Here is a 288,358-nt window from a genome sequence, read left to right on the forward strand (position 1 = left end):
TTCCCATATTCTGAAACTCTACACATGATCCTTCCTTCTGTACGCACCTCACCTGCCCCCAGCCCCTCGAAACCACTTTTCTACTTTCTGTCTCTGTGAATTTGTCTATTCTAGGAGTCTTATATAAATGGAATCGCATGGTATTTTTTCTTTTGTATTTGGCTTATTTCACTTAGCGTATCTTTAAAGTGCATCCATATATCAGAATTGCATTTCTTTTAAAGGCTGAATAATATTCCATTGTGTGTATATATACATTTTGTGTATCCATTCATCCATCAATGGGCTTAGTTTTTTTCCACCTCTTGGCTACTGTGAATAATGTTGCTATGAATTTCAGTGTTTGTACAGATAGATGTTTTAAGTCCCTAATCTCAATTCCTTTGTTGACTAAGTTCATTTTCAGAAAGAAAAAAATAAGCTAGTTGGGATCCCACCCAACTAGCAAAATATGCAAAAGATGCTACAGCAGTATTTTCATATCTTTTCCATCCCATCCATTTAGAATCCATCTCTTATGAGGCCAGCAGTCCCTGGTCCCCTGTTGTCCTCCATCTTCCAGGTTCCAGCCCTTTGCCCTTACTGCTCACTACCCCAAGGATGGTGGAGAACTTTAAGGTTGATTGTTCTTTCATAGTTTTATAGGTGAGCATCACTGAAGTAAAACTTCCTATGTTTAATATCAATTGTGTCTTTTAGCATCATTTCACGGAGAAGGCAATGGCACCCCACTCCAGTACTCTTGCCTGGAAAATCCCATGGACAGAGGAGCCTGGTAGGCTGCAGTCCATGGGGTCGCTAAGAGTCAGACATGACTGACCAGCTTCACTTTCACTTTTCACTTTCATACATTGGAGAAGGAAATGGCAACCCACTCCAGTGTTCTTGCCTGGAGAATCCCAGGGACGGGGAAGCGTGGTGGACTGCTGTTTGTGGGGTCACACAGAGTCGGACACGACTGAAGTGCTGCAGCAGCAGCAGCAGCATCATTTCAATGTGTTTTTGTACTAAAGGACCCATTTCCCACCAGGAGCAGGATAGGCATACCACTGGAAATTTTTTTGGTTGGGAATGGGCACATGGCCTCAGTTGGCTCACTTGGCTGAAGAGAAGGAATTTTATTTCACGGCTGGGCAAAATGTTCTTTTTTTCTTGTTTTTTGTTTTTTTCTGAGAGTGGTTATTGAAAGGAAGCTGGATGTGGATAAAGCTGACACCTAGGGAGAAGGCAGAGCTAAGAGACTAGCAGAATATGTTACTAGAGTTTTGATCATGCAATGCCTGAAGCTTACTCTACTCCAGCTACCCGTTAGGAAACTAATAAATTACCTTGTATTTCAAGCTTATTTTGATAGGGTTTTCTGACCCTCAGGACCAAAAACATCCTGTTTCTTTACCTCAAGGACAATGGAAAGTCATTACAAGGTATAAGCAGGGAGAGTCCAGCGAAAGGGTGACAAGGCCATGTCTGTATCACATGATCACCTTGAACTCTGGCTGCAGGGTGGAAATGGGTTTGTGGGGAGCTGGGGGTGGTTACAGTTATACAGGTGCTCCTGGACTAGTTCTGGTGAGAGGTTATTGAGGAGACAGGGGAACAGATTTGGGAGATATTAAAGAAGTTAGGTAAGTTTGGAGGAAGTAAGTTTTCTATATGAAATCACATTGACTGCCTCCCACCTCCATACACACACACAGACACCAAACACATCACACACACACAGACACATGGATTCCAATGCCATTGACTATCCAAACCCCTGCTCCATTTCTACTGATTTAGGGAAGCAAGGAAGGGGTTTTCATTTCTCATGAACATTTCTGCCTCATGGGCTTCCACTTCTAGGAGCAGTGTTGCTGTTTTGTAAAGTCATGGCTGGTGTGAACCTCAGTCCTTCGCTGGTTTCTACAGCCCTCATGGAGATGGTCCTGGTGAAGTGGGCTCACACTCCTGTCTTCTGTCACTTTGTCTCATTGCTTTCCTTTTCCTCCTCCCAAATCTACTTGATCCCCTCCCTCATGGGTTCCTTGGGGAGCTCCAATTTCTCTTCCTTTATGGTGGAAAAAATTGAGGTTTCCTGTCTCCTTCCTCAAACTCGAACATCTGGCTTCGGAATTCAGAGGAACAAAGGGCCCCCATCATGCACAGTCGTCTGCTCACCTTACAAGGCAGGTGGGTTCTAAATAGCCAGCTTTCCTCTGTTGTCATCCTCAAGGTATGGCTGCTTGTCTCCCACGACTGGATTATGAATTCCTTGTAGGCAGACCGTGTTGACCTAGCTTCTGTGATGTCCGCTGCACCTAGCATTGCAGGCACGTGTGAAACTGGTCAAACCCTTCTTGTTCCAAAGCAGCCTAGCCACAGGCCATCACCAGATCAACCTAGGATCCTCAGGAGGACAAGATGTTTAACGAGACACTGGTTGATTGAGAGCTCCCATGCTCAGGAAAACCCTGAAATGATTCCATGGAGCAAATAATTGTTGGGCATTTCCTCCATGCAGCATGTGGTGTAACGTGGGGCCAGGCATACAAAGATGAAATCATCTCCCTGCCCTCAAGGGACCCACTGTGGAGGGGAAGATATTGCTGACTGTCCTTTAGGAAGCCAAAGCCAGAGTTACTGGATATGGACCATAGCAGTGATCCCCAAGTTTTTTAGCACCAGGGACCGGTTTCATGGAAGAACATTTTTCCATGGCCCGGAGGTGGAAGTGGGGAATGGTTTCAGGATGATTCAAGTGCTGTATGCAGGTCAGGAAGCAATAGTTAGAACTGGACATGGAACAACAGACTGGTTCCAAATCAGGAAAGGAGTACATTAAAGCTGTGTATTGTCACCCTGCTTATTTAACTTATATGCAGAGTACATCATGAGAAATGCTGGGCTGGATGATGCACAAGCTGGAATCAAGATTGCTGGGAGAAATATCAGTAGCCTCAGATATGCAGATGACACCCCCCTTATGGCAGAAAGCGAAGAACTAAAGAGCCTCTTGATGAAAGTGAAAGAGGAGAGTGAAAAAGTTGGCTTAAAACTCAACATTCAGAAAACTAAGATCATGGCATCTGGTCCCATCACTTCATGGCAAATAGATGGGAAAACAATGGAAACAGTGACAGACTTTATTTTTGGGGGCTCCAAAATCACTGCAGATGGTGACTGCAGCCATGAAATTAAAAGATGCTTGCTCCTTGAAAGAAAAACTATGACCAACCTAGACAGCATATTAAAAAGCAGAGATACTACTTTGCCAACAAGGTTCCGTCTAGTCAAAGCTATGGTTTTTCCAGTACTCGTGTGTGGATGTGAGAGTTGGCCATCTCTGACATCAGCTGAGCACCAAAGAATTGATGCTTCTGAACTGTGTTGTTGGAGAAGACTCTTGAGCATCCCTTGGACTGCAAGGAGATCCAACCAGTCTATCCTAAAGGAAATCAGTCCTGAATATTCATTGGAAGGACTGATGCCGAAGCTGAAACTCCAATACTTTGGCTACCTGATAGGAAGAATTGACTCGTTGAAAAAGACCCTGATGCTGGGAAAGATTGAGGGCAGGAGGAGAAGGGGATGACAAAGGATGAAATGGTTGGATGGCATCACCAACTCAATAAACATGAGTTTGAGTAAGCTCTTCCAGGAGTTGGTGATGGACAGGGAAGCCTGGTGTGCTGCATGCAGTCCATGGGGTTGCAAAGTGTCAGACACAACTGAGCGACTGAACTGAACTGTAGTACGTTACATTTATTGTGAGCTTTATTTCTGTTATTGGTACCTCATGTCCACCTCAGACTATCAGGCATTAGATGCTGGAGGTTGGGGCCCCTGGACTCTAGGATCTGGAAGGAATGGATTCTGTCTGGGGTGGGAAGGCAGGCTGAGTGATTACGGTGGGAAGGTGAGGATCTGACATAGTGATGGGCATCTGAAGCATAATGTAGAGGTGAGGAAGTGGGGCGTGTCGGCACAGGAAGTGCGCCTGGGGCTGGGCCGCAGGAGAGGGCCCAGGCCGGGCATGCCTCGTTCCCTCTCGCCGCGGGAGCTGTGCTGCCCTCCCAGAGGTGATGGTTGGCACCCAGCAAGTGTTTTAGTTTAATCCCTGTGTCCATTCCTCCCTCCCTCTGTGCCAGGGTAGAGCGGGGGACGGAATGGGTGAAAATCTTTAAGATGTTGGCTTCACCTAATAAGTCCCTAGGCCACTGACATGCTGGCTTCTGAGTCTAAGAGGGAAGAAAAGAGTGGATTGAAAAGTTGAGAAAATACTCTGGGTGAAGGAGTAAAGAGCAGCTGCAAGCACAACACTCCTTTGGAGATGGAATGAATAAATGAGATAAAATCCTAAATAAATATCTTGCATGGTACTAATTGCGTTTTAAAAGCTGCCACTGGAGAACAGATAAAACGATGCTGTATTTCATTAGTGGCTCCCTTAATTCCATGGTATTTGCCAGCAAGCCCTATTAAAACACTCTGTAATTAAAGACCAGTTCTGGGTCCTGTAATTTAGAGCATTATCAAAATACGGCAAGTGACTGGAGGTAAGAAAATGGAAACAAACACCACTTGCATAAGGTCCTGGGAGATCACACAGAGTGTGAATTTTAAAAGCTCAGCCTTCGTACCGCCCCTGCCAGAGGGGTCTTGTCCGCATTAGTGTTTTCCATTTGATGGGCAACCAGTTACATTTTTACTATCTCACAGAAGTGTAGGTGGAGAAGTAAATCAGTTCTTTTATTAAAATGATTTTTATTGTGATATAATTCTCATAACATAAAATTACTTTACAGTGTACAATCGAGTGGCTTTTAGTATATTCAGAATGTTGTACAGGGTTTCCCAAGTGGCATTAGTAGTAAAGAAACCACCTGCCAGTGCAGGAGACATAAGAGTTATGGGTTCAATCCCTGGGAGAGGGCATGGCAACCCACACCAGTATTCTTGCCTGGAGAATCCCCATGGACAGAGGAGCCTGGTCCTCTGTCACAAAGAGTCAGACATGACAGAAGCAACTTAGCATGCATGCACGTGGTAAATCTGTGTTTAACCTTTTGCAGAGCTGCCAGGATATCTTCTACAGCAGTGGCAGCCATTTTATAGCCCTAAAAGCAATGTATGAGGTCTCTAATTTTTCCGTATCCTCACCAATACTTTTTACTATCCCTTAGGTTTTTTTTTTTTTAATTTATTTTTTACTATGTTGCTGCACACAGGCTTCCTCTAGTTGCAGCGAGTGAGGGCTACTTTCTAGCTGCAGTGTGTGGGCTTCTCACTGCAACGGCTTCTCCTGTTGTGGAGCGTAGGCTCTAGAGTTTGGGCTCAGTAGCTGTGGCCCAGAGGTTTAGTTGCTCTGAGGCATGTGGGGTCCTCATGGACCAGCAATCGAACCTGTGTCTCCTGCATTGACCACTGCATTCTTAACCACTGAACCATCAAGGAACTCCCGATCAGCTTTTTTTTTTTTTTTTTTCCCACTGATCTCCTTAAGGTGAGAAGAGGTATTTTGTTGTGGTTCATCTATCTTTAACCATGAAGATAGCCATTCTGTGCCTTTGCTCTTTGAGGTGAACCACATAGGTTCTCCCTGCGTTAGGCTGACAGGAGATGGTCTGTGGTCCTGTTTTTCTGTTCCCTCCATCCAGAACTGGCCTGGAGACACTCACAACCCAGGACACGGTGGTGGTGAGTAGGAGCCAGCTGGATGGAGTTCCAGTCCCGGTTCTGCCATGTCTTACCTCGAGTGACTGTGGGCTAGGTACTAAACTTTCCTGCACCTTACCTCTAAGGTGGGAATCATTTAAGTGGAGCTGGTCCTTTTTGAGGACTCCAAGAAACACGTCTTTGATATCTTAACATCTCTGAAATCAGGACATGTCTTAACCTGTGTATCAGGCAGGCTGCAGCCAGGACATAGCTGTCACTGCCTGGACATCAAAACTTGCTGACCGGGGGACATTTCTGGTAGTCCAGTGGCTAAGACTCCACGGTCCCAATGCAGCGGACCCAGGTTCAACCCCTGGTCTGGGAACTAGATCCCACATGCTGCAATTAAGACACGGTGCAGCCAAATAAATAAATAAATATTAAAAACAAAATCTTGCTGACCAGATATCAGCTGCCAGGGAGAAAACCCCAGAGACAGTAGTGGAGCCTCGTTTTAGTGATGCTACATCCCCAAGCTCTTGGTGCCCAGGAAAACAGTGTTGGGGGGCTGCCATGATTCTGAGTCAAAGGATGAGAAGAGTGGACCCCAAATGTGAGGAAGTTTGAGCATACCATAACCAATTTATTTCACTTGTATTTTGCTTTTTATCTGTGCACTGGAATGATGTAGGGCAAACATCTTTAAGTAAACCTGAAAGAGCTCTTTCAGCAAGTCCAAAATGAAAATCGTAAGTGGACTGTAAGGAAGGCTGAGGGCCAAAGAATTGATGCTTTTGAACTGTAGTGTTGGAAAAGACTCTTGAGAGTCCCTTGAACTGTAAGGAGATCCTAAAGGAAATCAGTCCTGAATATTCATTGGAAGGGCTGATGCTGAAGCTGAAACTCCAATTCTTTGGTTACCTGACTCATTTGAAAAGACTCTGATGCAGGAAAAGATTGAAGGCAGGAGGAGAAGGGGACGACAGAGGATAAGACGGTTGGATGGCATCACCGACTCAATGGACATGAGTTTGAGTAAACTCTGGAGTTGGTGATGGACAGGGAAGCCTGGCGTGCTGCAGTCCATGGGGTTGCAAAGAGTCAGACATGACTGAGTGGCTGAACTGAACTGAAGAAACCTTTGTGTCAACTAATTGGTGCTTTTTTTTTTCTGTTTTAGGCAAGCATAAAATTATGACACAGGTTACAATTGCTGATGAAATACAGATACCTACTTCCCATGGTAAGACGCTGTTGAGAAAACCTGATGGTACACCGTGAGTGCAACATTTACCACAAAGCTTGGCAGTGAGCAGTCCTGTGATCAATATTGATGGTTAAGAGTGTTCTTAATAACAATGTACCTATTTAACTTGTGTTAAAACACATGTAATGTTTGCCTGGCATTCAACGACTGACCCATCTTCTGATCCTTCACTGAATGACTAATCCTGGAGGAGGGAAAAAACATAATTAATGCTAATTTCTTTTATAGATCTCAGGAAAAAAATCAATAACATTAGCTGGCCCAATGAATACAACATTTAAAAACTGTTCGTCGAAGACTCTTGAGGAAGTCTTGCTGTGTGCTGTTTGCCACGTGGAAGTGATGCAGAGCTGTTGGCTTCCTCCTAGGGGACACTCACTGGGCACCTTACAGGTCATTTCTGCCCTGATTTCTGGGCCCCAGGGGTGCACTTGGTTCAGCCACTCCTCTGTGAAGCCCACTAACCTTGCCCACTCTGTTGTGTGGATCTCTTCCCAATGCTGGGTTCTGTAATTTCACATTGGCAGCTTGAAATTGGCTGACGTACGTTGGCTCAGATGGTAAATAGTCTGCCTGCAATGCAGGAGACCCGAGTTCGATCCTGGGTCCAGAAGATGCCCTGGAGAAGGGAATAGAAATCCACTCCAATATTCTTTCCTGGAGAATTCCGTGGACAGAGGAGCCTGGCAGGCTATAGTCCATGGGGTCGCCAAGAGCTGGACATGACTGAGCAAATAATACTTTCACGCTTTGGGTGTTTACACAGTGGGAATTGGCAAACACCATAAATCAGGACTTTTTTAAAGAGTTAACTTACTATAGCTTATCACTGCATCAAAGATTCTGAGTTCCTGAGGTAGAGGTGGTGCCTGTAAACTCAGCCCCAGGACACAAGCCAAGGGCCATTCCCTGGAAGGTTTGGGAACTGTGTTGTTTGCCCTACTTCCCTGGATACATACTCTTGCAGCATTGTTCATTTCCATATGTCTGTCCTTGAGTTGCGGATGACCTACTAGAAGGTTCTTCTCGCTCCTATTTCTGAAATAAAAGTCAACATGGAGTCAGCATTGCCAAGAGTGTCTTTTAAAATGGAGCTGGGAGGCAGTGGAGGAAGTGTGACCTACACACGCCTTGGCCTGGAGGAAATCTGGACTCTGACCTCTTATCGTCTTAGCTCAGGCATCCAGAATATCTGTTCCAGAAACTCAAGATACTTATCCGACCCTTAGCCTAAAATAACCCATGACAGCTGATCCCTTAAGGACAAATATTTCCTTTCTTGTCTCACGGTCAATCCTGGTTCTTGACACATAACTTAACAACCTTGTGGCTTTTACCTTTATAAGCCCCTGACTCTTTCTCTTCCCTGGAACACTCTTGGTTTTCCTGAACCAGTGTCTCCTTAGTTCCAATTCCTAAGATCCCCAAGAAACCCTCTTCTAATTTGCAGCCTTCTGCATTTCTTGGTCAACATGTTTCAGCTGCAAGACATCTTCCAGACGCTAGACAACCCTCTCCCATGGTCTCTCTGTGGTTTCTACGTGGCTGGAGTTACCCTAAGAGTTCACTCTTCTGAGGACTGAGTCAGGATGAGAGTGAAACAGAAACAGCAGCACAAAAATCAGAAAACAGTGCCTATTTGACTACTGGAAAGAGGATGAGACAGGCATTGTCTTAATTCCTTTAGTAGAAGGGGACCCAACTGAGATGATTAGCATGGTTGGATGCACTGACTTCCTGCCCTTCCAACTCCCCAGTGAGAGTTCAATAAATGTTAGCTCAGTTTCTCTACTCCTTCCCTCAGCTCTCCTTAGGAGGCTTAGAAGATATAGTAATAAAGACCAAAGACAAGTGAATGGGAAGAGGAGAATAGAAAGCCATCCTGCCTGGGAGGAGAAGGCAGTGTGAAGAGGGAGGCGCTGGGGCAGCTGTGGGGGAGGAGAGACACAGATGGGGTGGGGAGGCAGAAAGGGAAGTGAAAGGGGCTCAGTCGTGTCCTACTATGTGACCCCATGGACGATACAGTCCGTGGAATTCTCCAGGCCAGAATACTGGAGTGGGTAGCCTTTCTCCTCTCCAGGGGATCTTCCCAACCCGGGGATCGAGCCCAAGTCTTCTGCACTGCAGGCGGATCCTTCACCAGCTGAGCCACAAGAGAAGCCCAAGAATACTGGAGTGGGTTCAGTTCAGTTCAGTTCAGTCGCTCAGTCGTGTCCGACTCTTTGCGACCCCATGAATCGCAGCACACCAGGCCTCCCTGTCCGTCACCAACTCCCAGAGTTCACTCAGACTCACGTCCATCGAGTCAGTGATGCCATCCAGCCATCTCATTCTCTGTCGTCCTCTTCTCTTCCTGCCCCCAATCCCTCCCAGCATCAGAGTCTTTTCCAATGAGTCAACTCTTCACATGAGGTGGCCAAAGTACTGGAGTTTCAGCTTTAGCATCATTCCTTCCAAAGAACACCCAGGACTGATCTCCTTCAGAATGGATTGGTTGGATCTCCTTGCAGTCCAAGTGGGTAGCCTATCCCGTTTCCAGAGGATATTCCTGACCCAGGAATCAAACCAGGGTCTCCTACATTGCAGGTGGATGCCTTACCAACTGTGCTATCAGGGAAGCCCAGAAAAGCAGGGGTCTCATGACTATTTGATTATGTAACTAGGTAATAGATGCACAGCCAGCCAGTGATGCTCAGTCATGTCCCACTCTGTTCGACCCCATGGACTGTAGCCCCTGCCAGGTTCCTCTGTCCATGGGATTTTCCAGGCAAAAATACTGGAGTGGATTGCCATTTCCTATTCCAGGGGATCTACCTGGCTCAGGGATCACACCCTCATCTCTTGCATCTCCTGCAATGGCAGGCAGATTCTTTACCAACTGCACCACCCGGGAACCCCACAGAAGCATAAGGGACACAATTAAAAATCTCCCTCATCCCCTACCTTTGGTCTCTAGCACCTCATTGTTTTTCTTAGGACATAACCCCTCTTATTAGTTCTTGGCATATCCTTCCAGAAATTTTCCATGGCAAAAGTTCTCAGATTTCCCTGTGGAGGAGAATCACCTGGAAAGTGTTAAAACAAAGAATGCTAACTGACCCGAGTTTCTTTTCTGACTCACGTGCTCTCAGGAGGGTCTGAGATTTGGCATTTCTAACAAATTCTCTCGGAGAAGGCAATGGCACCCCACTCCAGTACTCTTGCCTGGAAAATCCCATGGACGGAGGAGCCTGGTAGGCTGCAGTCCATGGGGTCGCTAGGAGTCGGACACGACTGAGCAACTTCACTTTCACTTTTCACTTTCATGCATTGGAGAAGGAAATGGCAACCCACTCCAGTGTTCTTGCCTGGAGAATCCCAGGGATGGCGGAGCCTGGTGGGCTGCCATCGATGGGGTTGCACAGAGCCGGACACGACTGAAGTGACTTAGCAACTAGCAACAAATTCTCTGGGGACACTGGTGCTACTGGTCCCAGGGCCACACTCCGAGAACTGCTGTTCTGAAGGTGTTTATAGGAGCGTTTGACACTTAACCCATTTTTATCTAGTAATTTGAGGATCTGTTCCTGGCAATGGAAATGTCCCTTAGGACACTATTGATCCGGCACAGTTCCTGCCTGTGGGCCTTCTCTATGCCAGTTTCTTCACCTGGACTGCTCTCCCCTCCAACCTCCACTCTTCCTAGGCCCAGTTCAACATCTGCTTCCTCCCGGCAGTCTTTCTTGATTCTTTCCCTATATGGAAGGAATCTTCTACTTCTTTAAGCTCTCATAGGAGTGTTCATCTGTAGCCTTCTAAGGGCATCTGTTATTTATTAGAACTGTATGTTAAATGGGACTTTTTCCTGTTTTGGTTTTAAAATTTTGTTAAAGAGATATCAGATCCTAAAGTGAGTTTGAGAGATCTTTAAATGCAGAATTTAGGTTTCAAGACCTTTGAGCTTTCCCTACTTACCTTGGGGCTATAAAATGGTTGATAGTGAAACCATGTAACTAATATTGAGACCTGAACCCATGTGCTGGGACTTGAATCCAGCCAAAACCCCGATAGGGACTGAACCCACGGTCTTTTAACTGAGATCACACAGCTGGTCTCAGGACTTAATGAAGCTCAGGTTCTTGATGTCTCATCACAGAAAGAATTCAGAGAGAGACAAAGTGATGGATAAGAAGTGGATTTGTTTAGATAGAAACACACCCTACTAGACAGAGTGTGGACCATCTCAGAAGATGAGAGGGGCACCAGGGTAGGGGGTTGCCAGTTTTATGCTGCTGTGCTGTTCTCAGTTGCTCAGTTGTGTCTGACTCTTTGTGACCCTATAGACTGTAGCCCGCCAGGCTCTTCTATCCACAGGATTTTTCAGGCAAGAAAACTGGAACAGGTTGCCATTACCTCCTCCAGGGGATCTTTCTGACCCAGGGATCGAACCTGTGTCTCCTGCATTGGCAGGCTGAGTCTTTACCACTGAGCCACCTGGGAAGCCCCCGGAGTATGGGGTTGTCAGTTTTTATAGGGGTCGGTGATTTCACAGGCTAATGAGTGAAAGAAGTATGACAGTTATTTTGGGGAAGGGGTGGGGATTTCCAGAAATTGGGCCACCGCCCACTTTTTGACCTTAATGGTCGGCCTTGGACCTGGCATCGCGCCTGTGGGTGTGTCATTTAGCTGCTGATGTGTTGCGATGAGTGTACACTGAGCCTCATGGTCTAGTGGGAGTCGCCTCGCCGACCGTCTTTGGCCCATTTGGTTCTAGTCAGTATGTCATGTCCTTGGCTAGCTCATTGTTTTGGATGCCCTTCTTCCTTCCCTCTTGTTTCAGTAGGATTTTTTGAGAATTTCTTAGGAGAGGGCTTTGCTATAAGCATGGAGAGGGAAAAGTGAGATCAAATGGGAGTGTTATTTCTTTCCTTTTACATCCAGAGAGATTAAACTTGGATGGCTGCTTGAGAGCCAGATGTGAGGTCTCTGCAGTTGGGTTCTTTGTGGTCCAGGGCCAGATTCATGTCTGCCTGAGAGAACTGAAGCAGCCTGGGGCCAGGCAGAGGTGGAGGGAACTGCCCTTCTCCCAGGGCACAGCAAGGGGAGTGTAGCTTTCCTTACGGACCAAGGAAAGTCTCCAAGGAAGCCGTTGTGGGAACATCTTAAATCCCATCCAATATGGTTAGGATGGTATAGGATAGCCAGAAGAAAGTGGAAACCTCCAGAGTCCATGTTCTGCAGTGACAGAGTTCTGGAAACTCCAGGGAAGCCCCTGGTTTGGGGGCTCTTGAGGAATTCCCAGAGTACACATGAGCTCAACAGTTACCCTGCCTCACCTGCCATTCAGAGGACCCTGGTGTCTGGAGCCAAGGGCACCATCTTGGATTCTGCCCTTTCTCCCAGTGGGCAGGGACCCTGTCGGCCTGCTGGTAGGAAAGGAGATGGGGGAAGGAGAAAAGCTATCCCACTTCCCTTCTCAGGTCATCAGGGAGATGGAAGGAAATGTAAGGCCAAATCAAGTTCAGAGTATGATTGCATAGGATGAACATTCTACCCACGGGTGACTATGGTTGTGCCTTAAAGGGGCTGAGGCTGTAACACCACTAGAGCCTTGCTGAAGTTTTCATCGGGGCTGGCAAAGTTGTTCTTTTGATTGTTTATGCGCTGTGTTTGTTTAAAATATTGGACACACACACATCCTACACAATCCTTTTATTGCTTTATGCTATAAACTCCTTTATGGTTTATAATACCTTTGCGGCCCTTTGGTACCTAGCCCCATAACTGGCACACTCCAGGCACACAAGGAATACCTGCCCATTTACTCCTTTATTTTTTTATTCAACATTTATTGGGAACCCATACTTGGCACTGGGGCTCCCCAGGTGGCACAGTGGTAAAGACCCTGCCTGCCAATGCAGGAGACACAAGAGATGCAGGTTTGATCCCTGGGTGAGGAAGATCCCCTGGAGTAGGAAATGGCAACCCACTCCAGTATTCTTGCCTTAAAAATTCCATGGACAGAGGAGCCCAGTGGGCTACAGTCCATGGGGTTGCAAAGAATCAGACACGACTGAGCGACTGAGCACATACACGCTCAGTGCTATCGATGGAGCAGAAAGTGAGATGCACATGCCTCTTGTCTTCCAGGCTTAAGAGAAGCTTGTGTACACCTGATACCACTCGAGGGAGAGCAAATGCAAATCACCATGGCAGCCAGGCAGGTCCGTGTACCTGGGCAAGGATAAAACCATAGGGGTGTCGGCAGCTTTGGCAGAACGGGACACCCACTGCACCCCCCAGAAGGATAGCGGCCGTTTATTGCCTTCTGAGAATTCAAGCCCACTTGATCAAAAGGAGTAGGAAATCTGAATTTTCGTGTGAAATGAAAGTGAAAATCACTCAGTCGTGTCTATTTGTGACCCCATGGACTGTAGTCCATGGAGTTCTCCAGGCCAGAATACTGGAGTGGGTAGCCTTTCCCTTCTGCAGGGGATCTTCCCAACCCAGGGATCGAACCCAGGTCTCCTGCATCGCAGGCAGATTCTTTACCACCTGAGCTATCACTATATGTCCTTAACAAAACCCATCTGTGGACCAGTTCAGGGCAAGGGTCACCATTTGGGGCCCTGTGCTGTTGTTGGCACTCTCCCTGGTATTCTCCTGTAGAAAGAGGGGCTGTCAGTAATCAGGGGCCACAAGCTGCTTTTTAGGAATTCATGAGTCAGGGCTTGGAGAAGCTTTATGCGAAGAACTTAACTTTATTAAAATGCTCCTTTGGCTCAAGGAATAAATATTTTAAAAAATCCCAACCCTAAGTGCTTAATTTGCCTAAAACGTACAACAAATAAAATGAACACTCTAAAAGGAACTTGCTTCCTGTTTCAGAAGAGGCCCCATGGCTCTACAATCTGATTACAGAGAAATGGCCTTTCCTGCCAGGGTTATAAGAAGCCACAAACGGACTGAGCCATAGAGTATTAGAGGAACTAGCCAGCAAGTTGCATTAACTGCAATTTCATTACCCTGAGAAGGATTCCATCAGTTGGAGACTTAGTGTCAGCTTCTGGGGCTATCCTCTGCTCCCTGCCCAGTCACTGCTGGGATCAGAAGGTCCAGGAACAGGCTTCCCTGGTGGTCCAGTGGCTAAGACTCCTTATGCCCTATGCAGGGAGCCCAGGTTCGATCCCCGGTGGGGGAACTAGATCTCACATGCTGCACCTAGAAGATCTCACTTGCTGTAACTGAGACCCAGCGAAGCCAAAATAGATAAATAAAAATAAATAATAATAAAAGGAAGGTCCAGGAGACAGGCTGTAATTGGAGCTGGAGAAGTTCCGGGAGACAGCACACAGCAAGGCAGGCAGCCCAGGAGAGAAGCCAGCTGAAACCCTTCTCTCCAAGTTCTGTGTCCTGTTGTGGGGACGACTCAAGGTGACATTCTACACAAGGATGATTCATGTCTCTTTGGGGGTACATATACAGTCACATTTCTTATTTTTACTGTTAATAACTCCCATCTACCTTTATTAGCAGAAAAATCTAATCATCCTTCCATTGAACCATCCCTTTAAACTTTCCAAGAATCCTATCATTTTAGTACAAAGAGGTCAGTTGTTGTTTTTGTTCAGTCACCCCGTCGTGTCTGACTCTTTGTGACCCCACGGACTGCAGCATGCCAGGCCTACCTGTCCCTCATCATCTCCCAGAGTTTGCCCAAGTTCATGTTCATCGGTGATGCTGTCCAGCCATCTCATCCTCTGACACCCTCTTCTCCTTCTGCCCTCAATCTTTCCCAGCATCAGGGACTTTTCCAGCGAGCTTTCTGTTCGCATCATATGACCAAAATACTGGAACTTCAGCTTCAGCATCAGTCCTTCCAATGAATAGTCAGGGTTGATCTCCCTCGAAGTGAAGTGAAGCCGCTCAGTCATGTCCGACTCTTTGTGACCCCATGGACTGTAGCCTACAAGGCTCCTCTGTCCATGGAATTTTCCAGGCAAGAGTTCTGGAGTGGGTTGCCATTTTGATCTCCCTTATGATTGCCTAATTTGATGTCCTTGCTCTCCAAGGAACTCTCAGGAGTCTTCTCCAGCACCGCAGTTCAAAGGCATCAGTTCTTTGGTGTTCTGCCTTCTTTACAGTCTACCCTTCACAACCATACGTGACCACTGGGAAGACCATAGGCCGACGGACCTTTGTCGGAAGAGTGATGTATCTGCTTTTCAACACACTGTCTAGGTCTGTCATCTCCAACCAGTTCACCTGCACTGTTGTTCCAGTCACCGCCACATGGTGTCGCTGTTGAAGACTGATTTTATGCAGGCCGGTAAGCAGTACTCACAGGCTCCTCACTTAGGCGATACCCTTGCCAGCACAGATCCGTGCCAGCCCAAGGTAGTGCCACTTGATACACATGGTGGTTTAGTCGCTAGTCGCTAAGTTGTGTCCAACTCTTGCGACCCCATGGACTGTAGCCTGCCAGGCTCCTCTATCCATGGGATTCTCCAGGCAAGAATACCGGAGTGGGTTGCCATTTCCTTCTCCAGAGGATCTTCCTGACCCAGGAATTGAACTCAGGTCTCCTGCATTGCAGGCAGATTCTTTACCAACTGAGCTACAAGTCTGCTCTCATTAATACATATCAGATCAGATCAGATCAGTCACTCCGTCGTGTCCGACTCTTTGCGACCCCATGAATCGCAGCACGCCAGGCGTCCCTGTCCATGCGTATATGTATTCCCAAAGCCTGACACTGCACCAGGACAGCTGCCCTGGGTCACCTCCACGTACTTGTTTGGAGGTCACCACCCCAGAATCCCATGTATGTGCTGGGTGTGCTTCAGTCATGTCTGACTCTTTGCGACTCCCTGAACTGCAACCAACCAGACTCCTCTGTCCATGGGATTCTCCAGTCAAGCATAGCAGAGTGGTTTGCCATTTTCTTCTTCAGGGGATCTTCCCAACCCAGGCATTGAACCTGTGTCTTCCGTATTGCAGGCAGATTCTTTACCACTGAGCCACCGGGCAACCCAAAAGAATTCGCATAACCTCCAGTAGACATCCCCTTTGTGGCCCTGGGTGTCCTTTTCTGCGGTTAGATTTTAGTTAATGATGTCCCAGTGGGCTTTTGTAAGTGTAAATTTCACAGCGCTTGGGTTAAAGGTCTCTTAGTTCCTTTCCTCCCTTAAGACTTTGAGATGATTCTGCAAATGTGTCCCACCCTTTTCAGAACTCTGCCTAACAAGGGGTCTTAGTGAAGGGCTGCCTTGCTAAATCAAGCAAAAAGTCCTGTTGTTCCTTATTTATTTAGTTTTGGTTGCGCTAAGTCTTTGGTGCTGAGCGCTGGTTTTCGCTAGTTGCAGCAAGCAGCATCTCCTCCTTGTGGTTCAAGGGCTTCTTGCTGCGGTGGATTCTCCTGCTGCACGCAGGCTCAGTAGTTGTGGCACACAGGCTTAGTTTGTCCCAGGCATGTGCGATCTTCCTGGACCAGGGATCAAACCTGTGTCCCCTGCATTGGCAAGCAGATTCCTATCCACTGCACCAGCAGGGAAATCCATGTTCCTCCTTTTAAAAAAATCTTATACCCAGGGCTGCTGCTGCTAAGTCACTTCAGTCGTGTCTGACTCTGTGCGACCCCATAGATGGCAGCCCACCAGGCTCCCCTGTCCCTGGGATCCTCCAGGCAAGAACACTGGAGTGGGTTGCCATTTCCTTCTCCAATGCATGAAAGTGAAAAGTGAAAGTGAAGCTGCTCAGTCGTGTCTGACTCTTAGCGACCCCATGGACTGCAGCCTACCAGGCTCCTCCATCCATGGGATTTTCCAGGCAAGAGTACTGGAGTGGGTTGCCATTGCCTTCTCTGTATACCCAGGGCAGTATGGCATTATTTACAAAAAATAATAATAATGATTTTTTTTTAACTAAAAGGTGCAAATAGGAGCTCCTTTCACAACAAAAAGGCTTGATCCAACATGATTCTCTCCTTCTAACTATACAGAGAAGGAATCAGTAACTTCTTAAAAATTAAATCAAACCTCCCCTCACTATGCTCCCTATTCCAGGTCGCTGAAATTAAAAAGAGACTATTGAGACTCACAGAAAACTGAAAAAAGAAAAAAAAAACTGCCCAAGATCACACAGAGGGTGGGAGAAGAGCCACGAGACTCTAAAGTCTGGGCATTTCCTACTGCTCTGCTTCCTTCCCCAGTAGGTTCTGTAGAAGGAGAAAGGAAGGTCACCAGAAGTCAGGGTGGTCAGGAAAGAAACAGGGACAGAAATAGGGACTGGGATTCTCCCAGGGAACTAGAGTGGGCAGTCCTTGCATGACTCCTATTTAGGAGACAGGAGCAAACCGGCCAGCGGAAGAGGGTTCCCAAGGAAGCGCCGTGTGATGGGGCAGCTCTGGAAGCGCAGGAGGTTGTTGCCGCCAATCCCTATATTCGTCCTACCCAGTTCCTTCGTTAAAGGCTTCCCAGAATAACACTTACTTGTCCCAGTCTCCCTTTCAGCTATGTGCTTTCATGTAGCCAATGAAATATAAGCAGAAACGTTTTGCATAAACTTCTGGGCAAAACCTCTTAAAATAGAAAAAGTTCCCTTTTAATTCTTCTTCCTCCCTTCCTCCATCTTAATGTCTGAAAGATGTATGTGACGGCTGATCCATCATCTGAGACCATGACTGCAAGAGCCACACATGAGAAATGATGTAGTGATGAACCTGTGGCCCTGTAACTGGGGAACTGCCACGCCCTCCCCGGACCGCCAGTCTGTGGACGTTCACTTCCCTACTAGGGAGAAACTTCTGTCTTGTTTACATCATGGTTATTTGGGGTTTCCTATCACACATAGCTGAATTTGTTCCTAACTGCAGGAGCCTGCCTAGGTTATTGGAGAAGGCAGGGGATAACTGAGTGCCAGGCCAAGGAGTCTGGACTTTATCCTGCGGGTCAATGGGGAGCCAGAGAGTGGCATGACAGAAGATGTGACTTGTTAATGTTCATCTGGTCACCAGGTATGACATCTAGCATAAAGAAAGTGCAGAGGGTACTTCCCTGGTGACCCAGTGGTTAAGATTCCACTTTGCAATGCAAGGGATGTGGGTTTGCTCCCCAGTTGGGGAACTAAGATCCCACATGCCATGGAGCAACTTAGCCCGTGAGCCGTAACGATGAGCCTAGGCCCTACAACTAGAGTCTGTGGGCCACAACGAAAAGATCCCGTATAATGCCACGAAGACCGAGCATGCTTCAACTGAGACCCAGTGCAACCAAATAAATAGATAAATATTAAAAAATAAGAAAAGAAAGGGCAGGGCTACAGACCATCTAGATGGCCTTTGCTGCAGCACGACTGGGGCTGGGGAGGGAGGGGAGGGTGTGTCTAACCTGATTTTTCAACTGGCCACTCTGACCAGGCTGACCTCAAGGAGTTCTGTTTCCATAACTTTCTAGAAGGACAGCAAAACCCAGGGACTGACAGGTCATGGCACACTCCTCCTGGGCCAAGAGAAGGCAGTGGGCAGTGGTTAAGAGCAGAGTTTTGGAGTCAGCTCTCCCTTGGTTCAAATTCTGGCCTCCTCTTTTGGTAGCTATGTGATTTAGGGCAGTTATTTAATCATTCCTGGCTTCAGTTTTCTCATCTATAAAACGAGGACAAAAATACTTATTTCGCAGGATTGAGAGCTAAGCCATGTGAGAAGCTTAGCGTGGTGTCTGGCCATGTCTGACTCACAGCTGAAGTGGCCACACTTATATGTTTTATTTGGGTCTCAGCTATCCTGATATTTTTATCAGAAGGATCTATTTTTGTTTGATGACTGCAGATAATGAATACATTTTGGCTTGAAACTTTTGGATAAATTGGATCCTTTGGATAGGCTGCCAACCTGTTCTATAGTCTTATTTTTAATGCTCGAACCATAGAAAAAACATTTTATTCTCTAGTCCTATTCAGGGATGGCCTTGAACGGTACTTGATAGTGAGTTAAATTGTCATTTCTGGGTTTTAGTTCTTATGTTTTTAGACAATACAACACGACCCACTCTCCCACCCTGAACACTTATATAATCTGTCCTGGTTTGATTTTCTTACTTCTCTCTCCACAGAGGACCTCCCCTCATGCTTCCCTGAGAAAACAGAAGCCCTTAGGAAGGGACTGCCTCAACTTCCTGCTTCCAGATCTCCAGTCTCCTGTGCCCAGATCTCCCATCGGCCATTCCCCTTGTCTGAGTGGAGTGGTGTCCCTCCCACCGTCAGGGCCAGCCCCTCCAGCCGGGCCCTGCGCCCTCTTCACACCTGCCTTCTCGGGACCCTTGCACTTAACCGTCATCCTGGATCACTCTTTGCTTTCAATCTCTCCTTCTCCTGGTTTCTTCCGATTGACCTTGGAACATGTTCAAAATTCTTTAAACGCAAAAAAGTGAAGACCCCTCTTCCCCCTTTATTAATTAGAAAATAGGCTTGACTGCTATGAAGTTACCAAATTATGGAAGCTTATAAGATGAGCATTTACTCAACTGTCCTGTTCAGGCCTTAGCAGCCCAGGGCTGGCGGGGCAACCTCACCCAGAGAGGTGTCAGGACCTCAGCCTCTCCAGTCTCCTTGCTCCCCTGTCCCCAGGGTATGGTCCTTGTCAGCAAAGTCCTGCTGGCAAAGTGGGGAAAGAGGGTCAGAGAACACAGAAAGCTTTTCCTTATAAAAGTATAAACCTCTACTCACATCCCGATGGCCCAGAGCTAGCAACATGGCAACACTTAGCTGCAAGGAAGGCTGGGAAGTGGAGCCATTATTCTGGTACCCAGTTCAACACAGAGTCTCTATGACTATAGAAAAGGAGGTTCAGTTCAGTTCAGTCTTTTAGTCGTGTCCGACTCTTTGTGACCCCATGAACCGCAGCACGCCAGGCCTCCCTGTCCATCACCAACTCCCAGAGTCCACCCAAACCCATGTCCATCGAGTCGGTGATGCCATCCAACCATCTCATCCTCTGTTGTCCCCTTCTCCTCCTGCCCTGAATCTTTCCCAGCATCAGGGTCTTTTCACATGAGTCAGCTCTTTGCATCAGGTGGCCAAAGTATTGGAGTTTCAGCTTCAACATCAGTCCTACCAATGTTACTGAGTTGGTATAAAGGTGACTGCTTTAATATTATATATTAAAACATTTTGTCCAACTTGAAAACTCACTGTTTTCCTCCTAATTTAAAAAAGAAATGAAATTTCTCCTCTGGTTCAAGTTGCTTCAGGAATCTTGGACTTCTGGTGCAGACACGGCTGAGGCCAGGACCCACATCATGTACCAACCAGATGGCACAGATGGCATCAGGTAACCCTGGTCACAAAGATGTGAATCTCTTAAAGGGGTGGACACAATTTCCTGAGAAACACAGGCTTTGCTAAGAAGCACAACGAGAAAGCTCAGAAGAAGATGTAGGTCAACAACACCAAGGCCCTGGGTGTGGTGCCCAGGTTGTCAGTTCAGTTCAGTTCAGTTGCTCAGTCGTGTCCGACTCTTTGCGACCCCATGAATCGCAGCATACCAGGTCTCCCCGTCCATCACCCACTCCTGGAGTTCACTCAGACTCACGTCCATCGAGTCAGTGATGCCATCCAGCCATCTCATCCTCTGTCGTCCCCTTCTCCTCCTGCCCCCAATCCCTCCCAGCATCAGAGACTTTTTCAATGAGTCAACTCTTCGCATGAGGTGGCCAAAGTACTGGAGTTTCAGCTTCAGCATCATTCCCTCCAGAGAAATCCCAGGGCTGATCTCCTTCAGAATGGACTGGTTGGATCTCCTTGCAGTCCAAGGGACTCTCAAGAGTCTTCTCCAACACCACAGTTCAAAAGCATCAATTCTTCAGCATTCAGCTTTCTTCACAGTCCAACCCTCACATACATACATGACCACAGGAAAAACCATAGCCTTGACTAGACGGACCTTTGTTGGCAAAGTACTGTCTCTGCTTTTGAATATGCTATCTAGGTTGGTCATAACTTTCCTTCCAAGGAGTAAGCGTCTTTTAATTTCATGGCTGCAGTCACCATCTGCAGTGATTTTGGAGCCCCCCAAAAGGCCCTTATAAAGCCCGAAGGGGGAATGGGAAAACAGAATTCTACCAGGGCCACACATTTCACAGGCAACAAGGAGGCCTAGCAGAGTTGTCCTCAGAATAATTAGCTGGACTCACCCAAGGGTGGAAAAGAGAGTATTCTGTACAATGTCCCTGTCACTGAGCGAGCAGTGGGTGAGAACCCTGAAATGGACTAGCTTGTCTGCATCGTCGCCCCTCCTGTTTTAATATAAGCCTCTGTAACCTTGAGTAGGTTCATCCTTTAAAAAAAATTAACCAGTTAGTGTATGCTGTGGTAACAAACAACGTCCAGATCTCAGTGCTCAGAACATCAAAGATTTGCGGGTTTTCACTTCTATTTTGTTTTTTTAGTTGGAGGATAACTGCTTTACAGGGTGGTCTCTGCCATACATCAACATGAATCAGTCATATATATATATATATATATATGTATATGTATATGTATATATATATGTATATGTATATGTATATGTATATGTATATTCTCTCTCGAGCCGCTCCCTGCCCCCACCATTCCACCCCTCCAGGTGGTCACAGGGCGCCAGCCCCGCTCCCTGTGTTACACAGCAGCTTCCCGCCAGTTAATCTGTTTTACACACGAAGAGTGTATATATATGTGTGTCAACGCCACTTTCTCAATTTCTCCTAGCCTCTCCTTCCCCCACTGTGTCCGCAAGTCCATCCTGTTTGTCTGTATCTCCATTTCTTCTCTGTGAATAGGTTCATCAGTGCTATTTTCCTAGATTCCATATATGTGCTTTAATATACAATATTCGTTTTTCTCTTTCTGACTTACTTCACCCTGTATAACAGCCTCTAGGTTCATCCACCTCACTACAACGGACAAAGATTTTCTTTTTTTTTAATTCATTCCAGTCGCCCATCTTGGGGTGGCTGCGGGCCTCCTCCGTGGGCCTTATGCAGGGACCGGAACTGATGGACTAGCCACCGTGTGGAGCGGTGACAGCAGTGGTAGCAATAAGAAGGAAAATGTGATAAGTTATGGATTGGCTCATAGGGTCTGCCACCTGATAGTGACCCACGTCACTTTCATCCACTTTCTTTGGACTCCCGAATCTCATTGAGAGACCTCACTGAGAGGGCGGGGAAGTGCAGTTCCGCCACGTTTCCAGCAGGGGGAGAATGAGAACGTGGGTATCAGCCTTTTTTTTTTTTTTCATTAAATTCACATAAAACCTGTAATGGTAACTAATTGTCCATTTCAGGGTTGAGGAAACAGCCTGGGTCGCTGCCATCCCTGAGGACAGGAAATGCATCCACTTGCCAAGCTGCTGGTGACATCTTGTGGTAGCCAAGAAGCAGCTACCTCCTCCCGGGGGAGGAAGAGGTGTCCCTGCCTCCAGGTGAGTCACCGGAACTGGTCCCGCCTGATGGGTGAGAGGCACAGCGTTGAGGGGTTGAAGTTATAATAGATTAAAATAGGGCCAAGGGCTCCCGGGGAGAGGAGAGGGCTTCCCTTGATAGATTCCCTGGGGCAAGGGGTCTTAAGACGAGTGAAAGGAACGTGGCCTTGAGCCTTGTAGGTGAAGCAGAACACGCAGAGATGTGTGGCCCTCTCCACAGGAACTTTGTGGACGTTTTGGGAGTGTCAATGATGTTATTGAATCATGTTTATAATATAAGCCAAGTGAAAAGCAGGATACAGAGGTATGACTAGTCTACTCTTAAAAATTTTGCTTATTAAATTTTTATTTGGCAGCACTGGGTCTCAGATGCGGCACAAGGGATCCTAAATCTTTGTTGTGGCATGCAGGATCTTTACTTGCAGCATGTGGGATCTAGTCCCCCCGACCAGGGATCAAAGCCAGCCACCCTGTGAGGGGAGCTCCAAGTTTTAGCCACTGGACCACCAGGGAAGTCTCCTAGACCACAGTTTGAAAAGTGTGCGTAGCAGGTGTGAATCCCAGCCTGCAAGCTATATGAACAAGAAATATTTAAGTCCTTTTTTTTTTTTAAACTCAACTTGATTCTACCTCCAAACCCACGCTCCTCTTGGTGGGAATTTACCCTCAGTGATTCTCAGGTCTCCCCTTCACCACAGTTGTGCTGGGGTCCCCTGGGCCATAGCAGCAAAATGTCAGCATGCTCCTGTGATCTGGGGCCACATGGGGCATCCCAGGTGGCGCAGTGGTAAAGAACTTGCCTGCCACTGCAGGAGATGCAAGAGATGTGGGTTCGATTCCTAGGCTGGGAAGACTGCCTGGAGGAGAAGATGACAACCCACTCCAGTATTCTTGCCTGGAAAATCCCATGGACAGAGGAGCCTTGTTGGCTACAGACTGGGGTCACAAAGAGTCGGACAGGACTGAGCACATATTCACTTCCCCTCATAAGCCCACTTAGCAGTGCAGCCTTCCTCTCCCCTGTGTGCTCAGTCCCTGTGGGCTTTATTTTTTTTAAGTGTTTTAAAAATATTTATTTATTTGGCTGCTTCGGGCCTTTGTTGTGGCACGCAGGATCGTTCACTGGGACACGAGGACGCCTTAGTTCTGGTGCACCAGCTTAGCTGCCCCTCGGCACCTGGGATCTTCAAGGACCAGGGATCTAGCCCACATCCCCTGCATTGGCAGGTGGATTCATAACACTGGACCACCAGGGAAGTCTCCCTGTGAGCCTTAGTGCCCAGCCTGGATGCAAGAATCTTGGACAGCCTGGAGACTCGCTTCCTCACACCCACCCTCTGAAGCATCACTGCTGAGATCTTGCCACTTCTTTCCTCACATCCCTCCCTTTCCTTTCTCCCTTCATCTCTAACTCCTTGCCACCTCAAGACCTCTCTCCCATCTTCCTTTTTCAGGACACATAACCTCATCAGTGGGTTTAAGTTTTTCAAAAGGAAGAAGTATATTAGCTCTGCTACAAAACTTGAATATAGGGATTACCAGCAACATGGGAATTACATGATTTGAAAATCCTCTTACTACAAACTCCTAGAAATGCTGAGCTTTCAAGAACAAAAAAAAAAAAAAAAAGAAAGAAACCTTTAGGTACCAAGTCTAGAGCCAAGATTTTGTCTTGCTCCGGGATACAAGAAGCATCCATGAGTAAAGAAACAGGTAAACCTGGGGATAAATCTAAAAATAATACTTTATAAAGCTAACTTAGGATATGCAAAAGTGAGATAGGACTAAAACACTAGGAAACCCACTCCAGTACTTTTGCCTGGAAAATCCCATGGATGGAGGCGCCTGGTAACCTGTAGTCCATGGGGTCGCTAATAGTCGGACACGACTGAGCAACTTCACTTTCACTTTTCACTTGCATGCATTGGAGGAGGAAATGGCAACCCACTCCAGTGTTCTTGCCTGGAGAATCCCAGGGACGGGGGAGCCTGGTGGGCTGCCGTCTATGGGGTCGCACAGACTTGGACACGACTGAAGCGACTCAGCAGCAGCAGCAGCAAAACACTAGAAAATAGTCAGATATAAAATGGAAGTGTAATGATCTGGTTTAATGTTTCAATGTCATTGAATTGTTTAGGAGGAGAATAAAGAAATTGATTCACTTTATATTTTGTGGCATCAAAGAAGCATGTTCAAAATTTAGGGTATTCAGTAAAATGATAAAAATTGAGTGTATATCTTCCATGCAGGAAGAAGGTTAAACAAAGCCTGGATTTCCAGCTGAAAGGAAGCTGGAGGGAAAATACAAAAACTAATATATATGTTAAGAGTCAGAAAAAAAAGTCTGCCATTTATATATACACAGGAATTACCTCCCGGTGCAACAGTGACCGTTTATGGAGAGTGAGGGTTCAGGTGAATTTTATCTTCTTTTTTCCTGTTTGGATGGGCAGTCTCCAAGATGACCCCCAGTGGCCTTCACCTGGTACTCACACCTGGGCAGTTCTTCTCACGATGCAACAGGGTTACTCTGTGTGACCAAAAGACTGCAGCAGAATGGATGGTCCAGCGCATGCGCTGAGGTTACAGAAGTTTGCAGTTTCCAGCTCAGGCTCTCTCTTTTTTGTTCTCTCATCATTTGCTTTTGGGGGCAGCCTTGTCATGAGCAGCGCTATGGAGAGGCCCACCGTGGCCTCTTGCCAACAGTCATGTGTATGACTTTGGAAGCAAATCCTCCAGCCTCAGTCAAGCCCTCAGCCACCTCCCTAGAGTCCCTGAGTCAGGACCACCCAGCTAGGCCGCTTCTGGGAGCTGTGAGATGACAAGAGCTTGTTGGTTTAAGCTGCTTAGGTTTTGGAAATAATTAGATATATTTATATAGATAGATAACTTATCTGTATGCAGCAATAGGTAAGTTGTACAATACTTTTGGTGCAAGTTTTAAACTGTACACAATGGACATATATTCCTTTTCAATCAGAAAAGATTTTTTGAATGAACAATCAGTTAAATCATTCATTTTGGTGTGATAAAAGACAACCTATTTAGGCATCTTGTCACCCAGTTGGTGCCTGGCACACCTGTACCAGCCGAAACAGCCACATCACCTGTGCAAAGACACCGGCTCTGCCAGGGCACCTGAACAGGGGCTGTCCTTAATTTTGACTTGGCCAAGGACCCTGGCCTTGCAAAGTATCCCATAAAAGGGGATGATTCTTTTTGTGTGATCCAGGTCTTACAAATAGAACCAAAAATCAGTTAATTTACTTCCCAAGTTGGATAACTTTTAAACTTGGTTAACTGATTCATAGTGAAGTGAAGTTGTTCAGTCGTGTCCGACTCTTTGCGACCACACGGACTGTGGCCTACTAGGCTCCTCTCTCCATGGGATTTTCCAGGCAAGAATACTGGAGTGGGTTGCCATTTCCTTCCCCAGGAGATCTTTGTGACCCAGGGATTGAACCCGAGTCTCCCGCATTGTAGACAGATGCTTTACCGTCTGAACCACCAGGGAAGATGTTGTATAAAATAATAAATAACATTTGATTTCAGTATATTATTTATGTTGCTGTACCCACAGAGAAGTGTCTCAAGTTGGGCCTATAGCGGTAGAAAGAATGCGGGACCAGCTCTGTGACTCTGGGACAAGTCACCGAGTCTCTGGGCCTCCACTTCCTCACGTGCAAGATGGTATTGTCGGAGTATGTATATATAAACATATATATTTTTTCCCTCTTTTTTTTTAAGAAGTATAGCTGGCTTACAATGTTTAGTTTAAGGTATACAACAAAGTGGTTCAGTTATACATACATATGTCTATCTTTGTCAGAATCCTTTCCCTTTTAGATTATTATAAGATATTGAGCATAGTTTGCTGTGTTATATGTAGTGGGTCTTTGTTGGCTGTCTATTTTATATATAGTAGTGGTATACTTTAATCCAAAAATCCTAACTGATTCCTGTCCCCCTTTCCCCTTTGGTAGCCTTAAGTTGTTTTTTTTTCTTTCCTGTGAATCTATTTCTGTTTTGTTCATAAGTTCGTTTGTATCACTTTTTAAGTTCCACGTATAAGCGATCGTGTGTGACATTTGTCTTCACCTGGCCTACTTCACTTAGTAGGATAACCTCTAAATCCATCCATGTTGCTGCAAATGACATTTCAATTTTTTTTGATCTCGTAATATTGTATGTATGTGTATATATATATATATCTCACATCTTCAAGGATTGGAGTATGTTAATCTCCCCCACTTCCCTGTGGCTCAGTGGTAAAGAGATGTGGGGTCAATCCCTGGGTCGGGAATATCCCTTCGAGTAGGAAATGGCAACCCACTCCAGTATTCTCGTCTGGGAAATCCCATGGACAGGGGAGCCTGGCTGGCTACCATCCATGGGGTCACAAAAGAGCCGTACATGACTTAGTGACTAAACAACGACAAATATTAATCTCCCATGGCTCTAAACGTCTGCTAATCAATAGTACCAGCTTAACTGTGGAATTTTGGCTCTTCCATTACAAGCTATTTGAAGCCCCCTTCGTGAGGGACCCTGCTCTGGCCAGTATGGAAGATGCTAGCCACGGAGGGACTATTTGAATTAGTTGAAATTAATGAAAACTTTAGTTTCTCACTTGCGGTGGCCGTATTTCAAGTGCTTGGTGATCACAGGTGGCTAGCGGCCAGTGTGTTGGACAGTACAGAGTTAGACCTTTCTGTGTTCTACCGGATCTTGCTCTGGGTCTTGCCTTTTAGTGTGGTCCATGGCCCAGCATCAGCATTATCTGAGAGCCCTTAGAAATGTAGGATCTTGGGTACCTACCCAGATCTGCTGAATCAGGGTGTGCACTGTAACAGGATCCCCAGGTGCTGCCTGCACAGGAGGTTGAGGAGCCAGACTATAAAGAGCATTCCTCACTAGAATCTGAAAGAGCCTGAAAGGACAGAGTGGTACTTAGCTGCGTGGCCTCCTATAGACTCTGGGGACTCATCGCCAGACTCTCTTTTAGCAGCTGTGTGACCTTGTCTACCGAGTAGGTAAATCTGAAGCTATAGCAAGATAAAACAGTGACCACCATGCTCAGTTCAGTTCAGTTCAGTCGATCAGTCGTGTCTGACTCTTTGCAACCCCATGAATTGCAGCATGCAACTGTCCATCACCAACTCCTGGAGTTCAATCAGACTCACGTCCATCGAGTCAGTGATGCCATCCAGCCATCTCATCCTCTGTCATCCCCTTCTCCTCCTGCCCCCAATCCCTCCCAGCATCAGAGACTTTTCCAATGAGTCAACTCTTCGCATGAGGTAGCCAAAGTACTGGAGTTTCAGCTTCAGCATCATTCCTTCCAAAGAAATCCCAGGGCTGATCTCCTTCAGAATGGACTGGCTGGGTCTTCTTGCAGTCCAAGGGACTCTCAAGAGTCTTTTTCAACACCACAGTTCAAAAGCATCAATTCTTGGGCACTCAGTCTTCTTCACAGTCCAACTCTCACATCCATACATGACCACTGGAAAAACCATAGCCTTGACTAGATGGACCTTTCTTGGCAAAGTAATGTCTCTGTTTTCAATATGCTATTTAGGTTGATCCTAACTTACCTTCCAAAAAGTAAGCATCTTTTAATTTCATGGCTGCAATCACCATCTGCAGTGATTTTGGAGCCCCCAAAAATAAAGTCTGACACTGTTTCTACTGTTTCCCCATCTGTTTCCCATGAAGTGATGGGATGGGATGCCATGATCTTTGTTTTCTGAATGTTGAGCTTTTAGCCAACTTTTTCACTCTCCACTTTCACTTTCATCAAGAGGCTTTTGAGTTCCTCTTCACTTTCTGCCATAAGGGTGGTATCATCTGCATATCTGAGGTTATTGATATTTCTCCCAGCAATCTTGATTCCAGCTTGTGCTTCTTCCAGCCAAGCGTTTCTCATGATGTACTCTGCATATAAGTTAAATAAGCAGGGTGACAATATACAGCCTTGACGAACTCCTTTTCCTATTTGGAACCAGTCTGTTGTTCCATGTCCAGTTCTAACTGTTGCTTCCTGACCTGCATATAGGTTTCTCAAGAGGCAGGTCAGATGCTCTGGTATTCCCATCTTTTTCAGAATTTTCCACAATTTATTGTGATCCACACAGTCAAAGGCTTTGGCGTAGTCAATAAAGCAGAAATAGATGATTTTCTGGAACTCTCTTGCTTTTTCGATGATCCAGCAGATGTTGGCAATTTGATCTCTGGTTCCTCTGCCTTTTCTAAAACCAGCTTGAACATCTGGAAGTTCATGGTTCACATATTGCTAAAGCCTGGCTTGGAGAATTTTGAGCATTACTTTACTAGCTTGTGAGATGAGTGCAATTGTGCGGTAGTTTGAGCATTCTTTGGCATTGCCTTTCTTTGGGATTGGAATGAAAACTGACCTTTTCCAGTCCTGTGGCCACTGCTGAGTTTCCCAAATTTGCTGGCATATTGAGTGCAGCACTTTCACAGCATCATCTTTCAGGATTTGAAATTGCTTCACTGGAATTCCATCACCTTCACTAGCTTTGTTCGTAGTGATGCTTTCTAAGGCCCACTTGACTTCACATTCCAGGATGTCTGGCTCTAGGTGAGTGATCATACCATCGTGATTATCTGGGTCATGAAGGTCTTTTTCGTACAGTTCTTCTGTGTATTTTTGCCACCTCTTCTTAATATCTTCTGCTTCTGTTAGGTCCATACCATTTCTGTCCTTTATTGTACCATCTTTGCATGAAATGTTCCCTTGGTATCTCTAATTTTCTTGAAGAGATCTCTAGTCTTACCCATTCTGTTGTTTTCCTCTATTTCTTTGCATTGATCGCTGAGGAAGGCTTTCTTATCTCTTCTTGCTATTCTTTGGAACTCTGCATTCAGATGCTTATACGTTTCCTTTTCTCCTTTGCTTTTCGCTTCTCTTCTTTTCACAGCTATTTGTAAGGCCTCCCCAGACGGCCATTTTGCTTTTTTGCATTTCTTTTCCATGGGGATGGTCTTGATCCTTGTCTCCTGTACAAAATCATGAACCTCTGTCCATAGTTCATCAGGCACTCTATCTATCAGATCTAATCCCTTAAATCTATTTCTCACTTCCACTGTATAATCATAAGGGATTTGATTTAGGTCATACCTGAATGGTCTGGTTTTAGAAAAGGCAGAGGAACCAGAGATCAAATTGCCAACATCCGCTGGATCATCAAAAAAGCAAGAGAGTTCCAGAAAATCATCTATTTCTGCTTTATTGACTATGCCAAAGCCTTTGACTGTGTGGATCACAATAAATTGTGGAAAATTCTGAAAGAGATGGGAATACCAGAGCATCTGATCTGCCTCTTGAGAAACCTATATGCAGGTCAGGAAGCAACAGTTAGAACTGGACATGGAACAACAGACTGGTTCCAAATAGGAAAAGGAGTTCGTCAAGGCTGTATATTGTCACCCTGCTTATTTAACTTATATGCAGAGTACATCATGAGAAACGCTGGACTGGAAGAAATACAAACTAGAACCAAGATTGCCAGGAGAAATATCAATAACCTCAGATATGAAGATGATACCACCCTTATGGCAGAAAGTGAAGAGGAACTAAAAAGCCTCTTGATGAAAGTGAAAGTGGAGAGTGAAAAAGTTGGCTAAAAGCTCAACATTCAGAAAACGAAGATCATGGCATCTGGTCCCATCACTGCTTGGGAAATAGATGGGGAAACAGTGGAAACAGTGTCAGACTTTGTTTTTCTGGGCCCCAAAATCACTGCAGATGGTGATTGCAGCCATGAAATTAAAAGATGCTTACTCCTTGGAAGGAAAGTTATGACCAACCTAGATAGCATATTGAAAAGCAGAGACATTACTTTGCCAACAAAGGTCCATCTAGTCAAGGCTATGGTTTCTCCTGTGGTCATGTATGGATGTGAGAGTTGGACTGTGAAGAAGGCTGAGTGCCGAAGAATTGATGCTTTTGAACTGTGGTGTTGGAGAAGACTCTTGAGAGTCCCTTGGACTGCAAGGAGATCCAACCAGTCCATTCTGAAGGAGATCAGCCCTGGGATTTCTTTGGAAGGAATGATGCTGAAGCCAAAACTCCAGTTCTTTGGCCACCTCATGCGAAGAGTTGACTCATTGGAAAAGACTCTGATGCTGGGAGGGATTGGGGGCAGGAGGAGAAGGGGACGACAGAGGATGAGATGGCTGGATGGCATCACTGACTCGATGGACATGAGTCTGAGTGAACTCCGGGAGTTGGTGATGGACAGCGAGGCCTGGCGTGCTGCGATTCATGGGGTCGCAAAGAGTTAGACACAACTGAGCGACTGATCTGATCTGATCTGATCTGAATGGTCTAGTGGTTTTCCCTACTTTCTTTGATTTAAGTCTGAATTTGGCAATAAGAAGTTCATGATCTGAGCCACAGTCAGCTCCTGGTCTTGTTTTTGTTGACTGTATAGAGCTTCTCCATCTTTGGCTGCAAAGAATATAATCAATCTGATTTCGGTGTTGACCATCTGGTGATGTCCATGTGTAGAGTCTTCTCTTGTGTTGTTGGAAGAGGGTGTTTGCCAACACCCAGTAAATGCTCTTTAAATGGGCATTTCGTTGTGTTTGTGCTTGATAAAGTTTAAGGTCCCTGCCAACCCCAAGCTCAACGCACAGACCGCGGGGCCGAGCGGTTATTTCACTTGCCGCCACAGGGTGGCGCTGTGCCACCAACGTCCTTTCGTCTCCAACAGGCTTCCTGCCGGCGCCGCTGCAAGAAGCCGAACAGGGCCCTGAGACATCCAGGTCTCTGTTTCGGATTACCAGGCACGCTCGGGCCGCCGGACACCGATCCAAGCATTCATCTGAAAGATAATGGGAAAACAGGCCTCAGCTTTGTGCAAAGTTGGAATGCAAAAGCAAGGTCGGCATAAAGAGTTGAATAAGGACTGTGTGAAAGCCGTGGCGGAAGCAAGGGGGCTCCTGTTGGAAGTCTAGGGGGAGGGACGGCTTCTGATTGTGCAAGTCAGCTTCCGACTGACCCGGCTCCTCGGTCCACAGATGAACGCTCTGGCTCTTTGCCAGTCGAGTGTGTGTGTGTATGAGAGAGAGAGAGAGAGAGAGAGCGAGAGAGGGAGGGATGAGGTGATCAGGAGTGGGCTGGTGGGCGATTTTTTTAAGGAGTCGTTATCTAAACTTTCTCAAACTTTAGCCTACATCACCATCACCCAGAAGGCTGTTTAAAACGCAGATGCTGGCCTCCACCTCAGAGGTCTGGGGTGGCCTGACAGCTTGCATTTCGAACAAGTTTCCAGGTGGCTGGGAGACTGCTGACCCAGAGACTGCCCTTCGAGAACCAGTCAGCCCTCAATCCCTGGGTCAGAAAGATCCCCTGGAGAAGGAAATGGCAACCCACTCCTGTATTCTTGCCTGAAGAATCCCATGGACAGAGGAGCCTGGGGGCTACAGTCCATAGGGTCACAAAGAATCTGACCCAACTGAAGCGACTTAGCACTCACTCATGGACCCTAAAATCCTGAAAAGCTCACGTGCAACAAAGTATCTGAGCCCAGTTCTAGAGAAGGACTGTGACTTCAAAGGATATTAGTCCAAATCCCCACTGCCCTCTCCCCACTGCCTCCTTCATGGCCCCCCGCCACATCCCATGATGAGGCCTCAGCTGTCGCAGTAACTTTTCAAAGTACCCTCAGGCTGTGGCAGGTACTGTCTAGTCAGAACCTGGTGTGGTCTGGAAGGCGGGCTGGGACCTGGGAGCCAGAATTCTTCACAGGTGATCACCCCTCCTCCCTCTTCTGCTACAGGCTCATAACTCAATCCATGCTCTGTCCCAGGAAGGGTGATTCAGACTCTCAAAGCAAGCTTAGACCCACTTCAAGCACAAAACCTATGGAGACCACACTCCTTGCATGGTGCCATCAAGGCAGGGTCACTTCCCCCTAGAAATAGGTGGAACTGTCAGGGGTCTAGATTTTGATGGAGGTGTTGGATATCTCAGAGGAAGTGCAGAGAAATCCTTTGGGCCCCTCCAGTGGTTGATGTAGGCTGACTGCAATTCTTGTCACTAGAGGAAGAGTCATAGGAAAAAAGCCTGGGTCCCTCCTCTGAGTTCCTCCAGCACCCGGGCCTCTGCAGAGGTTCATTCTCTTCCAGGAAGCCAGCCACTCTGAGTTCATTCTCTTTCTTCTTTTTTTTTTTCCCATTCTCTTTCAAGAGCTGGGCCGGCCTTTCGCTGGAAGTCCAGTGGTTAAGAATCCTCCTGCCAGTTCAGGGAACATGGGTTTGATCCCTGATCCAAGAGGATTCCACATGCTGTGGGGCAACTGGGCCTGTACAACCCCAAGTACTGAAGCCCGTGTGCCCTAGAGCCTGCACTCCACAAGAGAAGCCAATGCAGTGAGAAGCCCGCACACCACAGCTTGAGAGTGGGCCTTGCTCGGTACAACTAGAGGGCCTGAATGCAGCAGCAAAGACTCGGTGCTGCCCAAAATGTAGCCTTTCCCTTCTCCAGGTGATCTTCCCAACCTAGGGATCAAACCCAGGTCTCCCGCTTTGCAGGCTGAGCCACAAGAGAAGCCCAAGAATACTGGACTGGGTAGCCTATCCCTTCTCTAGAGGATCTTCCCAACCCAGGATCAAACTGGGGTCTCCTGCATCGCAGATGGATTCTTTACCAACTAAGCCATCAGGGAAGCCCCAATTAAATACTTTTTTAAAAAGACCTAGGCCAATCTGTTTGGGGGCTTCCATCTGGGAGAGGAAGTGGAATCAGAAACCTCTTCTGATTTTCTGTCTGTGCAACCATACCTTATTTGTTGTTTGTGTTTTTCTATGTATCATTTTGGGATGAACCACTCTGTCTCTTGTGGGATGGGAAAATTCTACTTGCTTCATCTGGATTCACTTCCCTTTCAGGCTTTGCTTGTTGCAAACCACTCTGGGTCCTTTCTCTTTCAAGAGCCAGACCACTTTGGAAGCCTGTTTGTCCGTAATAACTAAGTAAGAGTGACCAGAGCAAAACGGTAAGATTGCTATGTCCATGTAGATACATGAGCATGTGTGCATGCTTAGTTGCTTGTCGTGTCTGACTCTTTGGAACTCTGTGGACTCTAGCCCGCCAGGCTCCTCTTCCATGAGATTCTCCAGGCAAGAATACTAGAGTGAGTTGCCACAGCCTCCTCCAGGGGATCTTCCTGACCCAGGAACTGAACCTGCGTCTCCTGTATCTCCTGCATTGCAGGTATATTCTTTACCACTGTAGCCCCAAAGATGTATGTATGTACCTTATAAATATGAGATGTCTCTGCCTTCTAATGGCATTGTCAAAACTGGTTTGTGGATGAGCTCTGTTTAATTGGCTTAAGAGAAATTAAGTGCTTATATGAATTCTCAGGAATATAAAAGATACTGATCAGAATGAATTTCAGGTTCAAGTGATCTGGTAAATATTCAGTACTGAGTCGATATCTGGTACTGAAGCTAGCTGAAGCTTGTTGGTTTGACTAATACTGACATGTCTTTAGCATCATCAGTGTTAAGTAGTACTTCTGTTGCACCTAGGTTTGCTGAAGATCAAATAAGACCTTATTATATTTGTTGAAACTGTCAGTGAGGAAAATAACTTGATAACTGGAAACTAAATTTTTATTATCTGAGATCAGACGAGATCGGGCGCCTTCAGGCTGATATGGCCGGAGGCAGTAACTGATTTTAATTTTTTTAAAAAGGAATGACCTGTTGATGCATACATGGATGGATGGCAGAGCAATTATGCTAAGTAAAATAAGCCAGATTTTAAAAGTACCTACTGTATGATTCCATTTATATAAAATTCTGTAAAATGCAAACTAACTCATAGTGAGCAGATTACTGGTTGCCTGGGGAGTGGGTGTTGGCAGGAAGAGGAATGGAAAAAGGATTATTAAGTGGTGTGAGGAAACTTTTGGGGGCAATGGATATGTCCATTACCTTAATTGTGGCAATGGTTTCAGGGGTGTAAGCTTATGCCAAATTTATCAAGCTATCCATTTTAAACATGCACAATATAATGTATGTCAGTTAGGATCAATAAACCTCTTAAAAATAGTAATGCAACTCAACTATAACAAAACAAACAATACAAAAAAAAATGTGCAAAAGATTGTATAGACACTTTACCAAGAAAAAGAGCAAAAACATTAAGTACATGAAATAATCCTTAATACCATTACTCAGTAGGGAAATGTAAATCAAAACCACAATGAGGTTTCACCATACACCTACTGGAATGGTTACTATCAACAACACTTACCATATCAAGTTCAAGTTCTGGAGAGGATGCAGAGCTGCTGGAACTCTCGTACATTTCTTTATCTCATCATGCAAGATGGTCAGTCAGTTCAGTTCAGCTGCTCAATTGTGTTTTGACTCTTGGCGACCCCATGGACTGCAGCATGCCAGGCTTCCCTGTCCATCACCAACTCCTGGAGCTTGCTCAAACTCCTGTCCATTGAGTTGGTGACGCCATCCAACCATCTCATCCTCTGTTGTCCCCTTGTCCTCTTGCTTAAAATCTTTCCCAGCATCAGGTTCTTTTCCAATGAGTCACTTCTTTGCATCAGGTGGCCAAAATATTGGACCTTCACCTTCAGCATCAGTCCTTCCAATGAATATTCAGGACTGATTTCCTTTAGGATTGACTGGTTTGATCTCCTTGCAGTCCAAAGGACTCTGAAGAGTCTTTTCAAACACCACAGTTCAAAAGCATCAATTCTTCAGCATTTAGCTTTCTTTATGGTCCAACTCTCATATCCATACATAACTGTGGAAAAACCATAGCTTTGACTCAGTTCAGTTCAGTTCAGTCGCTCAGTTGTGTCCAACTCTTTGCGACCCCATGAATCGCAGCACACCAGGCCTCCCTGTCCATCACCAACTCCTGGAGTCCACCCAAACCCATGTCCATTGAGTCATTGATGCCATCTAACTATCTCATCCTCTGTTGTCCCCTTCTCCTCCTGCCCTCAATCTTTCCCAACATCAGGGTCTTTTCAAATGAATCAACTCTTCGCATCAGGTGGCCAAAGTATTGGAGTTTCAGCTTCAACATCAGTCCTTCCAATGAACACCCAGGACTGATCTCCTTTAGGATGGACTGGTTGGATCTCCTTGCAGTCCCAGGGACTTTCAAGAGTCTTCTCCAACACCACAGTTCAAAAGCATCAATTCTTCGGTGCTCAGATTTCTTTATAGTCCAACTCTCACATCCATACATGACCACTGGAAAAACCATAGCCTTGACTAGATGGACCTTTGTTGGCAAAGTAATAGCTCTGACTAGATGGACCTTTGTTGGCAAAGTAGTGTCTGTTTTTTAATATGCTGTCTAGGTTTGTCATAGGTTTTCTTCCCAGGAGCAAGCATCTTTTAATTTCATGGCTGCAGTCACCATCTGCGGTGATTTTAGAGCCCCCCAAAATAAAGTCTGTCACTGTTTCCATTGTTTCTCCATCTGTTTGCCATGAAGTGATGGGACCAGATGCCATGATCTTATTTTTTTGAATGTTGAGTTTTAAGACAGCTTTTTCACTCTCCTCTTTCACTTTCATCAAGAGGCTCTTTAGTTCCTCTACACTTTCTGCCATAAGGGTGGTGTCATCTGCATATCTGAGGTTATTGATATTTCTCCCAGCAATCTTGATTCCAGCTTGTGCTTCATCTAAACCCGGCCTTTTGCATGATGTACTCTGCATATAAGTTAAATAAGCAGGGTGACAATATACAGCCTTGACATACTCCTTTCCCAGTTTGGAACCAGTCCATTATTCCATGTCCAGTTCTAACTGTTGCTTCTTGATCTGCATACAGATTTCTGAGGAGGCAGGTCAAATGGTCTGGTATTGCCATCTCTTTAAGAATTTTCCACAGTTTGTTGTGATCTACACAGTCAAAGGCTTTGGCATAGTCAATAAAGCAGAAGTTGATATTTTTCTGGAACTCTCTTGCTTTTTTGATGATCCAACAGATGTTGGCAATTTGATCTCTGGTTCCTCTGCCTTTTCTAAATCCAGCTTGAACATTTGGAAGTTCTCGGTTCACATACTGTTGAAGCCTCACCTGGAGAATTTTGAGCTTTAGTTGGCTAACGTGAGATGAGGGCAATTGTGCAGGACTTCTCTGGTGGCTCAGACGGTAAAGCATCTGTCTACAATGTGGGAGACCTGGGTTTGATCCCTGGGTCAGGAAGTTCCCTGGAGCAAAAAATGGCAACCCACTCCAGTACTCTTGCCTAGAAAATCCCATGGACGGAGAAGCCTGGTGTCCAGGGGGTCACAAAGAGTCGGACACGACTGAGCGACTTCACTTTCTCTTGAACATTCTTTGGCATTACCTTTCTTTGGGATTGGAATGAAAACTGACCTTTTTCAGTCCTGTGGCCACTGCTGGGTTTTCCAAATTTGCTAGGATAATGAGTACAATGCTTTCACAGCATCATCTTTTAGGATTTGAAATAGCTCAACTGAAATTCCATCACCTCCACTAGCTTTGTTCATAGTGATGCTAAGGCCCACTTGACTCTGGATTGCAGAATGTCTGATCTTAGGTGAGTGATCACACCATCGTAGTTATATGGGTCATGAAGATCTTTTTTTGTACAGTTCTTCTGTGTATTCTAGGCATCTTTTCTTAATATCTTCTGCTTCTGTTAGGTCCATACCATTTCTGTCCTTTATTGTGCCCATCTTTGCATGAAATGTTCCCTTGGTATCTCTAATTTTCTTGAAGGGATCTCTAGTCTTACCCATTCTTTTGTTTTCCTCTGTTTCTTTGTATTGATCACTCAGGAAGGCTTTCTATTTCTCCTTGCTATTCTCTGGAACTCCTCATTCAGATGGGTATTCTGATGGGAACCTGTACCGTACAAGATGGTATAGCCATTTAATATCTCATCAGAGTAAACATACACTTAATATATGATCCAGCAGTCCTGCTCCTAGGTATTTGCCCAAAATAAACACATGTGTGTGTACACACACATATATCCCACCTCTTCTTTATCCATTCATACTTAGGTTTCTTCTGTATCTTGGGTGCTGTAAATAATGCTGCAATGAACACAGGGATGTATATAACTGTTTGAATTAGTGTTTTTGTTTTCTTAAGGCAAATACCCAGAAGTGAAAATGCTGGATCATATGGCAGGGATGGAACTATGTTCTAATTGGTGGTGGTGATTACACTAATCTATACATTTGTTAAAACTCATAGAACTGTACACCTAAAAGAGTGAATTTTACTGTATATACATTTTAAAATAATTTATATTGTTATAAAAATATGGAACAATATAGAAGTATGAGAAGGAAGAAGTGTAAGGGCCTTCACACACACACAGCACAGCCATGAACCTGCTCCCTGAAGCTAACCATGGTTGCAGTCTACTAAGCATCCTCTCAGACAGTTTTCTATGAAAGTGCATGAAATTATATAGAGATTTTTAAAAATAGAAACAGTATTGTCCCATACATTGGTTCAACAACTGCTTTCTTTGTGCAATGTTGTGAGAGTCTTAAAGAAATAGAGCATAACTCCAAAGCACAACTGGATGTAACTTAGAATTGTTGCATCATTTTCAAGGTTACACAAACAATTATGCTATACCAGTGGTACCGGTTTTGGAAGAAGTTAGTCTAAGTCAAATCAGGAAACACTTAGGAAAATGTAGAATTAACAACCCGGCCCCCTACTTTGTTAGAAATTTCCATGGTTGATCTTCCACTTGGAGGGAAGCATAACCTCCCCCCAGAATTGGGGGCGCGAGACTATTCTTTGGGGGAATCTGATGAGCCATGGCAGGGGCTGACTCTGTCAGGGTGGATAGAACCAATGCCAGTCTTCCAAGTTGAGGAAGAGAATTGTCATGAACACAGCAGAATGTTTGAAATCTGTTCTTATGCGTTTATCTTTTAAAGCTCTCTTTGTCTGATAACAGAGTCTAAATATGTTCTCATCATTGGACATTGGCATTGTGGGAAGAACCAAGCTCTGTAGTGGGGCAGGTGGGCTGGAAGCACAGCTACCAACTTGACCATCTGGTTGAACCCGGGCAAGCCACAACCTTCCCCTATTGGATTCACAGGCTTGTTGTGGGGATTAATACTATAGAAGCCAATGCCTGATAATCCGTAGCCACTCAGTACCATCAGTAATTTTACTATTTAAATCCTGTCCCTTACTTACTGTAGAGGCCATTGACCTCAGACCTAAGGAAAATTAAATCCTTCTCTTAGGGGGCTTCCCTGAATGGTTAGTAAATGTGTTCTGTCAACAACCTGCCCCCACCTGACCCTGCCCAAGGCAGCTGGGCCCCTCTCAACTCTTTCCAGTTCAGCACCAATAAACAGCTGAACCTTGCTGGGAAATCTTGGCTAACAAGGCCCGTTTTTTATTTTGTTCTCCAAGCCTTTCAAGTGGTGGAAGCCTCTGTGACTTCTTTGTAATGCCCAGTTACAAAACGTGGCAGCTTTCCTGAACCGCTGCCAGAGACTCATGACCTTCTGGAAAGAAACCCAGACCCCTGGGCCTGCAGTCTCAGCCTTGCCTTTGTCTCAGAGCCCCCAGGTCTCAGGCTTAGCCCTGTCACTGGGTTATTTATTTAACAGCTGTAGAGATAATGGCGAAGGGACATGGCCAAGACACCTGTGACTTATCTTAAACTTCCTTCAATCAGCTAACAAATACTGATGATCCCTGCTCTGGGCAAGGGGGGAGCAGAACCCTAGCCGGTGTTCTCAGGACTTTCACAGCCCAGCACCGTTCATTTGCTAGGTCAGCGGTTAACAAAGAGAAGACAACCTTAGCTGAGCCCCCGCCACCCTTCCTGCCAATATTTAAACCAGGTCAATTCTTCCAGCCTAGCGCACAATTTAACTCTTGCTGTAGCTAAATCATTTGATAGTTCTGGTAGCTCAGCTCTCTAGTAGGGCCGAGAGAGCAGGAGGTTCTGAAAAGAAACCCAGATCCCTGGGCCTCTGGGATCAGTCTTGTGTTTATCTCCAAACTCCAGTTCTGAGAACTAAATATACTGAAGCAAGGCAGGATAATAGTATAATATAATAATTTCAAATTATTTTGAAATGTGACCTTAGCAGTTTAATAAAAGGAGTCAGCAACCTAAAAGGGCTAACTACTTTTTCTCAGTTTTTAACCCAGAATTTTACGAATGCTCATTTACATAAAAGGGCCCCCCAAGGCTCTAAACAGACACCTGCAGCCCTCATACCCACTTCCAGAAATCATGTTGAGATTCACACAGGAGGGAAGTCTTGTGTATGTGCGTGTGTGTGTAGTTACTTCAATTGTGTCTGCCTCTTTGGGACCCTGTGGACTGTAGCCTGCCAGGCTCCTCTGTCTGTGGGATTCTCCAGGAAAGAATACTGGAGTGGGTTGCCATTTCCTCCTCCAGGGAATCTTCTCAACCCAGGGACCAAACCACAGGTCTCCCACACTGCTGGTGGATTATTTACCACTGAACCACCAGGAAAGCTCTGGGAAGTCTTGTACTTATAAGTAAACAAACTTTTATTTGACATTTTAAAGACAGGTTTCAATAGATATTTTGAAATTAGGTGGAGTAATTCTAAATGAAACTAGGAGAATCTCAGTAAACAAGGTAAAGTGAAAGTGTTTAGTTGCTCAGTTGTGTCCAACTCTTTGTGACCCCATGGGTTGTAGCCCTGCAAGCTCCTCTGTCCATGGAATTCTCCAGACAAGAATACTGGTGTGAGTAGCCATTCCCTTCTCCAGGGGATCTTCCTAACCCAGGGATCAAACCTGGGTCTCCCACATTGCAGACAGATTCTTTACCACCTGAGCCACCAGGGAAACCCCAAAGAAGGTAAAGCAAACATCTAAAGAGTTAAGAGACACAGGTTTAAATTTAACTTAAAAAAAAAAAAATGTGGCCATACCCCACAGCATGTGGAATCTTAGTTCCCCTGCCAGGGATCAAACTCATGCCCCCTGCATTGGAAGGTGAAATCTTAACCCCTGGACTGCTGGGGAAGTCCCTATAAATTTAATTTTTAGAAGGGGTCATAATCAATTAAATAAGCAAATTAAGCCAAGATACTACTACACATCTCTTAGAGTCCAAAGCATTGACAACACCAAATGTTGGTGGGGATGTAGAGCAACAAGAGCTCTCATTCATGCTGATGGGAATGCAAAGCAGTACAGCCGCTTTGAAAGACAGCTCGGAGGTTTCTTGCAAAACTAAACATACTCTTACCACATGATCCAGCAATTCTGTTCCTTGGTATTTACCCAAATCAGCTCATAATAAGATTTACACAAAAAGTGCACACAGATATTCATAGCACCTTTATTCATAATTGACCAGTTGGAAGCAACCACGGTGTCCTTCAGTAGGTGAAAGGTTAAAAAAAAATTGTGGTACATCCAGTCAGTGGAATATTATTCAGCTCTAAAAAGAATTGTGCTAGCAAGCCATGAGAAGACATGAAGGAACCTTGAATGCATATTATTAAGTAAAAGAAGCCAATTGGAAAGTGCTACATAGTGTAAGATTACAACTATACGACATTCTTAAAAAAGTAAGAGTGGTTGCGAGGCGTCAGGGGGACGTGAGGGTGAATATGAGGAGCAGAGAGGATTTTTAGGGCAGCAAAACTACTCTGCTGTGTGTGATCCTATAATGGTGGACGCATGTTATCACACATTTGTCAAAAGCCTTTGGATGCACAGCACCAAGACTGAACTGTAATGTCAGCTATGGACTTGGGTGACAGTGATGTCAGTGTGTGACAAATGCATCGCTCTGCTGGGGAATGTTGATAGTGAAGGAGGCTATGCGTGAGTGGGGCAGGGAGTATATGGGAACTCTGTGGTTTCTGCTCAATTTTGCTATAAACCTAAAACTGCTCTAAAATAAGGTCTGTTTAAAAAAAGGAGATATTCATTCAAAGTTTTTAACTTTTCTAACATCTGACATAAAGTTCTTTTCATTATGGCGGGGAGGCTTATTTTCATCATCACCATGTCTTGAAATACTCTTTTAAAATACTCTTTCAGTGCCTGCATAAAATGCTATAAATGTTCTATAATTTATTTGTTTTCCTAACATGGGATATTTAATTTACTGCCTTTATATGTATATGTTGTTATCATAGATAACACTGCCTGCCTGCCTGCTAAGTCAGTCGGACTCTTTGTGATCCTGTGGACTGTAACCCACCAGGCTCCTCTATCCATGGGATTCTCCAGACAAGAATCCCAGCGTGGGTTGCATAACACTGCATTTATAGCAATACACAGCACTCATTACGTGCCAGGCACTGTTGTAAGTGCTCTGCAAGTATTAACAAATATTTAATGTAGATAACAGCCCTGAAACATCTTACAATCCCTGTGTAAACAGCTGGAGAAATTGAGACCCAGAGACGTCAAACAGCAGAGCCAGAATTTGAACCAGGTAGTCTGGTTCTGGGGCTTCCCCAGTGGCTCATCGGTAAAGAATCTGCCTGCAATGCAGGAGATGCAACAGACGTGGGTTCAATCCCTGGTTAGGGAAGATTCCCCTGGAGGAGGGTGTGGGAACCCACTCCAGTATTTTTGCCTGGAGAATCTCGTGGACAGAGAAGCCTGGCGGACCATAGTCTATAGGGTCGTAAAGAGTCAGACACAACTGAAGGGACTGAGCCCACCCACACACAGTCTGGTTCTAGCTTCTGTGCTCCAATCAAGTGCGCAAGTTTAAATGCATTGTTAGTTATTCCTTCTTTTCTAAGAGAGGAATTTCCTGGATCCACAGGTCCTCAAAACCACACTAAACTAACCCGCATGCCTCCTTCAGAAGTTTCCATGGCAGCCTATAGGCTGGAGGCTCCCTTACAAGCCATGTTTGTAAGCTGGGAGCTGCTGATGCTCCAGAAGCGATTTAATAGGGACTGTTAAAACAAAAGGCATTCTCATCCTCCAAGGACCTGGACAGGCTTGAGCCTCAACCACCATTCTCACTGTGAGAGAAGCTGGAGGAGGCCATGACCTCAGTGGTGGTCTTTGCATTCCTCCCAGTGGTCTTTGCCTCCGCCTCATGTTGGATGGGATTTCCCAAACCCAAGAAGGTAGTTCAGAGGCTGGGCGGCCAGAAATTCAACAAATGTCTCTTAGATCGGAAAGCCTGCCAATCAGTCTCTGGGGCTGTGCTCACTGAATGGAGGTGGAAGGTGTTCATGGGGCAACTGCTGCTGCCGCCAAGTCGCTTCAGTCGTGTCTGACTCTGTGCGACCCCATGGACTGCAGCCTACCAAGCTTCTCCATCCATGGGATTCTCCAGGCAAGACCACTGGAGTGGGTTGCCATTTCCTTCTCCTCATGGGGCAACAGGGGGCTGCAACCGAGAGTCACAACAGGGGGCTCCAGGAGGAGGTCAGGGGAGCTTTACCCTGCGATTCTTAATTGGAGACAATTCAGGCAATGTCTGAAGGTTGTCACAATCTGGGGGAGGGGAGCATCTAATGGGTAGAGGCCAGGGATGCTACTAAACACCCTGCAATGCTAACCACTCCGCCCCCCGCTCCGAAAAACACAAAGAATTATCTGAACTCAAATATTAACAGTGCTGAGATTGAGAAACCTGCTTTATCCAGAGGTCCTCAAACTTCCCATCAGTTCGCCAGGCACGTCTGCTCACAGAGGACAACAGCCTGGGCACTGGGTCAGACTTACTCCACCCTGGTGGCTAGGACAGAGAAATGAACAGCGTCTGGAAATCAAAGCGTTGCAAAGCGCCCATCCTAAGAGCCTGGAGCTCCCGGATGATTTATGATGACTGAGACTCAGGAATGAAACTGGGTAGGAATTTGCTTGCTAACTTAAAATACAGGATGCTGGTATATATAGACAGATGCTAGAGATGGGATGGCTCAGTAGGTTAAGCATCCACCTGCAATGCAGGAGACCCGTGTTCAGTCCCTGGGTTGGGAAGATCCCCTGGAGAAGGAAATGGCAACCAATCCTGTATTCTTGCCTGGAAAATCCCATGGACAGAGGAGCCAGGCAGGTTATAGTCCATGGGGTCACAAGAGTCAGATATGACTGAGAGATGGGGCAGGATGGCCTAAGGGCTGCAATTGGCTGGGACCAGAGGTGGGGGCTGACATGTAAGCTCTGGGGAGGAAATGAGGCAAGGGGTAAGCACTCAAGTGGGACTGCCAGTTTCCAGACAAACCTTAACACCAACCACAATTCAGTCCTTGAGTCCAGGCTCAGTTAGATTAGAATCTACTCAAACACATCAGAAGGCTAGGGCCAGGGAAATGGATTGAGATCTCCAGAGGGGCAGGAGTATGTATGACTGGTGAAACAAGACAAATATCTGTTTCTTTACATAAAGCTACAGGCAGAAAATGAAGGCTCAGCCTTCTTGGTTGGTAGGATATTGTTTAAAAAGTATGGAGAAGCTTGATATCAACTTAATTTCTCCAAGTTCCCGCTGGTTTCTGATAGGTATGCAAATGGTGCTAATTTGTAACATGTTTTTAAAAAAACACTTTCAAGGACTTCTCTGGTGGCCCAGTGGCTAGGACTCTGCACTCCTAATACAGGGGGCCCAGGTTCAATGCCTGTTCAGGGACCTAGATTCCACACACTGCAGCTAAGAGTTCACATGCCACAGCTAAAGATCTCACATGCTACAACAAGACCCTGTGCAGCCAGACACATACACATTTCTTAAAAACCACTTTCAGAGTTCTCGGCAATTTTGAGCATCTCGTCAACCCTGTGAGGTAGGTGACAGCATCCCCATTTGATGGGCAAGGAAACCAAGGCCGGGAAGGGCTGTGCAGCTCACCCACACCACAGGGCTGGCCGGTGACTGTGCTCTCGGCCCCTCACTGTCCTTCTATGGGAAACGTTTGTATCAGTTCCCAGGGGCTTCTGAGGACATTCAGGCCTGGGCACGTTTCCCTTATGGTTGTCTTGCTCTGTGGTGATCACTCGCTCCTCTCCTGACCGCCCTTTCCTAACCAGATTTGGCACACTTTCCACGTTGGGGAAAAACAACCTCTTAGCAGCCATCTACTTACAATTTGTCTCACGAGGCCAAGAGCTCCTTAGCAGCTGCTGCTTTTTGTGAAAGGCTGAATTAAATCAGAGGAGTTTGCCCTAGAGGCAAAGATTCAAGTGCGGGAAGAAACCACAGAAAAACGGCTTCCATTCAAGGAGTCACAGACTATCCTTATCTTCATTTTACTTAACTGATGCTCATTGCTATTGTGAACGTTTGTTTCATTTTTTTTTCTTTCTGAGATATATTTCTCCTAAAGTGAAGTGAAAGTGTTAGTTTCTCAGTCACGTCCAACTCTTTGAGACCCCAGGGACTGTAGCCCACCAGGCTCCCCTGTCCATGGAATTCTCCAGGCAAGAACATTGGAGTAGGTTGCCATTCCCTTCTCCAGGGGATCTTTCCAAACCAGGGATTGAACCTCAAGTCTCCTGCATTGCAGACTGATTCTTTACTGTCTGAGCCACCAGGGAATTTTATATTTCTCTTAATCTCAGGTTTATTGTCAAACTGCGGCTTCCCAGGTGGCTCAGTGGTAAAGAATCTGCCTGCCAATGCAGGAGATACAAGAGATGCGGGTTTGATCTCTGGGTCAGGAAGATCCCCTGGAGGAGGAAATGGCAATCCAGTATCCTTGCCTGGAAAATTCCATGGACAGAGGAACCTGGCAGGCTACAGTCCACGGGATCACAAAGAGTCGGACACAACTGAGCACGCACTCACATTGTTAAACTAATGTATAATTATCGTTTAGAAAAATAATCCATTCAAGCCTGTTCAAAGGGCAAATATTTTAGCATTGCAAAATATGTATCTTAGGGGTTTATTCTGGATGCAGTCATAAGATCAGAACTATAAGAAATATTTTCCACTCGCGGCGGCCACAGCGCAGATTCGACTTCACTCGCTCGCAGTTCGCTCCGCGCCCTCTGCAACCATGTCTGACAAACCCGATATGGCTGAGATTGAGAAGTTCGATAAGTCGAAATTGAAGAAAACGGAAACGCAAGATAAAAATCCACTGCCTTCGAAAGAAACGATTGAACAGGAGAAGCAAGCAGGCGAGTCGTAATGAAGCGTGCGCCGCCAGTATGCACTGTACATTCCACAAGCATTGCCTTCTTATTTTACTTCTTTTAGCTGTTTAACTTTGTAAGATGCAAAGAGGTTGGATCGAGTTTAAATGACTGTGCTACCCCTTTTCACATCAAAGAATGGAGAACTACTGACAACGTAGGCCGCGCCTGCCTCTCCCATCTGCCTGTGTGGCTGGCAGGGAAGGAAAAGAACTTGCATGTTGGTGAAGGAGGAAGCTGGGTGGGACGACAGTGAAATCTAGAGTAAAAAGCTGGTCCAAGGTGTTCTGCGGGCTGTAAAATGCAGTTTAATCAGAGTGCCATTTTTTGTTGTTGTTCAAATGATTTTAATTATTGGAATGCACAATTTTTTTATTATGCAAATAAAAAGTTTTAAAACCTGAAAAAAAAAAATTTTCCAAACAGTAATTCTACATTCTTGTTGATTTTTGTCCGATCTCTTTATTTCCCTTGTTTGGGGTGTTTAAGCAACAAGGTGGCACTCATTTTACATCCAAGGCAGCCAGCTTCCCTTGTGCAACTGGTATTCCTAAAAGCTGAGACGCTTAATCGGCAAAAGTGAGTTTTTAATAGCTTTGTTAAGGTATAATTCTCACACAAAGAACATATCTTTAAAGTGTGCAATTTGGCAAGTTTTGACAGATATATAGATGCATGAAACCACCACCACAATTAGGATAATGCATTCATCACCCTCAAAAGTTTTCTCAAGTCCATTTGTAATTACTTACTCCTGTCCCTCTTCACCTCTCTCCTTACTTACCAACAATCATTGACTTGTTTTCTATCATTATAGGTTAGTTTGCATTTTCTATAATGTTGTGCAAATGGAATTGTGCAGTATGTACTCTTCTAGCTTCTTTCACTCAGCATAATAATTTTGTGAATTATCCATATTGTTGTATCAGTAGTCTATTCTTTTTTATCGCTGAAGATTAGATTCGTAGCATGGATATACTCAAGTTGTTTGTGCATCCATGTCCCTTTTGAGGATCATTTGGGTTGTTTTCAGCTTTGAGTTATTACAGTTAAAGCTGCTCTAGTCATCTGTGTACACATCTTTGGATGGGCACATGCTTCCTTTTCTCGTGTCTAAATACCTAGGAGGGAGTGGCTAGGTCTTAGGGTAGATGTATGTTTAACATTTTAAGAAATTGCCAGAAAATGAAAATAGAAACTGTTTTTCTAAACATTTTACATTCCCACCAGCAGTGTATAAGAGATCTAATTCCTCCACATTCTTGCCCATCCTGGTAAGATTGGTTTTTAAACTTTTAGACATTCTAATATGTGTGTAGTGGAGACAATTGCAGTTTTAATTTGCATTTCCCTAATGACTAGTGATGTTGAGCAGCCTCTCACGAGCTTATTTGTACCTTACTTGACAAAAGGTCTGTTTAAGTCTTTGCAAAAGTAAATTTTGCACAGTGATTTCGTGTCCTGTGACTGATGTGTTGAACACCAGAGTGCTGTGACCTAGACTACTTGAGACAATGAATCAGTCCTCCTAAGAGTGAAGTCAAACTCCTTGTGTGAGTAAAAGCTAACACTCCTGGGGGTACCTACCACATGCCAAGCACTGTGCTAAGCATTTCTGCATGTTAATACAGAATCCTCACAACTGGCCCGGCGTCATGCAGCTATATCCGTGGTAGGGCAGCACTTGAAGAGTCATGTGGGGAAGTGGGAGAGAGGAACAGAAAGACTCACTGATGGATGGCGTTGAGCATTCATCCAAGGTCTATCTACAGCCTTTATGTAGAAGGGGCGTAGATGCTGGAACTGATCCAGAGTCCAAAGTTTTGCCAAGGGCAGAGAACCAGAAGTATGACATGGACTAAGTTGGTTGGAGTGGTCGCTAGATAAAGAAGGAGGTGAAGACAGAAGGGAGAAAGAGGAACGATGAAGATATTGGAGCACTCTGAAAGAGCAAGAGAGTGCTGAAGATATGAATGGTTTTGATTAAAGTAGGATGTGGAAATTTGGGAATTCATCACCTGGTGATGAAGGATTCCAGGGCACAGGGAAGCTGGATAGTAGGAGTCAAGAAGTCTCATTTAATTTTTTTTCCACAGAGAAACATTGAAAATTTGATGTATCTAGACTATTTCCTATCTTTTAGGTCATATGTTATTTTTACTCAGTGAAATCTATCAGTCTTTTCCTTTACAGTTTCAGGTGATCAACCATCCCAATTTCCCTGACTGTCCCATTGTTAGCACTGAAAGTCCAACATCCGGGGAAATCCCTTGGTTCTGGGCAAATCAGGACTGTGGGCACCCTAGAAGCCATGGACTGTCTTCCTTAGACGATTACAAATAGCCTCCCTAACAGTTCTCTTATTTCATTCTCATCTCTCTCCTTCACTGAATTAATTCTGAAACCCAACTTTGATTTTTCTACTCCTTGTTAACTACACACAGAAGAGCAAACTTCACAGACTGGTGGGAGACTGCATCTTCAATCTAATTCCCATTACTCCCTCAGGTACCCACTGTTCCAGCCTATTTCCCTGAACACTCCTACCACAGGCTTGCCTGTCTCGGGCATCTGTTCAAGGTCTTTTTCTTGCCTGAATTGTCTCTCCCTTCCCACCATGTCTACAACCCATCTTCCTTTCAGATCTTTCTCTGATGTAACCTGGTCCAGGAAGGCTTTTATGATCTGAAATTTTCCTGCCTGGACCTTCATAGCACTTTGAGCCCCTCTGTTAATTACAATAAGACAGCAAGTGACAGAAGGGCTGCCCTGGTAAAAAAATCTGCCTGCCAATGCAGGAGACGCCCGTTTGATCCCTGGGTCAGGAAGATCCCCTGGAGAAGGTAATGGCTACCCACTCCAGTATTCTTGCCTGGGAAATCTCACGGACAGAGGAACCTGGGGGCTATTGTCCATGGGGTCGTAAAGAGTCAGACATGACTTAGTGACTAAACAGCAGCAGCAGAAGCAGCAAGTAACAGAACGACTAACACTTACTGGCTCAAACAATTGAGCAGAAAGCAGTCTATGGGTGTAGATCTATGTTCAGGTAGGGCTACGTTATGGGGCCGGAACAAAGCCACCTATCTTCTGTATCTCTTCTTCCACCTCTGGCCTGCAGATGACCTCTCTGCTCAGGCAGACTCTCCTTCGGTGGCTATACCACAGCTTCTTGGGCTTCATTATTCCAGGGAGTGGGGAAAATGTGGGAGTCAATATGCCAGCGTCCCCAGAAGTGCTGAGATACCCTCTGAATGGACCACCTCACTCCATCACTGTGCCCAGGAGGACGTGAGGGCCGTGTGGCTGCATTGGTGATGGCTGTGCACTGCACAACTCTAGGAGGTGCTGTTCACACAGGCTGTACTGCTAGCTCTGGGACCTTCACCTCTCTGGGTCTCAGTGTCTTCATGAGCCAGGTGAGAGTGACATTCTCTGTGGTCCCTTCCATTCCTGCCAATCTACCGTTCCAGTGTTCAGAGACTCGGTGGAAATAGTGTTTCATGGGCTTGGCTCTGTTTCCGAGAAGAACTCATGTGAAACCTCTTAATCTCTTTTTTGGTCTATGGTCATCCTCTTCTAGAAAAACAAGTGGGTGTGAGGTCCTTTTTAAAAGAGGAAGCGGAGAAACCCAAAGAAATTAAGATGTGAAACTAATACACTGTGAAAATTCTCGGTTCCACGGGGTCACTGGTTGTATTCTATGTTGGGCATAGGTTTTGATGTGGCTTCCACTGCCTGCGTACTCCTTATGTGCCCGCTGCCCGTGTTCCGTGTGCATTACCTGATCTGGCTTTCCCTGGCGACACCTGTGGAATAGGTAGTACTGTACTTGATGTTCCTACTTTAGAAATGAAGAAAAAAAAAAATCTGAGGCCACACACTTATTGAACGGCAGCACCTGGATACAAACTTAATGTTTGTTGGGCTCCAACGTTTCTCTCTGAATCAATATGCCAAATCACCTATTTGTCAGAGTCTATGCTGGAGTGCCCAGATTCTCAGGGTGTCTGTCCTTAGCGGGGAATACTTCTAATGCATGCGAAAACATGGGCATTTTTTAAAGGAATATTCAAGTTTACAGCATAATTTTTTAATCTTTTATTTTTTTTTTGCTGTGCTGGGCCTTCACTGCTTTGCGAGGGCTTTCTCTTGGTGTAGTGAGCAGGGGTTACTGTTTAGTGGCAGTGCGCAGCCTTTTCACTGAGGTGGCTTATCTTGTGGAGCACAGGCTCGAGGCATAAATGCTTCAGTAGCTGCAGTGCATGGGCTCATTTACCCCATGGCACGTGGGATCTTCCTGGACCAGGGATCAAACCTGTGTCCCCTGCATTGGCAGGCAGATTGTTAACCATTGCACTACCAGGGGAGCACATAATATGATTTTATATTTGGAAAATTTATCTTCAAAAGAATAGAAAATGAAATTCAATAAAATATTCTTGCAAAGTGGAAACACAGATAACAGATTCTCCTCAATGTATCAGAATCTTAGGTGGGGAGTGGCCTTGAGGTTTTTATGTTAATCTAAAGAAGGCAATGGCACCCCACTCCAGCACTCTTGCCTGGAAAATCCCATGGACCGAGGAGCCTGGTAGGCTGCAGTCCATGGGGTCGCTGAGAGTCAGACAAGACTCAACGACTTCACTTTCACTTTTCACTTTCATGCATTGGAGAAGGAAATGGCAACCCACTCCAGTGTTCTTGCCTGGAGAATCCCAGGGACGGGGGAGCCTTGTGGGCTGCCGTCTATGGGGTCGCACAGAGTCGGACACGACTGAAGCGCCTTAGCAGCAAAGAAGACATAGTTTTTTAAAATGTAGGCAACACAGATCTATACAATTATTGCCAAGTTTTATTTCTTTCACTGTATGTATTTCTCTTTAGTTTCCAAATGCTGCCCAGGGCTGTGTGTGCTCTATTAACCTTTCACAGAGAAGCCTGGTCAAGCAGGAGAGCCAGCTGGAGACGACAAGGGAGCCCAGCCTCCAGAGGGGGCCGTACGTGGGCTGTGACACAGACAGCCTCTTCTCCCAGCCTGGCTTTCTGGGTATTTATTCAACCCTGATGTGATAGGAAGCACATAAGACAAAAGTAATCAAAGAGACCTGCCCCTGATCGCTGCAGGAAACAGGAGCTTTTTCACCTGAAAGTAACACGTTAACGAAGGAACATTTCCACTTAAAGGATGACCGTTTCCGTGGCAAAGAGGAAGCAAGTGAGTCCACGTCCCCCGAGTGGGATACCATCAATTGGTGGTGATAAAATCATGAATAGGGTTCTTGTATTCCAACTCAAGTGGCTGCTTCACAGACTTATTGATTTGTGGGCTGAGATTTTTCTGTGTAAAAATGGAGACTTTAATCTGGCCTTTGTTTCAGACCTGCTGCTGCTGCTGCTGCTGCTAAATCACTTCAGTCGTGTCCGACTCTGTGCGACCCCAGAGATGGCAGCCCACCAGGCTCCGTCGTCCCTGGGATTCTCCAGGCAAGAGTACTGGAGTGGGTTGCCATTGCTTTCTCCGCTCCTATATTGCTAAATGAATATAAAATTGTGCCGTAATTTTGGCAAACAGTTGGGCAGTTTCTCAATAAGTTAAATATAGGGTTACCATGAGATTCAGCAATTCTACTCATAGGTATGTGCATAGCAGAATTAGTCATAATAGCCAAGAAGCAGAAGCAACTGAAATATCCATCACCTGATGAATGGATAAATTAAATGTCATATATATCCATACAATGGGTCATTATTTGGCCGTAAAATGTTCCAATACATGCTACAACATGGATAAACTTTGGAACATTATGCTAAATGAAAGAAGCCAGGCACAAAAGACTACATATTATATGATTTCATTGAAAAGAGATGTCCAGAACAGGCAGGTCCGTGGAGACAGAAAGTCAATTGCCAGAGGCTGGGGGATAAATGGGATTTCTTTATGGGGTGATGAAAATGTTCTGTGAATTAGTGGTGATGGTTACAGAACTCTATAAATATATTAAAAGCCACTAGACAGTATACTTTAAAAGGGTGAGCTATGATATATGAATTTTATCTCAATTAAAAAAATCCTCATTCTCAAAAGCACAGATGGGCATGTCTGTGTGGGAGGCTTTTCTAGCTGCAGGACCTTTAGGTATTCATGTGTCATGTATCACTAGAAACTGACAATGAGAGGAAGCAATGAATTCTGCAGACATGAGTGATAGGGAACATAGCCCTTCTCCAGAAGAACTGCCCCCTCACCCATCCCCCCAACTCCCACCCCTCCACCCCACCCCCATTCAAAGGGCCCCTTGGAGCCTTTGGGAAGGTCTGCAGGGAGCAGCCCAGTCCGGGCCTCTCCAGGCACCCGGGAGCTGGATTCAGAGGCTTTTCACCTGAAAGTCTTTGCAAACACACTCAGGCTTGACCAGGAGGCTCTGAAGGCATTTTCTTGTGTGGGTTGAAGAGGAAGGCAGCGGGGCTGCTAGAAACGGGAGGGTGGCAGTAAGCTCAAAGCCACACCAGCTGACAAGCTAGCTACAGTGGGTTGTCCGGGAAAATAAATCAATGGCTTTACCACTCTGAGGCTAAGCCAGTCAGTGTTCTGTGTGAACTCAGCCCGCTCTGTGGATTTCACAGTGCTATGCCCCGAGGTGCCAGAAGCTCTCAAAGGATGTTCCCTGGTCACCAGCATCAACTGGGGAGCTGGTGGGGGAGGAGGGGAAGGACAAAAGTCTGGATTTTAACAAGCCTTCCAGGTGACCCTGAGACACACTCAAGTTTGAAAATCACCAGCTCATACACCATCTGGTCTGATCTTCCTCTTGACAGAATCCTGGTTTTGTCTGGAGTGACAGGTGCATGGACTCCCTTGCACCTGGGGTGACCACATGACATAGTTCTGTCTAGTGAGATGCAAACTCAAGTCACTGAGTGGGGTTTCTGGGAAACCTCTGCTGGCCTTGTGGCTTTGATCCATTACCCTTCTCCCCCTTCTTCCCTGGACCATGGACAAATGCTGGAGGGCATGCAGCCATCTTGGGAGACAGGGCCACACACTCAGAGCAGGAGAACAGAAAGACGAAGGAGCCAGGGTCACTGAGAACATAAGGGTTGCAGCGCCTGCCCTGACCTGCATAACTCTCTCTAGCCTAGACTTGTGATAGTTGGAAACTTTAACCTTTAATTTGTGTAAGTCACTTTTGTCCATGTTAGCAACCGAATCCAAGCTCTAACTGGTGTACCTAGGGATTATGGTTTGTCCTGGCTGAAGGAATGTTTCTTTTACTTAAACCAAGCATAAGGGTCATCATAGAGGTTAGGTGCCAAGGTGAAGAGCTACATTTTCAGTTTCAGTTTCTCTGTGGGGGCTGGGGCTGGCTGGCCACACCAGGTCGTGGTGAAGTGGGCAAGCTTTGCCCTGGCGCTCGGCGCCCTGTCCCTTCTGCCTCTGACTTGGCTACTTTCTCCTGCATCCTGGCAGTTGGCAACTCTCTTGTGTGATGAGAAGTATGGGCATGGGTGGCTTCAGGATCAGTGCAGTGGCGCAATAATAACCACCAAGGACCTCAGCTTTTTCTTTTAATTCATTCAATAAAGATTGAACAACTACCAGGAGTCAGGCACTGTTCTAGGTTCTGGGGAATTGAACAGGGGCCTGGTCTCAGAAAGCTCACATTCGCGTGTGTGCGTGAGTGAATAAAATCGAACAAACAAGTCCATAAAGTGTGGGGTGCCAACATGTGCTCCAAAGAACAATAAGCAGGAAAAGAGAATGGAGTGATGAAGGTGGGTACATTTAGAAACAGGGTGGCCAGAGACTATCTCTTTGATGAGGAAACATCTAAAGAGAGCTAAAGGAAGTGAAGGAACAAGCCAGGCATCTGACCTAAGAGCTTCCCAGGAAAAGCAGATCAGCCAGGGCAAAGGCTCAGACTGGAATGTGCTGGAAAGATTAAAACTCAGCACGGATGCCAAAGGATGGCATGGAGGGAGGGAGGGAGCTAGTGGAAGAATGAAGTCAGAGAAGCAGCAGGAAGCTGGATCATGTGGGGCTTTATGGACTAAGGTAAAACCTTGGAACTTTTCTTGGAGAAGCAGAAAATCATTAAAGGACTTTAAGTAGAGGGGCAATGAGATCTGACTTATGAACAGAATCATCCCAATTACTGTGTGCCAGATACACTGGAAGATACAGTCAACCTCTGCTCTCCAGTCCTCAGTGTGTGGACTCAGCTCTTAAATTTGTGTTCTCCTGCTCACAGTCTGGCTGCCACAGATGCAGGTGTTACACTCAAGCACCACTCATGTCCAGGGTGCTGAGATGTGCAGATAAAACTAGATAACACTGTAGATTAACGTCGCTATGAATTCACTGACCCCAACCTCACCTGGTCCCTCAAGATTGCCTGGAAAACCCCCCCTTTTTCCCTAGAAAGATTTTCCCCCTTTCTCCATAGTAGCTCTTTTCAATCATCTTTATTCTCTTTAAACCTTACAATTTCTCCTCTGCCTCTCAGTAGGTGGCCAACATCTGACCTCACAGAGAAGATAGAAACCATTAGATGGGAATCCCCTTCACAGCCACCAAACCTACAATTATGATCGTGTGCGCATCTTTCCCACACCCTTCCCCTTCCCTCCGTGAGAGAGTTGTCCCCCAACCAGTGTAGAAGGCAGTTCGCCCTGGGCTCCTCGCATCCCACCCCTCCAGCACCTTCTCAGGGTCACTTTCTCTTGGTGGTGTCCTCTTTCTCTCCTGTATTATCAACATCTCTGATCTTAGCTGGCCCCTTTGCATCATCTCCTCAGTCTTAAAAAGAAACAAACAGATATTAAGCAAAAGAAACCAAACACAAAAGGTCGCGTAAAGTATGATTCCTTATATATGAAATATTCAAGATAGGTGAATCCACAGAAACAGAAAGTTGGTTAATGGATGCCAGGACCTGACGGGAGGGGGGAATAGGAAGTGACTACTTCTGTGGGTGATGAAAATGTTTGGAACTAGGTAGTGGTGATGGTTGCACAACATTGGCTTTTTTATGTTATCTTTTTAAATTGAAGTATAGTTAATTTACAATGTCATGTTAGTTTCTGGAGTACAGCAGTGATTCAGTTTTACATATGTATATGTGTGTGTGTGTTTATATTCTTTTCCATTATTTGTTATTGGAAGATATTGAATATAGTTCCTGTGCTATAGAGTATGTTCTTATTGTTTATTTTATATGTAATAGTGTATATCTGTGGAGAAGTCAATGAATGGCACCCCACTCCAGTACTCCGTCCAAGGAAAATCCATGGATGGAGGAGCCTGGTGGGCTGCCGTCTATGGAGTCGCACAGAGTCGGACACGACTGAAGCGACTTAGCAGCAGCAGCAGCAGCAGTGTATATCTGTTAATTTCAAGCTCCTAATTTATCCCTCCTTTCCCCTTTGGTAACCGTAAGCTCATTTTCTATATCTGTGAGTCTGTTTCTGTTGTGCAAATAAGTCCCTTTGTGTTATATTTTAGATTCCACATAAAAGTGGTATTGTATAGCATTTGTCTTTGTCTGACTTCACTTAGTATGATAATCTCTAGGTCCATCTGTGTTGCTACAAATGGCATTGTTTCATTTTTATGGCTGAGTAATATTCCATTGTATATTGATACTGTATCTTCTTTATCCATTCATCTATTGATGAATACTTACATTGCTTTCATGCCATGGTTATTGTGAGTAGTGCTGCTACAAACATTGGGGTACATGTATCTCTTCAAATTAGAATTTTCTCCAGATATATGCCCAGGAATGGGATTGCTAGATCATGTGGTAACTCTATTTTTAGTTTTTTTAAGGACCTTCCATACTCTTTTCCACAGTGGCTGTTTCGATTTACATTCCCATCAGGAGTGGAGAAGCGTTCACTTTTCTCTGCACCCTCTCCAGCATTTATGGTTTGTGGACTTTTTAATGATGGCTACTCTGACTGGAGTGAGGTGATAACCCTATTGTCATTTTGATTTGCATTTAATTTGCATTAATGATATTGAGCATCTTTTCATGTGCTTTTTTGGCCATCTGTATGTCTTCTTTGGAGAAATATCTATTTAGATCTTCTGCCCATTTTTTGATTGAGTTTTTTGGTTGTTATTGGGTTGTATGAGTTGCTTATGCATTTTGGAAATTAAGTCCTTGTCAGTCACATCATTGTTGGAGCAACATTGTGAATGTAGTCAATGTCACTGACTTATACACTTTAAAAGGGTTAATTTTATGATATGTGAGTTGTTTTTTTAACCCCAATTTTAAAAAAAAAAGAAACAAAAAAGATTCTCAATCTCAATTTACCTTCAGACATTTCAAAAGCAACACGTTTAAAAATCATCACATCCGCTGGCCTCTCTGTCTCCTATTTCAGTCAACGGTGTCCAGATGACTGTGTGTGGCTGTGCAGGTTTTGCTGAGCCCCCAGCCAGGAGGGAGATGGACCCAGGTGTTCCATTCACAGGCCTTCAACTTGACAATGACTGCATCTGCCCAGAGGACTCTTTTTTCAGTTCTCAAAGATACTTGTTTTAGTCAGTGTCTCCAGAGAAGCAGAACCAATAGGATGTATATGTATACATAGAAAGAAATTTGTCATAAAGAATTGGTTCACACAGTCGTGGAGGGTGGGAAATCTCAAGAGGTGCAGTTAACAAGCTGGAGACCCAGTAGAGCTGATGGTGTAAGTTCTAGTCTCAAAGTCAGCAGCCTGAAGACCGAAGAAGAGCTGATGTTTCAGCTGGAGTCCAAAGGCAGGAGAAGATCCATGTCCCAGCTCAATCAGCCAGGTGGGAGGAGTTCCCTCTTACTCAGGGGCAGGTCAGGCTTTTTGTTTACTCAGGTCTTCAGCTGATTGGGTGAGGCCCACTCATATTAGGTAGGGCAGTCTGCCCTACTCAGTCAACTGGTTCAAATGTCAGTCTCAGCCAAAAACACCCTCATAAACACACCCAGAATAATGTCTGATCAAACATCTGGGCACACCATAGCCCATCTGAGCGCAGTCAAGTTGACACATGAAATTAATCATCACAATAAGTTATGGGTTGGAAGAGAACTGGAAGAGGAACTCAATGGCCCCACCATTCTCCCACCCATCAAAAACCTGGGCCGCACCCTTGACCTCTCTGTGAAGACCCAGAATCAGCACACAGACACACCACCCCCAGAGTCCACCCAGCTGCTAAGTCCTGACCCTTCTCTCTGTTCTCCTGTCTCCAACTCCAACACCACTACCCTGGCCCAGGCCGCTACTTGTGACCATGGGGAAAACTGATTTCCCACCCTCATGCTTCTAAGACTAAAATCCATGGTCCTACCCCCACCCGTGGGTGCCAGATATCTGTTTCTCCATTGGGTGAGGCTACACAGTGAAAAGACCACAGTAAGTGCTGGGAGTTCAGCTTCTTCTTTCCCTCCACACCATGGACCACAGTGAGGCAGTAGAGGAAACCCAAACGGATGCCTGAGTGGGCTGTCTTAAGGCTGACTCTGGAGGACAACTGGGCAGCAAGTGCTAGGAAAACTGACCCGTATCACCAAGGTACATTCACTAATAGCTTCACCAGGAATCAAGGTGTGGTCTGACCTCTGCTAGTCGGCCTCCAGCGTCTGTTTCTCAAAGTACTTCAGAACAAGGATGGAGGGGGGAAAGTCACTATGCTTTGATCCCCTAAAGCCCAACAGCTTGGACTACTGCTCTAGACAAGTAACAGGTTGTAGTTTCCATCTTCTTCTCTGTGACCGAGGTGATCCTTCTGACATGCAAATCTAGTCATTCCATACTCCCTGCCTGTGAAAACCCATACTATGTCATCCTGCTGCCCTCAGGATGAAGCCCAACCTTCTGAGAGATTCTGGAGGACCCTTTAGGATCTGGGCCCTGCTTGATTCTCTAGCCTCACCTCTCCCCACCTCCTCCCCTGCCCTCTCTGCTTGTCGGGCAGTCATGTAATTGTGCCACAGAGATCTGCTGTGGCTGTGTGCAGTGTGTGCGTGCTCAGTCACGTCTGATTCTCTGCAACCCCAGGGACTGTAGCCCGCCAGGTTCCTCTGTCCATGGGCTTTTCCAGGCAAGAATACTGGAGTGAGTTACCGTTTCCTTCTCCATGGGACCTTCCTGACCCAGGGATTGGACCCATGTCTCCTGAATCTACTGCATTGGTGAGCGGGTTCTTGACCACTGAGCCACCAGCTACAAATTTACTCAACTGAACTGCAGTCTGAGACTCTCCCCTCCAACCCTCCTTCTTTTCCCAGATCCTTTTACAGGTGTGGGCCTGCATCGTGGTTTGAAAACTCACCCTGTCTCCTCCTGTTCCTTCCCCTTTATTTTTCACAGGAATTTTCTCCCAGTAAACCTCTTGCATGCCTAATCTTGTCTTGGCCTCTGCTTCTCAGAGGACCTGAAGTAATAGACCTGCCATTTTGAATTACTTGCCACAATGCCCTGCTCTCCTCCCCAGCCTTTGCACGTGCTGTTCCCTCCATCTGAAAGATCTTCTCTTTCCTCCTTGACCCTTTCTTGGCCAACTCCTATTCATCCTTCAGGATCAAACTTAGAGATCCCCTCATTCATCAGAGACATTTATGAATGGTTCACTGTGGCCCAGGCATGGTTCCACACACTGGGGATACAGTTGGGAAGGAGAGGGCAGGCCAAGTCTCTGCTCTCATCAAGCTCACTTTATAATAAGTAAATGGTTAATAAACACATTTTTTGAAACAGATCCAGGGTATAGCGGTGGAGAGTGTATTATAAAGAAAGCAGGATAAGGGTATAGGATAATGAAGGTGCACTGGTTTATTTTAGACAGAAAGATCAGGGAAGGCTCCTTGGGCGGGGGGAGGTGACATTTGAGCAGAGTAATGACTAGCGGGGGCTTCCTAGGTGGCACTAGTAGTAAAGAACCCACCTGCCAACACAGGCAGATGTAAGAGTCATGGGTTCAATCCCTGGTGGGAAGATCCCCTGGAGGAGGGCATGTCAACCCACTCCAGTATTCTTGCCTAGAGAATCCCATGGACAGAGGAGACTGGTGGGCTGTAGTCATAGGGTTGCAGAGACAGACACAACTGAAGTGACTTGGCATGCATGCACTAACTAGCGGAGAGAGTGAGCCATGTGACATGGAGGGAGGGTGTGGACTTTTCAGCCAGGAGAGAGCATTCCAGACAGCAGGAGGGAGGCTGCTGGGGACTGGGAATCCAAACTCATATGAGCTCCTGAAGCACTCCCCTGCATTCCTAGCAGAGTGCACCCTGATAGTTAAAGCTTGCGGGTTAACCTGTCTGCCTCCCCTCCAGACAGCAACTCTGAGGATGGGGCCCAGCTTGCCAGGCTTTGTTAGTGCTATGTCCCCTGGCAGTCCATGGGGTTGCAAAGACTCGGACATGACTGAGCAACTAAACTGAAATGAACTGATGTCCCCTGGGGCTTCCCTGGTGGCTCAGTTGATAAAGAATCTGTCTGCAGTGCGGGAGACCCGGGTTCGATCCAGGGGTCAGGAAGATCCCCTGGAGAAGGGAATGGCAACCCACTCCAGTATTCTTGCTTGGAGAATCCCCATGGACAGAGGAGCCTGGTGGACTACAGTCCATGGGTTGCAAAGAGTTGGAAACTACTGAGCGACTAACACTTTCACTTTTTTCATGTCCCCCAAGCCTGGTATGGTGTTGAGTGCTCAGTAGGTACTGACAGTCAAAGCATACTTGTGGTCATAGCTATTAGTAACTGCAAACTGAAGCGTGCCTGGCTCTGTGTTAAAGGTTCACTAATATTAATATTACTAAGAGCAAAGTAGGTAGCATTATCATCCCCAGTGGAGAAGACTACTGTGGACCCCATCAGGTTTTCTCTGCAGGCACAAGGAAACTGAGGCACAGCAAGTTTAAGGCACTTCCCACGGCCACACAGCTGGAAATAGGTAAAATGTGTATTGCCAGGCAGAGTGTTTATCCATCAGCCCAAACAGCCTCTCCCATTTCTGACATGAGGTAGCACCTGGAAAAGCACAAGACTCTCAGCTCAGAGAATGGGAGCGCCCTGCTCCCCATCCCCATCCTCAGCTCAGAGTGATTTCCAAGTCAGGTCCTAAGCAGAGGCTCCTAGAACTGCAGGGTCAAGAGGGACTTTGAGAAGATCCACTCCACCCTTGACTCACGCCAAGAGACTGTGCCAGAGGGCTGGGAAGATTTTAAGGCCACCTTGCTGCGTGCTCTTTCCTGCTCCCTAGACCAGACTCAGACAGTCAGTAATTGCCAAAGCCATTCAATCAGACGCCTGGCACCACCCGACTGAGAAAACAAGTTGTTGTGAAGGCAGTTATGTAAAGAGAGGATGCGGTTCAAGGCCCAGCCCTGCCCATGCCTGGCTGGAGCCCTACCGTGATGACTTCGGTGTCCTGGTCACATGGTCCAGCCTGGCAGTGCTTGCTCACCCTTTGCCTCAGCATTGCCATTCTGCTTGCCAGGATGCCAACTGGCTCCTGGGAACCCTCCACTCCCTGCTGCCTTGGCAGTTTCTCTGGCTCTCCTGTTGGTGCCAGGCACTAGGACCCAGAAGCATTGCAGTGGGAGAGGCTGCCTCTCCCCATCATTTTACAGAAGTGGAAACTGAATCCCCAAAGGGTGCTATGACTTGTGCAAAGTCCTTTTACAGAAGTGGAAACTGAGTCCCAAAGGGATGCTGTGACTTGTGCAAAGTCCTAAGGCTAGTTGGTGGCTGATTGAAGCAAGAGCCCCTGTCTGTGATTTCCTCCTCCTTGTCTGACTGCTGCCTCCTACCAGCTCCTCTCTCCTGCAATCCTCCGTGCTGCCCAGACCTGGAGCCATCCCCCTTTGCCAAGGTCTCCACACTAGTCATCTCCACCTTTGCTCATACCCAGTCAAAGCAGTGACCTCACAGTTGCCTTTTAGACTCCACTCCTGCCCTTTCAATTCATCCTCTACCCTGAAGCCACAGGACTTTTCCTAAAACCAAGTCAGGTTTGGCCACTGTCCTATTGAAAGCCCTGGATAGCTCCCGCTCACCTGGAGGATGGATCCTTAGCAAGATGTCTGGTCCTCCCTGGCCCAGTCCCTACCTCTCTCAGCGGGGTCATTCCCAATGGGTCGCTTGTGCACACCTGACCTGCCAGCCACAGAGCTTACCTAACTCAGAGCTGCTGTGAAGAGTAAACATCAGCTGATGTGTATGACACCTGGAATGTAGGAAATGCTCAGCAAACTTTGACTGTCCTGGTGGGCTGGGCACTTACTCTCCAGGAAGACTGCTAGAGGCTGGTGGTGCTCTGGTCTCTGACCCAAGGGACATGCTCTTAACTGTGACCCCAGTCAGGCCCTCAACTCCCTAGATCCAGGTTATACCATCTAAGAAAAGGGCAAAATGAAAAACACCTGCCCTACTATTTCTCAGAGACTATTTTTTTGGGGGGATGGGGTGGGGAGGGATAAAAACCAATGTAGTACATTTGAATGGCCACACAGATCATTTTTATTTCCTATCTCTGAGAGCAGGGGAGCCACCATCTCCTTGGGTCCCTACAGTGACAGCTGCAGGTCCTTATTCAGGACAGGGGAAAGACACGAGGAATGTTCACCTCCTGTCACCCCTGCAACCCTGGCACAAGGGGGAAAATCAGTAGCAAGAGCTCTTTGTCTTCTAACTACTTATTACACATGTAGATTCTTGTGGCCTGACAGGCAAAAGCATAAGGGTACCAATTTCATGAATGCATTGTATTAGAGCCAGAGGTGAGCAGTGAGCAGTTCCACAGCCTCGGGGGACTGCCTCTGCAAGCCTTCATGAGGAAGACAGATTCCAACTTGCACAGAGAACCTGGCAGCTGTTGCTTTATTAGTTGTCCATCTGTCCATCCATCCATTTAGCCAGAGGACATTAAATTTGCCTTTCTCCTCCTTTGCTGCCAAATAAGGCCCAGTAAAAGAACAGTATGGACTGAATATTTGTGTCCCCAAAGTCATATGTTGAAGCCCCAATCCTCAGTGTGATGGTATCAGAGGTGGGCCTTAAGGGAAGTAATTAGGTTTAGATGGGATCATGAGGGTGGAGCCCCTATGATGGGATTAGTGCCCTTATAAGAAAGAGCTTACAGTAAGTTGGTGGCCATCTGCAAACCAGGAGAAGGACCCTTACCAGACACAGATTCTTCTTGGACTTCCCAGAACTGTGAGAAAAAAATATTTGTTGTTTATGCCCCACCCAACCCCTCCCAGTCTATAGTACTTCATTACAGCAGCTTGAACTAAGACAAAGGATAAGGAAAATCAGAAAAGCAATCTAGCTCTCCCAGACTCATGATCCTTCCTTCCTCCTTCTTTTGGCTCTTTTCATATCTGGAGAATGCATAGCAAGTTGCTAAGATGATAAGTTATAAAGACAGTAAAAATAAATTTTAACCTTTATTGTGGTTAAAATTTTAGCTCATGAAGTATTTCAAACAGATGGAAAATTATGAAGAATACTATAATAGTTTCCCAAGTACCCATTCCCTACCCCAGTGAACATTAACCTTCTGCTATATTCCCTTTGAGGGCTTCCCTGGTGGTTCAGAGGTAAAGAATCTGCCTGCCAATGCAGGAGACAGATTCAGTCCCTGGGTTGGGAAGATCCCCTGGAGAAGGGAATGACAGCCCATGCCAGGATTCCATGGAGAGAAAAGCCTGACAGGCTACAGCCCATGGGTTGCAAAGAGTCAGATAAGACTGAGAGACTCAACTACAACAAATATTTGCTTTGAGATCTTTTTCATTTTTTTTAAGGAAACAAGCTGTCACAGATCCAGCCGAACTGTTTGGGCAGGTTTGGGGCTTTTACTACCAAGGTATAACTCCATAAGCAATGCATAGTTTTCATTGGGATTTTCCATAGATGATATCATATGACATGCAGCCTTTTGCAACTTGCTTTTTAATTTTATTGGATTTTTAAAAAAATTATATGTTTAATAGATGCTGGTTGTAACAAGTTGAGCCACACGGGCATGGATAAAGGAAAAGTTTAATCATGTCCACCTGCCCCCTTCAATTGCACTGCCCAAGAGGACCTCTGTTGACAGGTGATAACCATCTTTCTGCATCTTTGCTTCTGCTCACAACACACACAACGGCTCCGATGCTGAGGGAAGAGCCAGGGGGAGTCTGGGATAGGCTGGAGCAGTCAGGGGTGCCACACGAACAGATCCTGGTGCTGTTGAGCAAGGGGGATGCAGTCAGAGGGTGTGGAGGGAGATGTGCAACTTCCCTGACCGTTAGCCCACAGGCTGCTGGTTTCACCACCCACTCCCTCTCCTGGCAGGCCCTGTGGTCTGCAGGGCATGCAGGGTCAGTTAACAGCAGTGTCTTGAGCTGCAACATGGCGAGGGTCTCCCCTTATCAGACTCGGCGACTATGGTGAGCCATGTGATGAAGGGACCATAAGACCTCTGCATCCCTTTCTGATTGATGATTGTCACTCAGGTTGTTCTAGCGAAGAGCTGACATGCTGTGAGTCCCAGATGTTAGAGAAACCTTTGGGAGGCCAAGCTGGCTTTAGCTGTGACCCAGAAGGCATTCACATATATGTGTTTTTGGTTCCTGTGACCTCTCCATGAACCTGGGGTGAAGACATAGAATGCCAAGAAAATTTCCAATTTTTTTTTCTTTAACTTAAGAGTGAATAGGATCAGACATGTCATGCTTAGTGCTGGACTGGAATTTTTTTTTCCCTTGCCAAAAAGAAAGCTAATAATTAGAGCTTAAGTTATTTTGTTTTGTTTTTCAAAGTGAATTTCATGTTACAGCAAAGCAGACAGAGAACCTGAATGTGAGACTTAATCGTTCTCATCGTGAAGGCCTGCTCAACTTTTCCACCCTTGAGATTGCAATAGTCTGAAAAGAAGCATAAACCTCACTGGGGCTTGTAAACCAAGATTTGAGATTGACCTAAGAGATTCCTCCAGCTGTTAAACTCTAGAGTTTCGTGCTTTCCACTTTTTCCCATTTATTTATTCAACACAATTTTTTGAGTTCCTGCTGCGTTCAGCATTATTCTAAGAGTTGGGTCATTATAGAGTCATAGACTAGACAAACCTCTGCCCTCCTGAGGAGCTAAGAACTCAAAGGGTCTCAAAATGCAAAGACTCCCATTCTGTATCAATATTCAAATCATTCATTTATTCTTCAGAGTGAATCGATTCCCACAACATCCTCCTGCCAGTTGGTAGGACAGGTCTTTCTAGTCTCATTTTCCAATTGGGCAGACCCAACAATAATAAATAGAATTCAGGAACATCAGCATGAATACTGTGGCCTTTAAGGAAACACAGAGGTGGAAATGCCTGCATCTTACTTCCCAGAATCTCTATCTAGCTCCTCTCACAGGCTGGGAAATCTTGAACATGCACATCTTCTGAATTAATACCAAGAAGAAACCCCAGTTTCCAGACATGATGCAAGAAGCAGGTGATGAATTCTGGAAAATGATACTTGGGTAAGAGGGGCGAGAATTCCTGAAACTCCTTGAGCAAATAAATGCTCCCTACCCTGCTCCATTCTCCAACATGTTTGAATCCCCATTTGGCATCCTACAAGCTAAAAATGACAATCCCTCTCTTTATCTTTTTTTTCTCTCCTTTTCCCTGGTCTGGTGTTGACCCTGATGACATCAACTTGCATCCAGGCTGGGACCTGATGCCTCCTCAGGCCCCAAGGTTGCTTCTGATAGCCAAGCCAGGGACTCTCTCAACTGCCCAGTGGGGCCTTTATAAGGTACTTAGTAACTTATGGCTCTAGTTCCCCCAGCTCCAGGCTCCTGGCCAACTTCTTCAAATTGTTTTCATTAGCAATGAAAGGCCTTCTCAGCCTTGCAGCAGAATGCAGGGCTTTTTTCTCTTTTCCTTGCAGGGCTGTGAAGTCCCTTTCAGGCTGTTCTCTCCCAGCAAGGATCACTCAGAAGAAGGTGTTCAGCCCCAAATGTGGGCCTGCTGGGTGAGAAGGTGGCTCCCAACAAATTCCCCTAGAAGCTGCAAGTTGGCAGCACAGGTGTGATGGATGACCTGAACGTATTCTGCCCCTAAAAGTACCCTGGAGATTTAAAGGTAGCAAGTGTCTATATTTTGTGACTCAGTTAAATCCTTAATCAGATTCTTTTCTATAATGGGATGATTTTTGACTCATACAGTGAATTTTGAGTAAAAATGTTGCTAAATCTTTACAGCAAACACTCGGAGGGTGAGAGTTCATTTACTCTGGCTGGAGAGAAATGACGGGTCTCCCTCTTTGAGGAAACCATCTCCGTTGGCTGGATGGATATTGGCCTCAGTTCTGGACCTGCCTGTGTCCAGTGGGCGCATTTCAGGAGCTAACTCCATACTCCCTGAAGGATTACAGACACTCCCCGCCCATCTGTTCATGGAATCCCCTGGCAGTTGTTTCCCCCACCCTCAACTCAGACACAGACATCACAAGTCCTTCCTTCCCACAGGTCCACAGGGAAATGGTGGGGAAGGTTTTCATTCTTTTATCTCCCCTTGGGCACTTAGATGAAAGGAGTCAACTCACTGAGTCATTATGGAGTCCTGTGGTGTCTGAGCATGGGAGGACAGAAGCGATTAAGACTGGAGTCAGTGACTTTTGTGGGCTTACCGTTTAGAGGAGCTGGAATAGAAAATTTGAAAACTCAAGTCTTTGATCTTCTGAGGAAGGCTGTATGCATCATGTAATGCCTCTTATTTATTGTGAGTTAGAGCAAATGCTTTGATTTAATACTTAATCATCATAGATAATCATTATAAAGAAAGCATTGCATTTTTAGGACACTTATACTTTGTCAAAAAAACCCTCTGTGCTCACCACTTCTGGTAGGAAGCGGCATGGTTCAGGCGTTCCTCACCCTGACAGTGGTGCTGTCAGGCGACTGCTGCAAGTGAGGTACCCTTTGGGGACCTCCCCATTCCCTTCTGTGTTTTGTGATCTGGGTGGACACTCTCCTCTCCTTTCTAAGGTAGGGAAACTGTGAGGGGCTGTGCAAATGAGTGGGCATATTTCTCTGCAGCTTCTCTTGATGAAGAAATCAACAGTGTCCAGTTTCCAAGACTCATAAAAGAATAAATGGTACCCACCTTTCTGCTTGTCCAAAATAAATGGTACCCACATTTCTGCCTGTTCATCTGCCACCCCATGCCTATATCCTGGAAGCAGAAGCTTTTCTTGTCTTTCTAAAGCTCAGGTTCAGGTCATAGGGGTGTGAGGTGAGGCCATAAAGCTTAAAGGGTGGATTTGACCTTAACAGAGGAGAGATGTGTGCTCTGGAGTTGGAGGACCCAGGAGATGGAGGGACACCACAGTCTTACCCCCTACAAAGCCCTGGGAGCCTTGAGACCTGCGGGAGTCCTTGTGACCCCACAAGTCAGGAAGGATTCCTCTGAACCCACTCAGGGCAGCAGGGTTGGGACCCGCTCAGCACTGCCTCCTGCAGCAAAGTGGGTAACTACACCGCCAACCACTCCCCTGGACCAAGGATCAGGATCCTCAGAGCTTCCAGGCATCACATAACCTCCAGGATACCAGCTGGTCCCATGGAGATGCAGGCCAGCTCCAGTAATAGCCACATCAGACTTCTCATCAGCTGGCAGGTAGGTCTCACAGCTGGATTAATTAGTTGAATTTTTTTAAAAAGAAGAAATACAATGTTTTTATACCTGAGTGTTGTTAAGAAAATTTATACCTATGAGAATTTATACCTATAAGAAAATTTATACCTATGAGAATTAACTATGGACAAAAGTGACCCTGTAACTTCCTGGCAACTCAGAGGCATTGCAGGAAAGGGACCCAAAGAGGCTCAAAGAACAAAGCCCTTTGAAGAGGTGAAGAAAAATAGGAAATAGGCAAAATGGAAAGGATGCCCTTTACCAGAAGAAAGTCTGCTAGTACTGTGTGGGGTCTGTGAGTTCAGAGAAAGCAGGGCAACTGGTCAGGACTGTGGACTCACGACTTAGCATGTGAGGGTCGAACCTGGAGCATCTACTGTGCTCCCTCAGGGCTGGAGCATGACAGCTGGAAACAAAACACTCCCCCCCACCCCCACCCCCCACCTCTCCAAAAAAAAACCCACTCATGGCTTCAAGGCTCTCCCAAGATGAAGAATTTGGCTCCAGAGGAGGAGGAAGTGACCCTGACTCATCTACTAACCACATAATTCATACCACTGTATATTCTTCCATTTTAACTAAACTGAATGCAACTGTGCCGAGAACTGGAGGGAAGAACGTTACTTGGGTTAGTGGGGGTGGATATTTCCAAATATTAAGACACTATTTGAGATATGTGCTCAGTCATGGGTCTCTCAGAATTGGCCATGTTTATACTACCAGGGCTGACTGGACCAGGGAAGGTCACCTGACCCAGGATGTGCCAATCAGCTTCACTTTCATGTTAAAAATGTTAGTTGCTCAGTTATGTCCAACTCTTTGCAACCCAATGGACTGGGGCTCACCAGACTGTTCTGTCCGTGGGATTCTCCAGGCAAAAATACTGGAGTGGATTGCCATTTCCTTCTCCAGGATATCTTCCTGACCCAGGGTTCGAACCTGGGTCTCCTGCATTGCAGGAGACTCTTTACCATCTGAGCCACCAGGGAAGTTTCCCATTTATGGGTATGTGGAATTAGGAGTGAGAGACGGCCAGTTATTCTCAACACAAGAATACAACAGGCCAAGTAAAGTTGGAAGTCATGAAGAGAGGAAGGCAGTGAGTACATTCCACCCTGTGAGCCAGAGAGACCGAGAAATCAGGTAGTTGAGAGAATGAGGATGTAGAAGAATCACAGAGAAAAGCAGAGACAAGGAAGAGTCGCAGTGGCCTTCCAGTTCCTGACTCTAGCCCTCCGAGATCTCTTAGTATTCCTGCCCTGGATTTCTGAGATATGCCGTTGCATCCTTGCAATTCCCCTTTTTTGGCCCAAGCTAGCTACTATTGGTTCTATAGCAACCAAAGTGACTTAACTAACCATCAGGAATAATACACACCAAGCCAAGAAAGTCAGTAACTCACCATGTTCTTTTTTTATTGTGGTCGAACATCCATAACATAAAATTTATCACTTCGGCCATTTTAAGTATACAATTCTATGACATTAAGTGATCCCCAATGTTCTATGGTCATAACCACCATCCATCTCTAGAACTTCTTGCCATTTTCTTAATTGGCGTCCTCATGATATAAGTTTAGATCATCAATAGGATGTAAGTATAGTTGATGATCATGGGCTGAAGTGGTGACCTATGCCAGTACTATGAGTTGGTTTTGGGGTTCATTCATTTTAGTTATATTCTTAATTGGGTTTTCTGTCAGATGACTTGCTTTTCCCCCATAATTTTAGAGTTAAGAAAATCATGTTTACTTGAAGGTTCCAGCTAACCCAGTGTTCATTATAAAAACTTTGTTGTTTGATAAAATTAATTGACAATCACTTTGTTTGCTGTGAGTTAAACAAGTCCATAGTTTTCTCAGATGTGACATGATGATCATAAAGGTGTCTATCATTCAGAATTCTGGGAAAATTAAGTCATATAAAGCTTGGTTCTTTGTACAATGTAAGGACCTGGTGAAAACTAGTTATCATTATTCATATGTGATAACATATGAATATTCATTATTGACAAATATTCATTATTGATATGTGGGCCATATTGAAAAAATGGTTAAGGGTTCAAGGATTTGCTATTTTAGGCAACACCATGTCAATATGAAATAATGAAGGTGGTAAGAAAAATAGGTTAAGATGGACCTTTAATAAAATCTTAAATTATGATGGATAATAACTGGATAATAGTTGAAAAATATTTAAGAAATTGTTCAGTAGAGGTTCCTCAGGGACCAACAACCAAAATATCAAAAGTGGAAGGAAATACAAGTAAAGGCCTGGTCAACATAACACTCCACTTGGAATCTCATCCCCTCATCAGAGAGTCTGACATGGTAACGCTTTATTTGAAACAAAACAGGAAGGTTTCTCTCCATTCCTGAACAAAGCCGCCGTCACTGGGCAGGCTTCATTTGCCTGAACCAGGAAGCCACACAAGCATCTAGAAGGCTCACAAAGTACAGAGCACTGGGGCTGAAGTAAAAACTTGATAAGCCTTGAACCCCAAACGAGACTGAACTCACTGTTGTGCTGAGCCAACCCTCCTGCCACCATTCCTAATTTGCCTCTCATTTGGGGAGGGGATATGATGTGAGATGTAATTTGGGTGATCAAGTTTACTCCCTGCAAAGCCCTAAAGCTTGAAAAGAAAATATAATCATTTTGGATGAATTTTCCCCCTCGACTCTCTTGCCTATTTCCTTGCCATCTTAAACACACCACGAAAACCTCATGCAGTTTCTCACTGATGCGCATGCGACATTACCTTGAATGCCCATGCCATCAATACCAGAAGTGAGATTATTCAACTATTTCCCATGCATGAAATGGCCCCATTTCATGGTTCTGACATCCTTTTCCTTTGCTTCTGCTTCTTGCCATTTTACTGTGTCCTCCTTTGTTGCCACCCACCAGTTATTATTTTCTAATTTAACCAATACCCTGGCTTTCACTCCATCTTATTCTCATATTGCAATAAAATGGCAATGTCTTGTTTTATTCTTCTTCACTGAAGATGCATTGTTGGGATCAAAAATAGGCTCCTGGACCCTGGTGTAGAAGTGAGATTTGATTTTGAATGCCATCTCATGATAACAACTCTGTGACATGTGTTAGCTGTTTAGGGTTTCCCTTGTCTAGTGTTTGCCTTTTTGTTTGTCAAGGTTTGACTCGAAAGAGTATCTGAGGCTCCCAAATGTCCTTTTTTGCCTGAGTTGAAATGACATTCTTTCCCTGTATGTTTCCTGTTGCTGATGTCACAAATTACCAGAAAGTTAGTGACTTGAAAAACACAAATATGTTATTTAACAGTTTCGGAGGTCAGAAATCTGAAATGAATCTCTATGGACTAAAATCAAGGTTTCGGCAGGGCCATTATCCTTTCTGGAAGATTGAGGGGAGAATCCGTTTGTTTGTCTTTTGCAGCTTCTAAGAGGCACCTGCATTTCTTGCCTTATGACCCCTGTCCACAGCCAGCAATGACCAGTCAAGTCCTCACAGGATGTCACTCTGACACTGTCTTCTGCCTCCCTCTTCCCCACGGAAGGATGTTGTGATTACACTGGGCACACCTGGATAAGGGCTTCTCTGGTGACTCAGACAGTAAAGAATCTGCCTGCCACTCGAGAAACCTGGGTTCAATCCCTGGGTTGGGAAGATCCCCTGGATGAGGGAATGGGCTACCCACGCCTGTATTCTTGCCTGGAGAATCCCATGGAAAGAGGAGCCTGGTGGACAACAGTCCGTGAGATTGCAGAGTCGGACATGACTGAGCAACCAACACTTTCACCTGGATAATCCAGGCTAATCTCTCTATTTTAAGGTGATCTGATTAGCAGCCTCGTTCCATCTGCTACAATTCCCCTTTGTCTTGTAATGTAACATATTCACAGGTTCTGAGGAGTTGGATTCAGACATATTTGGGGGCCATTATTCAGCCTACTATAGTCTCTATATTTTATGGTAAACATTCTAAGGTGAATCTCTTATTTTTTTAAAAAATGAGAAAATATAGTGATGGCCAAGTGGAGGGAAACAGTGATACAGCCCACATCACACTCCAGAAGCCCTCATTCTTTGTGGCATCTGTGAAATAGATTTGATTTCCATGAGGCCCATTTGCCCACCATCTTTCAGAAGGAACTTGAAAACAATAATATGCCTGTAAGTGCTGGCATAATTTCTAATTTTATATTTTTATACAATTTTGTGCAGTTTTGGAAACCAGATAATTTATTTTGGAATTGTATCAAAAATGGAATAACAAATATTTATACAATGCTCACTAAGTGCCAGGAGTTATTCTAAGTGCTTTTAGGCATCATTTCCAGTCCTTCCAATACCTTTAGAGGATAGGTTTGTTTGGCCCATTTCACAGACAAAGGAACCAAGGCTTTGAGCCATGCATCTTGATTGAAAGGCTTGAATAATACCTTGAATTTTTTCAACAAAATAGAGTTGTTTAGCAAAGAAGAGTGAATGTGGTGTAAACAGTCAACAGTATCTTCTATCTGTGTATTTTTACATATTAAAAATTAACATGCATTCAAAAACTCTGCAAGAATATAAATAATGTTAACAACTATCTATGAGAGGGAACTTTGTGCCAGCTAAGACATACATATTTGTGACTTTTTTTGCAATGAGCTTGTATTATTTAAAAATAGTAACAGGCATTATTTTTTACATTTAAAAATGAAGTCATGCCATTGTAAATCAACTATACTTCAATCAAGAAAAGAAGGGTTTTAAATGAAGTCATTCAGAATTGAGTGCAGGAAAGAAGGATTCATTTCACTCAGGAAGTGAGCCAGTGTCAGTAAAAAGAGCAAAAGAAGACTTTGTAACAGTGGCAGGGGGTAGGGACCAAATCAGTGAAGCAGGTACTAAACAGGTTCAGATTAACAAGTGAGCATTATTGTTTCTGGAAGTGTTAACCAGGAAGTGTACAGTGTGTTCCTATTTATCCATTTGGAATTTGGAAATGAAAATTTGTAGACCTAGGTAGTATACGATGTTTTATGCTGAAATACATACATCAATTTTTAAATCTTAATTACATTAAGAATTTTTTTTTAACTAAGAGAAGATATGATTTAAAGGAATCTTAAAGTTTGGGGTTTTCTTAATGTAAAATGTATCTGTCATTTGGAATGGGTTATTTCTGTGACTTAGGCCAGAAATTCCTAAACTGTGCTCTGAAGAAATAGAATATGTGTTCCATGAAAATAAGTGATGCTGATGTTATTTTTTTCTACAAAAATTTCTTCTAGAAAAACATGTGTGGGGACTTCCCTGGTGGTCCAGTGGCTAAGACTCCAATCTCCCAATGCAGGGGGCCCGGGTTCAATCCTGAATTAGATCCCACTAAGGGAAAGTAAGAGTTTGCATGCTGCAATGACGATCAAAGATCCCGTGTGCTGCAACTAAGACCCATCGCAGCCAAATAAATAAATAAAAATAAATATTTTTTAAAGAAAGAAAAGTATGAAAGTATATATGTAAAAAATCAACTAAATAAATATTATTTTAATCCTCTAGTAAGCTGTCTTTAGCAGAAACAGCTGGAGTAGTCCCTGGAGGACATTTGCTCTGTGCTTTGATGTATGGGTAGCAGTTACCATCAACTGACTTTCAAGCTCCCGGTGGCCAGCCCCGAAACTGCCTACACAATATCCACTCTTCTCGCCTTCCTTATCTGTAGAAACCTGATTTTGTTCAGAGTGCCCAAGGCCAGGTACAGACTTGATTTTTCTCAGCTTCTTCACAGCTAGTAGTGACCATGAGATGTAAGGGGATGTCTGCTAAATTGACTTCCAGAAAGATGTTTTCCTGGTGAAAGGGAAAGACTCAGCTGCCTTGTACCTTTTGCTGTTTGTCTTTGTCCTCCTTTCTCCTGCATGAGATACAGATTTGACATCTGGAGCTGCAGCAGCCAACTTGTGACCCAGAGGACAAAAGTCACAAGCTAAAGGTAGTGACCCAAGGAGCTAGTCAAACTTGGGGTCCTTGATGACATCACAGAGTTAATGTACCAGTTTAGAGGTGTATTGCTCACCTCTAAATTCCCTGATATAAAGGGGGAAAAGCTATTTAGTTAAGCCATTGTTGTCAGATTCCTACTGCTGCTGCTGCTAAGTCGCTTCAGTAGTGTTCGACTCTGTGTGACCCCATAGACAGTAGCCAACTAGGCTCCCCCGTCCCTGGGATTCTCCAGGCAAGAACACTGGAGTGGGTTGCCATTGCCTTCTCCAATGCATGAAAGTGAAAAGTCAAAGTGAAGTCCCTCAGTCGTGTTCAACTCTTCACGACTCCATGGACTGCAGCCTACCAGGCTCCTCCATCCATGGGATTTTCCAGGCAAGAGTACTGGAGTGGGGTGCCATCGCCTTCTCCAAGATTCCTACTACACATAGCCAAATATAATTCCTATTACATGCAGCCAAATGCACCTGGGTTTGTACACCCATGTACATCATCTTTTGATTGATTGCCATAATGTCCCAAACCTAGTCACATAATTTCAGCAGATGTCCATGATGTTAAGCAATATTTGGTGAAACAGGAGAGTGAAAAACTGGCTTAAAACTCAACATTCAAAAAAAAACTAAGATCATGGCATTCAGTCCCATCACTTCATGACAAATACATGGGGGAAAAATGGAAATAGTGACAGACTTTATTTTCTTGGGCTCCAAAATCACTGCAGACTGTGACTGCAGCCATGAAATTAAAAGACGCTTGTTCTTTGGAATGGCACCCCACTCCGGTACTCTTACCTGGAAAATCCCATGGACAGAGGAGCCTGGTAGGCTGCAGTCATGGGATGGCTAAGAGTCGGACACGACTGAATGACTTCACTTTGACTTTTCACTTTCATGCATTGGAGAAGGAAATGGCAACCCACTCCAGTGTTCTTGCCTGGAGAATCCCTGGGACGGGGGCCTGGTGGGCTGCCGTCTATGGGGTAGCACAGAGTTGGACACGACTGAAGTGACTTAGCAGCAGCAGCAGCAGCAGCAGTTCTTTGGAAGAAAAGCTATGACAAACCTAGACAGCATATTAAAAAGCAGAGACACCACTTTGCTGACAAAAGTCTGGATTGTCAAAGCTATGGTTTTTCCAGTAGTCATGTATGGATGTGAGAGTTCAACCAGAAAGGAAGCTGAGCACCGAAGAATTGATGCTTTTGAACTGTGGTGCTGGAGAAGACTCTTGAGAATCCCTTGGACTGCAAGGAGATCAAACCACTCAATCCAAAAGGAAAACAACCCTGAATATTTCTTGGAAGGACTGATGCTAAAGCTGAAGCTCCAATACTTCGGCCACCTGATGTGAAGAGCTGACTCATTAGAAAAGACCCTGATGCTAGGAAAGATTGAGGGGAAGAAAAGAAGGGGCAACAGAGGATGAGAGGGTTGGATCATCAACTCAGTGGACACGAATTTGAGCAAACTCCAGGAGACTGTGAAGGACAGGGAAGCCTGGCATGCTGCAGACCATGTGGCCACAAAGAGTTGGCATGATTGAGTGACTGAACCACAACAACAATCAATATTAAATAATTATCCAATACTAACGTGTTCTCTCCAGATCTATGGCTAAAGTAATAAGGATTTAAATGATAAGAAGTTCTTGGGGGTTCTGAATGATATCTGAACCAACACAAATTTAGAATACTTTAAAGTGAAGATGAGTAATCTGAGCTTTAACTTTCAAAAAGAAAAAAAGAAAAAAATCTAGGGGACTTTCCCAGCAATCCAGTGTTTAAAACTCCATGCTTCCACTGCGGGGATCATGAATTTGGTTCCTGGTGGGGAACTAAGATCCTGCATGCTTCCTCATGGCATGGCCAAAAACCCAAAAACCCTAGATATGTGCTGCCCAAGAAGGACCACTCTATGGAGTAGCCTAAACTAAGAGGACACAAGTATGACACAGCATATAACTCACATCGTTTGCCTCTTTGCTCCAGTGTATATAGAATGTGGACTTTTCACTACACACAGCACTGAATGAAAATGTAGTGCTGCATCTGATGTATCATGCTAATAATACCTCTCAGCCACAAGACTGTTTCCAGTAGACAGACAGGGAATTTTAAAAAGACAAAAATATTCAAAACACAAATATCTGAAAGACCAAAAACACACAAACATTTAAAAATGCAGATATACAAGAGACATGGAATATGTACAAATGACTTTAAAAGTTTTATAAGAACATGTAAAACAAAAAGATGTTTTGCTTTCACATTTTTCCTTAAGGAAATACATCTGTGAGACCCTTTACCTTTGCCTTCTTTCAAACCAGTTTTCATTGTAGTGAATACACGTCTGCTGGTGTTCTGTCAGTGCACTATCATTTTTAATGTATACTTTGGTCAAGGTAAGTAAGTTTGGGAAACATCATGCTAAACTGATCGATTTCTAATCTCACCAAAAAAAAACTTTAAAAATCATAGTCCAAGAATAGGAGTTGGCGTGGCCTAGGAAATCCAGGTTAACATTCTTAAGGAGAGTCTACTAATTATTACTTTTATTCAGCGTCCTGTTGTATTGTTTTAATTCATAAGAAATCAGATTCTGAAAGTATGTCACATCCATCGAGAGAAATTCCAACAGAGGGACATGCACAAAGTCCCTCCCTGCTGGACTGCAGACTTTGGAAGATGAGCCATGCCTGTTTCACTGACCTCTGTCTCTCCAATCCCTTGCACACAGCAGGGCTAACCTTGCACACAGCAGGGCTTCAACATCCCTTTCTATGGTTAACAGGCTAAGGTGTTGCTCTGTAGACCTCTCCTACACAAAGTTTTAAAAATCAATTTTCATTTTAAAATAGTCTCAGATTTACAGAAAAATCATGAAGATAATACAGAGTGTTTCTATATACACATACCCACTTTCCCCTGTTTTTAACAACTTACTATAGAATGGTACATTTGTCACAATGAATGAAAAATACTGACACTTTATTCAGATTTCCTTAGTTATTACCTAACGTCCTTTTCTGGTCAGGATCCCATCCAGGATCCACAACAGTTTGCCATCGTGTTTCTCTAAGTCCCTCTCAGCTGTGATGATTTCTCAGACCCTCCTTGTTTTTTGATGACTTTAGCAGTTTTCCGGAATACAGATCCAGAATTTTGTAGAATACCCCTCTATTGGAATTTGTCTGGCATTCTTTTCACGACTAGAGAGGGTAGTGAGTTTTTGAATGGAAAACCATAGAAGTAAAATGCCACCCCTCTTTACATCATGTTAAGGGTGAAAAAAGAGTGGAAGTGTTAGTCACTCAGTTGTGTCTGACTCTGTGACCCCATAGACTGTAGCCTGCCAGGTTCCTCTGTCCATGGAATTCTCCAGGCAAGAATACTGGAGTGGGTAGCTGTTCTGTTCTCCAGTAGAACTTCTGGACTCAGGGATGAAACCCAAGAATCCTGCATCTCCTGCATTGGCACGTGGATTCTTTACCGTTGAAGCCACCAGGGATGAATTATCAGTATGACTTATCACTGTTGATATTAACCTTGGCTCCTAGTTGGACTTAACCATCCCTCACATACTGCTAAATGGAATCACGCTGCCTTTCATGTCCAGACGGGGATCTGATTCCAATTCATAACAGTCAGTATCCCCAGTTAGCTTGGACTTGGGCAGCCTAAACACTGAAATGATTCACAAGACAAATGTGTGACCTTCACACTGGCCCTGAGCATGGGAGGCAGGTGGAGAAGAGTCAGGTTGACCTGCCCACTTTGACAACATGCCAAACCCACCTAGGCTTGCTAAGGGCCAAGGTCAGCAGCCAAGTAGGGCCAAGTGCCCAGTCTTCTTCCTATCCATGGGTGCTGACCTTTCATGGTACAGCTTGGAATTTTCAACTTAGTCTCTTTGTAAATGCCTTCTGTGGGTGGTGACTCATTCCCCAGTACTCTTGGAGGCAGCAAGAGTCCAGAAAAGCTGGGCAAGAATACTAAGGGAAGAGAAAAGAACAGAACAAAATAGATCTGACAAGCTCACCAGTCTGACCTGCCCCTCTGTTACACTGTGAGGTTTTTGCTGGACTCTTCCTTACTTCATTCAAACATATCATGAACAAGAATGCAGATTCTTTTATAGTCACTTTATAAATTCTTTTAAATTTTTTTAATGGAAGTATAGTTGATTTACAATGTGTCAATTTCTGCTGCACAGCAAAGTGACTTAGTCATACATATATTCTTTGGGGCGGTGGTGGGGGGGAGCTTCCCAGGTGGCACAGCGGTAAAGAATCCACCTGCCAATGTAGGAAGTACAAGAGTTGTGGTTGTGGGTTCAGTCCCTGGGTCAGAAAGATCCCCTGGAGTAGGAAATGGCAACCCCCTCCAGTATTCTTGCCTGGAAAACTCCATGGACAGAGAAGCCTGGTGGGCTACAGTCTGTGGGGTTGCAAAGAGTCAGACACGACTGAGCACATATACACACACGCACATTCTTTTTCATATTATTTCCCATTATGGCTTATCACAGAATATTGCATATAGTTCCCTGTGTTACACAGTAGGATCTTCTTGTTTATCTATTCTTTATATAATAGTGTGCATCTGCTAATCCCAGACTCTCAATTCTTCCCTAGCTCTCCACCCTGGCAAACACAAGTCTGTCCTCTATGTCCATGAAACAGTTTCTACTTCACAGATACATTCATTTGTATTGTATTTTAGATGCCACATTTAAGTGGTATTGTATGATATTTGTCTTCCTCTTTCTTACTTGCTTTGCTTAGTATGAGAATGTCTAGATCCATCCGTGTGGCTGCAAATGGTGTTCTTTCATTATTTTTTATGGCTGAGTAATATTCCACTGTATATAGATACCATATCTTCTTCATCCACACATCTGTCAATGCACATTTAGGCTGTCTCCATGTCTTGGCTATTGTGAATAATACTGCTATGAACATTGCATGAACATAGGGGTGTATGTATTTTTTCAAATAATAATTTTGTTTGGATATATGTCTAGGAGTGGGATTGCTGGATCACATGACAACTCTTAAAATTTTTAGTTGTTTTGAGGAAATTCCATATTGTTTTCCATAGAGGCTGTATCAAATCACATTCCCATCAACAAAGTAAGATGATTCCCTTTTCTCCACACCCTCTCCAGTATTTGTTATTTGTATATTTTTTAATGACAGCTATTCTGACCAGTGTGAGGTGGTACTTCATTGCAGGTTGGATTTGAATTTCTCTGATAATTAGCAATGTTGAGCATCTTTTCAGTTGCCTGTTGGCCATTCGTATGTCTTGTCTGGAGAAATGTCTGTTTAGGTCTTCTGCCCATTTTTCGATTGGGTTGTTTGTTTTTTGTTATTGAGTTGTATGATCTGTATATTTTGGAAATTAATCCCTTGTCATTCAGATCCTTTGCAAATACTTTCTTTCAGCCCATAGGCTGTGTTTTTGTTTATGGTTTCCTTTGCTGTGCAAAAGCTTGTAAGTCCAATTGGGTCCCATTTGTTTATCTTTGCTTTTATTTCTACAATGTTGGCTTAGGAGACTGACCTAAGAAAACATTGGTATGATTTATATCAGAGAATTATTTGCCTGCATTCTCTTCTAGGAGTTTTACCGTGTCATGTCTTATATTTAAGTCCTTAAGCCATTTTGAGTTTATTTTTGTGTTTGGGGAGAGGGTGTGTTCTAACTTCATTGATTTACATGCGGCTGTCTAACTTTTCCAACACTACTTGCTGAAGAGACTGTTTTTCCTCCATTGTATATTCTTGCCTCTTTTGTTGAAGACTAACTGACCATAAGAATATGGGTTTACTTTTGGGCTCTCTGTTCTGTTCCATTGATTCATATGTCTGTTTTTGTGCCAGTACTATGCTACTTTGGTTACTGTAGCTTGGTGGTATTGTCTGAAGTCTGGGACGGTTATACCTCCTGCCTTGTTCTTTTTCCTCAGGATTGCTTTGGTGATTCTAGGTCTTTAATGGTTCCATATCAATTTTAGGATTATTTGTTTCAGTTCTGTGAAAAATGTCGTGGGTAATTTCATAAGAATCACATTAAACGTAGAGTGCTTTGAGTAGCATGGCCATTTTAACTATATTAATTCTTCAAGAGCATGGGATATCTTTCCACTTCTTTGAATCATCTACGATTTCCTTTGCTAATGTTCTGTGAAAAGTGAAAGTGTAGTCCCTCATTTACGTCTGACTCTTTGTGACCCCCTGCCAGACTCCTCTGCCCATGGAATTCTCCAGGGCAAGAATCCTGGGCTGGGTAGTCATTACCTTTTCCAGGGGATCTTCCGTGCCCAGAGATTGAACCTGTGTCTCCTGCACTGCAGGCAGATTCTTTACCATCTGAGCCACCAGGGAAGCCCTAATGTCTCGTAGTTCTCAGCATATAATTATTTCACCTCCTTGGTGACGTTTATTCCTAAGTACTTTTTTATGTGATTTTAAAAGGAATGCTTTGCTTCCATTCCCTTTCTGATGTTTCATTATTAGTGTAAAGAAATGCAGCCAATTGCTATATGTTAATCTTGTTTACTGCTACCTTGCTGAATTCCTTCCTCAGTTCTAGTAGTTCTTGTGTGGAGTCTCCAGTGTTTTCTGTATATAATATCATCAAATTTTTTTCATTGGGTACAATTAGGGTTTGGAACATTGTTTTTCTTCCCTCTCTTTATTCTGACACACCGACTAGTTCAAATAACTGAATTAGATCACATAAAATAATAATAAAAGTGTGTTATATAACATTATTTCAGTTAACATTTATTCACATTGTACCATGCATCTGGAATTGTGCTAATTATTTTATGTACATACCTCATTTAATTCTCAACAACTTGATGAGTTTGTTAGCTCCATATTCTAGAGGATAAAGTGAGCCATAGAAAAGTTAAGTAACTTGCCCAAGATCACATAGCTAGTAACTGGCCAAGAAGGCTGTAAACACAGTCTGACTTCTCAGTCCATGCTGCTACACAGTTGATCAGATCACTACACATTTCTATGCTATTCAAAAAGAACTTCACCACTCCTCCAGTGTTCAGCTAACCACCCACCATACTGCTACCCCATTCGGCAAGCCCATATGGCATACAATAGTGTCTTCAATGCTCCCAGCAACTTGCAAGGTGCCAAGAGTAGAAAGGTGAATAAAACGGAGTCCTGGCCAAAAGGATCTCACTGTTGGTTAACTTATCCCCAGAAGTGCTGGGGATTCCCTAGAAATTCCCACATGTCCATGTCCAGATTCAGTGGTACTGAGAGAGCTGGCTATCTAGAAGAGATCTCGATTCAGGATATAGAATTTCAGCATGTGATGACTTTGACACCAAAAAAAAAAAAAAAAAAAAAGGCATGGAACATGATCATAATCTCAAATGACTAACAATGTTCAAAATGTTAAAAATTAGTTCAGTTCCAGCCCATCATAAAAGACATCCATCTATCATGATGGAGGACAGGCCAGTCAGAACAGTGTCAGTTGTGGAGGAGCTGGGATGGGCTGGACATTATTAGCCTTGAAAAATCCGCAGAGATGGAGCCACAGGGGTCCTTCACAGAAGACATCCACTTTTGTTGAGTTGACCCAGGGAGATTTTGTAGTTTTTGTTACCACAGCCTAGCTTTGCCCATTCTAATATTTATCAGCCCACATCTTTCTCCTGAACACCAGATGCAGATTCCAGATACTGACTCAATGGCATTGGGATGTCAAGACAGAGATTTCAAACCCAAGAGGCCCACAGCTGAATTTCTTAACTCCCCCCTAAAAACTGTGTCCATTAGCCTTCCCCACCTCAGTGGGATGTCAATTCTATCCTAATTACTTAGGCCGGAAATCTCAGAGCCATCATGTCTCTTCTCTTTCTCTCACATCCTATGAGCAATCCATGAGAAAATACCTTTGCCCTACTTTCAAAGTATATTCAGAATTGAACCATTTCTCACCATGTCCTGTGCCACCCCATTGGCCTAAGTCACCATCATGTCTCACTGGGATAAATACAACAGCCTCCCAACAGGTCTCACGTCTTTCATTCAAGAACTTCCTTAGAGTCTTATTCTTAATGCAGCAGATCATATTAAACCATTCAAATTCCATCCCAAATCCTGCAGCAGCCCCCCATTTTACTCCTGACAAAAGCCGAAGTCTTTTTATTTTTTTAACTTTTATTTACTTATTTGGCTACATCCGGTCTTAGTTGCAGCATGTGGGATCTTTCTAGCTGTGGCATGCAAACTCTTGGTTGTGGCATATGGGATCTAGGTCCCTGACCAGGGGTTGAATCTGGGCCCCTGTATTGGGAGCATGGAGTCTTAGCCACTGAACCATTAAGGAAGTCTCTTCTTATTCCTTTTCAGTTCAGTTCAGTTCAGTCGCTCAGTCGTGTCACAGAATATTTTTTCCTTTTCAGTGCTCAGGTTCTCACAATCTGGCCAGTGCGAGTCCCAGAGATCCTTGCAAGCGTTTTTGCTTTTTCAAATCAGTAAGATTTTCTAACATTTCTGCTTTCTCTGCTCTGAACATAGAATAATAGTCACTCTCCATGGAGCCCTGGTTCCTTTTAGTAGAAAGTTAGAGGCCAAAACCTGGCTGCTTTAGGGATGGATACCAGATTGTTCCCTAGGAACACAGATGGAGATAGCATCACTACTAGACACTACTGACAGGTAGATGTGTGTCTTTAAAAGATTTCATTAGTCAAGATCCAGGCAAGAAAACAGAAATCACACCAGCATTAGGAATTTCCAATAAGAAAGATATAAAATAGACAATTAATAACAAAAGTGTTAGTTGGGGGAAAAGCAAACAAGGAATGCTGAGGTAAACCAGAGATTAATAGCTGAGGACACAGCTGCCACTGGTCTGAGGAGCAGAAGGGAAGAGGAGGTATTACTAGAAACCAGAATCCCAGAGGAGGCAGCACAGGCCTGACACCCAGACCTGTCCTCACCCATGTGCGCTGAGTCCTGGATGAAAGCTCAGGAGGGTGGGACTCTGGATAATGAGGAAGTCTGTGGCTCCACTGATGGGGCACATCCAAGGGGCTGCTGGAGGCTAGCACTGGGGCTGCAGAAAGAAGTTAGAAGCTGAGCTAGAACTGTGCAGGGCTCCCGACAGGAGAGAGGAACAAGAAAACAGCCTTCTCTTTCCTACTTCCACCCTCCCAGTTCCCACCAGTGCCTCCAGACCCATAGGAAGCCAGCTGGCAAGGAAAAGTAGGAAGTATGGCTCAGCCCCAAGATCACAGAAAGAGGGGCCTGGAGGGGGTGATAATAGAGGATAACCAGCACAGAGTTCATGAGGTCACCCAGACCTTCCAGTGAAACTCCGACTTCTTTTTCTTAATTGAATTATAGTTGATCTACAATGTTGTGTTAGTTTCTGGCATATAGCAAAGCAACTCAGATATATTCTTCTTCGTGTTCTTTTCCATTATGTCTTATCAAAGATACTGAATATAGTTCCCTGGGCTACACAGTAGGAACTTATTATTTATTGACTTTATAAGTGGCAGTCTGTATCTGTTAATTTCAAGCTCCTAATTTATCTGTCCCCTTCACTCCTTTCCCCTTTGGTAACCATAAGTTTGTTTTCTGTGTCTGTATAAACTCCAACTTATTTAAGTCCTCTTTAAAAAAAAAAAAACCTTGTTTTGGTATAAACAAATTACCAAGTTACTAGTTTCTCCAAATGTCATATCATTTCTTATCAATTTTATATATTAAATAAGTATGTACCCACATTCATACAAACCTATGTACTTAAATATCAATATAACATTAATGGACACTATTACTTACTAGTATCCATATATATTTTACTCAGAGTCTGACCTAGGCTGGAATTACATTCCCTCTACTCTCTCTCTCTTTTATTGTGGTAAAATATACATAATATAACATTTACCATCGTAACCATTTTTAAGTGTACCCTTCAACAGTGTTAGGTATATTCATTCACATTGTTGTACAACCAACCTCCAGAAATCTTTTCATCTTGCGAAACCGAAACTCTATACTCACCAAACAATAATTCACAATCCTCCCCTGGCCCCAGCCCCTGGCAGCCACCCTCCTACTTTCTGTCTCTCCAAATTTGCCTACTCTAGCTACTTCATGTAAGTGGTAGCATACAATATTTGTCCTTTCGTGACTGGCTTATTTCACTTAGCATAATGTCTACAGTGTTCATCCATGTTGTAGCACAGATCAGAATGTCCTTCCTTTCTAAGGCTTTTAAATATTCTGTTACATATATATGTATACATACACACACACCACATTTTGTTTATCCATTCCTTTGTCAGTGGACATGGGTCACTTCCTCTTTGGCTATTGTGTGCAATCCTGCTGAGAACACAGTTGTATGTTTCCCTTCTCTCTCATAATCCTTCTGTACCCTTTCATTCTATAAGAGTGATTCTTAACCATGTCTGACCTAGCACTTTCTCTCATTCTAAAATGAAGTCCATAAGCAATTTAGCTTGTCTACTGTACAGTTTCAGGAAAATCAGTACAATAAAATATTCCATTGAGCAAATACCTGAGAACAATCATACAGGGCACATAACAAAATCATCAAATGTTTTTGCATGTTGCTCACGGTGACCACAGACACAAATGTACAATGTGTCAGGAGCGTTGTATTGGTGATTTGAATAGCACAAATAGTGTTGCTTGGTGGCATGACTTCCTCATGTGAGTAACCAACACAGTAAAGTTTGAAGCAAAGCAGTCAGTTTTCAACATCATGGCAATTGTAACCTTGGAAATACAGTGCATATTTATTTATGCTTGGCAAAATATACTTAAAAAAAATTTTTTTTTATTTGGCTGCTCTTGGTCTTAGTTGTGGGATCTTCCATCTTTGCTGCAGCATGCAGCATCTTTAGCTGTGGCATATGAATTCTTGGTTGCAGCATGTGGGATCTAGTTCCCTGACCAGGGATTGAATCCGTGCCCCCTGCATCAGGAGTGTGGAGTCTTAGCCACCGAACCAATACTTGATGTTTTGGGAAGTATTGGGAAGTCCCCCTATACTTGATGTTTCTGTGTAAAACAGAATTAGATTCTTGGCTCAGATCATTTTAAACAGATTATTTCCCCATAGGTCATTGAAAATTAGTGAACACGTGGAATGCTTTGTCATGCAGGATGGTCCAGGGGTTTGCAAGACATCTAGCTTCTTTGGCCCATGCCCACTAAATGCCAGTAGTACCTCCTCAGTCATGACACCAGTCAAGCAATGCCCCTTGGACATTTCCAAAATGCCCTCTAGGTTGCAGTACCTCCCACATTAAGAACTGCTATTCTGTAAGTCAGTAGTCTCCCTGCCTCTGTCGCTTAAGTCCTAACCAATAAAGCTGTGTAACCATGGCAAGCATGAGGAAAAAAACCCTGCAGACTTATTAATCTATTTGGCTAACTAGTGTGCTCTGAAACCCACTGCCAAGTGTATGCCAAGGCCATGCATCCCACAGGTGCTCCAGCCAATGGCTGAGTACAGTGGGATACGAAGGCCAACTTGTTCCTAGAAGGCTTGAGATGCCTCTGACTGCTGACTTCGCCTTGAGGTTCCCCAGTAGCTTTGCTGACTTTTCTTGGCTGTACGACAGGCTAGGATGTTTGCATCCAACCTGCTCCCCTCTTTCCTTCACTTGGGGTCAGACTTTCATCACCCTCTGACAGCTCTGCTAATTCTGCTCCTTCTCTATTTTCTCTCCTAAATGTCTCCCTAGTAAAATCTTTGTACATTTTGTCCTATCTTGGCATGTGCTTCTTAGAGGACTTGGAGTCACACAGTAACAGAAAACCACAAGCCTCCATGACACACAACACTAGGTGTTTATGGCTCCTGTTTCTGGGGGCTGCTGACTAGAAAGCTCACTGACCTTGGCTGGGTTTGTTCCTGTATCGGGGTTGACTGGCCAGTGATCCTAGTAATCTAGGATCACTTTCTCTATGATGACTGGGGACTCAGCTAGACTCCACATATCTCTCATCCTCCAGTAGGCTAGGCCCAGTGTGTTCTGATGGCAATGGCACAAGCATAAGGGAAAAGCCAAACGTATAAACCTATTTCGAATTTGTGCTTACCTAGGATCAGCGGGAGAAGGTAATGGCACCCCACTCCAGTACTCTTGCCTGGAAAATCCCATGGACAGAGGAGCCTGGTGGGCTGCAGACCATGGGGTCGCGAAGAGTTGGAAACGACTGAAGTGACTTAGCAGCAGCAGGATCAGCTATGGGCTTCCCAGGTGTCTCAGTGGTAAAGAATCCATTGCCAAATGCAGGAGACTTGGGTTTGACCCCTGGGTCAGGAAGAGCCCCTGAAGCAGGAAATAGCAACCCATTCCAGTATTCTTGCCCGGAAAATCCCATGGACAGAGGAACCTGGTGGCCTACAGTCCATAGGGTCACAAAGAGTTGGACATGACTTAGCAACTTAACAAAAAACAAAAGCATGGATTAAAGATCTCAATGTAAGACCAGAAACTATAAAACTCCTAGAGGAGAACATAGGCAAAACACTCTCTGACATACATCACAGCAGGATCCTCTATGACCCACCTCCCAGAATATTGGAAATAAAAGCAAAAATAAACAAATGGGACCTAATTAAACTTAAAAGCTTCTGCACAACAAAGGAAACTATTAGCAAGGTGAAAAGGCAGCCTTCAGAATGGGAGAAAATAATAGCAAATGAAGCAACTGACAAACAACTAATCTCAAAAATATACAAGCAACTCCTGCAGCTCAACTCCAGAAAAATAAATGACCCAATCAAAAAATGGGCCAAAGAACTAAATAGACATTTCTCCAAAGAAGACATACAGATGGCTAACAAACACATGAAAAGATGCTCAACATCACTCATTATCAGAGAAATGCAAATCAAAACCAGTATGAGGTACCATTTCACGCCAGTCAGAATGGCTGCAATCCATAAGTCTACAAGCAATAAATGCTGGAGAGGGTGTGGAGAGAAGGGAACTCTCTTGCACTGTTGGTGGGAATGCAAACTAGTACAGCCACTATGGAGAACAGTGTGGAGATTCCTTAAAAAACTGGAAATAGAACTGCCTTATGATCCAGCAATCCCACTGCTGGGCATACACGCTGAGGAAACCAGAAGGGAAAGAGACACGTGTACCCCAATGTTCATCGCAGCACTGTTTATAATAGCCAGGACATGGAAGCAACCTAGATGCCCATCAGCAGATGAATGGATAAGAAAGCTGTGGGACATATACACAATGGAGTATTATTCAGCCATTAAAAAGAATACATTTGAATCAGTTCTAATGAGATGGATGAAACTGGAACCTATTATACAGAGTGAAGTAAGCCAGAAAGAAAAACACCAATACAGTATACTAACACATATATATGGAATTTATAAAGATGGAAACAATAACCCTGTGTATGAGACAGCAAGAGAGACACCGATGTATAGATCAGTCTTATGGACTCTGTGGGAGAGGGACAGGTTGGGGAGATTTGGGAAAATAGCATTGAAACATGTATAATATCATGTATGAAACGAGTCGCCAGTCCAGGTTCGATGCACGGTACTGGATGCTTGGGGCTGGTGCACTGGGACGACCCAGAGGGAGGGGAGGGGAGGGAGGAGGGTGGAGGGTTCAGGATGGGGAACGCGGGTATACCTGTGGCAGATTCATTTCGATATTCGGCAAAACTAATACAATATTGTAAAGTTTAAAAATAAAATAAAATTAAAAAAAAAAAAAAAGCAAAGGATAAGCTAAGGAAAATCATATAGTTGACCCCAGATGGAATCAGAGGACCCTGAAAAGCAACATGACAAAGGGTCGGGAGTCAAGGAGAGGCAAAGAATGGGACTATTTTTAATAATCTACCACAATGTCCATGCATTTTCGTTATTAGTGAACTACCACTTAAGTTTTTAAAAAATTATAACCGCATCATTGTAGAACCACTTATTGATAGAGAGGAAGTCTGAGTATTTACCAAAAGACTCTGATTATCCACACAAGGTTATTTAAACTAGAAAATATTTCCTGTACATTCATGGTCAAGTTGAAATCATTTTCTCCTCCCTGCAATGACCCAGGGCTGTGACTGCCCGTGACAAAGATTAGATCAGATATAGATAGCAAATAACTGACATTTTTTTGTAATTCAGAGTGATTTATTAAATTTTCAAACCTCTTCCACACAAAAGTAGAGATGTTTAGACAGTATTATTTTAAAAATAAATTTGAATAATTCAAAATTATATCTATGGTAATATCACTTACTTGCATTTTTTCTTAAGTAGGAAAACCTGTTGTGTTACAGGTCAGTAGCCAGGAATTACCTCTAAGCCTAGGTGCACCTGTGGCTGTGGGCATTGTGTATAAGCATCATCTTTCATGTGTGTTGTAGGAGAGAAAGAGTGGAGAACCAGAGTGACTTCTTTGCTCTGAGCTCCTGTAACCCATACCTTCCTACTAAGGTTCTCAATCTGTGTACAAGAAAATCAAGAATGGAGCCTTCCCTTTCCATTGTTTATTCTCTCTTATAAAAAAAACAAATTAATGTTTTGTAATTTTGAAAAAATTACCTCCTATACTACAGTGCTCTCTTTATATTTACACGTTTCCCCTTTACCGAGCCATTCAAACGTGGTGTGCAGGCACCATGACACTTCACCCCTAAATAATTCTCCATCTTTTCCCAAGAATGAGGTCCTTGTCCTGTTACTGAGGACGCCGTTGTCGCACCTGGGAAACTCAACATTAAGTCCAACATTCCATTCACATGAATTTTGCCTAATTGTATCAAAATTATGCTTTAGTTTTCTTTTAATCCAGATCCCACTGCATTTAGTTGTTTTTATTTATTTATTTATTTTTTGCATTTAGTTGTTATATCTCATTAATCTGTTAACAGGAAGAATAATAAATAGATGTCTGGGTCATACCCTAAGGCTACAGACACTAAATTTCCAGGGTTAGATCCCAGGAATCTTTTAGAAAAAACTCTTTCTGAAGAAAAAAAAAAGAAAATTCTTTCTGGATGACTCTGATGGAAGTCAAGCTTGGGAATCACTGAGTTCTATTTGGAAGGTTAATTATCTTTTCAGCTGTCCGTGGCTGTTTTCCCAAACAGACTTCAGTGAAATCTTGTTCCAGGAGTAATAAACTGTTGGGAGAACTATACCTCATTATTATTGATATCCATCTCTTCTCTTTCCTAACCATTGCCCCTCTCCTCAAATCCCACCTGTTTCTCACCTCTTAACATTATACTCACAACTTGAGTGGCAGGTTTGAAAGCCTAGCCCTAGACTTTACCTTAGACTTCTCTTTAATTCCAAATTCTGTTAATTCATTGCCCTTATAAGTACTTTTTAATCAAATAATCTAGCATGGGAACAGAGGGGTGTGGAAGGGGAGGATTGGCTTGTTGCAAGGCAGATTCCTAGGTCTTCCCCTGGACACAGGAGTATGCATTTTAATCAGCTCCCTAGATAGTCCATACTCTCTTTTTTGCGCTGCACTGTATGGGCTGTTTAGAGTGATTTACTCTTGGTAAGCAACTTTGTAAACCTCTGCTTGTGTCGCTGAATTAAACCTCCATTCTCAGAACTCTTGTCCACAAAACACAGACACCAAATGAATTTACCTTCCCATCTTTTAACTCATCTCTTTCAATGCTCCTATTTCACCAGTTCTCTCAGAAGAAAATGTCCATTCACAGAGTCTTAGCTTTTCTCTAAAACCATAGAAACAGGCATCTTATTTCTGCTCTCCCTGCTTTTTACTCCCACTCTGACCAAATTCCCTTTTAGTGTTGACTCAAATTGTTTATCTGCGTCTGTGCCTGACCTTTTGGTTCTAGGGACATATTTATGGCCCCCTTCCCCTCACCCCCCTTTTTTTTCCTTTTTGGTGAGTAGAGATGATGTAGAAGGGAGCCCAGAGGAATGATTACAGGTTGAGAAGTGACCCACACTTTGATTCCAGTATGCCACTTTGAACTAAGTTGTTCATCACGGGAGAAAAAGAACTTATTTATTATTTTGTTTTTTCAACTTGCTTGCTCTGTTTGCAAGGTAATCTGATCTATTCGAAAAGCAAATATTCTATTTTTGAAAATCACATTAGATTTTCCGCAAAGCTGTATTTTGCTACCATAGAAAGAACTGCACAGAAATTTAACCTTTTCAATATGGTTGTTAAAATACCTGGTGTCCCTTAGTAAATGAAAAGGAGCCCTCTAGAACCCAAAGTTGCCTGTGATGAAGGATACAACTTTCCTTTATCATTCCATTCAGTAGAAAATAATTCCTGCCAGATGATGTGATTCTAGTGATGCCACTAGCAATTTTAGTGAAACAATGTGGAAAATACGATGCTGTTATCAGATACAACATTAATATTTCTATTTATCAATTTCTATCAATTTATAATAAGTGTTAATTTATTTTAAAAAATATTTATTATTAGTTATTCTTATTTGGCTGTGTCAGGTCTTAGCTGACCAATCTTTATCGTGCAATATGGGGTCTTTAGTTTGCGGCATGTGAACTCTTAGTTGCAGCATATGGAATCTAGTTCCCTGACCAGGGATTGAACCCAGGCCCCCTGCATTGGGAGTGTGGAGTCTTAGTCACTGGACCACCAGGGAAATCCCTCTATTGATTTATTGATACTAAATCCCTACAAGGAGGAGGAATGAAAAATTATGAAGAGGGACTTCCCCGTTGGTCCAGTGGCTAAGACTTCACACTCCCAATGCAGGGAAACCAAGTTCGAGCCCTGGTTGGGGAACTAGATCCCATATGCCATAACTAAGGATTCAGCATGCTACAACTAAGACCCAGCACAGCCAAATGAATAAATAAAGTAAAATTTAAAATAAAATTTAAAAAATTATGAAGAGACAAAATAAATGTAATAGGTGAACAAATGGAGGGGATTTTAAAAAGAAGTAAGGAGAGAAAAAGAAGGCAGGAAGTGAAACCCTTTATCAGCTGTTGGGGGACATGAGTGGACACCTGTTCCTCGGTTTACTTCATTTGTAGGCAGTACTACTGCTAGGCAACCAGTCTTTGTAGGAAGTCCCAACAGACCAGTTCCTCTTTAAAGGGAGCTTTTGCTCGTTAAATGACAGATGCATGTGGCACAGCATAAGGCACCCACAAACACTGCTCTCTCACTCAGCACCACAGTTATACTCAAAGAAAGTGCTAACAGTGCAGGGAGCTACCCGTTCGCACTGGAGGGTTAACTATTAACACAGCTGTGAAGTGCATGGGGATAGCCCCCAAAGCTATGGGCAGCAGGCAGACTTAGAGCACCAGGCATTAGGAAAGGCTTTGGGAGAGAAGTGGTATCTGAACTGGGACTGGGTACAGAAGCCAGAAAATGTGGAAGCATCACAGTTTGATTTTGTTGCATGTACAGAGAGCACAGCAGTAAAGAATCTGCTTGCCAATGTAGGAGATGTGGGTTCACTCCCTGGGTTGGGAATATCCACTGGAGAAGGAAATGGCTAACCATTCCAGTGTTCTTGCCTGGGAAATTGTATGCACAGAAGAACCTGGCAGGCTACAGTTCATGGGGTTGCAAAGAGTCGGACATGACTGAGCAACTGAGCACCTGTAGAGGGCACAAGGCTGGAGAGTGAGCTGAGGCCTGATCATGGTAAGTTTTGAATGCAGGGTGGAAAGCATCTTCTTATTTCAGTGGGAGCTCTGAGAGCTTTTGAACAAGAAGTGATCTGAAGGAGTTGCCCTCCCAAATCATTCTTGCCTACTTCTTTGGTAACAGAAACCCCAGTTTGTAACTGGATTTATGCCTGTGCAAATTACGATTGCTTTCCTAACTTCTCTTGAAACTGGGTGTGGTCATGTAACTAGATTCTGGTGAATTAAATAGAAATGAAATAGTGTGTACAACTTTCAGGAAGTATTCTCAGAGGGAGAAGGCTTTGTTCCTTCTTATTTTTTCCTTCTGGATGGAAGCCCAGCCAGATCCTAATACGCATATTATTTATTAGGAAGATTGGCCTGGGGCAAGACAAAACACCTGATGGCTGGAACAGAGTAGCACTGGAGGTGGGAAGACAATTAGGAGAACACCTCAATGGTGAAGATAATAAGTGTGGAAATAAGAACTGAGCCAGAATGGCAGCTTTGGGAACAGATGGGAAGGGTGGATGGGCTAAATATTGCGAAAGGAGAGTCTGTGGGACTTGGCAATAGGTCAGGTGAGAGGAGACACCAGGAAGAATCAAAGGTCATTCTGAGGTTTCAAGCAGAGGTGACTGGGAAGTCAAAGATATTGGTAACAGAAATAGGGGGATCAGCAGGATAAGGTGGAGAAGGCGATGGCACCCCACACCAGTACTCTTGCCTGGAAAATCCCATGGACGGAGGAGCCTGCTAGGCTACAGTCCATGGGGCCGCTAAGAGTCGGACACGACTGAGCAACTTCACTTTCACTTTTCACTTTGATGCATTGGAGAAGGAAATGGCAACCCACTCCAGTGTTCTTGCCTGGAGAATCCCAGGGACGGGGGAACCTGGTGGGCTTCCGTCTATGGGGTCGCACAGAGTCGGACACGACTGACTCGACTTAGCAGCGGCAGCAGCAGCAGCAGCAGCAGCAGCAGCAGCAGCAGCAGGATAAGGAGGCATCCTTGAGGAAGGCAACTAGGAATTCAGTCCTGAGCATATTGAGCTGAGATGCCTGCAAGATATCCAGGGGGAGATGTAAAGCAGGCCATTGGAAATTCATTTCTGCAGCTTGATTTGAGAGCCCTTTGCATAAAAGTGGTAGTCAAAATGAAGGGAGGGGCTGGTTGGCAAAATAGAGAGTGTGTCTATAGCGATTCCTTTCTTCAGTGCACACAGAAATAAACTTTGCTCTGCAAAACCAGATAAAAATATGTAAGCTCTTCACTTGATTTATACCCCCTCCCTCAAAAGACCCTACAAGCTGGCTGGCTTCAGGCAATGAAATCCTCGCTGTCTCAAAATGTGGACAGCTCCTTAAAGTTCTTTACTAAGGCATTATGATTTGCACAGATAGTGATGCTCATATGTTCAAAGATGACTCCTTTTCACCAAGAGATCTATAGTAAATGGTCTTCCTCCTTAATTCAGGTTAGCCACACATAAGGCTTCCCTTCCACAGATGTCTTAAAAGAACAATTCCTTTCAAAAGCAGAATGAGAGAATATGAAAATCTAATTAATATATGTGACAGTAAGACGCCTCTGCATAGACTTCTCTTATATCTGCCACGACTAGAGCAGTTGTTAAATAAAACTTGAAATAAAAAGGAAATGAATCTAATGTGAACCTTAGGGAAACATCTCAGCAAGCTGGCTGAATCTTTGCACTACTTTCATGGGATGGCTGGGGACCAGGGGATGGAAAAGGTTAAAAGCCAGTGGGTTGTTTCAGCTGAAGGTACACGGTAGAAACAAACGCAACTGGAAGTGGTGGTGAGAGCTCTGTTTCTTCTCCAAGTTTCGGTCCTCAGCTCACACAACGGAAGACAGCTGCCGGGCGACCCAGGGCCTATGCCGGTGGCCTCAGGCCAAGCGCCTAGGAGCACGCGAGGGAGCGAAGTGGTGGGGTGTAGGGGCTAAATTAAGGACCCCGTTTCACTTAAGAGTAAAGCTTTGTCAGACCTCTTATTGGGAGGGTGATAAGGCTTTTGCATTTGCCTATCCACCCATCCATCCTTTGTCTCAACGTCAAGGCCTGTGCCGGGTCAAGGCTTTATCGCACGCAACCACACAGGACTAGAGGGGGGACTTGACGCAGGAGTAAGATGTGGAGGGAGGACCTCCGGATCCCCACCACCGCGCGAGGCCCCTTCGCAGGAGGGGCGGGCGGCACTGGAGCGACAGTACCACGGTGCCGGCAGCCCCTCCCCCAATCCCCAGGACAAGGAACGCGTCGGCGTTCCACGTTCTCCCCGACCCTCTGGCCGCGAGGGCCCAGACCCCGGACGGCCCGAGAGGCCCCGGCAGGTGCCAACGAGCCCGGGCCGTCTCTCAGGCCGCGGCCCGCTCCGCGGTCGCCGGGAGCCCGCCTCGGTTAGCCGGGCCTCGGAGGCTGTGGGCGCCGGGACTCGCCGGCTCACTCCGTGCCCCAGCCGCTTCAGGCGGCGGCCCCGGAGCGGCCGCCCCTCCCCCCGCACCGGTGGCCTGGAGCCCGGCGCGAGGCGCGCGGCGGCCCTTCTCGGATGCTGATTGGCCGGAGCTGCAGGGGGCGGGGCGGTGGGTGTGAAGGGGGCGGGCCTAAGCCGCTCGGCACTCGGGTTTTTCTCCGCTTCTGCGAGCTCCCTCATTGCATCATCTTCAGCCAGTGGCCGCAGTGAGAGGCTGGGCTCGGGGCGATCCACTCGGGCTGGGGCTCTAGTTCGGTCTCCCGCGTCTGTCCTGGTCCTTCCCGCACCTGCTCCAGCGCCAAGGCTGGGGACCCCAGCAGGCCGACTCCGAGAACCCGCTAGGCACAGCTAGCGGACCTCGCCTGCTCCACGGGATCCATTCATTGAGAGCCGAGTCTTTTCCCGGAGCCCGAGTCCCCCGCCTCCTCCAGCTCGAAGCCACGGACAAAGCGCCATGGAGAAAAGCAGCGAGACCAACGGCTACCTAGACAGCGCCCAGGAGGGGCCTGCAGCGGGGCCTGGCGAGCCCGGAACCACTGCTAGACGCGCGGGGCGCTGCGCCGGCTTCCTGCGGCGCCACGGGCTTGTGCTGCTCACGGTGTCCGGGGTGGTGGCGGGTGCCGGCCTGGGCGCGGCGTTGCGTGGACTCCAGCTGAATCGCACACAGGTCACTTACCTGGCCTTTCCGGGCGAGATGCTGCTCCGTATGCTGCGTATGATCATCCTGCCGCTGGTGGTCTGCAGCCTGGTGTCGGGCGCCGCCTCCCTCGACGCCAGCTCTCTCGGGCGCTTGGGCGGCATCGCCATCGCCTACTTCGGCCTCACCACGCTAGGAGCCTCAGCTCTCGCGGTTGCTTTGGCTTTCATCATCAAACCTGGATCTGGCTCGCAGACCCTTCAGTCCAGCGACCTGGGTCTGGAGGATTCGGGGCCCCCACCGGTCCCCAAAGAGACAGTGGACTCCTTCCTTGACCTGACCAGGTAATGTCCCCGCGACCTCCACCCCACCTTCCTGAGCCTCAGTGGGAGACGCCGGCTCATTAATGCACTCTAGTTCATATGCCCCCGTATTCATTCTTAATTGGCTGCTGGTGGCCTTTAACAGTTTTAAATGTCAAAATAACGTCTACAGACTTTGAGTGTTGACCACACCTGTGCAAATGTCAGCCGGGTCGCACCGGACATTTTCAAGGACCAGGGCTCCATCTTTCAGCAAGACCAGTCCTACCGTTAGGTGGGAGTGTGCTAGAGAGAGGCAGAGGTCTCACTTGTACTTCGCTCATACTCTTTGGCTGCCCTCTCTAGGGAAAAACATTCCAACCACGCCCCTATGTTCTCACCTAATTTTCTCCCCAGGTAGTGCAAAGAAGCTTCCGAGAGCACTGGTTAAATTTTGCCTGTTGGGCCATTCTCCCCTGTAATCTATGGCATCTGTTTCAGCCCTTTGGCTGGGAAGAAGCTGGCAGTTTTTTGAAGGGTTGTCAGTGGACCCAAGAATAACAAGGCTGGAGTGAGTTGTTCAGGGCTCATTGCCCAGAAACATGTCTCTCCGGGGGAGCTTGGGATAGGTTGCTCGCCACCTGCATAGTCAGGACCACTGTAGAGTATTGTGAGTTTCAAGGGGCTTTATTTGTGGGAAGATGTGAATTCTAGAGAGGGAGGAGGAAGAAGCATCTTCAGTTAACTTTGCTGCTTCGGGGGACTCTAAAGTTGCATTTCATCCTTAGAAATGTAGTTTTTGTGGATTCGCCAAAGCCTCAGCTTCTTTTGGTTTCTCCATTAGCCCAGAGTTCACAGATGGGAAAACTTCAACCTAGAGGCATTTACTGATGTGGCCAGGTTCAGTTGAGTGGGGAGAGCTTGGCTGGCTCCCTCTCTGGGTTTTCAATAATTCTGGAATCAGAGTCTTGGACATATGTTTTGTCTTGAGTCACTGAAGCAAAGCTCCTCATTGCTGAGGCTGTGAAAAAGAGCAAACACTGGGCAAAGTGACTTGACTTCCTGCTGTTTCCATTTCTCCTTCTGGAAAATGTGATGACTGCCACTTAAGAGAGAGGAGGGAGGAGGGTTCAGGATGGGGAACACATGTATACCTGTGGCAGATTCATTTTGATATATGGCAAAACCAATAAAATATTGTAAAGTTAAAAAATAAAATAAAATATAAAAAAAGTTATAACAACAAAAAAAGTCAAAGGCATTTACTTTAGAAAAACAAAACAAAACAAAACCCATAACCTCTCTGATAAGGGGGACCAAAAAGTTCTTACCAAAAAGATAGGTGGAGGTGGCCTATTACAACTTTGATGAGTTATAGCCTTTGTCTAGTGTCTGGTAGCTTATTATGTGGAGTCTTTAGAGATTGTTACGGTTTGAGGACTAACTTTTAGGTGGATACTGAAAAAGTCTACTGAGGTTGAGAGTAGTGGTCGCTTACACTGACCGCCAAGCATCATGGCTTAGCGGTCAGTGTAAGTGCAGACTCTCAGTGGCTCAGGCTGAAAACACAGAAGGACCAGCTGAGCCTTCATCATGGCTTGTTGGAAGTAGGTAGTGTTTCATGTGCCTTTGACTTATTACCTTCAATGTATCAGTGAGGGAGCATGATTGTGGGCTTAAAGGAGTCTTTTTTGCAGGGATCAGTGGCTCAAGGAGTGTAGATGTTCTGGTGTGTTGGTGGTACCCCATAGGGAGACTGGTAGCACTCCTTTGTCTCCAAGAGAGAGGCAATGGCTAAGAAACAGGGTGTAGGGGGAGAAGTGAGGGGTTACCATATTACCACGAGCCCAAGAAGGGACTTATTTCCTGATTGTGGTTTTCTAGTTTTAGATCCGAGTCTCTTCAACTCCTGCTTCTGAAGTGAATGACCCGGCATCATGACTTAGTGGCCAGTATAAGTGTAGACTCTCAGTGACTTGGGCTGAAAACACAGCGAAGGACCAAGACAACCTTTGTCATGGCTTGTTGGAAGTAGGTAGTGTTTCATGATGCTTCTAGAGGCTGACCTTATTTAATCCAGGAGCTCACAGATAAAGGTAGGGTAAGTGGTAGACCCTATTTTACCACTCAGAAAACTGAGGCAGATTAAGTGATTTGCTCAAGGCCACAGAGTGGTTTATCAAAAGAGGGAGAGAAGAGCTATGGGTCTGGTTCCCCTCTGGTTCAGGGCTCTATTTCTCCCACTCTTTCCTTCCCCAAATCAGCACACCATAGTAATGAGGCTATGCTGCTGGTCTAGTCCCATCTCAGAACTGTTTGCCCTGATGCAGATGCTGACCAGAAACCAGGTAGGGTATGACACTAACTTCTTGTAAGCAGAGGAGTCGAGCCCCTTCAGTGAAGGAAAGCGAGTATGTGGGTTGAATCTGACGTTCTCTTTGAGCCCATGTGAGAAGAAACAGAATCCTGAGTCACGTGGAAGTGCTTCCTGAGTCTGGGGACCCTCTGGGTAAATGCTTTAAAATTGCTTCCCTTGGGATTTCCCTGGTCCCTGGTGGTCCATTGGTTAAGACTCCACCTTCCAAAGGGGGTGTGAGTTTGATCCCTGGTCGGGGAACTAAGATCCCATATGCTGCATTGTGTGGCCAAAAAGTAAAATATATATAAATAAATAAAATTACTTCCCTCAAAGAGACCTCACGGATGCTGATTTCATGTGACTCCAGGCATGTTCCCTGGCAAAGGCAGGGTGCAGTCCTTTCTGCCTTGTGGGCGAGTGGCGAAATGAGACTTCAGGCAAACACCTCAATGATCCTGCAGGCCCGCCCCCTGGTAACTGCCTAGAACTTCCACACCTGGAAGGAGTGGAAAAAGCCTCAGGTGATTTAGTGCAGCTGTGTCCAAGGCTTTGCTCAAGTCCATGATCTTTCTGGATGGTGGAGGTGCCCCAAACTCCCACTGGATCTCTCTGCCATGATTTCTAATTTATTTTTTCAAGATGGAACTTCAAGTCAGAAAGAAATGAAGTTAACAGATACTGATTGAGCCTTTTGGAAAATTCAGAATGCCATTGCCAAGTGTTGTGATTTCCCAACACAAGGATTAGAAATAGCACAGCAGACTGGGGCGTGGGGCTGAGGCTAGAGCAGGCCCTTAGAGAGCTGAGAAGTGACAGTAGCTGGCAGGTGGGAAAGTTATGGTTTCCTTCTGAGCGCCATGCTTAGGAACCTGGGAGAATGTCAGAACTCATTACTGGATGTGACCCAGAGTGACTTTTAAGCAGGTCTTCAGGGACCCAATCATTGTGGAGTTCTTGGTCTCTAACTGCTTACTGATTGTGGGTCCTAGGACATGTCCATAAATGTGCCTTGGCTTCCTCGTCTTTATAATGGCAATCATGAGAACACCTGCCTCTTGAGATTGTGATGAGGGTTGAATGAGTTATGTTTGTAAAGCTCTAAGAATAGGACTGACCCAGTAATGTTTGCTCTTGTTATAAATGGAGCAAGATTATGAGTGATGATGTTTTTCCGGTTCACATGAGTTAATGGGGATGATTCTCTTTTTATGTGTGTGCTAAGTGGCTCAGTCATGTCTGACTCTGTGCAATCCCATGGACTGTAGCTCTCTAAGCTCCTCTGTCCATGAGATTTTCCAGGCAAAGATACTGAAGTAGGTTGCCATTTCCTCCTCCAGGGGATCTTCCCGACCCTGGGATCAAACCTGTGTTTCTTATGTCTCCTGCATTGGCAGGCACTTTCTTTACCACTAGCACCACCTGTGAATCCCGGCTCTCTTTTCATACTCTGAAATCAAGAGTGGGTGGGAAGAAAAGGATGTGTGGAGAGCTCAGGATGACTTGAAGTTAATAGAGCTTTTTGGGTCTATTGGGAACCACATGGAGCCTGGAGAAAAATCCTGGTGAACAGTGGCTATGTTTTGGACTAACAGAATCAACAATGTGGAACATTTGGGAAATGGAGAAAATCAAAACTAAACACAGAAGAGCCTTCCATTCTGAAATGGGGCAGAAATCCTCACATATCATCCCCAACATCTGTTTTCTTTTTCCCCTGCATGACATATGTCTGGTCTCCAAAGTTGACCTCAGGTTTCTTCACCTGTCAGTGGAAGGGATTGAGGTAACCTTCCTCTGAGTGCTAATATTTGTGGTTTTGAAATGGAAAACCAGACACTGATGTGCCAAGGAGGCAGGGGTCTAAGGCACCATCTGCACTGGCAGCCTGGAGAATGGCCCTGGGCCATTGTCTTGCAGAAGTGTACCCATGGCTGCTGTGTGCCTGGTAAAGACAACTGAGATTTTGCCTGTTGCCCAGTTTTCTAGGCTCTATTGCTTTTCTTGCGCTCATTTTCTCAACAGAGGACGGTGCTAGGAGCCTTTCCCCTGCAGGCTTCCTCCCCTGGAAGGAGGCTCTAGGTCCTAGTTTTTTTCCCAAGAACTGGGTGACTATGAGGCCTCTCAGCCTGCAAAGAACGCATTTCTTCAGTAGATGTGAAGAAAACTGTCAGCGACTGAGATCTGAGTCCCTAGATCACAGTCAAGGGAGTGAATAATGAATCTTTTATTTAAATGTTGACCATAGCAGGTTATCTGACCTATGTCTCTCCCTTCTGTAGGCTAGATGAAGACTCCTAGCAAATCAAACATGGATCCAAATTAATGGAGTTTTCTCAGCCTACCTAGTCACTGAAACTGGTAGCTTATAATTTAAAACTAATTTCTTTAGCTTGACACCAGACCTAAAGAACATAAATCCAGGGAGACAGTGTGGATAGTGATGAAGTAGACACTGAGGTCAGCTACCCAAGTTTGAATACAGCTTTACCACCACAGGCTTTCCTAGTGGCTCAGATGGTAAAGAATCGCCTGCAATGTGGGAGACCCGAGTTCGATCCCTGGGTTGGGAAGATCCCCTGGAGAAGGGCATGGCAACCCACTCCAGTGTTCTTGCTGGAGAATCCCATGGACAGAGGAGCGGGCTACAGTCAGAGGGTCTCAAAGAGTCAGACATGACTGAGCAACTGATACTTTCACTACCACTTACTAGCTGTATGGACAGTCATTTAGCCTGTTTGTACCTCAGTTTCCTTATCTGTAAAATGGGGTTAATAATAGTGTAGCTACTACCCAGATTTGTTACAGGGATCGAAAGAGTTAGTATATGAGTGTCTCTCTAATATCCTAGCATGTCCCAACCTCTTGGGGACAGCTGCAGGCTACTTGATAGAGAATGAGTGGTCCTCTTAGCCTTGTTTCCTCCAACACCCCCCACCCTAGGGGCCCGGCATTAGCCTTTCCAGCAGGAATCTAAAACTGAATGTGGGCCTCAAAAAGAGGACAGGTTACTCCCTGACCCCCTACTGTCTCCATAGTGTGGGCCCATCACCCCCAGCTCTCCCTCTGCTCCTGACCTTGTAGGGGGTACCAAGATCTGAAGGTGCACACCCCTGATAGCTAACTCTGTAACAATGAACACTACAGATGATAAATATTTATCAGGTGTACATACAGTGTCATATCCTGTTCTGAAGAGTCTTTGAAATGTGCATAAGTTGGCTAAGGACTGTTTGAAGTTAAATGAAAGGAAATGCTGTTGGAACAAAAAAAAATATACCTAGACAAAAGTAAATTGCTTTACATTCTTCTCATATGGAACAGGGAAATACATACCATCCTTGACAATAGGCTCAGAAGAACAAACAGGACCAGATGTATAAAGGAGGAACATTTGTAAGTTTTCATGGTGTGAGCTGCTCGAGTGTCTTCAGTACCATTCACAGTAGTTCTGCTTTCGCAAGTTTGGCCATGGCTTATACCAGTTTTTCTGTTTGCTTTAAACTATGTGTCCAAATGTTCCTAAAGCACTGGCAAGACTCGTCCATTCATTCTCTCCCAGTTTGATCTGACTTGGGTCTCTGGATGTAGTAATACAGTCTTGGCACTTTTGCAGATGTTTTTGACTTAGACGCACTATGAGAAATACACTTTAGATGATAGCATGCACATATAGACACCCCCACCTCCACATAGACAACCTGAAACACAGGTTCACAAAACCACATTGTAAGTACTGATGCACGCTGTTCTTCTATATTCTGTCTAATGTATTACATCCTTTATAGAGTGCTCCTTAGAGCTGGGAAATACAGCTGGTATTTTATAATTCCAGAACATTTCTCAGAATCAAATAACAGAAAAAAGGACATATTTGAGGATTTGAATAAAATGAAGAGCTCAGTGTTTAGAAGCATACTAGTACCCAGTGAAATTGAGTGTTCTGCAGAGGTGAGCCTGAGGAGCATTTGATCCTTCTGGTTTCCAGACAGTGGATCTTACAACACAAATCTGTACTGGAGTTGTGAGGTCCACAACTCACCAGCCACAAGTAACTATTTAAAGCTAACTAATTTAAATGTAAATAAAATAAATTCAGACTCTAAGTAGCACTCACCATTGTTCAAGTGCTCAGTAGCCACACAACTAGCATATTGGACAGCATAAATGTAGAAAGTCCTGTTGGATGGTGCTGGTCAGTATGGAATGTGAATGGGAGATATAGCGAATTCCTATCTCTGGACACTAAATGAAGGGTTAATTGATCACTCTAAGATCCTGTTCCTCATTTTGAAAGCACCCAAGATTACTCTGTCAATGTGAGGAGCTGGGAAAAGTGCCTGGAGACAGAGCTCTGGGGGAAAAAAACTGCTTGTGTGACGGAGCAGATGATCCATCAATACAGGAGAGCTCAGCAGTAAGAAAAAGCCTGAGTTCACTGCAGCATCTGTGTCTAAAAGCCAAGGAAAGAGGGGAAAGAAGAGTGCAGAGAGAACAAAATCAAAGAACCGACACACCTGATTGTAAGACTTACTACAAAGAAAGCTACAGTGATCAAGACAGTGTGGTGTTGGCAAAAGAACAGACAAATACATCAGTGAAACAGGGTAGAGAGCCCAGAAATCAACCCACCTAAATATGATCAACTGGTTTTTGACAAAAGAGTAAAGGCAGTAGAATGGCACATCTTTTCAGCAAATGGTGTTGGAACACCTGGACATCCACATGCAAAAAAAGTGAATCTAAACACAGCCCTTGTGCCATTCACAAAAATCAGCTCAGAATGGACCACATGTCTAAATGTAAAATGCATAACTATAAAACTCCTGGAAGATAACATAAGATGACCTCTGATATGGCAATGACTTTTTAGATACAACACCAAAGGCAGGATCTATGAAGAGTAGAGAAAAATGTTTTGTCTTACTGCTGCGGCAAGCACAGCAAGTAGGGATTGAAAGTGGTCGACGCACAGTTTGGAAAAAAGAAACTAGGGACAGAATTAAAGTGTTAAAGATGGGACCGGGGGACTCAAGACCTCTTGGGTCAAGAGCCCTGTTCCTTGGAGCCACATCACTTTTATTTAGTGTCTTGGCAAGCAGAGAGTATCTGTTGTGTTACGATGAAGTCAGCCTCCTATGTCCCCAGTCACATCTCCGATTGTATTGATTACTTTAAACTATATTTGTTATTTTCTTGTACAAGGGCTATCACCTAGCTGAAGGTCATAGACCCGCATATGCCTTGGGAAAACATCTTAGTGTGTGCATAAGCAGTGTTCTGAACTTGCACTGACTCAGCATTCCAAAGTTCACACTATGTTTTTCCTTAGCTTAGCAGGGCATGACAATCCCAACTGATCAACCCAATATACTTTTATTTGGGTTATGCTGTATTGCTGTATTTTGCTTTTATTCTTTTCCCATGGTGGTTATCTCATTTAGCCAGAGCAACAGGCGGCTGACTATTAACCCCTGCATCTTAATCCTTCAGCCTCACACCCTTGCCCCTTGGAGGGCAGGTGGGGCAGGGGGCGCTCTTGCTCCTGGCCTGTGGCAACGAGGGGAACTAAAAGAGAATGATTCAGTGGGTTCAACTCATTGCCCCCAGGCATTTCCTCCCAAGAGGTTAATATTTGAGAGCTGAGTTGTGTAATCTAAAAAGTTCAGTCATCCCGTTGAATGTGTGTATGTTTTTTGGTTGTCAGATCTCCTTTGCAGTTAGCACTGTATCTTTTGTCCTAACTTTTTAAGGAATTTTGAGATATGATTTACATACAAAAGATGCACCCACTTCAGGGGTGCAGTTCAATGAGTTTTGACAGATAGATAAACCACTTAATCACTACCATAATCCAAACAGTGAACATTTTTGTCTCCCATGATCCTTCTCAGCAGTTCCCACACTTCATCCCTGGCCCCGGGCAGCTTTGGATAGAAAGTTTTGCTTTCTATCACTATTGATTAGTTTTGCTTTTTCTAGAGTTTCATGGCAATGGAATCACTCAGTATGTACTTTTCTTTGTCTGGCTTCTTTTGCTCAGCACAGTGTTGTTGAGATTCTCCGTGTTGTGTATATTAGTGATTGATTCCTTTTTATTTTCAAGTAGAATTCTTTTGTATGGATTTATCATAATGCTGTTTGTCCATTCATCAGTTAATGGACATTTCCATTTTGAGCAATTATGAATAATACTGTTATTCATATAGCTTATATCTAGGAGTAGAAACGCTGGGTCATATGGTAAGTGTATGTTTAACTTTACAAGAAACTGCCAGAACACATCATGTTCTTCTTAGGAATTTGATTCTTTTGGCTGGAGTTGCCGTTTTGACTCTAGTATTGAATGTACCCCTCTATTCCCATTGGATTTTGTAGACTGTCTGAAAACAGATTGGTCTAGAAGTTGTGAGTTAAGATCCATTCTAGGTGAGGCAGTATTAGGTTATTGCTTTCTAAAGACACCAGGCTGGCCAGATAGTAGGGTTTGAACAAGTGGTCTGTGACCCTTGGAAGAGAGTGTGTTTGAAGGCTATGGGAGAGGCTGTGCTTGCACCGAGTGAGGAAACAGCTCATTTCTGAAGGATGTGAAGTATTTGTGGGAGAAATCATCCCCCATGGAGAAGATAGAGGGCTTCTATCCCAGCTCTCTCCTTAACTTCTCAGTCCTTTTAGGGAGAGAAGCAGGTGGCCAGCTCAGTCTGAGAACTACTGTGGTGGATATAGAATGGACGAAACCTTGGCTCAGGGCCTGTTTTTGCTTCTAACTAGTATAGCAAATGGCAATGAGATACCAAACAAGACTGTTAAAGGTGCTTTGTAATGGAAATCATAGGCAAAAGTAAGTTGCTATTCATCTATACATTAACAAATAACCAATACCAATGCCTAGCCTGTTTCTACTTTCCTTTTAAAATAAGTAATGCTTGTAATAGGAATCAAACTTCAGATCACCATTTTGCAATGGTTAATTCACAGATCACATCTTGTCTGTTTAAATACAGCCATGTACTTTCGGGTATTCTTTAAGTATGTTGAAAGCAATTCAGGTTTCATAGACAAGCAAGTGAGGAAATGCTGAATTGCCGTCTCTAGCTGTTGGCTGTCTTTTGGAAGCCTGAGTGTTCTAACAAAGTCATTTTTGTGTCTTGTTAACCCTGTTGGTGGGTGTATTATCTCTTGTATAATAAGTTACCACCATTTAACAGCTTAAAGTCACACATCTATTATCCCACAGAATCTGTAGTGTCAGGAATCCTAGCATGGCTTAGCTGGGTTTTCTGCTTTAGAGTCTCTTACAAGGCTGCAATCAAAGTGTCAGCCACAGCTGGGGTTTCATCTGAAGGCTAAACTGAGGAAGGATTCCCCTCTGAGGACACACGGTTGTTGGCAGAATTCAGTTCCTTGAGGTTCACACTGGGAGCCTCTGTTCCTAGCTGGCTATTGGCCAGAGACCGTCCTCCGTGTCTTGTCATATGGGTCTTTCTAACATGGTGGCTTGTTTCATCAATATGCAAGCCCAGAAAGCAATAAAGAGTGTCTTCTAGCAAGATAGAACCCACACGTTTATGTAATCATATCACAAGAGTGATAGCCCATTACCCTTACTGGATTTTGTTTGTGCTCATATTCATGCTAAGTCACTTCATTTGTGTCCGACTCTTTGCAACCCATGGACTGTAGCCCACCAGATTCCTCTGTCCTTGGGATTCTCCAGGCAAGAATACTGGAGAGGGTTGCCATGCCTTCCTCCAGGGGATCTTCCCAACGCAGGGACTGAACCCACAACTTGCGTTTCCTACATTTACAGGCGGGTTCTTTACTACTAGTGCCATTCTGTTGACTAGAAGCAAGTCATAGCCCCCACCCCCACACTCCACCATGACACACACACTCAAGGGGAGGATATTACACAAAGTGACTACCAGGATGCCTCTTAGACTCTGCTTGCCAAGCTGGGCTGCAGTCAGATCTGCTGAGCTCTGAAACTGAATACCTGCAAATAGTTGCCTAGAGATTCTAACACTGTGAATAACTCATCCACAGAAGTAAGAATTAATGGATGTTTGGCACAGATTGTAAAGGATGAGCTTTTACTCTCCAGACTTACTGTAGGAGGTCAGTAGAAAAATGGATTGTCAGTGGGATTTTCATATATCACAACTCAGTTCTCAGTTCAGTTGCTCAGTCGTGTCCAGCTCTTTGCAACCCCATGAGCCGCAGCACACCAGGCCTCCCTGTCCATCACCAACTCCCGGAGTCCACCCAAACCCGTGTCCATTGAGTCGGTGATGCCATCCAACCATCTCGTCCTCTGTCATCCCCTTCTCCTCCTGTCCTCAATCTTTCCCAGCATCAGGGTCTTTTCCAATGAGTCAGCTCTTCGCATCAGGTTGCCAAAGTATTGAAGTTTCAGCTTCAACATCAGTCTAGCATCTGTACAAAATCTGACCCAAAGGAGGCTCAATAAAAACTATTTGCCTGCCAAGGTTTTGGTTTCAAAATCTAGTGTAACTGGATCAGTTCTATTGCTCTCTTTTTATAACAAAATTCTATAATTTATTTCATCCTGAAATGAAATCCATAAATAGACTTTACCCCACACATAATCTCAAACATCAATATGACTTAACTGTAATATAAAAAACATACCAGATTGGTGGTTGCCAGAGATGATGGTGGAGGGTGGGATAAATAGGTAGAAGAGATTATTACATATTTAAAAAAATAGAAATAAAAAAGTATACTGTAAAGTTTTTAAAAGTTCAGTACTGAAGGAGAGTAATTCATAGTAAAAATAATGTATTTCAAGATGTGAATGCTCTAAAACAAAATGATTAAGTGCTTGCTTCTGAGTTTAGAGTCACCATTAATGAGAGAGCTTTAAATTCAGACTGATACTCAGTTACTAGCATGTGTGATTAAGGGCCCAGATCCTACAATTTTTCATTAGTGATGTGATTTCCCAGAAAGTGAATGATACTTGAAAATATTCTGAACAAAGCAAAACAAATCATCCCACATTTTACACAGGAGTTTCAGTCCTAGAAAATTCAGTGTATATTCAAACTGCACAAAAATACCTTGCTTTAAAGTTAGTCTCTAAGCTCAAATAAGTTATGAATAAGATTTTCCTGTACAGTTTTGTGTCATACAGGACATTGGGAAGTATGAGGGCCTTGAAACTATTTATTACACAGGACTTTGCCACTCTTAGCAGAACAAATAGCTGGGATCTGGCACTTCTGCCCAAACATACTCCCCCAGTTCCAGGAATGCCCCCCAGTTATTGTAACAACACAGCATTCCCTTGGATTTCACAAGTTGGCAGCGCCAGTTCCCACTGAAAACCACTGCCCTAGGGCCTAGCCACCAGGGGAAAGGAAAGTGATGCAGTTATTCTGGTTCGCTGGGACACAGCTAAATATCAAGGGTACCACGAGGGAGATGAGGATAGAGATCAGTGCTTCAGAGTCTCTGTTGTGACCCTTCAGCCAAGGCACAGTTGAGTACTTGGATCAAGGAGAAGATGGCAATAACTGCAGGATGTGGGGAGAGAGGGAACCCTGTGTGGTAGGCTGTCAGGTGTGGGCGTCTTAAAGTGAACATGTTGAATGACAAATTTTAAGGATACTGACAAAGTGCTTTCTTTTCCAACAGAAACCTGTTTCCTTCAAATCTTGTGGTTGCAGCTTTCCGGACGGTAAGCTTGATGCTTTGCTAAAAATAGGAAACTTTGGGTGTTATATGTTTATAGCATATAAATTACTGCTATAGAGTTAGGTAAGGTGGAACAAGGAGGGTTGTGTGCACTTAGTATCATTGGCCTAAATTTTTATAGATGGGCCCCTGGAGTGAAAACAAAAAAAACAACAAGAAACAAAAAAATTGTCCAAAATATCCCACTAGTTCCAGCATCTTTTCGCATCACCTAGTACCCTCAAATCATGTTTTATGGAGCTATTAAATATTTTAGAATTTTAATTTTTTTAAATCTTGTTAAGTTTTTTGGCCTCATTGCACAGCCTGTGGGATCTTAGTTCCCAGACCAGGGATTGAACCTGGGCCATGGCAGTGGAAGTGCTAAATCCTGACCACTAGACTGCCAGGGGAATTCCCTAGAATTTTTTTTTTAATGCATTTTTATTTTTTTTTCTGATTATAAATATATGCTCCTTGCAAAAAAAATTAAAGTACAAAAGAATAGAAGGAAATAAAAATCACCATAATCACTACCTAGAGCTACCCATTAACATTGGTTATCATCTTTCTGGTATGTTTTTTCTATACATGTGGGTATGCATCTGCACACAGACACACACGCACACAAGATTTTAAAATAATTATACTACATACATTGTTATTATGTATACACTTATTTTTCAGTAACCAGCTCTTATTGTGAACATTTTCTCATGTTGGTAAATATCCTTCTGCATAAGTTATTGGCTGTAGTATGAACATGTCATAATTTTACTCAATCAGTCCCATGTGGGTGGCTGTTTCTAGTTTTCCCCTTACTTTAGCAATCCTGAATGTAATGTTCCTACAGCCAAGCTTTACACAGAGAAGGAATATAAAGGTCTAGATTAGATGGACTAAACTGATTGCCTATTTCACGCACTGTCTTTTCAGTTTCCACTAAGTCTTGCTCTTTAAAAAAAACAAACAAAAAAGCCCTGGGTATAAATACAACTGTGGCTTTTATGTATAATGTGAGATAGAAGACAAGAGAAAAATGAAAAGTGTCGTGGCTTTCAGTGCCTGCCACGGAAGGTGTGGGGTGGCTTTTGTACCCCCTGCCACCCTTAATCACAGGACAGCTGACCATCTCTGCCTGTCTGAAAGCTTGATAAGTCAAAGCTGAGAGAGACCAGAACTCTTTAAAGGCAGGTTCAAAGCAGAGGCCTCTGGGCCTAATGGGCCCCTTTTTAACAGTTCAAAAGCCTTGTGTCCTTAGAAGGGTGAGGAAGGGTGTCATATAACAGAGTCCACTAAACGTTAGTGCACACAGCTGCAGGGAGACACCTGTGTGTGTCAGGCAGAAGTGTGTGAAGTCAACCACAGAACCAGAGTTGGAAAGATAGTTCCCCTCTGATGAGTGGGTGTCCCAGAAGACTCAGCCAAAAAACACCATCTTGCCCCCATCCTTTGTTTTGAGGAGTGGAGGGCTGAAGGCATATTAGATGCTGAAAAGCAGTCAAGCTCAAGTAAGTTTTGGAACAGAGTGGAGCATAAATAAATTAATGAAAATAAAAGGGCACATCAAAAAAATGAACTTTAGTATTATGGAATGAATACCAAGTTTCTCCAAATAATATGAATTCTCAGCTGTTTACGATATCAGCTTGAAATTGTACAGACCTTCTCCAAGCCAGGGTCTGGGGACCGAGGAAATTCTCTCCATTCCCTTGGGTTCCTAAATAATCAGCGGTCTCCTAGAGTGCATGTTGCCCTGATCTTAAGTGACTTTGGTACAGTCCTCAGAGGCCCTTGTCCGGCCAAGCAAGTGAGGAATGCCAGCAGACCTGGAGAGAAGAGCAACGAAGTAGCAAGAGGCCCAGCAGTCCTCTGGATTCCTCTTGGGAAAGGTCTTCAGCTGTGAACTGACGGGGTTTTCTTTCTCTCACTCACAGTATGCAACTGACTACAGAGAAGTGACCTACAACACGAGCGCTGGAAAGGTGACCATTGAAAAAGTAAGGATTTTTGTGAGATCACTTACGACAAATCCTATAACACAAATAATGCTTCTGAACTCAAGGAGCATGCATGATGCTTATTTTTTTCTCAGCAGGACTGAAGACTGGGGTTTGAATCACACAGTTTAGGTTTGTTCTTTGGGCCGTTTACCATCTTTAGGATGTTCATTTCATTGAATTGAAACTAATGTCCCCTTTCTTAAAAAAAATTGTGTAACATCCCTTCTGTTTTTCTGAAATATAAATAATAGGTGATTTAACCTACCCTTGCACATAGAATTTGTCTTAGGGGTTTAACTCACTATAACCATCTTTCATTCACAAGTATGTTTTGAGTACCTGTTGTTTCTTTTGTTGTTGTCTGTGTGTTGGTTTTGTTTTGTTTTGTTTTGTTTTTGGACACACCACAAGGCATGTATGTGGGAATCTTAGTTCCCTGACCAGGGATTGAACTTGAGTCCCTTGTAGCTGAAGCACAGAGTAACCACTAGACCACCAGGGAAGTCCCTTGAGTACCTGTTGTTTACTAGACACTGAGCTAAGTCCTAGCCTTCATGCTGGAGCTGAAAGGGACAAGGGACCTCAGGGATTATTTAGTCCAGCTATGAAGCTGCCATGGGAAGAAGGAGGAACTTTGCCCTTCCCCCATCCCCCATACACCTCCCCAGGGCTAAGTGGCTCTGAGTTCTACCAGCCTGTTTTTGATTGAAGGAAAAGTTCTACTTTTTTTTTAAAAAAGTTGAAAGCTAATAATTTAGTCCCTTTCACTTCATCTTGCAGATGAAGCATCTGAAGCTCAGAGAAGTTATTTTAATATCGCCGGGACTAGAGCTCAGACTAGAATGATGGTAAAAATGCTCTTTCAGTTTTTACCACACTGACATGTTTCCTATTCAGAATTTCATAATGTGTTGTGATGGAATAAAATGTTTGTCTAACATATATGCTTACAGTAATGAGATTCAGTACTGCTGGGAAAAAATAAAGAACACATTATATTTATACATTTTAAGTTGGTGATTTAGGAAAGAATATCCTGAAAATATCCATATTGATTCTGAACATCATTTTTGAAATTTGTCAGTGAGGAGACTATGGTAAGAACCTAGCAACAAAGAATTAGTAGCCAAAGATAGAATCACTGACTTTTTTTTTTTTTTTTTTTTGCCACGCCCTTGAGGCTTATGGGATCTTAGTTCCCTGACCAGGGATTGAACCGGGGCCTACAGCAGTGAAAGCACTGAATCCTAATCAGTAGACCATCAGGGAATTCCTTACAATCATTGACTCTTGATCTGAAGGACCTTTTCACCAATCAGCTTGTCTTTTAAAGTGAAGTGAAGTGAAAGTCGCTCAGTCGTGTCTGATTCTTTGCAACCCCATGGACTATACATGGGATTCTCTAGGCCAGAATACTGGAGCGTGTAGCCTTTCCCTTCTCCGGGGGTCTTCCCAACCCAGGGATCGAACCCAGGTCTCCCGCATTGCAGGCAGATTCTTTACCAACTAAGCCACAAGGGAAACCCTGTCTTTTAAAAGCAACCCTTTGAAATGATTGTCCAACCTCTACCTGAGCACATCCAGTGAGGAGAGGCTCAGTACTTTCTGCTTCAACCTATGCCCATTCCCAAAGCTTTCACAGTTAACAAGTAGGTGAAAATCCTGTTTGTTGACTTTCCAAATCCTGAGACTCCATCTCCCCTTGAGTTTCCGGCCCCTTGATCTGTGAAATCACTTAGTGTTAGAGGAAATATGAGCCTTTCCTCTTTCTGAGCACACTGTTTCAGTCTGACAGAGACCTGAGCAAATGCATTCTTTAGTCCTCACTCATCTGTTGTAAACTTAGACCCTGTGTCCCCTCTGATCCTACAGATCCCCATTGGCACCGAAATTGAAGGGATGAACATTTTAGGATTGGTCCTTTTTGCCCTGGTATTAGGAGTGGCCCTGAAGAAACTCGGCTCTGAAGGAGAAGAGCTCATTCGTTTTTTCAATGCCTTCAATGAGGCGACCATGGTGCTGGTGTCATGGATTATGTGGTGAGTGTCACCCTACCACCCACTCTCTCACTCATTTCTCCTGCCATCCAGAAAAGAACCCCACTTAGCTGTTCTAGGTCACCCCGTGGGGCCACCCGGCCCAGTGCTGTCTGTGGATGGTGTACCACTACCAGTCTTGGTATAAGGGTTGAAGGATCTCAGAGAAATAAGCATGTACCATGGTTACTGGTCACTTGCTTGTCACCCATAGTGACCCCTGGGGTTCTGTCATTGATGATTTATCGATGAGTCTCACCATTATTCTTGCCACATCTTGTGGGGCAATGAATTCCATATAAAATAAGGCTTATTTCTCTTTGCCGCTGCTGCTGCTAAGTCGCTTCAGTCATGTCCGACTCTGTGTGACCCCATAGATGGCAGCCCACCAGGCTCCCCCGTCCCTGGGATTCTCCAGGCAAGAACACTGGAGTGGGTTGCCATTTCCTTCTCCAATGCATGAAAGTGAAAAGTGAAAGTGAAGTCGCTCAGTCATGTCCGACTCTTTGTGATCCTATGGACTCCAGCCTACCAGGCTCCTCCGTCCATGGGATTTTCCAGGCAAGAGTACTGGAATAGGGTGCCATGAAGGGCCCCTTACTATAGTATTACAACATGGAGAACAAATCCATCTTTACCCCATACGTACAGGTAAACATGGAATGCTCTTTACATGAATGTCTCTTTATATAATAGCAATGAAAGGGTACTTGTTTAATAAAAACCACCAGATTGACTTCTGGCTAACAAGGAAAAATTTGACAAGATCTCTCAAAGTAACTTCTCAGAAATCATACCAATGCCAATGCTTCAGTAAGCGTTATCCTGCTGTTTTACTGAAGCCAGACTTTGTGGGCTTTAGTTTCTACCCACTCATTGTTGAGACACTAGTTTATCTTTTCATACACAAAACTTGTTCCTTATTGTCAACCCTTAAATATCCTAGGATGTCTCTCAGATGATACTGGGATGGCAGCTGGACTGATTTTAAGAGAGAAGCCTGGAATTTAGTAGGAAAGCTTGAGATTGGTTGGGAAACCAAGTTCAGAGCCTCCACTAGTACTGCTTATCCTGCTTGACCGAGTTTTCTTGCTCAGTCCCAAACTCCAGAGTCTGAGTCTGCATCAGAAACATGACACTTCATATGACTCCTGTTGTTCTGGCAGAAAAATATTCCCAGAAAGGAAAAAGTGTTTTCATCCTGTCAGGTTCTTTCCCTGGCTTATTTTTTTCAGTCTGAAATCCTCCCAAAGGTCGGATTAAAGGAAACTGTGCAGGAAAGTGATGTTCCTATGTGAAAGCATTTGTTTTCAATCTGAAACCAATTTACAGTCATTCCTTCAACATGACGTGTTAGTTACAGAAACAGACATTTGGAAAGGCAGACCCGGCTGAGTGTCTTCACTGCAGTAGGATATCTGTTGCCCAGAAAGTGCATCCCACACAGAACTGGGGTTTAGGATGCCTTAACTGATTAAAGGGCTTCCCTGGTGGTTCAGTGGTAAAGAATCTGCAAAGCAGGAGACACAGGTTCGATCCCTGGGTAGGGAAGATATCCTGGAGGAGGCCATGGCAACCCACTTCAGTATTCTTGCCTGGAAAATTCCATGGACAGAGGAGCTTGGCAGGCTACAGTCCATGGAATCCCTAAAGAGTCTGACATGACTTATTAACTAGAACGTATACAAGTACACACACATAACTGGTTAAAGGATCTCCCCCAGGTGTGGGAGGGTCTTCAGTAGCAGCTCTTTCTTTCCTTCACTAATTACCTACTATAATATCAGGCACCTGCCTAGTCTGTACTGTTCATAGAAATAATTTCTCAGTAGATGGTCAGCAAACCTTGCAGGCATGTGGTCTCTGTCATAGCTGCCAGTGGTGCCATCCCAGGACAAAAACAGTCATAGGCAATTTATAAATCAATGAACTCGGCTGTATTCCAGTAAAACTCATGGTGCCAACCCATGCATTAAACTGTCCAGGGAGGAAGGAGGAAAGGGAGTCCTCTGAAAGTATTAGAAAAAAATACAGGGGTAGAGAAAGTCCTCCTACACAAAATACAGAAAGGAAAAGCCATAAAAAGATGCTAAATTTGATTTCACCAGAATATAAAAATGTTTGCATGCAAAGGAAACCTTGGATGAGGTTATAAGACAAGACACTTATTGAAAAAAAGTGATACATATTTACATATAGTCTCTATACACACACACACACACACACACACACAAACACACTCACACTCAAAGCATTGGGATTGAAAAGACTGGTACAAGTTCACAAAACGTTCATCTTTTTGTAGTGAAATTAACAGAGAACTTGAGAATAAGTGTTAAAAATCTTTTATAGCAGTTTCATATTCTTCAGCATCCAAGCCATGATCATTGTTCTATTTTTGTGTGTGTGCATGTGTCTTTTCTAAGAATGCTGGCCCATGACCAACTAGGTAGAAATGAACCAGTCTTTCACCAAAGATAGTTTGAGAAGAACTAATATAAAGAGCCTTGACTACTGAAAAAGAAAAAGACTGAATAAACTCTTAGAAAATGAACAAAGGAAATGAGCAGGGAATGCATGGAAGAGGAAACCTGAATGACCAATAAACGTTTTAAGGGATGGCCAATTTATTAGAAATCAGGGAAGTGAAAGCTTGGTTCTATCAGGCACCGACAAGGGTGAAGTTACAGCAGCGCTATTTTTTTTTTCCTTTGGAATTTGAGGAATTTTTATTTTCATTTATCTGTATTTCCCACTTTCAACACTAAAAACCTGTTTCTTTTTTATTGAGATTGATTTAGTTGATTTAGGGCTTCCCTGGTGGCTCAGCTGGTAAAGAATCCGCCTGCAATGCAAGAGACCTGGGTTTGATCCCTAGGTTGGGAAGATCCCCTGGAGAAGGGAACAGCTACCTACTCCAGTATTCTGGTCTGAAGAATAGTCCATGGGGTTGCAAAGAGTTGGGCACGACTGAGTGACTTTCACTTAATCACTAATAGTTGATTTATGATGTTATATTAGTTTCAGGTATATAGCATGGTGGTTCAAAGTCTTTATAGATTATATTCCATATATGGTTACTATAAAATACTGGCTATCTTCCCAGTATTTTGGCTATTGTGCTGTACAATGTACCCTTTATTAGCAGCACTATTGATGTTCTTTGTTGTGGGGAGCTGTCTTGTGTGCCATAGTTATTTAGGCATATCCTTGGCCTGTAGCCCCTAGATGCCAATAGCACCCCCTACCAAAGCTGTGAGAACCAAAACTGTCTCCAGATATTACTTAATGTCCCCTGGGGACAAAATCATCATTGGATTAGAAGCAGTGGTGCAGGGGGAGAAGGTAACGGCACCCCACTCCAGTACTCTTGCCTGGAAAACCCCATGGATGGAGGAGCCTGGTAGGCTGCAGTCCATGGGGTCGCTAAGAGTTGGACACGACTGAGCGACTTCACTTTCACTTTTCACTTTCATGCATTGGAGAAGGAAATGGCAACCCACTCCAGTGTTCTTGTCTGGAGAATCCCAGGGACGGGGGATCCTGGTGGGCTGCCGTCTGTGGAGTTGCAGAGTCAGACACGACTGAAGCGACTTAGCAGCAGCAGTGGTGCAGGAAAAGGATTATTCTCCTAGAAGCCACTGGGAACATGAATTAGAACAGCCACATTGGAGAACAATTTGTCAGGATCTACTAAACTTTAAAACACACCCCATGACTCAGTAGCCCCACTTCATGGTGTCTCTACCTGGAGAACATAGGCATGTGGGCACAAAGAGGCCTGTTTGCAGTGTTCTGTGTGGTGATGAAAACCTGGGAATAATTTAAATGCTCATCAGTAGGGCAATGCAAATAATCTATAGTGTAGTTCTGAGGATGCTATTTTAAAAGAATGAGATAAAGGTGGAATCAACCCAAATGTCCATTGACAAATTGAATGGATAAGGAAAATGTGGGATATGCATACAATGGAATATTATTCAGCCTTAAGAAGGAGTGAAATTCTGAAAAGTGCTATAATATAGAGGAACCTTAAAGACATGAATGGGTTGACATGCTCTCCTTCAGGGGATCTTTCCAACCCAGGGATCAAACCTGGGTCTCCTGCATTGCAGGCTGATTCTTTACTGTCTGAGCCACCAGGGAAGCCGCAAGTGAAATAAGCCAGACACAAGGGGGCTAAAATTGTATTATTCCATTTATAAGGGCACCTTGAATAGTCAAATTCATAGAGACTGAAAGTAGAACAGTGGTCTCTGAAAGCAGCAGTGAGGGGGAACATGGGATTATTATTTATTGAATACAGAGTTTCTGTTTGCGATGATGAGAAAGTTCTGGAGGTGGATAGCAGTGAAAGTTGCACAAGACTTTGAATATACTGATGTCACCAAACTGTACACTTAAAATGGTTAATATGGTCAGTTTTATGTTATGCATACTTTACCATGATTAAAGAAAAAGACCAGAATGAGGTAGATGTCTATGTATTGATATGAAAAGGTCTCAAAGACATAATAGGGAGTTTAAAAAACACATGCATATTTAAACACATGTATCTAAAAGAATAGGAAGTGGGACTGGTTACCAGAGGAGAGGGCTGGCTTGAGGATAGGGCCTAAAGATTTTGGTCTTAGCAATCATGTTTTAATTTTTTGAAAGGAGAATATATTTTTGTATTACTATAGGATTTAAAAATAATAATACTTCTTAGAACACCTCTGGGAAGAAGTCTTAAGAAACCAGTGACACTGGCTATCTCTCCTTGGAAGGAAACCTGGTAGTTGGGAGGACAGAGGTGGCAGGTAGACTGCATCCTTTTGTATCCTTTGAAATTTGAACCGTGTGACATTATTGTCTATATAATTAAAATTTATAAATAAAGTCAATAGTTATAAAATTCATCTTCAGCTCAGTCCAGTCGCTCAGTCATGTCCAACTCTGTGACCCCATGGACTGTGGCATGCCATGATTCCCTGTCCATCACCAACTCCCAGAGCTTACTCAAACTCATGTCCAATGAGTCAGTGATGCCATCCAACTATCTCATCCTCTGTCGTCCCCTTCTCCTCCTGCCTTCTGTCTTTCCCAGCATCAGGGAGTCAGTTCAATGAGCCAGTTCAAACCAGTCAGTCCAATGAGTCAGTTCTTCACATCAGGTGGCCAAAGTATTGAAGCTTCAGCATCAGTCCCTCCAATGAGTGTTCAGGACTGATTTCCTTCAGGATTGACTGGTTTGATCTCCTTGGAGTCCAAGGAGCTCTCAAGAGTCTTCTCCAACACCACAGTTCAAAAGCATCAATTTTTCGGCGATCAGACTCTTTATGGTCCAGCTCTCACATCCATACATGACCACTGGAAAAACCGTAGCTTTGACTAGACGGACCTTTGTCAGCAATGTTTCTGCTTTTTAATATTTTTAAAATTCATCCTCAGTTAAGCTCAAAACAGCAGACTTTTGTCCTTTGTAGCTCCCATAGTTCATTTCCTCCCTTTCTTCCTCCCACCCGGCCATTAAAAAAATCTTCACACTCCAAGAGTGTTCTCAGAAGGTCATTGTTAGTGACTTTCTCCCATGGAATCATGTTTTCCAATCCACAAAGAATTTGAAACTTCACAAAAGTCCCAGCTTTGGCTCAATTCTGTATCACAGCAATTCTGCAAAATGTAATAGGTGTTAGTCTTTTGTGTTTCTGAGTTCTCAGAGCAAGCCTGAGCAAAGCTGAAAGTCAGGCCCACAGTCGCAGAGGCTTATAATCTCAAAGAGTTCCTTCCACTTGGGAGCCCACGTGGTTGGTAGCATCCAGTTGTTAAGAACATACAATATCCAAGGGGAAAGAAGTCTGGGTCTCGTCCTGACTCCACACCCACGATGAGTGATCCTGTTAATTTTACTCAGTTTCATGGCCTGTAAAATAGGCACGGCATACCCCCATCCTTTTCTGTTTCTCAGGGTCATCCCAGGGAGAGATGAAAACCACCTAGCTGAGAGTCCGCAAATCCCATGTCAGGAAGGGCCTGCATCTCTCAGCCCCAGCATCCTCACCCTTGCTTACCTGTGCCCTGTGCTCATATCCTAGGTACGTACCTGTGGGCATCATGTTCCTGGTTGGAAGCAAGATTGTAGAAATGAAGGACATCATCATGCTGGTGACCAGCCTGGGGAAATACATCTTCACGTCTATATTGGGCCATTTTATTCACGGAGGAATTGTTCTGCCACTTATTTATTTTGTCTTCACAAGAAAAAACCCATTCAGGTTCCTCCTGGGCCTCCTCACACCGTTTGCAACAGCATTTGCCACCTGCTCCAGGTGAGTGGCTTTCAGGTGCCCTTGGCTGCCCTTGAGCTTGGAACCAGATGAGCCCGTGGTGGATGCACAGCTAGCATCTTGACAAATTTTAGTTTCTTGAAAACTCTAAATTGGTTTCATCTGATTTTTTTGCATCGCCAGCCCCATAGCTCTTAGGGAAGTAGATTTTTAGGATTGCCAGAATGAGAGATTGCCTCATTCCCTTCTCCTTCTTGCTTCTTAGAGGTCAGTTAGATCATAATTTTACCCAGCTATGGGTCCTCACCCTAACAAGACCTCAGCCTGAGTAAAAGAAGACAACCACTTGACTCAAAACGCATTGCAGGAAAGTTTCTAGAATGATACCTGCTCAGTTCTCCCTTTGGATGGGTGAATTAGGAAATAAGACCAAGACATAAGGCATCCTGGTGAGGGGTGTGTGCTCAGCTCTCTAGGAGTACACAATATTGTGGGATTATCTAATTTACCACAAAAGATGGACCTTGTCATGGCTGATATTCTTCCAGAAAAACACTGGGCTTTCCAAATACAAAGAAAACTTTGAAAGGATGGCAGCACATTGTTTGATTCACACATTTAGTTTCTGCCTCTCTGCTGCCTGTTTCCCACCATCCTGCCCTGCAGTGTCTATGACCGGGTTGTGGTGTGGAAGGAATGAAGGAGGTAAGTTTCTCCAGCTTTGGCAGAAACCAGCCTACTTCAGCTATGCCAGCCACAGGCTGCAGAGTCTGCAGAACCCACTGTGGGGAGCGGGTCTTATCCTTCGTTATCTTGGGATGCAGTTCCTCTTTCCAAACTCTCAGAGCCATTTCGTCTTCTCTTTTTTTGGCCACACTCCCACAGCACGCGGAACTTCCCTGAACAGGGATTGAACTCATGTCCCCTGCAGTGGGAGCACAGGGCCCTAACCCCAGACCACCAGGGAAGTCCTGTCAGAGCCATTTCTGCTTCTTGGCGTAGAAGAAAAAACATAGTTTGCCTTTTACTTTTTGGAGGGGAACATGTTCAAGAGAGGAGATGCATGTGTAGAGTAAATAGTTCTTTGTTTTCTTGAGAATACTTTGCATTGTGAGACAATGTGAGGTTCTTGGGAAGTCTGGAACGGGTATATCCAGGTGAAGAATAACTAAGTCTAGAAAGCCCAGTTTTGAACACTTTGGGAAAGCAATTGACATAACCCCATGTGTGACAGAAACTCTGCAACAATTCTGATTTTTCTTTTCTTTCAAGGGGAGAGTGCCATAACCTAGGATGGTGCTAATTGCTCTATTCCTGGGTCTGAGCTGAGTAATAGGTTAGCCTGGTCACGAAGAACTATTCTCTTATTTGGTTGTTTGCATTTCCCAGCTCAGCAACCCTTCCCTCTATGATGAAGTGCATTGAAGAAAACAATGGTGTAGACAAGAGGATCAGCCGGTTCATTCTCCCCATCGGGGCCACTGTGAACATGGATGGCGCAGCCATCTTCCAGTGCGTGGCCGCAGTGTTCATTGCCCAGCTCAACAACGTGGAGCTGAGAGCTGGACAGATTTTCACCATTCTGTAAGTTCCGTATTCTTTCCTTCACCTTTAGGCCTGGTTTAAACTTTGAGATTTTTTTATTGTGATTTCCTTTGAAAAACTTCATGAATACAATCTTACCCTGACTCGGGCATCTCACTTGTAAATGAGGACAGCATGAATTCATTACTTGAAGAAAGTGGATCCTCTCTCAAGGGTGTAGTCGACAGACTAGGGTTGTGTGGTTTTCAGTTCCAAGCCATGGCTGCCATGTTCTGCATGTCTCTGCGTCCCCTTGGTGCTCTGGGCTCATGGGTGATCCTGCTGTCCCATCCCCTAGAGTGACGGCCACAGCGTCCAGTGTTGGAGCAGCAGGCGTGCCCGCTGGAGGGGTCCTCACCATCGCCATTATCCTGGAGGCCATCGGGCTGCCCACTCATGACCTCTCTCTGATCCTGGCTGTGGACTGGATTGTGTAAGTAGCAAGTCTTAAGGGCACTGAATAAAAGAAAGTCTGTATTGAGCTCCGTAGGAGCTTGGCACTGGCCCGGGGCATGCAGAGAAACTTAAAACATGCCATTACTGAGAACTTGCTTAGAACATTCAGAAAAGTCAGAGGCCCAAGCATCTGTGGAGATTGTTGGCTGCATAGGGGTCATAACCATTGGAGCAGTGAATCTTCGGGAATGATTGTTCTTGGCTTGGAATGTCCAAGGAGTGATTTCTGTAAGGGGAGAAAAGATGAGCACTGCTAATGCACGGGCCTGGGCTTGGGCTCAGGGGCAGAGTTAGAAAGGAGCTGTGATCTCGGTAACCATCACCAGGGCTCCTGTAAAGACGCAGAAGTTTCTAATTGTTGCTGCCTTGAGTCCCATGACACTTTTCTCAGATACAAACAATACCTGTATCACAGGGAAGGTCAGTGAGGGACTGATGTTGGACAGTAGGTAGAGCACGTGAATAAGAAATGAGCCCTGAAAAAAAAAAAAGAATCGAGCCCTGGAGCCTGGGTTCACATCATTTACTAGTGTGATATGAACTGTCTGTGATTTAGTCTGCCAGTCTGTGAAAAGGGGATAAGAACAGAGCCCTACAGCAGAGTTGTAGTGGAGACTAAGCGAGTTAGCACATGCGCAGCACATGGAAGAGCGTTCAGTCAGCACTGGGGAAGACAATCCTGGCCAGGCTGGTCAGAGCTGGGTGTGGATATCCTGACCATGAGAGCCTGGCCCTGGGCTGGTGGATCTGCCCACGGTGGTTAGGAGTGCTGGGTTCCAACCTTATTTTTAAGCCCTGGAAACTTGAAGGGACTTCTCAGAATTCCTTGAGCTCCTTGGCGGTGAAAAGTGCTTTGGAGATGCTGAACAGTGCTGTGCAGTGTTCAGACAGCACATCGGAGGGACTCAGTCCCTGTGGTGGTGAGTAAGAGGGACCAGGGCAGAGTGTCAGAGGCCCCACCTCCTTCCTCACCAGCTCCCCTCCATGGGGAAGGCAGGCGTTTAAGGGGTGCTTGGTCGGGACGAGGGAGGTCTGGCACAAAGCAAGCTGCCCAAGTGAGACCCCCACCACCCACAACCTCTGATTCCACAACTCTCAGCTTCTCCAGCACCTCAGGCAAGTTCCTATTTTCCCTCCTTCTTCAGAATGAGCATGATACTTCCTCTGAGCCCCAGGGAGGGGTGCTGGTTGTTGGGATCTGGGAAGACAAAGCTTCTGGAAAGGGCAGTGCCGTTCTCTGTGAGATGGTATTTGCCAACAGCCATGGGAAGCACATGAAGGTTACAGTTCAGTAGAGATGCAGTGTGGACGTGAGACCAAGAGGGAGGTTCCCACAGGGTAACGGTGAGTGGCAGGGAAGCTGGACCCAGGACCGAATATGCACCATCACCCCAATTGTGTGTGGGTACTTAGTCGCTCAGTCATGTCTGACTCTTTGCGACCCCGTGGGCTGTAGCTTGCCAGGCTCCTCTGTCCATGGGGATTCTCCAGGCAAGAACACTGGAGTGGATTGTCAGTCCCTTCTCCAGGGGATCTTCCCAACCCAGGGATCAAATCCAGGTCTTCTGCACTGCAGGGAGATTCTTTACCATCTGAGCCACCAGGGAAGCACTCGTCATCCCAGTTACTTATAACTTTTACACAACGATGTCTCACACATGAAGTGCACACATAGGGAGATTTCTGGAAGGAAACAGATCCAGATGTCACTACTGGTTCACTCAGGGGTGCAGAGGATGGTGGGGAGTGACTTTTGATTTTTCCTTTATACTTCTCTTCTCCCCAAGTTTTCTACAATGAGTGGGTCTGGTAGTTTCATAAGAATGAAAAATATTTGGAGAAAATCAGTTTAGCATCAAGCAGCACCCCATATCCTTAGCTTGCCCTCCCTCAGGGTCACAGCCTCCTGGTACCTCGGCCTGCAGTGACATCTGCCTCCTGGTGGCTCCAGGCGGCATCGACTGTAACGCCTGCCTGTTCTCTCCCTGCAGGGACCGCACCACCACCGTGGTGAACGTGGAGGGCGATGCCCTGGGTGCGGGCATCCTCCACCACCTGAATCAGAAGGCGATGAAGAGAGGGGAGCAGGAGCTGAGCGAGGTCAAAGTGGAGGCCATCCCTAACTCCAAGTCGGAGGAGGAGACATCACCCCTGGTGACACACCCAAACCCCACCGGCCCAGCAGCCAGCACCCCAGAGTCCAAGGAGTCGGTTCTGTGATGAGGCTGGGCTTCCAGCTCACGCACCGGGGGTGCCCACCCCATCAGTCTGGCCACCTGGCCCTGGCACCGCCCTCACCGACTTTTCGCCTCCCGAGCAATGCACTGGCCCAGCCACCAGTGTGAGGGTTACTTCTCAGCACAGGCATTGGGTTTCCCAGTGGGAACTGACTCCTGAGGACCAAGACACTCTGACATTTGACACTCGACCATGTCCAGGTCAACTGTGCACACCCTGGCTCTGTCTGGAAGCACACCCTCGAGCTGCCAGCGTGGGGAGTAACAGGCTCACAGAGACCTGGCAGTTAAAGCTTGGAAGATGCACATGTTATTTCATTGCACCCAGGAAAGTTCAGCATTTGGATACTTCCTGGACAGACCTGGGCGGGTGGCAGTCATCTGTCACCTTGTGAACCAGAATAATTGGAAAAATTCCCGAATTCGTGTCCTTGGCTGGAATTCTCTGAGCTGGGACTCAGGTGTTAAGAGTCTCCAACTAGGCATGGCTGGCTTCTGGTTCACTGGGCTGGAGGCGCTGCATGCCCATCAAGTTAGAAATACTCCATGGTGTTAGCACTGCTGGTGTCTCTGGTTAGCGGCATTAGGTAAACAATTACATTCTGAGGTCAAAGAAAGGAGGGGGAGTGTAGCCTGCAGGGGAAAGGGAAGCAGCCTGACGGGTAAGGACACACACTCACATATATTAATGTCCCCAGTCTGGCCCCAGCCCCAGAAAGTTTTCTGCTTTCATGATCTGGATTTCTGCCAACACTGTAGCTTTATCCACCTCCACTCTGATTTGGGAAACAGGCCACAGAGGGGCCTCTGCCTCTGGGGAGGTGTGATATGGTCATTACATTCAGGACCCTGACTGGTCTAGCAATAGATTTCAATCCAACTAGACCCTTCCTTAAAGCAAAACAAATTAAAAAAAAAAAAACACAAACCCACTCTTCACTGGGGTGAAGCCAGATGTCCTGGCTTTGGCTGATTTTGATAGGCGTGGTTTCCCTTTCCTCCAGCACATCAGAGTTTAAAATTATCAGCCAAATGGTCTACCTGATTCCTACTGACTCAGGTTGAACGTTGGAGAGGGGGCTTTATAGAGAGAACCAGTGTTGCCAGGGGCAGGGAAGGAAGACCTAAAAGGCACAAGACTGCTGTTTCTCTGTAGTTGTTGGTGTGTATGTGTGGGGTGACCTACAGCAAGTCCTGGGGCCTCACTCTCCCCCATCAGTAAAATGGGGCTGATGTCACCTGCCTTTTACCTACCTCAGAGGAGTCTGGTGAGGCAAATTGAGTGAATCTGTGGAAAATGATCATTTCGCATCTTGGCTATTAAGTGCTAACACTTAACCCCGTACCTTCCTCACTGTTACCTAAGTGATACCTACGTTCTCCGGGAGGTCCCTTCTCCCGGGGAGGACAGCTTTTATGAGCAGGGCTTTGTTTTGTGTGCAGGAGCAACTGTTATCACGTCACTCGTGCTTTTGGCAGTTTCTTGTGAGCATCAAATGCAGCCTCTTCCTATTGTCCTTCATCTTTTTGTGAATTAACCTCCCAGCCCACTTTTGGGTGCCTGGCCTCCCAGGGACTCCCAGACCCAGGCACGTTTCTGCCGCCACACGCTGGCCATTATTCAAGCTCCCAAACTTGCAGCCTTGCTCATTCCCCTGTTTTCTCTGTTGCTATCACCCAAGCCCTGCAGAAGGGGAGCACACCGTTATGGTGTATGTCCCATCACAGCTAGAATAGGGGGAGGGACAGAGACAGTGAAGCTCCCCTGTTTTAAAATTATGGGGCATGGGCCTGAGCAGAAGTGGTGGGGAAGAGCCAAGGGGCACAGGGAAGACCCAGCCGGTGGCAGGCCGTGCTCCCTCTTAGCCCTCTTTAAAACAAGCTAAGCCACCCCTGTGAAGCAGGAGTGACCAGGAGCTGGGCTCAGCAGTACATGGAAGCCTTTACCCTCTGGCTTGTTGTTGATGCCTTCTATTTTTAAAGGAGAAATAATCACATGGCTGGATTCCAAACTGCAAGTGAACATTCATTATTTTTCAGCCTTTGCTAGATCTTATCTTTCCCTCTTGCACATCTATGTAACTATGTGTGTACACACATATGTGTAGCATGTGGGGGGCATACATGTGTTTAGCATCTATATCTACATGTGTGTTTGTGTATTTTAGCTCCAGTCCAAACAAGTTTGAATTTTGGGGCAGAGGTGAATTAACTGCAAGTTGTGTGGCTTTGGCATCCTGATTTTCCTGTTTCTAAAGGTGAATTTCACAAAACATGGACAGTCTGACCCAGGGGCTGCACACAGTCTCTCCAGGACCTGGGAGTGCAGTGTGGGGAGCACGTGGCCTAGGGAAGGGTGCTTCCATGTAAAACCCCTGTGATGATCGCTCCCCTTTCCCTGGTTTCTCCCTGTTTTTCTGTCCGAAAGAGGAATCAAACTGGGAGTGAGCCAGCTGGGGAAAAATGCCACCCTCTCATTGTCTGATGATGTGTCCCCTGCTCTAACTTGTCATAATGCTGTTCATCTCTTTTCAATATGTGACACTTGCCTTAAAACATAGCAGTCTTCAAAATGAATACAGGATTTCTACTAGAATCCAATGTTCCTTTATTTTTTTCTTGTGTTTTGAAGTTGCATTGACTGGTGGAGTTCTTCTGGGGGATGGCCTGTGGGTGACAAATTGAGGGGTTATTTTTCTAGCTGCATTTAGCCAGCATGACCCCTGTAGCAGGGGAGCCCACTCAGGTGGCAGAGCTGCTGCAGAACCATCACTGATGTGGCTTGCGGTGGTGAGCTCCAGGCTCCTGGGCTCCTCCCACTCAAGCCGAGCCAGACCCTTGAAACAGTGAGTGGTTTGGCCATATACCTCCATTAAGCCAAGCCTTGTTAGAACAAGGTCAACAAGTATTAATTGACCATCTAGTGAAAGCCCAGAGCCAAGCTGGAAGAATGCCCCTGTCTGTAGAATCACTGAGAAAGTCCCTGCATAAAACAGTTGCCCGTGCCTACCATCCTCATTAACATACCCAGAACCTTCTTTCATATCATCTCATGTTCAGTGGGGGTTTTCCAGGTGATGCTAGGGGTAAAGCACCCAGCTGCCAACACAGGAAACGTAAAAGACTCGGGTTCAATCCCTGGGTCAGGAAGATCCCCTGGAGGACGGCATGGCTACCCATTCCAGTGTTCTTGCCTGAAGAATCCCATAGACAGAGGAGACTGGCGGTCTACAGTCCATGGGGTTGCAAAGAGTCGGACATGACTGAAATGACTGAGCACACATGTTCAGTGACGTTGCATCCCAGCACTATTAGGAAATTTAGAAGCTTCTTACAATAGGATTATCCCACCAGCTCCCAATGACAGCCTTAGTTTCCAGACCCTGGGCCCTCAGAAGGAAGAGAACCCTGCTCTCACCTGGAGATATCCAGCCCTCCACAGAATATGGAAGCCAGTTTTACTTTCTGGGCAAGGCCCAAAGGGATGAGGAGAGCCTGCACAGGTCAAGTGCCCGATGGGGCTTGTTACTAATGACATTTAGATTCCCACCTTGGAGTGTGGCTCCCTTGATTCTCTGGGTGGAGTATTTGGAGACTGGGGTGAGTACTCAGTGATTAAGCTTTTCATGTCATATCAAGAATGGCAGTTCCATAAGCCACCTCTCCCCAGGGGAGAATAGAGGGTGCTGATCTTTTGGGTCACCGAAGCCTGCACAGAGGAACATCTGGTGACACCATGAATGCATGAATGATGCAGCAAGGAGGAATACGCACTGTGTCCAGTCCCAGCTCTGCCACTTCTTACTGTATGACCCTGAGCATGATAATGGCTCTGTGCCTCAGTCTATTCGTCTTTAAAATGGGGATAATAATCCTGCCAGTGGAGAGGCTTGTGAAGAGTAGAGGAGTTGATACCTGTAAGAGGCTCAAAAGAGTGCCTGGCCCAGGAAAGTTCCTCTGTCATGCTGGCTCTCAGATGAGACACATCGGCAAGAAAGCTTCCCACCCAGCCTGTGGCCCTTTCATCAGGCCCAATGAGTGGCATTTCCTTGTTTGGCTTGGAAAGACAGAAAGGAAGATCTAATTCAACTCGGGGGCTTTTCTGCAGATCTATGCCTGTGTGGTATGAGAGTATGCCCATTTTGAACACTTGTGCTAAAAATACTTCGATAACTACCTAAAAGAAACAAGGCTTTATAAATGATTGTCAGAATGCATGCAAATGTCCCTTATTCATAACAGAAGGCCACGTCTAGAAAACTCAGGCTTTCCGTCCTTCAACTATTATCCTCCCAAGTTGCAACTCTGAATGCAGACAGCTGCTTCCAGCAGGGTCCTGCCTTCTACACAGGAAGTTGCTCTCCTGGCCTAAGCTCAACCCTTTTTCCTCATGTTCAGGGGACACAAAGGCAGGCTTCTGGTCTACCTCCCAATTGTAGGGCCATGGGCCCTGGGCCCCCTTCTTGAGGCTCTCAGTGAATGAGAATTGAGGGAGCATATAACAAGAGGGAAATCTTGAGTCATTTGGAAGAAAACTTTCCCATCTCAAGGGAAGAAAGAACACTGTGATCCCCACTGTTTTCCATCTTTTCAAAGAGTTGGAACTGAGTATCCTAAATTTTCTCTTATCAGAGTCTCAAACCTACATTATTTTCTACAAACAATATACAGAAGAGTGTTGAGCTAGATTTTTAGCAGATTTAGGATTATTTGGAGTGACACACAAGACTGAGATGATAGTTTTGGGATTCTTAGTGTGGTCTTCATGGCTGTCCCCTAGCTCTGCCTTTAGGGGAAAAAGAAAATCATGCATTAAGCTCAGACATGGTCCTTCTTTGTGGAGGAAAAAAAAATAGTTTCAGCAAATGTCCTGAGGTCAATGAAGACTCAGTGTCTGTTCATGTTTTGAAAAAAAATAATAGAATTAAAAAAAATTTTTTAATAATCCACACACCATAAAATTCACTTCTTTAAAGATTTAGTAGTTTTCAATACATTCAGAGAGTTGTGCATCCATCACCACAATCTGATTCCAGAAGATTTTCATCAGCTCAAAAAGAAACCCAGAATCTCTGACAACCACTAATTTATTTTCTATCTCTATGGATTTGCCTATTCTGGATATTTTGTATTTGTAGATATAGATATTGTCTTTTACAGATACATCCCAGATAAAAAGAACTGATGTTTTAAATCACTGGGACTTCCCTGGTGGTCCAGTGATTAAGTCTCCACACTTCCGATGCAGGGGGTGTGGGTTCGATCCCTAGCCCATAAACCAAGATCTCACATGCCAATGGGCATGGCAAAAAAAAAAAAAATTACCTTTGGAAAAAAAGTGTAATCATTGCCCACCTTTCCACACACACCCACAGGAGAGCATGTAAGATATTTTCTCTCTCTCTCTTTTTTTTTTTTAAACATTTATTTGCTTATCTGGCTGCTTTGTTGGTCTTAGTTGTGGCAAGCAGGCTCAGTTACTCTGCAGCATGTGGGATCTTGGCTCCCCAATCAGGGATTGAACCCACATACCCTGCATTGCAAGTCAGATTCTTAACCACTGGACTACCAGGGACATTCCATGTAAGATCTTCTTTATCATCAGATACAGATTCAGTCATTTTAGCCTATTGGCGGTGGTGGTGGGGGGATGGAGGGGATTGAATTTCTAGGTTAATAGTGGATAACCAGAACACTTAACTAATTTGAAGAACTTTTCCCCACACAGGTGTAGCTGATGAAGGTTTAGTTATCTAGACCACGTGCTAAGTTATAGTGTGGCCTGGATCCAGGCAACTGAGTCTGCTAACATTCTGGTCTCTGCACTGTGCGGATCCGTGCCTGATATGGTGCACATCGTGTTCTGTGTACTCGATGCTCCCTGGAGTTGTGTATTGTGCAGCCCTGACCTCAGAAGTTGGAAGAATTGATGCTTTTGAACTGTGGTGCTGGTGAAGACTGTCCCTTGGACAGCAAAGAGATCCAACCTGTCAATTCTAAAGGAGATCAATGCTGAATATTCATTGGAAGGACTGATGGTGAAGCTGAAGATCCAATACTTTGGCTACCTGATGCAAAGAGCTGACTCATTGGAAAAGACCCTGATGTTGGGGAAGATTGAAGGCAGGAGGAGAAGGGGATGACAGAGGGTGAAATGGTTGGATGGCATCACCGACTCAATGGGCATGAGTTTGAGCAAACTCCAGGAGATAGTGAAGGACAAGAAAGCCTGGCATGCTGCAGTCCATGGGGTGGCAAAGAGTTGGACACAACTGAGCAACTGAACAATAACAAATAAAAAGCATGTTGAAAATGTCTGCCCTGTAAAAAAAAATTTTTTTTCTTTTTAATAAGTGGTGGCTAATGAGTCCCAGAGGCAATGAGGTTGAGGTTAAGAGGAACCTCCTTAATTAACTTTCCTGGTCAGGTCAGTTTTCCTGTTGGTGTGTCTTTCACCGGGTCTGTTGCCAGGCACTTTGTGGCATCAATGTACCCTTTATCTCTCTAGGCCACAGAGCACCCTGGGCTGCCTTTTTGGGTTGCTCCCAGACCTCCCTCACCTCCAGCTGTGTCCATGTAAGAGAAGCAATCTTACAACAAACGGATCTTGTGAGTGGTGATCCGCTCCATTCAGTCCTTCCAGAAACAAGAGCACCAATGGCCAGAACTGAAAGCATCCAGACACTAAAGAGTACAATGCTCTGTGTGGCACTATTCCATTTATATCAACAAAAGTGACCAGGGTTACAAGTCAGTTGAGTAGCCATGATCAGGTGGAGAGAGGGGCGATGATTGGAAGGGAACTAGAGGGGCCTCCAGAAATGCTCACTATGTTCTGCTTCTTGATCTGAATGGGTGTTTACTTTATGATAATGCACTAAGTTGACCGAATATGTTTTATACATTTTCCATTAGTCAGGAATACTTCATTAAGAAAAATAATAGGGTTGGTGGCATGACATGGCAGGAGATCCAGCTCTCTGTACTGGTTCCCAGTCTCTCTGGGTGACCATGTCTTTTCTTAGGTGTCCTGTGGCCCATGGGAAATGCTCTCAGCTAATTGTATCCTGACCATCTAGAGTAGCGGGTCAGCCAACCGTGGCCCCCAGGTCAAAGCCAGCCTGCTTCTTGCTTTTGAATGGCCTTGGGCACTGCTCCAACAGACAAAGAGCAGTCAAGGAGACTAAGCATCGGTAGCCCCATCCACCCAGGTCAGGGCCAGCTCACTCATTAGTCTCAGAACACACAGGGCCTTGGGTCCACAGTACATTTAGGAGCCCACGAAAATAATTTATTTTGAAAACAGAAGGAAAGCATATAGTTCAGCCTGAATTCCATGTGTTTTTATAAGACCATATCTTTAATATGTGTATCTGATACAGGGGCCCGTGTGGTGGAAAGTCATACATGGCCCAGACCACAGTCACAAACTGTAATCTTTAATATGTGTATCTGATACAGGGGCCCTGGTGGAAAGTCATACATGGCCCTGTCCCCGTTCCCCACTCCACTGCCAACACCAGCTTCTCTGGCTGGAGGCTACATCTTATCCCTGCCCAGGGCCTACGCTGTCACCACCTACATGTTGGGGACTTTGCTGTTGGCACATGCTGGGGAACAGGGAGTAGAAGCCCAGTCCACGTGTTGACAACTTGGCAAATGCGGCCAGCGGCCCAAGTTGAGATGACTGGACTTATGCTCCAGGCTCTAGGTGACACTGGCAGCCAACCCTTCACCTACGGTCTATCAAGCCCCTCCCCACACAGGCCAGTGGCTGTCTGTCCTGAAAATATCTCCAAGCTGATGGCACCTGGGCATCAAGATGCCCACTCCTGGGAATGGTCCACCCCAGGCAAAGTGGGGGTAGGATGGGGCAGGAATTTTCTCTTCTGTTACATTAATAGAAGAACCTACATGATATCCTCAATTTGGCCTTGTCCCAGAAAATCTAGATGGCCCAACTTACCAGCTGGGCCTTTATGGAAAAAGGTTGCCAACCCCTGCTGTAAAGAAAATATGTCTCATCTCTCCTGATCCATTTGCCACTGGTGTGGTTTGCTGGAAACTGGAAAGCCAAGTAAATTAGGCTGTGGTGTTCAGCCCATGAAAGATAGCGCAGCCATCCCAACCCTAGGACAATGGCCTGAAGTTTGTGGGTTGACTGGCTGGCAGTTTATCAGTGGAAAGGGAAACTAAGGCACATACCTCAGGGAGACTCTGAGGTGGCCCCCAGAGATCCTGGCCTGTGAGTGGAGATGGGAGCTATAACACAAGTAGACCTCATCTGTGTAAGTCTTTGAACTGGAAGCTGGCCTCCAGCCACAGATACTACTTACTAGAAAAACCTATGCTGTTATTTCATCTTAAATCCTCAGAGACCCCACAGAGAGAGGTAAAGCCACATTCATGAAAATAAATGAAGCAAAGTAGAAAGTCCTACCCAGTGGTTCTCATTAGAATCACCTGAGCATAAAAATGCTTAAGCCCCACCCTAGAGAGCCTGATTCAATGGGTCTAGGTTTGGACCTGGATAACTTATATTTTTTAAGTTCCAGCTGAGCCAAGGATGTGAGCCAAGGATGAGAACTGCTGCGCTAGTGATTTGTCGTTGTTCAGTTGCTAAGTCGTGGCCAACTCTTTTGCAACACCGTGGACTGTAGTTGGCCAGGCTCCTCTGTCTATGGGATTTCCCAGGCAAGAATTCTGGAGTGGGTTGCCATTTTCTTCTTCAGGGGATCTTCCCACAAACCCATGTCTCCTGCATTGGCAGGGGGATTCTTTACCGCGGAGCCACCAGGGAAGCACAGTGAATTGTAAGAAATATATATCTGGTCATTCAGGTGGCCAAAATACACTTCTCATACACAGTTGGTCTTCATCCACAGTTCCTAGCCCACAGCTCCCCATGTGCTTGGAATTCCCTGAGTGCTAGAATAGCAGCAGCATCTTTGATTATAATATTGGGTCTCTTGTGGTCAGTTCCTGAAATTGCTTCGGAGCCATGAAGGTGAAGTGAGTGTCCTATTGTTCCTAAGCAGTCCCTTTCCACTGCAACTTGGTTTATGTTAATGAGGTGGTTTTTGAAAGCACATAAGGATGGGAGCCGGTGTCCAGTGGAACCGACCACGTGATTAGCAGTTGCCACTTTCAGTCCTACCCCCTGACTTGGGGTACGGAGAGGAGCTGGAGGTTGAACGGATCACCAGTGGCCAATGATTTAAACAACCATATGCTCAGGGCTGGTGCACTGGATGACCCAGAGGGATGGTATGGAGAGGGAGGTGGGAGGGGGGTTCAGGATGGGGAACACATGTACACTGGTGGCGGATTCATGTTGATGTATGCCAAAACCAGTACAATATTGTAAAGTAATTAGCCTCCAATTAAAATACATAAATTTATACTTAAAAAAAAGAAAAAAAAACATATCTATGTAATTAAGCCTCTTTAAATACCCAAAGGACAGGGTTCAGAGAGCTTTTGGATTGGGAAGCTCATGGAGGTCTCAGGGGAGAAGGGCACACTCCAAGCACAAAGCTCCTCACCCCTTCCTATAGTATCTTGCTCTATGCATCTCTTCTATCTGGATGTTCTTGAATTATATCCTGTTATAATAAACCTGTAATCTAGTAAATATTTTCTGTGAGCCTTATAAAATTCATCAAAACCAAGGAGGGGAAAATGGGAGCCCCTGATTTATCACCCATCAGTCAGAAGCACACATGATAACCTGGACTTGTGACTGGCATCTGAAGTGGGGGCAGTCTTGTGGGACCGAGGTGTTAACCTGCAGAATGTGATGTTCCCTCTTGGGGGACAGTGTCCAAATTGAGCTGAATTTTAGGACACCCAGAGGGTGTTGAAGAACTGATCAGTGGTGCGAGAAAACCAACTCTGTCCCACCCACACGTTGGGATCTGGTGTTAGTCGGAGCCAGCCACTTTTCTTTCTTAGCACAGGTGCCTTCTCTCAGTGTCTAGTCAGTGCTATTGACATGAAACATCTCTAGGCAGCTTTCAGTCTCTATATTCAATTTTCCTGCTGTGTGTTTTTATGTACAATAAAAGTATACCACGTTAAGCATTGTTCTATGCAAAGATGATTAATGCCATTCATATGAGGAGTTACACTATTATAGAATAGGGTTAGATAGATATTTCCTAACAATACCCATTAGCAAGTAGATGGAGTATTAACACCCTCAGCTGAGAGCTCTGGTGGCATCTGTAAGCCCTGGCCAATGAGCACTTGGGCTTTGTTTTCTCATTCTGAGTCACGAAAGTCAATGCATCCACTTCTCCATGGTGTTTATGTTCTCATGGTAAAAGCTGTCAAAAAAACATCCAGGTGACAGCACTGGAGGTGCCACAAAAGTGCCGAGGAAGAGTATCAGCTGGCTTTCAAAATGAACTCCTTCAAGAATCTGGATGAAGAAATAGGGCAGAACAGGCAGTCTGATAGGGAGAGCTAGAACCCCCGCTGACTGATAAGCATCAGAGCTGTGGGAGGAAGAGATCAAAACTGGGAACAGTAACTAGAAGAAAAGGTAGCAGCAGATTCATCATAATTTCAGGGGGGTTAGAGAATGCTGTCACAACACACCACCTTGAGCCCAGTCTTAATATTAGCTTTGATTAGAGTAACCTAACTCTAACTTGGTAAGAGTTCCAAGTTACACACAACAGAATCCATTCTAGATAGGTAAAGCATTGATTACAGGGTATTAGTAAAAGTAGAACTTCTGCAAACGATAGGGGAAACATTGCTAAAACCCAGTGGGGAGGAGCAATGCGGCTGAGTTCCTAGTTCTAGAAGAACTGTTCTAACAGAAATGCTATTGCTGGCACTGCCCACCGCTCCACACGTGGGACACAAGGAACCAGGCAGCGGAGTCCTGTCCCCAGCTACTGCATCTGACTTCCCAATACAGCTCTACGCTGTATTCCTCACTTGCACCGTCCCAGGCACACCTGATAAGTTTCACACAAGTGCCTCTGCTTGGCAGAGCTTGGAAGAAGTCTGGAAAAGGGGTTTCTGTTTTTTCAGGCTTTACACCTGACAGAGTTAGAATGAGCTTCGAGGGGCCAATGGGCAGGCTCCGCTACAGCTCCCACTTACAGGACACATCCCCCTACTCCAGACAAGGCCTGGATTCCCCTAAATGCCTGCATTAGGATACATGCAGATTTTCACAAATGAACAAATACTTCAAACAGCCTTGCAGTTCTGTTCCCTACTGGCCTGTGGGACTGTTACTGTGGTGTCACTATCTCTGTTTAGCAAAACGTGTTTTACGTCTACTTCCCCTTGCTCTTTTTTTCTCTCAAAGGAGTACAAAATAGAGGCACGAGACTTATTTGTGATAAGAGACATCAGATCAGATCAGTCGCTCAGTCGTGTCCGACTTTGTGACCCCATGAATCGCAGCACGCCAGGCCTCCCTGTCTATCACCAACTCCCGGAGTTCACCCAGACTCATGTCCATCGAGTCAGTGATGCCATCCAGCCATCTCATCCTCTGTCGTCCCCTTCACCTCCTGCCCCCAATCGCTCCCAGCATCAGAGTCTTTTCCAATGAGGCAACTCTTCGCATGAGGTGGCCAAAGTACTGGAGTTTCAGCTTTAGCATCATTGCTTCCAAAGAAATCCCAGGGCTGATCTCCTTTAGAATGGACTGGTTGGATCTCCTTGCAGTCCAAGGGACTCTCAAGAGTCTTCTCCAACACCACACTTCAAAAGCATCAATTCTTTGGCACTCAGCCTTCTTCACAGTCCAACTCTCACATCCATACATGACCACAGGAAAAACCATAGCCTTGACTAGACGAATCTTTGTTGGCAAAGTAATGTCTCTGCTTTTCAATATGCTATCTAGGTTGGTCATAACTTTTCTTCCAAGGAGCAAGCGTCTTTTAATTTCATGGCTGCAGTCACCATCTGCAGTGATTTTGGAGCCCAGAAAAACAAAGTCTGACACTGTTTCCACTGTTTCCCCATCTATTTGCCATGAAGTGATGGAACCAGATGCCATGATCTTCGTTTTCTGAATGTTGAGCTTTAAGCCAACTTTTTCACTCTCCACTTTCACCTTCATCAAGAGGCTTTTGAGTTCCTCTTCACTTTCTGCCATAAGGGTGGTGTCATCTGCATATCAGAGGTTATTGATATTTCTCCCGGCAATCTTGATTCCAGCTTGTGTTTCTTCCAGCCCAGCATTTCTCATGATGTACTCTGTATATAAGTTAAATAAGCAGGGTGACAATATACAGCCTTGACGTACTCCTTTTCCTCTTTGGAGCCAGTCTGTTGTTCCATGTCCAGTTCTAACTGTTGCTTCCTGACCAGCATACAAATTTCTTAAGAGGCATAGTTCTCATAAATTTAATAAAAATGAAAACAAAGGCTAAAAACTACTAGCAGTCCCCAAAGAAGTCAACCTATAGCCTCACTGAGACCCTTACTGGGACAAAAGATCAACTGGCGTGCTCGCTTCGGCAGCACATATACTAAAAAAAAAAAAAAAAGATCAACTGGCTAATCGCACATAAAGAACTCATTTAAATCGCTGAAACTATATCACTGACGACTGAGTCTGATGAACAAAGAGCCCTTGGCAATTTTACCGCCTTGTTTACCTTTCTGGGAATGAAAACCATCTTGTCATGCGGAAGGCTGTTTTTAACTTTTGCACATTATCACTTGGCTGCATTTTCCAGACCCCATGAGTATATGAAATGTATGTATATCTCAGTCTGCAGAGAGAAAGAAGCAAGAGAACGTGTGTGCAGGGGAGAAGAGGGAGAGGCCGCCCGCGGAGCCTGCGCTCGCGGCCCCGCCCAGCACGTTCCACACTTTGGCCCATCCTCTGCCAGCCCAGCCCCTGCGGAGGTATTCACGCCTCACCCGGAAAGACGAAGAGCTCCGGTTCTCAATCCTCAGTACTTTTTTCTCTGACTCTTGCTAGTCCTGGGCCCTTGGCTGGCCTGGAGTGAGGTGAGGACGCCATGGAAGATCAGGCAGCCGCTGAAGGCAAGGCCCCTCCGCAGCACAGTGAGGATGGATGGGGTTGGGGAGTGATGGGGGCGTGTGAGAGGCATGAGAGGCTGGTCAGCCTGTGTGGCGTCTGCTGTGTCCAGGGCGCCGTGGGCTGCGCAGAGCTCGACGTCTGTGCTCTGTGTGCTCCCTTCCTTGTTGGCTACAACGAAATGGCCTTTCCTTTTCTGATAGCGAGTCTTCTCACACGTGCTCACCTACTTCCCAGGATCATTTCCGTGTGAAGGACAGTAGTGATTTCTAACAGCATAGACTCTCGCATTGTTAAGGAAACCGCCAGCGTGTCCCATGAAACAGCCTTTTGTGAACGGCAAGCTACTCGTCCTATTGCTGAATTCACTTTTTAAAAAAGGAAATAGTTGGGAACTTCTCCAAAAAAACAAAAGCTATTTTAAATGGGGGCCAGTGGAATCATGACTGGAACTAGGGGGCCACCGTGTGGTTAAGTGTCAAAAAGTGAGATCCAGAGTTTTTTTTTTCCCCTCACATGTTTCTGCAATTAATCTTTTCATACAAAAAACAGAACCACCAGACAGGACACCAGAACAAAATTTGCCAAAATTCTGTTCAGAATATTCAGTTGGCCTTCCACGCTGGAATATTTAAGCCAAAGTATATGCCTGAACCACTATCATCAGCATCACCTGAGGATGTATTAAAAATGTAGGTTTTTAGACCCACCCTAGATCTACTGATTCTGGAACTCTAAGGGTCACATCAGATCAGATCAGTCACTCAGTCGTGTCCGACTCTTTGCAACCCCATGAATCGCAGCACACCAGGCCTCCCTGTCCATCACCAACTCCCGGAGTTCACCCAGACTCATGTCCATCGAGTCAGTGATGCCATCCAGCCATCTCATCCTCTGTCGTCCCCTTCTCCTCTTGCCCCCAATCCCTCCCAGCATCAGAGTCTTTTCCAATGAGGCAACTCTTCGCATGAGGTGGCCAAAGTACTGGAGTTTCAGCTTCAGCATCATTCCTTCCAAAGAAATCCCAGGGCTGATATCCTTTAGAATGGACTGGTTGGATCTCCTTGTAGTCCAAGGGACTCTCAAGAGTCTTCTCCAACACCACACTTCAAAAGCATCAATTCTTCGGCGCTCAGCCTTCTTCACAGTCCAACTCTCACATCCATACATGACCACAGGAAAAACCATAGCCTTGACTAGATGAATCTTTGTTGGCAAAGTAATGTCTCTGCTTTTGAATATGCTATCTAGGTTGGTCATAACTTTCCTTCCAAGGAGTAAGCGTCTTTTAATTTCATGGCTGCAGTCATCATCTGCAGTGATTTTGGAGCCCAGAAAAATAAAGTCTGACACTGTTTCCACTGTTTGCCCATCTATTTGCCATGAAGTGATGGGACCGGATGCCATGATCTTCATTTTCTGAATGTTGAGCTTTAAGCCAACTTTTTCACTCTCCACTTTCACCTTCATCAAGAGGCTTTTGAGTTCCTCTTCACTTTCTGCCATAAGGGTGGTGTCATCTGCATATCTGAGGTTCTCCTGGCAATCTTGATTCCAGCTTGTGTTTCTTCCAGTCCAGCATTTCTCATGATGTACTCTGCATATAAGTTAAATAAGCAGGGTGACAATATACAGCCTTGGCGTACTCCTTTTCCTATTTGGAACCAGTCTGTTGTTCCATGTCCGGTTCTAACTGTTGCTTCCTGACCTGCATACAGATTTCTCAAGAGGCAGATCAGGTGGTCTGGTATCCCATCTCTTTCAGAATTTTCCACAGTTTATTGTGATCCACACGGTCAAAGGCTTTGGCATAGTCAATAAAGCAGAAATAGATGTTTTTCTGGAACTCTCTTGCTTTTTCCATGATCCAGCAGATGTTGGCAATTTGATACTCTAAGGGTAGGGACAACCATATGAGTTTTAACAAGCTCCCCAGGTGATTCTGTTACCAGTAATGTCTGAGATCCACCAGTTTAGACCAGGTAGGTAGAAGAACATATCCTTGGGCTGTGCTAGCGGTCACAGCTAATTGTTTTATTGATTGAAATTATTGTAGAATTCACTAATTCAATCATTCAACAACTGTTGTATTTCATTCATTTAACACAGATTTATTGCATACTTAAAGAGCAGCAAGAAAGTTCATGTGATTGAAGCAGAGCAACCAAGGGGAGGAATGAAAGGAATGAGCTCAGAGAGGCAGACAGAGGCTGGCCGTGTGAACAGAAGACCATAAGGAGATTCAGTGTGTCATAGGAGCCACTGGAGAGTACAGAGCTGGGAGGAGATATGATAAGATTGTCTTCTTATCAACAGTAACTCCAGCTACAGATAAAGAACTGACAGTGGTGGAAGGAGGGGACAGATAAGGAGCTCAAGGGAGAGTGGTGAGTTGGACTGGGGTGTGGTGGTGGAGATGTTGGCTCTGGATGGATTTTAAAGATAGTGTCAACAGGATTTACAGATGAATTGGATATGAGATGAGACCAAGGAACATCTAAGATTACCCCAAGGTTTAGTGCCTGAACAAAACTATATTTATTGAGAAATAATTAAGTGCCTACTAAAGATATACTTTGTCTTACAGTTAAAAAAATCGAATGTTTTAGTAGAAAAGACCAATTAAATGAAGATTATGGGTTGTTTCTCCTTCCACACAATTTACCTAATTCTTTGTTGGAGTCAAAATATTTCATCATCTTTTATAAAAATGTGTTTTAATTTCAGCAAATAGCCTGGAATTTCAGATAATACTTCTGTACATTGGTGTTTACAATGAAAGTAGGGATCCTACTTGGGTAATCAAGGGCTATTCTTCATACTAGAAGTAGAAGTAGAACTCCTTTATCAATTTGCTACTTTTGTTCTTCCTGCAGTACAAATCAGCAACAATTATGTGTGCCTGCAAACATACATTTTGATATATAATCGAGTCTTCAGTTCAGTCCCTCAGTCGTGTCTGATTCTTTGCGACCCCATGAATCACAGCATGCCAGGCCTCCCTGTCCATCACCAACTCCCGGAGTCCACCCAAACCCATGTCCACTGAGTCGATGATGCCATCCAGCCATCTCATCCTCTGTCATCCCCTTCTCCTCCTGCCCTCAATCATTCCCAGCATCAGGGTCTTTTCAAATGAGTCAGCTCTTCACATCAGGTGGCCAAAGTATTGGAGTTTCAGCTTCAAAACATCAGTCCTTCCAATGAACACCCAGGACTGATATCCTTTAGAATGAACTGGCTGGATCTCCTTGCAGTCCAAGGGACTCTCAAGAGTCTTCTCCAACACTACAGTTGAAAAGCATCAATTCTTCGGCGCTCAGCGGCACTCAGCTTTCTCTATAGTCCACCTCTCACATCCATATATGACCATTGGGAAAACCATAGCCTTGACTAGACTTGGACCTTTGTTGGCAAAGTAATGTCTCTGCTTTTCCATATGCTATCTAGGTTGGTCTTAACTTTCCTTCCAAGGAGTAAGCATCTTTTAATTTCATGGCTGCAATCACCATCTGCAGTGATTTTGGAGCCCCAAAAAATAAAGTCAGCCACTGTTTCCACTGTTTCCCCATCTATTTGACATGAAGTGGTGGGACGGGATGCCATGATCTTAGTTATCTGAATGCTGAGCTTTAAGCAAACTTTTTCACTCTTCTCTTTCACTTTCATCAAGAGGCTCTTTAGTTCTTCTTCTCTTTCTGCCATAAGGGTGGTGTCATATGCGTATCTGAGGTTATTGATATTTCTCCTGGCAATCTTGATTCCAGCTTGTGTTTCCTCCAGTCCAGCATTTCTCATGATGTACTCTGCATATAAGTGAAATAAGCAGGGTGACAATATACAGCCTTGACATACTCCTTTTCCTATTTGGAACCAGTCTGTTTTTCCATGTCCAGTTCTAACTGTTGCTTCCTGACCTGCATACAGATTTCTCAGGAGGCAGGTCAGGTGGTCTGGTATCACCATCTCTTTAAGAATTTTCCACAGTTTGTGGTGATCCACACAGTCAAAGGCTTTGGCATAGTCAATAAAGCAGAAATAGATGTTTTTCTGGAACTCTCTTGCCTTTTTGATGATCCAATAGATGTTGGCAATTTGATCTCTGGTTCCTCTGCCTTTTCTAAATCTAGCTTGAACATGTGGAAGTTTACAGTTCACAGCCTGTTGAAGCCTGGCTTGGAGAATTTTGAGCATTACTTTGCAAGCCCGTGAGATGAGTTCAATTGTGTAGTAGTTTGAGCATTCTTTGGCATTGCTTTCTTTGGAATTGGAATGAAAACTGACCTTTTCCAGTCCTGTGGCCACTGCTGAGTTTTCCAAATTTGCTGGCATATTGAGTGCAGCACTTTCACAGCATCATCTTTCAGGATTTGAAATAGCTCAACTGGAATTCCATCACCTCTACTAGCTTTGTTCGTAGTGGTGCTTCCTAAGGCCCACTTGACTTCACATTCCAGGATGTCTGGCTCTAGGTCAGTGATCACACCATCATGATTATCTGGGTCCTGAAGATCTTTTTTGTACAGTTCTTCTGTGTATTCTTGCCACCTCTTAACATCTTCTGCTTCTGTTAGGTCCATATCATTTTCTGTCCTTTATCATGTCCATCTTTACATGAAATGTTCCCTTGGTATCTCTAATTTTTTTGAAGCTATCTCTAGTCTTTCCCCTATAATGAAAAGGACATCTTTTTTGTGTGTTAGTTCTAAAAGGTCTTGTAGGTCTTCATAGAACCGTTCAACTTCAGCTTCTTCAGTGTTACTGGTTGGGGCATAGACTTGGATTACTGTGATATTGAATGGTTTGCCTTGGAAACGAACAGAGATCAGAAAGCATCACTACGAACAAAGCTAGTGGAGGTGACAGAATTCCAGTTGAGCTATTTCAAATCCTGAAAGATGATGCTGTGGAAGTGCTGCACTCAATATGCCAGCAAATTTGGAAAACTCAGCAGTGGCCACGGGACTGGAAAAGGTCAGTTTTCATTCCAATCCCAAAGAAAGGCAATGCCAAAGAATGCTCAAACTACGGCACAATTGCACTCATCTCACACACTAGTAAAGTAATGCTCAAAATTCTCCAAGCCAGGCTTCAGCAATATATGAACCGTGAACTTCCTGATGTTCAAGCTGGTTTTAGAAAAGGCAGAGGAACCAGAGATCAAATTGCCAACATCTGCTGGATCATGGAAAAAGCAAGAGAGTTCCAGAAAAACATCTATTTCTGCTTTATTGACTATGCCAAAGCCTTTGACTGTGTGGATCACAATAAACTGTGGAAAATTCTGAAAGAGATGGGATACCAGACCACCTGATCTGCCTCTTGAGAAATTTGTATGCAGGTCAGGAAGCAATAGTTAGAACTCGACATGGAACAACAGACTGGTTCCAAATAGGAATAGGAGTATGTCAAGGCTGTATATTGTCACCCTGCTTATTTCACTTATATGCAGAGTACATCATGAGAAACACTGAACTGGAAGAAACACAAGCAGGAATCAAGATTGCCGGGAGAAATATCAATAACCTCAGATATGCAGATGACACCACCCTTATGGCAGAAAGTAAAGAAGAACTAAAAAGCCTCTTGATGAAGGTGAAAGTGGAGAGTGAAAAAGTTGGCTTAAAACTCAACATTCAGAAAACGAAGATCATGGCATCTGGTCCCATCACTTCGTGGGAAATAGATGGGGAAACAGTGGAAACAGTGTCAGACTTTATTTTTCTGGGCTCCAAAATCACTGCAGATGATGACTGCAGCCATGAAATTAAAAGATGCTTACTCCTTGGAAGGAAAGTTATGACCAACCTAGATAGCATATTCAAAAGCAGAGACATTACTTTGCCAACAAAGGTCCGTCTAGTCAAGGCTATGGTTTTTCCTGTGGTCATGTATGGATGTGAGAGTTGGACTGTGAAGAAGGCTGAGCGCCGAAGAATTGATGCTTTTGAACTGTGGTGTTGGAGAAGACTCTTGAGAGTCCCTTGGACTGCAAGGAGATCCAACCAGTCCATTCTAAAGGAGATCAGCCCTGGGATTTCTTTGGAAGGAATGATGCTAAAGCTGAAACTCCAGTACTTTGGCCACCTCATGCGAAGAGTTGCCTCATTGGAAAAGATTCTGATGCTGGGAGGGATTGGGGGCAGGAGGAGAAGGGGACGACAGAGGATGAGATGGCTGGATGGCATCACTGACTCGATGGACATGAGTCTGGGTGAACTCCGGGAGTTGGTGATGGACAGGGAGGCCTGGCGTGCTGCGATTCATAGGGTCGCAAAGAGTCGGACACGACTGAGCGACTAAACTGAACTGAACTAGTCTTTCCCATTCTATTGTTTTCCTTTATTTCTTTGCATTGACCGCTAAGGAAGGCTTTCTTATCTCTCCTTGCTATTCTTTGGATCTTTGCATTCAAATGGGTATATCTTCCCTTTTCTCCTTTGCCTTTCACTTCTCTTCTTTTCACAGCTATTTGTAAAGCCTCCTCAGACAGCCATTTGGGGATGATCTTGAGCACTGCCTCCTATACAACGTAACGAACCTCTGTCCATAGTTCTTCAGGCATTCTGTGTATCAGATCTAATTCCTTGAATCTATTTGTCACTTCCACTGTATAATGTAAGGGGTTTGATTTAGGTCATACCCGAATGGTCTTGTGGTTTTCCCTACTTTCTTCAATTTAAGTCTGAATTTGACAATAAGGAGTTCCTGATCTGAGCCACAGTCAGCTCCCAGTCTTGTTTTTGCTGACTGTATAGAGCTTCTCCATCTTTAGCTGCAAAGAATATAATCAATCTGATTTCTGTATTGACCATCTGGTGATATCCATGTGTAGAGTCTTCTCTTGTGTTGTTGGAAGAGGGTGTTTGCTATGACCAGTGCGTTCTCTTGGCAAAACTCTATTAGCCTTTGCCCTGCTTCATTCTGTACTCCAAGGCCAAATTTGCCTGTTATTCTCTGTATTTCTTGACTCCCTAGTTTTGCATTCCAGTCCCCTATAATGAAAAGAACATCTTTTTGGGGTGTTAGTTCTAGAAGGTCTTGTAGGTCTTCATAGAACCGTTCAACTTCAGCTTCTTCAGCATTACTGGTTAGACTTGGATTACCGTGATGTGGAATGGTTTGCCTTGGAAACGAACGGAGATCATTCTGTCGTTTTTGAGACTGCATCCAAGTACTGTATTTCGGGCTCTTTTGTTGACTATGATGGCTACTTCATTTCTTCTAAGGGATTCTTGCCCACAGTAGTAGATATAATGGTCATCTGAGTTAAATTCACCCATTCCAGCCCATTTTAGTTCACTGATTCCTAAAATGTCAATGTTCAGTCTTGCCATCTCCTGTTTGACTATTTCCAGTTTGCCTTGATTCATGGACCTGACATTCCAGGTTCCTATGCAATATTGCTCTTTACAGCATCAGACTTTACTTCCATCACCAGTCACATCCACAACTGGGTATTGTTTTTGCTTTGGCTCTGTCTCTTCAGTCTTTCTGGAGTTATTTCTCCACTGATCTCCAGTAGTACATTGGGCACCTATCAACCTGAGGAGTTCATCTTTCAGTGTCCTATCTTTTTGCCTTTTCATTTTATTCATGGGATTCTCAAGGCAAGAATACTGAAGTGGTTTGCCATTCCCTTCTCCAGTGGACTGCGTTTTGTCAGAACTCTCCACCATGACCCGTCCATCTTGGGTGGCCCTACATGGCATGGCTTATAGTTTCACTCAGTTAGACAGGCTGTGGTCCATGTGATCAGATGGGTTAGTTTTCTGTGATTGTGGCTTTCAGTCTGTCTGCCCTCTGGTGGAGAAGAATAAGAGGCTTATGGAAACTTCCTGATGGGATAGACTGACTGAGGGGGATACTGAGTCTTGTTCTGATGGGCCAGGCTGTGCTCAGTAAATCTTTAATCCAATTTTCTGTTGATGGGCGGGGCTGTGTTCCCTCCCTGTTGTTTGACCTGAGACCAAACTATGATGGAGGTAATGAAGATAATGGCAACCTCCTTCAAAAGGTTCCATGCAGGCACTGCTGCATTCAGTGCCCTCAGCCCTGCATCAGGCCATCACCAACCCATGCCTCCACCAGAGACTCCTGGACACTCCTGGGCAAGTCTGGGTCAGTCTCTTGTGGGGTCACTGCCCCTTTCTCCTGGGTCCTGGTGCACATGAGGTTTTATTTGTGCCCTCCAAGAGTTGATTTCCCCAGTCCTGTGTAAGTTCTCGTGGCTCTATGGTGGGGTTAATGGCCACCTTCTCCAGGAGGGCTTATGCCGTACCCAGGTCTACTGCACCCAGAGCCTCTGCCCCTGCAGCAGTCCACTGCTGACCTGCACCTCCACAGGAGACACTCACACACAGTTCTGTCCCAGAGCCAAGGTTTGAGAGCAAGTAATACCTTCCCCCTTTCCTTTCTTCACCAGCTCCAGAAACCAAAACTCTTCCCCAGGTAGTGGCCTGGGGGTTCCTGCAGACCCGTTTCCCGGTTACTTCCCAGTGAAGACAAAGGCTGAACTGAAGACTAGGAGCTCTGGAAGCAGACAGACCAGCCAAAGCCCAGCTTTACCTCACTGCTGTGTGACTCTGAGCAGGATTATCATCTTACCCAGGAGAGCAGCATTTCCAAATGGCAGGCTGCCAGCAGGTCCAGAGCCTCACCCCACAGTGTTCATCCTCGGACAGACACATTCCCTGCCATAAATGTTTCAGTATCTATTTCTAACAGGTAAGGACACTTTAAAAAAATCCCCCCATTTCCATTATTATATCTTAAAAAAAATAGTTTTAAAATATTTCTCTTGACTTCTAATCAGAGTTTAAATTTCCAGTCACTTCATAAAATTATAACTTTTATTTATTCATTTATTTGCTTGGCCACTTGGCATGCAAGATCTTTGTTCCCCATCAAGGCATGAAGCCTGTGCCCCCTACAGTGGAAGCACAGAGTGAATCGTAACAACTGAGCCACCAGGGAATTCCCAAATTACAACATTTAAAAGGTTCATTTGATTTAGGATCTATCTCAGGTCCACACGGATACTGATTGATCTGTCCATAAGTGCCCCGTCCCCCTCACCTCTGCCCCGTATAATACTTGTTCACCGAAATAAATTTGTTGAACACAACAGTGGTTTTGGCTGGGAGAGTTTCCCACAGTCTGGATTTTGCCAATTACAGCTCTATGGTGGCATCATATATCATATTTCTCTTGCCTCACCTTTGAATTTCTTATAAATTGTGTGTTGGAACTATAGGTGTATTCAGATTCAGGTTCAATGTTTTTGCAAGATAACTTCCTAAGTACTATAGTAGCAGGAGGCTCTTCATGTCTGGCAGGGTCTTTTGGTTATGACAAGGGATGTTGACACTCAATGCCTAGATCCTTTAATGTATAAGGGCTTATCAAATGGTGATAGTCTAATTCCCCTGTTATACACTGAAACACCTTTCATTTACTATCTGGCTACCCAGCGGTACAGTTCAGAAAAATGGGATAAATACTTGATTCCTTCTATGTACTGGTTTTCAAAGCACAAAACTGACTTCCGAGCATTCTCTAATCAGGAACAATAAACTTCTTTTTAGTAACATTGTTAACGTGTCACTAAATATATTTTAATCCATTGCAGTTTTTATCTTTATTGATGCTGAAATCATCCCATCTTTTGCCAGAGGGAGGCTTCTCAAGTTGGCCCTTAGGTCCTTTGGGGATGACCCAAGTCATCTTTGAAAAACCTCCTTACTCCCTGGAGAACTCCATGGACAGAGGAGCCTGGTGGGCTACAGTCCCTGGGGTCGCAAAGAGTCGGACATGACTAAGCAACTAACACTTTCACTTTACTCCCTGGTATGATAAGACCTTCCAGGCCCATCTTATATTTCCCAGAGCTAACAATTTCTCCCAGGACTACTGGTTCCTTTTAGTAGGAAATGGTATTTTAAGATGTATTGATCATGCTTGAATTTTATGATATTTTGACATCTTGGGGAGCCTTGGTGACTGGGAGAAGACTGCCTCTCCCAGGGCTAGCTAGTTCCAAAAATAACAGACAACTCCCCTGCAAGTGTACCTCTCACATGCAAACCAAGCAACCCTAAGTCCAAAGCCCCAGCCACCGCCTTTATCTGTCACACACCAGGCCAGTATTTCCCCTGCCCAAAGTCAACCCAGGGCCAGAACCAGACAACTAGAGACCATCTTAGAACCCAGAGACCACCAACATTGTTCAGACTATTTAGTCCTAAACTGTTTATCCTTCTCTGCCTTGCCTTTCCCACAGAAAACACAACAAAGGCTCTGAACCACGCTCTCTCCTCACTCCTTATGCCTTCTGATGAAACCTGGTGTTTCCCCACGTGGCCCAGCATGGTGTGGCATGCCCTGCTCTTGGAAAATGTGAGTAATAAATTCTTTTAATGGCATTACCTCTCTGTGTCATCACTCAGTCACCTCCATGAATTAATATCCTATGGGTATGTTTTAATACGAGGCCACAATCTGGAGGCTAGGCATGCTCATTACTGGTACAGGGTTGGTCCTTATTTCTAGGTCTTTTCCATGGACAGAGCTAAGAAACACATTCTGAATTCATCCCAATAGTTCCTGTTCAAAATCAGGACCTTAGGGATTTTACTTGACCCCTTCTGTCTTATACCCATATCCTCTTTCTCCCACACTGCGAAATTTGTCTCCCATTTATACTGGGAGTGACATAATTCCAATTTCACATATTGTATTATTATACTACAACAAATGTACAGCAATCTCAGAATAACACTTCTGCTAGCAAAAATCTGATCGTACAGCTTAATATTTATTTATTTTTGGCTACACCAGGTCTTTGTTGTTGCACGCAGGTTTCCTCTAGTTGTGGCAGGTGGGGGCTGCTGTCCAGTTGCGGGGCATGGGCTTCTCATTGCAGTGACTTGTTGCATAGCATGGGCTTAGTAATTGTGGTGCACGGGTTCAGTTGCTCCATGGCATGTGGAATCTTCCCAGACCAGGGATCAAATCCATTCCCCCTGCATTGGCAGGTGAATTCTCAACCACTGGATTACCAGGAAAGTCCACACAGCTTAATAATTTTATTTTGGCCATTCTTTTTTGTCCTGAGAGTATATCCAATCAGGAATGTACCCTTAAATTACTGTTTTTCAGTCATTTAGAAGAGTTCCTCCTCTGGGGAGTTATCCCCAAAACTGATCTGTTTTACTGCATTTTTTATTTTATGGTTGACTTTAAAATTTTGGATTCTTTGGGATTGCAAAGAATCGGACACAACTGAGCAACTAAAACACACACACACACTTCATAATTACGCGTATTATTCACATGGCTCCAAAGTCAAATCTAGATATGAAGTTATGTTCATAGAAGTCCGACTTCGCTCTCTGTCTTCCTCCTCCCAGAGGACCCTGTTCCCTCTGTCCCATAGGTGTGTGCATGCTCAGTCACTCAGTCATGTCTGACTCTTTGAGACCTCATGGAGCCCACCAGGCTCCTTTGTCCATGGGATTTTCCAGGCAAAAATACTGGACTGGGTTACATGCCCTCCTCCATGGGATCTTCCCGACCCAGGGATCGAACCTGTACCTCCTGCATCAGCAGACAGATTCTTTACTGTAAGCCACTGGGAAGCCCCATCCCCATGGGTAACCATTTTTAAATTTTATTGGTTATTTTTCCATCACTTGGCTTTTAAATATAAGTGTGTGTGTGTGTGTATATATGTAATCTATACATTTATGTATTTAATATTTTATACATTTTTTTATGGTTGTACACCTTTCTCTACCTTGCTTTTTTCTCACTTTACCATACATGCTGGAGACCACACCATGGTAGCATTTAGACATATTCTTTATTTCTTTCAGGTGGATAGCTGCCAAGTGTAATTGAGTATTTGGTTTACCATGTGCCAGGCACTGTGCTGAGTGGCTTACACAGATTATCCCATTTAATCCTCAGAACAACCCAGTGAGGCTGGCACTACTACAATTGCCATTTTACAAATGAGAAATTAAAAGTTAAGAGATTGGTCACCCAGCCGAAAAGCAGTGAATACTTTTTTAGGATAGAAACCAGAAGTGGGTAAACTTTAGGCCAACATTATCCATGTATTTCTTTCTCTCTTGTGCTTAGTCGCTCAGTCACGTTTGACTCTTTGCAACCCCATGGACTGTAGCCCACCAGGCCCCCCTGTCCATGGGGATTCTCCAGGCAAGAATACTGGGGTGGATGGCCATACTCTCCTCCAGGGCATCTTTCCAATCCAGGGATTGAACCCAGGTCTCCTGCATTGCGGGCAGATTCTTTACTGTCTAAGCCACCAGAGAAGCCCATCTTTCTCTCTAGTTAGACATAAAGATAGAGAAGTTAGACATAAAGATAGAGAGACCATTTATACAGCGAATTTGTAGACATCAGTGCCCCAAAATACTTAGAGGTCCTGAATGACTTGTAAACAAGAATTCATGGAGAAGTTTCCGTGGATTCAGGGGGCCTCTCAGGCAGGCACAAAATTTAGATAGACATAGATCCATAAAGTAACTTGAAAACCATTTAAAATCTTTTCTGGCATGTGAAAAAAAGTGACCAATCTATTATAGATTAATTATATATATAAATGAGGTAACTTGGAATCAATGAGAAATCAAAGTAGATGAAAGTCATTGTGGAATTGTCAGATCTTCAGACACAAAATGAGAGGTATGTCTACGGACACGCTCCACCTTGTTCTCAACTGTGCTGTTGTTCTTTGTTTTCTCATAGGAGAGTGTCTTTCTGCCATCAGCTGTAGCTAGCCCCCACCCCGGGGCAGGTGGGCCAACTGCAGAGAAAGGCTGCAGCGGATGGCTGGTGGGACTAAGAAGATACCACCAAATGGTATGTGTCCCAGGCCTTGGAATGCTTTGTCTCCTAGTTATTTGTATGATTCAGTTCAGTTCAGTTCAGTTCAGTCACTCAGTCGCGTCTGACTCTTTGCAACCCCATGAATCGCAGCACGCCAGGCCTCCCTGTCCATCACCAACTCCCAGAATTCACTCAAACTCATGTCCATCGAGTCAGTGATGCCATCCAACCATCTCATCCTCTGCCGTCCCCTTCTCCTCCTGCCCCCAATCCCTCCCAGCATCAGAGTCTTTTCCAATGAGTCAACTCTTCGCATGAGGTGGCCAAAGTATTGGAGTTTCAGCTTTAGCATCAGTCCTTCCAGTGAACACCCTGGACTGATCTCCTTTAGGATGGACTGGTTGGATCTCCTTGCAGTCCAAGGGACTCTCAAGAGTCTTCTCCAACACCACAGTTCAAAAGCATCAATTCTTCGGCGCTCAGCTTTCTTCACAGTCCAACTCTCACATGCATACATGACCACTGGAAAAACCATAGCCTTGACTAGACTTGGACCTTTGTTGGCAAAGTAATGTCTCTGCTTTTTAATATGCTATCTAGGTTGGTCATATCTTTCCTTCCAAGGAGTAAGTGTCTTTTAATTTCATGGCTGCAGTCACCATCTGCAGTGATTTTGGAGCCCAAAAAAATAAAGTCTGACACTGTTCCCACTGTTTCCCCATCTATTTTCTATGAAGTGATGGGACCAGATGCCATGATCTTCGTTTTCTGAATGTTGAGCTTTAAGCCAACTTTTCACTCTCCTCTTTCACTTTCATCAAGAGTATTTAGTTCCTCTTCACTTTTATTCCCACCTTAAGAGATTGTTGGGAAATTTAGGCAGGCCCTCATACACTTGCTTCTGTATACCTTCCCCTATCTCTGTGTAGCTAGTGGATCAGGGCGGGCACTTGACCCAAAGGAAGCCAATTACTCTTGTTGCAATTTGCAGTTAGGACCTGAGATGTGTTGAGGCCTCTGCTGGATACTCCAGATTCCCACCTCCATCAGCACAGCTCTGTTCAGGCCAGCTGCTGAGGACTTCCTCTGCTTTCTTCTTTCACCTCCTACCACCCATTAATAAGTCACTCCTGCTGATTTTACCTCTAAACTAGATCTCACATTCACTTGGTTCTTCCACCGCACTGTTGGCACCTATCTCTCTGCCGTCTCTCACCTGGACAGTTGCAGCAGGTTCCAGATTCATGTCCCCTTTTTCTTGCGTGATCTTCAGATGTGAGTTGGAGTAAGGCTCACTTCTGCTTAAAGTCCTTCAGTGGCTCCTCTCTGCACCCAGAACAGAATCCACACCCTTATCCAGGAACCCTTGCCACCTCTCCTGCCTCATCCCTGCAGCTGTGCCCCTTGCCCACCTCATTCCATCCACGGGCCTCATATAGGTTCCCCATGCACCTGGTACTTACCCACTGACAAGCCTGTGCCCATCTGGATGCCTGGAGCTCATGATCTCCCTGTCCTTGTTGGTTCCTCATCTCTCTGCTGCCGCTGCTAAGTCACTTCAGTCGTGTCCAACTCTGTGACCTCATAGACAGCAGTCCACCAGGCTCCCCAGTCCCTGGGATTCTCCAGGCAAGAACACTGGGGTGGGTTGCCATTTCCTTCTCCAATGCATGAAAGTGAAAAGTGAAAGGGAAGCCGCTCAGTCGTGTCCGACTCTTCGCGACCCCATGGACGGCAGCCTACCAGGCTCCTCCGTCTATGGATTCTCCAGGCAAGAGTACTGGAGTGAGGTGCCTTTCTCACCTAATGTCACCTCCTCCGAGGAGCTTTCCCTGACCACACAATCTGAAGTAGGCCATCAGCATTTTTCTTCTCTCAACACCTCATTTGTCTCTTTTCTGGCACTTAGCATAATGTTTAATTATTTTTTATTTGTGTATTTAATTGTCTCCCTGGCTCAGTGGTAAAGAATCTGCCTCCTGATGCAGGAGACTTGGGTTTGATCCCTGGGTCAGGAAGATCCCCTGGAAAAGAAAGTGTTAACCCACTCCACTGTTCTTGCCTGGGAAATCCCATGGACCAGGGATCCAGGCGGGCTCCAGTCCACAGGGTCTCAAAAAGTCAGACACGACTTAACAACAACCACTTTTGAAAGGGATAATGGGATTTAAAACTAAAGTTGCTGTTTGGATTATAACTCATAAATCCATCTTTTTTAAACTTACAGTGAGATTAATAATGCTGATAACAGTTTACTTCCTATTAATAAGGCGTTTTCTTTTCTCCAGATAATAGAGGTTTACTGTCCATCAACACTTTACAGGGAAGATCTGTGCCTTCAGTCAGATTTGCCCTTTTCAAATGGGTCAGTGTTCTCATTTTTTGGTTTTGTTTTTGTTTATTTGTTCTAAAGAAATGAAGGGTAGGGAAGAGCTTTGGTAGAAAGTTCCAGGAAATCGCTTGAATTCTGTTAAATGTTCTCTGTTTTCTAAGTGCATTTTCAGAAACAAAAAGTACTTCAAGCCTTTAGGGAACTGAGTTTTGCAGCTGACTGCACCTGGTCAGATATATAAGTCAGCATCCTGGAAGGAAAACTTCCCTTGATTAGGTCAAAGCCTAAACCCCTACAGTGGTACCCCTATATCCTCCCACCAAGCTGAGTCCCCCACTATACAAGTCAGAATGCTTCTAAAAGGCAGAGTCCAGTACAGGGAAGATGCTCCATAGATGTTTGGTAGATCAATACTGTACTCCCACCCCATTAGTATGGGCTCCCCTGGTGGCTCAGTGGTAAAGAATCCATCTTTAATGTAGGAGATGTGAGTTTGAGCCCTGGGTTGGGGATATCCCCTGGAGAAGGAAATGGCAACCCACTCCAGTATTCTTGCCTGGAAAATCCCATGGACAGAGGAGCCTGGCAGGCTACCGTCCATGGGGTCGCAAAAGAGTCCCACACTACTGAGAGACTTCACTCACTCGGGAAGCTTTTTGCACTGAACAGACTCCACCTTATGGCCATCTTTGAGAACTGCACCACTGCCCAAGGGCAGCAGAATCATCACCCCTTCTTTTGTAGTTCTTATACCTCTTGATGCCGTTTAGTCGCTGAGACCTGTCTGACTCTTTTGTGACCCCATGGACTGCAACCGTGAAGCTCCTCTGTCCATGGGATTTCCCAGGCAAGAAAACTGGAGTGGGTTGCCATTTCCTTGTCTAGAGTATCTTTCCGACTCAGGGATTGAACCCACTTCTCCTGCATTGCTGGCAGATTCTTTACTGATGAGCCATCAGGGAAGCCCTCACATATTTCTAGGTCTCTTTAAAAATCCCATGGGCGGAGGAGCCTGGTAGGCTACAGTCCATGGGGTCACAGAGTCGGACACGACTGAGCGACTTCACTTTCACTTCACTTTAAAAAGTACACCATGATAGGGACTTCTCTGGCAGTCCAGTGGTTAAGACTCTGTGTGTGCTTCCACTGCAGGGGACTCGGGCTCCATCTCTGGTCAGGGAACTAAGATCCTATATTCTGCACAGCTCCTCCCCCCCCCACCCCCAAAAGTACACCCAGTCTATTGCATGGAATCTCATGCAGACATCTTAAAAACAATTTCTCTCAAACCACATATATTCTTTATTCTCCAAGTCTCCACATCTTCTTCTATCTATATAATTGGTTTTCTTTAATTTCTTCAAAGCCACAATAGGACAGTGCTTTAAAAACACTTTCACATTTAATCCTTTCAGTAGTCCAGGAGACTGATGTATATTACTATGACCATTTCACAAGTGAGGAAATCTAGGAATGTGGGCTCAAGAGTTTCAGTAACTTGCCCAAGGCCACACAGCTAATTAGGGATGTGGTGGGGGGGGGTGGAATTTGAACTAGGTCAATTAAATACATAACCCAGACTTTCCAGCAAACCTCACTGCCCCCTGATTAATAGGATTTTCATCTACCCACATTTTGAAATTGGAAAATAGTAAGATGCTCTTGGTTACTCTATCTCTCCTTCATAGATAGGCAGAGAAGTTTTACTGATATCACCTCCTAAATGATGTTAGAATTTGTCCCTTCCTTTTTCCCCACTGCTATAATCTTCGGCCCTTTCTCATATCTCATGTAAAATACTGCAATAGCCTTCTAACAAGTTTCCATTCCCCGCCCCTCCATCCCCACCCAACTGGGGAAAGGTCCTAGTGGGTTTTTTTTTTTTTGGCTGCCCTGCATCTTAGTTATGGCATGTGAACTCTTAGTTGCAACATTGGGATCTAGTTTCCTGACCAGGAATTGAACCCGTGCCGCTATGGCTCAGATGATAAAGAATCTGCCTGCAATGCAGGAGACCCAGGTTCAGGAAGATCCCCTGGAGAAGGGAATGGCTACCCACGCCAGTATTCTTGGCTGGAGAATTCCATGGACAGAGGAGCCTGGCAGGCTATAGTCCGTGGGGTTGTAAAAGAGTCGGACTTGACTGAGCAACTAACACTAACTAACCCCTGCACTGGGAACGTGCAGTTTTAGCCACCAGACTGCCAGGGAAGTCCCGGTCCTAGTTTTAAATTCTAAATCTGAAAAGTCACAGACCATCCAGAGGACATTTAAGCCATATATACCAAGAGCCTTAAAAATGACTGTACCCTTTCAATCAGTAATTCTTCTACTTCTGTGAATCTACCTTTCACAAAGAATCTGGTGGGTGGAGAAAGCTTAAGTGCACAAAGATGATCAGGGCAGTATTACTGACGTAGTACATTCATCCCCTCCAAGTTTTTAAAAACTCCATTATGGAATAAAGTGTCAAGTTATATATCAAGTTATATCAAGTTACTTTCAACTCCCAACAATAAGAAAATCTGTCTCATGCCATCTTTGGGAGGTCCTTGGAAGACTGTGGTTATGAGTCCTCCCTGGTCACTGCCAAGGCCCCCAGTCTCCATGTACCTGGTTCTCTCAGGTCTGTTGTTGTTAAGTCTCTCATTGTGTCCAGCTCTTTGTGACTCCATAGACTACAGCCTGCTAGGCTTCCCTGTCCTCCACCATCTCCCAGGGTTTGCTCAAACTCATGTCCATTGAGTCAATGATGCCATCCAACCACCTCAACCTCTGTCATCCCCTTCTCCTCCTGCTCTCAATCTTTCCCAGCATCAGGATCTTTTCCAATGAGTTGGCTCTTCTCATTAGGTGGCCAAAGTACTGGAGCTTCAGCATCAGTCCTTCCAAGGAATATTCAGTGTTGATTTCCTTTAGGATTGACTGGTTTTATCTCCTTCCAGTCCAAGGGACTCTCAAGAGTCTCCTCCAGCACCACAGTTCAAAAGCATCAATTCTTCAGCGCTGTGTTCTTTATGGTGTAACTATCACATCTGCACATGACTACTGGAAAAACCATAGCTTTGACACTCTGGACCTTTGTCAGCAAAGTGATGTCTCTGTTTTTTAATATGTCTAGGTTTGTCATAGCTTTTCTTTCAAGGAGCAAGCGTCTTTTAAACTTCACAGTCAACTGTCCTCAGTGACTTTCGAGCCAAGAAAATAAAGTCTGTCACTGTCTCCACTTTTTCCCCATCTATTAGCCATGAAGTGATGGGACTGGATGCCGTGATCTTAGGGTTTTGAATGTTGAGTTTTAAGCCCGCTTTTTCACTCTCCTCTTTCACCCTCATCAAGAGGCTCTTTAGTTCTTCAGGTCTAACAGCCACTAGCTTCCATGTCACCCTCAGGGCATGTGGAAGTTTGGTGAGTTGGAGACACCTCACTGTTCCCTCTGAGGTCTGGCCAGCCCCTGGGAGGAGGGGTTAAGGAGTTGTCAGGGAGGAGAGCGTAGGTCCTGGCTGTCACAGTAGCCTGGACCCTTCCCCTGGCCAGAGGACATCTTTTATTTTGGAGAAAATCCACAAGTGCCTCAGCTCAGGTTTCCCTCAGAGCCATTTCCTGTCTCTTCTCCCCACTGTACACTCAGTCACCTCAGTGGGGTAGACTTTGAAAACAAAGCCAGGAAGGGAATGTTTTTCAGCTGCTTCTTTCATGTCACCACAAACCTCCCCTGAGGAAAGTAAACACAGGGCCTGCTACCTGCTTGAGGAAGGGGGAGAGGGCAAAATGGTTGAAAAATAGATATATTACAGCAATAACCCTCTGCTTTTCCAGTCTCTTCCATGCCTGTGGAAATCTCTTTCCTGTCTGTAGCTTTTGTTATTTCACGTTTGTGGATCTAAAACAAATAGACTGGGATTCCTTGGCACTCCAGTCTAGTGCTTAGGACTTTGCCTTCCAATGCAGGGGGTATGTGTTCAATCCCTGGTGGGGGAGCTAAGATCCCACCTGCCTCCTGGCCCTAAAACCAAAACATAAAAGAGAAACAATATTGTAACAAATTAAATAAAGATTTTTCAAAACAGGCCACATTTTTCAAACTCTTAAAAAATAGACTGCCAGATATTTCTCCAGTAAAGATGGGTTTATTTGGGATCAACTGAAATTTGAAAGGCAGGGGTCTTCAATTCTGTCATGCAAGTTCCCCGCCTTAAGGGAAGGAGATTGTTTTTCAGAGGGGCAAAGGCACGGAGAGTGCTGTAGGAAACAGAGTCCTTGACTTTTCCTTGCCAGGAAAGAAAAGGTGTCTTTTCTTCTTTCTGTTGGGCTCTGCTATGGTTGCAGGGCATGAGTCAGCCCCCATTCTGGCCTCTAAACTCTATTTACTTGAGGTTTCTGCTTAATAATCTTAACATATCTCTATGTCATTTTCACCTCCAGCTCTGACTTCTGAACTTCCTCTATACGTCTCCAACTAACCACAAATCAGCACCACTAGACCCCTCACCTTCACTTTATGTCCAAAGTTAACCATTACGCCCAAGTCAGCTTTCTCTGTGCATGTCTTCTTTCTGTCAGCGAGATGGAGTACACAGGCCAAGTGAAGTTCCTTCCCTGACACTACGCCCCCCTAGAAGCCCCAAGACGCCTGCTGGCACCCCCGGTTTAGCAGCTCTTGTGTAGTTGTTCCATCTGGTACCACTTCAGAGGCGAATGAATGGACTGTTCCTGCCAAATAAAAATTGTCAGTCGCCCTCTGGTTCTACAAGAATGAAGTCATTGGCCACTGCAGTCTCTGACTTTCAGCACATCCTTCAAGTTCAGGGTGGACATTAGGAATGAGGCACTCTGTGCTCTGGGAAAAATTGGCAGGACAGGCCTTCAGTTAGATATTTTCAGGAGGAGTTTTCATGAGCCCAATTTCTGACATCTCATACCTAGAAAAGCACTAAAATCGTTACCAGAGACATCCGTCCCTCCTGACTGAAGCAACCTTCTGCCAAAATGTGTGCTTAAGTACAAGTGACCCCTTCACTAAGCTCACATATGTCCTGACTTCCTTCCCCACCTCTTCAGAGCAGTGCCTCAGAGCTCTCTGAGAGGCTGTTTCCCAGGCTAGCGTCCTCATTTTTTCCTAAATAAAACTGGACTTAAAATTCTCACATTGTGCAGGTTTCCCCAGTGGCTCAGTGGCAAAGAATCTGCCTGAAATGTAGGAGATATGGGTTCCATTCCTGGGTCAGGAAGATCCCCTGGAAAGGGAATGGCAACCCACTCCAGTAAGCTTGCCTGGGAAATCCTATGGACAGAGGAGCCTAGCAGGCTGTAGTCCGTGGGGTTCAAAGAGTCGGACACAACTGAGCATGCACACAAGCAAGCATATACCAGTTTTAAAAATGGGGAGTACAGACTCTATTTGTATCTCCCTTCTTGCTGTATTTACAAATGTAAAGTTTTCAGTGATTTTTAAGAGATTTTCATCCTCTTTCTCTTCATTATTGCATTTAAAATATATCAGTGATAGTTAACTCCAAAATTTAGTCTACGTATTACATTGAGATAGGATACTGATGAAGATTTAGAAGATGAATGTGTTGCCAACCTGGACTCTAATCAATAGACCCTGATAAGAGGACAAAGGAGGAATTCAGGCAAGGCTTTATGGGGACCAGTGCTGTAGCATGAGGGAGTAAAGACAAGTAAAAAGTTCCCTTGCTCACTCCCCGAAGGGGGCGAGCTGGTTCCTTAAGTGGGGTGAGGGGAGGGGTGGATCTGGGGGGGCCAGAAGGGGTTTGAGTGGTCTGCCCACCCCCTTTGTGGTGCTCTGTGCAGGCATCATGCATGGCACCCTGCTTTTGTTCCCGGAACCTCAGAAGTGGCAGTTGGGTTTTGGCCTTTTTGTATCTTTTTGTTCATAGTTTGAGCCACCTGCTCACACATGCAGTTATTTTTAGTCTCTTATAGTTTCTTTGTATTTTGTTGCTTGAGGAGATGTCCAGGTGCAAGCACTGCAGGAAAGGGTCCCAGGTCCCAGCCTGTCTCAAATGGACATCACCTGCATACTTGGCCCTGGGACCAGATACAATGACTGCTGAGCCTTCGAACTGTTCTCCTGGGGGCAGGCATGAGGACATTTTTGTTGCTGTAGGAGACATGGTTGCATTGTGCAGCCTCAGAGATGGACTATAGTGGAGGTCCTTTTGGCCACCAGGACCTGAATATGCTTCTGATTTGGAGTGATCCCCCCTCCTCTGAGTCTTAGATTGAGGTTGGGCCCCTCTCCCACACTAGAAGCCAAATGATCCAGCACAAACCATGACAGAAACCAGAACTCTGCTTGCCTAATGGTAGTTAGAACACAGGAATATGACCTACAGTTAGACAAGTCAATAGTCCTGCCCAAAACTTGAATCTTGAATGAATACCTAACATCACAGAAGAGTTGGAAAATAATTCATGGTGGCACTGAAAGTGCAGACATACATCCTAACCAGAGCGGCTGGAGCAGTGTGGCTTGGGCTGAGTATCTTGCTCCCCAGTCTTACTGGATTTTTACCATTTCCAGACCTGGTCTCTCAGCTTTTCTGATATAAGCAATATAACCATATACATTTCTAGATTTATTTTGCTTAAGCTTAGAGGCACCATAGGTAAGAAACTCTCTCTCAGCCTCATTCTTTAAAATCCCAGTGATTCAGGCCATCTCAGGTTGGGTCACACCTTTGTGAAGAGGAAGGAGATTATAGTTGGTCTGCCCTGGGCTCCATGCCTTCTTGTTCTCTATCCTTCCTGCCTTGGGAGGTGAGAAATGTGATGCCCCTAAAGATTCATCTGATCCAAGGAATTTCAGACAACTCCTCAAAGGAAAGATTACTTCTCAGGCAAAAGCAAAAGATGCTCACAACACATAATTACAGGAAATCATAGCTAAAAGGTGGCACAGTGGTAAAGAATCCACCTGCCAGTGCAGGAGATACAGGAGACACGGGTTTGATCCCTGGATGGGGAAGATCCTCTGGAGAAGGAAGTGGCAACCCACTCCCGGATGCTTGCCTGGAAAATCCGAGGACCCTGGCAGGCTACAGTCCATGGGGTTGCAAAGAGTCGGACACAACTGAGTGACTGACCATGGATGTGAACATTGCTAAAAGGAACCTCAGGAGTCATCCATCCTACACCCTCTTACAGACAAGGAAACCACACAGGGTTGAAGATTATGAAGGCTAAGCACAAGGTACACACAATGCTGCAGAGTTGAAAGGAGGAAGAGGGCATGTCTGGTTGAGGAGATCGAGGTGGGATTTGATCTGGGACCTGACATACAACAGGGGTACTGGGCTAGTGTTTTGCTAACTTCAGAATTACTTTTCCGCTCATAGTCTGCTTATTTCAAATTCCACCTCCCATAACTTCCTTGGCTTTTTGAGAGCTTACTCATTTGCCCTTGATTTTGTTTTCAAATTCCCTTCACTTGTATTTGGTACCCTGATTCTATCCTCGACCTGATTACCTGTTTGACTTGGTTCATTCTCTGTCCAGCTGGTTGTCTTGGCTAGGAAAGCCCCAAGTCTCAACCACTGGGACTGGATGACGGCCCCAGAGGTCTTCTGTGTATTCAGAGAAGACCAAGGGCCACAAACAAAAACATCTTCCAGTGTCAGGCTGGCTGTTACTTAATACAGAAGTGGTGCTTATGGGATTTAAATTTTTTATCTAAAAAGCAAAAGCAAATAAAATCAATGTGTTGCCCAAGTAAAACCAAGAAACCATGTGGGCTAGTTTCTTCTCTGTCAAAATTTATGACTCTTGGATTAGAAGAACCCCCAGCTATCATTGCAGGTTCTGGAAAACCCAACAAGTTTTTATCTGGTAACCTGTCTGAGACCAAAGAGCTTAATGGTAAAGAATGTGTGCTCTGGAATTCAAGTTGCCCACAGCGGGGGTTCAGACATTTACAGATCTGTTTGATGAACTGGTGAGACATTAAAGGTAAGCCAGATTGCTCAAGTGCTGCTGGGTAAACGTATCAGAACGGAGGACGGGTCTGACACACATTACCAGGTGATCCCTTCGCCATTCCAGGCCGGTGGTAGTTCTTTTATACCCCAGGATTCGCTCAGCAGTACCAGCTGTGCAATTAAGCTCCCAGGCCTCATGCTAGCTGGAGAGGAGGAGGTGGCGGAAAAGTATGTGCATCGTGGCCTCCCACGAGCTGGATCCACTTCCCCTCAAATTCCATCACCGATTCCCCATCGGAACGGGCTGCTCGGAGAGCCGCTAAGCAGCTCCCGGTTCATTTATTCACAAGCCTCCCATCCTTCCCGAGCCTGCCTAAGGTTCCACCTAAAGCTGTCCCCAACCACCAGGCCGGGGGGACCTTGCCTCTTCCGGCGCTCGAGCGCTGTGGCACCTGTTCAGACCTCGGTCACACGCCTAATTGTTTAGATGCGAATGTAAACAGACGCACGAAGACTGGGTCCGCCTCTCTGGCAGCGGCGCGCCAGAAACACTACCAGGCGCTTCGCCCAAAATGAATGGAAATGAACGGGTGCATGACTTGGGCTGCGGCCTACTAGCTAAAACACAGAGCCCGAGAGCACCCACCGTTCCTCGCGGCCGGGGACTACGCGCCCTCTCACTACCCCTTTCATCCAGGACACTAGAACGTGAGCCGCCAGCGCGGAAGGCGAGGAAGGACAGCCGACCGAAGAAGCGCCGGCTTCCCATAGGCCAAGGCCGTACCAGGGTGGGCTGTTCTTGCAGGAGCGGGTCGTGCATTGGTTGAGCCTCCGGCCTAAGGGCTGGGATTGGTCGCGCCTCTCCGAAGGCGCCCTCCGCGCGGAGGCGGGGCGGCGGAGGGCGTGACCGGCGCTCGGTCCCGCCCCAGGCGTTCAGGACTCCGGCGGGAGGGCCTCTGTGTCCACCTGGGACTCCGTCTTCGTAGCTGCCGCATGCGACTGCTGACGCCGCCGGCTCATTCGGGGAGTCCGAAGGGTTCCGGACGCGGTAGGTAGCGACCGGCTGGTGCACAGGCGCGGAGCTCGGGGGGCTGCGGCCCGGCCCCCTCGCTCTGCGGGGGCGGGCCGCGGGGCCTTGCGTCCCCTTCCCCTAAGGGCGCCGAGGCTTTAAGGGGCCGGGGGCGCCTCGTGCCTGAGCCTCCATTTTGCAGGCGGAACGGCGGGTGAGAGTAGCTGCCGGGAGTCGGGGCGCGGAGGCGGGAGGCCGTCTTTGGAAAAGCCTGAGCGCGGCGAAATCGGGCCGCGGGAGCGAGCGTGTCCGGGCATCCTCCCGTCCGAGCAGCTGCGCCGCGTCGCTGCCCCGGCTTCAGAGGACTGACTCTCCTCCGCGGCCTCGCCTCGGGCGTGTCTTGTTTATTGCCCTGCGCGCTCGCCCTGCCCAGGTGCTCCGGGAGTTAGGGGCTCGAGCTGCTCCTGGATCCGGGCTGCCTTAGAGACTCTCTCACCCGCTCAGGGTCATTCCGGCTATTAAGATGGAGACGAACGATGCCTTCTGGTCGCTTAGAATGCGGCAGCCCCGCTGCCGAGGAGAAAATGCAATTCGTCTCACATGTTTTGCCTGGAAAGGCCGCCCTTTCCAACTGTCATCACTAGAATGGTTCTCAGCCCAGGGGCACAAGTCCAAAACCTGTCCAGGCCCTTTATAATTATTGGGTTGGGTTCGGTGTATTGTTTGTAATAAAAATGAACGGAAACCAGCCAGTGCCACCGCAGATTTGGACCTCACTGGGAGTTTACTGGAGGAGGATGGGGAGGGCGGACACGAAGATAGATGACATTCATAAAAACCCTTATGTTCCTAGATCTAGGATGTGAAGGTTGTTGTTAACATAATGCATAACACAGTGTTTTGGGTCAAGAATCAACGGTACAAGGCTTGATTAAGAGGTTGAGGTAACAACAAAATTCTGTAAAGCAATTATCCTTCGATTAAAAAATTGAAAAAAAAAAAAAGGTAGAGGTCATCCCTTCTCATTCTTGTTCCTTCCACCACCTGGGTCAATCAGTTCTGAGTCTCCTGCTGCAGAAAAGAGGAAATAACTCAGGTTTCACCTCTTCTGGAAAGCTTTTTAAAGGTCTTTCCTTACCCCTCAACTAATAATCACTCCCTACTTTGGTCTGCCTTCTGTAGCCTCTGTCTTTATACATCACACTATATTGTGGTTTCCCCAGCCCCTAGGACAGTGCTTGGAACACAGAAGACACTCAGTGGCTGAAGGAAGCCAAAAGAAAGCAAAAACTCAGTAGTGTAGCCAAAAGTCGACAAAAATTTTAATTCTATTAACATGTTGGGCCAGCTATTTGTACAGGTGAGGAAAGCAGTTGAGCTGTGGCTTTCAAGTCAAATCCCATGCCTTTAGCTCAACCTTGTTAATAACTTTGCATAAGTTAGGTAACTTCTTCATGCCTCAGTTTGCTCAGTTAAATGGGAGTGACAATAGTACCTACTTCATGATTTCTGAGGATTAAATAAAATGTTGAAATAAAAATGCTTGGCATAGTTCCCTGGCACAAGGAAAATGTTCCTTAATTGTTCACACTTGTTAGGATAAAAATAAACATATTTGAGCAGATTCACTAATACTAAACATCTATATAGTATTTAACCCTCAGGTTCTGTCTGCCTTTTGGTCCTTATCTGTTCCTTGATTTTAAAAATATTCCTTAAGCCATTCAAGATTTCCCCCCGCCCCCCCCCCCCCAACTGTAAAAGTATTCCAAGGAAGATTACTGTTTATGCATTTAAAGTACCGTCACCCACTGGAGATTGATGGAGTGCCAAATAACAATTTGGTCAAGTATTGCAGTAATATTTGATGAACTTTTCATGTGGTTTGTTACTGAAATGGTCATATAAAAGCAGAGGAGAGGGAGGCTGATGTGGCTGACAAAGTTGGTTCAGATAGAAGTGGACTTGAGATGTTGTCTCTCCTTTTAACTTAAATCTGTTTTCATGAAAAAACTCCTTCCTGTCTTGAAAGTTGTTCACAAACATTGTGAACACTGGAAAAAGTCTTCTAGTAGCTCTGAATCTATTTGCTAGACATTGAGGTGGCAGATGCACCCCGTAGGGGGAGGTTGCCTCACTTCCGGATTTTCCTGTACCACTTTCTGGTCACAGGAAACAGGCTGTCTATTTCCTGCCAGCTGTAGGTCCCCTTGGTATGTCAGTTTCTCTTAAATTACTTGGAATCTCCAAAACAAAGACCTTGTCTCCTCTCACTTATAAGGATCACAGGAGAATTCTGGTCTCTGATTGTGCTTTTAGTGTAGCTATATGAATCTGGAATCCTTTTTAGGAAATACCATTCTTTCTGAAGATGCCCTCCAGTTGTGACATCCTGTCATTAACCATTAAGAAACCTGCCACAGGTATAAGCTTTTCCTAGTGTCCTATTGGAAGGACCTTAAGGACTGCTGCTGCTGCTGCTAAGTTGCTTCAGTCATGTCCGACTCTATGAGACCCCATAGACGGGAGCCTACCAAGGCTCCCCCTGTTCCTGGGATTCTCCAGGCAAGAACACTGGAGTGGGTTGCCATTTCCTTCTCCAGTGCATGCAAGTGAAAGTGAAGTCGCTCAGTCATGTCCGACTCTTAGCGACCCCATGGACTGCAGCCCACCAGGCTTCTCCATCCATGGGATTTTCCAGGCAAGAGTACTGGAGTGGGGTGCCATCGCCTTCTCCGGACCTTAAGGACAGGGACCGTAAATTTCCTACTTTTGTCTGCCTTGCATAAAGTGGGTGCTTGATGAATGGTTGGAAAGCCATTGTATTTCCCTTTCAGGATGCTGAAATAAGCTTACTAACTTGGTGGTTCTGAAACATTACTATGCCTACCAACCACCTGGAAAGCTTGCTAAGATGCAGATTCTGATTCCAGAGCTCTGGGGTGGTGCCTGAGAATCTGCATTCCCAGCAAGCTCTGAGGTGATGCAGGTGCTGCTTTTCCATGGACAACACTTTGAGTAGAAAGATACTAACATAAGGATCTACATTTGATTTTTAGACGTACTGGTAAACAGGCTTTGTTTTCTTCTGGCATTTGATGAAGTGTTGGATTTAGAGCTTTTAAAAAAAAAAAAAATTCTGTTTTTAACACTCCTCTATTTTGTTCCAAAAATTGAGTAATCTTTCCCAGTGTAACAAGATTTTTAAGAAAAGTGATTGAGACAGATCAGGTGAAAAATACCAAAGTTGAATGCCTCTTTGGCCTCTGGATTTTACTTGCATGAGACTACTGATTTGCTTCTGAGCTTCCAAGCAGCAAGAGCAAAGAGGAGAATTTTTTTTAAATCAGTTTTGCCGGTACCTATATAAAGTAAAGAGTAAACTGGCTACTCAGTGAAATCACAGTGTCTGTTACAGAGACCTGAGAATTCTTCTCCAAAGAGAAACGTTCTTAATGGCACCTCCCGCGTATCAGTCAGTTTCTTAATCAGGCTTCACATCTTGTGGCCCGACGGACTCATAGAAAACTGTTAGTACAGTAAAAGCAGTGGCCTGTGGAGCTGCAGCCATATGCTCCAGGGCCAGCTTCTTTAGACAGTAGGAATGATTTGTGTTATGGGGCAGATGGTTTTTTGACCTTGCTCTCTGTTGGGAACAGAGTAGTGTTAGCTACTCCTTGCTGTCCAAGTCTTTGCAAACCCCATGGTCTATATCCGCCAGGCTCCTCTGTCCATGGGATTCTCCTGGTAAGAATACTGTAGTGGGTTGCCATTCCCTTCTCCACAGGATCTTCCCGACCCAGGGATCGAACCCAGGTCTCTGGCGTTGCAGGCAGATTCTTTACCATTTGAGCTACAGGGAAGACTTAGGTGGGAACAGAGGGTCCACTTAATGGATATGTTCAGTTCCCATCATCCTCATACTTTGAGCTTCGTTGGATGGCAATAATCTGCTGCCAAGGAGGCCCGAGAGCTTGGGGTGGGGGGAGGGGTGGCTGGAAGCTCAGTTAAGATCCTTGTAGATGTGGCAGTGCATCTCCTTAAAGGCCATCTAAAGACCTCTCGTGACAAGTTAAAAGGTTGGCCTTGCTGTGAGGTTCTCTGTGGCCCCAGTCACAGAGAGCACAGTTTTGGTTGATTTTTTTTTTTAACTTCTTTATTAAGCTGGCTGCATAAAAGATATTATACGTTCTCATGTTAACAGTTCTTGTCATGAACAAAGGCAACAAAAATAGTGCAGTAGTAAGATGTGCTTCACATACGATCACATGGTAATAGGAGCTCAGGCCTCGAAGGGCTGCAGGGCTTGCGCAACCAGGGAAGGAGCAGGTGGAAGGGGGTGGCTTTGAGCCGTGGGCCTCCCAGTCTCAAGCCTCCTGCACAGCGTTCCTGGCAGCCACCCCACTCTGAGGCCGGCCTGGGCCTCTCCTCTCGTGACTGCCCCTCTTGTTGGCCTCCCCACACACGTCTTCACCTGCTTTCATACTGCCTCGCATGCCTGGACTGGCTTCTGCCTTTGAGCCCCTTTCTGCCATCCATCTAGTTCCCCCAGAAGCCTTCCAGCAAAACTGACAGTGCTGGGTCCACCCCACCGCCCCCCTTTCTTCCTCGAGTGAAGATTCATGTTCCTAGAGAAAGGGCAGCACGGAGACCTTCTTTGTCTGCTTCTCCGGCCTGATTCTGCCACCTCAGAATTCAGTGCATGGCATTCATTGACCACTTACACCTATGGGCTCCTACAGAAACAGCTCGGAGCTTAAGGGCTTTAGCCCCTGAACTGGTAGGGCTGGCTCAGGCAGCACCTGGTCTCCGTGGCTGGTAGAGGTGCCTTCTGCGCACCCAGGTACAGAGATGGGTCCCAGGCAGAACCTGGCTTCCTGGGCAGAGTTGCTGTAAATCAGATGGTTTGTGAGCTTGTGATTTAGAAAATCCTGATCAGAGGAGGATTGCCCCCTAAGTTGAGCATTTGTACATTTGAATGGTTTAGTTAAGGACATAGCCAGCCCCCCTCAACTTCCCCCCCTTTCCACCCACATGCGGACTTCCAAGTTCTCTGTTCTCCATCCTGGACAGGCGTGAGTGGGAGGAAGTCCTGGCAACTGTGACAGGGCTGCACAAGGAGTGTGCGGCCAGTACCAGGAAGGGTCAGATGTCCAGACTTAACCAGTTAGTGTGACCCCATACATGATATGTGAGCATATCTTTACCGTAGGGCAAGAGTAAGCCAAGCCTCCATCATTCCTAATTTCATCTGGTAGGTCATATTGTCTCTGCGGGTCCTGGAAACTGACAGAATTTTAATACCAAACTCCACGTGGTCCCTCTCCCGGAGTTTGCCCAAACTCATGTCCATTGAGTTGGTTGATGCTATCTATCTCATCCTCTGCCACCTGCTTCTCCTTTTGCCTTCAGTCTTTCCCAGCATCAGAGTCTTCCAAAGAGTCAGCTCCTCGCATCAGGTGGCCAAAGTGTTGGAGTTTCAGCATCAGTCCTTCCAGTGAATATTCAGGGTTGATTTCCTTCAGGATGACTGATTTGATCTCCCTGCAGTCCACAGGACTCTCAAGAGTCGTCTTCAACACCACAGTTCAAAAGTATCAGTTCTTTGGTGCTCAACCTTCTTTATGGTCTATCACATCCATACATGACTCCTGGAAACCATTAGCTTTGATTATACTGAGCTTTGTCGGCACAGTGATGTTTCTGATGTTTAATATGCTGTCTAGGATTGTCTTAGGTTTCCTTCCAAGGAGCAAGCGTCTTTTAATTATAATGGCCTCAATCACTGTCCGCAGTGATTTTGGAACCCAAGAAAATATAGTCTGTCACTGCTTCTACTTTTTCCCCTTCTATTAGCCATGAAGTGATGGGACTGGATGCCATGATCTTAGTTTTTTGAATGTTGAATTTTAAACCAGCTTTTTCACTCCCTTTTTTGACTTTCATCAAGAGGCTCTTTATTCCTCTTCACTTTCTGCCATTATAGTGGTATCATCTGCATATCTGAAGTTATTGATATTTCTCCTGGCAATCTTGATTCCAGTCTGTGATTTATCCAGCCTTGCATTTCACATGATGTACTCTGCATATAAGTTAAATAAACAGGGTAACAATCTATAGTTTTGTCAAACTCCTTTCCCAATTTTGAACTGGTCTGTTGTTCATGTCTGCTTGTAACTGTTGTTTCTTGACCTGCATACAGGTATCTCAGGAGGCAGGTAAGTGGTCTAGTATTCCCATCTCTTAAAGAATTTCCCCAGTTCGTTGTGATCCACACAGTCAAAGGCTTTTTTGTAGTCAGTGAAGTGGAAGTAGATGTTTTTCTGGAATTCCTTTACTCTCTCCATAATCTACTGAATGTTGGCGATTTGCTCTCTCATCCTGCAGCTCAAGTGGCTAGTCTCTTGACTTGGCCAAGCACAGGGCTGAACTGGTCCGTGCAGATCTTTCTCAGATGGGAGGCTTGAATTCATTGTCTGCTCAGAGCCCTCCAGTCACTCAGTCCAATTTCTTGTCACTTTCTTGTTAGAAAAGGCCGCTGACTGGGGCCTCTGCCCACCTAGGAGCTCCTGACCTCCAAAAACACTGTAAAGTGTGTGATCAGAGAGCAGGGATGACCCATGAAGAGTAGCAGATTGTTTAACGCTACTGACAGCATAGCGCATTTTCATCTGAGCAGTCCATTTGGTGTTCTGGAAAGGTGGAAGCTTGTCTCACTGGAAGGATTCAAGCAGAATCCCCTTCTCCACCCTCATCCTCAGAGGCGTGAGAAGAAACGATGATGTGTAAAATCTAGAATCTGTGTGGAAATGAGAGCTGGACTGTCATGCAACTGGGCATGTTAACATGCCCACCTGACACTTGCCCACAGAGTTGAGCTCTTTATCCATTTGCTTGGCTGATGATTGATGTCTTCAGTAGTCATTCCTTCAAGGAGTTTTCCCTATCCCAGTTGATTTCTCCCTTTTTTTGTTTTCTGTAATACTTATGTACAATTTGGATTGAACACTCATGGTAGACTTTTTTCTTTTCACATGAATCTGTTTTAATTCTCATTTAAAAAAAAAAAAAAAAGCTCATGTGGCACAGGGAAAATACACCTTGATTTGTTAGGCAGATTAATAAGTGAGATTATGAACAGACTATGTATCCAGACTGAGAAAATAACCACCTATGATCTGTCTTTTCAGAAAATCAATGAAAATCGCTGAATTTCAGACCTCTCCTGGTTGCTGAAGGACTTCTGGTGACACTGTTCGCTTAGTTCAGGTTTGTATCTATACTTGAAAGTTACCTAGCGGTATCCCCAGAGGAGCTTTTAATTCTAGCCCATCACTCATCCCCAGGATGAAGAGATACCTTTTTTTGAATAGTGAAATCCAGACAAGACAGATCAAAAACACATTGTTAAACAAAGATAGAGATCATTTCTTTGTACCCCTCTATTGCCCCAGCATCATCTTATTCTAGTCCCCTGTCATTAAGACCACCTGCTTTAGTGAAGGGGGACCAGGAGAGTAAATATGGATTAGCCACCCATCATGGCTTGACTCTGGACATTGAAAGGATTTCTAGAAACGGAGCAAGAAATTGGGGCCTCTGATTAGGTTCAGCCTTCACCCTAATTCTTCCAGCTGGTGGGCTCCGCTTGTTCCTATAATTGTGGAAACAGTTTGCCTGTCATCGTCTTCTTGCCGCTTCTTAAGGAGCCACTAGGCGAGGATGTGGCTCCATGAAGGTTCTGTCCTGTGGGACTTGGTCCCTTACCAGTCTCTCTAAGCCTGCTCTGTGTGTCTGTTTTGTACCTTGTTCCCCAGTTGGTTCATAAAGAGCTTGGGTTCTGGAGTCACTCAGGCCTGGATTTGACTCTCTGAAAGGTTTCCCCACTCTGTGAAATTAGGATAAAAGGACCCACCTGCTGTGGGAAACCTGCATGCTCTCAGGCCACAGGTGGGAGTATACCAGATGCCCAAAGTACCGGTGTGAGTCCCTTTCACCTCAGCATTTCTTCTGACTCTTGATACTGTGGGTGTGCTAGTATGTGTGCAGTGGTGTGTGTGTGCGCACGTGTGCGTGCTTGTTCATCACAGCATTAGTAGCAAAAGGTGGAAATCACATAAATATCCACCAGGAGGTGGAATAAGCTAGCGTGCATCTTTACAGTGGAGTACAGTGCTGGGTGGGGGCGGAAAACAGAAGGTGCTGACTGTGCCTTGCTAAGGAAAGATCTCCAAGGTATTTCATTTAAAAAAAGAACACAAGATTCCGAACAGCGTGTCCTGTACAGTTAACTACTTCCGTGTTAAAGGGGGCAGTGGGGGAAGATGAAATAAATTTTTGTGTTTGTCTACATATACTCAAGAGATGAGAAACACACACAGCATTCATTAGACCTACCTGGTTTTTTGTGGAAGTATCTAGTGGTAAATATTTTTGCCTGATTTATATGAAAAATTGGCGGCTTTGTCTTCCCCTGTTGGACTCCTTGGTTCCTTGTAAGGTGCCTTGCTTCATTAATTCTGTCTCCTCGTGGCGCCCCCGCCCTGCCCTGCCCCGTGCTCTGTGCGCAGGCGCTGTCCACATGCCCTGTGTCCTCTGGGGGTAGGGGAGGGAGACTTGCATGTGCAGTGTATTCTGTATCTGAACCACATGTACCCAGTTCAAGGCAGTCGTTCTTCTGATGAGTCCCTGTGCACACGATGGCCACGAGAAGTGGTAAGTGTGCACATGACCTGTGTTCAGCTCTTGGCTCGCTGCTGACTGGAGCCTCGCCAGTCAGCCAGGCCGGGCAGAACACTCTTGTTTTCTGGGCGTGCTGTCCCCACCAGTGGTGTTTCCGGTGTGAGGGCCGAGCAGGATGAGCCCCCTCCGTGGCCACCTCCACCTGCTCTGGCTTCCCTGCTGCCCCAGCACCTCCTGTTGCCATCAGTGCCTTCTTGTCTCTGAGGAAACGAGGCTGTTTGTGGCTAGGTTTTAGCTTTGAGGTTGGCAGTGCATTCCAGGCAGCTGCCCAGATCCTGGGCGCTTGCACTCCCTTGCCTCCCTGTTCAGTCCTCCCGGAGTTCTGCCTGCTTTCATTCCAGCCTCATCTGGCCATGGCTCCCAGCAGAGCCCTCGCCTGCACACTCAGGCTCAGGGTCCCCCCTCTGTGGTCCGTGAAGCTCCTGTTGGAATGGCTCTGTTCTCAGATCCAGCTCCCAGTCGTTCCTTCCCTCGCCCCGAGGGCTCACCCTGGTTCCCTCCTCCTTGCTGCCTGCCCTGTGTACTTGTCTGTTGTTGTCACATGCGTGCATGCCGTGTGACCACTGCCATTGTCATCCACCCGGACTTCCACGGCTTCCCTCAGTTACCCATTAATTGGAACCCAGGTCAGCGGGAGGACAGTTGGTGCTGTAGCCCTGGCCATCCTTGGAATGAGAAGTGCCCACCTGCTGCACAGCCCAGGGTGTGGCTTCCCGACTGCCTCTCCTTCGCCAGCAGAGCAGGCACTGTGGGAGCCCTGAGCTCAGCCACAGCCTGAAGTAGAGCAGTCAGAGCCAGGCTGGAGCCGCTTGCCTGCTGCTGGGCTGTGGTGACGGCAACTGCTGCAGCGCTGGCACAGGGAGGGCCCCAGCTAGGCCCCTGGCCCCGTGGGGCTGGGCCAAAGGGACAGGTGACCTTGTGTGTTCAGTCACCAAGTCGTGTCCGACTCTTTGCAACCCCAAGGACTGCAGCACACCAGGCCTCCCTGCCCCTCACCATCTCTTGGAGTTGGCTCAAGTTCATGTCCATTGAGTCAGTGAAGCCATCCAGCCATCTCATCCTCTGTCACCCTGTTCTTCTGCCTTTAGTCTTTCCCAGGTGTTTTCCAGTGAGTCGGCTGTTCACATCAGCTGGCCAAAATATTGGAGCTTCAGCATCAGTCCTTCCAATGAATATTCAGGGTTGATTTCCTTTAGGATTAACTGGTTTGATCTCCTTGCTTTCCAAGGGACTCTCAAGAGTCTTCTCTAGCACCATAGTTCAAAGCATCAGTTCTTCAGGGCTCTGCCTTTATGGTCCAGCTCTCACATCCATACATGACTACTGGAAAGACTGTAGCCTTGACTATGTGGACCTTCGTCAGCAAAGTGATGTCTTTGCCTTTTTACACACTGTCTAGGTTTGTCATAGCTTTCCTGCCAAAAAGCAATTGTCTTCTAATTTCATGGCTACAGTCACCATCTGCACCAATCTTAGAGCCCAAGAAGAGAAAATCTGTCACTGCTTCCACATCTTCCCCTTCTGTTTGCCATGAAGTGGGACCGGATGCCATGCTCTTAGGTTTTTTTAAATATTATGGCTCAGACAGCAAGGGTGACTTTAGGCAGGACCAAACCATGACTCCGGAGAAGGCAATGGCAACCCATTCCAGTACTCTTGCCTGGAAAATCCCATGGACGGAGGGCCTTGTGGGCTGCAGTCCATGGGGTTGCTAGGAGTCGGACACAACTGAAGCGACTTAGCAGCAGCAGCAGCAAACCATGACTCAGGCTTCCCAGTACTAGTGGTAAAGAACCCACCTGCCAATGCAGGTAGACGTAATAGATGTGGGTTTGATTCCTGGGTTGGGAAGATCCCCTGGAGGAGGGGATGGCAACCCACCTCAGTATTCTTGCCTGGAGAATCCCATGGACTAGAGGAGCCTGGTGACTGCAGTGTACAGGGTTGAAAAGAGACACGACTGAAGCAACTTAGCACACAGCACAAAGCTTGACTCTGGTTTGGACTTGCGTTGACCCTCCTGGGCATCTGTTGGGTCTCAGGGTGCATCTCGGGGTGCAGGTGTTTACAGTTGGCCTTGCCCTTGCTGGGGGCAGGTATGATAGGATGGGCTCCGGCCACATAACAGCAGAGGACAGGATAACAGCTCCTGCTTCCCCTTTGGAAGGGTCTCGAGCTGAGGAAAAGCCACACCTCTGTTCTTCTTTGAGGAAGTAGCCATCATTTATTTGTTCTTTTGGCCAAAAAAATTTTGTCTTAATCATTAAGAAATAAAAGGTTTCCTGGTCATGGAAGCAGGAAGTTTATCTTTGTCTCTCCCTTTCCCATCTTGTAGGGAGCTGAAGCTTCAGCAGAATCCTGACCCAGGGACATCTCAATGGCCCTGGGAGCAGAAAAGGCAGAGGGGGAGGCGTCCTCAGACACGAAAGCCCCTTCCTGTGGGAGCTGGAGCCGTGGGGAGCAGGAGCTGATCCCCGTAGGGCCTGTGCTCGGGGAGCAGCCACCACGCCTGGAAGCCGAGGGAGGACCCGCCTCTCCTGTTGAGGGCACCGAGGGGCTCCCCGGCCCTGCCTGCTATGGTGGGGTTGGCCCTGGCCCCTCCAGAGCCTGCCAGCCACCAGCAAGCGGGGCCAGCAGGGAGCCAGCAGCTGGTGGGTCTAAGCCCGCTTTTGGTTGCGTGCCTTCTGCTGGCCTGGAGACTGGTGATCTGCCCTCTGCAGGAAGTCAGGTAGGCACCAGGGTAGTGGGGCTGTCCTTTGCGAGTCCACTCCAGCATTGTCTCACCATCTTACAGCTTCCCCAGCACCCGTGTGAGGCGGGGAGGTAGGGGAGCTTAGGTAGCTTGAATGTGCTGATTTCTGTTCTGCAGGCTCATATGGACAGGTGGGCCCAGCAGATAGCTCTGTCCACAGCATCTCCACTTCTTCAGGAGTATGACTGGTGACCTTTTGAGGATTGGGGATGCTGTGACCAAGACATCCTGCCCAGAGGGCAGGCAGGGGAGCCACGGTGGGGGACCCATGTCCTGTGTTTGACTTGGTGATGTGGAGGCTTTCTGGAGCCCCTGGGGAGACGTGGGGAAGAAGGTTCCAGGGCCATGGGCTCCTGGGGGCTGTATCCCACTGGGCCCTTGGGGACCTGGCAGCACTGTCTCTGGACAAAGAGGATTTCAGGGGCCTCCCTGACTACAGGCAGCCTCGCCTAGTGGGTGTCATGTGGAGCAGGGAGTCCTGACTGTCTCTGACCTCGGGCAAACCACTGGATCTTGCAGGCCCTCAGGACAGTTGGGAAGGTTACCTGATTGACCTGTCCCTCCCAGCTCCGACAGCCTGTGGTGGTCTGCCTGCCAAGACCTCTCATGGTGACGGCTTTGATCTGTGCCATGTCATCGTGGCACTGGCTACCACGTGCTGCTGCCCAGAGCCCTGTGACATGAGGAAGTTCTGAGCATGACTGCCTGGGAGAAGACAGAGGCTAGGCCCACCTGCCAGGGGGCTGGGGCACTGCGAGGCTCAGGGCACCTGAGTCAGACTGAGTGAGCGAACACAGAGATAGGTTGTTTGTGAGTGTCAGTCTGGTGCTTGTTGCAGCGCTGCTGTTGGTTGAGCTCTCATTGTTCACCCTGGAGCTCATTTAATCTGCATAGCCTGAGGAGGCGGCCCTGTCACCACCCCCGCTTTGCAGGCGAGGGAAGTGAGGCTCAGAAGTGAGAGAAGTGAGTCTGGGAGCTGGCAGCTAGGGGTGGCCTCAGGGCTGTCTGGTTCCAAAGCCCACACCCTAACCTCTAGTGCCACCCTGCCTCCCTGGGGGTGGGCTCTTCATCGAGCTGATTAAAAGTCTGAGTGAGGAGGCTGGGGTGAATGACTCATTTTGCCACTATTGAGTCACCGCTGGGTGTGAGCCGAGCGGGTGGGGCCCGGTGGGCCGCCTGACTGCCAGGTTCAGATGTGTGTCCTGTCAGCAGCGGAACTGCTGAGGTCCTGCTTGCGCAGGGCACGCTTCTCAGAGGTTAGGCAGTGTGTTCCAGCTTCAGCACGACAGCTATTTGAGTTCTGCTGGCTCACGAAGGAGGCATCTGTGCAGGAAGAACCGGGGAAGAACGGTGGTGGGGGTTGGGGAGATCAGCTCCGGGAGGACTGTCTGCTCCCCTCATCTCCATCTCCAGCTGCACCCTCACTGTGTCTGACTCTTGGACCAGGTAGCAGGCTCTTTTCAAGAACTTTCCTCCGGGTCATCTGGGTCCCCAAAACCACCCCAGAGTTGTCCCCGAAGAGAGAAGTCTGGCTCGCCTGTTTGATCTTTTCCCTCCCTCCTGTCACTGTAGATGGAGGAGACCAGGCTTCCTGCCCCGGAGGCGCTACCTCAGACTCACGCCATTCCCAGAGCTGCTGCTCTTTGCTTGGGACACGATGCTGACACCGAAGATGACCCGTCTCCTGTGGAATCGCCGCAGGTGCCAGACCTCTGCCCACAGTCTCCTATCTCGGGCTTCCCGTGCCCATCGAGGTGGAGGTCGGCCGTGAGCCCAGGGACGCCCGCGCCACCATCTTCCAGTTGCAGCATGTCCGCCTCTTCCCCAGGCAGCAGTCTCCAGGGTCCCCAGGAAAAGGCGGAGCCTCGGAGTGGCTGCCTCGCCAAGGTCTCCTCCTCCTTGGAGCTGGCTGTCCCGCCGTCAGCGCCCTCAGTGGTCAGCCCTGGGCCTCGGCTCCAGTGGTTGCCCCAGCCTGTGTCCTCAGCAGGTGATGCCCCCGGGCTGGGCAGGAGACGTCTCTCCTTCCAGGCCGAGTACTGGGCCTGTGTGCTGCCTGATTCCCTGCCTCCCTCCCCAGACCGCCGCTCCCCACTCTGGAACCCGAACAAAGAGTACGAAGATCTGCTGGACTACACCTATCCCCTCAGGCCCGGGCCCCGGCTCCCGAAGCAGCTCGATAGCCACGTGCTGGCTGAGCCCGTCCTGCAGGACTCGGGCATAGACCTGGATAGCTTCTCTGTCTCCCCGGCGAGCACCCTTAAGTCACCCACTAACGTCTCCCATAGTTGCCCACCAGCCGAGGCCGCTGCCCTGTCATTCTCTGGGCCCAGAGAGCCAAGCCTTAAGCGGGGGCCCTCTGGAGTACCCCAGAAGCAGGGTGGTGTGGGGTTAGCATCTTGCAGCCTCTTTGCCTCTACTCCCAGAGCCCCAAGCGGTAGGGCCACTCCTTGGGTGAGCAGAGAGCCAGCCCGGAGGAATCTGAGGGACTGGCCACCTGTGGGCCGGCACCTTGAGCTGGGTTCTCCACGCCTGAGGACAAGGGACAGAGGGTGGTCCTCACCTGGGTTGGAGAGGGAGAAGGGGGCCAGCCAGGGCCTCAGGCGCCTCACCTGCGAGGAGTCTGGATGGAAACCCCAAGAGGAGGTGGAAAGTGACGACGAGTATCTGGCCCTACCCACTCGGCTGACACAGGTTTCTAGCGTGATTTCGTATTTGGGCTCCATTCCCACCTTGGTGCCCCTGTCCACGGATGCTGCCGAAGGGCAGAGCTCCCTGGACGTGTCAGACAGTGATGGGCCAGCTTCGCTCCCGTCAGACTCCAGCCAAAGCCAGCTTCCCTCCGGGGCTACCCTCAGAGGGTCCTGGAGTGCTGAGGACCAGAAGCACTGTTTGCGACGCTCCTTCGTCCATGCAAGGTGCTCTGCCGGAGAGGGCAGTCTGGTGAGCAGCCAGGCCCTGGGAGTCTCCTCCGGACCGGTGAGAACGCGCGCCTCCTGGTCGGCAGTGTTGGATCCAGATGCTGAAGGGCAGCCTCCCAGGAAGGGCGGCAAGCAGGGGAAAGAGTCACTCGTGCAGTGCGTGCAGGTAAACTCAGCGTCTCGGCACTGTTGCCTTCTTCCCCCGTCCACTGACCTTGTAGGAAGCTTGGTGACGTTGAGCACTTAGGTGCCAGGCGCCATACTGCACCTTCTGTCCAGTCCTGATGAGGACTGGCATTCTCTTGTCAACGCTGGAGGAAAAGGCAGCGAGATGTTAGGTAACCTGCGCCTTCACTGTCAGTGAGAGTAGAGCCTGTGCTGCTAACCACTCCCCAGGCTGCTTGACCTTGAGGATCAAGAGGCCCTCTGCACAAGAGGGACCTGTGCTCAGATGCCTTCAGGAAGTACAGGCTCAATAAAAGTGTTTTCTTGGCCAAAAGACTGCCCAGAGCTTTAATTTGATAAAGTGCTGTAGCTGCAGATTGGAGGGTGTCAGGCACACTGTTGCCTAGACTTGCTGGACTCGTGTGGACCGTGTGAGAAAGGAGGTGGAGCTGCTACTGCATGGAACAGGGTTGTCCGCGCCAGGTAGTTGTGTGTTTTGGCTCCATCTCTTTAGTTTGCTTGTTGGTAGGATGTGGAGCTTTGCCTCCTTGGTCGTTGTGTGGGTTAAATGAAATAATTCATGTCCCGGACCTTGTACAGTCCCTCACATGAGGATGTTCAGGCGCGCAGCTGTCCACACCCTGGGAGAGCCCAGGGCCTGCCTCCCACCTGAGCGCCCAGATGTGTCCACAGGCAGCAGGGCAGCCAGCCGAGGGCTGTGTCCCCAGGAGCGACGCCGCGGAAGTTTTCTAGCTCTCAAGGAGGGCTTTAGCCTGCCCTGTGGTGTCATGTGGACTTTGTTTGTACTGTGGAGCAGGTGGTACAGGTGTTAGCATGTGGAAGAGTGAAGCCGTGGGGTACAGGCCTGGGCTCCCAGCCCCTGGTGAGTGGCTGGCAGGAGTCTGGGGCCCGGCTCCCTGGGCGGGAAGGAGCAGCACAGGGACAAGCAGCTTCAGTTGTTTTCAGGTGTAGGATCAGGTCAGTCTTGGTCACGGTCCCATGTTCTATGTCCACATCTTCCCCAGGAGCAGTTCTACAGTCAGTACAGTGCTGACTGAGGAACTGACCTGTGTCGGGCAGGTCCCTTCTGGGCCGCTCTTTGCCCGCTGCCCTCTCCCCCATGTGCCCTGCCCTGTCCCTGCACACAGGGCTGGCCCTTCACAGACCAAGGGGCCACAGAGCCATGGTGAGCCCTCCATGTTGCCCTGGCAGAAGTCTAGTCACGGGTGGGGACAGACCAGGAGCAGAGGGGAGACAACACCTTGGTGGGGAATGCAGCCTGTAGCCTGGGATCCCCCAGATATTTTTAGCCTGTGGTTCCATGGGTGACACACGATTTATTTGTCCACACAGACATTTTGTTGTCAGCTGGAAGAGCTGATCCACTGGCTGTATAACGTTGCAGACACTACTGACCACCTCACTGCACCCAGATCCAACCTCACAGGCCTCAAGTCTTCTCTGCAGCTTTACCGGGTAATAAGTGGTCCTGGTTTCTGACTGTTCACTCACTAGATGGTGGTAAATTACTTGACTAGAAGGTAAAAGTTTGGGTGACTGATGCACAGTGTCATGATCCATTGACTTTTACCTGAAATCTAATCAGACATCTTACTGGAAATCTAATTCTTTTCAAATCCTTAATGCTGAAAAACTAACATGTATGAGTTACTTCCCAGACCAAGTAGAGCTTGAAGAAAGTCCATTTTATTTACCTTCAATCCAGAATACTTCAGGGTTATTTGCAATGTGATTTTCCAAATGTCTCAGGCTTCCCTGATAGCTCAGTTGGTAAAGCAATGCAGAGACTCCAGTTCGATTCCTGGGTTGGGGAGATTCCTTGGAGAAGGGCCAGGCTACCTGCTCTGGTATTCTTGGGCTTCCCTTGTGGCTCAGCTGGTAAAGAATCTGCCTGCAATGTGGGAGACCTGGGTTCGATCCCTGGGTTGGGAAGATCCCCTGGAGAAGGGAAAGGCTACCCACTCCAGTATTCTGGCCTGGAGAATTCCATGGACTGTAGTCCATGGGGTCACAAAGAGTCAGACACAGCTGACTTTCACTTTACAGATTCTCAGGGATTGATAGACAGAGATCTGCATTGTTAGGAAATCACAAGACTACTGAAATTAAGTAAAATTAAAAGATTAAGTTTTTCAGTTCTGGCCACATTCCGAGTGTTTGGTCATCACATTTGTCTGGTGGCTACCATATTGAATAGAGCCTTTAGAACATTTCTATCATCACAGAAAACTCTGTTGGACAGCCCTGACTGGTATTTTTAGGATTTGAGCTGAATTGCACTGACTCCAGAATACACACAAGGCATTTTGATGGTATTTAAACCAAAATATGACCCAGTTTGCTTCTCAAGGTATTCTTTTGAAGGGTAGGGGTTACCTCTTTTTAGATTTTGTTATTTTAAGGATTTCTTTGTGGGTCCTGGTTAACTTTGTAACGGGTGTATTTTGTGACATTTTGTGCTGTTCTGGCATAGTTATCAGTAGGCCCTCTTTCATTCTCAGAAGTGTTCTGAATTGGATGATAAAGTATCAGTCAATACTGATATCACTTGATACTGATATTCACATCAACTGAGCCACCTGCTGGCTTACATTGCATCTGTCTGGTTGACCCAGTCTTTCTGTTGCCTCTTCCGGAGGAGCAGAGGTAGTGTTTGTGGCCTGAACTTGTGGTTTAGTCCAGTTTTCTGGGACAGTTCTTTGAATAGAAGAGTGTGTGATTTACTTGTGACCAAGCCAGGGCCACACCACCCAACTCAGAGCTCCTTCCACACCCAGGCAAGACGGGGGACCCTTTGTTTTCCAACTTGGAGCCAACTAAAATTGAGGGGCAAGGCCTTGCCTGGGTGGGCCAGCTGCCCTACCCTCGTGGGAATGCTGCTTCCTGCTGAATGGAGAGTGGTTGCCAGAGTTCCTTTCCCAGAGCACACTTGAGAGAGGAGAGGAAGGCTGAGCGTGAGGGCCCACTCCCAGGAGGCCCAGGGCAGCACCACCATGGAGAGGGCACTGCTTGGAGTTTGGACCCACTGGGGTGGCCTTTCCAGCAGGCCTCCGCCCCACTCCCCTCCTAGCAGGCGCCTCACAGCAGCTCTGTTGCCACCACTTTATTCTCCTCCTGTCCTCTGCGTGTCAGGCCAGTCACATGCACCTATCCTGCTTTGTGGGTAGAGCTGAGAGCTGAGCTGGGAGTCACTGCAGGTTAGCGAAGCCTAGCCCGCTTGTGTCATCCACACGACTGTATCACCAGGTGGGACCCCACTGTCAGCGCTGCTGCACCCAGGATGGCGCCTGGCTCACGCCCACATGTGAGCTGCCTCGAGCCTACTTAGATACCACATATAAGCACATGTACACTGGTTCACACACGTTTCACTTGTGACCCTGTCTTGTGTATTTTGTCTTAACACAGTGGGTTTGTGGCAGCATATAAACTGCAGAGAACTAAAGAAGAAATAATCAATACAGGTAATTAGGGCAAACGAAAACAAGACAGGAATATAGTAAATCCAGAAGTAAAACTGCAACTTCAGAATGTGAACTGCACCCTGTGCTGAAGGTGGTCATGGATTTGACTTCACATCTTAGCAGCTGAAGGAAAAACCAGAAACGGTTACAAGGCTTGGTACTGCAAGGGGAAAAGAAATCAACCGCTCAGGAGACTCACAGCTTCCCTGACGCCATCCCACGGCCTCAGGTCCAGAGAGAGCGGGACAGGGAGGACGTGGGGCAGGCTGCAGCTGCCTGTGGCCACACTGAAGGCGCCTCTGTGGCTCTGCGGGTCCACTAGAATGGAAGACAGTCTCAACAGGCCCGTGAGCCTAAATGGGACCCTTTGAGGTGTAGCCCACACGGGAATCCCGGCCTCCAGGCTGTTCAGGAGCCAGGCTCTGCCAGGGAAAAGAAAACTCTGCTTTTGTCAAGTTGTAAACAGAAAAACAGGATTGACTCTGGGTTTGCTTTGGGCTCAAAGAAGATGAGGTTAAACTACTGCACTGTTTACTTGGGGAATCCTGAAGAGTGGGTGGGTTAAAGGGGAGTCCAACTACCAAAGAAAAGATCATTTTTAATGACTTTTGTGAAATGGTAGTAATAAAGCTTTTTCCTGTTTTTTTCTGTTGTGCTCTAAGCAATTTAAGAAAGATATAGATGAACACCAGTCCCTGACGGAGAGTGTCTTACAGAAAGGGGAGATCCTGCTTCAGAGCCTGCTGGATAATACCCCAGGTGAGATTCTTGGGTTTTGAATTTAGCTGGTGCTTAATATAACCTCTCAGTGCAAGTCCGGGACCCACTCTGTCACCAGGCGGAGCCAGTGTACAAGAATCCCTCGTGTCCACACCCATTGCCTTTGACTCCCACAGTCGACTGCCAGCTTCTCGCATCTTCATGGCCCCACAAACACGTGATGAGGCAGTCACAGCCCTGCGGGTGTGAGAAGTCAGGCATTGAGCCTGCAAGAAAGATGCACTTTTTTTTTATACTTTAATATATATATGGCTGTGCTCGGTCTTAGCAGCATGCAGGAGCTTCAGCTGCAGCGTGTGAACCTTGCTGCTGGATGTGGGATCTAGTCCCCTGACCAGGGATTAAACCAAGGCCCCTGATTGAGAGCACGGAGTCCCAGCCACTGGACCACAAGGGAAGTCCCAAGAACAGTGCTCTTTAAGCTTCTGCCTTTCCTTGGTGGAGTCCTTGGTGGGAATGCTGGCTTTAGTCCAGCTCCCCTTAGCTTAGGGGAGCCAAGGACACTGGGGAGCCTACAGGGCTCCCTTCCTTTTGCCCTGCAGGCTGGACCCCTCTCTCGTTATCTGCTTTGGGGGAGGATTTGTTCCAGGACCTGAGAGCAGTCAATCTGTTCTATGGGAAGAGACTGAAGGAAGAAGTGAACTGATGAGAAGGGGACAGGTGGACGGTGGTACACAAACTAAGCTTGAGCCCTTTCCCAGGATGGATTCCCAGATTAGGAAGGTGAGAAAATCAGACTCTGAGAGTGCATCTCAGGGTGCAGGTGTTTACAGTTGGCCTTGCCCTTGCTGGGAGCAGGTATGATAGGACGAATATGACAGGAGAATGCTAAGTTAAAGCAAGGAATTGATGGACCCCTCAGAGCAGTCCCTATGTTTCTGTAAGACTGAGCAAGCAAGTGCTGAAAAAGCCCATCTGTGTTTTGCCTCAGTTTTGGACTGAAGTGGGATTTCCACTGGAAGCAAAACAGTGTGAACAAAGTGGGCAGGGTCCACTGGCTTGAGAAGGGAGAGGTGGCGCGCGCCGGACCAGCAGTGGTGGGTGGGTGTGTGGTAGGGAGGTGGTGCCAAGTGTCCCAGCCTGAGCACCGCTGACACTGGGCCACGGGACGCGCTGTCGTGAGGACAGCTGTCCTGTTGTTGCACCGTGCTTATCAGCATCCCCGGCCTCTGCCCAGTAAATGCCAATAGTATACCTCCTCGGTTTTGACAACCCCAAACATCTCCAGACACTGCCAGATGTCCCCTGGGAAGGAAGAAACCCCCAGGACTGAAAACAGCGTGGCAGAGGGGTTTTGCTGGGGGGAGCCACTGAAGGGTTTCAGCAGGGCATGACTTACCCGTTGTCCGTCACGTGAGCCCACAGCATCCCTTGCCCTTGGGACACCTTTGCTTTGGCTCATCCACTGTGCTCTTGCATTAGGAATTTTTTAATTTTTATTGGGGCAGAAATTTGCTATGCCAGGCTCCTTTGCCACTTGTTATACCAGCATTGTCTTGAGTACTATGTGCCAGACACCATGCCAAAGCCGTTGACATTTTTTTCACTTAATCACAGGCCCGTGAGGTGGATAGTTAATACTCTCACTTCACAGAGCTATGGATCTGCATGGGGCCACACAGTGCATGGCAGCCTGACTCCCACCCCTGTGCACTAATACCCCACTCAGGCTCCTGCACCTGCACACACGCACAGTAGCATAAAGAACTCAGTACCAGGAAATTTTCTGGAGGCCACATGTGTTTCTTACAAGCTACAGGTTGTTCTTGGACCTTCATTTAAAAATCGACTCAGTAATACTTCTCAGTACTTAATCGGTAATGATGTCCCACTTTGCTCTTCTCTCCAAAGGAGTCTAGAGGTATTTTACTGCCTAAATAAGAGACTTTTTTTAGGGAATTCTCTGGTGGTCCAGGGAATCCCCTGGTGCTTTCACTGCTGTAGGCCCAGTTCAATCTCTGATTGGGGAACTAAGATCCCACAAGCTGTGCATGGCCCAAAAAAAAAAAAGATGCTTTGGGGTATTTTGTGATTTTCAGGTCTGTATCCAGGCTCATTCAGATGGACACCATGCCCCTCCCAGTTCTCTGCTTGGACTAATCAGGAACTTGGCTGTTTTATGAAAATCACAGGTTCCCCTAGACATCCACAGGGTCTTCAGCTAGGCGCACAACTCTTCCCTCCAGATCACACTGTCAGAGTCAGTGGAGCCCAAGCATGGACACCCCAGTCCCCGCAACTTCTTCAGAGCCCACTCTCATCCTCAGCCATGTGCAAAACCTGAGGGACAGGTCAGATTAATTCCTTCCAAATGTGTTCATCTCAGCCTCCAGCTAACGGGTTTTCCTTTGGTTATCTGGCAAGTTTTCACTACATTTTGACCCGGTTACCTTGGTACATGAAGTAACAGTCCTGCCTTACACCCTAACTCCTCATTATCCTAGATCAGACGACTAGAACCTATTGACATCGAGCTGAACCAGGGCCCTGTATGCATGTATTCAGTGAAAACATTGAAGTCTCAACTGGGAAAGAGAATTTCATCACTGTTCCAGCTTCCCTTTTGTTTGGCCCCAACCAAATGTTCTAACATTTTAAAATAAAAGTTCAAAAACCAAAGGCCCCTTGAATTCCACTGACCCCACACAGGACTGTTCACATGACCGGTGAACTTGGAGGAGAGAACCTGACCCACTCACCCTTACAGGTGAGCTGTGCCAGGGGCCCTGGCTGCATTCCTCAGCCTGCCCTGCCGATTGTTCTAAACTGTCAGGCTGGCACTTTGCCCTGATGATGCTGCACCGCTGTGGCTTCCCTAGGGGCTAAGTTCCACAGCCTGTTCCTCCTTCCACCCATCTGCTGGCATCCTCTGCAGATAACACAGCTTCCCCTTTCCCTTCCTCTGCTCACAGATGTTGCAGCTGTGGCAGGAAATTAGGGAGAGGGTGAACACAGCTGATAAAAGGCACAGGAAGCAAAAGCAGCCTTTGTGTTTAACAAAGGAAGTCGAAGTTTTTAAAAGAAAAAAACAAGCCTGCTGTGTGTGATGCACTCTGAACCTGGCCCCTCCCTTCCTCAAAACTTGGCCTGTAGGGGTTGGAACCTTGGCCTCATGAACCATCTTGTCTTAGCCTGCTTTCAGGTAATTTTCTCTTGAAGTCTATTCATTTAGGACCCACCAAAAAGGGTTCACAAGCAGTCCCATGTTACGTTACCGCATCACCCATATATGTGCTAAATGACAGTCCCACAGCCAACAAGCTGATGGGACCTGGTAGCAGGACCCAGAGTCCTCATGGTGGCCTGCTGTTTTCATTTCAGGCTTCAGCCCCACAGGATCCGGGTGTGAGCCAGGGGTCTTATCTCTAAAACTCAGATAATACCAGTCATCAGACAACCATGTCTCTTGTGCATTTTTGTGAATGTGTAACTCCAGAGTGGAGCCATTGAGACAATTCAGCATCAATCACAAGTTGACAACATAGATTCCGCAGTGCAGTTCGGTCCAGGGAGTATTTTTTAAGTGGACATTGTGAAACTGTGGCCATGTTCCTGCTTTCTGCTACACCCTGGTATGTTCCTTGAAGGCACACTTGTGTTGTGTCTTTGGCCTTACTGCTTTAAAACTCATTTGTTAGTGTTAAAGGATGTCCTGGGCAGGATCTCTAGGCAGCCCAGCGCGCTGGAGAGCCACGCGGATCGCCTGTACGACACCATCTTGGCCTCCCTAGACACACTGGCCGGCTGCACCCTCACCCCCGACAGCACGCCAGCAGCACACAGGAGCACCGGTGTGAAGGGAATTAGCCTGGTAAGTAGAGCAACCCCAGAGGAGGAAACTTGTCCTCAGACCCCAGTGCCTGATTCTGGAACAGAGTTCCTGTTCTAATAGTTGGCTGTTTCTTAGAAGCTCCTTCAACTAAAAAAGCTACTGAAACAAATAAGAGGCGAGAGGCTGGGAGAAGCCCCTGGAACTGAAAAGGGGAGATGCTGCCATTGCCAGGGAGTGGGGCGGGGGGGCGGGGGCCGCTTTCTGTGGTGATGAAAGCGGCACGCTCCATTGCTCACTTTCCGCCCTGTGCCTGCTGAGGACTAGGGTGCTCTGTGCTTCCATCTTAAATGGCCGACATGTCACCCCTCCCCACCCGTGGAAACAACTGTAGACTTTACCTGTACCAACTTTGTTTTATGTCTGTGCACATACGCTTCTCTGGTACAGGCTGCCTCTATCCTGCAGGCTCTTCCCACCCAGCTCATGTGGTGCTCCATCAGTAAGCAACTCTTGACAAAGCCAAGTAGCCACAGGGATCCTGAGTTACAACTCCCCACACCTTCTTTTCCTGAAAATGCTCTCTGAAAATGTCACACACTACTCCCCTCCAAAAAAGGGTTAGGGGATGGATAGGGTTAGGGGATGGATAGATGGGAGCACCAGGCCTTGGAGATGTCACAGGTAGGAACAGAAGCTGAGAGCAAAGAGGGACTGCTGCCCACTCTGGGGCTACCACTGCCCAACACCATGCCGCCACAGCTGGAGCACGCTTCTTCCAAAACTTCTCCTACTGCCGAAATCTGGCGTTTAACTCAGATTTCCTGGGTGAGAATTCACTGCAAATAAAAGAAGGTAAGGGATAAATCCAGGTATCTCGGGAGCAGGGAGTCCCTGTATTTGCATCAAATAAATCTAGGGTAGTAGTCATTTTAATTCTAAAATGAATGCAGATGATTGCCATGTCATTTCTTCCTCTGCAGCATTCTGCCTGTAACGGATGCTTCTCTTTCTCTTTAGGCATCTTCTCTGAATGAGATGTAATTATCTGTCAGTCAAAATGTGGCTATTTGGAAACTTTCGGAAGTCCTTGTGAGAGCCATTTAATTCTGAAACCAAGTGGGAAATGTGACTAGCTTTAAAATGCCTTTCTTTTCCCTGAAAGTAAGGGCTGTTGAGTTACTGTTTTTATTTAAATGAATCCTTTCCAGTTAAGGTTTTCCTTTGGTGCTTCTCTACAAAGAGCATGTAGCTTTGCAGTTGTTCAAATAATGCAGACAAGGCTTACAAGATTTCCTCTCCCTCCGTCCAGTTAAAAAGAGGAGACAGAACTCCTAAACTACTCTGTGTACTGAGATCATTTAAAGAAAGCTGGTAGGAGAAAGAAGGTACCCAGTACTTGGTGTTCTCAGGCATACAAGAGGATCCAAAAGACAAAAAGTGACTAGGCTTATAAATCACTCTCTGAAGACTGTAGAAGATATTCAGACTCTCCAAATTAATAGAAAGTTTTGAACAAATAGAACTTCTGTAAATTATTTTGGGCTGCAAAGATACCTTTTATCATCTTAAGTGCTCAGGGCTCCATCTGCCTGCCTAACATTTTAAAGGAGAATGAGAGGGGCTTAAGAAGCTGCCATTGAGCTTCAGCCCACTAATGATCTGCCTTCAGGGTACCTCCAGGAGGCGGCATCCTGCACTCCTCCCTGGGAAGAGTCAGAAGGGCATGGATAGGCTCACACAGCCTGGTTAAATAGCTGTAGAAGCTAAGGCTGTTCATGGTGAGGGGAAAAGGGAATTCTTTTGTTTCTTTGGGAGTTGACATGTGAATACCTTAGTGGGGGGGGGAGGGACCAAGGAGCAACCATTTAAAGCCAACTCTAGCTTTTTAAAGTAAAATGATTGGCCATTGCTGGTAACCACACATTCTGCAAAAACAAAGCAGCGCTTTCAAAATGTTTTATTGGCTGTGAATGTGCATGGAAGGAGGAAAGCACTTTGCCTGTTTACTTGTGTTCCAGTAGGCTATGACCTGAGGAAAGGGTCCTCCACACTTAAATATGTGATAACACTTCAAGAAAGTCAGAATCCTTTCTCAAACTCTAGGTTCTCACTTGAGGGAGGGTGCTTAAGAAAGGAAGATACTTTGATTTATAAAGAAATGGACAAATCACCTGAACCCAGAGCAGGTAACATTAGAACAGTTACTCTCATAAAGCAGTCTTCTGATACCCCTCAGAATAAAATACTAAATAGAAAATTACCCTCTTTAAGAGAAGTTTAGAACTTAAAGCTGAGCAACTTAACACCATCTCATCCATCTCTGTGAACTAAAATCCTCAAGAGTTTAAACTGGAAAATAAGCTGTTAATAAGTTTTAATGTTTAAAGATTTTAATTCTAAAGGGAAACTATAAAATTCAGTAACAGTTATATAAAATGGAGTATTTCAAGTGCCTCTGCCATTCTAGTATTTATCAAAATGCTTAAAGGCATAATTTTGATTCTGCTGTCTCAGTTTTAATCTTGGTTCTGTACATAGATTTAAAAAGACAGAACACCTTCCTAGCAGATTATTATATATGTAAAATAGTCTTAAAGGCCTTAATTGGTTCAGAAGGCATATCTTATAGCCTCTGTACTTAAACTGATATATTTCACCTTCTCTTTGATGTGACTATAAATTGGTACATGCCTTTCCAATGAGTGTGTTACAGGATAAGCCCTTGGGAGTTAAACCCATTTACTGACATTTTGCTAGGCATGAAAATGCCTTAACTAGTTAGCAAAAAAATTGTTTCTATAGGATTGTCATCTTCAAAGTGACCAATGGTATTTTACAGTAGTTGAAAGCTAAAAGTGCCATTCGATCTAATAATAGGCTTCAGCTGACAGAAATTTTCACAGAATATTTTATTTCAGAGTGCCCTATTTTGTAAAAAACTATTACTTTACCAGGCGATGATCTAAAGATATTTTTGTTCACTTCCTTTGCCTACTCTGGACCTACTCATAAATATCACTGAAGAGCATCAGCACAGCTATTAATGGTATCTTCGGCAGTGCTATAGGTTTAAGACCTCCCTTAAAACTCAAGCGGAAATTGTTTCTGACTAGATGCTGCCAGCAGCATTTCACGAGCAGACACGGCCAGGTTTGATTCTAGCATTAGCCTTAAGGACAGCAGTGGCTCACAGTGACACATCATGTGGTTACAAAACCCCAAGTTTACCTGTGGTATAATTTCCTAGTAGTCCCTTAAAGTAGTAGAACTTAAGTCCCCAGGCAAGTGGCAGTACTGGGAGCTAGATTGGCAGTTTCAAAACCTGGGTTCTTGTTGCAGCTCCATGGCTTAAGCTCATCTGCCAATAGACAATGTCAATACAATGATATTTTGAAGCTTAAATGGGAACACAAAGAAGGGCAGATGTAAAATACGCTGCAATGACAACATACATGCTAAAGGAAATTTTGGTCCAAAGTCATAAAACGTCATTGCTTAGACCAGAATGGCTTATCATTTTGCAAGGATTTCCAGAGACTGTGACTGCTTAGGTTTAGAACATGTGAGCTAATTCATAGCAACCTTACAAAATACGGCAAGCAATAATTCCCTTTACTGAGTGTGAATGGATTATTAAAAGCCCATAATGTAGCTTGAAATATTTGTACTTGAAAGTGGGGGTAGGAATGGAGTATCCCCCAAACTGCATTCATTAAGCAAGTAGTGAAGCGTGCTGAAACATCTTGTCCCAGTCTTGACTACCACAAGGAAAAGAACACTAGAATTTTCAAAAATAAATATGTAAATATGCTTACACCTCAAATTCACATAATTTTTTTGCTAACTCACCAAGAAAAAGCTGACAGTTTGAACAACTTGTTGTATAAAACAAAAGTGCATTACATTGTCTGAAATTTGTATCATCTACTTTAAAAATGTTTCTGAATTATTTGTACTGTATTGATAAGGCAAAAAAATAAACCTTTTGAAGCACTAAAAAAATTTCACCCAAATAACTATTGGTAGCTTGAGGAGTTTTTCAGTTGCCTTATGTGAAGATGAATAGACCCAACAAGCACATCTATAATACAAAGTAAACTGTGATTTTATTGTGAAATTCTCATAGATGGAAAATTAAATTGAATATTTATTCTGTCCATTCATTTTACAATAATCTTACCACTTATTTTTGTACCATGTATTTCAGTTGCCTGTTTAGTGAAAATAAAGAAACCTATAATTTTTGGCTTGTTTTTAGTTTAAATTTTATCACTGAATTAAAGACCCCACCATAAAATGTGTAGCCAACAGCCACATCCCACGCCCCTAAGAATATTTTGGTTACTATTTCAACCCGAAGGAAACTATCTTTGACTTCTATCACCTTAAAATGCCAGAGTTAGCAAAAGATTTTTGTTCCCCCACAATAAAAACAAACCCTAGGACCTTTAAGGTCCTAGTTAACAAAATTTTCACATGTGCAAAATTCAACTGAAATAAATATTTCTCTTATTTATTACTCCCACCCAGCATTCAGGTTTTCAGCTAATTTTAAGGGACATATTTTCTAAAATTAGGGCAAATAGTAAATTTCCTGCTTCCTACTTTAATGCTTTAACTCGCCTCCAACCTAAGGTATACAATTGTGGAGGATAAAACAGCTGACATCTGACTCCAAACATGGAAGAAACAATATTAGCACACGTGTTAGTCTGCCAATTAAGGAAAGGTGGTGTTTTCCACCTCTACCACAGAAGAATCAAATGTTGATCAGTGAAGCCATTTCAAATGGTTCTAGAGAAAGATCAGAGATAATAGGCTAGGTAGCATACATTCTAAAACTTACTTTCATAAAATTTAATCTCCCTGAACCACTAAGCTTGGTTAAATCCCTGTGCAGCACATAAGCCTCCCTAGGTCATTTACTGGGTATATTATCTGGAAAGTATATTGGATGCTGCTCTAAGATAGTTGTCTACAATGCCCTGGTTGCACACACAAATGGCTGTTTTGAGTATAATGCAAGGCTCTATTTCCCTTTAGCCATAAGAATTAAAACAATACTTATCACCATACAGTTTGATATTACTTCCAATAAGTACAATATTTATTAAACATATCTTCAGTTGTTTTGTTACATAGTGTGCAACAAATTACAATATTCTGCAGCCACAAATTATATGCAGAGTATGAAGAAACTATTAATCAGATAGTGTAATCTTTCCGTTTATAACTCTACAAGGAAGAACTAGCAAATCAGATCTTACATATAACATCTCACTAAACTTTATGCATGGAAAGTGACAGACACTGGTTGTGCTGTTTGATACAAAATGGCTGAACTTCATCTTCAGAAGACTAAACCTGACATCTAAACATGCCAATATAAACATCAAAACAAAATATATTCTAACCAACCACGGAAACAGTCTGGTATCAGGAAAGCAACAAAGATTACACACATTATTTTATAAACCAGCACACAAAGGTTTAAAACAGTTCTGAAAATGAAGTTAGCTGTCTTGAGTCAAGGGAATAAAAAAAAAGTCAGTATTGACCATTTACAATCTCTGACCTTTGTGGAGACGGTAAGAATCTGTTGTAGTGCAGCTACATACAGTACAATTCAGGCAATTTTGTTTTTTTTCACTTGGGTTCAGATTGCAAATTCATTGCTGTGAGAAAAGGATGGAGGCAAATTTTAGCAGCAACCTCCACCTGACTGCTTGACCGGAGTGCTCTGAATTTTAACATTGGACTTCTCGGCACCACCAGCTGTTGCTCCAGGACCCATTCGCTTTTTAATCTCAGCTGCCATCGTCATGAAAGACTGTTCTACATTCGTTGCATTCTTAGCACTGGTTTCCAAAAATGGAATTCCAAGGGAATCAGCAAATTCCTAAGAGAATATGTAAGGCAAAATTAATTGAAAAATCTTTTTCACCATCTGAAATAAGGAATGATGAATGACTAAGTTTACTGAACTCAGATGACTGCACGAATGATCACTGTCAAAGTTTCTAGTGCATGTATTTTAAAAGTTAAGGTGGGGACTTCCCTGGCAGTCCAGTGAAGACTCCGTGCTTCCAATATGTGGGGGCACGGGTTCAACCCTTGGTTGGGAAACTAACAATAAAACCTAAGGTGGTTGCAGCCATTGTGTGACTCCATACCCATATATAATTCAAATTCAGCACCTTCCAATTCAGTCTGAAAGTCAAACTTTAAACATACCTTTGCTGTTGTGTAGTCTACTACTTTCTTTGTGGTCAGATCACATTTGTTCCCTACCAACAACTTGTTGACATTTTCACTGGCATAACGATCTATTTCCTGCAGCCACTGTTTAACATTATTGAAGGACTCCTAAAAAGACAATTTAAAGAGTGATAATATAGTTCTGAACATAACTATTCTAATGAAGCAAGTGATAAACAGAAGTGTCTCCTGACCTAAGAAGAGCTAGTGAGACGATAATAGCTATTAAAAAAGAACTCTTAATGCTGGGAAAGACGTGAACTGACATTTTGATACATATATTCTTATATGAATAAGAATACAGAATTTGAAAGCTTGAGGATGACAATGCCTTATTTGAGAAGGAAATATAGCTCAAACTATAGCTCAGGCAAATCCCATTGTCTTGGAATATGCTATTTATATGCACCACAAAACGTAGTTTTTGAAATTTGTCAAAATTCTGGCTTATGAATAAGGTAGCCTAACTGTTAACTACTAGAGATGTCAAATGTTATTAAATAAATGGGTCCAATGTAAAGATACTTGTTTTCCACAGTCATTTTTAAGGGAGGAAAATTTCCATTTTAAATATTACAAGGAAATGACGTGAGATTTACTAACTAGCAATGATTTCTTCATGTTTTATCACCCAGTACTCCTAATGGTGCTGAATCTAAATCTATAATTTTAGTCATCTCCTAATTAGCTCTGATTTCATATTTGACTGGGGATTGAACATTTGCTATAAGAGTTATACATTGTATTTTCAAAGTTCATCTTTCACTCCTTGGCAGGCAAAAGGACCCTGAAATTGTCTAACTTTCTGATCAAAAGAACAATTACTGCCTCTGAACCACATTCTTACACTATTCTTCACATCCCCCTACCTTCTTTCAACAAGCTTATCTTTAGATTTTCACTGTCCTCTTAAAATGTTCCTCAAAGCTCATCCCTATTTCTGAACCACACACTCCACAGGCAGAGACCCCTAATCTTACTTTTGCCAAGTCCAACAGGTCTAACTACCAGGCAAATTTCTGTTAACACCTATCACCAAGGACACAATATGAGTCAAACAATCCCAGTTCCCTACAAACCCTTGACAAAATGATTTAACTGATAATAAATATAATTTGGGTCCCTTGAAAGCAAATGTAAATCCAATTACTAAATTTTCTGTTTACTAAAATAGGAAATTTTTGGTTGACCAGTTTTATTAGGTATTCAAATGATGTAGGGGAGAAAAAATAACACTGTACCTGTTCTTAAAAGATAACTGGTTTAAGATAAATGTTTTTGTATCATTCACTTCATCTGGGGTGGACAAAGTCTGCTATATAAATAATACTCATCACTTGTATGCAAAGTAAAAATAGTGTGATATTTAATCAAATAATAACTTACATTGTTAGTGTAACACAATTTTCTCCTGGAACTTACCTGATCTGTCACATCATACACAACTATGATGCCATGGGCTCCTCTGTAATAACTGGAGGTGATTGTTCGAAATCTTTCTTGGCCCGCTGTGTCCCACTATCATAAAACAATCAAGAAATCCAAACAATTCCATTAAAACAAGAGTTGGGGAAAAGGCAGCAAGGAGGGAGAACAGTTTAGTTTACAGAGTTGTGGATAACCAGGATTTGCTATGGGAACATTAGCTCTCTGTGCTCACACTACTAAATCACAAAGAAACTGCCAAATATCTGAAGGTTCAAAAAAGAAGGCAGTGTCTAATTTAGCTTGCAGTTAATGCTACCAATATTGTAATTATAAGCCAATCAGCAACTATGTCATACTTTTCATATACTCAATAGCCTTTAGCACTGTGCCAAGCTTACACTATGAATGCAAAGATAGGCTGACTTGATATTAGCAAATCTACTGGTCTAGTGCCCCTGTTAACACATTACAACTCTCATCAAACATAAGACAAAATCTCTTGCTAGCACATTTTATCATCATGGAAAACACTGAAAGGACCTAATAATTCAGATAACTACCAGTCACGTTAGCTATCTAAGGAACAATTATTTTAATCCTAGGGAAAACAATGTAAGGAAGATGATTTCAAATGCTTTTATACAATTCATTTTAAGAGCAATTTACCACACTTCAACCATTTAGGCTCCAACACTGGAAACAAATACACTGCCACATTAAAGTTTGCAGTTAAAACTATTAAAAAATATCAGGTAAACTCCTTTTAAAAACCATGATTTTAACAAGGGCAATGAGAATTTTGTTTCAATTGCTCGTAAATAATGACCTTTCCTTTTTTAAAAAATATTGTTTTTTTAGAAAAGCTACCTACCCCACTAACGGGCTTCCCAGCAGTGGCAAAGGGATATAAGAGACGCAGGTTAGATCCCCCAGTCCTGTCCCCTGGAGGAGGAAATGTCAACCCACTCCAGTATTCTTGCCTGAGAATCCCATGGACAAAGAAGCCTGGCAGGTTCTAGTCCATAGGGTCACAGAGAGTCAGACAAGATGGAAGCAACTTAGCACACACCCCACTAAAACTAATATTTGACTGATGGGGAAATAACTAAACGGTTACTTAATGGTTAACAATTAAAAAAACAAAAAATAGACTTGTAGCCTAATACAAGTGGAGATTATGATGAAACAGCCTTTCATGGGAAGAAGCTGTAAAGTTCTGGAATATATATGTGAACTTGACATTGCTCCCAACTAGTGTCCTAAATGGCAAAAATAAAAAAAATCAGGAGCACTGAGTGAAATCACTTCCTTTTCTAAGACCCAGCCAACAAAGCTGTTAAAAATAAGCTGCAATTTTGGGGAAATTTAAATACAGACTGAATATTAGATAACATTAAGGCATTGGTATCACTGCTATATTTAAAATGGATAACCAATAAGGACCTACTGTACAGCACATGGAACTCTGCTCAGTGTTATGCAGCAGCCTGGACGGGAGGGGAGTCTGGGCGAGAATGGATACATATGTATGTATGGCTGACTTCTTTTGCTGTCCACTTGAAACTACCACAACATTGTTAATTGGCTATACCCCCAAAAAAAAGTTTAAAAAAACTTTTTTAAAGGCATTAGCGTCAGTTTTGTTAGAAGTGGTAACGGTGGTTACACAGTAAAACAGATGCATAATTAGTATTTTTGCAGTAAAATATCATGTCAATAACCACTTTAACATACTCCAAGGGAAGTAATAAAGTAATATGTTAACAATTGTTCATCTAAAACAAGCAAAAGCTACCTTTTTCATCCAAAGTACTAGCCTATTAGAGTCAGAAAACCATCATCAGTAAGGAGCCTCCAGTCTTTCAGGATACCCTTGGAGAAGCAGGATCTCTGGAGTAAAGTCAATTTGACTTCAAAACATTAAATTTAGGTTCCTGATTATGACAGTTTCTTCATCCATAAATTCCAGATATCACTACTTTATAAAACTGCTAAGTTTAAATGAAAGAATATTTATAAAATGCCTAGCATAATACCTCATTATAGTAGCTACTCAATAAAATGTTAGTTCCCTTCTCTTCACCACCACTAACCCCTTTCACAAGGATAGGACAAGAACAGGAAGAAACTATTTCTGAATACAATGGCATCCAAAGAGTAAAATTTCTGCTATCTTCTTGCCACTCTGAAAACTCTCCTGACTACATCCTAACAGTACCTTCCCTCTGTAACTGATCACCCTTTATGTACATAATCCTCATTACCCCTCATAATCACGAGGTAAACTGATTTTCCCTGCTGTGTCTCTCCCACTGAAATGGGATCTCCTATGGGGCTATTTTTCATCCCTCCCTGCAACCTTGAATGTATCTTGTGTAATGTGAGCATTTCCATAAAGCTTTGTGAATGAATCAACAGTCACAGAAAGGCCTTTCATGGGACTGGACTCCATACATGCCCTGCAGTGCTGAATGTTTTGTAATCACCAACTGTGATAAAGACCCTGATGGCACACTTGAACAGGAAAAGCAGAAAAAATAATTAAAATATAGATAAACCCAATCATTTTTTTTAAAGACCTGGAAAACATGAAAGGGTAATTCAAGCCAGGCAAGGTGAAATGTAGCAGGGTTAAAAGTAAAATCTTACATTTAGATTTTTAATGCCCTAGTCACAAAATATAAGAATTAAAAAACAAACCAAAACCTTAAGACCCAAACTAGTAGGTAAAATAGTTATTGAGATAGCAAATGTAGTAAACTCAGGCTTTCTTTCTATGTCCTTGTATGGGCCAATGATGAGAAAATGGCAAGAGTCCCTCAAGTCTGAGAGGGAAAAAAAGAAATTCAGAGACCAAATCAATAGAGAATTTACCCTATGTAGTCCACACTGGCTAGATACTATCTTGTATTTGAATTTAGGAATCATATTTTAGTAAATGGCACTTATACAGGAGTAACCCAGATTGTAAACGGTTCTGAAAACATGCTTCCAGAAAGGAATGATAGGTTGTGATAAGACCAATCTAAATGGCAGGCTACCAACAGAAATTAATTTTGATTAGGCAACCGCAAAGGGTTTTTACACAGATTAACATATATACATACACAGAACTATAGATTTGGTTCTCACAACTACCTATTAGTAAGTCAAATATCATCACACTCATTTTAGAGGTAAGAAACAGAGTCTCAGGAAAAAGGCTGAAGTTAAACCCGTGACTCTCCAACTAATAAACAGCAGAATGAACACAACAAATCCAAGTTTCTGACTCCAAATTCAGAACTCCTTCCAGTTCAGGGCGTTATCAATTCCATAAGAAAGAGCAGTCACTTGTTTTCTATGTTACTTCATACTAAGAGCCAATTCTAAAAGATACCCGAGATTTTTTTTAAAGACCAAAGGTATGTCCATCCTGGTACCCAGACCTATATTAAGTTTCTACTACAACCCCCTATTTTTAATTCAGGGTTGGGGTTTTAAGGATGGGTAAGGGAGTGAGAATGGCACAGGAACACAATATACTGAAAACAGAGAGCTATGGGTCACGTGGTTCTGCTAGTAACGGTAGGCAAGTCATTAAATCTCTCAGCATCCATTTTCTGAGCTGTAAAATATGTAAGAAAAGCTAAATTCCCTTCCAATAAAATTCTACATTTCTAGAGAGTTGGAACATACGATCTAATAAATACTCAACTAAAACAAATATGAAGAACCTCTCCTAGGTTTTTCCTGGATCCAGAGTATTCAGCATAATAAAAGACATGAAAACTGCTCAATATACTTCTGTAAGACGAAGTAAACAAACATCAACTTAGACCCCTTAGACCTCACTGATAAAAGCGCAAGAAAAAGAACTAGGACCAGGTTTGACTTAAAACATGTATTTCTCAACTCTCTGAACAGAAAACTCAATGAAGGAGGTAATCTTAAATCACTTTCAATCTAAACTATTCTTACTCTACCATTCTGTCACAGATGAATGATTCCTAAGATATTTTCATTTTAACATATTATGAATAACAAATACATTCTAAATTTACCAAAATAATTTCCAAAAAATTTCTAGTCCAAAAATTACTTACTATTTGAAGTTTGATTGTTTTCCCATCTAACTCTATAGTTCTTATTTTGAAATCCACACCAATTGTGCTGATGTAGCTTTCTGTATATGTATCATCCTAAAGGGAAAAAAGTTAACAATTAAAATAAATGTTCAATAGAGTAAATAAGAAATATGTTAACTTTTATCTAGAAAGCTGATAAAATTTGTAAGACATAACAATCTGAGAACAGCCATTCCATCCTGTTCCTGCACTCAGTTCACATTCTGAAGACAAAGTGCTATTTAAAAATGGTTTAAGATTTTTTTTTCCAATAGCTATTCTTTAGTTTTCCAATCATATCTTGGCAAATTCTTTATATGTATCATACAGAGAAGGTTTTGTATTTTGAATGATTACGAATGATTTTTCTAATCTGCTAATCAGCAGAATTCTTGTTCCTCCACACCCACTGGTTATTCAGTTTACTCAACACAAACCTATGATCATGTCCCTCTCCTGAAATTCTTTCAGAAGTCAATTTTATTTCTTAGTTATGACTTTTAAAATTGAGATAATTCATATACATAAAATTCACCCCTTCAAAATATACAACTCAGTGGTTTTTAGTATATTCAGAAGGCTGTGCAACCATCACAACTATTTTAATTCCAAAACATTTTCTTCACTCCAAAAGAAAACCCTATACCCAGCAGCAGTCAGATTTCTTCCTCTCCCCCTAGACTCTGGAAACTACTAATCTACTTTATGTTTCCACAGATTTGTCTGTTTTGGTCACCTCACATGAATGGAATCACACAGTATGACCTTTTGTGTTTGGCTTCTTTCACTCAGCATAAACTTTTCAAGGTTCAGCCTTTCTTTTTATATATATACACACACACATAGACACACTATTTATTTATTTTTGGCTGTGCTGGGTCTGGTTTTTCTCTAGTTGTGGTGAGTGGAGGCTATTCTCTAGTTGAAGTGCATAGGGGTATTCTCTTTGCAGAGGCTTCTCTTGTTGCAGAGCACAGGCTCAGTACTTGTGGCGCACGGGTTTAGTTGGTCCACAGCATGTGGGATATTCCTGGACCAGGGATCGAACCTGTCTCTCCTGCATTGACAGGCAGATTCTTTACCACTGAGCCACCAGGGAAGCCCCAGCCATGTTACAGCATGAATCAGTACTTCATTCCTTTTTATGGCTGAAAAATAGTACACTGTATGGATAGCCTACATTTTGTTTATCAGTTCATGGACATTTGGGTGGTTTCTACATTTTAGCCATTATCAATAGTGCTGCTATGGACACTTGTGTATAAGTTTTTGTGTGAACAATATTAACCCAAAGGCTAAACTTTTAAAATTACACCTGTTTTTTCCCTCAAGTACCTATTACAATTATTTTACTCATAATGAAAACAAATTTCAGTTTTTTTATTTAAGTGAAAATATATGTAAATGGAAAGATCACACTTTCACCACGTAACCCCACTGCACAATCATCAGGCTTAAAGCACCACCCAGGAAGTATTCTGCTAACAAAGATGGATTTAGGCTCAATCAAGCCTAAATCTATTAAGAGTAGCACTGTTAAAAAGAACTTTCTTTGATGACAGAAAGGTTCTATAGGCTGTGACTGTCAATACAGTAGCCAGTAGCTCCATGTGGCTAGTGAGAACAAGGAACTGAATTTTTAATTCCATTCAATTTTACTTAAATTTAAATAATCACAAGGGACTAGTAACTACCATAATGATAGATAAAGCACTGCTCTGGGGCTTACTTCCAATTACAGAAACAGGAGCGACAAGTTTAAAGACACCACAGAGAAGCTAACTGACACACCTAAAATGTTGGACAATTTATAGGACAACTGCCCCAGTTTCTGCAAAAAGAAAGTGACATGAAAAATACATAAATAAAAAAGGAGGAGGTGGGAAGTGGGAAGTTGGAAAAACTCTAAAAGACTAAGCAGCAAAGGAACGAAATCAAAGTATGAACCATGGGTTTTTTTAAAAAATTGAAATATGGTTGCTTTACAATGTTGTTGATTTCTGCTACAGAGAAAAGTAATTCAGTTGTACATACATAGACCTTTTTTTCATATTCTTTTCCATTACGGTTTATCACAGGAAACTCAATATAGTTCCCTGTGCTATACAGTAGGACCTTGTTTTTCCATTCTATATATAAAAGTTTGCATTTGCTAACCCCAAACTCCCACTCCCATCCCTCTCCATCCTCCCCTCCCCTCTACTGGCAACCACAAGTCTGTTCCCTATGTCGATAAGTCTGTGTGAACCATGTTTTGAATTGTGATTCAAACTAACACCACACTTAAGATAACCAGGAAAATTTATTTTGTAAGTCAACAAATGTTTTTTATGATAGTGTATGAGTGTTAGTTACTCAGTTGTGTCTGACTCTGCAATGCTAAGGACTGTAGCCTGCCAGACTCCTCTGTCCATGGGATTCTCCAGGCAAGAATACTGGAATGGGTTGACATTTCCTTCTTCAGGGGATCATCCCAACCTAGGGATCGAACCCAGATCCCCTGCACTGCAGGCAGATTCTTTACCATCTGAGATCAGGGAAACCCTATATTAAATACAGTATGCAAGGGGAAATGACACATTTGGGATTGTTATTTGTAGCACTCCAACAAAAAGAAGGAAATGAAATGAGTGTGGGCCAAGTCTTGATAATGCTGAATCAGATGTGTACATGACACTGAGATAAAGACGGCTAAAGACAACTGTAAAATGTAATCAGAGTTCCAAGTAGCTAGAGATAGCTATGTTGACTTATCCTCCACATATATTCACATTTCGGCATAAACAGAATCACTGGGTAAAAGGATATTTTTGAAGCACTGAATGCAATTTGACAAAATACTCATCATTATTTGACATTCATTTTTTAAATTTAAATTGTCAAGTAAGTATCACATACTATAGAAAACGGATAGAGAACAGCATTCAGCACTAGAACATGCCAGGTGCTTTGTTAGAAAAACTTATAAATGCTGTTATTAATAGAATTCTTATACATCCCTGCTGCTGCTGCTAAGTCGCTTCAGTCGTGTCCGACTCTGTGCGACCCCATCGACAGCAGCCCACCAGGCTCCCCCGTCCCTGGGATTCTCCAGGCAAGAACACTGGAGCAGGTTGCCATTTCCTTCTCCAATGCATGAAAGTGAAAAGTGAAAGGGAAGTCGCTTAGTCGTGTCCGACTCTTTGAGACCCCGTGGACTGCAGCCTACCAGGCTCCTCCGTCCATGGGGTTTTCCAGGCAAGAGTATTGGAGTGGGGTGCCATCACTTTCTCCAATATACCCCTAAATGACCCTTACCTGCATGCCTCTGAGCCACCGTACTTGACATTTCAACTGTCCAAATTCTCGGTATCTCTTTCTCCCCACTCCCAAGCTTTACCCCCCTAACTCCCCAGCCCGTGGGCAAGTTGGCAACTTTTATCAATTTTTCAAATGTGAGCTCAGGAAACAGTTATTGTCCAAACATTCCCCCATTCCTTGGCCAGTAGCTAAAGAGATTCTTCCCTCTGTGCTCTCAAAGCTTATTATACATTTCTTAATCATACTTTTTACAGCTTGAATCTATTTTAGGGATCTGAGAATCAGTATTTTTAAAATGCTTCCTGGCTGATTCTGTGTAGGTAATACTGAAAACCGGTGACTTAGGTCAGTAGGAATCCGGAAAGGATTTTCTTTGAAGCACAAATACCTCAGGCTACAGCCATTTTCCTCAAGAAATGCTAGCTTCTTCCCACCTACCCAGATTACTGATTTAATACTAGTAATTAATTTTAATACTTGTCACTTTAATAAATACTGAGTATTATCTAATTTTGACAGTAAAGAATCAGCCTGTAATGCAGGAGACCTGGGCTCGATCCCTGGTCAGATTCCCTGGAGAAGGGAATGGCAACCCACTCCAGTATTCTGGACTGGAGAATTCCAAGGACAGAGGAGCCTGGTGGGCTACAGTCCATGGTGTCACAAAGAGTTGGACACGGCTAAGCAACTAAACAAAAGAAAATTTTTTAAGTCCTTTAATTACAAATAAAACTGAACACTTTTTCACATTTACTGGCAATTTGTATTTCTCCTTTTGTAAACTGCCCACTCATGCATTCATTCTTATTTCCATTAGGACAAATATCCTTTCCTTATTAGTGTATAAATGTGCTTTATATATTGAGACTATCACCTCTTCCTCCAAATACGTTTTGCTAGGACCTTTTGTTTTCTAATATTATGTGTCAACATTAATTTTAATGCAATCACATTTAACAGTCCTTTCTTTCCTGATTTTTTTCCTGTTAGAAAATACTTTCACATATGATTAAAGAGCCACCTAGGTTTTATTCTGGTACTTAACATGGTCTCATTTTCAAATTATTATATATAATGAATATATATGAGACTCATTAATACCTCATCAGAAAAGTAATACTAAGTATTTGAGATGCTGTCAAGCTTGCAGTGGTGGATTTTAAATTTTTTAAAATTCTAATTTTCCCTTGAAAAGCTTGAAGTTATTATAGGCAACAAATGCTATCAGATATTTCCCTTGAAGTGACAATGTCTGTTCATCTGATAAAATGTATACCCAATACTCAGGTCTAGATAAATATAGCCTGTTAGCTGTACTTTCAAGTTAAAAAAAAGTTCAATGAAAAAATCAGCTAGTTTAGCTCATAATGGAAACAACTATACAAATGCTTTTCTCTCCCTTAAGACAACCAACACATTCCAGTCTTCAGTAAAACTGTTTTATGTGTACTCATTTTTTCGCACAGATTATTTAAAAAGGAAACACTCAACAAGGATCAAAATGTTTAAAAATTAATCATTTTTAGAAGCAACGTAAGTGACCATCAACAGATGAATGGATAAAGGAAATGTATATATACATATATACATATCATGGAATACTAGTCCAGCATAAAAAATGAAAATCTGACATTTGCAACAACATGGATGGACTTGAGAGTATTATGATAACTAAGTCAGAGCAAGAAAGACAAATACTGTATGGTATCACTTATATGTGGATTCTAAAAAAAACAAAACACAAGCTAATGACTTTAACAAAAAAAGAAACTCACAGATTTGAGAACAAACTAGTGGTTTTTGGCAGGGAGAGGGGAAGGAGGAGGAGCAAGATAGGGGTAGGGGATTAAGAGGTACAAACTACTATGTATAATACAGAAAGTTACAAGGACATGTACAACACAAGGAATATAGCCAACATCCTATAATAATAACTGGAATATAACCTCTAAAAATTGTGAATCACTACATTGTACATGTAACAGCTATATAACAGAACATCAACTACACCTCAATTTTTAAAAGTATGAAAAAAATTAATCATTTTTACTGTTTCATCAAAGACACACTTAAGTGATAATGGTGTTTCTTCCCTCTCCTGTGAGCAAACAGAGGTAAACACCATGACTATGAGCATAATCTGGGGCTTAGCGTTACTTCAGCACAGGACTAATAAGGCACTTGCGGTTTTACCTACCATTGCTTTTGCACCATCAGGGCAAAGATCAACAGAGTGAAAAAAAGCAAACATCTTTTGTCTTAGTACAATTACTAGGTAATTATTTATTCAGTAAATACTAATGATTTAGTGTTATTAGCAAGCAGTTTTTGATCTCATGGACTCCAGGAGGGTCTTGATAATCCCCACTGGTTCACATCTTAAGAAGCAATGATCAAGATAGCGAGAAGGAAAACATGTTAAATTTGAAGGCAGTTCATAAACACTATGAACAAGACCATGCATTTTATATATTAAGTTGGAAGTTATTATTAAGTTATTTATCAGTTTGTAAATTTAAATGACAACGATGCCACTGTCAAAAAAATAAATAGTCTGTACCAGGCCCTGCTTTTTCTTTTTATTCTACTCAAGTTTTACTTGAAGATTTGTCTTCCACCAAGTCATTTTCAACACAAACCTACCATTTTTTTCCCTTACTCATTATTTATGTTGGAATGAAACATTGTTTGACCTTCAAGGAGAGTATCAGACACTTTGACTTTATAACCACAGTTTTCTTGAATTTCTTTTAGGAACAACAGTATCTCCTCTATTTAAAGAGTCTAGATATCACTGGGAATGTGTATTTGGAGGCTTCACATATAAAATTCCGGAAGAATAAAACTGTTTTATCTTTTGTCTACCCAGAAAATATACACAGCATTAATTCCTTTAAAATCATTTTTGATTTCAACTTACTGCAAACCTAAGAAGAAGGCAAGACTTTCCAACCCCAGAGTCGCCAATCAGAAGTAACTTGAATAAATAATCACTGCGAAGAGAAAAAGAAAATCACATTAATAAAAAGCATATTGTATTATAAGTTCTATAACAACAAAAATATAGCCAAGAATAATAGCTCACTGAGGAAGACTACAGCTTCTGAAAAGCCCATGGACGCCCTAACAGAAGCCCAAACTCCAAGTAACAGCAGTTTGGGGCCCTTTTGATGAATCACTGAACATGACAGAATTATGTATAAATAAGATAGACAATGCCACCCGTATCTCTAACATCACTGAACTTCCAGGTCCAAGCAATGAACAAAAGGAAACGTAAGTGATATGCATTCTTGGAGAGTCCAACAGACTTTCGCTAGAAAATCCCACTGTTCTGCAATATTAGAATACAGGGAGTTAAAGTTTCATTTGTTTTTGCCAGTGAAACAAATCTCTCCTTCAACTTCAAATCTCAAATCATTATTTCATAGCAATCCTCCAACAAAGGGCTTTTATGATCCTTCCCTAGTATCCACCTGGAATTCTCCCCTTTTATTTTAAACTAGAGATACAATAAAATCAAGGGGACTATTTGTGTAAACGTACAACTTTACCAACATTCTAAGCTTGTATTAAATCATACTTCAGAAAACACTGAAAAAAAAAAAAAAACCACTGAAAGCTAGGCTATGTTTATGCACATTTACAATCACTTAGACTATCTCAAAATTTTTCTCAAGGGAGCCTTTCATAAATCTCAAGACAACAGTCAGCCCATGGTCAAAGGAACCACTAATAGATTCTATTCTTTCCAACTCTGACCAGTTCTGTAAGTTCTTTTAAAGCAATTTCAAAATGACAAAAAATCCAGAATTTATAGATTTTTTTCAGAAGACATACAGGATTCTTAAATTTCTTCCCTGTGACTTAGTTTTTATAAAATGCCATCCACTTAAAATGAAATCCAACTATCACTTGCAAATGAAATGTAGATTACCAGTGTATTTACATGTAAGCAAGATGTTTAGGCACGATTATCTCTGGGATTATTAATCAACTGTTTACCAAGATTTGTAACACCAGGGGGGCTTTCCTAGTAAAGAATCTGCCTGCAATGCAGGAGACCTCAGTTCAATCCCTGGTTAGTTAGATCCCCTAGACAAGGGAATGGCAACCCACTCAAGTCTTCTTGCCTGGAGAATTCCATTGCCAGAGGAACCTGGTGGGCTACAGTCCATGGGATCAAAATAGTGGGACATGACTGAGAGACTAACACTTTCACCGAGGTTTATACAGTGGTAAGTATTAAAACATAGCCTTCTGGGACTTCTCTGGTGGTCCAGTATTTAAGAATCCACCTTGCAATGGGGGGACATGGTTGGGGAACTAAGATCCCACAAACTTCAAAGCAATGAAGCCAGAGTGCCACAACTACCAAAGTGCACACACCATAACTAGAGACTGTGGGCCACAAGGAATGGTCCTACAGGTCACCAACTAAGACCCAATGCAGCCAACTAAATTAAAAAAATATTCAAAACAAACAAAAAACACATAGCTTTCTGCTTTACCAAGTTACTGTAGTACACTTATTATCCCTAATTATACCAAAAAGAAAAAAAAAATTTCTTAAATCCTGCCCTGGTAAATGGCAAAATAAAGGTCACATAAGGTAATAAGCTTTTAAAACAAGTGATTAAGAAGGGCTGATTGAAGCACAGGATGAACTTAATAACTAACACCCTTTCCCATTTGAGAGCCTAAATATAAGGGGATAGTACGGATAGGTATTATAAAAATTTACCCTTAATAAATGATTGATACCTCTATTAGTCAGTACATTTGCTGACTGGCTTCAGTACTATTGATACCTTTCTCTTTAATTAGACCAAATGAATTCTTAAGAGTGATGAACACTGAACATTAGCAACGAGTATCTTACAAGTTTACATTTCAGTTAGCAAGAAAAATCACAGCACCAATACAACTACAGTTACTTTGTTTTTAACAGAAATTATGGCACAACAAATGCACTGAATTTACCAACTTTCCTGAGCACAGTGCCAGGTATCCAGTAAACACTCAATAAACATGCCCTGAATCAGTGGTACTGGTAAAGGACAGCAATGGGCTACACATGTTGCCTGTGATGTCACTAACTGCCATAAAGATCAATTTCTCTCTTCCAGAATAACCATAAGGCTGGAGAAAAACATGAATGCTTCCTAACTATGTTACAAGTTACATTACGGTTTCAAAGAAATTAGTAGTCAATTTTTTAAAACTAGCTTTTTCAATTATCACATTCTTTTTAAATTTCACAAACAGCATTATTTTGAAACATTATTTATGTGTTTCTGGTAATTTAAAGCCCAGAGCCATTATAAATAATACAAAGAGTTGAGCACTGTGCTCCGCAATGAGTCTTGCTAAAGAAGCCTGTTTTGTTCTCTCCCAAACCATCAGTTTCACTAACATGACAAGACACATGGAAAAGAACGGCAAACAAAATCAACCAACAAATTTCTTGCCTTATTAAATTTACACACCAAGAGACTATGATCAACAGCAAGTTACCTGCATTGGAACGTTTTAAATTACCTACTCCTGTAGTAGCTTATTTCCAAACTATTAATATACAGGAAGTATTAATACAGGGTAACTTCAGATTTGAGATCACTTAAAGATATTTATGTAACTGTAATTTACAAAACAGAACAAGTAATAATGTTGATAGGAAATATGCAAATCTAAAGTTAGAAAGCTCAAGATCAATTCTGGTACAGAGCCAAGAATAATTTAGCAAAATGTATCTTTTATTCTCAAGAATTTGGATTAAGTTTTCAGTCTGCAATACCATTTTGACTTATGTGAAAAACTGAATTCTATCAGTTGAGAAATTTTTGTACAAGTAAAGAAATCTTTACAGACTACAGTACAACTACAATCACCGCTCCCCTAAACTAGATTGTTTCAGTGAATTCTATCCACTGTTTTCAATCAAAACTTCCTCTAGTCTTTTTCATGTCTAATTTACAATGACAATGATACTTCATACCTTCTCCCCATAGTAGTCTGGAGTCTGTTTTTCCTCACTCTGATGTTTAACATATCTGTCTGTGTGATGGTAAACTGACTTACTCATCCAAAATATAATATTGTGCCTTTAACAAAGCACTGTGTCAAGAGTTCAGAGAACATTTTAATTTTGTGTTTTTAATCAGGTCTCTCTCATTGTGAGTAACAGCTAAGGAATAGTCATTCTTGAGTAACATTTTGGGCAAAATGCCAGAGGAGAAAATCTACAGGACATGGCATGTTAAAAGGACAGCAAACCTCAAAGGCCAAGGCAACAATTTGAGCCACAAAGTAAACAATCATGTACTGGATTATAACCGAAAGAATAAAATAAATATCCCTGAGTCCATAAGGGTACAATGATTAACTAAATAGAGAAAGGACAACTCTTCCTTATGCGAGGATTCCAAATAATACATGTAGAAGGAATAAGAGAAGTAGAAAATCACTAGCAGAGTCACGCTACAGACAAGAGCCACTGATGAATGCTAAAATTAGTGGGTGAAACTTCAAGGAGAGTTAAGGTATCTGCATGACCTCAAAATACGCCCCCCACCTCAAATGTTTATTACCACAGTGGTTTTAACACAGGCCCACAAATCCTCTGCACACTCCTCCCTCCAGGAGATGGAGCCTCTTTAGCTCCCTTCCCCTGAGGGTGGGTTGGTTCTTAATGACTGGTTTCTAACACTGTATGACAAGGGAAAAATAGTTATTTTACAATGGAGAAACCTGACAGATGCCACCTTTACAAAGCGATCAAGGTGAACATGACCAGCAATGTCACACTGGTATCACGGACCTTCTGATATGATGTAATGAGTAGAGTGCTTCACCTCTATGGGGTGTGTGTGTGTGTGTGTTAGTCACTGAGTCATGTCCGACTTTTTGCGACTCCACAGACTGTAGCCCACCAGGCTTCTCTGTCCATGGAATTCTCCAGGCAAGACTACTGGAGAGGATTGCCATTCCCTTCTCCAGAGTAACTTCCCAACCCAGGAATCGAACCCTGGCCTTCTGCATGGCAGGCAGATTCTTTACCGTTTGAGCTACAGGGAAGTCTCACCTCTATGGTATCTCTTCCCAAATCTATAACCTCATCTAATCAAAAGAAAACATCAGACAAATGCAAATTGAGGGAAATTTACAAAATACCTAAGCTCTTCAAAACTGCCAAGATAATGAAAAACTACACTAATAAACTCAGATTGAAGGAGGCTGCTGCTGCTAAGTCGCTTCAGTCGTGTCCAACCCTGTGCGACCCCATAGACGGCAGCCCATCAGGCTCCACCGTCCCTGGGATTCTGCAGGCAAGAACACTGGAGCGGGTTGCCATTTCCTTCTCCAACGCATGAAAGTGAAAAGTCAAAGTGAAGTCACTTAGTTGTTCCCGACTCTTAGCAACCCCAGGGACTGGAGCCTACCAGGCTCCTCCGTCCATGGGATTTTCCAGGCAAGAGTACTGGAGTGGGGTGCCACTGCCTTCTCCGGAAGGAGGCTAATATGATATAATAATTAAATACAACATGGTCTCTTGGTTTACATTCTGGAACAGAAAACGACATTAGTGCAAAAACTGGAGAAACTGAAATAAAACTCTATAGTTTAGTTCAGTTTACCCATGTTAACGTCTTAATTCTGATAAATGTACCATGGTATATAAGATGCTAACATTAGGGGAAGTTGGACAAAGGCATACAGGAATTTTCTGTACTACTTTTACAATTCTTCTGTGAATCTAAATTTACTTCAAAATAAAAAGATTTTAGAAAAACAAACTATGAGGACATTAATGAAATAAGTATAATCTAATTGAAAAAAGCTAGCTCCTGATGTTTTTTAAATGTGAGAGATACATTTTGTGTTTTCTTGAGTTAAATCAACAATCATAAATCATGGTGGAATCTGTAAAATAAAAACTTTGGTTTTGAGGCACAAGTATTTTTTCAGAAAATTACTGAAAAGTGGACATAATTCAGTGAGAAAGTAAGACCGTTAAGAATGACAAAGATTAAGACTGCATGGAAGGGGGGCAGATTCAGCCTTTTAACAACTGGATGGTGGGATGCCAAAGGCAACAGCAAGTGAAAAATTATTTTTGTCATCAGTTTCTCCTTAGGTCAACTCATGGTCTACTTTTTCAATACTGCAGACCCTTTATTTCCATTATTTATGATCTGAACATAATCTTAATACCCATGCCATTTTTGCATGTAAGCATTAATACGTTCCATACCTTAAAAAAAAATCACTATTGTGAGAGCATGAAAACAGTATTTTTAAAAAGTTACTTAAAACCCATTTCTATTAAAAATTCTATTTAGATAAAATGCTTTCCTTTTTATGAAGTTACCAAACTGCATACATAAAATAGGAAGTAGGAGATGAATCTGCTTGTTGCTCAATCTAAAATACTACTCAGAATTCCATTATATCAAGAGACTATTACATGATATACTACTATGTAAAAAGATTATAGAACATCTTTGTCCAGTATAACCCATTATTGTTAAAAACAATTTGTACACACATCAAAGATTTGGGGAAAGAAGTAAACACTTCTAAACTGTATGATTATACTTGTCTTTTCTTTCTATTTTTAAAATGTCTACAATCACAGTTACTACTTTTCTAAGCAGAAAAAAAAAATGCTATTTGAGAAGAGGAAAAAATTTTAATCAATGGCTTATTCAGTGACTAAACAACCTAATGAGTTCTTTCAGCATACCTGCCGTAACACAAATGACACCTAGGTAGGCAGAGTAGGTCAAGGCTGGAAGCGGTAGCACTGGCACACTCCCAATATAAGCAACAAAGACATGAATCAACTTTTTGGATTAAATAAAAATAAACATTTTTTATCTTCTTTTATGAAATAAAATTTGGATTATCACATACAGTTCACCTGTCAATGAAAACGTTACAAAAGAAAGTTGACTGACATTAACACAACTTCCAACATACACTTTGGAAACACACCAAGGAAGACAAGACAAAAGTGAACAGTGGAGAATTATATAATTGTTTTTATCCAAATGGTACCCCCAAAACACAAATTTCACAATGTCAGTTATAAGTATACCTTAGAACAGACCAGCTATTTTAAAAAGTTAAATGGAACCTGTAATTTCTTCTCTTTCACCTAGAACAAGTTCACTTGCATGACATGAAACATGTAGTTTAATCTTTTTATAAAATCATACTTGAAAACAGCCTAAAACTAAGCTCATATAACAAATTTAAAACAAAAGTCATGATTATGAGATTATGATACAGTGGGCCCAACAAATTTTAATTCATCTTTAAACTACACACTAGCCTATTAGCCTTTGGAGTTTAAAACAATTAATAAAACCTTGGCGCTGCAACAATTGTGCATGACATCAACTCTTCTTCTTTACTCACTTTAAGTATGCTCCACAGAACACAATTCAAAATTGATCATTAGGCTAGAGAAAAGAGGTAAGAGAGGTAAGAAATTTTTCATATGCTTCAATTGTATTGTTTGAATTTTATAGAGCACATATTACTTTTCTGGTTAAATTAATAAAAACTAAATAAACCTTCAGTAATGGCCAAAAGCAACCTGTTAGTCAAAATAAACAATTAAGAATCTGAGAGGGCAACAGTCTTTCCTTCATATTTAAAAAAATAGCCAAGCAATTAAAAAAAAAAAAACTCTCCCCACAATTGACCACTAAAACCACAACTAAATAAAATATATTTAGAGACAATAGATTAATTTTCGAGGTTCCATTTTAGGCTCTGTTTAAAAGTGTTCCAAAAACCCAAAGATGGAATTCTGAAAATGAGAGAAAATTTGGTTGATTGGAAGTGGTAAGCCATACAAGAGGACAGAAGAGTAAATGGTCTTAAAACGCATTTAACGGCAAACATTTGCTGAAAAACACACCAAGTGTGCACTACCTCCTTACCTTTCAAAGCCTGCATGGGTTTTAGAGCTGGAAAGACCTGTATTTGAATTCAGGCTCCATCATATACTAGCTACAAAATCTTAAGGCAAGGTACTCACCTATCACTATGAGGCTCTATTTCTTCATCTGTAAAAAGATTCAATTAGCACACTACCACCCAATTAGAGGGCTTCCCAGGTGGCTCAGTGATAAAGAATCCACCTGCCAATGCAGGAGACGCTAAAGATGAGGGTTCGATCCCTGGGTTGGGAGGATCCCCTGGAGCAAGGAAATAGCAACCTACTCCAATATTCTTGCCTGGAAAATTCCATGGACTGAGGGCTACAGTATATGGGGTTGCAAAGAGTCAGACACCACTGAGCACACAGGCACACACTTGAACCACCTGATTAGGCTCTGGTCAAGATTATAAATACCGCCTCTAAAATACTTAGCAGTGTCTGGTACATTACAGGAACACAATAAGTGGCAATTATTATTGTCCCTTCCTCCCTCCAATCCAGGATGTAACCTGATGAAAAAATTCAAGCACTACGGACAAAAATGTTGAAGCTGTTTATCCAAAGTTTTTGTACAGATGATGTGTGACAAATTATCACAGAAGTTTACCAGTTTAATTTATAATATAAAGTGCAAAAATAACCAGGTAACAGTTATAAGTACAACGATCACAACTAGCAACACATATAACCGTAAAATGGTCTGCAGCAAATAAGCCTACCTCTCCAGTAAAAGAAAGGCATTTTGCTTTATCTGCTTTTCTCACAGAAAAGGCTTGCATGACTTTAAGGCACCAAGTAGTCAAGAGGAGTCATGAGGAAAAAAAAATAGTCATGAGAGTAGAAAAACTGAAAATGGATACAATAATTAACTTCAAGTCGAGAGAAGCTCTAAAGATCAACCTAACACAAGATGTGAAGAAAGTCAAAGGCCTATTAACAATATGTACCTCACAAACCCTTAACATTTTTTTAAATTTTTTTATCGAAGGATAACTGGTTTACAGAATTTTGTTTTCTGTCAAACCTCAACATGAATCAGCCATAGAAGGGAGAGGATATATGTATACTTTCTTAACATTTTAAAAAGACCTCTCCAGTCAAGAATTTTAGACATAGTTGGCCACAGAAATGCTAGTTGCCTAATCAACTGGCTTAATTTCGAATTCCTAGAAGTTAACCACACACAGTAAACTGGAAACAGCATACCTGGACTGTAAAATCACAGGCCCTTGAGTTAAAATCCCAATTCTACTGCATTTAACTCTTCTCTACCTCCAACTCCTGTAAAATTAGGACCCTATTTCTTCATTGGATTAGGGGAAATAATGGACATACATAAAATTTCTGACTAGAGGTGGGAACTCAAAGTTGTCCCTATTGATCTTAACTCAAGACTAGCACCAGGGATTCTGCAGAGTCCTCCTCAGTGCTCTGTTCTTCTCCAGCTAAATCAACATAACTGAAACTTTCTGTCAATAATTGAAATCCTAGGCCCCTTCTCCAATTTTTTGCACTATTATGCCATCATATTCTCTACCAAAAAATCACAAGATTTAATTTGCGCTAATACTGTTAAATTGATTATACTTGCTTAAGTTTGAGTCATCTTAACTAACTGGTAAGCATCTGGGAGCAAAGTCTATGTTGTATAATCAAAAATAAAAACCCCTGAACTCCTAGCATAGTGTGATGACAAAACTGGCTGGCTGTTTTCTTTATCAAGCTTTTTCTCCAAGGAAATTAGATTTTTGCGTGTGTATGCTCACTGAAAGATTTTAAATATCTGTATTGCAAACATTTTTCAAATAGACAGGTCAGTGATCCATGTTTGATGATTAAATGTGTTAGAAAAACTTTAACAAGCTCAAAAGGCATAAACGGACTGTATGAAGTAAGTGGTAGTCTGAACTTAAACCTATGGTTTTCAACTCGAAATGCTTAGTTTTCTTTCCCTCCCATTTCTCACCAAGTCCCTCGATATATTTTACACTCTTAGATGATAATAAAGTCAGTATACAAGTCCTACTTTATATATAACCTATCAGAATGAATCAAGCCATCTATGAACTAGCACACAGAACCTGAACAAATATAAAGTGTAACTTACTGCTTAAATTAACTTAGAACATTTGTTTTAGTAGAGAGTAAGCTCAGCTCAAAACAGCATGGTAAATTTTGGAGTTCTGACTTCATTAGCTTCAGTAAGTGATGAACCCAATGGCTCTTTATGAGGACAAATGCCACCCACCAACCTATAAATTAAGCACCAAATAATTAATAATTTGACAAAGTTGCTTAAATTATCCTTTTATAAATTTAACTATTTTTATAAATCCCATATAATTCAATTAAGAATATATTACATATTACTCTGATCTAGGCATTTACCCTAATGACATCCATACGAATTTTAGGGCAATAAAGATACTGCAGAGATGACATTGTTGTTTATCTGAACACTAATGCTGTTTGAACTTAGTGTCTTTGTTTCAAGAATCTTGGAAACACTTCATCTATCAGTAACTTAATGAGAAACAAACAGGTAAACGTTTTAATAAAAGAAGAAGAAAAGAAAAGCACAGACTAGGTCATCAAAATAAGCCATACCCAAACAAATCTCACATTTTGAAATTAGTTCAAGATCCCAGATTTAAAACTAAAATCTGTCCCCCTTGGGTTTCTACATTTCAAAAGAATGGTAGTGAAAATTCTCTTTTCTGTTTTCAATCTTCTACATCAGGCATTTATAACATGAGGTTCTTGAGTACGCTCAGGGAATGTGAACAACTTGCAACTTTATGCAGAATACTATGAGTATGTATATACACAGGACAGATCCATAGTGTTTATCAAATATTCCCAAGGGTACATGACCATAAATGGGTTAAGAATAACTGCCCTAAATGGGCAGAGCAGTAAGTACAAGTAGTAATTCCATTTAAGTACTATTGTTATTCAAAGAAAATACAGTCAGACAAGTTAAATTCATCACTGTCCTGGAAAACTTCAATTATATAATTCACTCAATCTCATTTGTAAAGCTCACTAGTCTGAGGTACAGAGTGCATAAAACGCCCTATGTGAAGACCCTAGCCAAGTAGCTGGCACACAGAGTAAGTACTTGTCAATTAGTAGCTATTATTATTAAAAATAATGTTTCCAAAGAGTCATTCTTATGAGCAAAAGTAATACTACCTGTCAAAATCTATAAACATGGAACAGAGCAAACTTAATTGGAACCTATCACCAACCTTGGATTTAATAAACTGACCCATCAGTCACAAAAGTACCAAGGACACTTCCTACTTCTCCTTTGTACCCTATTTCTTCACATATTTAAGTAAATAAACAAACCAATAAACATTTATTCTCTGGCTCCCTAAAGCCTCAGGATTATTTTCCCTTTAAGTATCATTACACCACTACCCTTTTATAATTTGAAACATCACAGGGTGGGTCCAAGGAAAAGCCAAGTCTTCAGTTTTCTTCCCTGAATTCTATTCCTGATATCAAAGAAGCAATCTCTCCTCAGCCCCACCTTCTACAAGGAAACAGTGGAAAACAGTGGAAAAGTCTGACTGTTCTGCTCTCCGAGAGCAGGGCGGGGAGGTCGTCATTTTGTCTAACTCTTACTAAAACTTCAAAATGCAGTTCAGACGAACAGTAGTAAAAAGCAGCAAAGTCAACACATCTAAGATATCTCAGGCACTGGCATCCTACACCCATTTTTAGTTTCTCTTCATCTTTTTATTTTGCAAATTTAAAAAAAAATCTCAGAATCTTAAAAGGCATTTTATTTAACCCCATTTCATACATTAGGAAAGAGACAAGAGTAGGTGACAGCAAAAGGAAGCTCTTAACTATCAAAAATGAAACTTAACTATTACAACTACAAGTGGTAGAACCATCATATATGTAGTCAGAAGTTGCCAAGGAGAGCAAAAAACACATACACAGCCAAAGGACTGCTGATGGGATATGAATGTAACAAGAGGTTAAGCACTTTTTACATCACTTAGAAAAATCACTTATTGCTTCTAGAACAAAAATTGAAATACTAAAGAAATAAAACTACTCACAAAGCAAAATTCTCTTTAAAAGTCAACTAAACAGTTGGCAAGAGAACACCGGATTCTAAAGCTCTTCTATCTTAAAAAAAAAAAACTTTGAATATATAAGACACTGTCAACATCCTATACTTTAACCTATTCGTGATGAAAAGGAGAAGAAATTTTAAATGTAAAATTTCAGTTTCTTTAAATGATCCTACAAGATCATCCACTCACACCAAACTCGTAAGATGTATTTTGTGGAAAGCCTACATAGGTAGTGGCAACTTAACACTATGCAGAGAAATTACATACACTGCTTCTCTACAGACATTAAATAGTCATATTCTGGACAGTGAGAATACTTGAAACTTCTTTGAATTTCCCAAATCACTACTAACACCATCAAAAAGTCATCAAAGCAACCAACAAAAATAAAACCTATTTTTAGTTGGTTTCTGCTTCTCTTCTAATAAAAAAATTCTAACTAAAAATTATGTAAAAGGCAATAATGATGTATTTATTAATGAAATTACACTGTTAGCCAGATAATAGAACTGATTTAACTTGTTTTTACTTTCAAATCCTTAAATTAAAAGACTTATTCAAAGCATAGCACTGGCAAAAAAAAAAAAAAAAAAAAAGTCAAATGTTCCTTGAATCTACCATGACAGAAAACAAAGTTTAGGAGACTGATTAAAACGTATGCCATAATTATGTTAAAATGTAAAAAAACAAGGTTAAAAAATTTTTTTTTCTTTTATAAATTTTTCTGCAATGAACTAGTTGATCTAGGGACTATCCTGGTGGCGCAGTGGATAAGAATCCATCTGCCAATGCAGAAAACATGGGTTCCATCCCTGCTCCAGGAAGATTCCACATATGGTGGAGCAACCGAGCCCTCTGGACTGAGGCCTGCACGCTCTAGGGCCCATGAGCCACAACGAATGAGTCCCTGTGCCACAACTCTGCAACAAGAGAAGCCACCACAATGAGAAGCAAGAGCACCCAAACTAGAGTAGCCGCCACTCGCAGCAACTAGAGAAAGCCCTCGTGCAACAACAAAGACTAAGAGCAGCCAAAAATATATAAAGTGGTATATACTTGTCAAAAAAAAATGTGATCTTAAAACAAAAAAAACTAGCCAATCCAAAGACACTACTACATATAGGTCTTCTGACTGGAGTTAACTGGTTGAGAGAGGTACACGTATTTCATTCTTAACATACTCCTTATAGATGAAGCAGCCAAAATGATTTTGACGCTAAAAAAAAAATCCAACAGAAGCTAGTGGATTAGGAAAAATGCCTCTGGTATGAGAATAATGTTAAGCATTTCTTAACCAGTGTGCTGAAATAATCACTGCCTGCTTCACCTCCTAGCTCAGGAAAATTAAAATCTTTCTTCAAATCTCCAGAAGAAAAAAAAAAAGAGCTTTGATGCTTTCCATCTACTTTTTCCACTGCTCAGACTCCACTCTGGTTGCATTTTGTTTTTGTTTGTAGTATTTGAAGTTCAAATGAGTCAGTCATTACCCTTAATTTCTGCTAATAAAGATAACCCAGGACCATTTCTCCCAAATCAGCCAAATAACATGGAAAGTAGTCAAAGAAAAAGCTTCAGATTTAATCATTAATGGACATATTTCTTATTCTCTTCACTCTCAAACCAAAAACTTACAACTTAAAGATAATAAAATAAAAGCATTTAGTAATAAAGCTACCAACAGGTAATCGTGTCAACCTACACAAATCTAAAATCTTGTTCATTCTGAGAGAACCAAACTTTTGTCAAGAACGCATTTTCATTACCAAATTCAGCAGCACCCATACAACAGATTTTAAAAGTTTCTATAAGGGGTAAGAAGAATATGACAAACCAAAGCAAGGAACATCTGGGGTGCACCTGTAAATATTCCCTTGTATTCTATTGTTTCAAATTAGCATATAAAGTGTACACTATAATACATGTGTATTATATAATGCACTATATTGTAGCTGGCATATAATAAGTGGCCATAAATGTTAGCTATTAGGGTAACACTGTGGAATCATAAAAGGCACTCATCCATTACAAGTTTTAGCTTAATAAAAAAAAAATTTTTAACTTAATAAAAAAACCTTTGATTTTAAAGTTTAGAACACGGTTTTAAAGCAATTGGGCTTGTGTCTGGGTGACTAAACTCTAAGAATTTCCTTCTTTTCTCTAGTTCCCAATTTTTCTCTAATTACTTTAATGATGCTAATAAACTTGATTAAAGACAAGCAGAAATTGCTGAAGTCAGATTCTAAAAATCTGCTTGCTGGTTGTCCTTGTGACCATTCATAATAAAATACCACCTCTTCTCACCTTAAGTACTTTTCACTAGTGCTTTTCCAAAGGTTTTCCCAAGCTACTAGGTCATTTTACTTAAGAGACAGCCTAGAATATAAATACAGTAGCCCAGGTACTGGCACACTCCATGCCATAAAAATATAAAAATGATTTCTGGGATTGATTCTGTTGAGGTCATTAATCTAGAACCCTCAAAATAAAGGATGGTTTGACACTCTACTTAAGAATTACTATCCCTGTCATTTATTAACCATTCTTCTTTCTTCTTCCCTCCTGAACAATCGTTCTCACTCCCTCTGCTTCTCCAAATCAAATGCTAATAATTCCCTTACTGGTTTATTCTCTATAAGGTCTTTCTGAACCATACCAGGCAACCACAACCCCATAACTACTTTTAAAATCTTGTGGCTCCAATCCATGTCACACATCTGGAACTTGCCGTATCTACTGGTATTTAACATATATAATATCTATTTTTTTTGTATTCCATTATAAATTCCTTGAAGATAAAGGTTATATTCCTAAATTTTACTGTGACTGGAAAGCCTTATACAATGATGTACCCTGCTCTTACAAGTTTACCAAATCCTTTTACATATACATAACCCCGATAGGAATAAACAGTTGTCCTATTTTACAAAAGGAGAAATAAATTCAGACTCTATACATGTAGCAAATTTAAGAAACTCCCTAAACATAAGACAAACCTCTATAAAATGGAAAATCCATGTACTTTACTGTTGCCAGGACAACTTCTAAATTAGAGGCCTCAAGTTCAACTCTGTCCAACTATGCAAAACCAACTTTGTCCTTGCAGCCCTTGATAAAAAACTGCCAGCATAGCAAACAGGACACTATTAGAACACTATCTTCAACTTCTTAAAGTATATAAAATTTTAATAAAGTACTACAGCTTCTGTTTATAACAGAAAGGGACATTTCGGCGTCAAACCACAGTATTACAAAAGTTGAAGTCAGAATGCATTTTGCAAGAGCCATGTGACACACACATGATAGTCAGCTAAACCCATGGGTGTACCTTTTAGGGGAAATATTTAGCAGTAATTGACCAAAACAGCAAATAAACTCAACATTTAGGTCAAAGACTGATCTCTGCTTTAAAAAATTCCCCATCTCCCCCCAAATCCTTCTGACACAGAGGAGGAATACCAATTAAATCTCCTTCAATTATTCACTAATTTCAAAATGCAAACTGTAGAAGGATGTTTTTAAGGGCCATTAAGGAGAGCCCAACAAAGTCTTCCTAAGGAAAGAAACACCGGTTCCCATGAAAGGTGACAGGTGTGTCACATCTGCTGTGGTGACTTCTTGAGGAAGCAAGAAAAAGAAATGCATTAACTTTTCATGACACGTCACAGAACCTCATTCCCTATCTGCAAGCCTTCAAGTAGGTAATTCAAAACATACAGATCTATCAAAGGGCCCATTCGTTTTTCTTGCAACTTTACGGCAAAGCCTTGCTTTTATTTGGTAATATCACAAAGATGTCCCTAGGTTTGGTGCTAGTGTTTTGTTTTTCCCTTGACCTACACAAGGCAAAAGGACTTCGGTGTCCTCTAAAAAAAAATTCTCACGAACGCCCAGGTTTTTCAGGAAGGCAATGGGCCCGCTGAGTTCGTAAAGAACTCCAGGAAATAACTAAAAAACAGAACTAAAATTTTTAAATCGATTCTCACCATCTATTTATTCCCCGCAATCTCATGCAGCCCTGAAAAGCATCCATATTACCTGCAACCTGGAGAGGAGGGTGGAAGAAATAGCCAACAAGCTCAAGATTTACAAGTAAAGCTGGTTTCCACCCCGAGGGTTCTGACAGCTCCGCAGAGCGCGGGCGTAGGGTCTGACAAAGCCCTCTAAGAGAGTTGTCTCACCTCATCCCCACTCCTTAAAAAACTGGCCCTCCTTGAAAAGTCACTGCTTCCAAGAAAAGCTACCCCTTCCCACGGCCCCACCACCGACTCCCGGACGCCCCAACCCTCTTCGCGGACTGCCCCTACACACCGGCCCGGCACTCGGGCCAGTACTACAAAACAAACCCGGTCCAGGCCCAGGCGGCTCACCCCTCCGGCCCGACCCCTCCCCTCGACCGCCCCTCCTCCGTCAGACAATGGGGCCCGACTCCCAGCCGCCAACCTCTCCTGACCCGTCACCCTTACCTCGCCGAGGCCGAGGCCCATTCCTCCGCCCTCCTCGCCCCCTCTAAGCCTTCCCAAGGTGGCCCAGGGACCCAGCCGACCGGTGCTCCCCTGCACTCACTATTCGGGATTCATGCTGGACATGTCACTGCAGCTGCCGCCGCCGCCACCGCCGCCCTTGCTGCTGCAGCCGCCGCCCTGACTCTCCGCGCCACGGGTAGTCGAAGGAGAGGAATGAGATAGGCTGTTCCAGGAGAGCAAACGTCTTTACCCCACTCCGTCCCCTTAGAACACAATCAGCAGCCGCCACCACTCAGCTATCGCTTCCACCCAAAATGGCCGCCGGCGAACCAGGAAATAGGAAAGCCTTAGACCGAGGGGCCTTTACACAGCCCAAAGGGCGGCCGCACCGCATGGCATGCCGGGAAAGAGAGTTGCGAGCGCGGCTGCGGGCCCTGGGGAACCACGGTACAGGGCCAAGACCTGGACTCAGCTTCCCACCAAGCCCCGCGCTTCTGGCGCACGCGTACTTGAGGGGCTGTCGCTCGCCCCATTCCCCCCTCTCTCAACCCCCCCGCGCTCCGCCCCTCCCTGCTCCCCTCCCCGCTGACTCGCTGGCTAGGACTTCGCTCGGACTCCCCCTAGCGGATTGGCTAAGGCCGAGCGGCCCTGGTGATGTCATCAGTGAGACGTGGCAGCCGGGCGAGTCAGCGCCCCACGGGGGAGGGGGAGGGGAGGGACAGAGGGCGGTGCCGGCTGCTGGCGGAAGAAGGGGGTGGGGATCCCGGGACCCTGCGGGCTGGGGCGAGAGGGGTCGGAGCCCGAGGGACCCTGAGAGCCTAGGCGGAGGGAAGGGGAACTAGGGGATCTCGGCTCTTGTGTGCCTTTTGCTGGTCTGACCTGCTTCAGGCTTGAGCTTCCCCGCTGGTCCCAGGATGTCCGCTCTAAAGATGGAAGAAGACTCGAGGGGCCTCTGCGGAAAACTTTGGGTCTCTGGAAAACACGAAGCCTTTCTTTTCCGTTCTCTGCCTCACTCAACCAACGCCATTAGGTCTGGTCATCGACCAGTGTTGGCACGACCATTTTATTTTTTTATTTCTTACTATTCCCTTTCCAGCCCTGCTCTGATCACCTCAGCCTGGATATTGCAGCAGTCTACGAGTGGACTATCTGCTTCTGCCTCTACTCCGCCCCAAGCCATTTGCACTCACATCCAGATTTATCTTCCTGAAACATTTCCATCTCTAACCCCACACCTTTCAGTGCCTCCCCATTGCGTGGACAGGACACAAGCCTGAGCCAAACAAAAATTAGTAATCTTCCTGCCCTGGTTCCAGCCTTCGAGTTGAAATGTACTTATTTTTAGTTGCTATTTAATTCTGAGCCATTCTACAAGATTGGAAAGTAATAAGCGATAGTGCAGATCATTACTGTATAATGCCTGGAAACTCCAGAAGTAACATGAACACACTTCAAAAAAAACATATTAACAGCTCTTTTTAATCAGCTCAGGAATTTAAATCTCCACTGAACTTCAACATTTTATCTTGAGTTAATTACAAAGGGCATGGTATAATACACTGGTCAAAGTTTATCCTCCAACTTGTTCTTAGAACCAAGAAAATTATCTCCAAAGACATTGCAAGATCACTTTAAATTCCCATAACATCAAAATATGGAAGGAAAGCAGTTTTTGTTTCTATTTACCCACTGTACCCCGTTAGCACACAAATACAACACATGTGCTTTAGTTGACCACCTCAGCAAACTGTAGGCTAGAATTCCTCTTTATCATGTTGGCTTCTGAAACGAATGTGATCAACACATCAGGAAAATACCCTGAATGGATCAATGATAGTCATCAAAAAGTGTATTTTATCCTAGACTCTCATCTCTTCCTGCTTATTGTGATTGCACAGAAGAAAAACTCAGAAAACCTCTGAAGAATTCATCTTGAGCCAAGGATAAAAAATTTAACCTGTTCCTGTCCTTGAAGGTATACCCATAATATTGTTGTTATTTAGACCCTGTGGAACCCACCAAGCTCCTCTGTCCATAGGATTTCACAGGCAAGAATACTGAAGTGGGTTGCGGATTTCTATTCCAGGCGATCTTCCAGACCCAGGGATCAAACCCACATCTCCTGATTCTTTACCACTGAGCCACCTGGCTATACTTTCTTTAATTATTTATGTCCTTTCCTAACAAATAACCAATCACCTTTAACCTAAGTGAGAGAGTAGTTGTGAGAATTAAAACATTATAAAGTATATAGTACAGTGACTTTGAGGATACTTGGTAAATAGTAACGACCTTTCTCCCCGAAAGTTTTAAATGTACCTGCTGTATACCACGGAGAAGGCAATGGCACCCCACTCTAGTACTCTTGCCTGGAAAATCCATGGACAGAGGAGCCTGGTAGGCTGCAGTCCAGGGGGTCGCTAAAAGTCGGGAACGACTGAGCGACTTCACTTTCACTTTTCACTTTCATGCATTGAAGAAGGAAATGGCAACCCACTCCAGTGTTCCTGCCTGGAGAATCCCAGGGACGGGGGAGCCTGGTGGGCTGCCGTCTCTGGGGTCGCACAGAGTTGGACACGACTGAAGCAACTTAGCAGCTGTATACCAAAGACAGAATGCTTTATATCCTAGTTGTGATGTATTAATAGAATGCAAGGAGCTTAGAGGCAGTGGTGCCTAGACGTTTCCCAGCCCACGATGGTGGTTTACTTGCTAAGTCGAGTCTGACTCTTGCAACCCCATGGACTATAGCCTGCCAGGCTCCTCTGTCCATGGGATTCTCCAGGCAAGAATACTGAAGTGGGTTGCCATTTCCTCCTCCAGGGGATCTTCCAGAGGAAGAACCAGGAATCAAACCTGGATCTCCTTCATTGTAGGCAGGTTCTTTACCAACTGAGCTACAAGGCAAACCCATACTACACCTTGTATGTCATTTACATTGACTTCCTTCCCCCAAAAGTGTCAGTTTTGCTGATTCAAACCTTAATATATTTTAGTAGTTGATTGGTTTATTTTTGGATGTATCGGTTCTTATCCGCGGCATGCAGGCTTCTCTAGCTGTGGCACGTAGGCTCCAGAGCATGTGCACTCAGTAGTGGCAGCACTGGCCTTAGTTACCTTGTGGCACATGGGATCTTAGTTCCCTGACTGGGTGTTGAACCCACGTCCCCTGCATTGCAAGGCTGATTCTTAGCCATTGGACCACCAAGGGAGTCCCCATATATTTTATATGAGGTGCTTAAGAGTAGTTACTTTTATAGTTCAGATTAATAGCTCAATAATTCATTAAACTAGCATGAGCCCTGTTGATTGCTCCTATTGTTAACTCTCCTAGGGCTGTATATCCATTTGCTATTTGGCTCGTTCTTTTCTTTCTTCCTTTTTCCCTTCCTTTCTTTTCCTATTCTTCCCTTTTTCTTTTATTAAATATTTATGACCTGCCTTGTAATAAATATGCTTGGAACTATAAGGAATACAAAAGTGAATGCTACAGTTCTCTGTCTGTGAGATAACAACCTATTGAGAGAAAGATGTGTATACAAACAAGGCTTAGAGAGGGAAATACAAAAATAAATTTAAATGATACAATGTGTATAGGGACAGAAATCAGAACAGTGACTGCCGAAAACTGGGAATGGGATGAGGGAATTGTTCACAAGGAGACACAAGGGAACTTTGGGCTTTGATGGAAAGACTCTATTGCTTCATTGTGGGGACGGTTAGTTACTCAACTATATATGCCGTGTCAAAACTTGTAGAACTATACACCTAAAAGGGGTAAATTTGATAGTGTATAAATTATACCCAGATTACGAACCTGACCTTCAAAAATGATATGGGATGGAAGTACAGAGGAGGGAAATAATTTCAACTCAAACTATTGGGAATGCTTTCATGAAGGAGGTGATATTTGAATTAAGTCTTGAAAAAGAATAAAATTTTAATTATTGGCAGAGATGGGGGAGAGGGAGAATGACAAAAGAAAGTGAGCACAAGCCTGGAAATGTGAAAATACCCATGTGTTTAGGGAATGGTAGTCACAGATTCCATGGGAGATGAGATAGGCGGTATTTAGATTAAAGTAAGATGGTGGGGAGCTCCAAATACCTGCTAAAGAGTTTCAACCTTCTTCACTAGGCAATGGAGAACCAAGAAAGTGTCCAAGAAGGAAAGTAAGGAGACTACCTCAGTATTCTAAAGGGAGCATTCTGGAGTTCCATGGAGACTAAAGGTAGGAAGATTAGTTAAAAGGTAGATTCATTTAGGCAAGAGATGTTGTGTTCTTTACAATAGAAACAGACTCAGACATACAGACTTGTGGTTGCCAACAGGGGTCGGGAGTAGGGGAGGATGGATTTGGGGACTTGGGATTAGCAGATGCAAACTATTCTATATAGAATTGTCCTACCATATAGCACAGGGAACTATATTCACTATCCTGTAACAAACCACCATGGAAAAGAATATGAAAGATACATATGTATATATATCTGAATCATTGTATATCTGAATTTTGCTATACAGCAGAAATTAACACAGCATTGTAAATCAACTATATTTCAATAAAATAAATTTTTAAAAGAGAGTGATGGTATGTTCTGTAAAACAGAAGGGAGGGGCAATTTCAGAGAGAAGATAGAATCTGAAGGTGTGAAGGGACATGAGGGGCTTAAAGTGGCCCAGAGATATCCAGTTTAACTGCCAGCTTGGGAACAAGGTCCCAACCAAGTCAGAGAACAGGGGAAGAGGGGCTTGGAGTAGTGTTGAGAAGGAGGAAGACAGGCAGGTCAGGGTTAAAGTTGCCCTGGTGTGGAAGTACTAGAACTACCAGGAATTGTCCCCCTTCTGAAAACCACACACACACACACAGCAGATGGGAAAGAATCTGCCGGCAATGCAGGAGACACAGGTTCGAGCCCTGGATCAGGAAGATTCCCTGAAGAAGGGACTGGCTACCCACTCTAGTATCCTTGTCTGATGGGCAGCAGACCACCAAACTTTTTGGTGTAAGTTTGGCTTTGAAAAGTGCTCTGAAGCTTTTTTTTCAGTCCAGCCACTTAGCTGGTCATCACTGGCTGTTGTGGAAAATCCACTTTTCATTGCATGTCACAATCCAATCAAGAAATGGTTCATTGTTATTGTGTAGAATAAAAGAAGATGACACTTCAAAATGATGATTTTTTTCCTTAATTTGCGGTCAGTTCATGAGGCATCTACTTAATGAGTTTTTTCACCTTTCCAATTTGCTTCAAATGCCAAATGGCCACAGAATAGTCGAACTTGAGTTCTTCAGCAGCTTCTCCTGTAGTTGTAAGAGGATCAGCTTCAGTGATTACTCTCAATTGGTTGTTGTCGCCTTCCGATGGCCGGCTACTTTGCTTCTCATCTTCAAGATTCTTGTCTCCTTTGCAAAACTTCTTGAGCCACCACTGCACTGAATGTTCATTAGCAGTTCCTGGGCCAAATGCGTTGTTGATGTTGCGAGTTATCTCCACTGCTTTACAACCCATTTTGAACTCAAATAAAAAAATCACTCGTATTTGGTTTTTGTCTAGCATTTCCACAGTGTAAAAAGACATATACAATAAACAGAAAGGAATACATCATTAGCAAAAAACATAAAGTAAAAAATGCATGTTAAAATGATGTAACCACATTTATTTAAGAATGTAACCCAATATCAAATAGCTAATTTCAACAATGCAAAAATCACAATCACTTTTGCACCAACCTAATAACTTCTTATTCTCGTATTGGATTCTATACATTCCTAGGTCCCAACTATAACCACACCCCTTCCTGGCAGCCTTTCCTGTCCACATCAACCTAAAGGGGGTTAACCTTTGCCCTCTTGTTTACCTCAGCTCCTTTTTTTAGTGCTTTCATAATGCCTCCTACAAAGCTGTCCAATTCAGAAGCCATGATCCACATATGGTTATTTAAAATAATTAAAAGTAAGTTGGAACTTCCTTGTTGATCGAGTATCTAAGACTCTGTGCTCCTGATGCAGGAGGACCCAGGTTCAATCTCTGCTCGGGGAACTAAATCCCACATGCCACAACTACAGATCTTGTACGCACCGACAAAGATCAAGGATCATGCCACTAAGACCCAGCGCAGCCAAATAAATAAATAAATATACTTTAAAAAAAAGTAAGGACTTCCCTGGTGGCACTGTGCTGTGTTGTGCTTAGTCGCTTAGTTGTGCCCAGCCCCACAGACTGTAACCTGCCAGGCCCCTCTGTCTATGGGGATTTTCCAGCCAAGAATATTGGAGTGGGGTGCCAAGCCCTTCTCCAGGGGATCTTCCCAACCCAGGGATCGAACCCAGATCTCCCGCATTGCAGGCGGATTCTTTACCATCCTAGCCACACAGGGAAGCCCAAGAATACTGGAGTGGGTAGCCTATCCTTTCTCCAGGGGAACTTCCCAGCCTAGGAATCAAACCAGGGTCTCCTGCCTGGAAGGCAGATTCTTTTCCAGCTGAACCACCCAGGTGGCACAGTAGATAAGACTTTGCCTGCCAATACAGGGGACATGGGTTCAATCCCTGATCCAGGAAGATTCCACATGCCACAGAGCAACTAAGCCAGTGCATCACAACTACCGAGCCCATGCTGTAGAGCCCATGAGCAGCAACTACTGAGTCCTCTCGCCTAGAGTCTGTGCTTGGAAAGAGAAGTCACTGCAATGAGAAGCGCCTTCTCACTGCAACTAGAGAAAGCCTGCATACAGCAATGAAGACCCAGTGCAACTAAAAATAATTTAATTTAATTTTAAAAGATTAAGTAAGTTAAAAATTCATTTCAGTTGCCCTATCTACATTTCAGATGCTCGACAGCTGCATGTGACTAATGCCTACTTTATTAGACAATGGACATTGTAGAACATTTCCATCCTCATGGAAAGTTCTATTGCACAGCAATACATATCATTAGTTATAATATTTCATGTATATGTTTTGTTTTTCCAGCTAGACTATGAGCTCCATGAGAGGACGGACCACGCCTTGTCAAACTCTATCCCTTCCCACCAGCACGTAGCATGGTACTTTATACCTAATAAATATCCAACATATTCATTGATTGGGTCCTCAGGAAAGCATTGCCTTATTAGTAAGTGCTGCTGCGGCTGTTTAGTTGCTCAGCCATGTTTGACTCTTTGCAACCCCATGAACTGTAGCCCGCCAGGCTCCTCTGTACATGGAACTTTCTAGACAAGAATGCTGGAGCCGGTTGCTATTTTCTTTTCTAAGGGATCTTCCTGACCCAGGGATAGAACCCATGTCTCCTGCTTGGCAGGCAGATTCTTTACCACTGAGCCATCAGGGAAGCCCTTAGAATCATCTAGGATTACTTAAATCTTTTTTTGCTTTTTTCTTCAGCCGAAAATAAAGTTCAGTCCATCTTCCCAGAAAGAGGTACAATGCCCTGAAGCATAACAGATAAGAAACTCTTTTCTACCCAGGCATGGTCGGCAGGAAGAAAGGGCAAAGGAAGAGATTGGCTACAGTGTACTATGGCTGCCATGGATATCAAACTCCAGGCCTTTGACCCTCTCAAAAGAACTCTCTCTGAATGCCTAGTTCCTTGACTTCTACCTCCTGTGAAGTTGTCTCCAATTTGCAATATTTCTGTGCTGCCAAGGCCATCACAGTGTTCAGCAATCAGTAGGGCAAGCCAGAGGTGTGTTGAAGAAAATCAGATTGAAAGTTCCCTAAATAGTTCTCAGAACAATACCAGATATGCAAGGTGCAGGATGACAAAGGGCTCTCAGCTAGTCAACCTGGACCTCCAATAGAGCATACCTCCAACAGCCTGACCTTCCCCCGTTCTCAGGTACTGACCTGATCTCAATCAGGCCGGCTTCTGGACTCAGTTACTAAAACCAGAAAAGTGTTAGTGTTAGTCACTCATGTCCAACTCTTTGGGACCCTGTGGACTGTAGTCCACCAGGCTCCTCTGTCCATGGAATTCTTCAGGCAAGAATACCAGAGTGGGTAGCCATTCCCTTCTCCAGGGAATCTTCCTGATCCAGGGATCGAACCCGGGTCTCCTGCATTGCAGGCAGATTCTTCACCATCTGAGCCATCAGGGAAGCCTCAATCTATCCCAGAAATCCATTAACAAATTGAGAGCTGAACTACACTTGATTATATTCAGTCTAGTATTTTCTTCTCTAACAGCTTCTATTGTTTTCTAATTGTTTTAAGCATAAAACTTGTACCTTTGAGAGCAGAGACCTCATTGCCATCACTGTCCTCCACGTTTTTTGAGGTGATTAAATGAAGGCAATGTTTGTGAAAGTGCCTGCCATGGAGGAGACCTCAAAAATGTCAACTCCCTCTGGAAGTTTCCCTCTCTAGCATCTAGCCCAGAGGTACACCTCCTTTCCCCATTCCTCTGTGTCATACCCATTCTAATGATGCAATTTAAAGTCCCCTTTCTCTCCAGGAAGTCCCTCTTGACCATCCAGTGGGAAATGATCTCTCTGTCCTCTGAGCTTCCACTACCAACAGCACTGAGCCCTTTACAATTCTGTTGGCCTGGGTATTTTGTTAGTTTCCCTTCCATGTATGCTTCTTGAGGACTGTAAAACTTCTTTGCATCTCCAGGGCTTAGTCTGTAACATATTTTCTATAAATACCTAGTGTTTGACTTGTTTGTAAAATCAATAGCTATATTTTAACAAATGGTCAATTATACTTAACACAGGTATTGCTCATCTTTCTCCATAAAAGAATGTATTCAGGACAAAGGTGTTTAATGTGTCCTTCAAAAAATATTCATGTCTCTCAAAGCACTTTCCACAGTGCCTAAGATGTTTTAAAGTGAAAGTCGCTCAGTCATGTCCAACTCTTTTCGACTCCATGGACTACAGTCCATGGAATTCTCCAGGCCAGAATACTGGAGTGGGTAGCCTTTCCCTTCTCCAGGGGATCATCCCAACCCAGGGACCAAACCCAGGTCTCCCGCATTGCAGGTGGATTCTTTACCAGCTGTGCCACAAGGGAAGCCCAAGATGGTTTAATTGCTGAGTAAATGTACAGTGAAGTTTCTAGATCTATAGAAAAGCAAATCATGGTCTTCTGGTCACTTACTGTCTAATGTGAATATGACAGTGTCGGGCTTTTATCAACTACAACACTGGTTGACAAATCTCAGCAATGGCTCATCTTATGGGACGTGTCCCAGTGCTGCTGCCATGGCACCACCTTTGGGCATAGCAGCATAACCTTCTGCACAGGATCAGTAGAGTTTCAGCTGATGCTCTTGTAGAGCAAAAAATATCTTTTTAGGTTCATTAGCCAGTGCCCCATAAATTAGACATATAAAAGATTAACAAGAGAAAAACAAACAAGTTTATTAACATGTTTATTGTACATACACATGGGCGTACTCAGAGATGGTAACTCACACGGCGTTAACATTTTAACAAAAGAATAATAAACTTTTAGAGAAGTTTTAAGAGGAAGGGAAAGGACTTTGAGTTTCTACCCGTGGCAAATTGTGGAAAGGTGTATATATGGGCGGTATATATATAGTGCAAGAAAAGCACTAATTAGCAATGTTTGTTATTTAGTCTCCTCTGGTGCCATGTCTGGGCTGATAAGGGTCTAGAATTGTATCTAATGATTAACTTCTATCATTCCAGGTAGAGAGGAGAGAGTGGTACAGCTTTACAAATTTATGTTCTGCTTTTAGGCAACTATGAGAGGGTAAAGAAGTTTTTTTTTTTTTTTTTTTAAATCTGCTTCTTTTCTATTGCCTTCAGTTCAGAAATATCCTTATGCCAAGTGGCATATTTTGGGATGCCATATTCTGTTCCCAGTCATTCTTCAATTAGCCAAGCCACATGACATTATTATGTGCAAGGAACTCATTTTTATAACTTACTTTTCAAACAATGGCACCCTGAGTAGACAACTTCTGTTTCCTCTAATGGCATTATTACATAAGTAACTGAACAAATAAAAATGATGACCTAGCAGATAAGCAGCTGTTAAGACACCATGAGGTCACCATCAGCACTTCAGGCGAAGTCCTGTGTAATTGCATGATGGTGTCTGGAATTGGGTTAGAGAGGAAGGATGAGAAAGTGGAGTTATCTTTTCTGGGTCACTTTGCCACAGGACTCTTAGCCAGGAAGTTTCATCAGTAAGAGCTGCCTTTGCCCTCTTGGTCTCTCATCTATTCTTTGATCCACTCATTTATTCAACAGTTGCATGTTAAGCACCTATTTTGTAAACTTTTATTTTGTATTGGGATATTATTGGTGTTCAGTTCCTAAGTTGTGTCCAACTCTTTGTGACTCCATGGACTGAAGCATGCCAGGCCTCCCTGTTCCGCACCATTTCTCAGAGTTTGCCCAAGTTCATGTCTATTGAGTTGGTGATGCTATCCAACCATCTCATCCTCTGCCACCCTCTTCTCCTTTTGCCTTCAATCTTTCCCAGCATCAGAGTCTTTACCAATGACTCAGCTCACATCAGGCGGGCAAAGTACTGGAGTTTCAGCATCAGTCCTTCCAATGAATATTCAGGGTTGATTTCCTTTAGGATTGACTGGTTTGATCTCCTTGCTGTCCAAGGGACTCTCATGACTCTTCTCCATCAGCTATATTGGGGAATAGCCAATTAATAAACAATGTTGTGATAGTTTCAGGTGAACAGGGAAGGGACTCAGCCATACAAATACATGTATCCATCCTCCCCCCAACCCCCGTCCATCCAGGCTGCCACATAACATTGAGCAGAGTTCCATGTGCTATATAGTAGGTCCTTGTTGGTTATCCATTTTAAATATAGCAGTGTGTACTTAAATATCTATTCTGCTCTGACACAGAGATAAACCAAAGAACAAAACTGACCAGGTCTATGCCCTTATAAAGAATGTAAATTCTCATGAGAAATCTATAAGTCAACGACTGTATTTCCTCAAGGCTAAGGCATCATTGATTTCCATCATGGATTTAATAGCAGATTTTCAAGGGGAAAAAAAAGTGCTAAATATGTACATTGATTGGATGTTAGCATCAAAAATACCTCCCTGCCAACGTCACCAAGGCAACGAGTTGCTATGACAAAACTCAGTTTATTTCTTACTAAAGTAAAGAAGGACACTATCTAGATAGACTTTGTAGCATCTCAAAGAGGAGTAAGGGCAAATTGGGCTATCTATTGAGCTTTAAAAGTCTGGTTCAGGGTGGGTCTTTCACTGAGGGGCAAGGGAAGTCATGGTTAGCACTGGATAAGGAGCACGATAAAATAGTCTGGATTGGTATATACAGAAATTGAGGTAATAGGACTTTCCTGGTGGTCCAGTGGTAAAGAGTCCACCTGCCGATGCAGGGGACAGGGGTTTGGTCCCTGGTCTAGGAAGATTCCACGTGCCGTGGAGCAGCTGAGCCCTTGTACCACAACTACTGAACCCACGCTCTGGTGCCTGGGAACCAAAATTACTGAGTCCAAGTACCTAGAGCCCGTGCTCCACAAGAAAAGCAATAGCAACTGACACACCACAACTAGAGAGTAGCCTCTGCCCACTGCAACTAGAGAAGACCCATGTGAAGCAACAAAGACCCAGCACAGCCAAAAATAACCAAATAAATAAAGAAATTGAGACAATGGCCTCCAAGAGTCTTGGAGCATAAATTGTCATTTGAGGCTTTATTTCAAAGAGCTTATGATGGGTCTTTCAAAAAGGCCCTGGACTCAACAATAAAGTCATTTGTAACTTTTATCTTCTTGATCAAAAGTTTCCTAGAATAGTAAAATTATGTTGATGACAGCAGTAGAATAGTAAAGTCATGTTAATGTATAGAGTAAACTATGTAGATGGCCTTTTAAACGTGAAAAATATGCATCTTCAGAGAAATAAAGTGGTTACACAAATAATTTTAAAGTAATTATATAATTATAATGACAAAACATGCTGGACAAACATAGGGTGCTAGGGGAACATGTAACTGAGGCTCCTCACTTACTCTGCAGAGGTCAGCAAAAGCATCTTTGAGGAACTTGTGTTTGAACTGATGCAAAATGATGAATTTGGCTACAGGAAGAAATGAAGAGGCAGGGGTGGGCGGCTAAGATAGCATGTGCAAAGGTCCAGTGACAGGAAGGAACATGGTGTATTTAAGGAGTTGTCGAGAGATCAGCAGGGCTGGAGCACAAGGTTAAGAGGACATTGGCACATGGTAAGCTAACTCGCTTGGGGGTTGGGTGGGGAGGAGATTGCTGCTCACTGCTATACTTCAGAGTGATTTCTTTTTTCTTAAAGAAAAAAACACTTTATGCCTTTAGATCCAAAGACAGCATCCCCAGAACCTCAATCTAAGATTCTCAAAGCTTTAAAAGGGGTAATGAATGTGCCTTCATGCTAGCTTACTAGAACATCAGGTTAAAATTGTTGCCCAACAATAGCAAAACCAGTTCTAGAACATCCTCCTACATGAACTCAAACTTGTGATCAAACAGGTTGTCTTGATGCTGGTCTGGAGATCAGGCCATGCCCAGGAAGGCAAATAAATTTAAATTAAGGAGTAATTCCCGAGTGCTTGATTTGTAAATGAGTTAAATCAACATTTCTTTTTTTAAAAATCCAGGATTAAGACCTTTACAGTGGTTTTTGCTTTATATCCAATTATCCACTAATTCAGTATTAAAAATACTTTGATAATGTCTGCTAGATACCAGCTGCTCTGCTAGATCTTGAGTAAAACCTGCTTCCTGTTTTTAAAGATTCTAAGCAATTGAGGATGAGAGCAATGGCAACGCTAGAACTACGTGCTCAAATGACATTCTCTATTCAGGGGCCTCTTTGTTCCAGTTCTCTCTGTCTGTGTAACAAGCTACCTCCAAACAATTTATTATTATCTTTTGTGGTCTTGTGGGCTGACTGAGTTCAGATCAGCACTTCTTGCTTGGTATCTCTGAGTCAGTTGCAGCTGTAGGTCAACTGGGACCACAGTCATCTGAGGACTCAGCTAGGTTAGACAACTCAGATGGCTCATTTACCTGGCTGGCGGTTAATGATGAACTTTGGTCAGCAGCACAGCTGAGGCTGCCATCTGGAGTACCTACTTGGGACTTCTCCATATGGTCTGGGCTTCTCACAAAATGAAAGCTGAGTTATGAGAGGAAGCAGACCAGGAACAACGTTCCAAGAGACAGGAACAGAACTGTTGGGCCAGGAAAGGAGATTGGGTGAAACTTCCCCAGCGTTACTTCTGCCATGTTCTACTGGTCAGAGAAGTAACAGGGCCTTCCTAGATTCTAGGAGATGGAGAAACAGGTTCCATTTCTTTCTTCTGTTTGTTTTTTAAAAACTTGTTATTTTATATTGGAGTATAGCTGATGAACAATGTTGTGATCGTTTCAGGTGGACAGCAAAGGGACTCAGCATATGTATACGTATATGCATATAACCATTCTCCTCCAAGCTCCTCTTCCATCCAGCCTGCCCCATAACATTGAACAGAGTTCCCTGTGCTATACTGTAGGACCTTGTTGGTTACCCATTTTAAATATAGCAGTGTGGACATCAGACTGCATCTCTCGATGAGGGAGGGACAAGGTCCCACTGCACAAGAGCAAGAGGGTGGGGTGGGAGATCTCACTGCAGCAATCTTTGGAAAGTCAATCTACCATATTGGAATAGTGATGATATTCTGACAGGAGCTTGCGCCAAGCCTTGTAAGAAGGAGGAGAGGGTGCAAAAGAATAACATGTATTGCTCTTGCCTCTGAGGTGGTTGTTGGCAATGCTAAACACTTGAGAGAATGAATTAAGATACTTCCAAAACCACATACCTGTCAGTACAGAGAAACACACAGGCAGCTCCCAGTTCATAACAGAAAAACTCTTCTGAAAAGTATAAACTCTTTGTAAAAATCTCAACTGGGAGCCTGATTTAGACTATTTAAAGGGGGAAAAAGTATAATCAGTTATGTATCAATCCCAAATTCCTGATCAATCTTCCAAAGTGAAAGTGAGTGTTAGTTGTTCAGTCGTGTCCAACTCTTTGCAACCCCATGGACTGCAGCCCACCAGGCTCTTCTGTCCCTGGGATTCTCCAGGCAACAATACTGGAGTGGGTAGCCTTTCCCTTCTCCAGGGGATCAATCTTTAAGTCAAAACTAAAACACTGCTGGGACTCCCTGATGGCCCAAAGGTTAAGAATCCGAGCTTCCACTGCAGGGAGCATGAGTTAAATCCCTGGTTGGGGAACTAAGAGCCTGCAGGCTGTACAGTGCAGCCAAAAAAACCAAACAAACAAAAAACCACTGTAATATATCTATATATAAATGACAACCAATCATATTAGGATGTAAAATGCTTAAAACGTTTCTTCTTGGTCATCAATTAATATGAATGTTTATAAGCAGCTGCTTGTGTTAAGAACGGTGACTAAGATTCTATCCTACTTGCAAGTGAACAAGTCAGTCTTGCCACAGTTTTGTGGAGGCTGACCAAAAACAAATCTCCTGGGTTAGTGACAAAGGCCAGTTTATCCCTCAGAGCAAGAGCAGTAGCCAGAGAACTATCATTTTCTTACATCGTTTCTCTGACTCCAGTTCCTACAGGTGACATAGCAAGGGCCAGGTGACGCCTCAACATGCTGTGAGTCACGTTCCAGGAGAGGAGCCTCAAGCTTTAGGAAACTCCAGTTTTGGATAATGGACAGCAAGCAAACCCATTGCCCAAGCTTTGCCCCAGAGGAAGATATTGTCTTTATTATACTGCACAGCAAACAAAACTTTTGTTCCTATCTCCAGCTTCCCAGGCTATATTATGCTCGAAAATATAGTGTGGAACAAAAGCCTGTTGGTGCCTTTGCTCACAAGACATGAAGAAATATGAGCAACACATGGAGAATTATCTCCTTGCATTTTGTGCACCATCAAATGCTAGTTCCTAGATCAATCGCTGAATTGTGTGCCCCTTTCGTTGACATTTGACATTTTCAAAATATCTATATGGAATTCACTTGCCTTAGAATATGACAGGAGACTTTCCCTGAATGTCACTTTTTCATTCAGTTTCAAATCAGAAATAGAATTGAAAAGACACATTCTTTTTCAGTTACCAATGCACTGAAAGCTGAGGCCATGAAAGGGGATGGTGACATCATCTAAACACCTACATCTAAACATTCCTGAACTCACTCATTCATTTATTCAATAAATAATTACTGAGGCTATGAGGGTTTGGGAACTAGAAAAGATAATGTTCCCTGCTGTACTGGAGCTTATGTTCTAGTGGAAGAGGCAGACATTAAACAAATAATTACACAATTAATTATTAGAATTGTGGTAAGTGCTCTCAAAGAGAGAAAACTAATCTTGCCTGGGGAGCTGGGGAAGGTTTATCACAGAGCAGCAGGTTAAAAGATGAGTGGTACTTAATTAGGCTTGGAGAAGGCAATGGCACCCCACTCCAGTACTCTTGCCTGGAAAATCCCATGGACGGAGGAGCCTGGAGGGCTGCAGTCCATGGGGTCGCGAAGAGTCGGACACAACTGAGCAACTTCACTTCACTTTCACTTACTTAGGCAACGAAGACTGAGAAGAGTGAAAAGAGAGCTGAGGACAATCCCTGAAGATAAAACCTGAAAGAACACCATTATTTAAGGAAAAATAGAGGAAGAGAATGGAGAACGGAATGGCAATCTACTCCAGCATTCTTGCCTGGAGATTCCCATGAACAGAGGAGCCTGGTGGACTACAGTCCATGCGGTCGCAAAGAGTCGGACACAAGCGGACAACTAAACTACCACCAGAGGAAGAGACGCCCACAGAGAAGATTAAAAAGGAGGAGTTAAACACGTTGGAGGAAAATTAATATCCTAAAAAAATTGTCCAAAACTTTGGAAGTAAGGTGAAGAGGGTGACTGTGTGTTCTTTCTCTATTTTTAATGTGTTAATACCACCCCCACCCCAGCCATGCCACGCAGCATGTGGGATCTTAGTTCCCCAATCCTGGATCAAACCTGTATCCCCTGAACTGGAAACTTGAAGTCGTAAACATGGGACCGCCAGGGAAGTCCTCACACGTTCTATCAGTGTTACGGTGAAGCACTATTTAACAGATCTACCCAAGAATTACTCAATTTTTGAGGAGGTTGTACGCCTATGTTTGGCTTTGCTCTTTATTATTAATTAAGGAATGACTTAGACTTTGTTAAGTTACTTGCTAATATGTTGATTATCTCTGGTAGAGATTTCAATAATTTCTTTCCAGTAGAAATGATACACTGGTAAACTGGCTGAGGGAAGAAGGATTGGCTTACAAAGTTCTAGAATATTTAACAATCAGCTGATATGACCCAACTTCAGCACAACACCTGGCAATCTCAAAAGTTATGGTTTATTACTTTGTAGGGCATTTACATTAACCAATTTTGTCTTTAACCTAGCAATGTTATTCTAAAATTCTTTTTTTTTAAAAAGATTATATAGACTCTGCTTTCTTAAAATGCTGTTTGTGCCAACTCTTCCATGTTACTGGTTTCCTCATTAATTAATGAATTGATTCCTTTTTTATATATTTTCATTTTAGATCTGTGTAAGTCATGTTTTTAACCTTTTTTGAAACTTATATTTTTATCCTAAGAGTGTAGCTTCGTGGAAGCCAAGGTAATCGGTTATATTCACAAATAATGGTGTGTCACAATGGAAACCACTTCACACCCACTGGGATGGCTAGATGAAAAAGTCAGATAATAACAAGCATTGACAGGATGTCAAGAAATCAGAACTCTCATACAGTGTTGGTGGGAATGTAAAATGATGTGGCTGCTTTGAAAAACAGCATGTCAGTTCTTCAAATGATTAAGCATACAGTTACTATATGGTCCAAATATTCTACTCCTAGATGTATACCTGAGAGAAATGAAAACATATGCCCACGCAAAAACTTGTACCGTACATAAATATTTCAGTTCAGTTCAGTTCAGTCGCTCAGTCTCATCTGACTTTGCGACCCCATGAACTGCAGCACGCCAGGCATTTAGAGCAGCATTATTCATAATAGCTAAAAGGTGTACACAACCCAAATGCCCATCAATTCATGAATGGATAAACAAATGTGATATATCCATACAAAGGAATATTCAGTTCAGTTCAGTTCAGTCACTCAGTCATGTCCGACTTTTTGCGACCCCATGAATCGCAGCGCGCCAGGCCTCCCTGTCCATCACCAACTCCCAGAGTTCATTCAGACTCAAGTCCATCGAGTCAGTGATGCCATCCAGCCATCTCATCCTATGTCGTCCCCTTCTCCTGCTGCCCCCAATCCCTCCCAGCATCAGAGTCTTTTCCAATGAGTCAATTCTTCGCGTGAGGTGGCCAAAGTATTGGAGTTTCAACTTCAGCATCAGTCCTTCGAATGAACACCCAGGACTGATCTCCTTTAGGATGAACTGGTTGGATCTCCTTGCAGTCCAAGGGACTCTCAAGAGTATTCTCCAACACCACAGTTCAAAAGCATCAATTCTTCAGCACTCAGCCTTCTTCACAGTCCAACTCTCACATCCATACATGACCACTGGAAAAACCATAGCCTTGACTAGATGGACCTTTTTTGGCAAAGTAATGTCTCTGCTTTTGAATATGCTATCTAGGTTGGTCATAACTTTCCTTCCAAGGAGTAGCATCTTTTAATTTCATGGCTGCAATCACCATCTGCAGTGATTTTGGAGCCCCAAAAAATAAAGTCTGACACTGTTTCCACTGTTTCGTCATCTATTTCCCATGAAGTGATGGGACCGGATGCCATGATCTTAGTTTTCTGAATGTTGAGATTTAAGCCAACTTTTTCACTCTTCTCTCTTAATGGAATATTATTCATTAATAAAAAGAAATGAAGTACTAATACATGCTGTAACTTCGATGAATCTTGCAACCACCATGCTAAGTGAAGGAAGCCAATCACAAGTCCACATATTATGTGATTCCTTTCATATGAAAAGTAAAAAGATAGAAAGTAGATTAATGATTGCCTAGGGATGGGGGTGGAAGATCGAGAAAAAGGGGAGTGACAGATGAAGGGTATTAGGTTTCTTTGTCAGGTGATGAAAACCTGACTTTCATCATACATATTTGTATACATTTGTGCTGCTGCTAAGTCACCTCAGTCGTGTCCGACTCTGTGCGACCCCTTAGACGGCAGCCCACCAGGCTCCCCCGTCCCTGGGATTCTCCAGGCAAGAACACTGGAGTGGATTGCCATTTCCTTCTCCAATGCATGAAGGTGAAAAGTCAAAGTGAAGTTGCTCAGTTGTGTGCGACTCTTAGCGACCCCACGGACTGCAGCCCACCAGGCTCCTCCATCCATGGGATTTTCCAGGCAAAAGTACTGGAGTGGGGTGCCATTGCCTTCTCCGATACATTTGTGAGTATACTACAAATCCCCTGGAGGAGGGCATGGAAACCCACTCCACTCTTCTTGCCTGGAGAATCCCATGGACAGAGAAGCCTAGTGGGCTACATCCCACAGGGTTGCAAAGAGCTGGACATGACTGAAGCAATTTAGCATGCACGTACATACTAAAAACCACTGAATTGTACACTTTAAATGGATGAATTATATCTGAATTTAAAAAAAGAGAAGAATGGTCCGGTTCATAGTGTTTAATGCTCAAAGGAATCAACAAGGAAAAGAATAGCAAAGTGGGAGGTGCAGAGAGAGACGACTTTTTCAGGAAGTTTGGCTGTGAAGGGGAAAGTCTATGATGGAGGAAATATTGAGGAAATATTTTTTTTTAAGATTGAAGAGGAGGGCTTCCCTTGTGGCTCAGGGTAAAGAAACCCTCCTGCCAGTGCGGAAGACATGGGGTTGATCCCTGATCCAGGAAGAGCCCACATGCTGCAGAGCAACTAAGTCCATGCAACACAACTATTGAGTCTGCACCTACGAAGCCCACTCACTCTAGAGTCAGTGTTCTGCTACAAGAGAAGCCACCACAACGAAGAGCCCAGGCACCTCAATGGAGAGTGGCCCCTGCTTGCTGCAACTACAGAAAAGCATGTGCAGGAATGAAGACCCAGCATAGTAAAAAATAAATAAATAAAATTTTAAAAAATGATTGAAGAGAAACTATTTTTAAAGATGTCAGTAAAGGGGGAAAAATTGGAAAGGGGTTTATTGATAGAAGAGGTCCTGGAAATGACAGGAGTAGGAAAATCCAGGGTACAGGTGAAGGGCACAGTCTTGGGGAACACCTCTTTTGGTGGAGTGGTAGGGATGGAGAGAGGCAGGTAGATGTCTAGGTCGATTTGTAGGAAGGTGAGGAAGTTCGATGATGGCTTCTAGGCTGCTATAAGGAGAAGGCCATGGCACCCCACTCCAGTACTCTTGCCTGGAATATCCCATGGATGGAGGAGCCTGGTGGGCTGCAGTCCATAGGGTCGTGAAGAGTCGGACACAACTGAGCGACTTCTCTTTCACTTTTCACTTTCATGCATTGGAGAAGGAAATGGCAACCCACTCCAGTGTTCTTGCCTGGAGAATCCCAGGGACGAGGGAGCCTGGTGGGGTGCTGTCTATGGGGTTGCACAGAGTTGGACACAACTGAAGTGACTTAGCAGCAGCAGGCTGCTATAAAGTAGATTGGACCATATACCCCCAAAAAATTGCTCCCAAAGCACTGTTGATTCATTTAGATTTCACTGACATTTTCATGGAGAGATGGAGAAAAACAACAAAAAGTTCCCATTAGATGTGTCTATTCTCTCTCCCAAACCATTCCTACCTCACTGACTATTCCTAATCTCCCTCAACAATCCGTCCCCTGCCCTGGTCTCCATCCCCTCTACTATCCCCATCAGTAAACACTCAGCATCTTCCACTAGTAAGTTCAGTTCAGTCGCTCAGTCATGTCCGACTCTTTGCGACCCCATGAATCGCAGCACGCCAGGCCTCCCTGTCCATCACCAACTCCTGGAGTTCACTCAGACTCACGTCCATCGAGTCAGTGATGCCATCCAGCCATCTCATCCTCTGTCGTCCCCTTCTCCTGCTGCCCCCAATCCCTCCCAGCATCAGAGTCTTTTCCAATAAGTCAACTCTTCGCATGAGGTGGCCAAAGTACTGGAGTTTCAGCTTCAGCATCAGTCCTTCCAATGAACACCCAGGACTGATCTCCTTTAGGATGGACTGGTTGGATCTCCTTGCAGTCCAAGGGACTCTCAAGAGTCTTCTCCAAAACCACAGTTCAAAAACATCAATTCTTTGGCGCTCAGCTTTCTTCACAGTCCAACTCTCACATCCATACATGACCACAGGAAAAACCATAGCCTTGACTAGACGGACCTTTGTTGACAAAGTAGTGTCTCTGCTTTTTAATACGGTGTCTAGGTTGGTCATAACTTTCCTTCCAAGGAGTAAGTATATTTTAATTTCATGGCTGCAATCACCATCTGCAGTGATTTTGGAGCCCAGAAAAATAAAGTCAGCTACTGTTTCCACTGTTTCCCCATCTATTTGCCATGAAGTGATGGGACTGGATACCATGATCTTCGTTTTCTGAATGTTGAGCTTTAAGCTAACTTTTTCACTCTCCTCTTTCACTTTCATCAAGAGGCTCTTTAGCTTCTTTTCACTTTCTGCCATAAGGGTGGTGTCATCTGCATATCTGAGGTTATTGATATTTCTCCCAGCAATCTTGATTCCAGCTTGTGTTTCTTCCAGCCCAGTGTTTCTCATGATGTACTCTGCATAGAAGTTAAATAAGCAGATGACAATATACAGCCTTGACGTACTCCTTTTCTTATTTGGAACCAGTCTGTTTTTCCATGTCCAGTTCTAACTGTTGCTTCCTGACCTGCATATAGGTTTCTCAAGAGGCAGGTCAGGTGTTCTGGTATTCCCATCTCTTTCAGAATTTTCCACAGTTTGTTATGACGCACACAGTCAAAGGCTTTGGTATAGTCAATAAAGCAGAAATAGATGTCTTTCTGGAACTCTCTTGCTTTTTCGATGATTGAGAAGAGCCACCACTCGCCCGAGGTCAGGGCGGCGGCCTAGAGGAGCAACCCCACATCCAAGGAGCGACGGCTGCATGGGCGCAGGAGGGGCGAGAGGAGCTACTCCACGTTCAAGGTCAGGAGGGGCGGCCATGAGGAGATACCCCTCATCCAAGGTAAGGAGCAGCAGCTGTGCTTTGCTGGAGCAGCCATGAAGAGATACCCCATGTCCAAGGTAAGAGAAATCCAAGTAAGATGGTAGGTGTTGCCAGAGGGCATCAGAGGGCAGACACACTGAAACCATAATCACAGAAAAATAGTCAATCTGATCACACAGACCACAGCCTGGTCTAACTCAATGAAACTAAGCCATGCCCTGTGGGGCCACCCAAGACGGGCGGGTCATGGTGGAGAGGTCTGACAGAATGTGGTCCACTGGAGAAAGGAATGGCAAACCACTTCAGTATTCTTGCCTTGAGAACCCCATGAACAGTATGAAAAGGCAAAATGATTGGATACTGAAAGAGGAACTCCCCAGGTTGGTAGGTGCCCAATATGCTACTGGAGATCAGTGGAGAAATAACTCCAGAAAGAATGAAAGGATGGAACTAAACCAAAAACAATACCCAGTTGTGGATGTGACTGGTGATAGAAGCAAGGTCTGATGCTGTAAAGAGCAATATTGCATAGGAACCTGGAATGTTAGGTCTATGAATCAAGGCAAATTGGAAGTGGTCAAACAGGAGATGGCAAGATTGAACATTGACATTTAAGAATCAATGAACTAAAATGGACTGGAATGGGTGAATTTAACTCAGATGACCATTATATCTACTACCGTGTGCAGGAATCCCTTAGAAGAAATGGAGTAGCCATGATGGTCAACAAAAGAGTCCAAAATGCAGTACTTGGATGCAATGTCAAAAACGACAGAATGATCTCTGTCCATTTCCAAGGCAAACCACTAGTAAGACAAAACCCCAAAACTTGTTAGATGGTCCTTGGGGTGGATCTTAAGCCAGCTTATCTCATCTAGGTTATACCTTTTTGAGACTACAAGCTAAGAACTCTGTTCCCCAAAAATGAGCAGCTTGCCAACATCTCTAGGGGCATCACTGGACTCCCTCCCAGATTCCCAGGGCTCCTGCATTCCTGAAAGCTGGCCATTCACCTCTGCTTGACCATGTCGGGGAAATGGAGTCCTTAAGTAAATCTGTTCTCTGGAATGACAAATAACTCAAGATCTCTTCCATACCACTGCTTTTCCTATATTTGAGAACTGTCATCATAACTCTTTTGGTTTTCTGATTTGTCTAAATAGCCTTATTGTCTTCAGTTACTCTTTTTAAAAAATATTTATTTATTTATTTGGCTGTGTCAGGTCTTAATCGCAGCACATAATCTTTCTACAACACGTGGGATCTTTCATTGAGGCCCATGGACTCCTTAATTGTAGTGCGTGGGCTTAGTTGCTCTAAGGCATGTAGGATTGTCGTTCTCCGACCAGGGATGGAACCCAGATCCCCTGCATTGCAAGGGAGATTCTTAACCACTGGACCACCAGGGAAGTGTCTTCAGCTATTTCTTAACATGATCATTGTTTCACAATTTTCATCAGCCTCCACACTTTTCACCAGATTTAAGACCAGTTTTCAGAGGCTTTTTAAAATGTGATACGCTCAGTGAAATTCTACTTCACACCCATCCGACTAGGAAATCTGACAGTGCTAAGTGTGGCAAATTGCTATTGGGTAAATCAGTTGAAGGATATATCCATTCAATGGAATACTACACAGGAGTAAAAGTCAAGGAACCTGAGTTACATGTATTGATACAGATACATCTCACAAATGTAATGTTGAGCAAAGTGGCAGAAGGATACATATGGTATGATTTTGTTTATATTAAAATATAAAAACATGGAAAGCATCTTTATATATGTAGTTTATTTTTTTATATAAATATAAAAATATGTGTGAATAACAAATACCAAATTTGGCATAGTGAGGCCCTCTGGAAACAGGAGGAGGATGGAATGAGATCTACATACAAGTGTTTTCAACTGTTGGCACAGTTTTACTTAAGTAGGGAATACATAGGTGTTTCTGGTATTGACTGTAATGTAAAAATAAACAAAAGTGTATCCAAGATTGGCAATATGTGTTGAAAGCCTCAAAATTGTTTATACTCTTTATCTGCTCATATAAGAAATTTCCCTAGGGAAACAATAAAAATGTACACAAATATATAAATGGATGGTTTTGGTGGCTTTATAACAGGGAAGAAATTACAATCTAAAAGTTTAACTCTAATGGTGTAGTCCAAGATTATGTTCCATCCACATGATAGATGGATAAAATGTAGCCATTAAAATCTTTGTGTTAGTGGAGTATGTGGTGGCCTGGGAAAGTGCTGACCACTTATTATAGTTTTTTAAAGAAGGATGTCACAGGGACTTCCCTGGTCGTCCAGTGGCTAAGACTGTGCCCTCAATGGAGGGGGCCTGGGTTCGATTCCTGGTCAGGGAACAAGATCCCACATGCTGCAGCTAAGACCCAGTGCAGCCAAATAAGATAAATTAAAAACAGATGTCACAAAGTAATACATACTATATGATTTCAGTTAAAAAAATGAAGATATATGGGCATGAGGAATGCAGAAATTGTGATATAGTCCTGCAATACTATACAAAATAACAATGAAAAGAAATGAATTAGCCCTCATGTATCAGCTACATAGAGCTCAAAACTATAAAGCTGAGCAAAAAGTTTACAAAAATGATGTATAACATATGCTGCCACTTATAAAAGGATTAAAAGCATACAAAGTGGTATCACATCTTGACTGTGGATAGGTACTGTTCGTAATATACTTAGAATAGTTCCTGGCACATAATAAGTACTTGCAGTGGGTTGTATTTTCCAAGATGGCCACAGCAAGATTTCTCATCTTACATTGTGACATTTACACTCTTCCCATCAAAAAAAGGGAGTGTCTGTGTTTTCTCTTCTTGAATCTGGATAGGCAGAAATAATGCCATGTGCTTCCAAACACAGGTCAAAAGAAGTGATACTTCTACTTGGTCCTCTTGGAATCTAGCCACCATGCTGTGAAGAAGCCCAGGCTACATGAAGAAGCTGCACGTAGGCGTTCTAGCTGATAGCCTTAGATGATGTCTTAGCCAACAGTCAGCACAGCCACCAGATCTGTAAGTGAGAAAGCCTTCAATATGACTCCAGTCCCAGCTGCCATCTGACTGTAACCTTATGAGAGAACTGCCCAGCGGAGTCCAGTCAACCCTCAGACCTGTGAGAGATAATAATACAATTATTGTTGTTACTTTAGTCCACTAAGTTTAGGGGTGACTTGTAATGCAGCAACAGAGAACTATAAGGTGTATATAGGTACTTATTAAAATAAATAAAATAGAAAATTAGAAAAACAGAGACAGAAAGTGTCTCTGCTTTTCTGATAACCTGCCAACTTAATGATAATAAATACATATCAGAAGGAAAGGAAGAAGATTTAGACTGCAGAGAAATTAATGTTAGTCTTTTAAATACAAATAAAAAAATACCTTGAAGAAAGATATAATTATCATTTGTTAATTCTAGGTTTGAAAGTTTTTATTTAAAAAATTATCCATTTTCCTCCTAACCCCCAATACACATATACCTCTCCAAAAAAGTAGATACAGGTCTACGAAAGGGTCTCTAAAGCTATCAGTTTTGATCAGATGCTGTGTCACTAGTCAGAGGAGCCCTGGAGCCTTGAAAGACTTCTCAGGGTGGGGAAGGGCGTGTGGGCTGAAAGGATAACAAGGAGGCCAGGAGGAGGGCTAAATCAGCACAGCCTCCTTTACAATCCATGACGGAATGTGAGAGGGTGATCTCATCTCTCATTACAGACTACTGCACATCTCAGCTAGGCTCACTCATCTCTGATACAAGAATGATAATAACATACAGCTCCTCCTGGAATTTGATGAAGGAATGTGGAGGCACCAGAGAGAGGAGATATTCCTCAACACCCCTTAAACATAGGGACCCAGCCAGCATATCACAGACATTTTACAAAGGGCACCTTTTTGTATTGCATAAGATATGAAATGAAGTGACTCCTACAGGGAAACAATTAAGGGGGCTAGAAAAGCAGAAGGAATGGAAACTCATTCTCCATCAAAGAGCTGGTCTTTGCAGGTGAAAATGTGCAACTTCACATTTTCAAGTAGAGCAGCTCAAAAGAACAGAACAGGATTATTCTGCAGCCTAAGAAAAATAGATGAATCCAATCATCTCTGGAGAAGATAGCCCAGTTGCTGAAAGAATCCCTACAGCGGCATTCTCAAACTATCTTCTCTGAAGAACCAGCTTTTTTTCATTTCCGATCCAACATCTATTGACACCCTTGCCAAATGAAATGAAAATAAAGTACTAGAAAGAACAATCACATGCTTAGATTTCTGTGAAACTTCCTAGATGCTTACTCTCAATTCCCATGCTTATGTTGTCATGGACAAGTAACAGTTAGCCAACTGGTCTTGGTCAGTGGATCCCACCTTGAATAGCACAGCCCTACAAGGCTCTGTCTTAGACAGCAAATCTACCACTGTCCGTTTTCACAATAAATGTTGTTTAGTCGCTAAGTCATGTCTGACTCTTTTGTGACCGATGGACTGTAACCTGCCAGGCTCCTCTGTCCATGGGATTTTCCAGGCAAGAATACTGGAGTGGGTGGCCATTTCCTTCTCCAGGGGATCTTACCAACCTGGGGATCGAAACCACATCTCCTGCGTTTCCTGCATTGGCAGGTGGATTCTTTATCACTGAGCCACTGCGGAAGCCCTTCATAATGAATAGGGCTCTTGTAAATGAAGTACAGAAATGAACTACTATAGAAAGGTGGGAATTCAACATTTATGTTTATTTTTCATTGCCACCTTGGAGGAAATTGGCTCATTCTTAGCAAATATATTTTAAATTGTTTTAGTGGAAGAAATTAGGACAGGTTGGAATTTTGTAAAACTCTGTCTCAAGTCTTAAATATAGAATATGACTGTCCAGAATCTCAGGAGGCAAGCTACTTGTCTTACCTGGCAATTTCTATTAATTGATCCACCAATTAAGGGAGTCGGACAGACAGAGCACCCTGAGAGTTAATCTAGAGCGTGGATTTTCAAAACTGATGAACATAAAATTTCACTGCTCTTGACACACCTCACACCTGCCTAACTCTGGACCAGGTGCTCCTATTTCCCAAGACAACCTCCAAGACAATGCATCTAGTCAAGGTGGCAAGGAAAGGAGTGAGTTTCATTCCAGGACCTGCATTTGGGGCTTAATGAGGCATACAGGATTATTGTTTATAACACAGTCACAATATGCAATTTACAACGTGATTAAATCTTGCCCCAGAAGGGTGCACATGGATCCATACCCCATGATGCCCCAATTACTTAGAAGATTTTCTTCTTTTCTGCCATAATTTGCTCTCCAGTGACCAAAAACGAAAACAAACAAACAAAAAAAAGGATTTGAACTACTCTGAGTTCAAGGTCATTATGGCCTTTGTTTTCTCCCAATTCAATGGTAGCAGAAACAAAGTCTCAGCTTAAAAAGTAAAAAAAAAAAAAAAAAGAAAGAAAGAAAGAAAGAAAATAACCTCCTCTTGAACCCCCAGATGTGGCCATGCAGATTTTGATCTTTGGGTTGTCATCCTTGGTAACTTAATATCCTTTCATTCCCTTAGACTTTACCTTTATATGATTGTTATTCTTTGAAGGTATTTTTAGTTACTGTACAGATTCTTCTCAGCCCTTTGGGGTGGGCAGTATTGTTATTATATCCACTTTCTGTGGCAGTAGTAACAATATTTGGCTTAGGTGCCATGGGTCTAAATGAGGAATGAACCAATCAGAAGTGACACTGGCAGGGACCTCCCAGTGTAGCTGAAGCAGAGCCCAGGAGGAAAACTGGCCCAACCCATTGTGAGAGGAGGAAATAGATGGTTAGGAAAACTATGCCTCTTGGTCACACAGTCAATATTTTCCACTTCACTTCCAAGCCAACCCTCCTCTTCTCTCCCATCACATTTCCTACCACTTTAAAATAATGTCAAAGGTCCAGAATGAGCACAGAAGATGGTAGATAAGTTTCTTTCATGTCATGTAAAAAGAAAGGAAGAAAGGAAGGATGAAGGGGAAGAGAGAGACAGAAAGAAAAGGAAATATCAGAGCCCCATAGTCAGCATTCTTTATGAGAAGTGGAAATGTAACCGCATTGTGATCAACTGTTTTCAAACACCAATTGTTCAGGTTGATTGTAATTTCTCCATCTATTTTGTCTGTGTAGTGCTAGGTTTTTCAACAGTGGTGCTATTGACATTTGACACTGTGAGCCACATAATTCTTTCTTGTGAGGGCCGTCCTGTGCATCGTAGGACGTCTAGCGCCATCCTGACTTCCACCTATGACATATTAATAGCACCCTGGAGTTGCGACAACCAAAACTGTCTCCAGACACTGCCAAACGCCTCCAACCGTTCTCCAGTTGAGACCCACTAGTACAGTGTGCTTGTTCTAAACGTGTTTTCAAACTCAATTTATTTTATGCCCAAAGATCAAAAGTTGCAGCCTAGAGAAGAAAACATAAGATTCTTTTTTTTTTCTTGTCTTTTTTTTTAATTGGAGGATAATTGCTTTAAATGTTGTGTTGGTTTCACAACATGAATCATCCCTAAGTATACATGTATCCCCTTCCTCTTGTGTCTCCCTTTCACCCCTGCCCAAGATTCTTGCAGTAAGAGAATTCTATACAAAATGCGTAAACAACAAGTTCCCGCTGTACAGCACAGGGAACTATATTCAATACGATGTGATAAACCATAATGGAAAAGAACGTGGAAAAGAATATATATATATGCATAACTAAATCACTTTGCTATACAGCAGAAATTAACACATTTTAAGTCAACTATACATCAATAAAATAAAATTTTAAAAAGAGAACTCTATAAATTGATCAAAAATTTCCCCAGGATCTTCTCTGACTGGATTTTGAATGCAAATTGAATCATTAAATCAGACAGGTAGCCAAGAGTGGAAAACTATCTTTGAACTGGATGTTTCACAGACCTAACTATTAATACATTCATCTACCTATTATGATGCATAGAATGCCATTTCTTGATATTTTTCTAACATTTTTAATAATTTCTTGTTTGTTTTAGATATAACTTTTTTCTTTCACTTTTTCTTAAGTAAAATAATGACATTATCTGAGGAATTTACACAAATTCTTTTTAATTTTTTTATACAAAAGTAATTTTCAAAATACTTTGATAGGATTGAAAAGTGCTCAGTAAGAAATATACCTTTCAGCTTGCCCTATGCCTACACTCATAGCTGCATAACAGCCAAGAGGTGGGATTAACTTAAATGCTCATCCACAGTTGGACAAAGTGGATAAACAAAATGTGAAATATAAATACAGTGGAATATTATTCAGCCTCAAAAAGAAAAGAAACGGACACAAGCTACAGCACTGATGAACTCAAGGACATTATGCTAAGTGAAATAAGCCCATCACAAGAGGACAAATATTGTACTGTTCCACTTATATGAGGTACCTGAAATAATCAAAGCCATAGCCACATAAAGTAGAATGGCAATTGCCAGTGGCTGGAGGAAGGAGGTATTGAGAGTTTTTATTTAATGGGCACAGGGTTTCTCTCTGGGAGAATAAAAAAAAGGATGGAGCTAGATAGTGGGGATGGTTTGCACAACAAGGCACCAAATGCCAACAAACAGCACACTTACAGTGAGAAAACTGATACATTTTGTGATGTGCATTTTACCACAATGAAAAAATTAAATTGGAACATCAGCAATATAAAAAAACTAAAATATGTACATAAAAAATGTGCACCCGTAATACTGAATACCTCATTCACAGAAAGCACTTTTCTCTGGGGCAAAGTGCATGACATCGCTGTGATATACAGGGATACACCCATTGCTCCTTGGAGTTTGTTAAATGTGTTTCCAGACATTCTGCTGGACGGTCCTGTGGCCCATCCAGCTATTTCAGTTACCACTGAAACCCAATTGCTGAGGCAAGTCAACCCCATATAAACTCTCTACGCTCATACAGACATTTCAAAAGTAAGCTCTGCCCTCTCTATGCTTTTTCCTCAGAGTGCCAATTAAGTCTCAAAAACTATTCAGATCATTAAGAGCTGAGAATGAATCTTGTTTCTCTCACCCACTGCTGCAAGAGGGAGCAGCATCCCTTTTCTTTAATTTATTTTTAAAAATTTATGTATTTTATCTGTATTTATATTTGGCTGCACGGGGTCTTCGTTGTTGCACTCGGGTTTTCTCTAGTTGCAGTAAGTGTGTGGGCTGCTTCTTGTGGTCGCTTCTCGTGTAGTAGAGCACAGGCTCTAGGGTGTGTGAGTTTCAGTAGTTGCAGCACGTAGGCCATAGTTATTACAGTTTGTGGGCTCTAGAGCATGGGCTCAGTAGCTGTAGTGCACAGGCTTAGCTGCCCTGTGACATGTGAGATCTTTCCAGACCAGGGATCGAACTTGTGTTCCCTGTTTTGGCAAGTGGATTCTTAACCACTGTACCACCAGAGAGATCCCCCACTTCTTTTCATTGCCCCAAACCCTATTATTAAATATCTGACATCGTGGAATCGATTTGTTCTGTTAATAATAGAAAAAAATTAGTGTATATCTTTAGTAAAGTATGTTGTGGACAAAATGATACTCTATTCTAGTTAATGAAATAAAAAGTTGGAAAAGAGAGTTGTCATATGTGGGATGAAGTGCAATCACTATCCAAACATTTCTATTTAAAACAGGACACTTATTGCCTGGCTGCTGTCAGCATAAACACCCTACTTCTATCACCAATCTTCATCCAGGTCGGTATCAGTTAGCATGTGCACATTCCTATGCCAGAGTCTTTGTTTTGGAATAGGATGTGGAGAGGAAGTCTGGGGACAGGGTGAGGCTGGAATTAAGGAATTGGAGAATGGAAGGAAATGAAAGGGCTTCCAGCATCCATCTAGTTCCCTGGACTGGTTTTGAGCTCACTAGTGAGAGAGGTTTAGAGGCAGAATTTGATGGCACTATTCAAGAGGGGCTTTGGGAGACCTGTCAATAACAGGGAAGGACGAGGTGGAGGCTCCTTCCTCCCCCTTCTGTTTGCTTCAGCACTGTTCTCAGGCTCTGAGAACCTGGAAATGTTGGGGAAACCCAGAATCCACACCTGAGGGGTGGAAATCAGAGGGTACCACCATGAGGCTAAGACAGCAGCAGTGGATAGGGGATCCAAATCTGGAGAAGATGGAGGAGGAAGTCATAACAGGCACTATTGAAACATTCCCGTTATTAACAGTAATGCTGGGTCACTAAGAAGTGAAAACATATTTTATCCATGGAACTGAATTAGGTCTGAGGGCTTGAGTTAGGAATGACAAATAACAGCTAGCACAAAACCTATTAATTTCAGTTCTAGAGTTCCAGGGAAAGATGATAAATACTTTTATCCATTAAAACAATAGTAATATATTATAAAGGAATTTTTTAAGGTGTAAACTCACAAGGAAAGGAAAAATGGAAGAAGAGGCGACAGCATCACAATTTTGGAAGCCAGAAAGCAGGGAGCAAGGGATTTAGCAGGACAGGGAAGCCTAAAAGTAATAAGAGAAGGTATCCTAACTAACTGGCCCAGCTGGATCGACTACAGAGAATTTCAGTCTATAAGATCCATGTATGCACTAGGAGCTTCAAATCAGATTTTCCATCTTCAGACACACTCAAATAAAGTATTATAAGATTGGGACAAGATAAGAATGCCTATTTTCACCACTTGAATTCAATATTATAACTGAAAGTTCTAGCCAGAGTCATTAGGTAAGAAGAAGAAATATATGGCATTCAAATTAGAAAGGAAGAGATAAAATTATCTATTTGCAGATGACATGACATATATATAGAAAATCCTAAAGAAATCATAAACACACACATGTTTATGAAATCATAAACATACACATACATACACACACAAAACCATTAGTGCTAAGAAATGAATACAGCAAAGTTACAAGATATAAGATCAATACACAAAAATTAGTCATAGAATTAGTCACTATACAGTAGAAGTGAATAATTTAACACTGAATTAAGAAAATAATTCCATTTGCAATAAAACTAGAAAGAATAAATACTTAGGAACAAATTTAACCAAGGGAATATAAGAATTGTACACTGTAAATTTTTTAAATGCTGAGAGAAATTAAATAGCTAAATAAATAGTATGACAGCTTATGATTACGATTTGGAAAACAATATTGTCAACATGATAGTGCTACCCAAAGTGATCTACAGGTTCAGTATCAAGAGCTCAATAGCCTTTTCTGCAAAAAGAGAAAAGCTGACCCTAAAATTCAAATAGAATTATAAGTGAATCTGAATAGGCAAAACAATCATGAAAAAGAAAACAAAAAGTTTGAGGACTCACACTCCATGTTTCTAAAACTTTCTATAAAGCTACCATAATCAAGATGATATAGTACTGACATATTAACAGACATATAGATCAACAGAATAGAATCAAAGTCCAGAAATACATCCATACAGCTACAGTCAGCTGAATCTCGACAACTGTGACTGATTCTCAACAGTGGGGAAAAAAATAATCTCTTCACCAAACAGTGCTAGGGCAACTGGACAGTCACAGATAAAAGAAAAAAGTTAGATCCCTACCTCACATATTTTAAAAAGTAACTCAAAATGCATCAAAGACTTAAATGTGACTGTGAAAAGTATAAAATTCTTAGACGAAAACAAGAAAATCTGTACTACCATGGATTAAGGAATGGTTTCTTAGATATGACACCAAAAGCATTTTACAAAATAAAAAAATAGATAAACTGGACTTTGTCAAATTTAAAAACATCTCTGTATTAAAGGACACTATCAAGAAAGTAAAAAGGCAGCCTATAGAATGAGAGAAAATATTTGCAAATCACTTATCTTTCAAGGGTCTATCATCCATAACATTTGGGGTTTCACTGGTGGCTCAGTGATAAAAAAATCTGCCTGTGATGCAGGAGACCCGGGTTCCATCCCTGGGTCGAGAAGATCCCTTGGAGAAGGAAATGGCAACCCACTCCAGTATTCTTGCCTAGGAAATGCCATGGACAGAGGAGCCTGGCGGGCTGCAGTCCATGGGGTTGCAAACAGTCGGACGTGACTGAGCGTGCACGCAGGCAGGCAGGCATCCATAATATTTAATACAAGTCTTACAACTCAATGACTAAAAAGCAAACAATCCAATAAAAAAAAAAAAAAAAGCAGACACCTGAGGATTAACAGACATAAGAAGAAAGCTTCTAGGGTCAAGATGTGGATCAGGACAAGCAAACAGAAAGAAGAAATTGTTGGAAACAGTGATGGTGCAGGGAGAAGATATTATGTGAAATAAGCACAGTATGCTACTAGTGAAAAAAGAAAACAGAGAATGGTCTTGGAAATTAAAAATAAAAAACTCTATAGAAGTTTGGAAAATGAAGTAGAGTATCAAAACTGCCATTTAAACCTGAGTTAGCCTGACCCCAAAGCCTACGAAAATAAAAGATATCTTAAATTCGTTAATATTATCTAACTTGAATTATAAACTTGTATTTTCCTGTGATGAATAACAGCGCATCTTATATTGCTATGTTTATTAGAGTCTGCTTGAGTCTTTAGTTATTTCTGAATCCAGCAGATCATCTGTAGAACTAGAGGCAACTTACTGCTTTTATTTGTACTGGAAATATAAAAAATAACAATCATTTCTTGTTTGAATCTCTTTATGAAGTCATTGTGTGCAAATTATGGGACCCCATTCATACCAATTGCTATTGGTTAAAGCCTTACGATACATATGGGGTTTTGTTGTTTTTGCTTGGAAAATCTCACTTTGGGAAAAACATGCAATGTTTTAGAATTATTGAATTTTGGAGCTAGGAGAAATTCTAGATATCATCTAGTCTTGTGCAAATATGTGAAAAACGAAGACAGCTGGTGACTGCATTGCTATTAGGATTCAAGTATGGTAGCTCTGAGTCCATTGCTATTTCTGCTCTATAGAACTATTGAAAGTTGAAATAGCAATAGCACTAATGCTCACATATAATTACCTCAAAATCAGGAAACAGTAAGTGGGTCATCTGCTTCAACCGTGGAATAAAATGAAAATGAGGACAGAAACACATAGCTTGGTCTCCAAACTATAGTGCTGATGGCAAAGAAAGAGCAAATGTAACTTCACTTTGCCTTTGCATAATCATCAACAAGTATTTATTGAATTGTCACCAAATATGTAACAATGAATGAAGTCACTGGAATATAAACTGAAGCATAAAAATTGCTGTGTATAAGCTGTCTTTGCGCTATTAAAATCATTTGGTGCAACACTCATTAATTTCAATTAATAACTAATTCATGAATTTTAAATATATATGAAGTTGAATTCCCCTCACAATTAAACCAATTACACATTGTCTTTTTGCAAGGTGTATTATATTTTATAGTGAATAAACTGTGAGAAATCATAGGGAGAGGAAATGGAGCTGGGTCTAGCATACTGAAGTAAAAAATATTTTTTCTACAATTTTTAAAATGACCTCTTATTATTACAGATACATGCAGTGAAAAATTTGAAAATGCAGATAAACAAAAATCAAAACCAGAGATTATCAGATTAGCACATATTTGAAATCTTTATCTCTGTAAAGATATATAATTTAACATATAAATTAGATTATATATTACATACTGCTTTGTAACCTCATCCTTTTTTTTTCAGACAATGTTTGCTATCTTTTCATTTTAGCTGATTTTATGTCAATATCTGGATCCCTAATTATCTTTATCATTGATCTTATTGAGGAAGATTCAGTCCAGGTTTTCTACCTCATTTGGTTATTCTGCCCTTTATATCTCTTAATTTAGCCTAGTCTATGCAGCACTGCATTAACTTAATGAAGAGACTTGGCCAGGTTTTCCATCTTTTGGTTTTTGTCTGATTGCTTGCTTGTATATATGAGTTTGGTCCTCTATCCCTTGTATTTCCTACAAACTATAAATTAGATGAAAATGCTTCATGTGTCCAATTGGACATTTTTGGCTAGACTATGTCATCAGTGATATTGGCACTTCCTTGCGTTACATCAGAAGATATAATAATATCCAAGGGCCTAAAAGAGTAGTAATTAATTGCCTGCTGTGCGCCTAGTCCCTAGTAGAACATTAGCAAGTTCCCTGGCAAAAAACAGGAGATGTGTGCCCAGAACAGTTTTTCTGGTCCTCTTTGTCTTCTCCTTTCAATTTCCAGATTCTCTATGTTCTGTCTTTGTTGTTATTAAGTAGTTTGAGAGTTTAGGTGGGGTTCTAGTGAGGAGTGATTGGGATGTTTGTGAAAGTCAGGAAGAAAGAGTAATTATTAGAAGACAGGATGAAATAATACCCGGATTTCTGGTAAGATTCCATATGGCTCCATTTTCCCTTTCCTGCTCAGTCGTGTCTGACTCTGCAACACCATGGACTATAGAGTCCATGGAATTCTCCAGACCAGAGTACCAACCTAGGGATGGAACCCAGGTCTCCCGCATTGTGGGTGTATTCTTTACCAGCTAAGCCACAAGGGAAGCCCAAGAATACTTGAGTGAATAATGGAGTAAATACTGGAGTGGGTAGCCTATTCCTTCTCCAGCAGACCTTCCCAACACAGGAATTGAACCAGGATTTCCTGCATTGTAGGTGGATTCTTTACCAACTGAGCTATCAGGAAAGCCCACAGTCATTAAAGACTCTGTTTAAAATATAACCTAGTAGAATCATACAACTCTTTGTAATTTATATATTTTAATTTTAAATTTATTTGTTTTTTAATCGAAGGACAATTGCTTTACAGAATTGTATTGGATTCTGCCAAACATCAACATGAATCAGCCATAGGCATACATATATCCCCTCCCTCCTGAACCTCCCTCCCATCTTCCTCCCCATCCCAGCCCTCCGGGTTGTTACAGAGCCCCTGTTTGAGTTCCCTGAGACATACAGCAAATTCCCATTGGCTATCTATTTTACCTATGGTAATGTAAGTTTTCATGTTACTCTCTCCATACATCTGATCCTCTCCTTCCTTCCCCAACCCATGTCCATAAGTCTGTTCTCTATGTCTGTATTTCCATTGCTGCCTTGCAAATAATTTCATCAGTACCATCTTTCTCGTGAATCATGCAACTTTTTTATTGGAAAGTCTCTGCAGGCTCTGTTCTATCTGCTATAGGATACAATGCAAACTCCCCAACATTGTACCCAGGGCTTTCAAAGCCTGCCACATCCTTACCCGTCCATTCACTCCCCGCCTTGCACCCACACACTCTTCACTACAGCCATATTCCGCTTGCAGTCAACCTCTGAACACACCATGTCCCTTCACAATCCTGCCTCAGATCATGACAATTTCTTCCATCTTCAATGTGATCCCCCACTTCTGGCCTAGAAGCTCCGAGTTAACTCTCCAGACCCAAAACAAATGGCCCATTGTGTAAAGCATTCTTCACTCTCCTGCATGAGGTGTTTTCTGTTTTGAGCAGCTATTACCTTTGTTACTGTCTTATGCCCTTAGTGTCACATGCTTAACTTGCCTGTTGAACCAATAGGGTGAGCAAGCATCATGCATAGATTGTAATCAAAATCCTACTTTCTTTGATCCACTCTTCTTTTTTCTTTAATTTTATATAATGGAATTTTCACCTATATAGAAGTAGAGAAAAGAGTATAATAATTCCCATGTCCCCATTACCCAGCTTCAACAGTTTTCACACCATGGCCAAAACTGTTCATCTATGCCTGTGCTAATTTTCTCCCCACAACAGTATTGGGCTTACCTGGTAGCTCAGACCATAAAGAGTCTGCCTGCAATGCAGGAGAGCCGGGTTCAGTTCCTGGGTTAGGAATATCCTCTGGAGAAGGAAATGACAACCCACTCCAGTATTTTTGCCTGGAGAATCCCATGGATGGAGGAGACTGGCAGGCTACAGTCCATGGGGTCACAGAGTTGGACACAATTGAGGGACTAACACTTATGACTTATGACAACAGTATTATTCAAAGTAGCTACCAGACAATATCATTTTATCTATAAGCACCTCAGGATGCATCTCTAAATGATAAGAAATCTTTAAAAAAATGATAATGATATTAATGCCATTCTTTACAAAATTAACCATAGTTTCTTCTTTTTTGGCTATGTTGGGTCTTAGTTGCAGAACATTGCTAAGTCACTTCAGTCGTGTCCGAGTCTGTGCGGCCCTGTAGACGGCAGCCCACCAGGCTTCCCCATCCATGGGGTCTTTAATTGGGGCATGAGAACTCTTAGTTGTGGCACGTGGGATCAAGTTCCCTGACCAGGGATCCAACCCAGGTCCCCTGCACTGGACTATAGGAGTGGAGTCTTAGTCACTGGATTACCAGGAAAGTCCCTATAATCTCTTGATAGTATCATAAAAATGCTGTCATTTTTTATTCCATAGAGTTCCTCTTCTGGCACTAGTTGAAAATTCCAGTTGGCCTGTGAAGCCTCTGCTCAGTCTTACAAAATACACAGACCAGTGCTTGCTTTTCCTACAGTCAACTGAGGTAGCAAATACAGTCTCATTTCAAAACCCAAAATGTCCTATTTTCTGTAATACTCAAAGCTCAGAGCCTCAAGTAGGGTGCATCTTCCTACTGGACCAGGATGGAGAATTTAGATCTTTCTGCCCTTTTTTTTCTCATTTCCTCTCCTACTCTGCCAGAGTTGGGGGTCTGGGGGGAGGTATGAATGGGCCCCTTCCTTGCCGTTTCCCTGCCCAGGAGGACGCACTGCCCCTCTGGAGAGTCACACGTGTCTCCATCCTCAGCCTCTTGGCCTCTGGGCCCCCTCCAGCCTCTTCTGTTCTAGGCAGTCAGTCCTACTGGGCAGGGTACAGAAGTCCAGGGCGATTCCAATGCAGGGGAGTCTTCTGACCCTACCTTCAAAACAGCAGCCCCTCCTCTCTCAAACCCTGTTCTGTGTTCTGTCTGAAATGTCTCAGGTCCGAGTTTTGCAACTGCCAACTGGAAGAAACACATTTTAGCATACCTGCATGGTTATATTTGAAGTGAGTTCCTTGTGGACAGCATCTAGTTGGGTCATGTATTTTTATTGACTCCACCAAGCCCTGTGTTTCAATTGGTTTATTTAGACCATTTATGTTAACAATAGGTTAGGGCTTAAATCTGCCATTTGGGTTTTTGTTTTCTGCTTATTCTCTCTGAAAAAAACACATTTGAAAGCCCTCCACAGTATCTACTTTGAGTATGGGATTAAGCATGGGATTAAGAAGGTCACATGCTGGGGTCCAGCCCCGGCTGATCCAGGGTATTTGAAGGAGAGACGGCGTAGGCGGGGATCAGGAAACAACTGCTTAATTAAACGTTAATTAAGGATATAAAGAGTAATAGAATGAGGAGAGCTCAGTAGGAAAATTCAGTGGAGAAAAGAGGCTGAGTAGCTTGGTTTACTCAGGAAACCAATTAAACTTCAAGACAAGAAGTTTGCACCACTTACATAGGCTGCAGGTGTCCTTCCGTTCTCCCGAAGGAGAGGAGACACTGAGGCCTCTCCGGTTGGATCTTAGAAGCCCAGGCATAATTAGCAAGCATGGCGGGTTCCGCGCTCCAGATGGAGACTCAGCCATAATTTGAGAGAGAGCGCGACATAGGGAGACCAAGTTTTGGTGAACAAGGCCCACACTTTATTTTCCAAAGTAGTTTTTATACCTTAAGTTATGCATAGAGGATAATGGGGGAAGGGGTAGAGTCATGCAGCAAGCCAGGCTTTCTTCCTGCAAACTTATCATATGCAAAAGCTTAGGTGATTTGCATCATCTTCTGGCCCGGAGGCCTGTTAACATTTTAAGACCCTTTCTTCAGAAAACTTATTTTTCTCTAAGGGTGATTGGTCAGGAGTACATTTTAAGACCCTTTCTTCAGAAAACTTATTTTTCTCTAAGGGTGATTGGTCAGGAGTCACCCTCCAAAAGCATTAGATAAAGTTGCATTCCTACAGAGCAAAGGTGTGGTGGGCTATAACAAGAAAAAGAATTAACTCAAGGGTCCCAGGTTACAAACATTAAAGCTACTACTTACACCAATTATATTAATCAATACACTGCCAGGGACACAGCAGGTAAGGGATATGGAAACTTAGCAGCAAACATTGGCCCAACAAGTGAAAATCCCTTCACCAATACAATTTCTAATCAATCTTTTAACTGCTTGAAGGAATCTATATTTAGACAGTTTAGAACATCTCCTGCCTCTCACAGTTGGGAGGCTCTGAACAATCACATGTGGCCAGAAAAACCTATTCAGGCAGGCTAGAGGATTTCCAAAGGAGTTTGTAGGTTGAAACACTGTCACACCCAGGAATTATTAACTGGAGCTGTAAGCTAACTCTTTTTTCAGAGAGAGGTAGTGGGGGACAGCCCCCCATAAAGTCAGAGGTGTAGGTGAAAGCACAAAGCAGAAAGTAGGCAGACTCTGGTTTAGGGGGTAGATGCTCGAGAATTTCCAGGGGAACTTCTGAGGCTCGATCCCGCCTTTGCGTATGCCAAGCCTCCTTCCTCTTGACCTTTGCCACGGGCGGAGCTCGCTCCCAGCAGTCACATTTTAATTCTTTTCTCTCAAAGACTGGGCCCTCTGCCCTCCTAATAGACTTGATCTGTTTAAGGAGTCCAGGAACTGTAAAACAAGTTATGTTTCATTTCCTATGTAAATAGTGCATGGGGAAGGGGATTCTTATCATCAACTTACTTTATTACATTGATTTCTATTCACTGATACATCAGTTGAAGCTGAGACATTGATGCCCCACTTTACTATCCCATGACATTTATTTACATGTCTCTCTTCCTTTCTGGACTGTGAATAATATTTGAACAAGATTTGAATGGTATTCATCTTTCTGTATTCCCCAGCAACTGCTAGATGCTTAATACATGCTGATGCCTTATTTACTAATACTTTCACCACAAGGATCAAACTCTTTAAGAAAAATCCTTTACTTAAATTTTTTTTGGGGGGGCTGCACTGGGTTTTCGCTACAGCACACGGGCTTAGTTGCCCCGTGGCATGAGGGATCTTAGTTCCCTGACCAAGGACTGAACCTGCATCCCCTATATTGGAAGGAGGATTCTTAACCACTGAACCACCAGGCAAGTCCTCTAAACTCTTAATTTTGAAATAATTCCAAACTTACAGAAAGGTTGGAAGAATTGTGCAAGGGACTCCCAGATTCCCTTTGCCCAGCCAGACTCATCAACAGAATTTTGGTGGGTATTTTGCCACATTAATGTTACCATTTTCTCTCTCAGGGATAAGATCTTTTTTTGAAACCTCTATTCAACTTACTGCTGTAAAATTAATTCCCCTTTAGTGCCTTTATTAGCTGTCTTTTCTCTATGAATTCACCAGTTTTCATGTCCTAATAGAAAGGGAAAAGATGGAGTAGAAAGGATAAGATGAGCTTTTTCTATTCAGTAACTACTGGGCTTTCATCCATTTAAAACCATAAGATTTAGTTTGAGAAGCCAAGAAAGGCATTTAAAATGTCTAGGAATATGGTTAAGCTACAAGAAAGTGGGACCATCTTCTAGAATAGACTATTTTTAGTAGCAGAATTACCTTAGAAAAGAACAATGTCACATTACATAAATAGCCCTTTCTGGAAGCACAATGATAATTCTGTGTCTCCTATTTAAGGAATCAGCCAAGAAAGGTTGAGAAAAATCTATTATGTTATCCAAAGGAAATTTTTCATAGTGGTCCAGGGGACTAATAACATTTAGGTAGAACCTGGCTACCTAATTGGATGTAGAGGTGGTGGTGAGTTTTACGGAGTGTTCTCAAAGGTGCCTCTTCATATCCCAAGAGACACTTCAATTTCTGACAGTTCAAAGGGAGATTATTCTTATTTTGACTTGAACTCACGCTTGATTCTGATTCTGACTTTAACTCACTGATTCTCACATACTGAGTAGTGTCCTTTCACCTTAAGGAAGTACTAAGTGAAATCAATGAAACAGCTTGATGGATATGAGTTCCAAGAATTGCAACATACGGAAAATAAAAAGAACAATGAAATCATTCATAGAAGAGGCCATTCACAGAGAGTTTTGCACACTGTAGTAAGAAAACAACGAACAAACTGGAATAACAGAAGAGTGTAGCTCAGGATTCAGAACTTAGAAGAGTTTTGACTTGAATTTAATTCATAGCCTATTAAAGTTCACAGAATAGGTTCTTGGCTCAAGAAATACAACCAAAGTATCACTGTTCATTCCACTCATTTATTCTACCAATATTTACTGCCTTCTAGGCTCCATACTGAGCCAGGCAGTATTCCCGGCACAGGGCATTTAACAACAGGAAAAACATCCCTATTCTCACCAAGATGACATTCAAGTGGGAGAGACAGTAATCAGTATGGAAGTGAAATAAGAGTGTGACAGAAGGTGGCAAGTGCTGTAGGGAAATAAGCAAGATTAGATGGATCTAGCCTGTCTGGAGAGCAGGCTGCAATCACAAGGGACAGTTTTGTTAAGAGGTAACAGTAAGCAGACTTCACTGGCAGCCCAGTGGTTAAAACTCCATCCTTCCTATGCAGGGAGTCCAGGTTCCATCTTTCTTCTGGGAACTAAGATCCCATGTACCTCCTCAGCTCTGCCAAAAAAAAAAAAAAGAAGAAGTAAGCCAAGACTTGGAAAAGGTGGGAGGAGCCTTCTGGGAAAGGGTCACAGCCAAGAAGGCAGGAGCACTTGGGCTTATTCCAGAAAGAGCGAGGGGCCCGGGATGACCTGGGCAGAGCTGGACACGAAAAAAGTGGAAGGAGACCACACAGCACCCAGGGCTGTTGAAGGATTTCAGCTTCCATTCTTTGTTTGTCTACTCTGGCTGAGGCTGTGTTTTTGAGCAGAAAAGGAACACAAGGGGACGTCATTTTTAAAGAATCTCTATGAAACGAGTTGCCAGTCCAGGTTCAATGCACGATACTGGATACTTGGGGCTGGTGCACTGGGACGACCCAGAGGGATGGTATGGGGAGGGAGGAGGGAGGAGGGTTCAGGATGGGGAACACATGTATACCTGTGGCGGATTCATTTTGATATATGGCAAAACCAATACAATATTGTAAAGTTAAAAAATAAAATAAAAGTAAAAAAAAAAAAAAAAAGAATCTGTCTGGCTTCTCAGTTGAGAATAGATGGAGAGGGACAAGACAGAAACAGGGCGACCACTGGGGAGACCACTGCAGTGATCCAAAGAAGGACCAGCAGCGGTTTGGACTGGGCTGTAGGGACGTGGTGGGGGAAGCAATGGTCTCCTGGATACACTCTGCAGACAGACCAACAGGACTTCTCACAGGTGCAATGTGGGCTGTGAGGGAAGGAGGAGTCAACGTGCCTCCAAGGTTTTTGGTCTGAACAGCTATCAAAAAATGGAGTTGTTATCAAATGAGGTGGGGAAGCTACTGATGGAGCAGCCTTGCAGGAGAAGGGCAGATCTGTTCAGTCTGGGGTATATTACTTTGACCTCCTAACGTGGAAGTCACGGGGGGCAATTGTCTGGAGTTCAGGAGAAAGGTCTGGGCAGGAGAGATGATTTGGGAGTTGTCAGTGTATAGAGGATATTTATATAACTAGTTCCATTTTTTAAACATGTACGTACGCTTATAAACATATGGAATTGTACATATATTTAGTACATATGCTTTCTAGTTCCATTCAATAGTTCTTAACATTCTGCCACATTTGCTCTGTGTTTGTATATGCTCAAATTCTCTTTGTTTAAAGGAACCATTTGAGAGTTCAGGGTGTCTTGCTGCTTCACCTTTGCACACTCCTGCATTCCCGACTGGAATGTCAAGTCACAAGACTGAAGGAGATAGCAGGGGAATGAAAGCAGATAGTGACCAGGGCAAAGAAAGGAGCCTGGGGGCACCCCAAAGGTAAGAGTTTTGGGAAAGGAAGAAGAACCAGAAGAAGCCACAGAGGGAAGAAAAAAACTAGAAAGAGCGTAATGATGAGCTGTAGAATAATGGTAGTAGACCTCCTCTTCTGACTGCTGACATTTACTGAAATGTACAGAGAGAAAAGCTGCTCATGGGATCTGCTTTTCTAACTTCAGAGTTTCTGTCCTTCAGACTTGTGGAACTAATCAGTTTTTCCTTGGTCTACTTAAGACAGGTGTAATTATGAGAAGAATCTGGTAACTCCCTTGGATTGTTTTAAATGAGCAACCTAATACGCCCCAGGTCGTAGCCTCCATGAAGGATTCTGTGTACACGTGTATGCACGTGTGCACTCTCAATGAAAGGTTGAAGGGTAGCAGATTCTGCCACCTCAAAACACACTGCTTTGGTATGCTGGGTTATTTTGAGCTGAAGACACTTGAAAAATAGCAAATGCAAAAATAGACTTTTCTCATCTGCCTAAAGACAGACCCTCCAAAAACTCAGCTGTCATAAATCTCCTGCCCTAGGAGTTTCATCAACCAGAGAAGATTGACCCTTATCACAAGAGAGGAGACTAGAAGTAGATGCCACACCCAGACAGACTCTGTCACAAACCATTCTATCTCCCATCTGTTCTTCTAAGACTTGTTCAACTTCCCTAAAAATCACTTACTCTCCTTAAGAGACTTATAACCCCTCTCCCCTTTCCCTACTAAGATGAAGTTAATCCTGAATTCTAGCCACCTCAAAGAGTTACACATTTTTCCCTGGGTGTCTCCCATGTATACATGAGATATATATGTTAATCAACTTCTGTTAACTTTTCCCTCATTATTCTATGTGTTATTACAGAAGTCTCAGCCAAGAACTCAGAAGAGTAGAGGAAAAAATTTCTTTTTCTCTTCTGTAGGATCAAGAAGCCAAGTCTCAACATGGCTGTTTGAACTGGTTAAAAAAAAAAAAAAAATCAGTTTCTAAAATGAACTCCAATCAATCAAATTCAGAGACTAATTTGAAGGGAAAAAAAGCTGGATGACAAGTTGATTTTTTATTTTAATCAAACAGCTATCCCTTTTGTCCAAAGGTGCTATTTAAATCTACCTATATCCAACCAGTCCATTCTGAAGGAGATCAGCTCTGGGATTTCTTTGGAAGGAATGATGCTAAAGCTGAAACTCCAGTACTTTGGCCACCTCATGCGAAGAGTTGACTCATTGGAAAAGACTCTGATGCTGGGAGGGATCGGGGGCAGGAGGAGAAGGGGACGACAGAGGATGAGATGGCTGGATGGCATCACTGACTCGATGGGCGTGAGTCTGGGTGAACTCCAGGAGTTGGTGATGGACAGGGAGGCCTGGCATGCTGCGATTCATGGGGTTGCAAAGAGTCGGACACGACTGAGCGACTGAACTGAACTGAACTGATACAAAATAAACTATGGTCCAAAACTAAAAATACTTCTTTTTTTCTTGAAATACTGTTTGTAGTCTAACCACAACTGAGATAAATAGGACATCTGGGGTAAGAGCAAACTTCTGCCCTGTACCTGGTCCTTGGGTATATCACTGAAAAGATTTGGTTTTAAACAGAGTTTGTCAAGAAGTCAAGCAAACCTCATCCATCTCTTGGGCTTCCTGAACACTGGAACCCCACCCTTCATGACTTAGGAAATAACAGCCAACCAAAACTTGTCATATGTGGGTCCAAGATGAGACGGGCACTTTACAATAAGTAATAAAACAGCTGATGTCATCTATAGCCTAAAACCCAGAGATACAAGACACTGGATTGAAGACCAGGGGAACACTTGGGTCCAGCATCATGCATTTCATTCCCAAACTAAGAGAAACTAAGTCTGGCCATCCTGGGAAGTTGGAGAGAGATTGCTCCAAAAATGAACCAATCACCTCAGGGAATGTCTTTTCCTTGGAGTCTGTTGCTTCTCTCTCCAGCTCTGATTCTTCACCTAAGAAGCTTTGTCTCTCCTTTTTCAGTCAAGCACCAAGTTCAGAAAAGAAAGTACTGTTGCTTCATCCATCTAGTTCAGAACATTATCAAGTCCAGGACAATATCAGCTCCATCTGAGTCATAAGGAGAAATTAAGGAAACAAAGAGCAAAGGAAACAAAAGAGGAAGAAGAGAGACCCAGAATAAAAGGATCAGGTCAGAGAAGGGAAGAAAGTAGGAGGAAGGACTGTGATGACTCTATTTTTCTGCTTAGCACACTAAATACTAACTGTAGAAAGACCAAAGCAAGAAATGGATTCTACTTTAAAATGAGCTGTTCATACATACTAGGAGGGCTGCCAACAGATGTATCTTATTGGAAAGGCACTGAGATGGGCTTTGTGAGGCAGAGGTAGGCCCCTGGGCCAAGTCTAGAAGCAGGAAGTTGAGAAAAGAGAAATGAACTCACTCTGCATAATAACCTCAGAGGTTATTTGCAGAAGGTCCTTGCAAAAACCTTTGCAGATTTATCTCTTTGAGGCAAACTTCCTTTTTCCATTTGATATAAATTTAGATTATTGTCCCTAGGAGTTGTTAGGACATTGAGTATGTTGAGTTTTGCCTGAGGGCTATCCACAAAAAAAAAAAAAAAAAAATTTGGAGAAGGCAATGGCACCCCTCTCCAGTACTTTTTCCTGGAGAATCCCATGGATAGAGGAGCCTGGTAGGCTGCAGTCCATGGGGTCGCTAAGAGTCGGACACGACTCAGCGACTTCACTTTCACTTTTCACTTTCATGCATTGGAGAGGGAAATGGCAACCCATTCTAGTATTCTTGCCTGGAGAATCCCAGGGACGGGGGAGCCTGTTGGGCTGCCGTCTATGGGGTCGCACAGAGTCGGACACGACTGAAGCGACTTAGCAGCAGCAGCAGCAGCAGCATCCACAAAATTAAAAGACACTTGCTCCTTGGAAGAAATTCTATGACAAGCCTAGATAGTATATTAAACAGCAGAGACACCCCTTTGCCAACAAAGGTCCATCTAGTCAAAGTTACGGTTTTTCCAGTAGTCATGTATGGATGTGACAGTTAGACCATAAAGAAGGCTGGGCACCAAAGAACTGATGCTTTCAAACTGTAGTGTTGGAGAAGACTCTTGAGAGTCCTTTGGACAGCAAGGAGATCAAATCAGTCAATCCTATAGGAAATCAACCCTGAATATTCATTGGAAGGACTGATGCTGAAGCTGAAGCTCCAACCACCTGATGCAAAGAGCCGACTCATTGGAAGAGACCCTGATGCTGGGAAAAATTGAAGGCAGGAGGAGAAAGGGACAACAGAGGGTGAAATGGTTGGATAGCATCACCGACTCAATGGACATGAGTTTGAGCAAACTCCAGGAGATAGTGAACGACAGGGAATCCTGATGTGCTGCAGTCCATGGGGTTGCAAAGATTTGGACGTGACTGAGCGACTGAACAAAAACCCACGGCCACCAGGAATAGGCTGCAGAGGAAGACAGAGAGCTGAGCAGGTCCCCCTTGATGTCACAGTGGCAGAGGCCCCCTCAAATCGTGCTTTCAGCTAACACAGAGTGTTTATTATGTTCTAGGTGCTGCTGGAATGCTTTTCCATATTATGAATACAGCCTTAGGAAATAACTATTCCTCCAGTGTTAGCAATGGAAAAACAGGTACACGTGGTTAGAGAACACATCTGAGGTGGCTCAGGTGGCTCAGGCAGCAAGCAGAAAAGCCCAAGATTGAACCCAGGCAACCTGGACCTCCAGACACCAGATTTTATCCATTTCACCACACTGTGCCTTTTTTTAAAAATGTTGTTAGGCTGTGCCAGAGTCTTAGTTACAGCATGTAGGATCTTTAGCAGCACATACAAACTCTGAGTTGTGGCGTGTGGGATCTAGTTCCTTGAACAGGGACCAAATCTATGTCCCCTGAATTGGGAGAGTGGAGTATTAGCCACTGGTCCACCAGGGAAGTCCCTCCACTGTACTTTTAAGAGGAGAGAAACTGGAAGGTTCTTCCTCCTCCTTCACTCCCTGCCTTGTAGGCCTCCTTGCTCTGCTTCTTCCAGTCCTGCATAACACTCCTGCCTCACCCTGACATGGTTGTTTGAAATGCAGCCTGGGAATTGGACTGTTTGGAACCATTATGGTTGAGGGACTTGGAGGAAGCAAAGAGCCATGCCGTGTAGGAAGAAGATTGAGGTGGAGCCCTCAGAGAATTAAAGAGGACAGAGCAGGCAGGTGCAGAGGAACACAGCCTTCTCAGTCCCACTGATCCTCTGAATGGCAGCACCCAACTAAGGGAGCACCCAGCTGGGGAGGTGGCTTGCATGAGGGGTTCCGTGCCATGTTCAGAGCTATATTCTTGACTCCCTGCATGATGCCTGGAGCTTATGCTTGTTGAGTGATTGAGTAAATGAATGAACTAACTCTGTGATACATGCTCTCCTACAAGTTGTTTTTCCCCCCACCCTTCATTGCATAGACACCTTTCCCTTTTTCTCAAGCTCTTTCCCAATAACAAAGCATCTAGAGCAGAGGCGAAAGTATTTGGTTGGTTGGTGAGTTTGTTGTAAAAGCCACGTGTCCATTCGGTGAGCATCCCTGCAAGGACTGGCATTCAACCTTGACTGTGTCCCACCCCCGTTTGCTCCATTCCTACCAACCTCACTAGCTTTCCTACCTTGGCATCACAATCCTGGTGAATTGGATGACTTTCCAGTTCACGTGATTGTAAGTTTTGTACTGTTAGCTCTTCAGAAATAATCAGCCATCATTAAATATTCTTTTTAAATTGTTTTTAAAAATTTAATGTTGGAGATCTTCAACCCCAACAAGCCAATTAAGTCTAAAACGTCTTTATTAAAGCAACATAAGGTTGTCTACCACTTGATCTATTAATAAATGCTCAATAAGTGTTTCTTGAATGAAAAATGACGCAAATGGATCACCATGCAGGGAATTAAAACACCTATGTCCTCTCTTGCTCTGTCATTTACTTGCTGTATCATCTTAAAGCTACTCATACATTGATGGAAAACTATCAAAAAACATTTGTATTATGATTCAAAGTTTGTTATGGGAATGTGGTAGGCAGAATAATGATCTCCCCTCCTCGAGAAAAGATGTCTGCATCCTAATGCTCAGAACCTGTGAATAAATTAGCAAAGGGGAATTAAGGTTGCAGATGGAATTAAGGTTACTATTTCAGTTCAGTTTTGTTCAGTCACTCAGTCGTGTCTGATTCTTCGCGACCTCATGAACCGCAGCACGCCAGGCCTCCCTGTCCATGACCAACTCCCAGAGTCCACCTAAACCTATGTCCATTGAGTCGGTGATGCCATCCAACCAATTCATCTTCTGTTGTCCCCTTCTCCTCCTGCCCACAATCTTTCCCAGAATCAGGGTCTTTTCAGATGAGTCAGCTCTTCGCATCAGGTGGCCAAAGTACTGGAGTTTCAGCTTCAACATCAGTCCTTCCAATGAACACCCAGGACTGATCTCCTTTAGGATGGACTGGTTGGATCTCCTTGCAGTCTAAGGGACTCTCAAGAGTCTTCTTCAAAACCACAGTTCAAAAGCATCAATTCTTTGGCGCTCAGCTTTCTTCACAGTCCAACTCTCACATCCATACATGACCACAGGAAAAACCATAGCCTTGACTAGACGGACCTTTGTTGACAAAGTAGTGTCTCTGCTTTTTAATATGGTGTCTAGGTTGGTCATAACTTTCCTTCCAAGGAGTAAGCATATTTTAATTTCATGGCTGCAATCACCATCTGCAGTGATTTTGGAGCCCAGAAAAATAAAGTCAGCTACTGTTTCCACTGTTTCCCCATCTATTTGCCATGAAGTGATGGGACTGGATTCCATGATCTTTGTTTTCTGAATGTTGAGCTTTAAGCTAACTTTTTCACTCTCCTCTTTCACTTTCATCAAGAGGCTCTTTAGTTCTTCTTCAATTTCTGCCATAAGGGTGGTATCATCTGCATACCAGAGGTTATTATTTCTCCCGGCAATCTTGATTCCAGCTTGTGCTTCCTCCAGCCCAGTGTTTCTCATGATGTACTCTGCATTTAAGTGAAATAAGCAGGGTCACAATATACAGCCTTGACGTACTCCTTTTCTTATTTGGAACAAGTCTGTTGTTCATGTCCAGTTCTAACTGTTGCTTCCTGATCTGCATATAGGTATCTCAAGAGGCAGGTCAGGTGGTCTGGTATTCCCATCTCTTTCAGAATTTTCCACAGTTTATTGTGATCCACATAGTCAAAGGCTTTGGCATAGTCAATAAAGCAGAAATAGATGTTTTTCTGGAATTCTCTAGCTTTTTTGATGATCCAGCGGATGTTGGCAATTTGATCTCTGGTTCCTCTGCCTTTTCTAAAACGAGCTTGAACGTCTGGAAGTTCATGGTTCATGTATTGCTGAAGCCTGGCTTAGAGAATGTTAGGTATCCCTTTACTAGCATGTGAGATGAGTGCAATTGTACAGTAGTTTGAGCATTCTTTGGCATTGCCTTTCTTTGGGATTGGAATGAAAACTGACCTTTTCCAGTCCTGTGGCCACTGCTGAGTTTTCCAAATTTGCTGGCATATTGAGTGCAGAACTTTCAGGATTTGGAATAGCTCCACTGGAATTCCATCACCTCCACTAGCTTTGTTTGTAGTGATGCTTCCTAAGGCCAACTTGACGTCACATTCCAGGATGTCTGGCTCTAGGTGAGTGATCACACCATCGTGATTATCTGGGTCGTGAAGATCTTTTTTTGTATAGTTCTTCTGTGTATTCTTGCCACTGCTTCTTAATATCTTCTGCTTCTGTTAGGTCCCTACCATTTCTGTCCTTTATTGAGTCCATCTTTGCATAAAATGTTCCCTTGGTATCTCTAATTTTCTTGAAGAGATCTCTAGTCTTTCCCATTCTGTCGTTTTCCTCTAGTTCTTTGCACTGATCACTGAGGAAGGCTTTCTTATCTCTCCTTGCTATTCTTTGGAACTCTGCATTCAAATGGGTATATCTTCCCTTTTCTCCTTTGCTTTTCACTTCCCTTCTTTTCACAGCTATTTGTAAGTCCTCCTTATACAGCCATTTTGCTTTTTTGCATTTCTTTTCCATGGAGATGGTCTTGATCCCTGTCTCCTGTACGATGTCACGAACCTCCGTCCATAGTTCATCAGGCACTCTGTCTATTAGATCTAGTCCCTTAAATCTATTTCTCACTTCCACTGTATAGTCATAAGGGATTTGATTTAGGTCATGCCTGCATGGTCTAGTGGTTTTCTCCACTTTCTTCAATTTCAGTCTGAATTTGGCAATAAGGAGTTCATGATCTGAGCCACAGTCAGCTCCTGGTCTTGTTTTTGCTGACTGTATAGAGCTTCTCCATCTTTGGCTGCAAAGAATATAATCAATCTGATTTCGGTGTTGACCATCTGGTGATGTCCACATGTAGAGTCTTCTCTTGTGTTGTTAGAAGAGGGTGTTTGCTATGACCAGTGTGTTCTCTTGGCAGAACTCTGTTAGCCTCTGCCCTGCTACATTCTGTACTCCAAGGCCAAATTTGCCTGTTACTCCAGATGTTTCTTGACTTCCTACTTTTGCATTCCAGTCCCCTATAATGAAAAAGACATCTTTTTTGGGTGTTAGTTCTAGAAGGTCTTGTAGGTCTTCATAGAACTGTTCAACTTCAGCTTCTTCAGTGTTACTGGTCGGGGCATAGACTTGGATTACCGTGATATTGAATGTTACTATTTAGATGACCTTAAAATAAGATTATTCTGGAGTATCCAAGTGGGTCAATGTAATTACAAGGGTCCTCAAATATGGAAGCGGGGTCAGAAGAGAACCAGAAGGAGATATGCCTACAGAGTGGTCCAAGAGATGCAATCCTGCGGGTTTTGAAGGAGAAGGAAGGGAATATAGGCAAAACGCGGCCCAGAGAAACAGATTCTCCCCTGGAACTTCCAGAAAAGAATTCAGGCCTGTTCACCCTTTGATTTAAACCTAGTGAGACCCATATCAGATTTAAAACCTACAGATATATAAGTTAATAAATTGCTTTTGTGTTAAATCACTGAGTTAGTGGCAATTTGTTTCAGCAGCTAAAGAAAACTAATACCGGGATTAGTAAAATTTAAAACAATGAAATCCCCAGAGAGACCTTCACTAAGTACTTCGATGTTACATGACTAAATTCAATCAAATATATTTTTTAAATTAGTTAATTTTTAAAAAATTACCTAGACAGTAGTTAGGAGAAGGTGATGGCACCCCACTCCAGTACTCTTGCCTGGAAAATCCCATGGACGGAGGAGCCTGGTGGGCTGCAGTCCATGGGGTCACTAGGAGTCGGACACGACTGAGCGACTTCACTTTCTTTTTTCACTTTCCTGCACTGAGAAGGAAATGGCAACCCACTCCAGTGTTCTTGCCTGGAGAATCCCAGGGACGGGGGAGCCTGGTGGGCTGCCATCTGTGGGGTCGCACAGAGTCGGACATGACTGAAGCGACTTAGCAGCAGACAGTAGTTAACAGATGTGCTGCTGGCATAAGGACAACCCTATAGATAGATGGAGTAGCACTGAGAAAACCTAGACAATCATATCAAAACCAAAACAATTCAATATGGAGGAAAAGAATAGACTTTTCAATAAATGAAATTGGGAGAACTGGATATTCACATGCAAAACAATGAAGGTAAACTCCTATTTCACCCCATGTACAGAAATTAACTAAAAATGGATTCAAGAGCAATATTTAAGAGATAAAATTATAATACTCTTAGAAAACTTAGGGGTATAGTTTCAGGACCTTAGACTAGACAATGATTTCTTAAATATCACATCAAAAGCACAAGCAATCAAAGAAAAAATAGGCAAATTTAACTTCATAAAAAATAAAATATTTTATGCTTTAAAGGACACTAATCAAGAAAATCAATAACCTCAGATATGCAGATGATACCACCCTTATGGAAGAAATTGAAGAGGAACTAAAAAGCCTCTTGATGAAAGTAAGAGAGGAGAGTGAAAAAGTTGGCTTAAAGCTCAACATTCAGAAAACAAAGATCATGGCATCTGGTCCCATCACCTCAAGGGAAATAGATGGGGAAACAGTGTCAGACTTTTTTTTTTGGGGGGGGGGGCGCTCCAAAATCACTGCAGATGGTGATTGCAGCCATGAAATTAAAAGATTCTTACTCCTTGGAAGGAAAGTTATGACCAACCTAGATAGCATATTCAAAAGCAGAGACATTACTTTGCCAACAAAGGTTTGTCTAGTCAAGGCTATGGTTTTTCCAGTGGTCATGTATGGATGTGAGAGTTGGACTGTGAAGAAAGTGAGTGCTGAAGAACTGATGCTTTTGAACTGTGGTGTTGGAGAAGACTCTTGAGAGTCCCTTGGACTGCAAGGAGATCCAACCAGTCCATCCTAAAGGAGATCAGTCCTAGGTGTTCATTGGAGGGACTGATGCTAAAGCTTAAACTCCAATATTTTGGCCACCTGATGCGAAGAGTTGACTCATTGGAAAAGACCCTGATGCTGGGAGGAATTGGGGGCAGCAGGAGAAGGGGACGACAGAGGATGAGATGGCTGGATGGCATCACCGACTTGATGGACATGAGTTTGAGTGAACTCTGGGAGTTGGTGATGGACAGGGAGGCCTGGCGTGCTGCGATTCATGGGGTTGCAAAGAGTCAGATACGACTGAGCGACTGAACTGAACTGAACTGAACTGAATCAAGAAAGTGAAAAGAAATTGACAAAACGGGAGAAAATATTTGCAAATGATATATCTGACAAGGGACTTCAGAATATACAGAGAACTCTTACAATTCAACAACAAAAAGTCAACCAAATTGAAAATAGGCAAAGGATTTGAATATACATTTTTTTCAAAGAAGGTATACACGTGGTCAATAAGCCCATGAAAAGATGTTCAACATCATTAGTCATCAAGGAAAATCAAATCGAGATAAACATGATATACTTTGTACTGGTCAGAATGGCTGTAATAAAAAACACAAATAGCAACAAGTGTCATAGAGGATATAGAGAAATTAGTACCCTCATACATTGATAGTAGAAAAGTAAAATGATGCAGCTGCTTCTAAAAGTGGTCTGCAATTCCTCAAAAGGTTAAATGCAGGTTTACTGTGAAAGTGTTAGTCACTCAGTCGTGTCCAACTCTTTGTGACCCCATGGGCTGCAGCCCACCAGGCTCCTCTCCATGGAATTCTTCAGGCAAGAATACTGGAGTGGCTTGCCATTTCCTTCTCCAGGGGATCTTCCCAACTCAGGGACCGAATCTGGGTCTCCCACATTGCAGGCAGACTCTTTACCAACTGAGCCATCCAGGAAGCTTAAGGGTTAGTGATGATCCAAAAATTCCATTCCTAGGTATATACCTAAGAAAGTTGGAAACCTATGTCCACATAAAAACTTGTACACGATGTTCATGATGGTATTATTCATAAGAGGCAAAAAGTAAAAACAATATAATCATCTGGTGAATGGATTAAAAAAGTTTGAACATTATTCAGCCATAAAGAGGAATATATGCTATATCATGGTTGAGGGTTCCCTGCTGACTTGGTGGTAGAGAATCTGCCTGCCAATGCAGGAAACATAGGATACATGGGTTCAATCCCTGGGTCAGGAAGATCCCCTGGAAGAGGAAATGGCAACCCACTCCAGTATTCTTGCCTGAAAAATACCACTGACAGAGGAGCCTGGCAGGCTACAGTCCATGAGGCTGCAAAAGAGTCGGACCTGACTGAGAGACTGAACACAGACACACATGCACACACACACACACACAAACATATACATATACACAACATGGCTGAACTTAAGAAACATGCTAAGTGAAAGGAATCAGGCATGAAAACGCACATACGTATTATACGATTCCACTTATATGAAATGTACAGAATGGGCAATTCAAGGAGACAGAAAACAGTTTAGTAGTTTTGAGAGCTGAGAGGCAGGAGGAATACAGAGTAACTCTTAATGGGCATAGGATTTGGGGGGTGGGGATCCAGAGAATGATTTAAATGTTCCGTAAGTAAATAGTGGTGATGTTTGTGCAACTTTGTGAATATACTAAAAATTGCTGAATTATATATACTTTTAAATGGTGAATTTTATCATATGTGAATTATTCTCAATCAAAAATAACTAGAAACAATTCTGGTAACAACCTGACTGAAAAATGAGCAGAAAGACTTCCCTGCTGGTCCAGTGGTTAAAAATCTGCCTGCCAATGCAGGGGACATGAGTTTGATCCCTGCTCCAGGAAGATTGCAGAAGCCGTGGAGCAACTAAGCCAATGCTCCACAGCAAGAGAAGCCACTGCAACGAGAAGGCACATGCCACAACTAGAGAGTGGTCCCTGCTTACCGAAAACAGAGAAAGCCTACCTGCAGCAGTGAAGACTTGGTGCAGCAAATAAATAAATACATAATGAGCAGAAGACCCAAATGGACACTTTACAAAGAAAACAGAGACAGCCAACAGGCACATGCAAAGATGCTCAACATCATTAATCATCAGAAATGCAAATTAAAAGCACAATGAGGTATCACCCCCCACACCTGTCAGAGTGGCCATCATCAAAAAGAACACAGATAACAAACGTTGTCAGGGATGTGGAGAAAAAGGAACCATCATACACTGTTGGTGGGAATGTAAATTAGTGCAGCCATTATGGAAAACAGTATAGTGGTTTCTCAAAAAGCTAAAAATGGAACTACCGAATGATCCAGCAATCCCAATCCTGGGTACATACCTGAAAAAAAATGAAGATACTCATTCAGAAAGATACATGCACCCCAATGTTCATAGCAGCATTATTTATAATTGCCAAGCTATGGAAGCAACCTAGGTGTCCATCAGCAGCTGATTGGATAAAGAAGATGGGCCAATATACATAGACAACAGAATATTATTCAGCCATTAAAAAAGAATAAAATTTTGCCATTTGCAACAACATGGAATTGGAGGGTAAGTGAAATAAGTCACACAGAGAAAGACAAATATTGTATATAACTTAAATGTGGAATCAAAAAAATAAAACTGATTAGCAAATATAACAAAAAGGAAAAAGACTCACAGATATAGAGAACAAACTAGTAGTTACCAGAGGGGTGAGGGAAGGGAGGAGGGGCAAGATAGGGGTAGGGAATTAAGAGGTACAAACTATAATAAATCAGATAAAACCTACAAGGATATAGTAGAACATAGTAGAAAATCCCATGGACAGAGGAGCCTGGTAGGCTACAGTCCATGGGGCCGCTAAGAGTTGGACACGACTGAGCGACTTCACTTTCACTCTTCACTTTCATGCATTGGAGAAGGAAATGGCAACCCACTCCAGTGTTCTTGCCTGGAGAATCCCAGGGACGGGGGAGCCTGATGGGCTGCTGTCTATGGGGTCGAACAGAGTTGGACACAACTGAATCGACTTAGCAGCAGCAGTATCAGCAGAGTATAGCCAATTTTTAAAAATAATTATAGATGGAATATAACCTTTAAAAATTGTGAATCACTATGCTGTATACTCTGAAACTTTTATAATATTATATAGCTCAATAAAAATAGCAAAAAGGCATTCTAAATATACAAAGAGGGTTGATATACCTTTGTGAAAATACATTTGATGATATAATCTAACTCAGCAAGAGATGATGTCATGGATCAGAGTTAAGTAAAATCTTAAACCTTAAAGGAAAAAAAAGTATAAAAAAATACCTAGAAAATATTCTGGTTTTAGCAAGCCAGACCATATAAAGCTGACTGAAGAAAAGCTAATTCTCTCTCTTCTCATTCCTCTTTTAATTGTACCCTTCCATAATAAAATGCAGATCTATTTATTCTCAATCTTGTATTCTTGATTTTACATGCACATATGCACATTAAAGGAATTTTTGTTTTTTATCTTTACAAAAATGAGGTCGGTCTATACTCAGCTTGCTTTCTTCACTTAGCTTCTCAGGGACATCACACCAAGTCAGTACACATAGATTTGATTTGTATAAAGGTCATACCTTCGATCTATATAATTTACTTTTCCCCTAATCTGATTTTTTAAATTTTTATTGGAGTATAGTTGCTTTGCAATGTTGTATTAGTTTCTACCTTACGTCGAAGTGAATCAGCATACGTATACAGGCATCTCCACAGAGCACTGAGTAGAGTTTCCTGTGCTATATAGTAGGTTCTCTAATCACTTAAAAATGGTATCACACACACAAAAATGTATCACAATATATCAAAACATCAAGTTGTGTACCTTAAATATATACAATTTTTATATGTCAAAGTTATCTCAGTAAAGTTGTTAAACTTTACTTTTTGTTGTTCTTGTTTAACTTTTTATCAAAGTGTGCACATCAGTATATCTCCATGAATTTTCATAATCTGATCACACCCTGTAACCAACACCTCAGATTAAGAAACAGGACATTACTAGAACAAATGCATTTCCTGCTGCTGCTAAGTCGCTTCAGTCGTGGCTGACTCTGTGTGACCCCATAGACAGCAGCCCACCAGACTCCCCCGTCCCTGGGATTCTCCAGGCAAGAACACTGGAATGGGTTGCCATTTCCTTCTCCAATGCATGAAAGTGAAAAGTCAAAGTGAAGTCTCTCAGTTGTGTCCGAGTCTTAGCAACGCCATGGACTGCAGCCTACCAGGCTCCTGACCCAGCAATTCTACTCCTAGGCATATACCTAAAGAAATGCAAATACCTGTTGACCAACAGACATAACTCAAGTTTGATAACTGTTACTTTCTTGTCACATTTCCCTTAAATCTTAATATATTTTAATAAAAGAAATAAGGCATCGCAGTTCAAGTTGAAATCATTTTTGCCATCAAATCCCAGATCTACTACCCTCCCCTAGGCCTCTGGTCCCTGAGGCAACCACTTACAGATTGGCTATTTTTATGCCTTTCTTGTACATATTTTTATTCATGAATTCACAGAATTTTCCTGACTCCCAGTGCAACTGAGCATCTTCTCCTAGTTCCTCCTATATGAATTGCTTTTTCATATAATGGCTCATTTTTCTATTGTGTTGTCCATTGTTTATTAATTTGTAGGAGGTTTTGTTTATTAAGATATTTACCATTTTCTATCATTTTTACTGCAGACATTTCCCCTCACTTTTTCTTTTCTTTTTGTTTACAATATTTTTTGCCTTGCAAAGAAATATTAATTTTTTTTGTAGTCAAACATGTCTAGTTTTTCTTTAATTTCTCTCAATTTCCTGTCCTGCTTAGGAAGACCTCCCTATCCACAAGGTTATACAAATATACTCCCATATTTGTTTCTAATGTTCATTATTTTATTTTTTCTATTGCTGTTTATTTGCAAGCACCATTGTTTCAGACAACACATGGGACATGTATGGACACCCTGGATTGGACAGGGAGAGAGTTTAAAAAACTCTTGAAAAGCTAAACTGGAACCACTTTGGTCTTCAAATCTTTCCTATACAAACGAGAAAGCAATATATATACTGCTAAAAATAATTAATCCAGCAGCTAGCCTAGCATTTGATATTTTGCTAGCAGGAAGTTGAAAGTCACTCAGTCGCGACCAACTTTTTGCAACCCCATGGACTATAGCCGGCCAGGCTCTTCTGTCCATGGAATTCTCCAGGCAAGAATACTGGAGTGGGTAGTCGTTTCCTTCTCCAGGGGATCTTCCCAACTCAGGGAGCAAACCCACATCTCCTGCATCGCAGGCGGATTCTTTACCATCTGAGCTACCAGGAAGTTGAGAAATATTAACCATTTGATAAGATGAAATCAGATGAGGACTTTTTAATTTGTGAGTTTTTCCAGTGGTACTTGAAAAATGTGGCAGTCCTGAAACTATTGTAGTTTCTTTACAGGTAATCACAAGACCCAGGTTTGAATGCTGAGAATAGCTGAAAACAATTACTTACATTTAAATATCAGAGAAAGTCTTTTTTGGCGTTGGCTATTTCTTTACCAGTGCTGGCTCTCTGCTTTGTTCTCCCTCAAGAGCAATGCCTTTTTAACACCGAAACGGGATGGAGGAAGTGAGGTGGCTGAACAAAATTGTCATTGTTCCCACTACTCAGACGCCTACAATATACCGTGTTTGATTTCATACTTTCCCAACAAGGACAGAAACGCACCAACACCTTTCGCTGAAACAGTCACCTTGAACGAACTTTGAAAAATACAGAGTTTGGGCTTAGTTTGTTAAGCGGTGGTGAGCTGTTCCAAGCTTTTGAGGCAGTTTTGTCCGGGCTTACTTCACATAGTTTAATCTGGCAGCCACAGTGGGATAATAAACGGAAACTATTTCATTCCGTTCAAATCGTCCGTAACCTTCCTGCGCGCCCCCGTCCGGCTGAGTAAGCACACATCCCTGCCTGATCCATATTCATTGCAGCTGCTGCTCAGGGAGAAGTTGACACAGAAACTGCTTTCTGAAAGGGAGGGGGAAGTTAGATCTGGGAAAAGGTAAATCATTTAAACTTTCCTTAGGTTATTTTTCAGTCTTTGGCAGTAGATAAATCAACAACCCATTCAACTCTCCCAGAATGTTTCCCATGGATTTATTGAGGGGGGGAAGGGATATTTTGTTTGGACTTCCCTTTACATCCTTTAAAAAATCTTTCTTTCTGTTTTCTTTTTTACTTTAATTTTTTATTGAACTTAGTTGATATACAATGTTGTGCCAATGTCTACTGTACAGCAGACTGACTCAGTTATATTAATGTACGTAGATATATCTTTTTAAATATTCTTTTCCATTATGGTTTATCAAAGATATCAACTATTGTCCCCTGTGTTATACGGCAGGACCTAAAAATCTTTCTTGAAGGTGTTTTTTTCCCTTACAGATTAGAGGGAAGCAAATTTAGTGAGAGAACCAACAACTGGACTGAGATGCCAGGTGCTTGGAATGCCTTACCAACTTAGTTCTCTTCCCTGGTTTCTTGAGACAGAAAGATGGCCACAGTGTCCTTACTTTTGCTGCCTGACTTAGTTTGCAAGGTTAGTCAAATACCCTGTACTATAGAGTGCCTGGGTTAATGATTTACCTAACTAGGGTAGATACCATATGCCACCTCTATACTGCATTTGCTTTTTCTGTTTTTCTAAACTAGTCAGCTTTTACACATTGATGACTGGCTTAATGGCTTAATGTTGTACCCCTAGACTGTTCTAGAACACATGTATGTATTATGCTCACAGTGCCTCAAGGAGCAAAAGAACTTCCCTTTTTGATAGTACTGTTTCTGATAACCTTGAAAGGAAAAACTAGTGACCCAGAGAGACAAGATAGCATGTGAGTAAGGTTAGATCAGATTGGATCTCAGATCTCAGGGCCTTTTTAAAGTCAGTTTTTATTGATGTGGAATATACATACAGAAAAGTACATGGAACAGACCATTAATGCTTAGCTTGGTGAATTTCAAAAACTTCACATTCTTGTGTAATGTTCATAGAACATAAAACAGAACATTATCACAACCCCAAGAGCCCTCATGTCTGCTACCAGTCACAAAGCCCCCTAAGTTAATCATAGCCTCCCTCTGACATCATAGATTAGTTTCACCTATTTTTGAACCTTCTGTGTAGATGGAATCCTATGTTTTGATGTCTGGATTCTTGACTTTTGTGAAGTTCACCTATGTTTTTGCATGCAACTGGAGTTTGTTCATTCTCACTGATGCATGGTGTTGGGTGGTAGGTGCATACCACAATTCATCTTTTCTATCATTGATGGGTATTGGGGTGATTTCCAGCTTTGGATTATTATGGATACTGCTGCTTTGAACATTTCTTAAAATATACATTTCTTTTGAGCATGAATCCCTAGGAATGGAAGTGCAGGGTAATATACATATAATTGCATATACACACAAGCATACATATTTTTAAAGTTAGTAAATACCACCAGTTTTTCAAAGGGATTGTATGACGATTTTATTGCTGTATATCTTTGTGAGCTTAGTATTTTCTTTCTTTTTAATTTTAGCCATTCTGGTTGGTATGTGGTAGTATTGGGTTATGGTCTTTTTTTTAAAATTTTTATTGAATTATACTATGTATACAGGCATAACTTGTTTTATTTCACTTCACTTTGTTGTACATTGCAGATATTGTGTTTTTTACAAATTGAAGGCTTGTGTCAAGCAAGTCTCTTGGGGCTAATTTTTTCAAATTTATTGGGACTATTTGCTTACTTTGTGTCACATTTGGTAATTCTTGCAATATTTCAGACTTTTTCTTTATTAATTTATTTATTATGGTGATCAGCGATCTTTGATGTTACTACTATGATTTGCTGAAGGCTCAAATGATAATTAGCAGTTTTAGCAATAAATTGCTATTAAATTAAGGTATATACATTGTTTTTCTAGGCATAATTCTATTGCACACTTAATAGACTTCAGTATAAGTTTTACATGCACTGAGAAACCAAAAAAAAATCATGTTATACACTTTTTATTTCGATATTTGCTTTATTGAAGGAGTCTGGAACGAGATCTATAATATCTCCAAAAAAAATGCATGTATAGTAAGTGTAGAGTTCATGGAATTTTCTTGAACTAAACCACTATTCCAAAAGTGTCCTCGTGTTCCCTTTCAGTCACTACCATAACTCACACAGAGGGATAATTTCTATGCTTTCTTCAAACTCATAGATTAGTTTTGACTGGTTTTGTATTTTGTGTAAATAAAATCATAAAGAAAGCACCTTTGTGTGTCTGATTTCTGTCACTCAACACCAGTAGGGTATGCAAGTTCTTTCTAGTCATTCCACCTGCTCACTAATACTTGGTATTTTCCATCTTTTTACCTTTGCCACTGTGGTAAATGCATTTTAAATTGCTTTCCTGTGATAACTGATATTTTCATATATTTATTGACCATTTGGATCTCTTCTTTCGTAAAATTTGCTCAAGTCTTTCTCCTATTTTTCTATATGTTTGTCTTTTTCTTATTTGTCAGAGTTAATCATTTTTTCATAAAGTTAAACATAGCATGACCCACTACCCAACTATTTCTGCTTCTAGGAATTGACTTAAAAGAGATAAAAGCATGTCTACAAAATGAGTTGTATATGAATATTCATAGTAGCTTTATTTATAATAGTGGAACATTGGAAATAACCTAAATATCTACTAACGGGGGTTTCCCTAGTGGCTCCATGGCAAAGAATCCACCTGCCAATTCAGGTTTGATCCTTGATCAAGCATGTCTTGGAGCAACTAAGCCTGCGCACTACAACTACTGAGCCTGTGCTTTAGAGCCCAGAAGTCACAACTACTGAAGCTCCCCAGCCCTAGTGTCCATGCTCAGCAACAAGGGAAGTCACTGCAGTAAGAAGCCCACGAGCTGCAATTAGAGAGTAGCCCCCACTCGCCACAGCTAGAGCAAGCCTGTGCACAGCAACGAAGACCCAGCATAGCCAAAAGTAAATTTAAAACATTACATTAAAAAATGTCTATTAACAGAAGAATGGATAAACAAAGTAAAGTCTATTCACAAAGTATATTGCTGGGTGAAATACTACCCAGCAATGAAAAGGAATGGAATACTGATAACATACAACAATATGAATGAATTCAAAAAGATGCTGAGCCAAAGAGACAAACACAAGTATACATACTGAATGATTGTATTTATGTAAAGTTCTACAACATACAAAGTTAATCCATGATGAAATAAATCAGAACAGATTGTTTCTGGAGAGGATTGACTAGAAGGAGGCGCCAGTAGCTCTCTAGGTTTTGGGGTGTTGTTTATGCAGGTTTATGTGTTTGTCGAAACCGATTAAGATATACACTTCATATCTGTGCATTTTGTGCATGTGTGCATACACACAAAATGTACTCTTCATATCTGTGCATTTTTCCTGGTGATGATCACACTTCAATTAAAAAGTAATATAAACTATTTCTTACGTATAATGAATCTTCTATATATAACCCCAAAATGTAAAGGGATGAATTAGGATACAAAACTGGTTATTTGGGGAGAAAGAATTCTAACATTTTTATAAAATGAGCTAGGAGAAGGAAGGTGAACTGTTAAATTGAATCATTAGAGACTTACCTGTTGGTCCAGTGGTTAAGAATCCACCTTCCCAATTCAGGGGACGTGGGTTTGATCCCTGGTGGGAGGACTAAGATCCCACACATCACAGAGCAACCAAGACCTTGCACTGCAACTAGAGAAGCCCACATGCCACGACTATGGAGACTGCCCTCCGTACCACAAGAAAGACCCAGCACAGCTAAAAAAAGAAATAAATCATTAATGTTTTTATTTCTAAAGAAAAGATATACTTTACAAAATGGATGTCCTTGCTCCCCACTTGCTGAATATGTCAAGTGATTTTTAATAATATTTTTAGCAAGAGTTTCAAAGCAAGAAGAAAATTTACAATTTATCAGTTAATTACTTTCTGAAGTTTTTTTTTTCTTTAACACTTAGGCAAATGAGAATTCCAATTTTTTGTTACTGTTATATCTGCTTTTCAAGGGTCGACTTTCAGATTCATATATGTGTACAATGTTTTTAAAGGAGTCCAGATAGACATTTTGAAACAGATAAGAAGTTATTACCTAATTTTTATATCGCATCAAAAATGTAGTGATGGAACCCTTTTGGAAGCAGTAAGACCACAGAAAGCAAAAGTAGAAGCTCTTACCATTTTATGGTAATTTGGTTATTGACTGGGGTTCATGGGCTCTTTAGTCAACAGAAATTGATAAGAGGCCTAATGAGGAATTCAGGCAAGGTTTTATTAGGACTACAGCAGGAGCGAGTGAAAAACTGGTTCCCTTGCTCACTCCCTGAGGCGGGGTGGGGGTGGGCTGAGGAGCGGAGCTGGTTCCTGGAGGGAACTGAGGTCGCTGAAGGGCAGTGAGATCAGTGCGGGTGGGAGGGTGGCTTAGGTGGTCTGCCCACCCCCCTGTGGTGCTGTGTGCAGGGATCACGTGCAGTACCCTGCTCCCGCTCCTGGCACCTCGGAAGTGGCAGTTGGGTTTTGGCCTTTTTGTATCTTGTCATAATCTGCCCCAACTGAGCATGCATGCAGTTAGTTTTAGTCGCTTGTAGTTTCTTTGTTTTCTGTTTGAAGAAATGGTTGTCTAGGTATGAACTGCAGTTTTAAAAATGTCCCAGGTCCCAGCCTGTCTCAATTTGACTTGTAAAAATTCATCCCAAAGAAAATGTTTAAGCAAAGCAAAAACAATCACTGATACAGCTTTTCCTTATAGCACTGACTGTGATATATTTTAAAAATTGAAAATAGCCGAAATATCCAGTGTTATGGCTTCCCAGGTGGTGCTAGTGGTAAAGAATCCACCTGCCAATGCAGGAGACTCAAGAGATGTGGGTTCAATCCCTGGGTTGGGAAGATCCCCTGGAGGAGGAAATAGCAACCCACTCCAGTACTCTTGCCTGGAAAATCCCATGGACGGAGGAGCCTGGTGGGCTGCAGTCCATGGGGTCGCTAAGAGTCGGACACGACTGAACGACTTCACTTTCACTTTTCACTTTCATGCACTGGAGGAGGAAATGGCAACCCACTCCAGTGTTCTTGCCTGGAGAATCCCAGGGACCCCGGGGCCTGGTGGGCTGCCGTCTATGGGGTTGCACAGAGTCAGACATGACTGAAGTGACTTAGCAGCAGCAGCAGCCAGTATTCCTGCCTGGAAAATTCCATGGGCAGAGGAGCCTGGTGGGCTACAGTTCATAGGGCTGCAAAGAATCAGACATGACAGAGGAATTGAGTACACATTCAACATTAGAATATCTTAGAAAATTATGAAACATCAACTAAGTGAAATAGGAGGTGTTAAAACAATAATTAGGAAGACTTGGAAACATGAAAAAGGAAAACAAAATAGAAAAATATAATAATTCTTTAAGAATTATCTATGTAAGTAAAAGGCAACACAAAACTTAAAAATAATTGTGTTAGATGATAGCTTTGTGGATATGTTTAAAAGTTTTTACATTATATCTTATAAATAAAAAGTTTAAAAAATTTTTTCTTATTTCTCAATTTGCATGTCACATTCTTACCAGAGGTTTCACATTCTAAATCTCCTACTAATAATCTCATTAAGCTGAAATATCTTGCCTGGATGCACTGAGATTTTCAGAGGTAGCAATGTCTATTAAAAGCAATGTTTTGTTTTTCAATAGATTAGGCCTTATCAATAACCATAGTTTTGGTACCATAAAGTTGTCCTGTAATTAAAACTCCAGTTTAAACTTGTTCAACTGTGACTTTTCAAAGCTTGTTTATCCCTGACACCATGAAATCATTGTGGTGGTGTTTCCCATAATCCTGCACCCCTACCTCCAACTCCCTCAGCCCCTTAGAGTTTTAGGAAAATCCCCAGGATTCTATTGCTGGAGAGCACCCCTAATATCTCACCTTGTGAATTGCTAATACAGATTTACAACCAGGAAGCAGAAACATAAGGCAACTGCTCTACTATCCCTAAGAGCTTTAAAATAGTACCTTCAAGCTCTCCTGCTTTGCTTTGAACCTATATCTCTTAAACATTTTTTTCTAAATATTACCATAATCTCTTTTGTCATACCTTAATATCATCTCCAAAATCAGGCACCCATTGCTCAGTCATGTCCAACTCTTTGCAACCCCATGGACTGTAGCCTGCCAGGCTCCTCTGTTCATGAGACATTTCAGGCAAGAATAATGGAGTGGGTTGCCATTTCCTCCTCCACGGGAATCTTCCTGATCCAGGGATTGAACCCACATCTCCTGTATCTCCTGTATTGCAAGCAGATTCCTTACCGTTGAGCCATCAGAGAAGCCCCAGGCACCCACTGGTGACACCCATTACAGTCCCACTCTGGCTCCACATGTGCCTGGTCCAAGAGCAGATGAAGTGCACTGCTACTCAACAGGCTGATTGGCAAACTGCAACCTATGGCCAGAAGTTCTTATCCCAGCTTCTTCTCTTCAAAAAAATAAGTGTGTTCGCTTTCAGGTACCTTCCTGCTAAACACCCTTGTTCAGTCTTAACTTTGGTCTCTGTAATCACACCAACATCAGGAAAGACTGATATAGCAGAATGAGCGAGAACATCCATCTGAACCCTGCATGACACAGGATTCAGAGAGTGTGGTCCACCACTTGGCTTGAACCTATTCCTAAATGTCTTCAGCCTATCCTATCTCTTATCCCCTTGCTTCTAGCTGTATGTTTTAAGATAATTCAACAAACTGTGATTTGAGCATCTTTATTTGATCAAGATTTCCAGGAGAAATATCAGCAACCTCAGATGTGAAGATGACACCACTTTAATGGCAGAAAGCAAAGAGGAACGAAAGAGGCTCTTGTGGGGGTGAAAGAAGAGAGTGAAAAAACTGGTTTAAAACTCAACATTCAAAAACCTAAGATCATGGCCTCTGGTTCTATCACTTCATGGGTAATAGAAGGGGGAAAAGAAGAAGCATTGACAGATTTCCTTTTCTTGGGCTCCAAAATCACTGTGTATGGTAATTGCAGCCATGAAACTAGAAGACGCTTCTTGGAAGGAAAGCTATAACAAACCTAAACAGCATATTAAAAAGCAAAGACATCACTTTGCCAACAAAGGTTCATAGAGTCAAGGCTATGGTGTTTCCAATAGTCATGCACAGATGTGAGAGTTGGACCATAAAGAAGGCTGAGCACCGTAGAATTGATGCTTTTGAATTATGGCGCTGGAAAGGACTCTTGGGAATCCTTTGGACAGCAAGATCAAACCAGTCAATCCTAAAGGAAATCAACCCTGAATATTCATCACTGATTCAATGGACATGAACTTGGGCAAATCCCGGGAGATAGTGAGGGACAAGGAGACCTGGTGTGCTGCAGTCCATGGGGTGGCAGTCAGACACAACAGCAACCAAACAACAGCAGCAAATCAATCAGTGCCTTTCTGCATGACAACATGGTCTAGGTCAGCTTGCCTTGTAGGATACTTGAAACCACCATGGCACCAAGTTCATTTCCTACATTGTGGATTAAAATCCAGGCAATCTGACTCCAGTGCCTGCCACCTTAAGAATTAGGCCCCAACAGCCTCCTTGAAGAAATCATATGTTCTCAAAAATCTATTGATTTCCAACAATTAAAACACTTTATCCAAAGGAGAAAAAGGTACTTTCTCTGAAACCAGGCAGGAAGATGAGTGTTCCACCTGTTGAAGCTAATTAATTTGTAGTTTTTCAGCTAAACTGAAATAACATTGGACCTTATTGCTTTAAACCCTTGAACATTAAGATGGAGATTGTTCTATTCTATGCTGTTCATAATTTACTGAATTCCATAAAAAGAAACAAAAAAGGAAGGTTTTGCTGTATTTTAAACAAAATTTTACTGCGATTCATAACCCCAGGGAGCTAGGTAAAAATGTTAATCAATGGGGACTTCCCTAGTGGTTTACTGGTTAAGGCTCTGTGCTTCCACAACAGGGGATGTGGGTTCAACCCCTGGTTCAGAACGAAGATTCTGGATGCCATGCAGTGCAACTAAAATTAATAAAAAAAAAAAAATTTTAAGTGCCAGCAGATCTCTTGTCTTGGTGAGGTTTTTTGTTTGTTTGTTTTAAAGAAAGATTCACTGTAAAAAATGTTAATGAATGATGACAAAGATAGAGAGGAAGGGGCATCATCATACATAATTAAACAAAACATGTTAGTCTGTCCTAACAGATTGATGCCCATTAGTCATTTGTGTTAGTTTTACAGGAAACCTCCATTTAAATTTTCACTGGTGTGTTTCACAGGACTCATTCATTATAGGCTATTATTCCTACGCTATGCTATGCTAAGTCGCTTCAGTCGTGTCCGACTCTGTGCGACCCCAGAGACGGAAGCCCACCAGGCTCCCCCGTCCTTGGGATTCTCCAGGCAAGAACACTGGAGTGGGTTGCCATTTCCTTCTCCAATGCATGAAAGGGAAAAGTGAAAGTGAAGTCGCTTAGTCGTGTCTGACTCTTAGCAACCCCATGGACTGCAGCCTACCAGGCTCCTCCATCCATGGGATTTTCCAGGCAAAAGTACTGGAGTGGGGTGCCATTGCCATATTTATATTAAAAATTGCAGATGACAAAAATATTACAGCGCTACATATTTTTAAAAGGACCAACCAAATTAAATCAAATGCCATGACCTTTTCTTCTCTCCTATAGGCTTATTTTTAAACTATCACTTTATCCTGCCTGAAGCAATTTTTCAAATGGCATGTGACGTTTCTAATAAGCTTCTTTAGAATACCATCATAAAGAGAACTGACCTACCTACCTTGCCTCCTACTCTATAATTTTCTAGCCAATCCTATGAGGGGTAGGGAGGGTGAAGACTACTCCATTAGCTCAGTGCATTGTTAGGTCAATTCACAGTAACTGCCATGGCTATGGTATATAACCCATTCCAAAATAAAAGGGGAAGATGCAAGTTGTATCAGATAAGCTCTTTCAAAGAAAGACAAGAAAATGGACTTTAAAATAACTGAACAAAGAGAAAACAGGCATCCAGAAGTCTGCTCCTAATTATCAGGTCTTTTTAAAGGATATGCACTTGGAAGTGGCCAAACCATGAGTTTGGTTACACATATAACACTATTTTTATTCTTCAAAGGCAACAGTATTCAGAGTTAGGGGTAAATTCAAGAAAACAAATCCCAATGTTGTCAGAATTTCATGTCAAACATTTGAATTAAATATCACTTTAAAAGGCTTTGTTCTCCATGTTAGTTACCAAGAAGTATGAAACATAATCATTATTCTCAAAAGACTTTCACAAATAATGACTTTGCTTGAATGCTTCCCATATTCCATGTTCAGCACTACGTGTGTGTATCTTATACATATATATGAAAACCTCACCACAACTTCCTCAGATAGATATTGCTGTTTCTAGTTTAGAAATGGAGAAGTGGAAGCTCAGGGAAGTTAAGTAACTTGCCCACAGTCATACAGCAGGTTCAGTGTTGGATATCGGTTTGGAACCTTAACAACCTATTCTAAGAGCCTGAGAATTTAACTATTAAGGCTACCTTCTCCACTGCAAGTTTGATCGAGAATCAGAACATTTATGTACACAAAGTTGAGATGTACAGATGGGTAAGTCAGAGAATTTGGTTTTAGTACTTACTCTGATATTTTAGTCGCTTCCTTTGCAACTCATTTTCTTCATCTATCAAATGAGAATTATAAGACATCCAACTTGTATATCATGCAATTGTTACAATAATTAATGTGAGTGCTTTAAAGGACAAAGTATTATACAAATAATAAAGTGCTATTTTTTTTCCTAAAGTAACAGAGGACCTCCATCTGTCCCTGTCTTTATGGGGTCAAGGTCTGAATTGATATTCTAATTCAACAAATTGAGCATCTTCTGTGGACCCAACAAAAGCTTGGCACTACTTCTATAAAAGATGTAAACCAGATATGGTCACTACCTTTGTTGGGTGAACAGTCTCAAGTCAAAGACAAACATCATGTAAGTACACAAATATGGGTATAATTTTTAAATTATGTTTTAAAGGAAATAAATCTCTTGTCAGAGAATGGATTTGAGGGAAATGTCTTTCAAACTGGTTGAGGGAAGAAATGAAAGTATGGTTGACTAAATGGAAAAAGAATTTGAAAAAGAATAGTTGCATGTATATGTAGAACTGAATCACTTTGCTGTATACCTGAAACTAACACAACATTGTTAATCAACTATGCTCCAGAATAAATTGTTTTTTAAATCTGGAGGAAGTATGGTTGATGGTTGAGGGGGTGTGGTGGGTGATTCAGGCAGAGGAGGTACCAGCCCGTGGCTGGAGCATTAGGGCTCTGTGGTGGGTTTTGTGTTTTATTTCAAGTGCAATGGGAAATCATTATTGGGTTAAAAGCAGGGGTCTGGCATCATGAAAGAGTTGAAGGTGTTTGCAGAAGTGATTACAATGATGACACGTGATTTCAGAGCTGGATGAGGTGTCAAAGAGAGGGTGGGACAGCAGGTTGGAGAGAAGGTGGCTGGTCACTGATGTGCAGGACTTAATAAGGTGAAAGGAGTGTTCCTGGAGTTAGTTGAGAAAGAGGAGGGACAGGATAGCGTGTTTGAATGAGTGAGGAAGCAGTGAAGCTTCTAGTCCATGTTATATTCATGGGAGTGGGTAGAGATGACACAGTAAAGTTTGGCTGAAGAGTGAAGTGAGAGAACTAAAAGGCCAGGACATCTTGACTGACCTGGGAAGAAAAGTTTCAATTCAAGAGGTCTCAAGCTCGAGGGTTTTGTATAGTGCTGACCCCTGCTGGTCGATTCTTGCAGAAACCCTGAAGCCCAGCTGCTGGCTGAGTGGAACCAGGAGCTCAGTCAGTAGAGACTGTAGCTGCAGGACCACTGACCTTACAGAAATTAAAAAAAAAAAATTTTTTAATGGATACTACGAACTCTATGCCAGTAAATTAGATAATAACTGAAACCAACAAACTCCCAGAAACACACAAATGACTGAAACTGATTCAAGAAGAAATAGAAAATGGGAATAGACATAAAGAGATTAAATTAGTAGCCAAACCCTATCCACAAAAAATCCTGGGCCCAGCTGGCTTCCCTGGTGAATTCTACCAAACACTTAAAGAAGAATGAATACAAATTCTTAAAAACTCTTCAAGAAAATAGAAAAGGAGGGAACATTTCCCAATTCATCCCGTGAGGCGAACATTACCTTGATACGAAAACCAAAGATATCTATCACAAGAAAGAAAACTACAGACCAATATCTCTTATTAATATATGTGCTAAAAATTTTCAACAAAATATTAGCAAATTAAATTCAGCAATTTGTAGGAAAAATTGATTATATACCAGGACCAAAGCGTCTTAGCCCAGGAATACAAGGTTGATTTATCATCCAAAAATTAATTAGTATAATATACTGTATCAGTAGAACAGAGAACAAAAACCACGTGAACATCTTAATAGATGCAGAAAAGCATTTCATAAAATTGAACACATTCATTATAAAAAGTTTGACAAACTAGGAATAGAATGGAACATCCTTGACTTGACGAAAGACATCTATAAAATCTCTTCTAACATCAAACTTAATGGTGAAATCATGGACTCAATGGATATGAGTTTGAGCAAACTCCAGGAGATAGTGAAGGACAGGAAAGCCTGGCATGCTGCAGTCCATGCAGTCGCAGAGTCAGACATGACTTAAATTGAACAACAGCAACAGTGAAAGACTGTATGTTTTTCCCTAGTATCAGGAAAAAGACAAAATGATGTCACCACTTTTACTCAACATTGTACTGGAAGTTGTAGTCAGGGCAATTAGACAGGAAAATAAAACATAAAGTGCATCTAAATTGGAACAGGAAAAGTAAAATTATATCTGTTTCTAGATAATGTACTCTTATATGCAGAGAATGCTAAGGAATCCACTAAAAGTTATTAGAAGCAGTAAATAAGTTGAAAAAGATTGTATAATATAAGATCAACATATGGAAATCAATTCTATTTCTATACTTTAACAATGAGTAAACCAAAAATGAAATTAAAATCATTCCATCTACAGTAGCATCAAAAAATAAAATATAATCAGTTTTTGTTATTCACAGTACTTATGTTCTGTAAAGTCACAGTGAAAACAGAATTAGCATATACTGAACCATTGCTCCTAGGGGAAATACACGTTAAGACTCCTATGAGTCTCTGGTCACAATATTTTCATCAATTTATCAATGCATAATCTTATTTATTTGTGTTTCTGTTTAAAGACACCTGATTTGGTCTATATTGTTGATTCATTAACATTGAACTCATAGCCAACAGCACTATAACTCAGGCTTAAATGAAGCTTATCTAACATGTCTTTTTCCCATTAGGCACATAAACAGCTTTCTGTGCTCAGAAGCACTACACAGCACTTCTGCACTATAACTGGAGACAATTTAACAATGTGAAATCAAGAACAAAAAGAACAAAAAACATGGGAAACGTGGCACTGAGGAGACCATGAAAAAGACATTTGTCTATAGCAGGAGAGCTGAAAAGAAGGCAGGATGTTGCCTTATTTCACTTCAACTGGGGCTGTTCATATCAGGCGATTCAAATATGTTGCTGCTCTATGCATGTCTATAAATGACTGCTAAAGTGCTATGAGTATTGATTTAGGGATCATAAATAAATTTTAGTGAACAGAAAAATTAACAGATATATAATCCATGATTAATGAGAATAAACTTACCTAAGAATAAATTTAACAACAGAAGAACAAAACCACACTCTTAAAACTACAAAACATTGTTGAAAGAACATTTAATAAATGAAAAAACACTTCATAGCCATGGATCAGGAGACTTAATGTTGATAACAAATCAATTCTCAAAGTGATCTACAGGTTTAACATAATTGATTTCAGAATCTCAGCTTGGTTCTCTGCAAAAACTGACAAACTGATCCTAAAATTCATACGGAAATTCAGAGGACCCAGAATAGTCGAAACAACCTTGAAAAAGAATAATAAATTTGGAGGACTCATGTATTCAAATTTCAAAATTTACTGCAAAGCCACAATAATCAAGACAGTGTGGTCCTGGCATAAAGATAGATATGTCAATCAATGGAATTTAATTGAGAGTCCAGAAAGAAACACTCACATTGATGATCAGTTGATTTTCAACATGAATGTAAGACAATTCAGTGGGGAAGGAACAGTTTTTTGGCAAATGGTGCTGGGACAACTGGATGCCCACACAGAAAAGAATGAAGTTCATTCTCTACCACAAATCACATGCAGAAATCAACTCAAAATCAGACTATAAAACCCTAAGAAGAAAACACAGGCCTAACTCCTTATGATCTTATATTAGGCAATAGTTTCTTAGATATGACATTTAATACACAAATAAGAAAAGATAAGAGAGGCTTATATCTAGAATATATTAGAAGCTATTACAACTTAATAATTAAAGATAAATAGCAATGGCACCCCACTCCAGTACTCTTGCCTGGAAAATCCCATGGATGGAGGAGCCTGGTAGGCTGTAGTCCATGGGGTCACTAAGAGTCGGACACGACTGAGCGACTTCGCTTTCACTTTTCACTTTCATGCATTGGAGAAGGAAATGGCAACCCACTCCAGTGTTCTTGCCTGGAGAATCCCAAGGACGGGGGAGCCTGGTGGGCTTCCATCTCTGGGGTCGCACAGAGTCGGACACAACTGAAATGACTTAGCAGCAGCAGCAGCAGCAGCAGCAGCCCAATTAAAGGACTTCCCAGGTGGCGCTAGTGGTAAAGAACCTGCCTGCCAACGCAGGTTAGACATAAGAGACACGGGTTCGATCCCTGGGTTGGGAAGATTCCCTGGAGGAGGGCATAGCAACCAACTCCAGTATTCTTGCCTGGAGAATCCTTTGGGCAGAGGAGCCTGGTGGGCTGTAATCCATGGGATTACAGAGTTGACATAACTGAAGCAATTTAGCATGCAGGCAGCCCAATTAAAGGGCTTCCCAGGTGGCACTAGTGGTAAAGAATCTGCCTGCCATGCAGGAGATTGGGGTTCAATTCCTAGGTTGGGAAGATCCCCTGAAGGAGGGCATGGCAACCCACTCCAGTATTCTTGCCTGGAAAATCCTATGGACAGAGGAGCCTGGTGGGCTACAGTCCATGGGGTGACAAAGAGTTGGACACGGTTGAAACATATGGACACAGGACAGCACTGACCAATTGCAATAAGCAAAAGATCTAAAAGGACAGCTCTCCAAAGAAAATGCACAAATGGACGATAAACACATGAAAAGATACTCAACATCGCTAGCTATCAGATAAATGTAAATAAAAATCATAATGAGATATGCTGTGATAAAAAAGACAAATAATAAAAAATATTGGCAAGAATGTGGAGAAATGGGAGCCTTCATACATTGCTGGTGGGAGGGTAAAATGGCATCTTACTTTAAAAAACAGTCTTGCAGTTCCTTAAGGGTTATACAGAAAGTTGCTTTGTGATCCAGCAATTCCATTCCTAAGTATTTATTAATAGATAAAAGAAATGAGAAATAAAAATATATGTTTACCAAACTGGTATTATATACAAAACTTGTATATAAATGTTTATAAAAATGTTATTCATAGTAGTCAAAAAGCTGAAATGACTCAAATTTCCAGCAAGTGATGAATGGATAAGCAAAATGTGGTATACTCATACAGTAGAATTATTCAACAATAAAAAGAAATGAAGCCTTGGTATGTACTACAACATGGATGAAATTTGAAAACATGCAAAATGAAGGAACTTAGTCACAAAGGGCCATATAACATATGATTTTGTTTATATGAAATGCCAGAAGAGGTAAAAACTATAGAGATAGGGAGTATATTAGTAGTTGCCTAGTTCTGGGGGGAATGGTGGAATTGGGGGTTACACATAAGGGGTATAGGGTTTCTTTTGGAGATAATAAAATATTCTAAAATTAATTGTGATGGTTGTACAACTTGCTGAAATACTAAAATCCATAGAATCATACATTTTATTTATTTGAATTATACATTTTAAAGAGGTAGATTGCATAGTATGCAAATTATATCTCAACAAAGCTGTTTAAAGAAAAAGCAAGTGAGTTACAATTTTCTAAAAGGATATTGATTAAAGGATAATTTAAAATAACAAAGGTAATTTTACCTAAAAGACTGTGAAAAGATTTAAATTATTATTTAATCCTGTAAGATGTTTGAACAATGAGGATATTAAAAATATTGATAATGATATTTTCTGCTTAATTATTATTTTCTCCTCTCACTTTTTCCTTCTCTCAACAAATCATGTTTTTATATCTTTGAATGTTTCATACTACATTGATTTCAAAGTTCTTTTTACTTCGACTAAAACTCTATGGAAAATGGACATAGAAGCAAATGAAAATACATAATTTTAAATTGTTATACTAGGTCTCCATCATCTAATTCTACAACCTATGATGTATACAAATGTCTGTTTTATCACTTGTTTTGTCTCTAAATTGGTTTCTTAAGGGGAATAAGAACCCTAGATAGTCTATTGAAGTAGAGGAAATTATTTTTTAAAACCTGTTGTACTGTCTGAGAATTAAGTATTTGTCTGCTTTGTTAGACCTAAATTCTCTAGCTAAATTATGTCTTTTTTATTTCTAAACTGTCAGTAATAACTGTCACAATTCCAGAGTTGTTAACAATTTGGCTGTGCTTTAAGTAAGCCTTTTCATTTTTTTTTTTAAAGCCTTTTCATTTTAAGTTTATTTATATCTCTTCCTCTGGGTCTAATAACGTTTGAGAAATTATGTATACTTTCTTTTATAATGTGCTCTAGAAACCAAAACTGAGACTAGGAAAAACTTGTGAAGCAAATAATGTTTTTTCTGTGTTTAAACTTTCTGTAGTTATTACAGAAACTAATAACTAATTGTCATGTTCTCAATTCACCCCACCACTGAGGTGTAGGTCTCTGCGATTTTGGCCAGGACCTTCAGGCATGAGGAACGGTTGCAGCATCTATTAATACAAGGAAGGAATGGAAAGGAGAGAAGGCAGTGAGGAAAAGCACCTTCATCACTTGGAGGCTGGAAAGCATGTTCTGCTTGATGGACTCTGAAAAGACAATTATTGAAAATAAAAGAAAGGCATGCTCTCAGCAATGTGAAGTCCTATCTCTTCACACAGGAACTAAAAGCATCAACCTGAGCAACAGGAAACATAATGAAAGAACACAAGGTAAGAGAGTGTGCTAGGCAGTAGAAACACAGATGATTAGAAATGGCCAGACAAAAACGCAGAACCCGGAGGGCTACCGATGGAGAACAGAGGCACGTAGAATTGGGTAGAGATCGATGTGGACAAGTGAGAGGGCAGCCTGGACGAGGCGAGTGACCCCAGACTGATGGTGGAGAGGAAAGGGGGCAGGGATCCCCAGAGAGCAGGTGGACAAGCCCATGGCTCGGGGGAGGATGCGGAGATGAGTGCGGTGGGGAGGATTACTGCATATCCTCCTATGCTTTCAGCTCCAAAAAGGGGTAACTCCACAGTTTGGGTCATGTGGGGAAAAGCAGGTGAGGGAAAGGTTTATAGACAGTTGTGATGCACTGAATTGCTCATTCCTAATTCTAACATTTCCTTTGTCATACAATTCCCACTTCCTATCCTGCAGGGGATGGGAACAGCATAAACAGATGTGCAAAGACAGGAAATTGCAAGGTGTACTGGGGGAGAGGGAGTAGATGACTTTAATTATAATGGATGATTCATACAGGGGAGCTGTGGCAGAAGAGTCCAGAAATCAGGGCAGAGTCAGATTGTGAAAGTCCTCAGATATCGGGATAAGGAACTGGGCCCCAGCAAGGGGAAAGCATGGGTTTTCTGGAAGGATCTAAAATAATAAACATAATATTTTAGAAAGAGACTTTTATTAGTGAAAGGCAGAAAGGAGGGAGAGATCAGAGGTAAGAACATGAGTTAGAAAACTAAGGTGCTTGTAGTTCAGAACAAGGTCTCAGAGATGTGTGTATAAAGCAATTCTGCTTCTGGGCATTTGCATTCTAAGGAGATAATTATGTGTATAAGGAGTTAACTACTAAAGATGTTTATTACAATGTTCTTATACAAGATGTGTGAAAAAAGTGAAAGTGAAAGTCGCTCAGGCCTGTCCAACTCTTTTCGACTCCATGGACTCTATAGTCCATGGAATTCTCCACACCAGAATACTGGAGTGGGTAGCCATTCCTTCTCCAGGGGAGCTTCCCAACCCAGGGATTGAACCCAGTCTCCTGCATTGCAGGCGGTTTCTTTACCAACTTAGCCACCAGGGAAGCCCACAAGATGTTTCAAACTTTTTTTTTTTAAGGCTGTACCATGCAGCATGTGGAATCTTAGTTCTGGGACCAGGGATTGAACCTGTGCCCTCTGTGTTGGGCATGCAGCATCTTAAGCACTGGATGGCCAGGGAAGTCCTTCTAAAAGTACT

At 43.4% G+C, this 288,358-nt stretch overlaps 3 protein-coding genes, 1 long non-coding RNA gene and 1 pseudogene across 9 annotated transcripts; 4 read left to right on the plus strand and 1 right to left on the minus strand.

The window, feature by feature from the left end:
- The first annotated feature begins 22,192 nt into the window (after positions 1-22,192).
- On the plus strand, positions 22,193-33,492 carry LOC113900758. The gene is made up of 4 exons (XR_003513242.1): positions 22,193-22,340; positions 25,921-26,041; positions 33,258-33,364; positions 33,456-33,492. It is a non-coding gene; the product is annotated as an uncharacterized LOC113900758 (long non-coding RNA).
- An 11,769-nt stretch (positions 33,493-45,261) lies between these two features.
- Positions 45,262-45,887, plus strand: LOC113901369 (annotated as a pseudogene). Its single transcript, XR_003513397.1, has one exon. The product of XR_003513397.1 is annotated as a thymosin beta-4 pseudogene (transcript).
- Positions 45,888-92,457: 46,570 nt separating this feature from the next.
- On the plus strand, positions 92,458-122,501 carry SLC1A4 (solute carrier family 1 member 4). The gene is made up of 8 exons (XM_027555636.1): positions 92,458-93,307; positions 105,282-105,324; positions 107,258-107,320; positions 109,196-109,362; positions 115,437-115,670; positions 117,018-117,212; positions 117,511-117,645; positions 119,660-122,501. Exons 1-8 carry the CDS (start codon positions 92,781-92,783, stop codon positions 119,886-119,888), a joined length of 1,593 nt encoding a protein of 530 aa, XP_027411437.1. The 5' UTR covers positions 92,458-92,780; the 3' UTR covers positions 119,889-122,501.
- A 34,461-nt stretch (positions 122,502-156,962) lies between these two features.
- Positions 156,963-183,926, plus strand: CEP68 (centrosomal protein 68). Of its 5 annotated transcripts, none has more exons than XR_003513400.1 (8): positions 156,964-157,107; positions 164,259-164,337; positions 168,146-168,538; positions 170,135-171,646; positions 172,999-173,121; positions 175,793-175,889; positions 178,355-179,721; positions 180,700-183,926. XR_003513400.1 is itself a non-coding variant. In XM_027555637.1 (8 exons), exons 3-8 carry the CDS (start codon positions 168,188-168,190, stop codon positions 180,721-180,723), a joined length of 2,280 nt encoding a protein of 759 aa, XP_027411438.1. In that variant the 5' UTR covers positions 156,965-157,107; positions 164,259-164,337; positions 168,146-168,187; the 3' UTR covers positions 180,724-183,926. The 5 variants fall into 5 exon arrangements, 3 of the variants coding, with proteins under 3 accessions (XP_027411439.1, XP_027411438.1, XP_027411440.1); XR_003513399.1 differs by having other exon boundaries at positions 179,232-179,721; XM_027555637.1 differs by having other exon boundaries at positions 156,965-157,107; positions 179,549-179,721.
- RAB1A (RAB1A, member RAS oncogene family) lies at positions 183,765-213,628 on the minus strand. Its single transcript, XM_027555640.1, has 6 exons — positions 213,390-213,628; positions 197,695-197,767; positions 191,454-191,549; positions 187,363-187,458; positions 185,917-186,048; positions 183,765-185,581 (listed from the first exon to the last, which is right to left on the minus strand). The coding sequence occupies exons 1-6, from the start codon at positions 213,410-213,412 to the stop codon at positions 185,384-185,386; spliced, it is 618 nt and encodes a 205-aa protein (XP_027411441.1). The 5' UTR covers positions 213,413-213,628; the 3' UTR covers positions 183,765-185,383.
- Positions 213,629-288,358: the final 74,730 nt, after the last annotated feature.

The sequence above is a fragment of the Bos indicus x Bos taurus genome, chromosome 11, assembly GCF_003369695.1.
Source record: "Bos indicus x Bos taurus breed Angus x Brahman F1 hybrid chromosome 11, Bos_hybrid_MaternalHap_v2.0, whole genome shotgun sequence".
Classification (NCBI taxonomy): domain Eukaryota; kingdom Metazoa; phylum Chordata; class Mammalia; order Artiodactyla; family Bovidae; genus Bos; species Bos indicus x Bos taurus.

Bases quoted from the DNA above. Each gene is read 5' to 3' on its own strand.
- SLC1A4 (XM_027555636.1), top strand. From the start codon at position 92,781: ATGGAGAAAAGCAGCGAGACCAACGGCTACCTAGACAGCGCCCAGGAG. The intron at 107,321-109,195 runs GTAAGGATTTTT...CTGATCCTACAG, and splicing joins GAAAGGTGACCATTGAAAAA to ATCCCCATTGGCACCGAAAT. The intron at 117,646-119,659 runs GTAAGTAGCAAG...CTCTCCCTGCAG, and splicing joins CTGGCTGTGGACTGGATTGT to GGACCGCACCACCACCGTGG.
- CEP68 (XM_027555637.1), top strand. From the start codon at position 168,188: ATGGCCCTGGGAGCAGAAAAGGCAGAGGGGGAGGCGTCCTCAGACACG. The intron at 171,647-172,998 runs GTAAACTCAGCG...TTGTCCACACAG, and splicing joins CACTCGTGCAGTGCGTGCAG to ACATTTTGTTGTCAGCTGGA. The intron at 173,122-175,792 runs GTAATAAGTGGT...TTGTGCTCTAAG, and splicing joins CTTCTCTGCAGCTTTACCGG to CAATTTAAGAAAGATATAGA.
- RAB1A (XM_027555640.1), bottom strand. From the start codon at position 213,412: ATGTCCAGCATGAATCCCGAATA. The intron at 191,550-197,694 runs GTAAGTTGAAAT...TTTTCCCTTTAG, and splicing joins GCCTTCTTCTTAGGTTTGCA to GATGATACATATACAGAAAG. The intron at 187,459-191,453 runs GTAAGTAATTTT...GTTTTATGATAG, and splicing joins AAACAATCAAACTTCAAATA to TGGGACACAGCGGGCCAAGA.